The sequence below is a fragment of the Equus asinus genome, chromosome 15 (genome assembly GCF_041296235.1).
Source record: "Equus asinus isolate D_3611 breed Donkey chromosome 15, EquAss-T2T_v2, whole genome shotgun sequence".
In the NCBI taxonomy this organism is placed as follows: domain Eukaryota; kingdom Metazoa; phylum Chordata; class Mammalia; order Perissodactyla; family Equidae; genus Equus; species Equus asinus.
Genome location: NC_091804.1, coordinates 42,837,870 through 43,126,227, shown reverse-complemented (window position 1 = coordinate 43,126,227; position 288,358 = coordinate 42,837,870). Strand labels below are relative to the sequence as shown.

General features: G+C 40.6%; 1 protein-coding gene across 3 annotated transcripts; it reads right to left on the bottom strand.

The window, feature by feature from the left end:
- Positions 1-110,755: 110,755 nt before the first annotated feature.
- Positions 110,756-263,437, bottom strand: DOK5 (docking protein 5). 3 transcript variants are annotated; one of them, XM_014832169.3, is made up of 8 exons: positions 262,666-263,437; positions 196,256-196,363; positions 165,971-166,085; positions 165,766-165,885; positions 162,797-162,986; positions 147,017-147,152; positions 119,624-119,744; positions 110,756-111,508 (listed from the first exon to the last, which is right to left on the bottom strand). In XM_014832169.3, the coding sequence occupies exons 1-8, from the start codon at positions 262,729-262,731 to the stop codon at positions 111,444-111,446; spliced, it is 921 nt and encodes a 306-aa protein (XP_014687655.1). In that variant the 5' UTR covers positions 262,732-263,437; the 3' UTR covers positions 110,756-111,443. The 3 variants fall into 3 exon arrangements, with proteins under 3 accessions (XP_014687655.1, XP_070342259.1, XP_070342258.1); XM_070486158.1 differs by lacking the exon at positions 262,666-263,437 and adding an exon at positions 261,803-261,964; XM_070486157.1 differs by lacking the exon at positions 262,666-263,437 and adding an exon at positions 228,501-228,569.
- Positions 263,438-288,358: the final 24,921 nt, after the last annotated feature.

Here is a 288,358-nt window from a genome sequence, read left to right as displayed (position 1 = left end):
AAGAAAAAACACACACATGCATCACAATTAAATCCTAAAGGCAGAAATTTCCTGACCATAATGTAAGAAACAATTTTAACTGGAAACAAATAACGAAATAAACCACTTGGTTTAAGCATGTAAAAGATGATATCACATGAGGCAGGTAAAAAAAAAGATGTATATATCTGTATATAAATCTGTATATGAATGCAAAGAGAGGAAGGTATGGGAATGGATGGGTATTAAGAACATATGGCTGAGTTTTTATTTTCATCAATGCTTTTATGTGCATGTATTTTTATGTATATGTTACATCATTGGAAAAAAAGTGTTAAATATACCAAATTTTTGTAATCCTTTGAGTGTATAACGTGTCTTTCTCAGATTCTGCACACTGTTTCTCTGTAAAGGCTTCAAATTATTCTTATAAGAAAAATACAACCATGTCATATGATTAAAGATCTCTTCCCCTCTTCAAAAAAAACTCTCATTGTTAATTTTTTCAGGAATGTAAAAATCGTGTGGGAGCCGGCCCCATGGCGCAGTGGTTAAGTTCTCATGCTCCGCTTCGGCAGCCCAGGGTTTCGCCGGTTCGGATCCTGGGTGCGGACATGGCACTGCTCATCAGGCCAAGTTGAGGTGGTGCCCCACGTGACACAACTAGAACGACCTGCAACTAAGACATAGAATTATGTATGGGGGGGGGGCGGATTTGGGGAAATAAAGCAGAAAAAAAAAAGAGGATTGGCAACAGTTGTTAGCTCAGGTACCAAGCTTTAAAAAAAAAATTGTGAAATTCATTTTATAAGTAAAGGGTGCTTCCTGTAACCAGGACTCATTGAAATAAAATGGATAGCCCTATGATTGCCTTTAAAGAACAAAGGAGGACAGACAGATCCATTTTTATGCCCTAACACTTTCCTTTAAGGAAAAAACATACAATGTCTTTTCTGCTTCATTTAAAAGTTAATTACTGTGCTGCAATTGTAAAGTTTGCTTTTTTTTTTAAAAGGAAACTATCTCTTCACCCTTAAATTTAAAATAACTTGATGACAGTAGAAGTAATCATTACATTCTTCCAGTGTCAGAGTCCCAGCTGGCATGATAAAAAAAATGAACAATCAATAACAATTTAGAACTCATTATGTTTATAAAAAATTATAATGATTAGATTCAACTTTTGCACATATTTGCCAAAAATGCATTTATGCATAAAATTATATTTTGTTTAATTTTAATTACATGTTACATTCTTTTTAAACATAATTATCAAGGTATATCAGTCAGTTCCACAAATTACCACATGAACAAAACAACATCAATTCCAAGTACCACTAAAAAGGTATCATTGAGGATATACATGATCCAAAGAAAGAAAGCCTCTTAAAACCTTCGTGAAGATGGTCAATGCTATTATGTGTGATGAATGACCTCCAGGGTTTCCAAGAATAAAGATAGGGATGAGGACAAAGATGTGACATATAGATCCCTGGGGAGAAAAATGTATTCTGTCCACACTAAGTTAGCACTTCTACTGAAATCACGTGATTTGAAAAAAAGAGAGAATTTTAAATGCAGAATATGGCAAAGACAACTTTATTTTGTTAATTAAGTTGTTTATTCAACAACTTTAAATAATGGACTCAGGTGCTCTCATTCAGTTCAATAGGTGGTGGGGAGTCATGACGACTGCTTTAACAGAAAAGGAACAATATCCACGACTTCACTCGAGGGGTGCTTATTTGAGGATGTACCATTAAAACATCGGGAAAGGAAGCCCCAGTGCAAGGCTGCCGAGTGAATCATTGCTAGATTCCAGCGCTTCTCGAACTTCAGAGCGTGCAGCAAAACCACCTGGGAAGCTTGTCAAAATACAGATTGCTGGGGCCCATCCCCAGAGTGTCAGATTCAGCAGGTCTTGCATTCTATAACTTCCCATGTGGTCCTGATGCTGCCAGTCCGGGACCACACCCAGGGAACCACTGGCCTAGGAGTTTAGAGCTCCTGAACTAGTGTGGTTCATCGGGATCATATTGAACTTGAAATGACAGAAAATTGAACAGTGACTAGATTAAAGGAAGTGTATTTTTCTCCCTTACAAATTCTGGAGGGACGTCGCCACGGCTCATGCAGTTGCTCAAGAATGTCCCTAAAAATCCAGGCTCCTTCTACATTTCAGATCTGTAAGGTATGTGGTTTTTATCTTCATGGTTTGGGGATGGCTGCTGTACCTCCAGGCATTGTATCTCTGTTCCAGGCATTAATAAGACAAGGAATCAACTACAGTCTCCTAGAGAGGCTTATTTTTGTTTGGAAGGACTGTCTTTCCCAGGGATTTATATAGACATCTCGATAACCAAGCATGTCACAGGACTTTCTCTCTCCAACTCCAAAGATGGTTGACGAGGCACCCAAGCAAATTACTGGCTGGCACATTTGTTCCTCTGAACAAAATCAGGATTCTACTAATAAAGAAATGGTCACGGGCATTAGAAAGGTGATTAGCAGTGTCTGGCACACAAAGGAGTGGAATGAGATTGTAGGCATGAAAGGCTAGAGCGAGAATATGTAGATCTTGAAAACTAATTTCTAAATCTCTCAGATCCTTCCAAACTCAGTCTAAATATCATTCCTCCAGGAAGCCTTACTTGACCTACAACCCTCAGATTAAATTAAAGCACGGTATTATTTAGCCCTATGGCAACAGGAATAAGTGATCAACAGGTAGTTCACTGAACAGCATCCAGAGCATCTAGAGCTGATAGGGCTCCCACCCACAGACAGAAGGTTTATAGCAGAAGCTTTTGGTCTTAGTAGAACTCCTTTCCAAGAAAAGTGGCGATCTTCCCAGGGAAGGCTCCTCATGAGTGTGTTGGAGCCTGAGAGAGAGGTGGTATCTAGGCTCTGGGGCCAGGTGTGGAGGAAAACAACCTAAGAAGCAAGCTCTGCCCTTAGTGAAATTCATTCGTTTATCTCAGGAGAAATATTGCATCCATAAAAAAAGAATAGGCTATTATCAGAACATTTTTTAAAAGAGAGTTTGGAAATTGAAAATATGATGCAGAAATAAACAATTCAATGGAGAGACTAAGAAATAAAAAAGGCAGAGCTCAGAGTCACATTAATGTGCTTGAAAAAGCTAGATAGAGTTGATCACGTTTTCTACATGAGCTAACTAAGGGGGAAAAAAGATTGAAATTAAAGAGGAAAATTTAAGACATGAATTAATAGATCCAAGAGGCCCAGAATTCAACTAATAGGAGTTAGGAAAAGTAGAGAACAGAAATAATACAGGAGAGAAAATAATCAAAGAATGACAGAATAAAATGTCCCTAGCTGAAGAAAAACATAAGTCATCAGACAAAAAGGACATTTTAAAGTACAAAGTAGAAGGAAATATAATGCATTCAGAGTGCTAATGATGAGGAAGATTCGAAAGTATTTATGGGAAAGGGAAAAGAAAACACAAAAAAGACATTCTGCTTATTGAGGAACCAAAACAAAATTTTGGTACCTGACAAAGTATCAAAATTCACTCAGGAACTTAGATGCTGGAAGACAATAGAGTTCAATATCTCAGAGTTCTGAGGGGAAAGATGCTGAACTCAGAATTCTAAAATCACGCAAATTGATAATGAAATTTTATAACCAATTAAATCACCAATCAGGAGTGACGGCAAAGGAAAGAAGATATTAGATATGTAAGAATTCAAAAAGTTTGCTAGCAATGCACCCTATATGTTTTTTCCAGTTTTATTGAGATATGATTGACATGTGACATTGTATTAGTGCAAGGTGGTCACACAATGATTTGATATACATATACAGTTGGCCCATCTGTTTCCGTGGGTTCTGCATCCCCAGATTCAACGAACCGTGGATCATAAACTTAGGACATAACTATGTACTAAAATAGGGCCAACTAAGGGACTTGAGCATCCTCGGATTTTGGTATTCGTGAGGGTCCTGGAACCAATCTCCTATGGACACGAAGAGATGACTCTATATTGCAAAATAATTACTACAATAAGCCTAGTTAGCACCCATCACCACTCACAGTTACAATTTTTTTCGTGTGATAAGAACTTTTAAGATCTTCTCTTTTAGCAGCTTTCAAATATACAATACAGTATTGTTAACTATAGTCACCATGCTGTACACTGCATCCCCAGAGTGAAGAGAATTTAACACTTTCCATGTTGTACCATGGGTAGATTTGCAGATATCTCTTCCCTGACCGCCTCTCCATAAAATATTTCCAGCTCCTTGAGACAAGAGCAATATTTAATTCATTTTTGCATACGTGCATCTTGCAGAACCTGATAAACAACTGTTTAGTAATGTTTGGTAAAGAAAAAAAGGAAAAAGGAAAGAAAAGGAGAGTAAGATAGTTCTATTTCAGGGGATCAATTCCATCCCAGGCACCTTGGACTAGCATAATTGAAACCGGCAATACACTTCTACAAGTTGGATCGATTCCACCACCTCCAGACTTTTCTGTTCCAGGCCACGCTCCATTGGGAGCAAACACAATGCTCTCATGCTTCACTATACAACAGTGAAGCCAGCACGCAGAAAGGGCTAGAAGGAGAGTAGAACTCACGGATATGGCACACAAGAATGGGTAGCCAGCTCAGAAGTGGGGGAGGGAGCCTGAGAATGATGACTATCATCAGAGGAGCACTCTTAGTTTAGGAATTCCAAAGTGGGGCAGTTTCCATTCGATTCTGTAATGGAATGAGTGGTCATTCCAATGAGTGGCTTGGAATGACATGGAGCCCGCTGCAGAGGAGGATGTTGAGGAACACTGTGGCCAGTATAAGGGAACAGTCATCAGCATGGGTGCTGAAGCTATAGAGTTGAAATCCATCTGAATCATCCATGTCAAGAGGACCAGCATACCTGATCTTAGCATTCCCTTATTTCAAACCCCTCAGTGACTTCCCATGGGTCTTAAAAAATCCGAAACTGTTAATGTGGCTACGTGGGTCCGCAGGGTCTCTTGCAATCCCCATGCCCACTTCCTTGCAGCAATTCAGTTATAAAACTGATCTCTAAAAGCAGGTAGCTCCTCCCCAGTCCCCAGGGCCTGTGCACGTGATGTGTCTCTGCTTACAACACGCACCACCCCCCCCCCGCCCCATGCTTACAAACTCCACTTATTCTTCTAGCTCAGCTTAAATGCTCCTTTCTCCAAGAGGTCTTCCGGGTCCCACTGGTAGAGCAGGTCTCCCCGGTGTACCCTCTCCGGCATCCACTTCCCTTCACCGTGACTTTTGCAATCATATCAGAGTTATTTGCTCACATGTTCCGTCCTTCGAGGGTAGAGATGGGTCTGTGCACTGGGCAGCACAGTGTCCAGCACGTGCATTCTCAGTGGAAGCCCTTCACCCCCAGGCGGCAAAGTTGGTCCTCTGGGGAGATGAAAGCGATCTATTCCTTTTGTGCATAAAGCACAGATCTCCATATAGTACAAAGACAGATATACCGTATATTTTGTGGCATTAAGATTTCGTGGGGGGCAAGAAGACAATTAGGGAAAAACTACGAAAAATGTTCCTTGGGAGAACAAAACAAAACAAAAGCCAGAGAAATTCAGCTCTAGCACAATGTTTGGACAGAGCTGACCCTTAACTTTATAAATATTGTGTGAAAACAAGACAAGACAGAAAGAAATCATCAATTTGGATGTGGGCCAGAAGGCAGACTAACATTGCGCAGTCCCTTCCGAACCCTGAGGAAGCTTCTTCCTTCACATCCTCCCCTGGATCTGAGGGCAGGAGATCGCGTGGCAAGACAGGATCTTTTGGGGAGCTTGGTGTTGCCTTTCTTGTCTTAAATTCACGTAATTTCAGACCTCACTTGACAAAAACCAGACACTACAAACAGAGCGAAGAGGACCTGAATTCTCAAAATGTATGTAGATCGCTGCATAGCTCAGGCTTGCAAATTCAGCCAATGTACACGGTTATATTTGAGGTAACTTTTTGGTTTGGATGTTGACCTTGCTGGATACCCACAGGGCTGTATTTTTCCTTGCACAAAATTTCCATACTTAATATTATTCCTTATGTAATTGTCTCACTAGATGGAAGTCTTCACGGGAGCAGGGGCCCTTGCTAATTATACAAGATAAAGCATATTTAGACAGAGTCTAGCACATATTAAACACTCAATAATTATTAGCCATTATTGTTTTTCTAGTAGTACTGGTAGGAAAGTTGTTAATGTTATCATTATTCATTTCCTCACCATTGTATTGGCACACCAAGTCCAGCATTAAAGTAAGCACTTCATTAATATCTGACAAGTGAAATAAAATTCTAGCCGGAGATCCCTTTCATTTCTATTTTGACTCTCGCTTTTTTGAAACTGATAGCAGATAAAAACGACACATCTGGGCACTTTGATTTAATATTTTTAAAACCATGTGACACACCTGGGATAGAGATTCAGCTTGATCTCAGATTATACTGGATATGTTTATGATTCTTGAAATTAATGCAGCATTTATTACCGTATGATCTCATTTTTACCCAATGAGTATATTTCATCCCCAATCACAGCCCTTCCCATTTAGATGCCACAACTGATAAAGCCCACACATGACCCAGAATAATCATTGCCACTTATTCATTAGGAGGCTGTCACCATACATGCCACCAAATATTAATGAGAAGGGACTCAGGCTTGTGGCTGCCTCAGAGAGCACTCGGGTTGGAAAATCAATCTTGGAGCGAGCGTCAGAGTGAGGGGATCTTGCACGGCAGCAGCGGTGCTGACTGCGCCGTGGAAACTCAGTACCTTTACTTATCAGAGGTGACAAATGAGCCTAGGATGAAATATGCCTGTCAGATTTTAGCAGCTCGACACCCAACTCTGAAATGTGATAATTATCGATCAATGTTGGACACAATCTGGAGTCCCAGAAACAGATTGTTATTTGCAGATTATAGTCCAGATAAGAAATTCATGGGTGTCAGTTCTTTGTACACATACATGACATACATATGTTCTTTTCTTAAAAGATGCATGCTAGTGTTTCCAATTGAAAGATCAGACATTCACACAGAAGAATTCAGTCCCCCTTGCCCTGCTTCCTCATAAAAAGCACTTCTCCGTTAAATGATGTCTATGTGTATTACAGTGGGAAAATTGAATACAAATAACAGCTATTTATTGACCATTCACTGTGTGCCAAATGCTCCGTCAACTTATTTGATCACAATTATTCCTTTCAACAAACCTGTGAGGTAGGAATTTCTATCTCTATTTGGTAGATGGGCAAACAACCAAGGCATGGAAAGATTTAAGACTCTGGCCACAGATGGCAGATTTGAGCCTGGATTTGTCAGTCTCAAAGCTTATGGCTTTAATCACTGCATTATATATAATCATTAGGGTATCCTTTAAAACAAAAAACCATTCCATGGTAAGAATCAAATGCAAAGTAAAGAACATGGTAAATTACCTGGCCTAGAAACACCTTATGTTTAGTAATATAATCTAAAACAATTTAAATTTGTTTCCTCTTTAAAACATCTTTTATCTTTAATATACTATCACACCATTAAATGGTTGCAAAGCTGGTAAATAACATATTCAGGTCAAGGAATATAGCTTGAAATGAAATTGCTCCTTGGAAACACTCGAGCTCAGATGCGACTTCATTCGGAAGCATTCTGGGAGTTGACGTGAAAGATGCTGAAATTCTGCACGGGGTATAATCATTCTTGGAGTTGACCAGGTGAGGAGGGAGTCTCTTCTGGCTAGCTGCTGTATCTAGCACTGGCATCACAGCGTTTATAACCAATAAAAATCCACAGCACCACTGTTCCCACTCCGTTTAGCCCACCTGGGATAATCGAGGAGGCTTAAAATGCTAACATCTGGACCCCACTCCCAAATATTCTGATTTGATTGGTCTGAGGTGGGATCCAAGCATTGGTATATCTTTAAAGCTCTTGCAAGTGATTCTAATGTGCATCCTAGGTTGACACCTACAGAAATTAGATGAAATAAAAGGAAGGAGGGTAAAATTTAGATAGTACATAAAATAGGATAAAATATTCTTGCTGCTATCTCTCTGGGTGTTTAAGATAACATTTTTAAAATATAACCATTTACTTTTCCCTACTAGTTCTCTTTTCGCCTTTATCCTTAATCTCTGTGCACTGCTATACCTCTGTCTGCTAACTGCCTCTGAGAAGGGTTGTAATGGCAGACAGCAAGAATGAAAGGAACATCCACTGGCTTTTCCTTTTTCAAAAAAATTGGGAGCATAAGTTGTCCACCTCTCACTAGTAAAAAAATTTCCCAGTACAGACGGATGGGTGACAATTGGAGATTAAATCATTTGAGTACAGATATCTATAGTATAGACATTTGTGTACAGATATCAAATGTGCAGATATTTGAGTACAGACGTAGCTCAGAACAAAAGAGCTTTGGACTGTATTCGTGAAGGCTGAAGACTAGCCAACAGAGTTGAAGGATCCAAGAGCAAAGGTGTCCCTGGGCCTTATTTCTTAGGTGAGATCCCAGGGAGATGGGATGACTTCAGAGGAAAATAACAATAAAAGCAGCAGAACAGCAGCATACATCTCTAGACAGGAGATTTAAACAACTTCGTCGAAGTATTCCACACAAACAGCATGGAGTAGAAATAATGGAGAGATTCCATCAGCTCAAGAGGTACTGAGATAGCAGAGGATCCCCAGCTTTGGAAGGAACTAGGGCATCTCCATGGTTACCTGTGTAGACAGGTGATTGAAAACTAGATAACCCAGGCAGGGAATGTCTCAGGAGACACTAAGAACAACATGTCCTGGGGCCAGCCTTGTGGCAGAGTGGTTAAGTTCATGTGCTCCGCTTTGGCGGCCCAGGGTTTCGCTGGTGCGGATCCTGGACACAGACCTAGCATCGCTCATCAAGCCATGCTGAGGCAGCGTCCCGCATGGCTCAACCAGAAAGACCTACAACTATGTACTGGGGGCTTTCGGGAGAAGAAGAAAACAATAAAATAAAATAAAAATAAGATTGACAACAGATGTTGGCTCAGGTGCCAATCTTTAAGAAAAAAGAAGTTTTAAAAAAAAGAACAAGATGTCCATCCCTCCCGCCAAGGCCTTGGCATTTTATAATCCAAGTTTTAGACACAATCCCAGAAAGAAGGTTAGGAGTCTTCAAATTGCCTACCCAGGCAATTTCTGTTACTTATTTTGCCATTTCCCCTATGCATTTCCATTTCACCCCATAACAGTTTTGTGTAATTTGCATCGACATTTATCCCTTCCTCGAGGAGGTGAAGGATTATATCATATTCATCTTCTTTGTTCTCTCTAAAATGCACCTGACAAGTATGTGTCAAGTGAATGAGTGAATGAATGAATGCAACAAGTGAACAGAATGTAACTCTTGCTTTCCGCATATTTCAAATTTCTTTGAATAGAGACTTATGACTTATGTCCCCAAAAGGGAATAGTGCCTTGTAGATGCTCAATAAATATTTGTTGAATTGAATTATTAAGTGATTTAACAGTCAATTCCCACATGAATTAATTCTACACTACCTTATTTTACAGGAAGTGAAATGTAAGTTATGGGGATCTGTCTAGAATTTCAAAAAGCTTCAGTGCAAAACCGAAGATTAGAGATCACGACTTTTGATTCATGATCAAGAATTTACTCCAAAAAGTCACTCAATCTCTTTAAATTACATATAGTCAGCTCCCCATTATACCTCACAATATTAACCTAATGAATGATTCATGAGAGCCTTGATTTACTCTCCATCATTGATTCCAATTTCCATCTGGTTATCATATTGCCAACATCAAGACTACCATAAAGAGCCTGCCTACAGAAAGAGTATGAGGGTGTCTGAGCTCATGTCCTCAAAAAGAACAATATGTTTAACACCTACCATATGCCAGGCTTTGTGCTGGCTGGTTTATTTCCATAAGCTTGTTTCATCCTCAAAAAGCCTTTGGGAAAAGATTCTAGTATTATAATTAAGATGTAGGTTATTAGATAACTAGATTTAACAGGAATAGAACAGTGTCGATCTTGTCCAGTACTCTGCCCCCAGTGTCTAGAAAACTGCATCGTAAATAGCAAGTGCTCAATAAATATGCATTGAAGGAATGAACTTGCCAGAGGTTATAAAGTTAGCAATGTCGGGGCTGAGATGTAAACCCACGTCCCTCTCCTCTTTCCATCATGCCATGCCGTGTCTTCTGTAGTGGTGCATCTCAAGGTGTAGTGGTTCTTGGACCAGCATCTTCAGCATTCCCTAGGAGCTTATTAGAAATACAGACTCTCAGAACCACCCCTCTCCAGAACTACAGAATCAGAATCCGCATTTTACAAGAAGTCCAGGTGATCCTTGTGCACATTAAAGTTTGTCAAGCACAGCTCCAGGACATGTTTTACAGTATATATCCAAGTCCTGCAGTAATTCTTGTGATTTATTGACATTTTCTTTCTTCCAACAGAAGTGGAAATCAAGGATTTATTGCTGATTATCAAAAAGTTATATGACCGAAATTGCCAGTTATGGGGCACCTCCACTGTGCTAGATACTGTCTCGGGGACCAGAGGTACAAATGTCGATAAGGACAGTTCCTGCCTTTAAGGAGCCCAGAGATCAGTGCAAGGGTTCTTAACCTGGGACCGAGGGACTGGCTCCCTCCGTCACTGGCGACTTGTCCTGTCATCACATACATTGTATTTTGCATTATATGTGTGTGTATGAACAGATGCATATTTTTCATGTGTAAAGGTCCATGACATTCATCAGATTTACAGAGATAACTAAAATTCACTTCTTTAGGGTCAGAAATAAAAATTAGAAATGGACTGCTAATGCTAGCATAGAGGAAAATCACTTTAAAAATTTCACTTGAGTCTAATGTAAGTATATCTGGATATAATATATATCTACACATACATACATATATACGCATATCATATACACCTATATATTATACACATATATATGAACATTTAACTACGTCTTATATTTCTATTTAGTCATTAGTTCTTACGAATGACAACACAATAGCAGTAATAGCTAAACTTATTGGGACTCTACTGTGGGCCAAGAACAATTTTAATCTTTTTACTAACTTAGTTGAGTTAATGACAATTAGGAATGACATGACAATTAGGAATGACATGACGGTTCTCATTTTACAAATTAGTCAGCTGAGGCTGCGGAGGTAAGCAAATTGCCCAAGGCCACACAGCTGGAAAGTGAAAGTGCCAGGACTCAGCCATGAACAGTCTGGCTACAGAGTCTAGGCCCTTAGCCAATACTCAGCCTATGAATCAATGGAAGCAGGCTGAATATCCTCAGTGGGGTTAAAAGTGATGCTGATGATCAAATTAAGGAAGGAAGAAGAGGAACAATTTAGAAGTGGTACCCATTCAGTCCCCATGGGGTTGTTATAAGCCTAACTTAGGTTCTTTACATTTGTCACTTCAATGTGCTAGATACATGTGCATGAATCAAAACAGACTATGCATTTGTGTGTGCATAGGACACAATTCTAAGCATACGTACATGTATAAGTTCACACATGCAGATATGCAGACACACACACACAAACACACATACATTAGTGGTCTTAACCCAGGAATAGAAATCATTTCAATTTCCATTTCTGTTTCTTTTGCTAAACTTTTCTGCATATTCCATGGCAAGCAGATCCCTTGTTCTGCAGTGGTTCTCAACCACATGCATCTAAATTACTGGAGGGGCTTGTTAATAATTCGAATACCTGAAACTCTCCCTAATGCACTTAAAAACTACCATCAGGGTTAGGGCCCACGTAGCTGTAATTTTTAGCAAGCTTTGGGAATATGTGTTTTTTAAATGAGCTCCTTAGGTAATTGTAACACTCAGCTCAGTTTAGGAACAAATGCTCCTTGTTGACCCTTAAAATGCCTACAAGGGACCTGTCCATCTTATGAAAATGCAGCTTCTAGTTCAGGAAACCTGGGCTCAGGCCTGAGATTCCACAATTCTAACCAGCTGGTGCTGATGCTGCCGGTCTGGGCAACACTCTTTGAGTAGCGAGGTTATGTACCACTTGTTTTAATATTTATTTTCAGTATACATGTTGGCCCCAGTTTGAGTGCTCTGTAAACCTAGAAACAACACACTCCACGAGTTTGGGGACCAAACCCACTTTGTACAACAGGGGCATCCTGGACTTCTGAGATGCAGGTGGAGATTTTTTGCTTGGGTAGGTGTTTTATATAAACCAAACGAAAACAGGTTACTCATTCCAGGCAGGAGGACTGCTCCATATCTTTAATATCAATGTTCCCTTTGTAGCTTGCCAGCATGGTTACTTGCTAGAACACAAAATGATAATCTAAATGTTAGCAAGTTGTCATTAAAGAATGATGACCACTTTCAAAGTACAAGTAATCCCCGACATCCTATAAAGAGGTGATGGAAGACATGATATTTTATTCATCTCAAGCCTTCATTAACAATTCTTCTTTAAGGCAGCTGGGACTCTAGCACCTTCTCCAAAGAGCTCTGCCACTGACTGCTGTAGTAATTAGTTAAACCTAAAATTGTGGGATTGTATTGGCAAGAGATGGATTTAGCGTAAAGTAAAGAGGCACTTTTTCAATGGAAGCGTGCAAAATTTCTTTTGCCAACTGTACACGCAGAGGTCTGAAATCACATTGCTGGAGGCATGCTGATATAAGAAACTGCCTGCCCATTGTGCAGGGCTGAGAGAAGCGGGGTGCAGGAAAGAAATCTAGTTTCCAAAATGTGGTGCCAGCATGTCCAGTAATTACATAATAACAATTACTATAATAACAGAAATAACATCAATCATCATATCATCACCACCACCAGCCATAGAAGTTACGTGATAAAAGCCAACTCAAATTGGCTTAAGGAAAGAAAAGGAATAATTTATTGGCTTACACTATTTAAAATGCATAAGTGGATTGAGGAGCTTTGATGAGTAAGGTGCTGTTTTGATTTCTCTCCTCCTACTGTTCTTACTCTGTTTCTTTGTCTTACTTCCTGGTGTTGGTGTCTCTCCTAGGCAGACTCTCTCCACATGGAGTCTTGTAGGCGCTCCATATGTTTACAATCAGCACTCCCAGAGGAATTCCCAATACTTACAGCAAAATTCCTGGGCATTGGTTCTCATTGGACTAGAATGGATCATATGTTCATCCTTGAACCAATCAATTTGTCTGGAGGATAGAATGTGCTAATGGACCTGCGTCACGTGATCAACTTGTGACTATTAGCAGATGGGAGTGAGGGTAGCCATTCTAAATCAACTGAGTGACGGAAAGTAAAAGAAGGAACTGTTATCCGCAGAGGAAATAATTTCTAGAGCAGACTGCAATTCCAATTGATCATCACAACACCAGGAGATACAGATGTAGGTACATTATAGATATGTTATATATGCAAAGAGAGATTTATCCTGTTTTTAAAATGTGAAAAATGAAGCTTAGAGAGAATGTGTTAGCATTCCTTTGGTTTCAAGGGCTGGAATCTTCATTCAAAAAAAGAGGAGAAAAAAACCAAAAAGTAAAAGGAGAGAAGTAGGTATTGGTTTACACAATTGAAAAATTGAAAGTTCGTTCTGTCTCCTACCACAGCTGAGTCCAGAAGGGCTGTGTCTTTTTTGCTTTTCATCTCTGTACTTGCATGGTGCTTAGGCACCCTTTTCCCTTATGGTAGCAAAGTTAATCCCAGTAACTCCATGACAATTTGTCCTTGTGGTTATACCAGAGATAAGACTAGTGGTTTTCTTAACAAAGTTTTAGCAAGATTTTTTTTGGAATGACCAGGATTTGTGTAGTTTGTAATCTATAACCGTATTTATACCACCGCTGTAGACGTGAGATATACTGACCAGCCAGCTTGAGTCACATGATCACTTTTGTCATGAGAAACACAGGGATGTGATTGTCAATTCCATCGGGTGAGCAAGGGGCAGGGATGCAAAGGAAAAAGAAAATGTGTAGCCAGAAAAAAAACCTGACGTCTACTCCAACTCCAAGAGGTCAAGGAACTTATCTAAAGTCAAACTGCAAGGAAGGTCTTCCTCTTCTAGCTAAGATGGGGTAACAGGGACCAGAGCGACTATCCCACCTAGACTCACTACCACAACGACAAAAATAAAACAGATAAAATGTATGAAACAACAGTTTCCAAGGCACTGGACTTAGGCCACAAAGGACAGTGATTCCCTGAAATATGGGGAACAAATGAGGTAAGCCTCATGATTTCCCGTGTCTACTAAATTGAGAGTTTTCCAGCCTTGGAAAAGGGTGTGGTGACTTGGCAGAGCCCAGTGGACTCCTTGAGGTGAGGAAACAGAGCTGAGAGTCAAGGAGATGAAGGAGGCCAGAGTTCACAAGACAGAATACCCAGAGAGGAGAGAAGAACATCGAGAGAATTCCAGAGACCTGCAGACGGTCTCGCCGGGGGTGTTCCTCAGAGTACTGATGCATGCAAGGTCGTGAGGAAACTACTGAAGGCAATGGGAAGAATCCTCTGAAAGAAGCAGAGGGAACAGTAAACAGTGCTCACACAGGGACAGAAAGCGCGCCCATTCTCATGAACCAGATTGAAAAACCTCCTTATTCATGGGACCCCTGCTAGAGTACTCAGAAGGCTCTTGATTCAGGAGTCGTGAATTGTTAGCCCGAGGCAAAAAGCTACTCTGCTCCAACCTTACAAATCTTAGAAACAAGACTTGAAAGGATCAAACTATTTCCAAGTAATTTAACTTAATCCCAGAACAGAGCTCAAGAATATATACAGAAATGAAAAAATATGCAGCACCCAACAAGATAAAATTCATTTGACGTCATTTTTTTCTCTCTTAGTGGCATATAAAATAAGGCTGTGTACTTTAATAAGTGGCATCTTAGAGTTGATGAAATGCGGTTTTATCATAAGCTAGTCTTCCTCTGCTTTTCCTGTTTTCCAAATCACGCTGTCCAATTGAATCTCTCACAACATCCAAAAAAACCCCAAATGTGGTGTTTCCATCCACTTCTCCCTTCTTGTCGTATTAGCTCTGTATCTGACACCCAGCTGGTGCATCTTGACATGACAGAATGTTCCAATTCATTCTTTTAGTAACCATTTGATCACCCCAGCTCAGAGGCCAGGATACAGCGTGCCTTAAAAGCAAAAGGAAAAATTTATTGAGAGAAAAAAATTAATAAGAAAAATTGATATAGAAAAATTAATTTAAAGGAAGAATGAGTGACAGAGATACCATTTATATTACCATATAGCCTTAATTCTGCTGATTCAATGCATGGTCCAGATCTCCTTTATTGAGAAATGGTAAATCCCTGAGTACATTCTACAGACAGCTTCTCAAGAGGCCTTTTAAAAAGACCAGCGATAATTAATGTCTTCTTTCCACCACATTCTACATAAAAGAGTGTGTGGGAACTCGTCCAATTTGTACGTTTCTAACGTGTGTGTGTCAAAAGCACTTCACACCTTGAGAATGCTGACACTCATCTCTGTTTCTTTACTTTTTGCATAGACTCTTCTCTCCACCCTTTCCCTTCTACACTTCTTTAATTGATCCATCATTTCAGCACCTGGCTGAAGGCCCATAAACTGATGAAAGCTAAGTTTAAAACAACTAGTTAAACCCAAACATTTTCTCGGTGACAGTGTGACTAAGTTTGAAGTACTCTCTTTTATATAAGTGTTAGCAAACTATTCCACCCAGAATTAGATTTATGAACATTGCAGGATGAAGTGACTCATTAACAAAACAAGTTGGGGAGGAAATGGGGGCAGCTGGTGGTTAAGGTTCTGGAAATAACTGAGGACAGAATATGTTCCTCAGACCTAAATACCTATAATGGGTTTGATAACGTATAAAGAACAAACCTACTTGAAAACATGCCACCTGTCAAAGAAAATCAACAAATAGGACTCGGGATGAAATTATTGCTTTTGACTCAGCAAATTTTGTGCTTCCTAGAAACCCTTTATACTAGATGTCACTTAACTGGTGTTCCACTAAGTCTGCTCCATCACGGGTGAACTTGACCCCTTTCTCCACCAAATTATGGAGTAGACCAACAGGAATATAAGTTTTTTGCTCCAAGAAAATGGCTTGCAAGAGAAGAATCTGGTTGTCTATATAACATGAATCTTTCCAGGCTTCACTGGCATTTAGAAATAAATAAGATCCCAAGTATATTATTAAAAAACAAATTTATGGCACTTTCTATGGGGTAACAATCATGTAGGTACTTTACAAATGTTTAATCTATGAGATGGATGCTGTTATTATTCTCATATTACTGACGAGGAAACTGAGCTGTGAAAGATAGAATTGATTTACAGCTAGCCTGGGAAAGTTCTGTCCCTTTTCTCTAGGCACCTGGATGTCTGGATGTGACTTTTGGCAAAACAAGGCCAGCGGGCTTTGTGACCTGCTATTTAAAGCCATACCTGGGACCAATTTCTTCCCTGATGCTATGCGACTGGCCTAACCAGTTAAATCAGCTTGATTTAAAACTGGGAACTTCTGCCTTGAGCTTTCCCAAGCGCTACTGTCTATGTCAACAAGCAGCCAGACTCCTGGGGAAAACATCCCTGGCCACTTTAACTTTCACCTCTTTCTTCCACAGGGCCCAGACCTCAGTCCTGAACCCACCAAGGACCTGAGACTATATCATCTTCTACTTCTTCTCTCCTTATGCTCACTGTGGCCACAGCATCAGAGCCAGAAACCCAGTCCTCAGATTTTTGCGGAACTATCTGAGTGAGAGAATGTTACTGACAGCATGTTTGTGTCCCTTCCAAATTCATATGTTGAAGTCTCAACGCCTAATGTGCTAGTACTTGGAGATGGGGTCTTTGGGAGATAATTATGTTTAGATGAAGTCATGAGGGTGAGGCTGCAGGACAGGATTAGTGCCTTTATAAGAGGAAGAGATTAGAGTTGTCTTTCTCTCCTCCTCGTGAGCACAGAGCCAGAAGGTGGCTATCCGCAAATCGGGAAACAGGTTCTCACCAAACGTGGAATGTGCTTCTCAGCCTTCAGGACTGTGAGAAATAAATGTTTAAGCTCCCCCCTCTGTGGTATTCTGTTGAAGCAGCTCAAACTGAATAAGAGAAAGGACCCCCCCACCCTGGCCCCAACCCCACCCCCACCAGGGCCACTGAGAAGACCCGATGAAGGCCTGGAATCTGATTGTCACCACCTCCAGGAAAGCCTGCCTGGGACTGAAACCAGCATGAGAAAAGAAGAGCCAAGAAAGAGACAGAGAGGGAAGGGACCCTTGCTCCAACCATCTAGACACAGCCACGGCATTTTCTTTGTTTAATCCTCTTTGAGATGGGTTTTTGTCCCTTTCACTGAAAAAGTTCTGACTAAACAGCAGGGTGCATTCCCGTAGAGCTCCTGCTGGCCTTCTCACCCAACCTCACCATCCACCCTTCCTTAACCACCCTTACCCCATTTTCACTTGCTGAAACGGTTCGTTCACTAAAAGGACGCTATTTTCAGCCTCTGCTGAATGCTTGCTTTCTGGCTGATGAAAGTATTTGGCTTTCTCTTATTCATTTTTTTTTAATGCTCAGTTGTCATTCATATGTAATCTCTTCATTATCCTGGATAAATATCAACCAGATAAAAGTTTCCCAATACCTTTAATTAAACCTCATGAACTACTTCTTAGAGAACTTTAACCAGCCACAACTGTCAAATATTTTATGATCTTTCCCGGGAAAGCAGAGTGAGAGAGAGGGAGATGTGAGGTGCTGTAAACACACAATCGCCCATGGCACTCGATTTGGGAGATGAGACTGTCAGGGGAGAAATAGTACACATAAAAGTAAAAAACGACCTTGATGTGGTGCAAGGGTGGCGGCGTTGAACTTATATTTGAGATCTGGAAAAGCTCTACGAAAGCTTTAAATGGAGAAGAAATGCCACGGTGTCCAAGAAGTTATTTCTGCAGATGTGCTTTTTGCATTAAAGGAGGTTCTTGTACACTGGGGGACCCTGAGAAAGCTGCTAAGAATCTCAACTCATTCTTGTACTCACTCCGTTGGGGCAAAGTCAAAACGACCCCACAGGTGTGTAGTGCTGTTGAAAAACTGAACATGGAGGATAATAATGACAATACTCATTGCCCCATCTTCATATAACATCACTTACTGGGTGCTTAATATGTGGCAGACACGGGGCTAAATACCTTATATTTAACTCTCACAAAAATCTGCAAGGGTGGGTCTATTAGTATCTCTATGTTACAGGTTTCAGGCGGGTTAAAGTACTTGTCAGTTTGCTAGTGTATGCTTGAGTCATGATTTAACCTAAGGCTCTGATTCCAAGATCCTTTCTGGAGGAGGAGAACGATTCCCACATTAAATGTATAGTGCAAGACCATTGTCTGCTAATTCTAACCATCACCTTCCACACACACCCACATACACACGCCCACATATCACACGCACATGCACACACACACGCTTCCCTGCTGCAAGAACTCTGACTTGGGTCTTGTGAGACTTGCAAGCAGATACTTTTAAAGGTACCCCAGTATTTCACTGCACATTTGTGAGGATTCCAGTAAACCAAATACCCATTGATTTACGTTCTCTGCCATCTTCTCCTCACTTTTGACTTTTCCTGTCCTCGAGGCCACAATGGCTTGTTGGTCACTAAAATCAGCTTTTTCCTATGAAAATAAAAGAACACAACAACTCAAGCTAACACATGATTATGTGATTGTATTACATAAGATTGCAGCACCCATCTTACTGGGTTCTTTTATTCCCACAACGGCTTTGAGGAAACAAGCAACCATATTGTGGAACCTCCAAGGGCGAGGAATTTTGAGAGGTCTCTGGAAGCTCAGGGTGACCTCCAGCAGATAGCCAATAAGAAGCCCTCAGTACTACAGCTGCAAGAAAATGAATTCTGCCAACAGCGTAAGTTTGCAAGTACGTTCTTCCACAGTTGGGCTTCCAGATGAGTCCTCAGCCCTGGCTGGCACCTTAAATGCAGCCCAACAGAGGACCCAGCTAAGTTGTGCTGGGACTCCTGACACACAAAAACTGTGGGAAAATTAATATGTGTTATTTTAAACCACTACTCTTGCCATTTTTTGTGCAGCAATAGAAAACCAACACAAATTTTGGTACTTGCATAACTTTAAGAGTAAGCTCCTCCTTAAGTTTTTTGCACTCTAGGCACCTTGCTTGCCCCATCCTAGTTCTGGCCTTGAGATAACATATTTTTTTCAGCTGTAGAGTTTAGGAGGAGGATTTGACAGAACTGAGTCATATCTTTGCTTGCCTTATTCCATTCAATTAAGCTGTTTTTTTCCCTCTATAAAGTGTTAAACATAAAATTAAGAACATTTAGTGCTTTGTAGAGTTGAACTAATTACATTTTATAAAAAGCACAATTTTCTTTAAAATACCAGTAATTCCTGGGTTTCGTCTATATCCATTTTCACAACCCACTCATATAGACAGCCTAAGAAGGTACCTAACTTTATTTCTTGCTCATGATAAAAACCAGTGTTCAAGGAAAGAATTCAACAGCGATCAGGATGCAAGCCCCAGCAATCAGGACTTCCAAGGTTTTCCTTTTTTTTAACATAAAAATTTCAGAAGATCTGCAGTCAGAGAAACTTGGTTTTAATTCTGGCTGCTCTGTAACTCACAAGGTGCATAACTTAGGAAAGTGATTTTCTCCTCGGCTCACGTCCCTTATCTGAAAAATGGAGAGAGTCATAATACCTACCACACAGGGGTGCTTTAATGAAACAATGCCAGTAAAGTTCTTAGCACAGTACTAGGCACAGAATATACAGTCAATAAATAAACGAGTGATAGAAAACATTTAATAAACATTAATTATTTAGTTAGACACTGAACCAAAATCTTACTTACGTTAGTCCATTGAACTTTTACTACCAACGTGTAGTTCTCTTATACCCTTTTTACAGATGGAAACACTAATCCCCAGAGAGAGCAAGTAACTTGCCCAACATTCCAAAGATCACAAGTGATTCAAAAGGAAGCAGTGCGGGCTGGCCCGGTGGCGCAGCGGTTAGTGCGCACGTTCCACTTTGGCGGCCCGGGCTCTGCCGGTTGGGATCCCGGGTGAGGACATGGCACCGCTCATCAAGTCAAGCTGTGGCAGGGGTTCCACATATAAAGTAGAGGAAGATGGGCATGGATGTTAGCTCAGGGCCAGTCTTCTTCAGCAAAAAGAGAAGGATTGGCAGCAGTTAGCTCAGGGCTGAGCTTCCTCAAAAAAAAAGAAAAAGGAAGCTGTGCAATACCAGAGCTGACTTCACCATGCTCCCCTCTCATCTCCACCGCCCACTGTTGACGACTGCTCTTCAGCAAAAATTTGATTTCTCTGCACGTTTTCTTTTTTTTTTTGGAAGGACGGACCTATCTGCTAACATTAAGTGCCGTGTGTTATCAGGTTATGTCAAGTAAGACACGTCTTAGATTGTCTTTTGAGATTATGCTTTGCTGTGAGCAACACTTCAGTCCCCTTGGCTTTTTCTTTCTAATTCCTTTTCTTTTTAAAGGGAGACAGTTTGGGCTTATTCTCAATTCTAGTCACTAATCATCTCATCTGAGAATCAATTCAAATCAGAAGTTAAAAAATATCAGAATATAAGTTACCAGTCATTGGGCACTCCAGTGGAGAGGCTGTCACCTTTCCTCACGACAAGTAACTTCCTTAAGCAGACTCCCCTCCTCTTTCTCCGCTCACTACCATCACTCTAATTCACCACTGCAGAGTACAAGGAGGAATGCTGTGAATTTTACCCATCCAAATTCACATTTGAACAAACAGATTACCCCTAAGTGAACTTTGAGGAACAAAAAATGCAAACCACTGAAGTCAGAAAGACTAAAATACAATGATTATGAATGGGAGTAGAAAGGGACTCTGGTCCAGATAAATATATATTAGTCATGAGTTTCATACATATCAGAAATAATTCCTTCTCCTGCTCTGGCCCACCGAAGTGGAAAATTGATTCACCTGCTCCGCCAAGGCACATTACGTCTGCCCTCCATAATCCGCTGGCGATCTTAATTGACGCAGCACTGCCTGTCTCTGGTTGGACACGTAATCACAGTCTCAGTTCTGTGAAGTATTTTCTGCTGTAGGAGGATGAGAAAAACAATCTACAGGTGTTACATTGAAGAAATTCATTAAATTATCTATCCAACCTGCCCTCAAACCAAGCCAGTGGTTTATTAATTTTGTAAACCTAGATGTTTCTCATTAAAGGGAGTACATTCAGGTATTAAATTCCACTGATCATACAGGATGGAATAGTTTAAAAGGGAGCTGGATTATTTTCTCATAGAAATTAAATTTAGTATTTGCAATGAATATTTGCAGCTGCCTCTTCAGCATCCGTTTCCCGTTTTTCCAGCCATCCACGATTTTTTTTTTTAAGATTTTAGTTTTTTCCTTTTTCTCCCCAAAGCCCCCAGGTACATAGCTGTATATTCTTCGTTGTGGGTCCTTCTAGTTGTGGCATGGGGGACGCTGCCTCAGCGTGGTTTGATGAGCAGTGCCATGTCCGCGCCCAGGATTCGAACCAACGAAACAGTGGGCTGCCTGCAGCGGAGCGCGTGAACTTAACCACTCAGCCACGGGGCCTGCCCCTGCCATCCACGATTTTTTAAGGGCATCTTCCCATTTTCCATTCTCAGCATACGTTATCAGAGAAGAGCTCCATTCTCAATCCTAGAACAGAATCAATTAGCCACACAACTTGCCCTGAGCACGTTCAGGGATGGGCATAATATCTAAGCTGGACTGATTAAAGTGAACAGTGAGGCTTTTGTTAGAAATATTGGGAAAAAGAGCCTCACTCTTCACTCGATTTGACCTTGGAAGGATTTAGCTTCAGATTGTCCTGGCAGCCGTGGTGCAGATCCAAAAGGAAAGGTGGTCTGCGAATGGAATCAACAGAGAAGATACAGAGTTGAGTGACGGAGAAACAGAAGCAAATAACTTTTGACAGTTCAGTCTTCGCTTCCAGCCTGATCTGCCCTGTTCTGTTCAATTGTGTGAGCAAGTAAATTTATTTTTTTCTGTTTAGGACAAATTGGAATAGATGTTTTGACACCTGCCACCAAAGAAGAACTAAAAGATATAGTCCCTGACAGTCCTTAAATGAATCTGAATAATTACCTTGTTCATTTTGATTAAGACAAAGAGAGGCCCCACCACACATCTGATAGGCATGACTGGAAGCACTTCCTTTGAGCATCTCCCTCTCCTAAGTTCTGATGGTGTCATCCATCTGATACATATGACTACCCACATAGAGCATGAACTAAGAGCTCAGCCTATGCCGCCAGACTGGCTGGATTCAAATCCTGCTTCACTACCCACCAGCTGCATGAAACTGGCAAGCTCTCTCACCTCCCTGTGCTCCAGTCTCTCCATCCATAATACTAGCACATTCCTCCTAGGGGTATTAAAAGGCTATAATGGGATAATTTATGAGAAGTCATAGAATAGTGTCTGGGATGCTCTTAATGTAAATGAATAAAATGTCAGTCCTAAAATCTCATTCACCTGAGAGTTGTCTTATTGATAATAAATGTTCTATATAAATTGACATGAATATATATATCAACCACAGATATCAACTTTTAAATTTTTAAAAATTTATCTCCCTCTCTAATATCGCCTCTTCCTTGCCAGGCACCCACTGCCACTTAGCTTCCCATGGTGGCCTATCCTAAATTTACAGCCAAAAGAAGCAAACTGGAATTGCTTCCTTGCTTCTCCCCATCCTGTCCCAAACAAGCTAAACTTAGAAAGACACTTAGGAACTGACTCACAGGCACGTGAAAATACTTGGTTATAATCAATGCATTGACCCTACTTGCATTTTATGTATAGATATAGATGGATAGATATAGTACGGATATATTATAGATAGATAGGTAGATAGATAGATAGATAGATAGATAGATAGATAGATAGATAGAAAAAAAGAATATGGATATATATATATATATATGTTTCCATTTGTCTAAAAATAAAGAACATGCCCTAACACAGATTAACATGTCAACAATACGGGAGTCTGAGAGACCTGAAATAGGTTCACAGAACAGCTGTGACAGAGGAAAACTACCAGAATACAAGAAATAATTCTGCTTAAATGGTTACCCTTTAAAGGGCCTACTTAGATATATGATCCAAAAAGAGACGTTTCCAGTTAAGGAGCTTAGTCGGCATAGCCCTTCATTGATCATTCTCTATTATAAACATCTATTAGCAGCTATTTGTGTGATGGACACTCTGATAGAGGGTGGAGATAAAAATTGATACTATATAATCCTTATCATGAAGTTGTTCCCACTCTAGTGGGAGATGCAAAACCAAATTAACGTAAAAGCAACACGGTGATATATTTCGATAAATATATTGTGATTCTCACCTAAGAGCTATGTTAAATGCTGGTGATACAAAGATGAATTTTCACATAAATCCTATCCTGGAGGAACTCACAGCTATACACTTGTGACAGATGCAATAGGGGAAAGCCAAATGCAGTGTACTGTTGCAGCACACAGGAGAATGAAGCAATTAATGATGTCTCTGAAGAGGAGGTTGGTTAGGAGAATGACCAAATTCGGTGATAGATTTTGATACAATGATCTGCGGGGACAGGTGGTTTAAGAAATTTGGGGGTTTTATGGACTAATAGAAAATATAATCATGATTGGATCCCCAGTGTTCAGCATGACACTTAACAAATAAATCTGAGCCTAACGTGAAGAGCACAAAGGTATTGCTTCCCACCCCTGTGTGTGTACTTTTTATGGACTGAGAAGCTATTTTTAAACAACTTGGTGACGAGAAACACTCATGTGGTAGATGCCAGTTTTCCTCCAGTGAAGGCAGCCTCAGTGAGTGGAAAGGCAAGACTGCAAGACTTCTGTTAGGGACTAATTATTGCAACAGGCAAAAAACGATATGAACTCTAAGAATTCTGTACAGTATAAATTCTATAAGCACAGATAACGGTTTCTCACAAGATATAGTTATGTGTTTGCAGAAAAGGGCTTGGCATTCTTATGAATCAGTGAGCAAAAAGAATGTTCCCAGAATATAAGGTCCGTGAGAATAGAGCCTGAGTCTGTCTAGTTCACTGTATATCCTTGGTGCTGAACCAAATGACAAGCACAGAGTAGGTATTCAACAAATAGTCACTGAATAGACCCCTTGATTTTAAATTATTGATGATTTACAAACTATAATTTCCAGAATGAATGGGGGAAAATGACCTCTCATGTGCCATGGTGGAAATATAATTTGATACAAGCCTTGCAGAGGGTAATTAGGCAATATGCATCAAAAGCTTTGAGCATGTACTTTATCATCATCTCCATCATCATCATCATCATCATCATCATATAAACTCAATACCTTTTAACTCAATACGCCTGGCACTGTGCCAAATACTTAATATGCACGGTTTCATTTAATTTTCATCACAGCCTAATGTGCTAGATATTCACATTAACTCCAGGCTTATGTGTAAGGAAGCATTCTTAGAAAGAGGCATATGCCGAATTACCCAGCAAGCGAGTAGCGGAATCAAAATTCTAACACAACCATTTCTGATTCCAGACTCATGCTCCTGACTGCTATGGTATATTGTCTCTAAACAGACAATGCAATGCATTTTTTTTTTATTGTGCAGTGCCTTTTCTAATTTTCCTGGAAGAAATAACTGTGTGCTCCAAAATTTAGTCAAAGTGTATGTTTTATTTGCTTAACATTCTTGCCTTGTCTTTACTTTTTTGCTAAAATTATATAACTTGAGTCTTTGGTCAACAATCCTTTGCAAAATTGTCATTTTCCGCTCAATAGTTTGGAGAATTTTTGAGGCAACAGCTTCAAATTAGACGTCAGTTACCATATCTGTTAAAATCTATTGCTGTTCCCCACTGCAGACCCCTACTAGCCATCTCTCTTCTTGGACACCATGCTACCATATTTCTAGAATGAGCTTCTTCCACATCAAGTCACGCCTCTCTTTTCTTCTTATAGTCACATCTATAGAGCCCCCCCACCTGTGGTGAGTAGACCATTCAGTGACTTGGCTTTCAGTGAACTAGCCCGTACTTCGTACTCTAGGGCCACCAGCAGAGAACATATTCAGTTCCTTCATGATGCGGAACAACTGACCTCCTTCACTCAATCGCTCTATTTTAGATTAGACTCTGGGATTGGTTAAATAATTTGTGGTATAGTAATACAATAGAATACTATAGAGCAAATCAAAACTATATTGTTCAAGAACAGTTAAGAATCTGGTAAAATATTTAAAATATATTGAGTGAATAAATATATGGAGGTTATAAAAGGATAAAATATATTACACTACTTAAAGGAAAACTTTAAGTTGCATTTATGTTTATGATAATATAATCACAGATTTTTTTTTTTGAGGAAGATTAGCCCTGAGCTAACTACTGCCAGTCTTCCTCTTTTTTGCTGAGGAAGCCTGGCCCTGAGCTAACATCTGTGCCCATCTTCCTCTGCTTTATATGTGGGATGCCTACCACAGTATGGTATGCCAAGTGGTGCCATGTCCGCACCCGGGATCTGAACCAGCAAACCTCAGGCTGCCGAGAAGCGGAGCATGTGCACTTAACCACTGCACCACCAGGCTGGCCCCATATCACAGATTTTTTAAACCTATGTAAATATATACATAAATATCTGCAATTGCATACATAGATTAAACCCTGGAAGAAAATTCAAAATACTTATCTGTATTGTCTAATTATTCTTAAGTAAGTATTACAGGATGTAACTCCACAAGGTCATGGATTTTTGCCTGTTTTATTCACTGCTGTGTCACAGTCTCTAGAGTGGTGTTTGAGATGTTAGCCACTTAATATGTATTTTTGAGGGAATAAATGTTTATTCTTTTATTATATGATATAATTCAAAACAAAAGAGGCTAATTTTGAAAATTAAATGATGCGGAGAAAATTAGTCATCTGTAAAGTAAATGAATTGGATACCTACATCACACCACGTACCAAAATCAAATTGCAGATAGATACAAGGGTTGGGTATAAAATATAAGTCTCTTGTCCTCCTTCCAATCTATTCCTGATACAGCCAGAGTGATCTTTCTACAGCACACTTTTGATCATATTGCTCCTCTATTTAAAAACTTTTAAGGCTTTCCCGCTGCATTGGTATTAAAGTTTTAAATGTTAAGAATGCTCAGCACAGCCTGGAGGTCCCGCCTGGTACGATACCCGCCCGCCACTCCAGTTCATCTTGTCCTCTATCTCTCTTTCCCATTTGCATATTAGATTGGGACTTTCTCTCCTTCTCAAAGAACTCAAGATTCCCAGCCTCAGGGACTTCCCGCAGGCTGTTTCCCTCCTTCTGAAACACCTCTCAACAGAATTCTCATAACGAACTAATCACTGCCCATCTTTCAAATGGGACTTCCTGGATATTGACATGGTCTCAAAGTATCTCCCCACAAAATACATACTTATCAAAAAGGGAAATATAGTAACTCTATAGTACAGGAACTGGCAGACACATCCTTAATCAACAGGCCAAATCCTCCTGAGAGGATGCACTGAAGAGGTCACAACATTGTTTCTGTGGTGTTTCTGCCTAACCTGAAGCTAATGATGAGGAAACACCATCAAACCCACGTGGGGAGACATTCTGCATACAGTCAGTGCGCTTCAAGATAGCAAGGTCACGAAAGACAAAGACTGGAGACATCTTCCCGATTAAATGAGATTAAATAGACATGACAAACAAATGCAATAAGAATTCCAGATTGAATCCCAGACTAAGAAAGGACATTAGTGGGACAACTGGAAGAATCTGAAAGGTATGCTGATTAGGTAATGGTATTGCTATTGTTAATTTCTTGGTTTTGTAATTTGTACTCTGATTGTGTAAGAGAATATCCTTGTTTTTTTTTTAGAAAATACACACTGAAATATTTATAAGTGAAGTGGCGTCATCTCTGCACTTACTCTTCAAGCTCATGAGAAAATAAAAAATATAAATACAAATAAATATATGTATATTTACATACACACATATTAGTGCAAAATCATAGCACAACCGTACAAAGTCATCACAACTGGATATTGGCATTGATGCATTCAAGATGCAGAACTTCTCCATCACCACAAGGATTCTTCGCTGACCTTTTATGGCCACACCCACTTCCCACTCACAGTGCCTTTCTAATCCCCATAGATTGCTAATCTGTTCTCCACAGCTATAATGTGCTCATTTCAAGAATCATATATAAATGGGATAACACAGTTTGTAAGCTCCTAGGATGGGCTTTTTCCACGTAGCATAATCCTTTGAAGATTAATCTGGGTTGTAGTAGTTATCAACAGTTTGTTCCTTTCTACTGCTGAGTAATATTCCATGGCATGGATGTACCAGTTTGTTTAACCATTAGAAAACATTTGGTTGTTTCCAGTTTGAGACTGTCATAAATAAAGCTGCTATAAACATAAATGTACAGATGTTTTATTTTACGTAGGTCTTCATGACCCTGAGCTAAATGCTCAGGCGTGTAATTGCTGTGACATATGGTAGCTACATGTTTAGTTTTATAAGAAACTGTCAAACTGTTTCCCAGAGTGGCTGTGCCATTTGACATTCCCCTCAGCAATGTATGAGTGATCTATACCTACAGAATCTCCCCAATCCTAGCTAGCATTTGGTATTGCCACTGCTCTGTTATTTCAGCCATTCAAATAGGTGTTTAGTAGAATCTCATTGTGGTTTTAATTTGCATTTGCCTAAGGGCTAATGCTGAACATCTTTTCATACGCTTATTTGCCATCTATATATTCTATATATCTTCTTCACTGAAATGTCTCTTCAAGTCTTTTCCCTATGTTCTAATTGATAGTTTCCTTTTTTACTGTTGAGTTTTGAGTGCTTTTTATATATTTTTAATACTATTCCTTTCATGAATATGTGGTTTGCAAATATTTTCTCCCACTTATCTTTCCATATTCTTAACTGCTACAGGAAACATTAAATACAGCCCAACTTATGGAAAGGATAACATATAATCTCACATTAACAGCCTATTTACAGCAGTTCCTATTACCAAATACAACATATTTGGCTTTTTACAAATATTAGAAGACATGCTAAAAGGCAAGAAAAAATACTGTCTTAAGAGATAAAACAAGCACTTGAACCAGACTCAAATATGGCACACTTGCTGAAATTATCAGACAAAGAATTTAAAATAACTATGATTAAAAGGTTAAGAGCTCTAACGGAAAAAAGTATTCAACATGCAAGAACAGACGGGTGATGTAAATAGAGAGATGTGATACCTAAGAAAGGTTTTTAATAATGCTAGAAATAAAAAACACTGTCACAGAAATGAAGAATGCCTTTGATGGAATCATAAGTAAACTGGATAAGGACGAGGAAAGAATCAGTGAACTGAAAAATAGGTAAATAAAAACTTCCCAGACTAGAGTGTAAATAGAAAAGCAAAGAAAGAACAGAATGTTTAAGAACTCTGGGACAATTTCACAGTGAGTGTCATATGCATAATTGGAATATCACAAGAAAAAGAAAGCAAGAATGGAAAAGAAATACTTAAGATAATAATGGCTGAGAACCTTCCAAAACTAATGATAGGCACCAAACCACAGATCAAAGAAGTTCAGAGAACACCAACAGGAAAAATACCAAAAAAAAATGCATCTAATCATATCACATTCAAATTGCAGAAAATCAAAGACAAAGAGAAAATCTTGAAAGAAGTCAAAGAAAAAATAAACACCTACATTATAGAAGAATAAAAAATATGAATTACGTGGGCCAGCCTCAGTGGCCTAGTGGTTAAGTTCAGCACACTCCACTTCAGGCCTAGATTTGGTTCCCAGACGTGGATCTACACTGCCCTCTTAGCAGTCATGCTGTGCTGGCAGCCCACATACTAAAAAGTAGAAGAAGGTTGGCATGGATGTTAGCTCGGGACGAGTGTTCCTCACCAAAAAAAAAAGAAGAAAAATGGTCAGCCTTAAATTGCCCATAAGAAGTGGCAGTAATGATGGCTACTTGGGATATTACTATACTGGCACAGAGAAGACAGATGAAGTCCACCGAGGCTTTCTTACTAAAACCTGAACTTTATAACACCAGGGATCCTTTTAGTATTCGTTAGGACATCTTTTGAAAAAGCTTTGTATGAAGTGAAAAAAAACATATTTCTCCTATCAAGATATTTAAATTAATTCATCCAAGGTTTTTAGCTATTGCTGCTCTAGGTTACTTGAAAATTTATCGTAACATGGAAAAACACCTATCACAAATGAATACTTAGCTAATAAAAAAAATATTTCGAGTCCAATTTATGAAAGTCTCTAGAGAGACAGTGTTATTTAGTTTTTAAATGAGTAACAAACTGATGTTTCAAATACTTTATTTATTTCCAGGAAAGAATACATTTAGAAATTTGAACATTGAAAATAATGGAAAGTGGGTGTTAAAAAACACATTTAGAAAATTAGCCTTTAAAATTGTTTTTCCTCTGAAGAATCATCTTGAATCATCAATAAAGAAATATTTCTGCCATTCTTTTTTTGGTAGTTAGGAAATACAGAAGTAAGCCAATGTTAGTTCTATGTAAGAGAGAGAAAAAGCCAACAGAGGAGAAATTGACTACCTGGAGACGGTTTCATCTGGAAGAAGGATACTCTGCTTAAAAATAAAAATCAGACTAGAATTCCACTAGGAAACCGTTAAAATTATTCCATCAATAATTTATACACTAAGATGTTGAATGAAATATTTTAGCAAAGAACATTTGGTGTTGCATGTTTAATAAGGAACGAGCATATTTGGATATGGTATAAAATGTTATTCTACATTGCCTTGCTTTGTCCTCTTCAAATAGTTATTAATAAATTATTATACTCGGTTAAACTGAACATTAGTTTATAAAGTCCCAATTACCAGAGTAATTATTCTGGGATAATCCTCGGATATTTGCTGACCTGGAGATTCAATATTTGTTCAGAAAAGCAAAGTGTTATTGTCCTAGGGTATGCCTTTTAAACATCTATATTTTGAGATGAAGCCTATCCCCATCAAACATTATTGACTATTTGATGAACAAATTCCATGTTAAACATTAGTCTGGATTGCCCCCTTTTCAGTCACGTATTCAACAAATTTGTAAAACACTACATGCCTGCAAGTGTGCATGTTGCTGGTATCGTGGAAAACTTACTAATGTATCATGCTAAGCACTGGGTATATTTTTACACAATAGCCCTGCGTGAATCAAAATTAGGTACTGTTATTAATTTCATTTTACAGAGGAGGAATTTGCAGCATAAAGAGAATTAGTAGCTTTCTCGAGGAGTCATACCTAGGCAAATGGAAAAGTAAGCTTTTTATCTTTAGAGCCCAATTCTTAACAACCATGCCATACTGTCTCCTTATTAAAAATTTAAGTGTTTTCCAAGCAAATACAAGTCTTCAATTCTTTATCTGAAACCCAAGGGGTAGAATTTGATTCTGCATTGAGAACTTTTCAATTCTAGAAAGGTAGTACAGTTGCCCCGGTAATCAATCATCTTACTGTTTCCGCAGTGAAATGCATGGGTGAGGGCTACTGCCCGCCTCAGCTTAGTTTCGGTTATGTTTTACCACCGCACTAATTTGGGCTATAATTTTACCAAAAACAAAAAAGTTTGATGTTCAGAACTTTCTGTACGTGAGAATTGCAAATAAAGGATTTGTGGATCTGTTTTTCAAGTCAGAGCTAGTGCCAACTCAGTGCTGCATAGAGTTCATAGAAGCAGAGACACGTTGTCTGATCCCTTCTGACCGTCCCAGTTGACTCTCCTGCAAAGCACAGCCCTCTCCAGAGAGGTTGCTGCAGATTCTGAGTTTCCACAGCCCCTTGAGATAGCCCTCGTCTAATACCCTTGGATTCGAAGCACCTGCAGTAACATGAATGCAGTGAAAAAAAGTCTCATTATCACATAATTTTTTTTTTAAGGAAAGGCTTCAAAACTTATTTATTTACTTATTTTGCTGAGAGAGATTCACCCTGAGCCAAAACATGTGCCAATCTTCCTCTTTTTGCTTGAGGAAGATTCCCCCTGAGCTAACATCCGTGCCAGTCTGCCTCCACTCTGTATGTGGGTTGCCGCCACAGCATGGCCACCGATGAGTCGTGCAGGTGGGCCCCCAGGAACCAAACCCAGGCTGCCGAAGCAGAGTACACTGAACTTAACTACTAGGCCATGGGGCCAGGCCCCAAAAATTATTTTTAAGAAAAGTTGCCTAGAAGTAAAGAAAGCCACTTATGCTTTTATATAGAAATTGATCTCATCTAAGGCTAAAAGTATACTAAGCAAAAAAAAAAAGAGGCAGGAAAGTATACTAAAATGTTTGCTGGGCGTTAATGATGATTTCTTGTTTTACCTTCTTATGTAAACTTTCTTTTTCAGTTGTCTGTACACATTTTCACTCATTTACTCAATAAACATTTTATGAGCACTGATTCTGTGTTACTTTGTTGCTCACTGAATGAATGGATGAATGAATACTTGATGCTTGGGATACAATAAGAAGTTTCTGATCTCCTAGTGTCCAGAGCCTAGTGTCCATGCCTAGTCTCCTCTGATGTGCACAGCCTAGCAGAAAACCAGAAGTAAATTTTATTAAGAAAATATATAGTAAAAAATGAAAATAGCATTTTAAAATGGATATACTAAAATTTCACCAAATTACTTAAACTGGGAGGGAAGTAAAGACAAATATGAATTACTTTAAATTTATATGTTTCTTACAACTTAGAAAGATTTTTACAATTGTATAACTTTCAACTGTTTCTACTAATACTAATAAGGAAATGAGGTAAAAAAAAAAAAAAAAGCTAAACATGTTAAGTGAGCCTTGTAAAAGTTTTAGTACATTCCAGGCATATGAAAGCTATTGCATTGGAAAATTGATTAAAATTTACTTTTAAGTTATTTATTTACCTCATTTCATTACTAATTTCATTTACAAACCCCTTTTTAAAAATTGTGCCAAGATGTATTTTACCACGGAAAGCCTGAAACATGGCAATTTTCAAAAGAATGAATTCCAAATTAATGTGGAGCTCAGTATCTATGATCTGCCTCACACCTAGTAAGTGATAGCCACGCGCTGAATAAACCAGAGTGCAGCTAGAGGATACCACCGATAGTGTATAGAGTAGATGGTGTAGCTATGGCACATGCAATACAGCGTACAGTAGAGTACAGTAGCTGTAGACTACTATAGTGCAGCTAAACTGACATCTTGAACAAAATAAATCTCCTCAGTGACAGTCCCTTTGCCCTAACCTAAAATGCAGTCTCTCTGTTTATAGTTTCATGACACCCGATGGAAAAATTCAGTCAAAGCTCCATCTTTGACCTCAAACAACAAAAAACTTAGAGTGATTGGTCATTTCTCTCACTGAACTGACCATTTGTTCATCTCTGTGGAAGTTGCACAATAGAAACAATTGTCACAAATGATGAATTACCTGGAAAATGTGGATACTATTTCTTTTTTTCCTGACCAATTATTATATGCCAGGAACTATTCTAATGTTACAGAGGATTATTTCATTTAACCTACTGTGTAACTCAGTTACAGACACAGAGAGCTTAAATAACTTGTTCAAATTACATAGATAATAAATTGTGGAGCTTGCATTAGATTCCAAACAGAATGATTCCAAGTAAATTATTTATTTAATTTGTAAATCAGCTGCGAAGAGTTGAAAACAGAATATTAAAATGAGTTTAGTATAATTTAAGAGGACTGTCCAGACATTCCCACTGCAGTTCCCCAGAGGTCTGCTTCAGGCCGTGAGACAGACTGAACACTGTTAAAATTCCCACCAAAAACAAGGTAGAGAGCAGAATGCCAATTTATTAATTTCAGAGAAAAATCTAATTGTTGAATGACGAATACTTGGGTTGGCAAGACAAGAGTATGTTTCCTTTGTTGTCATGCAAAATCAAGCTTCTTGCAAAATCAAGTCATAACCAGAAAACATCTGATGAATGCGTCATGAAAAACTGCTCTCGTGTAGATTAGAATTACTCAAAATCCATTTCTTGAGCCCTTCAACAGATTGCATCGAAATCATAATATTGGTGATAAATATGCAGCAAACAAGTAGAGCTAGCTGAATCAAAAAGGCCTTAGCATCAGCTAATAGTCATTGATTAATTCAATAAGCATGGATTGAACTCCAACAATATGCCAGAGACCAGGGCTAGAATAGTGAATAGGACGTACCAAATTTGATAAAGATTTAACCTGGCATCTGACAAAGACATAACTTGATGAATTCCTTCCACAATATGGATTGTACTACTTATTTCATAAGCATGTATGTAAAAGACACTGTACTAAATGCTTATCAAATATTAACTTGTTTATCACAACCATCCTATGAGGTATGTTAAAGAAAAATTATTCATGATACTTGTTAAAACAGTAAGGCAAACTTTATTCAGGAGGTGGCTACAATGGGTCTTTGCAGTGGGGAGAGAGATTGGGTTCAATTTGAAGACAACAAGGAAAATAGGGATTTATAGCCAAGTACCAGAGGAGGGGGAGTGGTTCGTGGATGGAAAATTACTAAGTGGTTAGGGTAATTCTAGCCAAGTAACCTAAGAAGGCAAGGCAGGCCAGAGTGATAAGATGTTAAGATACGACCTGGGGGATGAGGAATTTGGTCAGATATTGAGGGAGATCATATATCGAGGGGGAGACATTCTGGCAAAACGGACTTAGCAGGATTCTTGCCAAAACTGGACTCTACAAGGATGGGGACTGAAGCTCAAGGTTGGATCAAGTTGGGCAGAGGGCTCAGAGAAGCCTGACTACTGTTTGGTCCAGGAGATAATCTCCGTCAGAGGTATTACTAGAATCTCCTCTTTACAGACGGAGAAACCAAGGCAAAACGCGGTTAAGGAACTAACTTAACATCATACAGCCAGTAGATAGTGGAGCCTCCTATCTACGTCTGTGCTGCTTTAAGAATAGAGCTGTATGTTCTCTTTGCCCCTTCCCCCAACACGCACACACACATTGCATCATCTTCATATAAACACACAAAGCTCTTTAACTCAGATTTTCTCTCCTGGGCAGTACTTGGGATGGGAACTGCCAACATTTCTCATGATCATGCTTTTACTATGCTTCCTCTGCTTGTTGACATTTTCTTTATTAAATAATATAAATCAGGGACCTATTCTGCAATGAGCTGGCATTTTTCTGCCCCGACCAACAGCATATTGATTTTATATGTTAAGCAGGCATTATGAGTTGCATACAAGTATCTTTTCACTGAATTTGTTCTAAGTAGCAATATACTCAGATAAAAGGTTTGCCTTGCCAAACTTCCTTGCAGCAGAGGTGGACCTGTGACTGAGTTCTCATCTATAAAAGGTAGGTGGGAATCTACCACATGGAATGCTATTATTTTCCTGAAAAAGGTGATAGACCTGGCTTCACTTTCCTTGTGGCCTTTGCCCTTATGCCATTCTCTGCCTGGAATGCACATATGATGGCAATAGCTCCTGCAGCCATGCTGAGACCATGGGTGGATGTTTCACGGCTGGGGAAAGCAAAGCAGAACTATAGATGCCACCTGGATCTATGCCAGCTTCATGGAGCTACCATGTTACGCTTAGATTTCTTCTTCAGCCCACTCACTATGTGAGATAAATAAATGCTCATTAGGTTAATCCACTATAGTAGAGTTTATGTCTCATGTACCTGAAGACAATCATAAGTAGTAGACTAATTTTAAAAGGGAAATATTGACATTATTTCCTCATTCTTGGTGAGCATCTCACTATAACTGTTAAGTATTTATAGTAAATATTATCACTCACAAAATTTTATTGAATAATGCACAAGGTTTATATTTTAGGTAATATCATGCAAAAGAAATTACTCAGAAATTGCTTTCGCTGTTGTTTCTAGAACTCTTCCTTCGTCTGGTTATTTTCCCACCCATTACATTTCATCAAATGACCACTACAGAAGTAACAGCTGCATTTTGAACTTTGCTATTGCTCAGTTATTTGGAACAATGGTGACCCTAGAAACAAAAATGGAGATGGTAGAAATTAGTATTCTGAAATATCCATGGAATAGAATGCAGATTGTACAGCCTAAATATCAGATATAATCTGATCTGAAACCAAAGAACTTACCTAGTACTTAAATTCATTCTTCATGAAAAGGAGTGTGAAGTTTTCAAAAAATAACAGATTCAGGTATATTCTCAGTTTTCTGAAAACCCACTCATTACTTTTCAAGCATCTTTGGCTCAAAACCAGCCATTTCCAGAAATGCAATCATCATTTATAAGTGCTTTTGCAGCATAATCAAGGAAGGAAGATCAGAAAATCCAAAGATCCAGATTATTTGGGGGGAGAGGTGGCATGAAAAATGGTCACTGGTGTATAATTTCACTTTTGAGAAACAGAAAGCCTAGAGGGAAAAAATACAGACGCGAAGGTCTCTGAACTGCCTTAGAAAGAGAAAAACAGTTTAGATTGCTCTGCTGCCATAACAAGCAGCAGAGTTTATTGTTTTGTTTGCAGACTGAGGTCTGCAGAAAATAAATATCTGCAGCTGAGGGCATCTGGAGATAATGAACATCCAGAAGTGCAACTACACCCCAAGGTATTTTGGGAATCATCTTACTGACGGGGAAGAAAGGAGATAAAGTAGCAGAGAAATGTTAGCAGTGATGAAACAAAGGAAAGGCTACAAGAGAGAGCAGTCGACTGGTAAGGAATAGACTTTCATCCCCAGTCAGCAGCCACATCCACTCAGGGCTTATTAAACAGGACTCACTTAGATTCTGCTGTATGGCCTTTAGCATCCGGAATGCTAATCAACCAGAGAAACAGTTACAATTCCAAAAAGTTGAACTGCATCTCCTTTCATTCTCTTCCATCAGCTCCATCTCCTTGCAGAGAGCAGTAAACCATCACACTCAAGATGGCTTGATTCATATTCATTTTAAGAAAATGCTTTTAGGGGGCCGGCCCTGTGGCCAAATGGTTAAGTTTGCGTGCTCCTCTGCGGCAGCCCAGGGTTTCGCTGGTTTGGATCCTGGGCGCGGACATGGCACCCCTCGTCAGGCCATATTGAGGTGGCGTCCCACATGCTACAACTAGAAGGACCTGCAACTAAGATATACAACTATGTACCGGGGGGATTTGGGGAGATAAAGCAGAAAAAAAAAAGAAAAGAAAGTGCTTCTAGTTAATGGTAGAGAAAAATTAGTACCAGAAAACTCAAGTGAATTGAGTTAGTTTCTCTTCTTTTTATAAATTATGTATCACTCTACCAAATGATAACCAAAAAATGATATGTTTGCTTTTTGTTTGTTTTTAATTCATGTCTCAGGTCCCATATTATTTCTAATACCTTGGGGATTACATGGAACATCTGGCTTATTTGTTGTTCTAGAAACGAAACTTTGAATGTTCCTAAGGTGAGACTGAGTCATTGCAAAATGATAAAGTGGTCTGATGAATCCAGTAGCTATTCAACCGACTTTATTCATTCATATAGGAATTTACTGATTCCACCAATGTCTATCTCATACCTCCTACGCCCAAAGCACTATGCCAGGTGCTGATCTATACAGATAAGTGTGCTACACAGATTCTGCCCTCAGGAAGTAAAATGGAATAGAAGGAAAAAATAAACACATATTTACAAGGAAATGTAAAAAGTAGATGATGACTTCAATGATAGAAAATTATCTAGGAAAACAGCATGGAATAGTTTTAGCTATGAGATAAAGGAAAACATTATGAACACAGTGTGTGAAGCTGATGGTTTTGACTGTTTAGAATTAGTTAAGATGACATTGGGGCAAGAGAGAGGAAACAGGAAGCTGACGCATCTAATAGGGAAGCGTGCTGTTCCTCTGGAGAAGGGTAAGCATTTGTCCGGACAGCAGCACTCGAGGAAAGCCAGAAAGTGAAGGCACGTCCTACGGTTGTCTCTCTCATTATCCAGTCACCCCCCTACCACTGTATGAAGTTTGCAAATCAACTCACTTTCATTAACTTATTTTTTGTTAAGTTGATTCATTTTTTCTTAATCACTCTTTACATTTTACTTAAAAAATATTGCAAACAAGTAAAAAACTCAGTATCATTTGACATGAATAGAAAGTAGCCATAAAATTTAACTGAAAATAAAGCAATGTGGTTAAATTCTCCCAAGGCCTTCTCGGTTGCTTGAGTTCGCCTATTGATGTTAAAAATGGAGATTAATAAGAGTTAGGGAGGGTTTAATACCACTGGAAACAAACTAGGTGTTTCTTCTTGACACACCGTCAGAGAAGGAACCAGAAGAAAAGAAAACCAGTGTCTCATCATTGAATGCTGTTTAATGTTATGTCTGAGTTCCACAAAAATGCAGCTCATATTTACCAAAGATATAAGTGGCACACTTTGGGAAAATCAAACTACAGACATAGGAAAGCTTGGATTCAAATTACAGCTCTACAATAAACTGACTAACAATTCTGTGTGTTAAACTTTCCTGAAAAAGCTCTCTCTCTTTCTGTCTTATATATATAACATTTTATCATACGTATGAACATATAAATATTTGTGTCTATAGAGACACACATATACAGAGAGAGAGGAACAGGGAGGGGCATCTAAATGTACATTTATATCTATATCTATCATTCTATTTATGTCAATATATACATATATACAGATTATATGTATAGATATAGACAGACAGATTGATAAAAATATATAGAAAGACAGACATATTTAAAAAGAGACAGGGGCTGGCCCTGTGGCCGAGTGCTTAAGATCGCATGCTCTGCTGCAGCGGCCTGGGGTTTTGCTGGTTCAGATCCTGAGCGCAGACATGGCACTGCTTGTCAGACCACGTTGAGGCAGTGTCCCACATAGCACAACTAGAAGGACCTACAACTAGAATATACAACTATGTACTGGGAGGTGTGGGGGAAAAAAAAGAGGAAGATTAGCAACAATCTTAGCTCAGGTGCCGATCTTTAGGGGGAAGAAAAAAAGAGAGGCTGATACATACCAGACATGCAATTTAGTATTGAAATAACAAAAATGAAGTTAAGTAAAAGTTTGGGACCAAACCATGGAACTTCAGACCAGATATCACTAAAAGTACATATTTCTGAGAAAAAAGGCACATCGGAACACTAATCTAGTTCCAGAATCATAAGAAAAACAATTAAAAGGGTCTTGGTTAGTGCTAAAAGGCAGACAAAATATCAACTGAATTCCGAACTTATAAAGATGCAAATTTAAGTGCTAATCAACATGCATACCTATATATGAAAACGTATAAATTTATTTTGATTTCAGAAGACTTTAAAATAAGTCACATAGTTGTCTTATCAAAAATTTCAAGTAATGCCCTAAGATTTTCTGGGTGAAAAGAGAACAATCCAAAAACCAGCTGCCATCTATATACCTCATCGAGCAGTAATTTTGTTCTTTTTGAGGGGTGGGTTGTTGCCCCAGAGGTTTTACTGATCTCTTTTTTTGTTTGGTAAAATGACTAACTATTTGAGTATTCCAGCAAAAGAACATAAATGACTCTTGCTTACAGTCAAGACTCCGTTATCCATATGCAAATAATTTTTGATGTGTTCGTTATCCCAATGTGCCATTAGCCTTCTGCCAAGCAGAGTTTTCTAGGCCAATTTTCCCCACTGCTGGTTGGGATATACTTAGGAAATCCACAGTTGTTTCAGCCTGCGCCTCAGCAAGCCACAATTAGGTGAGTCTGCTGAAACAGTCAAACTAAATAGTGCATTCCGAGACCAAGATCAATTATAGTAGATGGCGTAAGCTTCTGGGCTGCCATCCATTGGCACAGAGAAATGAAAACTACATTTTATCTTCATTCTATATTTGAGTCTATATGAAAATGGATGAATAAATCACTCGACTCTCACATCTGCCCTTCCCACACTACTATTCATGTAAAAAAAAGATACTTTAAAAAGTAACCGTATATCCAGAGGACTGTCTCTGTCCGTGATGTTGGTAAACTTGATTTGCCATTCTTGTCTTTCTTTATCATCTAATTAGGAAAATCATACCATTCCTGACTTCCATTCTCCATCACCTCTTTCCCAGGGGAAATAAAAGCAAAAGAGGACACATCCCACTGTGATGATGGGAGTTTATGGCTCATAGCTTAATCAGTAGCTGGCTTGTCCATCTAGTGATTCTAATTGAGGACAAGTTGATGATGCCCTTAATTGGAAGAGCGCATAGTACTCTAATTATAGCAACTTTCATTTTCTGAGTACTGTCTGAGTATTTACTATGTGCCAGACACTTTGCTAAGCATTGGTAAAATGAAGAGTGTTACATAACACTTACAACAACTCTATAAGATAGGAACTGAATATACCCTCATTTTAGTTATGAAAAAACAGATTCAAAAATGTTAAGGGCCTGTCCAAAGACATAGTGAGAAAGTGGCAGAGGCATGACTTGAACTCTTGTATGCCTGACTCCAAGACCTAGGTTCTTAGTGACTTGACTTTCCTTTCTCCTTCCCTGTGTCCAGATCCATGGACACAATAACACTAAGTCATCGCAAGCCAGAAACATTCACTAAGATCAGCAACAGTTAAACTCTAGTTCACGTCCTCAAATGTGATTTAAGCTTGGAGTCCTCACAAAGCAGAGAAACAGAAGCTGGAAATTATCTGGTGGCTGGAGGACAAAGAAATAAAGGCCAGAATCCTGAAGGTCATATAACCCTCCTTGCAGATTTCCGTGTTAGCTGTTTCAAGGTTGATGCTTAATTTTGGTGTCTTTTCTAATTTATTTAATCAAAAAAGGTCATTTCAAACTCAATGTCTTCTTGGTGGTGACATACTGATTTTTATCAGAATTTCCAACTGAATTGACTAAAGCCTGAGAAGGTCAAGGGCAATGAGTCAAAGCTCTGACCACACTGGAGCTGGGACTGTATTTGGCTCACTGCTTTTTGCTCTTTCACTAATTACTCCAGTATTTGTTTAATATTGTGATTCATCAGACAAATTACTTGTGTTAGGCTCAAGGACTCAAAGACTCAACACCACTTCCCATCCAATGTCTGCTTTAATCAGGTTTCAATGAAATAAAATGCATTGGGAAAGCAGGAAATTGTATTTCATGTAAGAGGAATGCAGTGTATTAAATTCATTTTAAAAGGGTGCCAAAGTATTCCCAGGTGCTATATAACAATAACCAGAGAGAGAAGGTTTCTGCTCACATGGTGATTGCATTCTAGAGGGCATCTCTTTTTGTGTATATTCAATCCCCTTTGCTCGTTCTTCTGGTTACTGAAAACTGCTTCTCCTTTGAGGAATCGCTGCTCTGCTCCTCTCAGACCATGTGTAAATCTGACCCAACTCTAGCTGCCCAGTGGCTGAAGAAGGATGAAGCACATGACCCAGGTCTGGCCAATCAGCATTGTCCCTTCCATTAGACATACTAATGGGTTCCAAGATGGGCATATGACCCAGGTGAAGCAAATGAGACTCAATTTTATGACTTTTTCTGGAATTTTGGAAAAGTGACTGCTTGATAGGATGGTAGAATGTAATCCTGGAGCAGCTGGTAGCCATCTTGCCACCACACGGAAAGAGAATGCCTGAGAAAGAAAAGTCCAACATACACACACAAACACACACAGACACACACACACAGCAGAGTAAAGAGAAGTAGAAAAATTTCTACGGCGTTACTTGAGCCCATAGATTCAGCTGAAGTTGTGTCTACCCCGGGCATCTTAAGTTATAAGAGATAATGAATTTTCCTTTTGTTTTTCTTTTTTTCTTCTTGGGCTAAGTTAAGGAGAGATTCTGTTCACTCGTAAGCAGAAGAATTCTGATTAATAACTCCAAGAATAATTTTATCTTTTATCCTTTTCAAAAACATTTCTCAAATGAAGAGTTCTTTCCTTCCGTAATAAGTACAGGTATCATACGCTTTCCTTGCCAAGTCAGGGTCTCATACAGGATTTCAGTTCTCAGTCTCACAGCTGGAGGAGAAGGAGGAGATTTGCTTTAATATTTTTGGCTCTGAAGCCACCCTGGAAGTAAGGGATTTTGAAATAAACAGCTGACATCCATTTATTTCTAGTCATTTTCCAATTTCTGTAAAAATTAGAGTATAAAATGTTCATAACACACATATGTAATCGATAAATGACTCTCCTGATTGGTAGGGACAGAGGCAATTTTGTTAATAGGTCTTGAAAGTCTATCTTCTAGTCTGGCAAAGCTAGCTTACATCTAACTTGATTTGTCCTCTAAGCAATGTGCTTCCTTCCATGACTCAATTTCCTTAAAGCTAGAGTGGCTAGTGTCGTTATCTAGCTTGGGCAAAAGAAATTGGAAGAAGACACTACACCAGCTAATCACCTGAGGTCCTAGAGAATGATGTGTGATTGGTTTCCTTCTAGTCAGTCAAGCCAACGATTGAAAGCCAGTGATTAGCCAGACAAAAAGAAGAAACCAGCCGTCTGAAGTGATCATACAGATGTTAGGTCATATAAAGGTTACAGAGTCATAGACTGTCCAAGCCTCAACGGCCTTAGGGACCATCTAGCTCAATGTCTTCATTCTAATTTTGCCCCCTGCACTCCATTTTTCATTCATCAGCAGAGATGTCTTTAAATAATTCAACATAACATACCATAAAATAAAGTCATGAGACACTCTTATTGAAAAATGTCCAACACTTTCTCACCATACTTAGGATAGAATAAAAAATCTTTAACCTGGTCTATTAGATCATACATGTTCTGATTCATGCCAACCTGTTATCTTTATCTGTCTAGACAGCCCCTACTGCCTTACTCTTTGGTTTTTCTCATTTTCTGCCATGCCAAGTTTCTTCCAGACTCAGGCCTGTTTACGTTGCTGTGTCTGTCTTGAATTCTCTTTAGTCACTTCTCACTTGGGTAATTCTAACTTCTCCCTCGATCTCCAATTACATTAAATTTACTTAGAAATTTTCTTTGGCATTACTAAAACAATTAAGATCTCTCATTTAAATGTTAATTTAACACTCTATATAGTCATTACAACATTTCCCATAATCTTTAATTATATAGTTAAAGTATACTTTTTCTTTAAATGTTTGTTTTCCCACTAGTCTTTAAGCTATGAGGTCAAAGGATGTGTTTATTTTGTAACAAGCTAATGGTACCAACATATAGTAAGTATTCAACAAATTTCTTCAAAGTGAAATAAATGGGAATGTCTACGGAAGTGAAATAACTTGCCCTCAGAACGAAAAACCATTTTAGATGTTTTCATATTTTTGACCCAGAGATTCCAATAACTCTTTAGCATTTGATTTTAATGGTAATGAGATATTGGTATATATGTGTAAATTTTGTATTTATACATACTGTAATTTCTTTTCAATTGTCTTCTAATATCAATGTTCAACTATAAGTTATAACAATGTCATATGAAATAAAATATAAATAAAATGTAGCAAAGTATCAGAATGTATAGTAAGCTGGATGTTATTTCATATACTAGGGGTTTATATAGAATATATATCTCTGCGTATGTTTATACACACATCATCTATACACACATGTGTGGGCACAATAAGCTGCAATGCAAAATGTATTTCTCCTTGTGAATTACAATCAAAGTGCCTGAAAACCACCATATTCGTCGTTCAATGATAAGCCTTTATTAGCTTCTAATTCTTCCTTAGCATTTTTTTCTCTATCTCACCATCACATTTTAAAAAGTCATCTATTTGTATACTATCTTGTATTTCGTGTCATTTGTTACCCAAAATGGTAGCATAAACTTGGGATTCACAGCTAACTAATTTTCCTGGAGGAAAAGCATGTATCCTAATTGTCTGAAAGAACCTTTCAATATCAGGAAACCACAGCAAGATCAGTAATTCAAAGCCCACATTCCCAAATCCATTCAAAGCCTTCGAAGCTCTAAGTTTTCTAAAAGAAATTATATACATATATATATATATATATATACACACACACATATGTATTCTATAGATGCCCCTTTCTCTCACAGGCACACACACCACTAATATTTATTTTCCCTCAGGCCGTCAGGGAGAGGCTGCCCGTAGAGAAATTATGTCACGCCTTAGCCAAGAAAAAGATGGACATGTCAGTCCAAGAACAAGTGCTACTTAAGTGAGGTTTAGGGGGACTAAAGAAGGAATTATAAATCAAAGAAGAACTAAACCTTGTGCTTGAAAATCTGTTAGGAATCTGGCTCCTAGTTCCAATCAGCCTTATGTTTTTACAGTCTTCAAAGGCCACTACTCCAGAGTACGTCAGATCTTAGTTAATAAATTTTAAAGGGACCCTTAGCAGAGACCCACATATGACAGAAATGATAGAAAATTAGTCGGTGAAGAAGGCAAAGGAGGAGGTGAAGGCGGAGGTGAATTCCGAGACCAAACTGTGGATTCAAGTTCCAGAGCGGACGCTCAGCAAAGCGAGGTCTCAGGCCAAGGACTTAGGCTCACCTGGCCTAAGAGCTCTCTTCTGTAAAGGGGACACTACCAGTGCCTTGTAATAAGGACGAAAAGAGAACTCAGGTAAAGGTATAAGCTTAGCAACTGGCAAGTAGAAAGAGCCAGTGTGTGTTTGCTTCTGTTGTTTCTGTTGCTGTTAGGTTTATGATTATCATTGTTAACCTTTTCCCCCAATTCTGAGTAATCTGAAGTATTACAATATTAATTGAGTGTTTTCTAAGGAGTAATAGCATCAGAGATTAAACCTTTTGTATTTTAGGCTGTGTCAGCTCAAGTATTCAGAAGACAAAAAAAGTGATTAGTGAATAAGTTCATGTAGCAAACTAATAACACTCATCAAGGGATCCGCTATCTTTCTCCACATACAATGTATCTGATTTATATGGACATTGTAGAATTCCCGTTAATTCTTAATTTCGCCTTTGGGGTCAGACAAACCTGGATTTGGTTCCTGGTTCCACCACTCTCTCACTATTTGACCATGCCCAACTTCATGAACTTCTTGGAGCTTCAAGGTCCTCAACAGCAAAGTTGCGATAATAATAATATCTTCCTTTATGTTCCCCCAGAAGCAAACCTTAAGACACATCTTTGAGGGTATTTTACAGGGAAAGAGTCAGGAGCTCCAACGGAGACGTGGAAATGTGGTGCAGGGAAGGGCAGGGGGCCAGCAGAGGGTGTACTGTTAAACCTGTCACCACAGTGGAAAACAGGAGTTTCTTCTCCCAGAGAAGAAGCGGGCCCCGTGCAAAACACAGGCATGAGAATCACCCCCTAATGGGGCAAGGGAGCTGGGATACTGCATACCAACTCTTGAGAGGCAATAGGTGAGAGCAGCTGTTCAGGGCTGTCAAATCGCAGCCACATCTGGGCTGTTGTTTGCTCATGGGGGCAGCAAGAGTTTCTGCAGTTGGATGTGGGGTTTGAAGAAGGCTGAAGAATCCTCAGGCACAGAGACTGGTAGAACACACCAAAAGGGCCAAGACGTGTGGGCGTGGATCTGAGAGCACCTGCCTCAGAGGAACAACTTACTGAGGCCTTAGGGATGAATAAACGAGATGATGCATGAAAAGTATTTGGCGTCATAAGTAAGTAAAGTGCTGAGCACATAGTAAGCCCTCAAGAAAAGTTTTCTTCATCTGGTAGCAAAAGGAGGAAATGTTTGGTCTCGTTTTTGGACTCGTTCTAACAGGAGCCATAATCATTTCTCTTCCACATGCCCAGTGTGAGATGATTCTCTCTCGCAAATATTGCCCAGTAAAAAAAAAATGAGAAAGCTTAAAGAATGTTCTAAACTTTTTGTCAATAACCCAACAGAATAAATCTCCAAATCCATAAAAACAAAATTTCAAACAGTACAATCTTTCCTGACTAAAATATAACTCATCTAATTTGTCATTCTATCTGTGTCTAAATTTAATGTTCAATGTTTAGAAGATCTAAGTTCCAATTCCATTCAATTCAACACCGTACATATTTGTTTAGGACCTATCGTGTGCAAGGCAATATGCTAGGTATTTGGGATACAATCATGAAGAAGGCACAATGCCTGTTTTCTTAAAGATTATCTTTAACACTGTGTTCTTTAAAAACTTCTGGTATAATGGGTGATGGTATAAGCTGTGTCCTCAGTTTCTTCTCTTTCATAAAGACTGACTTTTAGTAAATGCCACTACAATATTTTAGCCATATAACAACAGTATAATAATACTGATTAATTGAAAAAAGTAAGCAATTGCTTAGCTGTATTTTAAGCAAAGATTTACCCAGCACAAAATTAAATATATTCTGTTATCAAAGCTTATCTTCTCAACATCGTTGAAGCCAAATGTGCAAAAACATATTTTAGGTGTTCACATGCTTGTTTTTATCAGATTTTAAAAAAACAAAACTTGATACTTGAATTGAATTCTACCAAGAAAGAGGACATCTGGAGGGGCTTTTGCCTATTATTTGATTTCACAGAAATAATTCAAAGTTTATTTCTGTCAGTGGTCAAAAAGAATTTTAAGTACTTATTTAAAAACAAAACATACACAAAGTTGTTTTTCAGTGAATGATTTGAACTGACTGAGGACTTCAATATCATGGGGCCAAGCCACGATGTTAAAAGAATAAAAATAAATGAAGATGATAAAAAGCATAAGACTTGATACCTCACTTGCTTCTAGCTTCTAGGAAGGTGAGCCCTGGTAGACATTAGATGACCTAAAAACCAAATTCACACAAGGTCACGTCTAGACAGGTGGACTCGAGGCTGCCATAACCTCCCGCACTAATCACTGTCCCCCTTCCTCGCTCCCGCCGTGTGGAGAACCCTCCCTATCCTCTTAGGTTTATTTCCCACGGGCCCGATGAGTAGGCAGAAGCCCGCCTGACCTCATTGGCCCAGGATCACCAAGGATCCGAGTTAAGCCCCTCAGATTCTCTACCCCAGAGATTATGGAGTTGGGTTTAAGAGACTCACTTGGGCTCTGAACTTGAAAAGGAATTTACTGGTAGGTTGGGGTGGCCTAGCTACAGCGACAGAGAAGAACAAACAAGAAGAAACATGCAGAAATGAGATCTCATTCAACCCTTGAGAGACAAAGAGAATAACTTTAGTTTTTAAGTTTATGGTTTCCACTTCCAGTCCCTCAAACCCGTGTGTATTTCCTCTCCCTGAGTTCTTAAGACATCTTGATCCTCCTAACGTGGCTATGGACACACACATGTGTACATACATATTTCACTAGAACTTAATCAAGTTGCACAACATTTCTGTTACTGGAATCAAAAATTACTGAAAACAAGGATCAAAACTATTATAACAAAAATGACAACAAAGCTAATTACTCAATTGAGTCTACTCATCACGGATAAAACGGTAACCTTCCTGTACTGTCAATTCAGTCAACAAAGATAACACATAAAAAGTCAGATACCCTGTAGTTTACTTTGGTGCCTAGATTGACCACACATCCTACTGACACTTATTCCATAAAATAGACAAATTCTTATGCTTTGCGTGCACCAAGGCAGAGGCCTTGGGGTGGCTTCACAGTCACAGATTAGGACTAGGAGATGACACCTGGTCTTGCAGACCATGTGAGAGCTGTAAAATTCATAGGGCCAAGATCTAATAAAAGTCAGAAGTCTGAAATCGGGGATGCAAGTCAGCCATAAGAGTCCTATGGCCCAATGCCCCAGGTGACCCTGTACGTGTCTCGTTCCTAGGGTGTTACTCACAGGTCACCAAGGGGCATCTCAGAAGAGACAGATGGTTTCCCTAGCTAAAAAGGTAAACTTCTCTTAGGAGCCTTCTGTTGCTCTTTCTGCTGTTAAATGGTTCAGACCTTGACCATTTACTTCCATATCAGACAATGTGTTAATAAAAGGCAAGGTAAAGCCCATGATTGTTTAGTGGGTAAGAGTGTAGTTCTCTGGAGCCAGATGGATGGGATACTGATAATCCTGCCGCTTAGTAGCTGCGTGAACCTCAGCACATTGCTTAACTACTCTGAGCCTCAGTCTCAGGGCTATAGCATATGCTTAAAGACAGTGCCTCTTCATAAGGTAGTTGTGAGGATGAAAGGAGATGATGCTTTGAAAGTTCCTAGAGAAGCCCCGAGCCCAGAGTAAGCACTCGATAAACGTGCGTCATCATCACCATCTGCCCTGTTAGGAAGTCCCACCACTTGTCATTGTAACTTGTCAGATCCAGGTAATAAAAGCTACTCCCCTCCTGCTGTTACTCCCTTTGTATCCACTCATTTGCATTGTTTATAATTTATTTAATAGTTATAACCATGTCTTTTCTCAATCCAAACATTTAAAACCAGTCTCTCTTTTTTTAGTTCCCTTTTCATAGAGATCCTATCTTCTACCCCCTCAAATCCTAGATTCCTAGCAATTTGAGCCTCACAAGATCAAGAAATCTTAGAGGATTGATGTGGAAGTAACCAGGCTTTCTTGTTGCGTCTCCTTCTGAGACCGTCTCTTGCCATTAAATGAGCTGATGGGCCACAGTTGATCTCTTCAGCAAATGACGTCTGATCAGGTAAACACACCGACTTTATAAGCTGTAAGGGTCAAGACATGACAGCAGTGTATGAAAGACCAATATGAAGACTGGTGCAGGCTTCCCTGGGGACCTACACAGCTGACCTTAGGGCAGGAACTCCCAAAGCAGAGAAAACACACAATTTTAAAGACTGTGACCCATAGATGTTGTTGACCATGTTCACACTTTCTGTTACAAAATAGCTCTCCAGCATTTCCCTGTGAGATTCATTCATGTCCTGTGGTTAATGCTTGCGTAGTTTCAGTTGTTATTCTGAAAACCAGGTGTGAGTTTGTGTGGCAGTTACACAGTGACATTCTGCTGCTTTACTCTCCAGCATGTTCCCTAATTAATATGAAATGTCTGGGTACGTGAGAGGCTATTTTCTGAACCTAACCACGGATAATCCTTTCAGAGGTCTATTCTGAAGCGCATTGATTTATCTCTTTCAAATAAACTATTTGCTTTTTCTCCCCAGATTGTTTCAAAACAGAGCTCATCTCTCGGGTTGGCACAGTTGAATACGTATCCTCAACGCGAAAGCGCCACTGCTCAGAAGCTACATGGATATTAATACCGTTTCCCTGTATTTCCCACCATTCAGCATTCAGCTGCCTGCAATTGTTTAAGCACAGGTGCCTTCTGAAAGGTGGAAATTATACAGGGGAGCAAATGGACCAAATCAAGAATAGGGTAGAGCGCCAGTGGAATAATTCCACTTCCGAAAAACAAATGACCGAACGTCTTAACTTACCACATCCCTCTCTCCCACTTCCATTAGGATATAAGTAACTAAGTTCTACTTCCATTCAGAAGCAGTTTGTGCTTATGCAGAAAAAGAAACAACCAGCAGAGTTACATCCAGTAACTAGAACAGACCATGCTGTAACCCTTGCTAAAGCACATTTTTGATAAATAAGAGTAGGTTTGGTGTCCCATCTGATTAAACAGAATGAGTCCAAGGTGCTACTTAGAGACAGGATTCCCCGAAGGTCATAATTTAGGGTTGATGACAGGCTCAAAGAAGAATGGGAGCTGGAAGTTAGGACTAAATCTTGCCTGGAAAATGTTAAAGAGGAATAGAAATGTATCTCAGACATGAAGCATATGAACGTATGTACCAAAGACATCACCCCTAGTTTTATAGTTGCTGCTATTGAACATCTAGGCTAAGATTTTTCAAGTGGCTTTAGCCATGGATCCCTGATTATTTCCTGGTTATTTTTAATCACAATGAATCCTTTCATAGTGTATGGAAAGGAAAGTATTTGGAGCATATCATGCTTGCAATCTTTTCTCCCCTTTATTGTGGATGTCTCAGAAAAGAAAGTAAAGCAGTCCAGCCAAATCTCATTGAAAATATGCTAATGACAGACCAACTGGAAAACTCACAAAATGCATTCATTAGCAGCAGAATCCTTGTCTATGAAATGCTTTCAGTAGGATGTACCTGGTCTGTCTGGGATTGCAGGGGTAAACTAATCTGGACTCTAGGGATCTATGAGACACAGCTCCCTGGAAGATGCTACGTAAGTTATGTAAACATCAGAGCATAAAATGAAGACGTTTGAATAAGTTATGCAGCTGCATACATTTCTTAGACACCCTGCATGTTAGATTTGGCTGGAGCCTGACCAAGGACACCAAGGAAGAACCAGAGGAGCTGTATTGGCAGTCTCTGGCTGCACCCTGCTTTGCCTACACTTGGTGATCATCTGTATCCTGGAATTAATTAGGCAAGCTCAATACTGAGTAAAAGCTTAGTTTTTATGCTCACTTAATTTAATTAATGCCTCAATATGCAAAACAATGGCGCAGTGTTTAGTAGTGTAAATATAATTACTATACTTTAATTAGCTGTATTATTTCACATATAAACTCAAAGTGAAACGAAGATTCAAATGATTAAATTACAGAATTGAATATATACTAAAATGCTATTTGTTAGGAAGTACACACGCACACCACACACACACACACACACATTGGTAAATACTTTGGAAATAATCTGGAAGATTACGTATACCAAACCATTAGAAGTGGTTGTCGTAAATTAAAATTGAGTGGAGGAGATTCAAGAGTCTTTTAATTCTTCCTTTACATACTTTCCAAATATAATGTGTTATCAAAATAATAGTCTGATTTGGACACATTTAAAATAAAGGGTTAAGTATTTTATATGCAATGCAATAGTTTAGAAGAGCACATCATATTCACGTTGGTGGTTAGAAATGGTAGCTCCAGTCTCCTATGATCCTCATCATCCAATTTATTTCTGTTTTTCGCATTGCATGCCCTAAAGTATCAAGTAAATCCTGGGTCATACAGATAAGCAGATCCAAATGCTAACCAATTTTCAGTCTTTGTTGCAAACTTTAGTATTCAATTAACTCATTCAAAATCATGAGAGTGAGGTAGCAATTATATTTTTCATTTTTTTCATTTTTAGTTTATTTTAATTTATTTTTATTGAAGTCATAATGATTTATAACATTGTGTAATTTCAAGGGTACATTATTGTTTATCAGTTTCTGTATAAACTGCATCGTGCTTACTTCCAATAATCTAATTTTTATCCATCACCATACATATGTGCCCCTTTACGCCTTTTGCGCATTCCTCAATACCCTTCCCCTCTGGTAATCACTAATCTGTTCTCCTTATCCATGCATTTGTTTATCTTCCACATATGAGTGAAATCATACAGTGTTTGTCTTTCTCTGTCTTGTTTATTTCGCTTAACATCATACCCTTGAGGTCCATCCATGTTGTTGCAAATTAGACGATTTTGTCTCTTTTTATGGCTGAGTAGTATTCCATTGTATATATACCACATCTTCTTTTTCTTTTTTTTTTATTTTTTTCCTTTTTGTCCCCAAGGCCCCCCAGTACATAGTTGTATATTCTTCGTTGTGGGTCCTTCTAGTTGTGGCACGTGGGATGCCGCCCCAGCATGGTTTGGGAAGGAGTGCCATGTCCATGCTCAGGATTCGACAACCAACGAAACACTGAGCCACCTGCAGTGGAGCGTGCAAACTTAACCACTCGGCCATGGGGCCAGCCCCATACCACATCTTTATCCATTCATCAGTTGAAGGACACTTGAGTTGCTTCCACATCTTGGCTATTGTGAATAATGCTGCAGTGAACATAGGGGTGCATAAGTCTCTTTGAATTGTTGATTTCAACTTCTTTGGATAAATATCCAGTAGTGGGATAGCTGGGTTGTAAGGTATTTTGATTTTTAATTTTTTGAGAAATCTCCATACAGTTTTCCATAGTGGCTGCACCAGTTTGCATTCCCACCAGCAGTGTATGAGGGTTCCCTTTTCTCCACATCCTGTCCAACATTTGTTACTTTTTGTCTTGGTAATTATAGCCATTCTGACAGGTGTAAGGTGATATCTCATTGTAGTTTTGATCTGCATTTCCCTAATAATTAGTAATGTTGAACATTTTTTGATGTGCCTATTGGCCATCTGTATATCTTTTTGGAAAAATGTTTGTTCATATCCTCTGCTCATTTTTTGATTGGGCTGTTTGTTTTTGTTGTTGAGTTGTATGAGTTCTTTACATATTTTGGAAATTAACCCCTTGTCAGATTACAAATATTTTCTCCCAGTTGGTGGGTTGTCTTTTCATTTTGTTCATGGTTTCCCTTGCCTTGCAGAAGGTTTTTAATCTAATGTAGTCCCATTTGTTTAATTTTTCTTTTGTTTCTCTTGCCTGAGTAGACATGATATTCCAGAGGATGCTGTTAAGACTCACGTCAAAGAGTCTACTGGGTATATTTTCCTCTACGAGTTTTATGGTTTCAGGTCTTATATTCAAATCTTTAACCCATTTTGAGTTAATTTTTGTGTATGGTGTAAGAGAATGGTCTACTTTCATTCTTTTCCATGTGGCTGTCCAGTTTTCCCAACACCATTTATTGAAGAGACTTTCCTTTCTCCTTTGTATGTTCTTGGCTCCTTTGTGGAAGATTAGCTGTCCATAGATGTGGGGTCTTATTTCCAGGCTCTCAATTTTTGTCCATTGATCTGTATGTCTATTTTCGTGCCAATCCTCATGCTGTTTTGATTACTATAGCTTTGTAGTGTATTTTGAAGTCAGGGATTGTGATGCCTCCAGCTTTGGCAAACATCGTACTTAACAGTGAAAAACTGAAAGCCATCCCTCTGAGAACAGGAACAAGACAAGGGTGTCCACTCTCGCCGCTCTTATTCAACATAGTTCTGGAGGTTTTAGCCAGAGCGATTCGGCAAGAAAGAGAAATAAAAGGGATCCAAATTGGAAAAGAAAAAGTTAAACTCTTGCTGTTTGCAGATGACATGATTCTATACATAGAAAACCCTAAAGAATCCATCAGAAAACTATTAGAAATAATCAACAACTACAGTAAGGTTGCAGGGTACAAAATCAACTTACAAAACTCAGTTTCATTTCTATACACTAATAATGAACTAGCAGAAAGAGAACTCAAGAATACAATCCCGTTTACAACAAAACGCAACAAAAAGAATAAAATATCTAAGAATAAATTTAACCAAAGAGGTGAAAGACTTATACACAGGAAACCATAGGACACTATTGAAAGTAATTGAAGAAGACATAAAGAAATGGAAAGATATTTCACGCTCACGGATTGGAAGAATAAACATAGGCAAAATGTCAATATTACCTAAAGCAATCTACAGATTCAATGCAATCCCAATCAGAATCTCGATGACGTTCTTCACAGAAAAAAAGCAAAGAACCCTAAAATTTATATGGAACAACAAAAGACTCCAAATAACCAAAGCAATCCTGAGAAAAAAAACAACTACATTGTTTCAAAGTTGAAAATTAAGAACATCTAATGAATGCCCGATGTTTTAAAATAAATAAAAAAGTGAGACAAGGAATTATAGCCCTTCCATTCTTACATGTTTGCCCTTGAGAAGCTCTCACACATTTGCATACGGATGTGGTTTGCACAACCATGTACACTGCACCATTCTTTGTAAGAATGAAAGATTGCAAACAACTTTTATATACAGTAATTGAGAGATGAATAAATCCATCATGATATATTCTTACAATAGTATTACTGCACAGCAATCAAATAAATGAAATAGGGATGACCTGTCAGCATGAATAAATCTCCAAAAAGAGCTTGAATGAATAGAGGAAGTTGCAGACAGATATGCTTAGTAAAGTATTATTTACATTGATGTTTAACAACAAAAATGCTATATTGTATTTTAAGTATTGGCCTTTGGAACATCCATTTGTGTTAAAATATTAAAATCATGGCTGTGTAAGATACACAGCAGCTTCAGAATAGCATTAACTGGAGGTGCAAAGAGGAGGCAGATAGAAAGGAAAAGGAACAGAGTAGGGGGAAATTGTATCTGTAGTGTTTTATTTCTTTTTTTTGTTTGTTTTTTTGTTTTTGTGGTTTTTTTTTTTTTTTGGAGGAAGATTAGCCCTCAGCTAACTACTGCCAGTCCTCCTCTTTTTGCTGAGGAAGCCTGGCTCTGAGCTAACATCCGTGCCCATCTTCCTCTAGTTTATACGTGGGACGCCTACCACAGCATGGCTGCCAAGCAGTGCCATGTCCGCACCCGGGATCCGAACCAGCGAACCACGGGCCGCCGAGAAGCGGAACGTGCGAACTTAACCGCTGCGCCACCGGGCCGGCCCCTGTAGTGTTTTATTTCTTTAAAAAATTAATTAACATTTTAAAAGTTGATACCTATTATATCTGAGTAATAGATACATAGGTGCTAATCATGCTATTATCTGTACTTTTATCTATTTTTGAGATATTTTATATCTCAAGTGATACAAAAATGATATTTTATATAATATAGACACATAAAATACATGTATCTCTAAATATACTTATAAATGCATGCATTATAAAACCAATATATTATAGATGTTCACCTATGGAGAAGATATATGTATATATAAAGTATAGATATTTATGAAAGATATTTGGCATATAAAAGATATATAAAATATATAATATGTATTCTATAAATTTATATATACTTCAAAAATAAAATTACAGAATATAGTACAACTATATGTTATAAGCAAATGAGAAACAATTGGAAATACCCCCGAAATGGTATGCTAGCATCCCGATATTATGTTACACATTTCCTCATTATTGCTTGTCCTTGCATAGTAACTAATAATATATATATGATCATATATGTGCTGCTAGGGCAGAGCTTCAAACTTTCCAAATTAATGATGCATTCACAGAAAGTTTGTATAGATGGATGACATGACAAGAAAAAGTTAATGCTGAGGTCTGCACAGCACCAGCAACATTAATAAATTAGGACTGCCATTTGTTTTGTGCTTTCTGTGCAGCAGACTGTTCCAAGTGCTTTACCCATTAAAGTTCATTCACTTCCTACACCGCTACAGGAGGTAGGCATTATAATTGTACCCGTTTCACAGATGAGGAAGTATATCACAAAGAATGCAGGCAACTTGCCAAGTCACGCAGCTAGGAAGTGCTGAAGGCAGCATTGGAACCAGGCCCTCTGGCTCCAAAGGCTGTGTTCTGAACTACAGAGTTAATCTGGCAGCAAAAGATGATATCCTAGTATTCTCCAGTGAGGAAGATTTATCTAAAACACACTTGAGTGTACTTGCTTTCGTCAGTGTTCTCAAACTATCTTACATAAGTTTTAAAAATGAAATATAGCAAGTTTTCGCAGCACCCCGTAAGCAACTCTGAAGAACTCTAGGGGTCCACAGAAAACATTACAACTCATCACAGGAATCTTTGCTATCTGGGAAGTATAAATCCCGAGACGTTTGTAAATTCCGTTTTCAAGAACACCAGTTAGCATAAAATACTCCCCCATAAGGCAAAAACAATTGGTGCATAGGAGTGAACCCTCAGTTTGAACAGAGTTTGGCCATTTTCCAGAAAGAAAAATCTGCGGAGTACTCGGGCTGCTTTATGAAGGGTGAGAAACAGAGACCAGCAAAGCCCCGCTAACACGCACATGCTCAGCAGGCAGCTGGGCTCGCTCACTTGCGTCTGCACCCCAGGCTCCCAGTCCTCAATCATCTTCAAATTCCGGCTTCAGCAAGCAGACCATGGTGCTCATCAAGCCCACTGCTGCACCCATTAGACTCTTTCAAGTCTCAAAGGAAAGTGGTGTGCTCGAGAGGACGTGACCCCTGGTTGACCTGCAACCTGTTCCCAGGCACTCAGAGGTCCCTCCCCCATCCTCTGTCATTGGACTATACCTTCCACCCCCCATTCCCACAACTGCAACCATTTCCAAGGATACAGCCCTGAAAGAGCAAGGCATTGCTGAGACCATCTGGCCTGTACACGTGACTAAGGCCTCTCCATAAACGTTGAAGATTCTGGTGGGTGGACGAGAGATCTACTCATCTTGTAGTACTCAAGACAAGCGTGGTATGTAAGATCTCTTGCTGGTTAAAACCGCACCCTACCAACCTGAAGCCATCTTTTTTGGTCTCTCCTTAACCTCCAGCGAGGGGGCCCATGTCAGATTTCACTCTTGGAGCTCCCACCATTGGCAACTAACATCGGGTTGCCTCAGATAGGGCAGATGTTCTGAGGGAGAGAAGGAAGGCAGCCACTCTCTTAGCAGATAAGCAGAGTTCATGACACCATGACCATTGCCACTCAGAATCCCTAAGATGCTCTGGCGGCCAGAGAGCACTCTCCCATCTTAGTTATTCAGTCTTGGGTAATGGGGTCATCTTCTAACGCCTATCAGTTACCGATACTCTCTACTCTTCTCCCAATCTAGTTTCTCACACCTTCTTGCTGGGTGCCTCAATTTTTATACTGCTCTGCTTTTATTCTGTGTCCCTCTCTGTCATGCCAACCTTCTGAGAGAAAGAATCTGATGGACCCATCACTACCTCCCCAACACTCAACAGCCTTCTCAGCCGGAGCTCTCTAGCCAGGCCCTCCCTAAGGCTACTGGCCTCTCTCCCGACTTGGCCACTTCCGGGTTTATGTGAATTTAGGAACTTAAGCTCTATGTGCCTCAGTTTCCTGTGTGGAAAAGAGGAGGTTATCAGAGCATATTTCACTGAATGAGATGACATACGGGTGGTATTTAGAAGAGTGTCCAGGTGGTATAGAACACTGTTGTTTTATATCTGGGCCCAGATTGCCCAGGTTTGTCCCAGGTCATACTGTTTGACCCAGCAGAGTATTACTAGAGCCCCGTTCCCTCTCAATACTGTCCTGGTTTTGAACATAAGTTATTTGGGTATCCTACATATGCCTGTTTTATAGATCTTTTCTTTTGGATCAGACAACAGCCTCCACTCCAAATTGAGGGGGCTGGGTGTCGTGATCCAACGGCTCAAAGTCTGGCTGGCTATGACCCAGGAAGCCCGCTGGCTGTTCTGTGGATGAGGACCAGGTGAGCACAACAAGACTCTCCCCACATCACAGACTCCTCTCTGTGAGTAGTACAAATCACTAGCACTAATCCTCAAAGAACAAGTGTTTTCCATAGAGAAGAAACAAAACTGCATTTATCCCATAGGACCCGTACTTGTAAATTTTTTATTTTTTTTAATCCCTTAAACTTTTTTTGTTAACACCAAAAACAGGTTGCCTCAGTTTCTCTTGGTTAAGCTGGAAAATTATAAACCATGCCTGGATTCTCCTGCCTTTCTGATAGATTAGCTCTGGCTCCTCCTAAGGCAGAGCTGAGATCCTGCTGACCTTTCTCCTAGCCCTGGGCTTCTACAGGCTGAGCATGTAAGAAATCAAAAGCAGAGCAGAAGATGTAACTCGACATTCTCTCCATGCAGAATGCTGAAAGGTACTCTGACTTGCTTTTCAACTGTTAAGGGCTCCAGGATTCCAAATGGGCCAGATCTGTGCAAAGCAGTTTCATTCAACACTTAGCTTGCCATAGTCCTATGAGTCAAAGGAAGTTCCCAGAGGAAGAGCAGCAAAGTCAGCACCTTCATGCCAAAATTCAAGATACCAGAGTGAATGGAACCATCTGTACCTTTTTATTGAACTGGAAAAAGTGGCAGAAGGAGGAACTGTCAGCTACATCTGTTGTCAAGAATTTATTAAGCTGGCGTACACATATATAGAGGCTTGGAGTTTATTTTTTTCTTATGACTGACACATGCTATAATGATATCCTACATTTAATAGAACACAATAGCAGTGTTCATGTACACCAGGAATGAGTTTCACAACCAGACAAATTTCTGAGAGTGGAGAGAATAGACAAGTCTTGGAAGCAAGTATTCAGCAGCTAAAAGAGCTGCTAAAATAATTGAAACAGGGTATTTTTATGTTTCTTGAAAGAAGTATTGCAAACACTATGCATTATTTATTTTTTAAATGGTGTATTTTTTATTGTGTCAGCTAAAAACATTTTCTCCCTACTGCTGATAAAACGACAAGTCCCACAACAGAAACAGTCTGTCACAGAATCAAAGATGTGAGGAACAGAGAAGTCTGATTATGGTGTCTAGATTTCAGATTCTCACCTAAAGATTGCACTCTGTGGTACATTTGCATGATCTAAGTTCAAATGAACAGAAACCAAATACAAAGAGTTGGAAAAACTGACTTTCAACCATTTTTTTTTTCGACTTTGACATTCAACCCTTTTCTCTGTTAATTGCATAGCCTTTGAAGAACTCAAGCTAATAATATCTTTGAGGGGGAAATTAAAGAAGATGACAAAATCTTAATATGAAAGGCAGGATGCTTAAGGAGCAGATAATTGTTGCGCTGTTTGGGATATTATTCAAGTTCTTGGGGAAAAAACACCCAAAATAGCAATGACTTAAAGACTTGCGTATTTATATTTCTCTTTGTGCATCCAAAGTTTCTCTTCTTATAAGGACACCAGTCAGACTGGATTAGGGCCCACCCTAATGATCTCATTTTAACTTAATCCCTACGTCATATAGGGTCACAATCTGAGATACTGGGGTTTAGGGCTTCAATTTACAAACTTTTGGAGAGACACAATTCAGCCCATAATAGACAGGTATGATATAAGCACTAAACATATATTATTGGCCCCCCATTCTTCAGCAAAAGAATGGTTCTTGTTCTGAGTCTACTTTCTCCCACTCTGGGTCTACTGAATTGAGGAGAGGTCCACTGCTGGCTTCAGCACATTGCATTCTGCAGGCTACAATAGTAGGTTCAGGAGCTACTCCAATCAGAGTGGATCTCAGGAATTCTGTAGGAATGAGTGGAATGGGGGCTCTGTTTCTGGCTAGACTTTAATCCATGAGGTTTTACTTCAGCAAACTTGCCATCACTGGGGGAGAGCTTGGAATGGGGTGGTGGAAGGCCTGGTACACCACATGGACCCTAGCCATTGCATCAATCCCACTGGAGGAAGCCACAAGAGTTGGAGAGAAAGAAAGTTCTATTGACATCATGTGAATCCCGAATCCAGCCCCATGTCTGAAACGAGCATAACTCTCAGATTTTTCAGCTGTGTTTTCTAAAGTGAATTTGGGTTGGTTTCTTTCTCTTGGAGCTGAAAAAAGTCGCAACCAATCTAATAGATACCCTACATTTTGGACATGTAGGAAGATGTGAACTTCCTCAACTGTTGCACTGACATTTCCTTTCCTAGAAACAAGAGAAAAAAAGAGTGGATGACATGTCCACGTTATAGCACAAGTTTAGGCGTTAGAAGCACTGCTCAAATTTCACTGTAAAAGTCACCTTGACATTTTTGAACATGTAAGATCAAGATCCCCCATCTTTCTAGTAAGTAGCAAGCATCCCACTCTCCAAACATTAAGACATCTATGCCTCATGATATTAAGAAAATCTGAGGACCATTTTTGCCCCCTAAAATGGTCAGTGTTACTATAATTCTCCCTAGAGTGTTCACAATAAGCTACAAGTCTCTACAGAGCACAGCATCATGTTATTCTCTCATCCAAAGTCAACGTTTTGATCAAGGGACTTTAGACACACTGGAACCACCTTTCCAGAAACCTCAGAATCAACGGTACTTCCCTGAAAAATGAATATGCAATATTGTGCACACATCTCTAGCCCGTTGCTTTGGAAACTTAATGAAGATAAATGTCATTGGCATCTCAGTTTGCACTCAACTGGCAAGACAAGTCATTCTTGTACAAGCCAAGCCCTGAGTGTACGTTATGGGAGGATGTTTATTTACGATGTACTTCACCGCAGTCAGAACGCTGTCTTGGCGTTGTCAGAGTCTCTAGGAGAAGGAGACTCCAAGGCAGTTGGCTTCCACAGACTTAACAAAAATAAAATAAAACAAAAGTGAAGTCCTAGAGTCCCTTCATAGTATATATGTGTTAGAGAGAAAATGCACCCATTAAACTGCAGCCTTTCAGAGCATGATGTCACAAGTCAGATCCTATTAAAGGAAGCAGAAGATGAATGTTTGCTCCAGGCAGCTGGAAGGAGTCACAAAGAAAATACATTGTAAATCTTTCCACTGCGTGCCTGAATTGTAAAAGATGAGTTTCAGCCTCACGCAGACTTCTTCCAATGAATAACTTCTTCCCAAGGAAGAAATTCCAAGCAGTCAGTAAATATAATATATAGATAATCTGATTAGCAGAGGAGGACGTGTATAATACAGTTTGTTCCCCACAATTGAAACCTGACTGAATTTTGAGGAATTTTTATATCTGAAGAGGGACCAGGGAGGTTGTGGAATTTGTACTAGGCAAAACAGAAGGGTAGAGAATTCAGAAGAATAACTTGATCCACATAAGCATCACAACTGAATACGTCATTTTTTTGTGATCTTTCCCCCTGACTGGACTGTGTGTATGATTACCCCATCTTTCCACTTCATTTAGGCACCTCCTTGGGCCTAGAGCATTGGTTTCATTATCACTGGTTAGTGGCATTTTATTTGGGAAAGGCTTAAACAGATAAAAATGAAGAATGACATCGGACCTGCTCCCCAGCACAATTTCATGGGCACACGCGGAGACAAGGCATGCACCCCATATCACTAGTATGTTGCAAGAGAAAGAGGCCTGCTGGGGAGGAAAGAAGGGTTTTCAGTAGCCAGATATATAGCAGAGGGAAACCCTTTGGAATAAGACCAAGAACCAAAAATCAAAGCTACTATATAATTTCGAAATATTGCTAAATGTCTCTCATATATTATACACATAGACATCTGCATACATCTGGGCAGACAGCCACAGCATATGTCTTTACTTCCACGAGTGCACCACAATGATATATGCTACAAAGTAGCTTAGGTGAATGCGAAACAAAAGGAACCCAAAGAGTGTGGGCAGGAAGAAGAGGAACACAAAGGAACAAGGTGAAAAGGAAATACAGGGAGAATGGAAGTGCTGAGAAAAAGATATGGGTGGAAAATGGCAAGGTTGTCAGTAGGCTTTTTAAGTGCTGTTTGGCATGTCTCCAAATTAGAAACCCACACTCTATTGAGTTGAAATTAATGAACGAGTGCCATATTGAATTGCAGAGATATTGAATATTGGACAGAAGGTTAGTTTGAATTTAGAGTGGGTAATTAATGTTCCAATTTATCATTCTAAGATAACAGAACTACCCTCATCCCCTCGATATATTGATCGACCTTAACATCTTTTGGGAGGAGGAATTCTGCATTATAGATTTTCATATAACGTTGATTACAACAACTTTCTAGATATCAGCCTTCAGATTTTTAGAGTGACCATTACAAGAGGAGATTTGGAGGGTCTAATTTTTTCAAAACTCCCAAAGTCTATCCTAGCAAGTCCAGAAGTATTTTTTTAAGTAATAATAACATTAAAACATTGATAAACTAAAGATTTACTATATAATATTTGGTAAAAGAGTGACACATAGGAAGGTGTCAAAAAACAAAATAGCAATAATAAACTATTCAAACCTTTAAATTTGGAAATCATCTACGGACTCAGGTGGGAAGGAACTCTACAAACCACCTCACCAAGGCATGACAAATATTCCTCAAATTCCTCGTCAAATCTATCTGATTCAGAGTCATTATCTGTGTTGAGAAGGATTCTGAAGCTAAAGAAAAATGTTTTTTCTTTACTCACACCACTTGATGCCAAATGTGTGGATTTTTTCTCTACACTGACCAATTCTCCAGCACCAGCTGGATATCCTACAATTCGATTCAATTCTGACATCTCTACCTGGAGTTAACATCAGATCCCACAACTTAAGGGCTCAATCCCAAAAGACTGGCCCCACTTCAGATGTTAAATGCATCTGACAGACCAGCTATAAATCAACAGTTCCCATGACCCCCTCCTCAGGTTCAACAATTTGCTATAACAGCTCACAAAACTTAGGGAAACCCTTAGTAACATTTACCAGTTTATCACATAAGAAGGGATATTATAAAGGATAGAGGGGAGCAGCCAGATAAAGAGGTACGTAGGGCAAAGTCAAGAAGGGTCCCAAGCACAGAAGCTTCTGTCCCTGTGGAGCTGGGGGGCATCATCCTCCTGGCACATGGATGTGTTCACCAACCTGGAAGCTCTCTGAACCCTGCACGTTAGGGATTTTTACGGAGGTTTCATCATGTAGGCATAATTGATTATTAGCTCAATCTCCAGGCCTGTTCCTCTCCCCAAAGGATGGGGAGTGGGGCTGAGAATTCCAAGCTTCTAATCACGATTGGTCTTTCTGGTGAATAATCCCATCCTGAAGCTATCCAGGAGTCACCTCAGTAAAACAAAAGACACTCCTATCACCCAGAAAATTCCAAGAGACTTAGGAGCTCTGTGTAAGACGCTCCTATCATCCCCAACACTCAGGAAATTACAAGGGTTTGAGGAGCTCTGCATCAGGAACCATGGTCAAAGACCAAATTTAGAACAAAAGATGCTACTAGCACCTCTATTCCTCAGGAGATTACAAAAGCTTTAGGAGCCCTACGTCAGGAAACCGGGACAGAGATCAATATGTGTATTCCTTATAATTTCACAGAGGCTCAGGAGGAAAGAATACAGTCATGAATACAGGGAAGGTGACACCTCTACCTCGGTCCCCAATTATTCACATATTTCTGTTAAAGATAAAGAAACTGAAGCGCTTATCTTCAGAGAGTTTAAACAATTTGCACAATGCTACAAAGAGAATTACTAGAAACTCCATTACAAGATCCTAAATCTCTTGATATTCTTACCATCATCTGTATAGCACATTTTGCCAAGTCATGCTGCCTCCCGCACTGAAGGGCCAATACATTTAATATACGGTTGGATCAAAAATGAAATCAACTGAACGCTTAAGACTGCAGATGGCCCATTAGGAGCAACCTAGTAAGTTATGAAAATTTGACCCAACCAAACTGTTCAAATATGATCTCCCTAGACAAAATGCTTTCCAAGAATGTTTTCAAGTTATCTTCTTAATGAGGAAAATTCCCAAACCACAAATGAATCCAATTCTGCCTTTACTTTACAGCTTCCTAAATTACAGGTGTTGAAAAAAGAAAAGGAGACACACGACTCATCTTTATGCAGAAATGTCAAACTCTTGGCTGATTGTGTTTGTGATTAACCAAAACCTCCTCATCTTATTTTTTTCCTAAAGATTTTATTTTTTTTCCTTTTTCTCCCCAAAGCCCCCCAGAACATAGTTGTATATTCTTCGTTGTGGGTCCTTCTAGTTGTGGCATGTGGGATGTTCCCTCAGCGTGGTTTGATGAGTAGTGCCATGTCCGCGCCCAGAATTTGAACCAATGAAACACTGGGCCGTCTGCAGCTCAGCGAGCGAACATAACCACTCGGCCACAGGGCCAGCCCTTCTCATCTTTTTTTTTAAAAATAAAACACACACGTGCACACACCCAAAGGGCAAACACACACAGTTATGCTCAGCACTTTGCTATCTAGACTTGTTAATAAAGGGGTTTGTTTTAACATAATTAAACTTTGCTTTTACGCCTGTCCCATATTGTCTTTTGGGTTTGGGTCTATCATTTCATAATCTTAGGTATTTTTCTTTCTTTTTTTTTTTTCTTGAGGAGGATTAGCCCTGAGCTAACTACTGCCAACCCTCCTCTTTTTGCTGAGGAAGACTGGCCCTGAGCTAACATCCGTGCTCATCTTCCTCTACTTTATATGTGGGATGCCTACCACAGCATGGCTTGCCAAGCGGTGCCACGTCCCCACTCCGGATCCAAACAGGCAAACCCCGGGCCGCTAAAGCAGAATGTGCACACCTAACCGCTGTGCCACCAGGCTGGCCCCTCAGGTATTTTTCAATGTGATTCCATTGGAAGCCCTTGCTAAACTTGGGTCATTTGAAAGTTTGAGGAGCGTGGTTTTTGTATTCAAGTTGACATTCAGGCAAAAGGCAATTTGGAATGCTGCGCTGTCATTTAGGTATCCAATTTAGCATTTAGCAACATAAGATAACAGGATTTATCATATACAGTCAAACTAATATGGACTAATCAATTAATACATATTGGCCATTGTGAAAATAATCACAATCCTATATAATTGTGCTATTATATATCCTATTTCTTCCTTCTGCCCGGTAGTATATGTTGAAAGATTTTTGCCAAATATTTTTATGCACTCTCACTATATCTTTTATCTATCCCATTCATCTGTTTTAATAATTTGATGTACCATTTTTTTAAAGTTTGATATTTATTTTTGTTAACTCACACCAGGGAGTAATCAATTGTTGGTGCGCCTGCTTGTTTAATAATGTATGCCAATATAGTCCAGTAATTGAGCTCAAATATTCTGGTCTATGGTTCCCAGAAGTAACAATTCACCACCTTTTAGAATATTAGTACACGTCTGTCTCCAAATTTGATACTTTACTCAGCCAATACCATCTGTTATGGATTGATGGCAGCGGTTCCTTAGTCATATCTCCAGGTTTTTTGGTATGTTCGTATACTTCATTTAACAATAGAGAACGTCATCTCCCATTGAAAGTGACTAAGGGATCTCTTATTTCACGACCAGCATCTATGGCCCACAAGCCAACTCTGGCCCAACGCATATTTTTATAGGGCTCAAAAATTAAACATGGGTTTTTAAAAAAATACTTTTAAATGATTAAAAAAATTAAAAGTAGAATAACATCACATGGTGTGAAAATTACAGGAAATTCAAATTTCAGTGTCCATGAATTCAGTTCTATTAGAACACAGCCCCACTCCTTCATTTCTGCATATGTGGCTGCCTTTGTGGAACAACAGCAGAGCTGAGTAGTTGCCCCAGAGACCAGAAGGCTCCCGAAGCCAAGTATTTATGCTCTAGGCCTGTACAGAAAATCTCTGCCAATACCTGACTTATTTTACTGTTGTAATATGTCTTTAATTCTCCCCTTAACGATGCTCGCTTGACACTTTCAGATTGAAGATCAGATTTCTTGGTAAAGAAGATTGAGACAAAATGAGGATTGAATGGCTGTGCCATCATTTAACTTCTTACTACGCCCCAAGCAGACGTGCCGTTTCCTTCCAGTTTATCTTGTCTGACATATCACTATAAAGCATTTTTCCCTTGAGATAATATTTCCACAAGTTTTAATGCATCGTGACCTTTAGCCTTCCTGAAAATCTTCCTACAGGTCTGCGACATTTTTTCTTTAGTATTTGGTCTTGGTTATGTTCTTTTAACTCCATCCTCTGCTCATGTTCATGAACACATCAGAAATCTACCTCCCAGAACCCAGATAATCACATATTAAGCTTAAATAATTAATCACCTTATTTTAGTGCCCGTATGTTTTTAGAATCTCTTTTCAAGTCATTTTACTATTTCTAGTCTTTTTAAATCTGTTTTTGTAAAGGCAAGTGTGGGGATAGAACTTATGTGACACCAGGTGTCCACTCTGTAATGCTTCATCCGTTGCAGACATTGCTAAAAGACGAATGTGCCGTTCACCCAGCCCCGGCCCCCATGGGACCCAGACCTCTGTTCGAGTCGGAGATTAAAAGGCCAATCAGAGTCGGGAACCACGCCTGCGTTAGCTTTAGAGTCTGAGAAGCAGAAATCCCTCATTCAAAGCTGAAATCCAGCCGTTTCCTTCTGTGAAGGGACTGATAGTATTTATTGAAAGTTGCAAAGTTTCTAAATTACACATCTGGTTCACTAAAGTTCCATATCCTCAAGAGAGAAAAAATATAGGAAAAATGCCTGCTCAGGATTTCCTACATAGCGGAAATTTTGAAAGTCAAACTGTAATTTGTTAGAAATATTAACTGTATCTCTCAGTGTGAGAACATGAGAAAATGCGTTCTGAAAAGAGACTTCTTCCAGATTGCAAACCTATTTTCTGGTGAAGAAGAAAGAAGACATTTGAGGAGGAATTGATCCCGATTCTCAAATCATTCCTGAGAAAAGGAGTCACCTAGCTGCCCATCTGAGATGTGTATTATCTGTCTAGTACAACATTCTAGAAAGAATTAATCAGAAAGTGTCCTTTTTCCTTTTTTTAAATGTCTACTGTAAGTAGATGCATAACACAGTCATTAAAAGGTACATGACAGCAATACTGAAATTTTGTTTGTTTGTTTGTTTGTTTTTGCTGGGGAAGATTTACCCTGAGCTAACATCTGTTGACAGTCTTCCTCTTTTCGTAGGTGAGCCACTGCTGCTACAGGGCTACTAACAAATGAGTGGTGTGGTTCCGAGACTGGGAACTGAACTCAGGCCGCTGACGTGGAGCGCACCGAACTTTAACCACTAGGCTATCAGAGCTGGCCCTGAAATAGATTTTTTTAACCAAAGAATAACTTTAGAAGCCCTGCTTGCTACCAAGGTTTTTTTGAAATCCCATCTTCACTCATTAGTGTTAAACAGACCCCTTGACTCTGTCAGTTTAATTATTCCATACAACAATTTTTAAAAATTACAAAGATTTAGTATTATTTGGGGGCCCTGTTTAAGTTCTTTAAAATATGCCCCAAAAGAGTGATAACAAGCATTCAGGTAAGGCTGTGTCCTAATGACAAGCACCAAGCATTCTCCCAGTTCTCCAAAGAAATAGCCAAAGAACCCAAAGGCAGCTTCAGAGTTGGAAATGAAGGAGGTTGTCATCCAAACACCCAGAGAGTACACGGAGTGGACGACAGGAGCCTTAGAAAACCTTTCCCCTTCTGTGAAAGAGGCTATTGCTTGGGATATAGTAGGAGGAGATCCTGGAAAAACCCCACTAACATAAAGCCACGTCATGTGCATGCTGAGCTACACAACTTCAACATATTTGCTAGATGGAAGATGGATAGAGAGAGAGAGAGAGAGAGAGCACTAGAGGGAGAAAGAAAGAAAGGTACGAAGAGAGGAGGAAAAGAAAGAAAGGGCTAGATGAATCATAACATCAAAGGAGCTGAAGTAAAGGAGGTTACTATAATGTAAGGCCTTTACGTTAAAAACTACAAAAGATTACTGGAAGAAATCAAAGATCTAGACAAATGTGTAGATATATCACTATTATGGGTTGAAAGACTCTATGGTATTACAACTACCCCAATCATAATCCTATTAAGTTTTGTGTGTGTGTGTGTGCGGAAATTGAGAAGCTGATTCTAAAATTTATATGGAAAGACAAAAGACTTAGAATAGCTAGAGAAATCTTGAAAAATAACAAAGAGAACTTATATTACCTGACTTCAGGGCTTACTATAAAGCTAGAGTACTCAAGACAGTGCTGTATTGGCAAAAGGATAGACAAACAGACCTCTACTTGATTCTGATTTACTTGGTCAATGAGTCTTCTATCTGTCCATCCATTCATCATTTATTATAATTCATGAACTGATACACAAAGAGGAATTAGGATCTAATTGTCAAAGAGTTCTCAGTTTAACTGGTGCTTTAAACATGGACAAAATAATTAAAATACAAATATATATATACAGATAAATTTATACATATTGTGTTTTTGGAATATAGAGGAAGTAAGAGAAATGTCAAAGTGTGTCTAGGAGACTGAGTGGCATATAGGATGGGGATAATGGACAGAAGGTAATTCTGAAAGAGGAATTAGCAGGGACAATACTTGACAGATACTTGAGACAGTCTGTGTTCATGGAGCAAGGAGTTTGAAAAGCCATAAAGAAGTCAGAAAGGAGACAAGGTCGTAGGTAGGATGGGACAAAGACACAAAAGGCTGTATAGGTCCTCAAAGAAGCTTATGCAACAGAGAAGCAATGTTTTGTTTACTTTTGTTGTTTGTTTGGTGTTATAAGCAGGTGACACAGTACAGTTTGTTTTGTACAAAGATAATTGGAAATGGGGAAGATGAATCAGCAAATTTGCATGGAATGGTTAGAATAGGAAACCAACAATTCCATTTAGTATGTAAAAATATTCCCCAGAGGGGCTGGCCCCGTGGCCGAGTGGTTAAGTTCGCGCGCTCCGCTGCAGGCGGCCCAGTGTTTCGTTGGTTCGAATCCTGGGCGCGGACATGGCACTGCTCATCAAACCACGCTGAGGCAGCGTCCCACATACCACAACTAGAAGAACCCACAATGAAGAATATACAACTATGTACCGGGGGCTTTGGGGAGAAAAAGGAAAAAATAAAATCTTTAAAAAAAAAAAAATTATTCCCCAGATATATTTTCTCACTTGAACACTGGCAAGACAACTGATGACCACTTAGAACTTGGTAAGAATTTTAATTTCCCTTAAATGTGTTGATGTGCCTCGCCATCAGGAAATGGAATATTGAATGATTGATTATATTTATAAATTATTCTGCCATTGTGCAGCCATCAGAAGGCATTTCTGAAGCATAGTCCCATTTGGAGGCTCACAGTAAATTTTTAATGTGTCAGCATGCTATGGTAGCCACTTCTTCCCCAAGCTCCAGCAAAATTTCTAGAGCAACATGTGTTTACTCTACCACTGATGCTTAGAGACCAACACCAGGGAAGAAACACAACATGAAAATGTAAAACAATTCAGAAAATAAGTTCAAAATAACTCAATTAATATTTTCCATTTGTCTCTGAACCAAGATTGCTTTTTTTGATATGAAAACCTACATAAGTAAGCAAAGAAAACATAAAATATGACTTGGAGCTATCAGTCCCCATGTAGACTAGGGCAAGGAACTGCACCTCAAGGGCCACCCCAGCCCTGCTGGACTGTACCATCGCAGGCTGTGATGTGGAAACAGAATGCATGCTGTCTAACACAGTCAATCTTCCATTATCTGCTCTAGTGGAAAGAATAATCACCTTTCGTGTTATATTGTAATTTATATTTTTACATTCTGTCCCAAACTAGACTATGGGAAGACCAGGGTAAGGGAATAAAATCCTCATGAAGTAAAAAGAACATGAGTTTTGAATACAATATTTAAAGACCTCCTTTACCACTGTAAAGGGCATCTGTTTTTCTATCAGCTAACCCTCCTCATCCTTCTTCCAGCTACATCACCCCAGTTTTTATGTTATTAACAACCTCTCCTTTACTCTCTGCCCCTGCAGATGGTCCAGTTCCATTCACCCCTTACACTTTCCCAATTCCAGTTCCATGGATGGTCACACAACTCAGATATGATCATGCTCCTGTTACCATGGTGCATAACAAATCTCCCCCAAATTTAGTGGTTTATGACAATAACAATATCCCTTTTGCCCACAAATACGCAACGTGGGCAGAGTGCAGCAAGCATAGTTCATCTCTGCTCCGCTCAATGTCAGCTGGAGAGGCTGGAAGGCAGAGGCTGGAATCATCTGAAGTCTTACTCATGTGTCTAATAGTTGATGCCTGCTGTTGGCTGACACCTTAACTTTGTTGCCCAGAATACCTACATGGAGCCCCTCCATGTGGCCTGGGCTTCCTCACAGCATGGTGGGGGTCACAAAGATGAGCATCTTAAGAGACAGGGACCCAGGTGAAAGCACTCACTTTTTATGACCTAGCCTTGGATGTCTTGCAGCATCACTTCAACCACATTTTCTTCACTAAGGTGATCACAAAACCCCACCTCATTTCTAGAAGAGGAATAGACTACCTTTCAATGAGGAGTTGCAAGGTTCTGGAAGAACGTATCAGACCCAATTATTGTTGCAGCCATTTTTGGAAAATGCCATCTGCCACATCAGCATATTGCATCTCTCTGACCTTGGTTTAGGAATTGGAATTCCACTCCCACAAGACTGGATCCTAAGACTTTTCACGGGACTATTGTAAAATGCATAGTCTGTCTCTTTTCTAGATATGCAGAGAGGCCAGGAGGGATACTGGAGCTTCTGATGAAATGTGCATGCTGAACCAAGCTAATCAGAAAAACCCAGAAATATAGATATTAACACATATATACTAACTTGAGTTTTCATTACTTTCCTGCAAATGGAGGGTACAAATCTCTACCACACAGAGTTCTTTTGAGGATATGATGGGAAAGAAAACACAGTCTATGTGAATAGTCACAGAAAATGGCCCTCTCCTGCAAGTGCATCCACAAGAACAACTTCACCTCTGTCGATTCAGGGAACCTAGTCTAAAATTTCCAGAAATCCTAAAGACATCATGATTAAGATGAGAACTTTTCCACACATGACCACAAAACCTCAATTTATCCAGATACTACAAATGGAACCTGGGTGTAAGATGCCTTGGGCTTGGGGAACCAGGCATGTTTCTTTCATGTGCTGGACCATCAGCTCAACACGCAGCAGTAAGCACATGACTGCTGATTTCGTAGGGACCCATGTGTGCTTCTCAACTCCTCACTGCACTAATTATGTGTTATCTCTTTAAGCCTCAGCTAACCTGTCTCTAAAGTGGCAGTAATAATAGAACCCTCTTCAAGGATACTGAGAAGATCAAATGAGTTAAAACATACAAATGAACTCATTCGGGCCTGGTATTAGTCAGCGAGGGCTGCAATAACAAAATATCACGCACTGGGCGGGTAAACAGCAGAAGTGGCCTTTCTCACAGTTGAGGAAGCTGGAAGTCCAGGATCAAGGTGCCAGAAGGCTTGGTTTCCGATGAGGCCCCTTTCCTTGGCTTGCAGATGCCCCGGCCTCACATGGTCTTTCCTCTGTGTGCACGCACTCCTGGTGTCTATTCCCTCTCTCATGAGGACACCAGTCCTATTGGACTCAAGGTTCACCATATGATCTCATTTAGCTCTAATCACTTCTTTCAAGGCCCTGTCTCCAAATACAGTCCCACTGAGGGGCAGAGTTTCAACCTATGAGTTTTGGGGGGATGCAATTCAGTTCATAAAAGGAACTTACACAAATCAGCTTAAAGAAATATGGAAAACATTTAACTACACATTTTACAGAAGAAGAAACAGGCAGAGGAACAAGATTGTTTGCCTAACATCCTACAGACAGCCAGTGGAGGAAATGGGCTTAAACCAGGTCAGTCGGGCTCAAACTCTGCTGTCCTTCCTTTCCACGGGGCTGTAGAACCAGCTCTCCTCTCTGTATTTTCCATTCCTGTCATCTCCATATTCTCTTTCCTCATTTACAGGAATTTGCATAAATTTGACTATGGCTTTTACTTGGAAAATAGTAAAAAAAAAAAAGTTCCCTTTAAGAGTCAAAAAAGGACCAGAAAGAAGCAGCAGCTTGGGCCAATCAAGATAGATACTGGTGCTGTCACTTTTACGCCATGCCTTTTAGGCACCGCTGGCTTAATTAAAGATGTAAGCAACCAGTAAATTGTGGGAATGCGATCTTCAATTGGAAAGACATGAGGAAAACGTACGAATATTAGGCTTACTCAAGAGCCATAAGTGAAAGCAGGGGCATCACTAATGGCATGTTCGGGATCACTTTATATATCCACCCTCACGAATCCCCTGGACGAGTTTTGCATCGCTGCTGTAACAAATGACACAAACGTAATGGCTTAGAGCAGCACACATTTATCATCCCACAGTTTCGTAGGTCAGAAGTTGGGCAACCTCAACTGGGGTCACTGCTCGGGGTCTGCGCAGGCTAGAGGCAAGTTCCCACCAGTCTGGGATTTCATCTGGAAACTCTGGGGACAACCCACCTCCAGAGTCATTCAGAGCCAGCAGACCTCAGTTCCATGTGGTTGTATGACTGAGGCCCCTGTTTCCTTGCTGGCTGTTGGCCAGAAATAAGTCTCAGCTTCTAGAGTCTTTCCACATTCCTTGACTCGTAGCCTCCTCCATCATCATATCTTCCAAATCAGCAAGAGTGCGTCCAGTCTTTCTCTTGCTTCCAATAGCTCTGAATTCTTCTTCTGCCCTCAGGCAGGGGAAAGCTCTGCTTTAAAGACTAATATGATTACATTGGGCACACTCTGATAATCCAAGAAAATCTCCCTCTGTTAAAGTCAACTTAATTAATCTGCAAAGTCCCCTTAACCATGTAACATAACATATTCACAGACATGAAACTAGGGTATGCAGAGCACAGGGGCCAAAATTCTGCCAACTTCAAAATGCATATAAAACTAGAGGGAAATGCATCACTTCTACTTTTCTTCTAGAATTATCTTCCTTAAAAAAATGCGTAAGGGATCTGATCCCTGGTATGAAAGGAAATGCAGGGGGATTGTGATCAGGTGGGAAAGGCTTAAGGGACAGGCATGTGGTAATCACTCACTCCAAGAGGGAGGGAGATGGGCCTCATGGAGACTGAAGTCACCCATCTGAATCAAGGAGAGGAGGCTGCTAGGAGAGAAATAATGAGGTAAAAAGGATTATCTAAAACCGAATGACCATAAAAGGTAGCCTAACAGAAACAAGAAGAATTTTTTCTTTTTTTTTTTTACTTTTTAGGCTGGGTTAAAAAAGAAAAAAAAAAAAAGACATGAAGTGTGCCTTGATAAAGATTTCTCTGCTATGTGGAGCCTCTGCTAAATATGGCCAGGGCATGTCAGTGACACCAGTAAGAGTCAACATTCACTGAGCATCCTGTGGGTGGTGGAACCATCTCATTCAATTCGTAAACCTTACTTGGCAAGAACACTGTGGGGTCATCATTATCATCATTACTTAAAGGTGAGAAAATTAAGTATGGGTACAGTTTAGACACTTGCCAGAAGTCACACCACTGCTAGAGCTTGAAGCCCGGACTAAACCCCAGCAGTCTAACTCCGGAATTCATGGTCTTAAGCATCTCTGTTCTTTTCAGGAACACATTCTCCAGCTTCAGCACGGGGCCTCCTGGAGATGTAAACACTGGAGTAACAAGAGGCTGCAGAAAGAATGAGGCCATTCATGGCCTCTCAAGCCAGATATAGCCAGGAAATAGAATAAAAGAACTCAAAAAAGGCAGTGGTGTTATCTCTGCATTTTAAGACATAAAAGAAAAAGTGGACCAGAGATAGTGCTTATAAGCAAAGGCTGCATCTACACAAACTGGAGGTTCCGATGATCCAGGCTTTTGTATTTAATGTCTTTAGATACTTGTTTCTAATTTAGTCAACTTTCTAAAAGTTGATTTAGTTGAAAGGCTTGAAAACTGGAAACTGAAATCTATAGATTATGCAATAGAGAAAAAGCAATCTTATGACTGAGACTTGTTCTTAGTTTCAGAAGCATCCTGCACAGTTCTAGAAAGTTCCACAAAGTTTGTGGCCCATGTACTGTTCCGTCCAGAGATAACCACAGGAATAGGGTTGGTCCTCTTCTTAGAACACTAATTGCTGTAGCCCTGGTATGGTCAGCTGAATTACGGCCCCCCTCAAAGAAGTAACATTCCAATCGCCAGAACCTGGAAATTTGTTTCTCTCTCTTTGTTTTCTTCCCCAAAGCCCCAGTACGCATTTATATATTCTAGTTCTTCTGTGTGAGCTGCCACCACAGCATGACCACTGACAGACGAGTGGTGTAGGTCTGCGCCCAGGAATTGAACCCAGGCCACAGAAGTGGAGTGTGCCCAACTTTAACCACTAGGCCATCAGGGCTGGCTCTGAATTTGTTTCTTTATGTGGCAAAAGGGACTCTGCAGATGTGATTAAGTTAATGAGCTTGAGACGGGAAGATAATCTTGGATTGTCTAGGTGGGTCCAGTGGAGGGTCAGGGATAGAGATGTGCGACAGAAGCAGAAGGCAGAGATAGAGATTGGAAGATTCTAGGCTGTTGGCTTTGAAGATGGAGGAAGTGGCTATAAGCCTAGGAATGCAGGTGGCCTCTAGAAACTGGAAAAGGCAAGGAAATAGATTCTCTCTGAGAGACTCCAGAAGGAGCACAGTCCTGCTGACACGCTGACTTTAGGACTTCTGGCTTCCAGAGCTTAAGACAACAAATCTGTTAAGTCACTAAGTGTGTGGTGACCTGTTAGAGCAACAATGGGAAACTAATACATCTGCTTGTGTGTTTTAGCTATACAAGCTCCGTAGTTTCTCTCATCTCCATTTTTCCCTCTGTTAAACGGGGGAGATCTTCTCCCTTCACAGGATAGTGGTGAAGAGGAAATATTACAAGGTAGGCGTGAGACAGAAGTTCATTCCCCTACCTTACTGTCATAGTCGGTGCTCGGTTAAAAAGAGCTGTCCTGCCCCTCCAAGCTCCATTTCTTTTTTCTCTTCAACTGGGTTTCTGGTAAAAGTGCGAGGAATGCGAGGGGAGACGACAGACGTTCCTGAATTTGTCTCGTTTATTAGAACTGCTTCGATGGACTCTACCTTTTTATCTTTTATTTGAGCAGCCCTAAATCAGGTATCAATACAGATAAGTTGGAGATAGATTTGTGCAAATGAAATCATGGGAAATTAACATTTTATTAGACACAAGAGCACACTAACGCCACATAAAAACTGCCAGCTGAGCATTAAAATATGTGCAGAGACTCACACATAACTCGGCAGGCGGACCCCAGGCAGCTTACTTGGGAACACAATAGCTGAGGCTGGAAGCTGAAGCTAGAAAAAGAAACCATTTTGCCAGCAGTTATCCTATTGTAGCATGCTGCAACATCTTCCTGGACCCTCTGGTCCTAAAAAGTCTTTCCTGAATCTTGAGGATTCATTTAGATTTCATTGCTTTCTGTCCCTGCCTCCAATTTATGGCACCCTAGTAGCAGAAGTTTAAGTGACAAGCTCAGCTCCAGCTACCGCACCGTCACATCCCGTGACAGCTGACAAATAGCAACGGAAACTTTCTTACCACGAAGTTTATTCTCTCCTGATGGCTCCATTGTGTTTAAATGCATACCAAGCTAAAACTACAAACAGAAATGCAGCCCAGGTTCTGCAAAATGACATTTTATTCTTTGGCTCTTCTCTCTGATAACTGTTTTTGTTATCCTATTAGCCAGATGCAGACAGACTCCGAAGTCATCTACACAATGCTTATATTCTTGTATCTTCTTTTTATGAAAACAGTGTTTACTCCTTTTCTTTGAGTGAGGGTAAAAAATATATAATAACAATTTCAGACACCTCTGCAGCAAAAATGCAAAGAGGCCACAATTAAACCTCCATCAAGGATAATAATCTGAAAGTTGCAAACAAAAAGTAACACGACATCATGGATAAGGAACTGAGGTTGCAAATAAGCTTCTGGAACTTGCATTCTCTCTAACTCAGGCTAGACCAAAGCTATGACTCAATCCTCCTCATCTGGTGGCATTTCTTTTTGCTTTGATTCCGGCTGTCTGGTTCACAGTTGTAGTGATAACAAAAGCCTTGCAATTTAAAAGCAATGAAATTCTCAGTTGATAGGGCCCGGGAAGCTATAACCGGCAAATCTGATTGTGTTACAAACAAGTTCGCTCTCAAAGAAGGCAGCAGGAAATTCAGATGCTGCAGCTGCCCACCGACAAACCAAACCACCGCTGAACGCCACATCTGCAAAGATAATTAAACTGTAATTAAATGCTCTGCCCCCCTTTAAGCAGTGGATCTGCAATTGAAGTGCTCTTCTGCTGGGATTGGACAGTCACGTGTCCTGGGGAAAAAACAACTTTGGATTGATTTTGCTTCGCTGTGTAAACAAGTAAATGAAATAATCCATTTGAGAGGCAAATGGCAGAAGTAACTGGCCTGCCCCGCCCCAAACCCAGTGTAAATGAAATTTGCATTGCCTGTGGCTGCTTAAGATCACTTCCAAAACTAAAGGACAGAGTATAGCAGAGGAAAACAGTCTCAGTCGAGGAAGGGTTGAGGTGGTTGGCCCTGAGGACAGGATCTCAGTTTCTCAAGAAATTAATGGTAAAGGAAAGAGTATTTCAAAGTAGATACTTAGGGCTATGGCAAATTTTCCCTCTGCCAATGCATGAACACACGTGCACACGCATACACACATGGACACACACATCCTTTCCCTTTGGTCTCAGAGAGGATGGGAAGATGCTGTGATTTGCTTGGAATCATGCTGCTCACTTAGGGAAATCTAGTTTCCCATCCCTGACCTCTACATTTTGGTTCATACGTTCACATCTCCCTGTCCCTAAGTGGGCTTCTCCTCGCTCTAAAATTGAAAAACTAGGGCCGGCCCCGGGGTGCAGTGGTTAAGTGCACACATTCTGCTTCGGTGGCCGGGGTTCACCCGTTCAGATCCCGGGTGCGGACATGGCACTGCTTGGCAAGCCATGCTGTGGTAGGCGTCCCACAAATAAAGTAGAGGAAGATGGGCACGGATGTTAGCTCAGGGCCAGTCTTCCTCAGCAAGAAGAGGAGGATTGGCAGCGGATGTTAGCTCAGGGCTAATCTTCCTCAAATAAATAAATAAATAACATTGAAAGCCTATGTGAACAGATTTGTATCATTAATTATGAAAGGACACGAAAAAAGAGGAGAAATCATTCTAAGCATGTATGTCAAGCTCTATACTAAGAGCTTTGTATGGTAAATTAATCCTCATAACAACCTTACAAAGCAGGTTCTGCCTGTGACGTTTACCTCCTCAAAGAGGCCTCCTCTAACTCTCCTCTCTAAAATACTCTACTCCCATCACACTGTCCTTCCACACTTATCACTAACGGGCACCATGGTACATGAGTTCTTGTTATTTCTTTATTGTCTCTTTCTGCCAGTGACATCTAAAGTCGTTAAAGTCATGGACCTATTTGATTCATTGAGTATTTGTCAACTCTTCTGATGAATTATGATCTGTGGTTCAAAGATATATCGCAACTTATCAAAGGTAGTAGGGCTTATGACAGACCTAGGATCCAAATTTGAGTCCATCTGAATCAGGGCCTCGGTCTCCAGCCGATGTTCTAAACTACGAGCTAGACAAAGGCCTTCTCCCCTTAAACAAGGCCTGCCACTGCTCTGCATATTATGCTTTTAATAAATACAGTTGTAAAACAATCAAGAAGCAAGATTTCAAAAGGCTAGAGATCCAAATTCTATGTTCAACTTGCGGTCTTCTCAATCTCTCTCTCTGATTGACTGATAGACAAATAGACAGATATAGAGAGGAAGAAATATAGATTTCTTATTTTGCCATCTTTACCACCTGCCCTTATAAAACCCAGATCAGTGAATCATAAATTGTCAGAAGACTAAAAGGGGCCACCTCAACTACGTTAGCCCTGTTTCTCCTCAGATTCAGTCCAGAGCACTGGTTTCAGATGATTAACAAGCAAGATGGTTCCGTATACTCACTGACTGATCCCTTTTGGGACTCTGAGGGATTATTCTGATAGAGAGGGGAAATTGACTTTAAAAAAATAGAAATAGAGAAATAATGCTCAACGTGTCTTGAGAAATTCAAGAGCTTTTGATGGAAAAAAGGACTTCTCAGTATCACTGAATACAAAAGTATTTCAAAACCAGTCTTAAAAATACCACGGAAGCCTTCCTCAACACAGTCTGCATTTAAGAGAGATGTAATCACCTGAACGGTGGTACCTCTCAGTTCACAGAACCCATCATTAGATATTTGAGGCCTGAGAGAATCAGAACTATGACACGTAATGTTGGTCAAGGTGTTACTTACAGGTTTGTAATGATGCAGAAGATGCTGCTGCTGCTGCTGCTAATGATGGGCCAACAATCACAGTAACCGGTCAGTAAATTTACAGCTATTTGCCAGCACTAGGTTAAGTAATTTACAGGCATTGTTTCATTAAATAGTCACAAGTACTAAATAAGATGGGTATTACATTTATCCCCTTTACAGAGAAGAAAACTGAGATTTAGAGAGGTTGAGAATTCCCCCACAGTCACATAGCCTATCAGCTGTAGAGCTCGGATCAAAACAGGTCTGACTCTTGACCTCTCAAGCACTAGCCTATGCTGTAATCCATTCACTTGTGGATTTTAAGCAAACACACAATTCTGTATAAAACAAGTAAAACCCAACAATCGAAACTTAAATCTCTCTAAACTAGTGAGATGGATGAATCAGAAAAATAGTAACAAGGAAGTCGGGAGCAGGTAGTCTCACACACTGCTGGTAGGAAGAGGAAATCTATAGCCTTTGTGCTATGTAATTTGGTGACATCTAGTAACATTTAATTATACCTATCATTTAATCTAGAAACCCTGTGGTGGACGTATCATAAGGCGACCCCCAGTGAGTCATGCTCTTACATAATTTTCTCCTCTTTTGTGTAGGCAGATCACATGACTTGTTTCTAATCAATAGAATATGGAAATAGTGATGGGATATCAAACCCATGATTAGATTACGTTATACAAGACTCTCCCTTAATAGCCTGGAGGGAGAGAGATTCTCCTGCTCACCTCGAAGAAGCAGGCAGCCTAGTTGTGAACTCTCTGTGAAGAGGACCACATGGCAGGGAACTGTGAGGACCTCTATGAGCTGAGAGAGGGCTGGGACGAATAGCCAACAAGAACATGGGGACCTCAGTTCTACAGCTGCAAGGAAATAGATTCTGCCAACAACCTGAGTGAGCTCAGAGATGGATCTTGCCCTAGTCAAGTCTGCAGATGAGAACACAGCCCAGCAGATACCTTAACTGCAGCCTTATGAGACCCCGAGCAGAAGACCCAGCTAAGCCATGCCTGCCCCACAGAAACTGTAAGATGATAAATGTATGTTGTTTTAAGCTTCTACATCTGTGGTCATTTGTTAGGCAGTGACAGAAAACTAATACAAATTCTCTTTGGGGCCTCTAGTCTAGAGAAATGAAGTGGAAGCACATGATATTTGTTCAAAGATGTTTGTGGCAGCATTATTTATAATGGAAAAAATGGCAATAATATGAATGAATACACATTGATATTATAATGGTTGATTAACTTGTGGTTTACTCACATGGTGGATTATCATATAGAATAAAAATCAACAAGTTATAATTAGCTATTGACCTGGAGAAATGTTCACGATGAATTAGTTTTAAACAGGGATTTAAATTTGTATTGTTATTACTAAGAGAAAGTTAATATATTTGTTTGTTTATATTGAACATAGAGAAATATTTGAAAGGATACACTGTGCTGTTAATATTGGTTATCTGTCGGGGTAGAGGGAGGCAGCAGATGGCGGGAGGAGGCAGAATATGGAAATGGATTTCTCGTGTGTCACTCATTCATTATAACTGAAACTTACTGAGCATCCATGACGGGTATTGTTCTGTGCATTGGAGGTAACTTTAGTTAATGTTGCTGTAGGAGGAGCCAGACCATTGAATAAACAAATGAATACATGAGATCATATCAGGCAAGAATAGTTGCTATAGAGGAAAAAGAATCAGGGTAATAAAGAAGATGCGCTCTAGACTGAGAGGTCTCACCCATCTCACTGAATTCCTATTATTCTCTATCAGGACCCTTTCAAGGCATTTTCTGATGCTAAACAGAGAGTTACTCTGCTTCATGTTTTTGAGTTTATTTGTTGTCAACCCTTAGAACACAATTTAGGGCTGCCAAAGTTATAAACACACACCCCAGAATTAAAGGCAAAATTTCGTTCTGGTCAAACGTTGCCTGTGCATTTATTGGCAGAGACACATATTTCTTTGATTCTGGTGACACTTATCTGAAGGAGTTCTTTGTATTATGTCACTATTTGTGCTAAATGTGTTTATTTGTATAATTTTGGAGTAGTATTTTTGAATTAAAAAAACATACAGGAATGGGAAGAAATGCCAACGCTGGGAATTTTTAACTAGATCATTTCCTTGTCCACAGAGCTTGCCAGGACCACCACACACCTCTCATCCTTGCTCTCATTTGGGTTTTCGTGTATAAGAGGTTGGATGACTGACTCACAGCCAGTTTGTTGGCTGCATGGATGGTACAGCTGTTTGTCTTTTATTTACCACCTCTTTTTATGTGCTGGGAAGGACTCAGACTGCTGGGGATGTTTCCTCACAAACACCTTTCCTGAACCTACATTCGTGAGCCCTTCATCCCTATATTTGTCTTTTCCTGATTCACCTCGAAAATGTAGGCATATGATTCAGGTACACAGACCTGTGGCATAGTTTTGATATAGAGATCTAGAGTAAGAAAGGACCTCAGAGACCACCACAGGCAAAAGTCGCATTCTACAAAAGAGGAAAACAAAAACACAGAAAGCGAACCAATATAAAGGTTAAGTGCATGCCCACTGGGTGTGGAATTCCAGGGTTCACATCCGAGGTCTCCTTCTGCCTGCATGACTTTGGGCGAATTAGTAGGTACTGCTCCGTGGCTTAACCGCCTCATATATAAAAAGGGGGGAGGGTCATCAATTTAATTCAAATCAACAAATATTCATTAAACACTGTGCTGGTGTAGGAGGTTCACTGAAGAATAAGCAAATGAGCTCCTGTGTGTGGGGCTTCACAGAGCTTACAATCTAATGGATATAGTAGTACTTACTTGCCAGGGCTGCTGGGAAAATTAACTGAGGAATATTATTAATAGAGCGCATTGAGCACTGTGTACCATGTAACAATAATGATAATATAATGATTATAATCATACAGTTGTTATAATAATAACAATAAAATGTTACAACAATAATCGTTGTTGTTATGGTTATTATTTAGTAACAATAATATACATAACCATCACATCGGGGGGTTAATCTGAAGACCAAATGACTAATTTATGTAAAATACTTAGTAAAATCATCTAGAAACCTTCAATACATTTTATCTATTGTAATTATTGCTAGGTTAAGTGGTTTTGCCCAAGGCACAGCATGAGTTACCAGGAGAGCTGAATTGAGGATTTCCACCACATGCCTATGCCATTTTGCATTCCTTCCAGGCTGTACTCTGATTATTCGATTGCTTGCCTATCTCCCCTCTTCAGCCTTGAACCATACATTCTCTCTGGCTCAGACTCATCGTGCCAGGCCCCTTGAGGGACCTCCACTCACCAGGCCTCAGCACCAAGAGCAACTAAGGACAGTAATACCATCAGTGAAAATAAACATGGTAACTTTAGATTCCTTCTGGTACCTTCTGTGACCTTCCATCATCATTCGTTTATTCAACATTCATTTAAATAAACATTTGTTGAGACCCTAATAGACACAGTCCCCTCCCAGCTCAGGTGAACCCACAACTGCCAGTCTACACTCCTCCCCTTGTTTTTATTATAACACTGACCACAACTTGCAATTATTGTAAAGTTTGTCTGTCTCCCCAACAGGAATATATAACTCACAGAGGATGGGTATTGCTTATTCATAGACATACCCTCACATGGGGCACATTGTGCCTGTGCTACAGCATAAGATCTGTGAATCGGATGAATATGCCAGCTCCCTGGCCTCAATGAGGTGGTGGACAAAACACTGATACACGCCACAGCGTGGAAGCGCCTCGAAAGCAGGATGCCGCATGAAGGGAGCCAGGCACAGATCACCACCTACTGTCTGATTCCCTCTGTGCCAAATGCCCAGAATAGGCAATCCAGAGACACAGAAGGTACACTAGTGGCTCCCTGGGGTTGGGGGTGGCAATGGGGTTGGACTGCAAATGGCACAAGGGATCTTTTATGGGAAAACGAAATGTTCTAAAAATGGATTATGGTGATGTTTGCACAACTCTACAAATTTACTAAAATGAGTGAATTTATAATATATAAATTATTATCTCCACAGAGCTGTTTTAAATCAAAATATCCTGCAGAGGAACAGACCTTAAACAACTCATTACTCAATTACTTATTTGATTCCAGCGTGTTGAGTTCTATGCAGGGAAAGTCCAAGGTCCTGATTACCTCCCGCATCCTGCAGTCTGGGGAGAGGTGCGCAGAAAGAACATCTCTGAGAAAGGGCTGTTTAAACTGAGTTCAGATGGGGCGGGGGAGGGGGTAATCAAGGGCAGAAGACACAGCATGTGAGGGACTCAGGGATGAGAATGATCCCAGCAGCGACGGCTGTGGGAGGAAATGAGAGAGGAAGAGGGGCATCCATGCAGCTGGAACATAGACTTTGCGGAGGAGAGATGCTCAAGGTGAGGCTGAAGGAGGGCATGGGTCACAAACTCAAAGGGCCTTCTAAGAACTTCGTCATTTAAGCCCGTCAGGACCGCCACCAGTGGCCGCGGAGCGCAGGACGGGATTGGAGCCCCAGCTGGGCAAGAGTCACTGTGAGGCTTTTGAGGAAGGTGTCCTCAAAGCCAGCTTTTGGACTGCCTGGCTTTCTCCCCTAGTTAGCCAAAGGGATGGGTTTTTGCACAGTATCCCCACAGAGACTTCGTTTGACCAATGTCCTGTACATTGCTGATTCAAATCACAGGGGGAAGAAATCAGCAAAGCGTCCTCCTATGCAAATCTGATGTCGAACGCATTTGAATCCAGGTGAATCTGATGGAGAACCCTCGGTTCATCCGCTAATTGAAAGATTTCAAAGAAAGGCTCCTAAAATTTCCCCACGCCTATAAAAATACTTTCAGATGAATCCAGTATGACCAGTAAGTTACTGTCAAGTTTCAGTGGGTGGTCCACTAAGAGGATAATGATGGCGGAGCAGCTAGGTTTGCAGCCAAGGCTCAGAACTTTTGGCCAAAGACACTTGGGCAGATCCAGGATTTAGACAAATATGCTCCACAGATTCTGACTCAGAGACAAAACCAGATTACTTTAGTTGTAGGAGAATCTGAAAATCTGTTTTCAATGAGAGCTATTTTTGAAGAAATCTCCGTTTTAAAAACATCACACACGTGCTCACGTGCAGACACACACACATTCTATCTGAAACATCCTGCGGTCTCGTTGTGAATCACGTCTTTTATTCTCCTACATTCTTCTAAAAATACACACAGTCCTTCATTAACACCAGAAGGCTCTCTCTAAGCTATCCTACATTTGCGAAGGAGCAAGCACTCCGCGCCTGACAAAACAGCAGCTTTTCCCAGCGCATTCTTAGGGAGCCAGACGACCAGAGGGGACGTCTTAGAACTCCTTTTCTCTGCTCGCATTTCGTGTTCCTTCTCCCACCTTCCCCACCATCTCAAACATCGCCACTTCTAGCTGCCTCTGAGGAAAGGGAGGGTGTGGGTCACCACTCTGCTAAGATGCCCCCAAGGAGCATATGGACTGTGTCAGAACCCCAAAGGGGCTGCTGGGCTCCCGTTTTCTCCTCCACAATGAGTTTCCTACTTTCAGAGATAAATGAATTGAGGAACAGGGACCTGTATGCTCCGGAGATTTAGTGGAAAAAGGGTTTATAAATATAGACTCCAATTATTTTCAAATTATATGCATAATGTACACACATAACTCTATGTATATATGTGTATATAGACACATATATATTACATGTAACTTTGTACACACAAATACACAAACCATATTCCCCTTTAGAAAAGTGAGCCTTTTAATGTGTTGAAGTCATATCAAATAACACCTCTGCTCAAAACCCTCCAGAAACCTCACATTTCACTCAGAATGAAACTCAAAAGCCAAGGTCTATGAAGGCCTCTATAATCTTCATGACCCCACCCTTACCTCCCCACCCTCCTTTTCTACCACTTTCTCCTTGCTCACTTCATTAGAACCACACTGGATTCCTTGCTGTTTCTCCAACACATTCCGACTACTCCTACCTCAGGGCCTTGGCATGTGCTGTTCCCTCTGCCTGGAATGTTCTTTCCCCAGAGAATGGCTTGGCTCATTCCCTCAGCTCCCTGACAAATATCATTTCTATCACACAGGTTTCCCCAACCATCCCTTCTCTCTCCCTTAATTTTCCCTCCTCGCCTTATTGCCACCTGGCACATTATTTATGTATCATTTACTGCCTGTATCTACCCCATTCTAATGAATTCTCCCCGACAGCAGGAACTTTGTCTTATTCCTCTTACAGCTCCCGTGCCCAGAATAATGTGGGGAGGCTCTGGAACATTTGTTGAATGAATGCAGCTGGTCTGATCCCATTGGACTAGACTGCTGCCAATCACAAAACTTAAGAGCTGGGAGGGATTCGAAAATGGCAACTCATCCATCCTCCCTGCAAAGAAGTCAAGACCATGCAGGTGAACCGGTGCCCTGAAGTCAAAGTCATGAGAAACATCGCAGTCCAGGACGGGCAGCTCAGAGAGCCAGCCACTGGCAAAGGGCCCGCTCAGCACATCCTGTGGGGGAGGGTTCAGATGCCAGACCCTTACCAAGCAGGTTAGTGAGGTTCCCAGAGCTGTGGGCTGAGGGTGCAGCACCCAGCAAGGAGAAGCAAGCAGGCCTAGGTGGCTGCATGCTCCTTTGTAATGGGCAACTCATCCCCGAACTTATTTCAGGCTTGGCATCTCTGGGCATGTGGGCTGAATCCTCCAGAAGCTAGACCCACTAATAAAAAGCCCAGGGCCTAGAAATCAGCTTCAGCCAGCTCCCTGCAGACCAGATAGAGTCTTGCAGACCAAGCCTGTGGCAAAGCGAAACAGTCCAGCAGCCACAGCTGAAGCTCGCAGGGCAGCTGTAAGTATGACTGCCCCGCAGGACCTCTTGGGAAGAGGAAGAGCAGGCAGGCCACGCGTGCTGCTTCTGTTGGGCCCGGTGCTAAAAGCAGGCCTCCCAGTCTCTAAATCTGCTCTCTCCCCCATTTTTCTACCCCACCCCCGCCCAGCCAGGGGCCAGGCCACCTCGGAGAGACATTCTTTAGTGAGAAAAGGAAGAGGCTTTACCCCATTTTTCATAGCGGCAGATGCAGCAGGTTCACAGGAAACAAATGCACAGCAGCCCCTTTCCATGAATTGGAGGAGGAGGAGAGATGGAGAGATGGCGAGATGGCGGCCAGTGAGGAAGGGGCCAATGGGCAAGGAAGGAAATGCACCAAGAAAAAAGAGGAAGGAAGTGTTTGTTTCTATTAGAGGAAGAGACGCCGATTCTGGATGTACAAGTATGAGAAACAGAGTTGGACGAAGGGAGGGAAGAAAGAACCGGCACTGAGATCTCAGTAACCCCAGCACTTAGAGCAGAAGAGGAGCGAGGCGAGTCTGAAGGGAATAAAGACTAAAAGGAATGAAGACTAAATCGTGTTAACTTGCCTTCTTGAGCTCAAAGGAGAAATTGCTAACACTCGTGTGCGCTGGCCTCAGACAGGCACTTCCCGTATCTCCGCCCCCACCGGCTCCTGAACCGGCTCCCATCGTCCTCCTCACCACAGGGACCACTGTCACTGTTTCTTGCAGCGAGAGCTGACAATGAACTCCTCCCAATGAACTGTCCTGTGTGATTCAACACTGTCATTTGGAGGTTGAGGAAATCTACAAGGGGGCACCATCTATGCAGTCAGAGAAATAAATGGAAATTTTAAACCCAGCCTGTTGGTTGCCCCCTGCCTCACCTCCCACCTTCCCCAATCCTCCAGGCTCTGGAATTTGTCCCTTGCTGACTGTCATTCAGAAGCGGCCATTCGCCTCTGGTTGGGTGCTGCCCCTCCAGATAGACAAGCTGAAGAAAGATCTTTTAAAAACAGTTTCATATGCTATTTCTTAAAACAGGTCTTCGGGCAGCAGATCTTCTGTCTAAATTCAATTGTCTTGGAAAGCTGGAATAGAAGGCACAGCTGGTTTTTTTCTCCCCTCACCCTCGAGACAGTTCTCCAACTCCTCGTTCATACGTGCTTCTGCCCTGCTCTTTGTCTTCTGCAGCTCTGTTTCTGAGATGATGCCTAGAATAATACGGATGTGCCTCTTGGACACAGTTTGCATAGCAGTTGCCGCGGAAATAAATATTATGGGCTTGGCGTGGCAGGATCTATGGAAAGTGACATAAGATAAATAAAAAAGGAAAAGTGTGTAAGCTATTTTTTCTTTATTAGCTGTAAACCCAGGCTTAAGCAGGGATCAGAGAACCCAGCAGACATCATTCAACAAAAACGTTGCTCCCTCTTTCACTCGCTTTTCCATTTTTCCCAAATGAGAATATCGCCACCTGGTGGTAAATTTCTGAATCGCCATCAACAATTTAGGAAACAACTCGGAGACAGAATTTAAACCCAAACCCGATCGTGGAGGTCAGCGGTTGGCAGAAAGAAGGAACTGTAGACAACAGAAGGAGCACAGATTTCAAATTACTTGCTGACCTTTTAGAGTCCCTTATATATGACTTGTTCCCAGGGGACCAGATCTCCCCCGAATGCTTCTTTGTTCTTCTAAACGTTTGTCTTCCCTGATTATGGGTTTCCAGGTCTTGCAATTCCCTTTGCTGCTACTTGCTCAGATTCTATCCATCATTTAATGCCTAGCACACTAGCCACATTCTTGGAGAATGCATAGAAACCATTCTATCCACTTTGGATTGCTCCCTCCTCTGGCCTCGCAATGCAGCTCATGTGCTGCAAGATACACGACTTGATAAAATAACCTGCTCATTGCTCCTGAGCTGTTGGAACTTTCTTCTCAACTAAGGTCTGAGCCCCTGGATCTCTTAAACATCTGTGCCAAGGTCTCCAGCTGGAAGCCACAGAGGCAATCCAGCCAGGAGATAGGTTGGGTTTTGGGACACACATTGTGAAAACAAAACAAAAGCCATTGTTTGAACACTGGGAGATTTCACATTAAAATTTGGATGTATAGAATTTCTAAAATAATATTACTACCTTCCAGAGCTGGGTCCACATGGAACAGGCATGTTCCTATTTTTCCACTGTGCCCCCCCCCCACACACACCCTATTGTACCATTAGTGCCAGGTCTGAATTTCAGTTGCCGTTTATCATTATGCTTCCTCTGAGTTTTTCTTACATTTGAGAAATATATTTTCTATCTATGTCTCTGTTAAAAGTGAGGAAATAAGTAATAGCCCAAGCAGAGCATATATTCAAAAAACAAATGGCAGAAAGCAAATTTTGGAGGATCTTAACCATGTAATAACCATACAATCCACTTCATTTACTTCTGTTACTTGTCTGGCCTTTATGAGACTTGAGACTGCAAGCTCTGGTTTGCTGTCAGAAGCTCTAGACGTTCCTCCAGGTTTTTGTTCAATTTAAAGTGCTCTCCCCACCCAGTCCTGCCTATGCCCATCTCTCCCTTTGCCTCTAGAATAGAGGCTGGGAAATCTTTTTCTTTGAAAGGATAGCTATGAAACATTTTTGGTCTTGTGGACCATACGGTCTCTGTCATGACCACTCAACTCTGCTGCTATAGCACAAAAGCAGCCATAGACAATATGGAAACAAATGGGCATGGTCGTGTACCAATAAAACTTTATTTACACAAACAGACAACGGGCTGCTAATCCCTGCGGTAGGATATCTATCCATCATTCGATCCTCCTTTTGACATCACTTCCTCCAGCCTCTGCTAGCCTTCCCTGTGGTACATTCTCAATTAAATAACTCTTCACTTCAAATCTTGTCTTCCTTGCTAGGCTGAAAGTGCCAGATTCCGAGGGCAGGGACTCCTGTATCTCCAGCGTCATCAGCAGAGTTCCATGATTCAGGTAGTGGAGCTAAAGAAGGACCATGAAGACCAGCAGGTGAGGGCGCTGGCTGCAATGAGATGGAAATCGGCTGCTTCTGGCTCCTGTACAGATCCCAGCAGAAGCCCGTCCCAGCCGATAAGGGCCTCCCACTGCATCAGGGACCCCGGCGCCTTCTAACTTGTTCTGTCATCCTAAAAGGCAACTCCCAGCCCAGGCTCCAGGTGGCAGTGCCAGCTCCCGCCACAGTGTTTGCATGACAGAGCCCAAATTCCAGAGCATGTTTCTCAAATGCGGGTGTCAGTGGAAGTACCTGGAAGCGACCATATCATGAGACTCTGCTGCAACCATTTTCATTTTATTTACTTATCTGTGTATTCAATAAATTAACTCTCAAGGAGGACTAGTTACTGTTAAAATTCTGAGCATGCCACTACTTCAGACGTCTGCGTTGTTGCTTCCTGGAACGTTCTTCAAGATTTCATAGGATTTTCCTCCTCCCAACACACAGGGAAAACCCTCTTCTCCGTTCTCCACCAATTTACCGTGACTTTTTCATAGAACCTGTTTCTATCTGATGTTTCTATTTGTTTGTTTATCAGCCATCTCACTTCCGAGAGTGTGACTCCGCGAGGACAGGACGGGCCTTTAACAAAGGTCAGTCAGCGCCTCCATCACTTTTGTTATTACTTCACACTGAGGAAGACATTCCGGTGAGAGGAGGGGCAGATTCTAAATGTACAAGTAGGAGAAACAGAACCGGATGAAGGGGAGGAAGAAAGGACCAGCCCTGAGGGAGGGGACAATCTCAGCAACCCCAGCGCTAGGCTCGTTTCCGTGTAATTCACACAGAGCACTTAACAACCCGAGCCCCGTGTGACCCTGACAGTCCTGGTTTGCTATGCTTCCATCAATAAAAGAAATCTCCTTGTTCAAAGTACAGTCGCTGCCCACATGGTGTTGCCCATTGATCCTGCATTAGAGTTCTGCTTCTTACGACCGCCTTCTTTCCCAAAGCGTGTGCGGCTGGAGTAGAGATCAATGTCTTCATCATCACACTGGGCTCTAGAGAACTATGAGCTCAGTGTTTAAGGAAGACAAATGTATGTACTTATTTATATGTTGTCTTTTTGAAAAGGAATAGTAGAATGCTGGTTGAATAAAAGTGAACAAAATTCCACAGTTAGAGATTAATTCATTTGACTTAAACTACATCCCCTTTTTAATGAGTGCCACCTCCACATCATCTGTCTCAAACAAGGACTTCCAGCCCTGCCAAATTTTTCTATTCCCCAAATGTAGCACAGAATCAGTAGAACTGCTGGACCTCAGATGACAATGAGGTGAAGCAGAGTGTAGTTCAGAGATCACCAGCAGGCTCTTTTGAGTGCATCAGCAAAAGACCCCAGGACCTTTGTACAACCCAGGTGAGGCACTCCTCGGGCAGGTCAGCAGAAAGCAGAGTCCCGGGCCCAGGGGCTTCCTGTCCGAGAGGGCAGAGCTGTGATGCTGGGTTGACTGGAAGACAAATGTGCCCAAGCACCTGCCACCTCTCAGCCGGAAGACCGGAGTCACCTCCTGGCTGATCTCCACACCGCCACCCTTGTTTCTTATGGTTTCCTCTCCTCAAAACAGGGATCCTTCTAAAATGGGACCACTTTGCTCCCCGTAAGCCCTCCAGGGAGTTCGCATCAAACCTGGAGAAAAATTATATCCTTATGGTGACCTTCAAGGCCTAAGGCCGCTAAGCCCTGGCATGATCTCCTCTGCAGCTGCCCCGGCCTTCCTGCCCCAGGGCCTTTGCTCTTGCTGTTCCTTCTGCCTGAAAAGCCTCTCCCCTCAAACCTTCCCATGGCTCTCTTCCTCACCTTATTCAGATCTCAGGAAGGTCTTTCTTGCCTAGTCTACTTAAAACAGCCTTTCCTTCCCATCCCTGCCACACTCTCTGTCGTCCCTGCTTTACGGCTTTCATAGCGAGAAGCACACCTGTTAACTGTTTGTTTATTGGAATGCTGTCTGCCCTCTCCCTTAGAATACAGCTCTGGGAGAGCAGGGGCTTGATTTCATCTACTGTTGTTTCCCTGGAAAATGGTCTGACACAGAGATGGCCCCAACAGATGCTATTCCCTGAGTGAAGCCACCCAGCCATCCAGTCACCCGCCCATCCACCTTCCAATACTTTGTTTCTTCAATGGAATATTCAGTGAGGTAGTGAGCTCACCATCACTGGAGACATCCAAATGAAGCCTGAACTACTGTTGGCAGAGATTTGCAGTGGACATTAAGCTATCTGATATACTAGAGCCCTGAGAGGAGGTTTTACATCCTGGGATCCACAGACATCTGTATGAATAACCTCAGGGAGTCTGAGACCTTGTAGATTATCTCAAAGTTTCACGCGCATGGCTAGATGTTTACAAAAACAGAATCCTAGAAATGTTTGCTAACTGTTCCTCAGATATTATTGGAAGTGCAGGGGATTCAGGGATGAACAAGGCAGACCCAGGCCCTGCCCTTATGAAGGTTCAAGTCTAATGGAGACAACAGACGGGTCACTGAATGAGACGTACAGGGGGCCATGGCAAGGACCCTAAACCCAGTCTTAGGTGCCAAGGAAGTGACTCTTGAGGGAAAACACGAAGAATGATTTGGATTAGGTCAGGTGAAGTTGGAGACCAAAAAGGTTAAGAAACAAAGACCTAGCAGATTCCTTCCAAGAACAGTGGAAGAGCATGCAAGGCGTCGGGCATGCCCAGAACCACCCAACTGGGCAGACGATCCCCACACTCTCAAGAGCAAACCCTCCTTGCTCTGAGAGACGGCAACAACCAGTTTCCCAGATGCCGAAGTTTGACAAAAGTCAAGACACCAAATAGGGCTACAAGAGCCGCGCCCGTGGAAATGCATCATTAGGGCTCGGCGCCACAAAAGATCAATGTGTCTTTGTGAAACTTAATGAGGACATGAAACTATCACGGGGAGCCCGAGCTCTGAGAGCCTGGAGCAGTCACATTGTTATATGCTGTCTAGAGCTCGGCAGAAGCGGAGGCCACTGCCATTCCATAGGAGCACAGGGCTTTTATCTATATGAAGTCTCCAGAGCCCAGACGTGGAGGGCTTACCACCTGCCTGATGGACTCTCCGGCCCGTAAAAGGCTCTGCCCCAAGGACTCTCTTCCTCGGGGCACAAGCAGAGAGGTCCCACTGAGAAGCCTGGTTAGGTGTAAACCTGCAACAGCCCCAGGGCACTGGGCTCCCCTGAACGACCCACTGGGAGAGCCGTCTACAGCAGTCTTACCAGCCCAGCGATGGGGGAACATGTCAATTCTGTGTCCCTCAAGTTTCTAATCAATAAGCTGGATAGAAGAGCGTTACCTCCACCAGTGGGCTGCAGTGAGGAACAAATCAGGCGCTTTGTGCACATGTGAACGACTGCCAATTCTTCCTCCTCCTCCTTTTCCTCCTCCTCCTCACCTTCTGAGCTTCTAAAGCACCGAGCATCTGGGCTGTCTGTAAAATATGCTTAATATATGGAGTACATCTTATATCAGAATCAGAACCAGCTGCCTAACTGGTGGTGCCCAGAGCAAAATCAAAACACAGACCCCTAGTTCAAGAATTATGAAGAATTTTGGAATGGCAACAGCAGAGCATTAAACCAAGCCTGGGGTCCTTCTAAGCATGGGGCCCTGGGCAACTGCCCCGGTCAGACATCCATGGAGCCATCCCTGACTGGGATAGCAGGTGAATAACACTAACGGTAATTTTTATAAAATGATTACAACACCTACTACTACTATTTACTGACCTCCTAATTTGGGGCCAGATGCTGCTTTGTGTCTGTTATTTCAATGTAGCCTTATAACACCTAGCGGACGTGCGCTATTACCGTCTCTGTTTTACAAACAAGGAAACCAGGTCTCAAGGGGTTGAATTCAGTTAAGTGAATTGATGGAGGTAACACAGGTTTGGGATCCAGGTCTGCATGACTCTAAGGCTGTGACCTAAGGCTCTAAGGAGTCATCAGTTTAGGCTAAACTGAGTATTCAGATGCCTAGGATTATCGTCAATCACACCTAGCCCTCAGCAGGAGGTGGGCCAGGAAAGAGAACAAGCCAGGAGGGCAGCAGAAGGCATCTCTCTTCAGTGGGAGAAGAGGTTCCATGCAAGGGACATGCCTGGTGACAAGAGTCGTCACCCCCAGGAGAACTCAAAGCTGTGGCTTCCCATGGCCGACTTGTGGTCACTCCCAGGCCCAGGCAGTATTCTACTCGGTGGTCATTTTTAACCTGGTAACACAGCTGGCATGTCATCTTTATCAGGTTTCCAGAGCAACAGAGGTAGCAAGTTAGCCCAAGGCCAAATACGTCCCTTGCAGAAGAAGAAAGCACTTGGCTCTCCATTGCCCACAAATGCTCTTTACCACCGCAAAGCAATTCCTTAATAGGCTAAGAATTCTTCCTATCCGAGGGCAGCGTTAGAGGAGATTCCATGGGGGACACTGCGTGGTGTCTTCTGCTCTGTTCCACCACCTCCAAGTGGGTGTGCCATGATTAACCTCTTTAGCCAAAAAGTTTTCTTTTACTTAATGATAATATTTACTCAGAGCAAGGAGACAGTCAAATAGGCATAGCCAAAAACAATTGAAAGACTGTAAATTTGTTCAACTATCTTTTGAAAATGACCAGGGTAATTTGGGCTCTTGACTCAGTGTTTCCCCTTCTAGGACTCACAGCTGAAGGTGACTAGTCATGGACGCTCATTGCAACGTCACTGAGAACAGGAAACTTTTTGAAAACAACTTAAATGTTCAAGCGTAGGGCAATAATCAATTTATGAAAAATTCTCATCTCAGAATATAATGAAACCAACAAAAAAGCATGTGTTTTAAGTTTCTTTTATAATCTAAAAAATCTTATAATATCATTTTGAGTGAAAAAAGCAATTCTTTACAAGGTACAATTTTTAAAATAAAAATGAACTGTATGTATATGCACAGAAATGACAAAGGAAACACCAAAATGTTAAAAGTGGTCCTAGGCAGTAGGTGAGACGATAGTTTATTTTATTTTCTTCTTTACTCATTTCTGTATTTTCAATGATGCACTTGCTTGAATTTTTAAATCAATAAACATAAAAGAAGTTTATATAAACAACAACACAAAAATAGAACTTAATAATTCCAGGGAAGTTGAATTGTGGGGTTTTCAGCTGGAATGGAGTCAGGAACAAACTAACAATGATCTAGCCTGGCATTCACAGGGGTTTCCTGGGAGCTGCCAAATTCTGTAACGTCGCTGCTTGAAAGAACAGCTGTGTCCTCATTGTCTGAAGGTGCCCTGGACCAGGGGCTCTGCTTAGCCCTGCAGACCTGACCTACACGACTCCATCACGGAGACACGCAACGTGACGCGTGCAGCTAACTGTCTCAAGAAAGCCAATGACACTTTCAGTTTCAACCATCCTGTTTGATAAAATCAAGGTCACAGTAAACACCTCAGAAAAAAACAAGAACCTAGGTTTTATAGATTCTACAGGTTTTTGCCAGACTATAAAAGTGTTATTTACTCCCTACATAAATCAGACAACATATTGTCATTCACAAGAAATACATTTAAATTTACCCCAAATCCTGCAACCCAAATATTAGCACTTAATATTTAGGCTGTCTGGGATGCTTATACCCTCTTTGAGTTGTGTGCCTGTGTACACATAGACTCATTACACACACATGCATGCATAACCTTCACCATTCACACACATACACACATACCCCTGTAAATATATGCACGTATGTAAATCCACAACTTATCACAGAGATGGTGATATTGATGTGCACTGTCCTCTACCTTTCTCACTTAGGAACATGTCATTCATTCAGCAAATATGTACCGGGCACCTACCATGGGCCAGAATCTCTCCCAGGTGCTGAGGCGAGATCAGCGGACAAAACAAAGATCTTTACCCTCATGGAACGTATGTTCTAGGGAGGGAAAACATCATAAACAAAAACTATAAACAAGGAATTAAGTTTTATCATGTTAGACAGGAATAAGTGCCCTAGGAGAAAAGAGGCACAGAGTAGAGAGTCAAGGATCAGAGGTGTGGGCAGGGGGCAGGGGGCAGTCATTTTTAAGGAGAGCATTTTAATGAGATGTTGCGAAGGATTTGTTTGAGCAAAGATCTTGACAAAAGTAAGCCAATCGGGGATGGGAATTGCTGGTGGAAGAGCAGTTAAGCAGAGGGACAGACAGTGCAAAGGCCCTGGGTACAAGCATAGCTGGAGGGTTCAGGAAGAGCAGGGGGCCAAGGTGGAGGGAGCTGAGCCACCAAGGGGGAGAGGAGGAGGCAAGGAAGTAAGAAAACTGGCAGGAGTGGGGGACATTGAGGTGGGCAGACCGTGTAGGCCTTTTTTAAGGCCATTGTAAGGACTCTGGCCTTTCTCTAAGCTTGGCAGGAAGGGATATTGTGACTGATGGGTAATAGCTGCCGTGGATACAGAAGTAAAGGCAATTGTGTGTATTTGTCATTGCCAACATGAAGGTGGCATCCTTGGGTACATCGTCAGACAATCCTTGTCAGCCGACTAATTTATGGAAAGGAAAAGATGGTGGATGAGTTACGCAATAGGCCCTCGATATTTCACATCTGTGATGGGAACAGTGGTTATTCCATCACTTGTTTCAAACACACCAGTAACAGAAACTAGGCTTTTGGTGGTGAACATGATGGAGTCCATACAGAAGCTGAAATACAATGATGTACTCATGAAATTTACACAGTGTTATAAATCAATGTGACCTCAATAAAATAAAATTTTAACATACCCGTAAAAAAGTAGATTCAGCCATTTTCAGGCAGTGATGGAAGAGGTGCACTCATGCATGCCTGAACACACACAAGGACAAGGGCGGGAAGGTTCCTCCGGATACAAGACAAGCGTTGGAGACGAGCTGAGTGGCACAAAGACTTTACTAGTGAGTAGAAATCCTTCAGCAGTTAGGGGCTGGAAATCGACATCTTCCACTGCTGACAGCTGCACAGTTTTGGACCCGGTCAAGGACAAACAAGATGCCATCTATACTTTCCTCCCTAAGTCTTCGCCTGTGCCGTTCCCCAAACCTCGATGGTCCTTTGTGCCCGACCTGCCCTCTCGCTCTTCCCCCAACAAACTCACTCTTCTCCAGGGACCCTGACCCCACTTGTTGTTTCTCGGCATCCCTGTTCCAGGGCTTTCACCCTCACTGCTCCCCTTCTTGGAATGCTCTTCCCCAGACTCTACAAGGATGACTTGCTTTAAGTCTTGGCTCAAAATCACCTTCTCATTGATCACTCTACTTAAAATGACAACACCCCACCCAGAACGTCCCACACTCATCCCTGCTTGGTTTTCTCAACAGCATCTATCAACAGCTGGCATAACGCAAATATTGCCTATTCTTTACTTCCCTCCACAGAATATAAGAACTGTGAGGGCAGAGAATTTTGTCTGTTTTATTCACCACTGTATCTCCAATGTCCAAAGTACATCATAGGCGCTCAGTAAGCGTTTGTTGAATGGCCGAATGAGTGAATGAATAAATGGCTGTAAGGAGCCACACTTTGCACAACGTTGCCTCTTTCATGCCCCATCACAGCATCTGCTCTCTAGCAGGAAATTATAGAGGCCTGTTGAATAGTTCCTTGAAATGGGGGCAAAGGGGACTTCTGTGCAAGGAGATGAGATGAGCGAGCTTCTAGCATGCCACTCTGGAGAGGAGGCAATCAGGAACAAGACACCAATCTTCTCTACCACACTGGGCTCTCCTACCCTAAGGCAAAACAGCTAAATCTACCAAATTGTCTTTATTACCTCCTTTTCTTTTCCATCATTTTCATGACATCTTCCTTCTCTTCCATGGCCTTGCCCTCCTCCGAGGCTTCAAAATGCTCTAGGGTAACCCCTGTCTTCCAATAGATTGTTCCTTCTCTCTCCACTAAGACTATCCGCTCAGTGGGTAACGCCTGTTTAGGTTTCAACACTCTTCTTCAGGCATCACCTCCACCAGGAAGCCCTCCATGGCTATTTCAGTTAGGATTAGGTTCCTCTCCTCTGGGCTTCCAAACACCCGGGACTCACCTGTCATCACAGCCCTATCACACGCTGAACTTGCATCTCTGTCCCGTGAAGCTCTCCCACATGGTATTAACCGGCTTGAGAAAAATCACTTCGAGAAATAGTTCTTCATGCACCCTGGAATCTAACGTGCTGCTTGGCCCATGTCAACGTTGTTAGTCATATTTGAGGAATGAATAAATAAATGAATGAATGAACATACATATATGTGTTAATATAGTTTTTTTCTGACTGAGAGAATATAATATAATCACCCAATAAACTATTATTCCCTGCTCCCCTAGGAAAGTTTGGTTTTAAACAAAAGACCATGTTGAAAAGATGAAATGGAAGACACGACAGGGAGCATGTCTGGGGGATGGGGGCATCTTAGCTTCCCCAAGTTATTTGCGAACATAGTTAAATAATGTGTTGAATATGTTTGGAACTTCAAACTATCAGATTTCTTAAAGCAAGTGCCCTGTGCACTGCTGGGCACATCATAGGCATCATCCAGTCATGGGCCAAATAAAGAAAGGGACACCCAGTCACCAGGATGGTCCTTTGAGGACATATCCCAGACCACTGCCACTGCCTCTCCAGGAGAGTGGAGAAGATTCAGCAATCGTCTGGTTCTTTGCTCCATGTCAACAAGGCTTCAGTGCGATTGCTCCTGCCCCAGGGTGTGGTACATCGGCACACGGTTCTCCAGTGCCTATTTGGAACTCCTGAACCAGGCAGAGAGAAGAAGGGTTGAAAACGGGCACATTTGATCGCAGAGAATGAAACTTTGAGTCTCTGTCTTCAGAAGAAAGAAAGTGCTGCTGTTTCTTATATGGAATCTAAATGAGTTGATACAAGGGAAATGTCCTCTTCTTCTCTACAGGCAACTTTGCATTAAGATGTTTTCTTATCACAGCGGGATCTATTATGTGTTTGTCTCAAATTCACTTGGTGTGTTTTTCTGCATGCAATCAGAAAAAAATAAATAAAAGTAATCCTTTGCATAAGATATTTGCATACAAATTGTATTTGGCACTTTCATATCATACTATAGAGTCTTCAATGCACTCTGATGTGGCACAGAATATTATAATGGGGAAATACACATTTTTCTAATAACCAATTGCTTTTTTCACAGATGGATCTGTAAGGGAGTTATAAGGCAAAACGAAAAAAAATCCCCACAACAAAAAAAATAAGCCACATCTAAAGTTCTGACAGCTTCTTCCAATGAAAGCTGGTTAAATGGGTCTTTGAATTACCTGATCCTACACTGATGTCTGATTGTTGTGCTTAGAGAATGGGTTTTACAAACAGTTATACAGAACAAAATCATTACAGAAGAGATGCTGGGACATCACAGTAATGATTGCGGGAAGGGGCACCGGGCTTAATTAAATTCAAGTGCAAAGCATTGCTCTTTTGCAAAAGGTAGAAGGATCTCATCTTGAGAAGAAGCCACTTTCATAATCCCAATGTTCCACCCAGTTCCTCTCTTCCGAGAAGAGATAACAGTGGACTTTGCAATAGGCTCAGTGCTCATGGCCAAGTGGAAGGGAATTAAAAACAGAACTGAGTGCCAGATATTGGGTTTCATGTGTGTGGACTCCTCTAGTCCTCAAAAGACCGCTACCCTACAGACAGTGTCTGCTATATCATGGTATTCCAATCATTGTTGAATACATGTATGAATTCATCAATCAATTTTATAAAACTGACGCCAAGATAAATTGAGAAGCTTGCCTCAAGTCACACTGGGGTTCACACCCAGTTCCACTGGGCACGGAAGCCTTTCCAGTGCCCCTTGCTTCCTCTGTTGAAGGAGGTGTGTGCTCTTCTATCCATACAAGAAGATTTTGGAATAGAAAATAAGCAAGAAGAAATGAGAGCAATTCGTTTTTGAGATGAGGAGGGGTCCCGGGCTGCATAGTGACTTTCATGGGCCATCAGTATTTTTGCCTTCATGGGCCTCTTCCTCCATAAAACGGTGTTAAAAATTATATGACTGAGTTTGTACAAACACCAATATGATCCAAGTTGTATTTTTCTTCTTATTTTAAAAGAAAGTAAAAGCTTTTCATGGGTCTCGAAAAGTACCACGAGTCCCAGGTACCACGCCTACTGCTTAATGGAGAATGAGGTCCTGACGGTACCATGTAAAACCTCCATCAACTATAAGCATTGCACACACATACAAAATACAGTCAGTCCACGTGTCTGCAAGGTTTGGATGCTCACAACATTTGCCAAACACCATTGAAATAAATACCTAACAGCTTAATTAAGATTTTGTTTGTCTGCACATACTAGAGACCCATCAATAGTCACTTACCCAAAAAGGAATTTTTCATGTGAAATAAGTCCACACATGGGCAGTCCTGGGTTGGTACAGATATTCACGGGGAGTCATAAAGGACCCATACTCCTTCTAGCTTCCTCTCTGACATCCTTCCAAGTGTCTTTGCTCCTCATGGAAGCAAGATGACTGCTTCATCTCCAGGCATCCCATCTGCATTCCAGGAAGTACCATGGATGAAGAATGAAAGCCTTTACCTCTAGAGGCTCTGTTTCATTGGGGAAAGGAAGCCTTCTGCAGGGCACCTGCTGGCATCTCACTGGCCAGATGTGGGTTCCATGACATTCCAGAGAATCTGGAAATGCAAATATTTTTAAGTAGAATCATTGCTTCCCCCAACCAAAATCAGGGTTAGTAAGGAAGTAAATGGAAATTGAGCAGGCAGTCAGCAGTGTCTGCTTCAACAGCCGTAATTCCTATAAAACAAAATGACTGCCTAGTCTCAATGCATGACCAAATCTTTGAAAATATGACTCAGTTCAAGAAAGTTTCAGCCTAACAGAAAACTGGGAGAGCTCTTAGGTTTTCCCCAGAATAAGGTATTCCAGGCCATTCTGCCCTCTGTTAGCACCTGGGCCCACTGAGAAGAAGACGGGCAGTCACGCTGTCTATTTGCTAACATATATTTGCCCAGTCTGTACTTATTTTTGTAAATCGCTTATTTCCTAGTACAAGACACTGGAGTTATCTTTCTAGGCCAATAAAAATAGGCATGTCATTCACATCTACTTCTGCCTGAATAGATCTTATCTGTTGGCTAACGTTTTACCTCAAATGCTATTCTCTCAATAAAACCACTGCTGTAGGCACCAGAACAGGCTAAAAATGCTTCTCATGCTCTCCTAGCCTAGAGATCCAACCTCAGCTTATTGGGGCCTCTCTTCCTGGATGGTGGGCTGCACTGGACGCCTGAGACTAAGCAAGGTTCTTGGTAATTGAAGCCAATTATCAGTGTTCATGGACCAAACTATGAACATGACTCAACAAAATCTTCAGCTGTTCAGCTGAAGTATGACTAGGGTGACCAACTGCCCGTGTATGCCCGGGACTCGGTCTTCCCAGGATGTGAGACTTCCTGTGCTAACCCAGGGCAGGCCAGGATGAGCTCATCATGTGGGCACAATGCCCATGCAGCATTGGCTTAGAATCAATTTGAAATAATATCATTATTAACAAAACCTAACATTTATTGAGTGACAACTCTGTACCAGGCCCTCCCATAAGCACTCTATATAATATGTAATATGCAACTAGTATTCTGTTTTCACAAGAAATCTAAGAGGACGGGACTATTGTTATTCTCATTTTACAAATGAGAAAATGGAGGTGGAAACAACTTAAATAACTGACCCAAGGACATACAGTCAGAAGAAGCAGAGTCTAGACTGAAGTCCAGGCAGTGTGGTTCAAAATCCCAAGGACTCTCCACTGCCCAGGATGCGCTAGCGCCTCCCTGGGATCCCCCTGAAGACGTGGGGCCGTGAGAGCTGAGGCCCCTTCAGCTCAGGCAGGCGATCCACCACACGTTCAATCTGTGGCCTCACTGATTCGCATGAGAACCCTCATTTCATAACTGGGGGAGGAGGGAGGAATTTGTGAGCAGGAACATTCTATCCATGATTTTAGTGGTTCTGAACTGCCCCAGGGGACATTTGGCAATGACTGGAGACATTTGTGGTGGCGGGGAGGTGCTACCGGCATCCAGTGGGGAGAGGTCAGGGATGATGCTCAACATCCTACAGCGCACAGAAGAGCCCCCACAACAAAGAATGGTCCAGCCCAAAAGAGCCAGAGTGCTGAAGCTGAGAAACTCTGTTTTATCCTGTGAAGTAAAGTCTGGTCCAGGAGGAATCATGACCATCATTCTACAAAGTAGGAACCTGAACCACAGAGAGGCTCGGGGTCTTGGTAAGGGTCAAGAAACCCTGTAAACAGCAGAGCAGGACTAGACTCTGGGTGTGACACCAAAGCCCATGCTCTTAGCCACCCAGTTCTGGAGGCCTTCACGTCCCGCCTGTGAGCAGAAGACATCTGTTTCTGCTTGTTCTGACTTACAGCATCCTGCCTAGGGCTGGACATTTAGCATCTAGTATTTGTCCATTAGTAGTTTGATAATCTAGTAAAAGCCAGAAACGGACTTTATTAAATTATATTTTTATTCCTATTCTTTTCCTTCTCCACTCCTATTAGCTGTCTAGCCACATGTCCTGTCCAGTTCATCTCGCATGGTTTGAATCTTAGCTTCTCCTCCTGCGAGTTGTGAGAACTTGAACTTAGCTTCTCTAAGCCTCCCTGTCCTCATCTGTAAAAGGCAGCTATGCCCCCGTACAGGCTCGTGGTGAAGATTAAATGAGATAATGCACGAGGTCTGTGCCTGGCACAACGGTGAACACACAATCACATATCAGCTCTCACTATTCCAATCTCTAGTCCTCCGGCTGAAAAACTGGCCCAGATAATACATGAAATTGAAATTATTTCCATTTATCAGTGACATTTTTAAGACTACTAGAGTACTTTTTTCCATCTTTTTTGTTTTGTTTTTTTAGCTATGTTGATTCTGGCACATAGTAAGAAATGTATATTATATGATGATCCAGGACACATACAAACACACACACACGTAGACACACAACCCTAGAACAAAAATTTTATATAACATACTCACCATTACTAATGTAATTCATTCTATTTTCTATTTCATTTTTTAAAAATACTGGTTGCAACACATTAAATTTACCCACAGTTTAAAAAACACTACATATCATATGATTCTATTTATATGAAATTCTAGCAAAGACAAAACTATAGGGTGAGAAAACAGATAAGTGGTTTCCCAGGGCCCAAGGGGGGGGGAAAGGTTGATTGCAAAGGGAAAGGAGGGAATTCAGGAGTGATGGAAGGTTCTAAATCTTGATTGTGGTGGTGCTTATATGACAGTGTACCTTTGTTGAAATTCACCAAACTGTACAAATAAAAATGGGTGAATATTATGTTTGTAGAACTCCATGAAGCTGATTGTTTAACAGAAGAGTATTATGTGGTTAGTAAAATGCCAATGTTTTATTCCATCTGATTTGGAATTTCCTAGCATTCAAATTACATATTTTAGGAATACCCATATTAACCATCTAGGAAGCTAAGAACTATGCACCCTTATTGGCTGGCCATCAAAACTGATAACCATTGCCATCAAAACTGGTACCAGGGCTTTGTCATTTCACTTAGTGATGGAACCACAGTCTGAGGGGTCAACAATTTCAGAGATGAGGAAACTGAACTGGTTGTTGGTGTAGAAAAAACCCACACATTTGGTGTCAGAAGTGTGGTGAGTGAAAATCGCGCTGACTGTCTGATTCTATCACCCATAGTTTTAACCCTGGGGGCATGACCTCCCACACGGAGGAAAGTCTGTATTTTCTATTTCCTTCTCTAACTCATTTGGCTTCAAGGACTATTTGTCATTGCTTACGTGTTGGATCCAATCTGCTGCTGCCACTTGAAGAAATATATTTCCCATGTTTCGACAGACGTTAGACGTTACATACCAAATACTACAGCTCGAAAGCAATATCGCATCAGTTTGCTTTTCTATAAGAAAGCTGGTGAATAACAACAACAACAAAATTTTAACTAATTTAAAGGACCTTCATGCAAAGACCAAGGTCACAGCATTTTCAGGCTTTCCAGATAACTGTGGCCAAGTTTCATCACGTCTGGTCAGTCCATTAATAATGTCTGGACAAAGGTATTTACTGAACTGTCAGGTCTATGATAAAATTTCCCACGCTGTCACTGCTAACGAAGATGAATTAAGGGATCAGAGCTTTAAAGTCTCAGAGTGGCTCAGGGGAAAAAAACGGAGCAAAAATATTAAATGATTAAAGAGCAAAATTAATGGAAGAAAGGGCCCTTCGTCCTACCCTGAGAATCACGCAGCAGAAGGTGCTACCTCCTTACACATTTCACCACCTTGTCTCTTTCCCCAGTTGTAGAATGATATTAGTAATAGCTAACAACAGCAGCTAACGATAGCAATGGCAATCCAACTTGGGGGCTTAAATGGAAGGCCTGTTACTGATGTTAGCCCACAGATCTTTTTTCTATCCTTTGGCCCAAGGCATTAACCAGCACAGATTCTTTTTACATTAGTTTAAATTAGTTTCCAATATTTAAAAACTGAGAAATTTCACTAATCCAGAGTTTCCGCTTTTAATTAACCAAACACACAAAAACAAAAACCCTGAAGATTTAGCAACTCTTGGGCCCACATTTCTATGCAGCAACAATTGGCTGGAATTCAGTCTAGTTGCCCCATTGGATAGGTGTTCCCAGTCTCCATGATCTCCCCCACGCCCCAAACTTGGCCCAACCTCACTCATTGACGTTACCTGCCCAGCCTCCATAGGCATTTGAATTTGATACCCAACTTAAATATGAGCATGATTCATTTTCTGAGAAAAAAACTAATGCTTCCTCTTATTGCTGACAGACTGTTCGATTCTTAGATGTTTTGCCTTAGCAATAGATGGGCCAGAGGTGACATAAGGAAAAGCCCACTCGTTATTCTCACTGGGCACCCTGGGAAAGCAGCCAACACTGTCCCATTGTACATCAAGGCACACCAAGGCCAGGCAGGCAATGTGATCCCTCAGTGCAGGGGGAACAGTGCCTGTTTTGGAATTCTGACTGGCTCAGTTCAAGGCCATTCCTACTTACTAGCTGTGAGAATTTGAGTCATTATTTCCCCCTCTGCATGTCAGTTTCCTCTTCCTAAAATAAAGGTAATACTCACTCAAGTGCAGCTGAGGTTCAAAAAACATAATTCATTAAAAATCTCTGGAACCCAGTAATTTCTCAGTAAGTATTAATTGCCTTTGTCTCTCTTCTACAAGGTGGAAGCTGTGGGTGTCTTTATTTGTAAGGCCAGTAGTAGCTTTCATTTCATACATACTCATTTTAGTCTTCATGCCATCTTGAGGGAGAGGCCCTTGACTTGGGAATAACTCTAAAAGCACCTCATTTTTTAATCATTTTTACAATTTACAAAGAATTTTCATACCTATTACTTCATTTGGTCTTAATCAAAAGGATAGAAGAATTGTTGCTGTTAGTTTGTAGATGAGGATATTGAATCAGCTGTGTATTCTAGCTATCTCTGGAACTTTTCCAGTTCTTACTCTCTTTTATAGTAGCCTATAAGGCATTTTTATAAATTATTTTTATTATCATCCCTTCTGTAAGAATCAGAGCATAGAGACCTTATATGACTAGCGCAGAGTAACACAACCACACAATAAGCAAGATAAGACTCCTAGGTCAAAATTCTTTCCTCCCACCCATCAGTTCCTAAAGTGGAGTCCTAGGAACCCCAGTCCTGAGAGATGTTCCAGGGAAAAGAGTTCTCCTAAATTTCAGAAACTACTGTAATAGCTATAACTTACCTTCAAATAGCAACAACAGCAAAAGTATGATATATAAGTATGTTCGTTTTAATCTACACATTTAATACTTGCAATATCCCAACTGGAAATTTACATTCCAGGAGTCATGAGTTAACATCTAAAAAAAAGAAAACCCATTCACCAAACTCCCTCCCTCCAGAAGCGGCTTCTGCTGTCTTTCCATGCAAAACACCAGAAGCTTTGCTAACTGGCGTGCTGAATATCAGAAGTGGTTTTTCTTGGTGACTAAGGGGGTGTCCAAGAATATATGGACCAGCTAGAAACTCTGTAGGCATTCCCGTCCCTTTCAGGATTAGGGAGTGAGACTCCTGCGGGCCCAAGAACCTTCACCTGGCAAAATGACGCCCTCATAGGCTTGGGATTCCCAACTGGTCCTCTTTTCAGTTGACAGCTGTGAGATGCCCCCACCTCCCCGTAGAACCCTAGCTCAATCTTGCTGCTAGAATATTGTCCCATCTACCTCAAGGAAATCTTTCCCACACAACACAGTCAGAACACCTGAAAGGAGAAGGAGCTTACCCCTTGGGCCACATCTCTGTTTTTGTACCTGCTGCCTAATGTTGTCAGCAAGTATCTGGAAGTTTGGTGCCACCGCGTTGTAAACAACCATCCGACGGCAATGATTGAGGGTGAGGAGACCTGCCTCCATGTACCGTTAATCACTGGAAGCTACTGATTCAATAACAGCCACCACCAGCCAAATTGGCTTAAGTCAGATGGCAATAAAAGCTTGGCATCGTATAGACCGCTCTCGGCCATTGCGCTTACTAAACGTAAGGCTCCGAGAAGTCCTCAAAGTGAAGAAACTGGTTTGACTCAACATTTACCAAAAAACGCACTTGAGGACAAAACTTTGTGCTTTTGTTTTTCAGGAACCTGAATTGGCATCTCATGGAATGAGCTTGGGAAAATCCTGGTCTAGCCGTGTCTGACCCCTTCGCTATTAACTGACATTTCCTCCAGGCAACGAGAGGACCAGACTTAGACACTGGGCTTTCACACCTTCGGAGCTGAGTTCTTCCTATTGTTCTCTGATCTTTTCTTCCTTCTCTAAGTAAATCACAGGATCGTCAGAAACCCTATTGAAGCCTCTCTAGGATGTCACTGTGATCTTTATCTTCAAAGCCATCCTGCTAGGCCCTCTGGCTTGAAATTTGCATGACAGCTAAAGGAAAGTAAATTTGGGAGCTGGCTTCCCTTGATAACCAAACACTTCTCTTTCTTTCTTTGTTCTGAAAGGTACGACTTTAAAGGAATTCAGTGATAAGGAAAATAATTCTACAGTATTTAGCTCTGTGCAGCCACTGTGACTGGCTTGGGGCATTTGCTTAAAATGGGAACTGTGGGGCTCATCTTCAATAGAGGTCAATTATTAAATGACTGGACTGGAAGGTTTAAAAGGCAAGCAACCGTCCTGGGTGGGAGCCACATGTGGACGCAGGAAAGAGGCAGAAAAAGTCAACTAAAACATCATCCTCAGTCCCACTCAGTTTGCCTTCTCTTTAAGGAGCTCTTCTGCACAGGTGCAGCCACTGAATTGTGAGCTCCAGTGTAAAATGAAAATTTGGGGCTCTGGGGCTGGCCCAGTAGCCGAGTGGTTAAGTTCGCGCACTCTGCTTGGGGGGCCCAGGGTTTCACCGGTTCGGATCCTGGGCACGGACATAGCACTGCTCATCGGGCCATGCTGAGGGGGCATCCCACATGTCACAACTAGAAGGACCCACAACTAAAAGTACGAAACTATATACCTGGGGGGCTTTGGGAGAAAAAGGAAAATAAAATCTTTAAAATGCAGGGCTCCGTGTTCAAAAAGCAGGAAAGAAGTGCCGTTAAGGAACTAAAACATATAGTACTTTCCTTTCTTCCTTAGTCTCTCTCTCTCGTCATTGCATTTCTCATTTGCAATTAATGTCATTGCAAGTAAGGAAAAATTAAAATTTTTAATTATTAGCATGAAGTTTACTTGTTGTCTTTATATGGTGCAATGTCCACTTTAAATGTTAATATAAGAACATTAATTCACATGCTGAATCACCAAAATCACACAACTTGTAATGCATAGCTTGTACATGCATATATATTTTGTCCTTGCCAGAACAGGAGAAATGCTGCACAAAACTAACACAGCTGTTTTTATTTCGCTTCTTGATACACACACATTCTAACACTCTCTAGGCCCTACTGATGAGTAAGGAAGGGCTGAAAGGATAAAGGAACTATGGGTTGTCCTGTCTTTCCTTTTCCTTCTGAGTCATACAGGGAAGTCACGTGAGTAAGGAAGGACACGATGGGCTTCCTTGGTTTTTCGTGTTTCGTAGAACGTTACTGCCTTCTTTCTGCATTTGAAGCAAGTTCTGGTTCAGAGAGAAAAGCTCTTGGGGCTGGAAAGGCCCTGTTTACTCAGTGGTGGATGTGACACACTCTCTTGAGCGCTTTGGGTCTCACTCATCTCGCACGCATCTTGCCTCCTCTGGACTTCTGTGTTCATGGGGCATCATGAACGCTACATGCAAAGAACAGCAAGTAGACACTCTCCCTATAGGTATCTCTTCTGCTCACACGCGTGCTCCATTGTCCCATCAGACTATACTTACAAACACAAGTTCAAAGATAGAAGTAGTCAAACTTTCAAGATGGCGACAGCAGAGCATTAAACCGAGTGTGGGGCCTGGTGAGCCTGGAGCCCTGTGTGACTGCACAGGTTGCACCCAGGAAACCAGCCCTGCTGCACGTACTAGATACAGGGCTAAGGGCTTACACCCTAGAGCCGACATCTGAGGGCTGTTGCAAGACAGGAGAACATAACGTGAGCAGAGGTTCTCACATTTTCTCTGTTCACAGTGCTCTCAGCATCTCAGTAATTTTTCATAGCACCCTCAGGCCAAAAGAGATGCTTAGCAGTTCCACTTATTAAGTTGTTAGGTCCAAACAATTTAATTAGTATTATCTCCTAATGAATTAGGAGCCATTAAAAAATACACCTAAATCAAAAAAAAATTGTATTTTATCCTCAAGTAACCACAACTACTTGCTAAAAGGATGTATATGCTAGGGGATGTCTGTTGGACTCTGAAGCTCCTCACACCTGGCAATCAGACTGGATACCCACCACGGTCCTCATTTCCTGGTCCACGTTGATTTTCACATAGCACTTTTGCTTTTTATCAGAGCAACTGTCAAAAACCCAGCTTCACAAAAATGACATCGTAGAAATGAATTTCATGCGATCTTTGTTGAAATTGAACAGCCTCTAGCCGGTAGTTCTCAAGGGTCCAATAGATGTCGAGTATCCCTGTTTCCTACAAAAATTTCATATATCCCACAGCACCTCTGTGAGTTCACTATGGCACCCTGGGGTACCTTGGTATACAGTTTGGGAACCACAAGTGTAGAAGTTAAGAATGTGGGTTCTGGAGTCATCATCCTCACACGGATGATGTAAGGATTATGCCCAGTACACACAGGAGTTCCAGAAAAGTTAGGGCTCCCTGGCACTTACCTCTCTACAGGACTCATCTGAGATAGAACCTATATTGCCTAAAACCATGACCTAATGATGCATCTGTTGCTGTCTCTCTTTCCATTTCTTTATTTATGAAGTGAATGTTTATTGAGCACCCACTAAACTAACCAGCATTTTGTCTGGTGCTGGGGGTGCAAAGCTTAGCATAATGGATATAGTACCCGCCCTCAGGAGCTTGAGAAGCACAGAGAAGACAGACAATCCAGTAACCACGTGAAAATGTCATTATAAACAGTACATAGTGCTATGCACGAGCCACTCGGAGTACTTGAGAAGCTGATGACTGGTAGCTTCGTCTGGTCTTGTGGGGGGCAGTCTCAGGAAGGAACTCTGGGAGCCTGGTTTGAGTGAAGTCTGAAGGAAGTGTCAGTTGTGCAAGAGTGGAGGAAGATGAGATTTTTCTAGGAAAAAGGAATAGCAGAAAAAATGACCCCTGCAGCGAGAGGGAGCAGGCCCTGCTCGGGGGAGTGTGGAGCCTTCCCTGTCACGGAGAACACTAATTTCACAGGTAACGCTGCTGATGGCAGATGCCTGCACTAGCAGGGAGCCGAGATGATCAGCTGGTTCTTGAGGGCGGGGATCACAGAGAGCAGGACTTAGCTGACTTTCCTGTAGAGGGCATGTGAGCATGTGGCCCCCATCACCGCCACTCAACTCTGCAGCTGTCACACAAAAGCAGCCATGGATAAGACATCAACAAATGGGCATGGCTGTGTTCCAATAAAACTTTATTTACAAAAGCAGGGAGAGGCCGGCTTTGGTCAGCTTGCAGACCCTCGCTATAGAGGACTTCCACGTGTGCCTCATCGGTTGGGCCTGGAGACGGTAACTACCTCCTGAAAAAAACAAACAATTAAAGCTGGTCCTTGGCCTCTTGGGGTTTCCAATGTAAACAAGAAAATAAACACAACACGTAAACACAACATACAGACACCAGGAGTGGAGTCATGGTCTGTCAAAACTCTGAGCAAAAACACTAATTCTTACCCATCTCCAACATCTTTAAATCTACCCAAGCAACCTCTGCTTTTTGGTAGAGAGGGGAATGTATTATTACCAAAAACTAAAGATAATAAAGTTGCTATTATAACAAAGATTGGAGAACTCGGGCAAGGAGGGAGGGCTGGAGACCCATTGGCTGGTGGCTCTGCGCTGATTCATTAACACCCTGCATCTTTCCTCACCCTGCATCTTTCGCACCCTGCATCTTTCGCAGTCTGTGCTTTGCCTTCACAAGCAGCTCCTGGCTGGCTTTCTCCCACTAAAAAGAGCAGTGAAGGAAGCCTTTGCACTTCAGGCATCTCAGAGAAACAAAGAAGGTCAAACTGAGTCTCCTTATTAGTTGTTATAGTAACAAAGAGAACATTGCAGAGGCACTGAAAACGCCACTCTGGAGCCCACTTTCGGAGCTGCCATCACAACACATCTCTGCTTCCCGTATGTAATCCACTTGCTGAAGGGCATCTGCACCTGTGTGCTGGAATTCCCACATCTCCTGGCATCCCAGCTCTTCCTGTTGACTTCCCAAAGGTGTCTTAGTTAAGAACACCCTGATGACTGCCTCCAGGTGCCAAATCTCACCTGATGGGAACTCTCTCCATTTCTATCCCCTCAATGTTTCTTAAAACAGGATTTTATACCACCTGCATTGGTATTACCTAGAGATGCTGATTGAAAATGTAGATTTATGGGCTCCACCCGAGATCTACTGAATGAGCATCTTTTGCCAACATCTGATAACTGCAGGCTCAGAGAATAGAATGTGGGCGGCGGTATCTCACTCAGCACAGATATAGGCAAATAATTATCACCTGGCCCTGCCTTGGCTGAATCAAATCACCACAAATTGAGCCAATAAGCTTGCTTTGGAATCAAGCTACTGTTGTCCTTCATTAGAAGATGGGCGGCCTTACCTCCAATATTTAACCCAAAGAACTTAAAACCTCAATATGAATGGAAAATATTGATTTTGCTGCCTTAAAAGAAATCTGAAAATGGATGTATTTTTTCTGAGACTAAAGAGAAGAAGATTTTGTTTATAGTTGATACAGTATTCCTCCTCTCAAAGTCAAGACGGTCTCAAAAAGAAATCATAAAATGTCTCTTTATACAAATGTATGTTCTCTTTAGCTTTTTGTTTCCTGAGAAACCTGCTTAAGTACTGTGAGCCCACGGATCAGGCAGTGTGAAGGCAGGTTTTTTCCTTGCTTTATTCACACTGTATTTCCAGCAACTACCGCACAGCCTGGCATAGCCAGAGATGATACTGAATCAACACTTGGTAAATGAATGAATGAATTTCCCAAGCAGTCCCGCTCTAGAAGTCATTTTAGTAACTACTGCATTATTCCACCTTAAACTAGGTAAAAGTTCTCTTTAGCACTGGTTGAGCACGCACAGGGGGATATGCAATTTACTCTCCTATCCCCTACCCCACCTCCTGCCCCTAAAATGTCACTTTTCTCAGTATATAATTAAAACAGAAACAGCAACTGGCTAAGAAAAATTCTGTGGTTTAATCTCCAGATTTCAGTTTATTTGCAATGTTGGCACAAGTGCTTTAGAATTTAGCTTGAATTATGGACAAATCCACCATAGCTTTGAAAATTCCCCTTTCCCACACTTGTATGTTTACCACTTGGGTTAGGGAGTAGAAAAAGAAAAATGAAAATCATTTCAAATCACTATTCTCCTTATCTAAGGCCAGAGGTTGAAGTGTTTTAAATTTCTTGTGGTTTCCACCAAAACTCTGAAACTAATAAAAGATAGTGTTGGAGGTTCCTATGATCTAGAGCAGGGGTTGGTAACTACAGTGTGTGCAAATCCAGCCTGCCACTTGTTTTTATAAATAAAGTTTTATTGGCACACAGCCACGCCTATCTGTTTACGTGCCGTCTAAGGGACCCTGTGACTGCTTTGTCTCTGCATCTTCCCTATGAAAACCTTTCCCCTAATTCCTGTTGGTGGAGGGCTCCTAACCACCTTTGGTTTGTGTGGCCTGATTTGAATTGATGCATGCTCAAATAAAATCTTGAAAATTTTGCATCTCAGTTTACCTTTTAACAGGGCTAAGAGATCTTGGGCATATTATTTAGACTATTTAGACTCCTTAAGGCTCAGTTTGCCATCTATAAAATGGGAACAATGATACTTACCTCACGAAGCTGTTGTGGGGATTAAATAAGATGGTACAAGTAAAGCACTTAGAATATGCTCAACAGTAAATAAAAGCTGCTAGGGTAACCTAATAGAACGCCAACTCTTTTTTGTCAATATGTTTCTTTTTTTAAAGGCCCTGAGAGGTTCCGACTTGTAGTTAACTCCATTCAGCAATATTTCTTTCCACCCTCATTAGCTTTAGACTTGCTTCAGCAATTTCGACTTCATTAAAATTATAATTATTTCTTTAATTCCGTTTCCTTTATCTACTTCTTCAATTTAATCCCCCACGTTGGCTGCCAAGGCCCTGGGAATCAGGGAGAACCCCTTAGGAGACAATTTTAGAAGAGAAAGAAAATAAAATAGGAGCCAGACAGAGTCAGGAAAATGAACAGGGAGAGAATTATCAAAAATGTGTGTGGCAAACCAAATTTTTAAGACAAATATTAAAAAACACAACAGAAAAAACACCTAGGAGAAGTAGGATGTCCTAAAATGATGTTCAAAGAGCTACAGAGAACACAGAACACAAATGCACGCCAGCGAAGCCATTAGCACTCAGTCATTTCTAGATCCCTAATCCGCTAATTAATTCTTAGCTGAATTTAACCCTCCTTCCCCCAATATCTCCTCACCCCTGAGAAAAACACATCCTAGCCAGGGTCCTTGGAAATCCAACTCACTTAGATCCCAGAGGGAGTTTAGGCGGGGAACTCAGACTTCAGCAGGGCCTTTGGGTCTAATTGGTCCATCTCCATTTGGGGAAATTATCCAGTTTTTGAAAGGAGCACAAATGAAAATGAACCTTTTTATGGACCTTTCTTGGGGCTTAGCATAATTTATTTTCTTCCTAGAAAATACAGGATAGTATTTTCTAGGGTGAAAATAATCATTTTGGAAGGGCCTAGCCCAATGCAAGGCACTGAGGAAGCACACCATCGATGTGAATTTGCCTCTGCTTGTGGAAAGAATTCTATCCAAGGATAGATAGGAGTTTCTTCTTCTATCCATTCATTCAACACATATGTTTCAAGCATGAGCTATGTGTCAGGCACAGTTCTAGGGCCTGGGAAATAGCGTTGCCAGATTTGGGGCACAAAAGTACAGACCATCCAGTTGAACTTGAGTCTAAGATATACAATGAACATTTTTAAGTATAACTATGTGCCATGCAATACACTTATACTAAAAAATAATTCATGTGTATCTGAAGTTCAAATTTAATCGGATGTCCTATATTTTATCTGGCAACACTACTGGAAATAGAGTCGTGACCAAGACAAACACCATCCCTGCCCTCTCACACAGCTTTACAGCAACTTCAGCCTCAGAAGCCCACAGGATTCAATTCCCCTCTCGCAGTTCCCAGTGGGAAAGCCTGCGGAACAGAGTGACTATCTCTTTAGAGGCACGTCGCCACTGGGCACCCATTTAACAGATGTCACTCTGTATTGTAATTGCAACTTTATTTCCTTGTTGTACTCTCTGAACTTAAGGTCCTTTGTGACAGGGTCTGTGTCTTTTTACTTCGATAACCCCAGACTCTATCTAGCACAACACCTGGAACCAGGAGATGCTTGGTACAGACCAGCTTACTGAACGAGCAAGCAAATGCATAAACGGTTAGATTGGCATTGGATGCAATGGTAAACCATGCTCATGGCTCGTAAGGAAAATATTCACACACCTTCAGAAATACTGAAGACACACAGAAAACCACATTGCCAGAATCCAAAGACCATGTGGGTGAAGAATGACCTTTTATTTTAAAATGTTTTATGAAGGTACTCCAGACAAAATAAAGGCTTTAAGAAAAGGAAGTGGGGGGATCCTGTGAGGGAGAAATGGTAACCCTGGAAAGAATACTAAAGGGGCTTTTAAAAAGTTATTTCTTAACATAATAGGTAAGAATGCATCAAAGCACTGATTTAACTAACTGGTAATATAATAAAATATGATTTCCAATAGTTAACTAGAACCAATAACTGAGGAATATGGTATAAACAAATAACAAATAATTAAGAGCCATTTTACTGTCAGTACTGACTGTCATACAATTGAAACACTCAGAAGGAAAATCACAAGAATCCACAAAAGGATAGATCCAGAGAGGTGCAAGGACATGATATCTACAATAGAAAATCATTTTGTGGCATTGACTCCTTTCTGTCCAGCTGTAAAAGAGGGAACAAAAGTTGATATCTATACAGTATGCTTCAATCACGCTAAGATTTTTTAAAAAGAAAGAAAAGAAAGGAAAAAAAGAAAAAGACAAATTTTGTATTGCAGCGTTTCCCAATGATGAGACAATTAGCCAGGACTTGAAGCTTCTTTTCTTCATGGCTTCTCTCGCTGCCATCCTGTGACCTCCGGGGTGGATCTGTGGCTAACCCATCGCAAGCGCGTCACACACAATTCTTGGCAGTTACTGTCAGTGCTCAGATCGGTAGGCGGGAAAAGTCTCTGTTCGATGAAGCTTCAGAGGGCTGGTGACATCTTTTCCAAAAAAAAGTTTTAAAATGGCAGTTATATTTCAAGAAAGCCCACAATCAAATTAGCTAGGAACAAGTTTCTATATAACAGAAATAAGTAACATACGACACAGGACTTTTTCCAGAGGCCGCTCACAGGGATATGCAAAGAAGAGTCACGAGAGATTGCGTGATTAACATATCATTTGCATGTGGCCTTTGCACTGAGCTGTGATGGAAGCACTAGTAGATATGTTCCTCCTTAATTCTTAATTGTTCATCTTGATCAACTCCTATACCCAAGGTATTTAAGGGAAATGAGATGGAATCATAGGACTGTGGAAACTTCTTTCTAGGACAGTCTTTGGAAACCTGACCGGAAATAAAACAATACTCTACTTACAACTAGGAAGTCTTGCTATAAGGGAGGCCTTCTTAAACTCCAACTAGTCTTTATTATTTCAGGTTTAGGTTCCAAACCAAGAAAAGTGAAGAAGTCAGGAAGGAACACACAGGCCGCCGTTAGCCCCCTTTGTGATATAAGACAGGCGTTGTCAAACCCTCTCCATAAAGGGCAGATACTCAATACTTTAGGTTTCGCAGACCATATGGTCTCTTCGCAACTACTCGATGCTGCCACCTGTAGCGCAAAGGCAACTATCATCCATACGTAACGAACAGGCATGGATTTCCAATAAAACTTCCTTAACAAAAACAGACAGCAGGCTGGACACGGCCAGCGGGCCATAGCTTGCCAATCTCTGCAGACAGATCCCTTGATTTTATAAAAGCAAGAGGCTTTACTGCCATCTGCTGGCTGAGGATTCCCACAGGCAAAGCAGTTCACACTGCAGACTGTGCGAGCAGCTCTCAGAAGCGACAGAGCGAAAGCCGCACGCCTGAGCACAGACAGCACTCCTGTAACCACGTGCGGATCAAGCCAGCATCATACACAGGGAGACAGAACTGCAGCTCAGGGGCGCACGCATGCCCCGCCGGAACTCACTCAAAATGACGCTGTCCTTAAACACTGAACCAAGCCCAAAGGTTTATGGTGGCACGTGGCCCGGAAGCCTTAAGTTTATGCTCTGTCACATTATCACAAACTGCTCTGAGCTCCATCAGACCTCAGTGGAGTCCCTGGGTGACACCAGAAATCACAGATTCTGAAATTTGCAAGCCTCCAATCCGAACCATAAGAAAATTATATATCTAGTCATACAATCCCTGGCACACAAGAGCAGTGATTATTATCAGAGAAGTTTGAATATTAAAATATCCCAAATCACAGGAAATAATTTCCTCCAGCCTCCTAGCCACTTTGAACACGAATTCTATTCTCTTGCCAACACACATATACACACACACGTGCTATAACATAGAGAAATTCTATTAATGGGTTTGAGTGAACGTCTGGGTATATTTTGTTATAGTGTGATAAAAGTCGCCACAGGCAGCAGACAGTGCACAAACACTATTGTGCGAAATCCAAACCTTTGGCCAAGTTAAAGCCCTTCCTGAGCCTTCGACCATAGCTCCTCAGACTCTGAGTTTTTGAGAAAATGACTGACAGTATTCACTTGCGGTCAAGTCGAAACGAAGACACCAACAGCTTCTATCATTATGGCTAACTGGCTTTCTGGCTTGGTTTGAACGCCATTTTAGCTTAAAGCCAGGAAATGCATTGAAAGATTTTCTTACACTTTTTCAATTCACACAAACGTTACCAGCTGGTACTGGCCAGTAGACCTCATCTGGGCCCAGGCCTGTTCTCTGGCCTGCACAGGTCCTGAAACATTGGGAATTGCTTGTCCATATTTAAGTAACTGCAGACTTCCCATAAAGGGGTCGATTTCCCTGTCCTATTGTACAACTGGAAGGTGACACTGGCCCCGTATTCTGCCACAGCGTGACGGCTAGAGGTGGCTGCAGACCGTCCTCTTCCACTGAGGCCTGCACTCTCCCTGGGCTTCACCTGGGGCCTCACCACACCCATCTACCCCATTTCACTCTGGCCCCTATAGACACAAGCTTGAAACCTTGGTCTTTTGTCATTTTTTCACATTTTCTCAGATCCTAGTCTATTACTTCTCTCTTAACTTCTGCATGTACAACGTATGTGACTGTGCTAGAATTCATATTGAAAAACCAATGCTAACTTTTCCGAAGTAGCCACTTGCTCCAAGAAACTCTCATCCTTACAATAAGTATGTAAATTGCATGGGCTGGAACCGTCCTCTCGAGGAGCCATTTCCATCGCGCGGTGCCCGCCTTTGAAACACCCACGGTGGCAGGATTTCCTCCCACGGGGAAGAACATCTCAGATAAGAAAGAAACAGCCCTGCACTGGGAGTCAGAACCCTGGAGGTCTAATGCCAGTCCCTCTACCCACTAGCCATGTGATCTCGAGCAAGTCCTTGACCTCGGGGGGGGTCTTCGTTTCTGCCCTTATTGAAAGGGAGAAGACAGTCCTGCTCTTGCCAGCTCAAACTGTTGCCAGGAGTGCCCAACAAAGCAACATGGAAGATGCCTGGTAGAGTGTGACACAAAGATTTGGTGTGACTCTTTGATTTCCTAAAATTTTCTAAAGTCAAGTCTGACCAATGACATGTGCCTATTTTTCCTTGTTTTCGTTTTGAAACAGGGATGCTATCTTCCAAGGCAATTCAAGTAGAAGGGTTCTAAAGATATTGAGCAATGGATCACCTATGGAGGAAGGGCAAAGACACCTAGAAGTTAACTTTAAGAAGGAGGTGAGGGAGTTTGAGAAGAACACCACACCCGGCTATCTCCTAATGCCCCTTATGCACGAGCCGCACTGCCTCCTTCCTGCCCTCTCAATGCCCCAATTCATTTCTGTCTCAGGGCCTTTGCACATGCTGAATTCTCTGTGGAGAGTGCTTTCCCTGGCTCTCTCTATGGCTGCCTCTTCTCTGACTTCAGATCTTGGGGTAAATGCTGCACCTTTCTGTGACCACCGCCTCCAAAGAAGTCCCTTTGTCATCATCTTCCCCAAACCAACAACTCTGCTTCACTGTTCTCTATTACAAACACTTTCTTTTCCATGTGACATGGACCAAATTTGAAATATATTTATATTTGTTTAATTATTGACTGTGGCTCTTCTTTAGACTATAAGCTCTAGGGGCACAGATACATGCCCGTCCAGTAGCCCCAGAATATCTCCATCACCTAGCACAGTGCTCAGCATAAAGTAGATGCTCAATAATCATTTACTAAATAAATGAATGAGTGAGTTAATGAATGAATGGAGAGGTGAAAACCTCAGCTCCTTACTAGATAGGTGATCTTTGACACACTAATACCCCTTCAAATTCTGTCTCTTAGTTGCAGATGGGAATAAAATACCCCCAGTGGCTGTTTGAGCACTAAATGAGATCACGTATGCTAAGAACCTAGTGCAAAGCCTGGTACACAGTAGGTCTACAAGAAACAGTAGCTTCTTTTTTTTTTTTTTTTTTTACTGAGAAAGATTGGCCCTGAGCTAACATCTGTGCCAATCTTCCTCTATATTGTATGTGAGCTGCCGCCATAGCATGGCTGCCAACAAGTGGTGTAGGTCCGTATCCAGAAACCAAACCTGTGCTGCCAAAGCAGAGCGCAGCAAACTTAACCACTAGGCCATGAGGCAGGCCCAGAATGGTAGCTTTTATAAAGATACTCATCGAGTATGTCTTGTCTCCCTCATAAGGAACAAATCTGGCACTTCATAGTGGTATGTTAATGTTTGTTTATATAAAAAAGGAGAAAAAAGTTCTCATGTTCAAATAAATTTACAAAGCTCTGGTTTAAACAAGATTAAACAGATTCTTTACTGCAGGACATCTCAGAGCCTTGAAAATATTGGTTTACACTCTGAATCTCTAAAAGGAGAATTGAACATGCAGCATTTCTCCCAAACTTATTGGACCCTAGTACTTTTGCCGGGGAGGGCAATAATTCCCAGGGTTAGCAGTCCACAGAACACAATTTGAAAAACGTGACTCTGTGTTTATTTTCTGCAATGCCTTCCTAAAAGAATCCTGTGGCTACAGTGTTCGACATACACTTGTTGAATGGTTTTCTTTCATAAATTTCTTCCACTGTCTTCATGATAAACCTCCTTCACGTGTTGATTCTGTATATGCCTAACCGTAGAAGAGAATTTCTATATAAAAGCTGGAAAATAGGCTGGCAGAAGTAGTGAAGGTAGACTAAATGTGTCTTAGTTTATGTGGCAAGTGTCAGAATCAGCACCTCCCCCTCCTCACCAGAAGCAGTGGTAATAAAATGATAATTCCAAAACAGACCAGCAGGTGGCGCTCTAGGACTAATTTTGAGGAGGAAATGAGAATTTTTCTCAAACCAGTTGGCTAAATTCCTTCATAAAGGTCTATATAATTTCCAAGATTAACCTCCAGATCTGTCAGGAAAAGTCAGCCTGAAAGAGATCAAAGTAGAGAAACTGGCTAGTGGAATTACAACTCATAGATACCAGGAAACCAAGAAGAAATTATGAGCTGTGTAACCTTACTATGTAGCACACGGAGGGCCATGATCTTAAGGTTTCCCAATTTTGTTTTTTTTGTGGGGGTGAGCGGGAGGGAAGAGATAGGTAGGTGGTATAGGTGGAACAACCGATGAACTTATTCTATTTATCTGTCATGTAAACGACCATTCCTGATAAGTAAGATGATGTTAGGTGAGCCGTAAACAATTTTTTTTAAAACCTATCAAATTTACTGGTAAATTGGGTCCTGTACTACACACAGAGCACACACTGGTACTGAACCTCAGTGAACATTGGTGACTAAAAAGCAATCCACATGATAAGATAAATGTGGACAAATCTACACAGGACACCCTGGTGAGGAACATTACAGTAAATATTGGTACAAATTAAGTATCAAGATAAAACACATTTACATGAATTTCTACACAGGTAACAAAAGTAAGTGAAAACAAATAAAATAACTGGTACAGAACATAAAGCAAAAAAATAATTTTGAAGCAATTACAATGCCATTCTCATTCACACAAACATTCTAAGACACTAGGACACTTCATTGAGTATTAATATGCAGCCAAAACAGGACAAACATAAGAATTGTAATGGAAATTTTTGTTCAATGAAGATCATACTATATAACAAAGAGCAAACAATAAGTTTTAATTATATTCAAAACCTAGAACACAATCACGTTCAAAACCCTCTAAATTCTCAATCACAAAGCTTGAGAATCCATCATTTATGCAGAAGCTCTGTGGCCTTTGTTCTTGTTATCACTGGCATTTATTTCATTAGAAACTTAGTCATCACTATCTTCAAATTGCTGTTTTGTAAGTAGTATTACTGTGTTCATTTGAAAAATCTATACCAATAAACTTGAACCTCATTTTACAGTAATGCCTCATTACTTTTGAGTATTGGATTACAAGAATAGTAAATAATAAACCTGAATATAAAGGGGATAAACCCCAGTCTAATTCGGATGAGCTGTTTGGTTTATGGCTTCCTATTCTTGATAGAAACAACAGCCATAAAAACTTCTCCAAGAACGGGAATTTCTTTCTTTGCTGTGATGTTTGTATCGCTCTGCTCCACTTCTAGAGGTAACATTATCTCTACTGTTGTTGCAGAATTAGTGGATTAGCCTTTGATAATCATCCCAGACCTGTCGGCTCTGTGTGGCCTTCCAACCATAATATGGGCCTTTTGCATGCAGCTATAGTTGGAATTTTTGTTGCTGTTGACAAAACTGTCCGTATGCTGGAAAATAGAGTTGTTTTCTTCATAGAAACCTGATGTGGATATTGTCAGGGGCAGCCATATACACTCTAGGAGCATACAAACAGTATGCTAACAATACCTAAAACATCCTCTTTAATCTTAAGAAGAAGATTTTTAAAAATATTATTATTATATTATCAGGGCCCTGATAAGACTGTTAGCCCAAAATCATTTCTGATGAAATCCTACTCATTTTGGTTAAGGATAGTTCGATTATTAAGTTAAGGATGGTAAGATGATTATGTTCTTCATAGGGTATTTTGTATGTATAAACTATGCTGAGATTTTTAAGCTCCAAGATATTTGCTAATGAATCTGAAACAGCAGCACGTCTTACGTCTTCCATGTTCCTCACTCTCAGTGCATCTTTGCAAACATGGTATTCTAGAGAAATCCAGTGATTCATCAGCTTTGATGCAAGCTGACTATTCTCAAATTACCACACTGCATCTCAGGAAGGAAGGCAATTTCTCAATTTCCTCTCTGTGAAGTCTAGCTCACTTTGGTTCTCGACTTTCTTTTGAATTCCAGACACATGGAATCTAAAAAGACATACCTTCTGTGTAAAGATTATCTTGGTGTGTATAGAAAGTCAAATTACAAAGCAATTCAGTCACTTTGTGTGACTGTATGTTCACACGCATCCTTCTTTTAACCCTACAATACTTATTCATCTTATCGTATATTAGAAAAATATGGCCAGTTGTTATAAGAGTATAAAGGTTGTTTAAAAAACTAAATTTATTTAAGTAGAAGAGACTGAACAAAACTGACAATAGTACACACCAAAAACTGCGATGATATTCAAAAATTGCAAAAATTTTTGAAGATGATATGGAACAAATGGCATTTGTGACAACCTGATCTAACCCAGCTCTCTCTGTAGGTATGTCTTGGAAAGTAAGCTTATGTATCAATTATTTATCAATACTGTCACTCACTCAAAGACACTGAGGATACGTCTTTTGAGCATCTACAATGTGCCATGCTCTCTGCTAGTGAACACAGCCTGCAGTCACAAAGACTAGAATGTAAGCACCCTTCATGCCCTCTGAACGTGATACATTCATTCAACAAACGTTCATGGAATGGCTACTCCATGCAAGGCATGGGGGATACAATGATGGGGAGAAAAGAAGACACAGCACTCCTGCCTCCTTGGTATCATTGCTTCCTGGAAGAGCTAGTCATGGGTTAACTGACCACATAATTAAATATGAAATGAAAATTATGCTGAGGCTATAAAGGAGTGTCGTCATCCTCGTCTCATGAGTACACACAATCGGAGATTCCACACCAGTTAGAACAAAGTCTGGGAGCGCACTGGAGGTGAGACAGAATTACCCAGGATGGGGGAAAGGCACACCATTCCAGGGAGAAAGAAGGGGAAAAGCTCTCTCGGGGAGAAATGACCAGCAGGAAGGGCTGAAAGGAAGGCTGGGTGACCAGTGTACAGAGAACAAGCATTTAGGGCTGAGACCGTTGTTTCCTAGGGTCATTCACTTGTTCCCTCATTTATTTATTCAGCATATTTCTGCATACGAACTAGGTGCTGTGCAGTGCCTGCTCCTCCAAGTTCTGGGATCTTGCACCCTGTCTTCAGCAAAGATCCCCTACATAGGCCTATTGGTTTATTTATAAGTTATATATGAACAAGATATTCTTATACACTATAAAACATACAAAGGTGCATTTGAAAGGATAAGAAATGGTTAAATAGACTTTCTAGTTGTTCTGTTGTCACCCCGTGAGCCACTGTGTGCCCTGCTTCAGAGACCATTTTCTGGAAGAGGGGCATCTCAGGATCTGCTTAGTCGCAGCAGAACCAGAGCCAAGGACTGCCCGCCTCGGTGCGCTCCCCTTCCGCTTGAGCACGGTTCCTAAGCTTGAGCATTCATGACACTCACCTGCAGGGCTTGTTAACACACAGATGGCTGGGCCCCACCCTCAGAGGTCCTGATTTCGGAGGTCCGGAGGGGGGCCTGGAAAGCTGCATTTCTAGCAAGTTCCCAAGGAATGCTGGTGCTCTTCATCATCAGTGAATAGATTATTTCTTGAAGCGTGGACCCTAGACCTCCTGCCCAGACCCTGTTGTAGGTGTTTGTTAAAAGTGCAGATTGCTCAGTCACGTCCTACTGCTTAAGATCTAGAATCTCTGGGATGGAGGGCCCAAGAAGCTGCATTTTAAGCGCTTTCCCCCAGGACACTGTGATAGAGTTAAGTGCCTGGGAAGCTAGGCCTTGATGGGGGCCTTGACCCTGGGAGGAAGGGGACTAAGCAGTGCAGCACGCAACAGCAGTGGGTTGAGCTGAGCCCCCCCCCCCGGAGCCACCAGGCCCCCGCGCTTACCTTGCAGGTGGTAGAGCTGGCCTGTGCTGCGCTGCCGCGTGATGTGCTGCCAGTAGGCGCTGCGAGGCAGGGGCACCATGGTGCTCAGGGAGGCAGCCCGCTCGCTCATCTTCATTTGGAGCTGCATCAAAGGGAAGACAGTTTTGTGTCAGCAACCCTAGGACTGAAAGAGATCTGACCGAGGGAACCTGAGAGCCAAGAGTCTTAGAACCACGGAGCTAGGGGACAGCAACTCAGTAAGTATTTGCCCGTGATGGTGGACAGCTGTTATTCTGGCTTCTTCACAGCATCCATTCTTCGCCGGGCATTGATTTTTCTTTGGGGAACTTTCCTCCAACTCGGCACAAATCCACCTAGTCATGGGGGGGCTGACCTCATCACTGACTCTAGGGGTGGCCTGGTGACCCAAGCCAGGCCAATAAGACACAATCCCTGGGGATATTTATTAGAACTTTTGCAGAAGAGAGTCTCAGTAGAGGTAAGCCAAGGGTTTAGGCCTGTTTCGTGCATCACTTTCTCCCCACGGTGTAGAATATTTCCTGGCACAAGGTAGGTACGCTCTAAATACTTGTTGAATTGAATGAATGAGCTTTCTTGCGGGGTTGCTGTGAGGAAATAAGATGGGACTGGAGCATATCTTGGAACAAGGAAGGGAGAATGTGCCAACCAATGGACACAAGTGAGAGGAGAATGGTTACAAACTGGAGAGTGAGAGTCTTGACAAGCTCCGTTGAGACCCTGGATCCCACTTGAACCCAGAGACTAGCCCTGGACTCCTCAATTACATCAGTCAATCCCATCTTTCAGTTGAAGCTGATTTGAGTTGGGTGTTCTATCACTAGCATCAGAAGAAACCCCGGTCTGCTCTACAAGCGCCTGATTCTTGCTCCAGATCCTGAGGAAGGAAAGGAGAAGTCGTGGCTCTGGGCTGCAGGCAGCTAAGAATATCTCACCCAAAAGACACTGTAAAGCCCCAGATCCTTGGGGAGTAGTCAATGGCCTGTCCGACCACATCAGGGGAACCGACCTTACAAGGGCGGTTTCAGAGAGAAGACAGCCTAGTAGCCTGGGCAGAAGGTGGATAAAAAGAGAGGGAAAAGAAGACAACGCACACAAGATGAGTGGGTGTACCATCTGAGGCAGCTCTCCAGCCACCCTCTCATCTGAGCCCTGGGCTAGACACAATCACGATATAGCTTTATTATGTCATGACACAGGAAGGGACTATTAGCAATGTTTGATTTCCTGAATATCAAATAACTCACCCAGGCTTATAAAAATGAGCTGAGAAATAAGCAGATCTGTACAAGGATGTACGTTGGGACGTAGTTTGCAATCATGGAAAACTAGAGGCAACTTAAGGCTCCATCACTCAGGACCTGGTTAATTGCACTTAGAGCAATGGATACTTGGCAACTGCAAACCAGAGGAAGGGAGATTCCCATCAACTAAAAAGGAAACATTTACGTATTGTATCATTAAGGAAACAGTGAACTGCAGACCACTGTCTCCAGTGGAAATCCATTTTAACTGCTCATGTGAAAAATGGTGGCATTAAATGCCTGCCCATTTGGGTTGTATGAGAGTTCAGTGAGATGACACTACTTAGCACAAAACAGGTACAGGAAAAAGTGGATGATACCATTTATATTATTAGCATTGTTATTTTTAGTATAAATTGCAATGTCCATTTAAAGATTTTTTTTTTTTTTTAACAAAAACTTCCCCTCTCCACACCCCTTCAGCATGGTAGGTCTAGGCATGAATGTGTGTGCAGTCACTCAATAAAGCCAAAATAATATGAGGCTTTGTACCCTGGAGCCCGAAGCTTGTGGTAGTTGATGAGAATGAACTTTAAACAGAGATTATAACCATTTATTCCAAACACAATTTAATTTATATGTGTTGTATTTACATTTAACCGATTGAGTTCTCGGTCCCTATCACAATAGGACAATTACTGAAATGTGTCCCTGAGTAGAATGACACAGTATTAGGTTTCATGCAGACGTTTTTTCCTCAACATGTCCTGTTAGACAGAAAGAGCAAAAAGCTGAGAAGAGGGCTAGTAGAAAAGTTCTGTGGCTATTTCTCTATTTTTGTAGACATGAAAGTCTCAACATTTAAGAGCAAAAACCAAACCAAAACAAACAAAAACCTATTTACCGGTGACTTCTGGTGATATCTAGCCTCATTTACATGGAATGCAAGAAAATAAAGAGAGGAAAAGAAGTGAATTTTCAAGGTACTGATTATTTGATTTTCTTACTATAAAGAGGTCATATCTGAGATAAGAAAAAAGCTAATATAAAGAAAACATTTGGGAAATAGCCATCACTTCAATTATTCGCTACATTAATGTGAGTGTATTTCTGCAGCCCAGCATGATGTGACTGTATTTTTAGAAAGCTATTTAGGAACAAGAATGCAATGACACCAATGTCATGGTTCATGGAGAACATGATAAAGCTTGGCTCTCTATTTCTTCCTGAACACTTTTAAAGAATATCCAATTTTATGAAAGGAGCATTTTAATTGTCTTTAGAGAAAAATGATGAGAAAGTCTTCTTACTTAACAATGCAAAAATGTCTGAATTCTCTAAGGGTGAAAAGACAAGAAGCCATTTGGTGAAAAGTCCAGCAGGAAAGTTTCCATCCTCGTTCTTCTTTATTGACACAAGTAACTCGGATCCTTGATATTAACAACTATGGGTGCTCAGGCACACCACTGGTGGAAATATAAATTAACACTACATTTTTGGAGGAGTTAAAATTGGATAACCTGAAGTATCTGGAGAGAATTGTATGCTTCCTCCTTTTTCTTTTAACCTTATACACTTTCATATACAGTCATGTGCTATATAATGATGTTTCAGTCAAAGATGGACAGCATGTATGACAATGGTCCCATAAGATGAGTACCATACAGCCTAGGTGTGTAGTAGGCTATACTATCTAGGTTTGCGTGAGTACACTCTATGAAGTTTAAACAATGTCAAAACTGCCTAATGACCCATTTCTCAAACCGTAGCCCCATCACTGAGCGATGCATGACCACAGTTTGATTTTTCCTTTTACAAGAAACATAGTACTTTCATATTAAGAAGCAAAAATAGAAATTACCCCAAACTGTAAAATTTTAAAGTATAGGTATTTCTGCTGTAACGTGATAGAGACATTCCTGAAAAACCTCCCATTCTGCAAAATTTGGGGGAAAATTGGGTTATAGGAAGAGCACCCAAAATGCACGCCCATTTATAACCAGAGTCATGTTACTTTGGAAGGTAGCTTGGAGGCTGGAAGTTGCCTAGGGATTACAAAATATGCAGAGGAACATTTGGTTGGAAATGCTGGCTTCAGAAGTGCAGGCTATAGAGATGTAAGATGGACTCTTCCAAAAAGGTAGATGCTGGTAGATGTGCAGCCCGTGAACAAGAGCCAAGCAAGGGCTGTGCGGGCTGCGATGCACCTCTCTGGGGGAGCCCTCTGTGCCTCTGCCCATTCTTATCTTCTTAAACTGTAGCTGGAAGAGGCTCTGTCTGTGCAGTTGTTTACTGAGGGCATTTTCCTTTCCTGCTAAAGGTCACAACTCAACTCCTGCCATTCTGGCCTTCCCTTGCCTAAAAAGGGGTTTTACACCAACACACTTCAATATTTCAATGAACCATTCTCCAATTTATCATCTGAGCTCAATGTGAATATACAAATGGTGTTAAAGTAGAACTGGATACCATATCTGACCCATACTTGTCCCCATATTTCCATTAAATACATATCCTTGAGCTCTACAGAGAACAGAAATCATAGCCCAAATCATCCATTTTGTATCCTGCAAGTGTCCGGAAAACTTAATAGAATCAGGGAACATCAGGGTTGGAAGAACAATGGGAGCATCCAGCCCAGTCTCCCGAGTTAACAAGTCAAAAGTCTAAGATCCAAGTTCACGCAGCAAGGAGGTGACGAGCTGACACGTGCTTCCCAGAACCCAAATCTCCTGTATCTCAGCACCTACTGAGGGGCACCTATTTGGTTCTCCATGTTTACTTTAGTTTAGTTCAATTCAAACAGCATCTTAAAACCATGGCTGCCAAATGGGAGACAATCTTTACAGCTGCTGATATACATTTTAACGTCTGATTTTTCCAGAGTTGATGAACTTACAAGGGTTGACCACCTGATCAATAAATGGGAAGCACATTTATTCAGCTTGTCATCAAATACTTGTTGACTTTGTTGATTTTGAGGCAGTCTACAACCTCAAGGAGCTTCTGTCCTGAGGGAGACAGATAAGGAGAATCAATTGCGAGACAGTATCGGTAAGGGCTAAGACAGACGACGTCTAGGTGCCCTGGGACGGCAGGAAAGGGGCAACAGAATGGGAGCAGTGGGAGCGAGGAGGGGAGTCAGCGGTCAGAGAGGAATCCTCAGAGGAGCTGCCACTCACACAGTCTGATCCCAAATATTTTCTCCTCTGTTCACTGACCTTCCAGCGGTTCTGCACTCTTAGCGGGCCGCAGGTCAGACCTGATCTGAGGTCAGATCAGGTGTCCTTGGTTGCCACTGCTAAATGTTAGACTCTTTAGATGACTGGATGTCGTCTGGGCTAACAGATGTGGAGGTGATGTGACTTGCGTGCAGGGACCCGAGAATGTGGTCAGCAGTGGGGAGTCACGTGTACAAATTGGAGGAACCAAAGTAAATACGTAGGCACAAGACTGGTTAGAAGAGTAGTGGCTAAAAATCATAGAATTTTAGAACCAGAAGAGAATTTTGTTTGTTTTGTTCACTGATGTATTCTCAGCTCTCAGAACAGTGCCTGGTAAACAGTAGACACTCAGGAAATATTTGTGGAGTGGAAGAAGTAATCCAACCGATATTGGAGTGGAGCTGTCTCAAACCAGCCTGCAGAAGCTGAGTGTTACATTATCAGGAATTCTGCGAGCTGCTTTTTAAATACAGCCATCATTAAAAATTAAATTATATAAACTTACAGTTAAATAAATTGTGTATATATAATACAGCTAATTGCATAGATATTATTCAAATAATTACATGTATGGTGTGTGTGTGTGTATATATATATATATATATATATATATATATAGCTCAAAACTCATCACTTCCTGATTATTTTATTATAATCTATACTCCTGATGTTATTTATATCTATTGTATCTATGTGGTAGGAAAACTATATAATAGTATGCTTCTGTATATCTCTTTCCAACTCTGTGTACACATGAATACACTTTTCTTTTTTCTTGAGGAAGATTAGCCCTGAGCTAACATCAGCTGCCAATCCTCTTCTTTTTTGCTGAGGAAGTCTGGCCCTGGGCTAACATCCATGCCCATCTTTCTCTACTCTATATGTTGGACGCCTCCTACAGCATGGCTTGACAAGCAGTGCGTAGGTCTATACCCGGGATCCGAACCAGCGAATGCTGGGCCGCCAAAGTGGAACGTGTGAACTTAACCACTATGCCACTGGGACGGGCCCGTGAATACACTTTTTTCAGAGAGCCATTTACTAAATATTTGCCAGCACACGAGTGAATCCAACCCATTAATCTAAAAGAAGGGCTGCCAGCCAAATATGGCCTCTAAATAGGCTGTGTGCGGTCTGCGTGCCCTCTCCAATTTCCCCACTTCTCACCTGGTTATCCTACTTTTCCTTCAGGAGTCAGCTCAGGAATCACCTCCTCTCGACATTCTCCTGACATCTCTTCTCCCTCAGTGGCATCAGGACCTCCTCCCAGACATCTCCTCATTCTGTTCTTCCTCTGATCATTGTTTTGTGATAGCCGCTAAACCAGCCCACCTCCTACCTTAGGCCATGAACTCCTGGAAAACGGGGATTTTATCTTTTATTTCTGTATCCCTAGCACCTCGCTGGGGCCTCCAGGGGCTTAACAAATATAGGACGGACGGATGAACGAAAGAATAAACCCTGCTTTTGCCCAGGTCACAGGGAACAGTGTTCAGAAATAAATCCTAATCAACCCAGCAAATTAGAAGCACTGTTGCCCAAGGCTGAACTCCTGCTAAAGCTTTAGGTCCAGTTTAGATTAACGCGCAGTCACTGGCTGCAGGGGACAGGACAATAAAGCTCTGCTCCATTCAAGTGGTGAGCAGAAGCAGGGGCTGGAGGGGGTGGGGGACCTGCTAACACACATACGCACAGTGGGCTAGGACAGTCCAACAGCAGGGGCTCAGCTCTGCACATTTATTCCTTCTATAGGTAGCGTTAGCTCAAAATCCCACCAGGGAAGAAAGACCAGGCTTTGTGAAAATCAAACAAATGCCACCCTGTACTTCAATGCTCAAACTTTTCCCCAAACAGCAGGAATGCACACAGCTCCTTTCCTAACCCAGCCTGAGTTCTGATGCTGCCCAGAGGCCTGAAATACTCAATCAATGGATGTAACTGATCGGGTTTTGAAGGCACAAAGAGTATTGTGCTTTCAGGGAGATAAACTGACCGTGGAGTCACAGACCCAGGTTTCAGTTGTCCTCTTGAGCTGTGTGAAAAGAGACACATCCATCCTCTTGTTTAACCTCAAATTCTCCTTTCTCACGGAACTTTCCTTCTAAGGAGACCGACAATAAAATGAAACAAATAAAAAATAATTGGATCGGCATGAAAAGGAATGAGATCCTGACACATGTTACGACATTGATGAAGCTAAAAACATTACGCTAAGTGGACGAAGCCAGTCCCAAAAGACCACAAATTACATGATTCCATTTACATGAAATATCTGGAACAGGCAAATGCAGAAGAGAAAAAGCAGATCAGTGGCTGCCTAATGCTAGGCAGGTGGCGACTAAAGGAGACGAGTTTCTTTTTAGGGGGATGAAAATGTTCTGGAGTTGATTGTGGTGATAGTTTCACAATTCTGTGAATATACTAAAAACTGAATGATACAGTTTAAAAGGGGGCATTGTATGGTACGTAAATTATATCTCAATAAAGCTGTCACCAAAACAATAAAATCAGATAGTAGTATGTGCTGTGCAGACTATTAAAAAAAAGCATGATATAGCAAGTTACTGCGTGGCTACTTCGGTCAAGCAGTCGCAGAGGAAAGTAACATTTAAACTTGAGTGACAACTGGCCAAAGCAGGGTCCCTATCATTATCCTGGTCAACAACACAGATTCTTTTAAAAACCTCCCAATATTCACAATCATGGAAGTGCTGATTGCCAAGACCCTTCCCTCATAATGTTGGGCACGTCAGATCAATGCTCTTGGGAGAGAAAAAGTTCTAATGACCACTATGTATAACTTCTCAGCGAGAAAAGAAGAAGAAATGTCTTCCACGCCGCCAGCCATATTTGTGGTCTCCGTATTCTTCCCTTGGTTTGACTGACACTTACTCGCTGCCTGTGCACTTCTTATTTAAGTCTGAGACCAGGAGTGCAGGGCCCTCATGAGTCTTAGCCACTATACTGCAGCCTATTGCCCTTCTCTGGAATCCAGCTGTTTTTACAGTAGAGCATTGTGTTTTGCAAAACTGAACAGCACGACAGGATGTAATTGTTTGCTTCTACAGCCAATCATGAGTACCATATGCCATGTTTGTGGCATCGGTCTGGATCCATTCAGAAACAAGCACAAATCATCACAATGGCAAACGTTAGTACTTCAAGACCTAATTCCATCCTCATCAGACTCTTAAACTTCCACTAGCTTGCTCCTTAAAAGTAACTCAAGTGGGATCTCTGCCAATAGCAACTTTGCAAATGCAAATCATATTATAATTTCCCATTCCCTCAACCTGGGCCCCCGTGCAACTGTAGACTGACTGAGGACACAGTTTTGACAATAAGATTGAGCTGTGAGTCAGAGCTACGTCTATGCCTGAATGTCTGCTCAGCCTGACACACTTCCAAGGCTCATGCAATTCTGATAGTAGACTCAGTTTAAGAAAGTATATATAAACCAACTTATTTTCTGTGCATATTTTAAGCACAAAATGTGGGCAAAGTTGACTCAGAAGGGACAATTCAGTCCATGAGAGAAAAAGTAAAACTGGGTTCCAAAAGAAACAGCATCTCAGTGTGTCTTTCTCTCATTCCACTCAAAACTCAGCTGTCACGTTCACACTACCCTTCAAGTTACTGCCGTTCTCCATCTGGCTTCCTGAACTATGCTTGCGAACTCTCCTGTTAAAATAATATTTGAAAATCTAATCTACCTATGCTTTCTGGACCCTGTGTCGGAGGTTCTCCAACTTTTGCAAGCCTAAGAATTACCTGGAGGGTTCATTACAATGCAGATTCCCACAATGCGGGTGGGGCACAGGAGTTTGCATTTCTACCGAGTTTCCAGATGGTTCCAATCTTACTGGTCCATGGACTACACTTTGAGAACCACAAATGTTATTTATCACAATTGGATCAGCATTCTGGGAAAAAAGTTTCCCACTGTGGTAAGAGCTCAAACTTGGCCGAAAATCTGGGTTAAAGTCTAGAATCTACCACTAATAATTGCATGACGCTAGGTTAGTTATCTACCTTCTGTATCTTTAATATCTAGTCAGTAAAAAACGAGAGCAAAACCGTTTCCACTTTGCAGCTAATTCCAAGAACACACATGACTAGTGGGGTTCTATTAATGTTAGCAACATTTATAATTAGCCTTATATCAATCAAAATATTGTCTTTAGCAAGAGTTTCTGAATGAGGTCCTAGTAGGAACATTCACATTTTCTTTTTAAACCTAAACATTTGATATTGGAGTGTGTTTCTGGCTTGAGGGCAGAAGCTTAAAGAGTTTTCAGGCAACAACAACAAAGTCACATATCGAATTGAATAAATAAATATGCTTAGAGAATATATGTAATTGCCTGGTCCCAGTTGGTATATAATGAATTCAGTGAACAAGCGTGAATGGAGCTCTTCCTACAGGCATGAAACAATTGTAGGAACAGGAGAAAATCCAAGAAGCTCTAGGGTCCCCGAGGATCAAAATCCCCCCCTCCTCTCCCAAGGAGTTTGTCTACATTCTCCAAGGCAGCTCTATCTTTGGATCTGGTAGTATTTCGTTTACCTGGGTTCAGTCATCAATTTAAATGGAGACTGCAGCCAAGAAATCAAGAGAAGACTGAAACTTGGAAGGGCAACAATGAAAGAATTAGGAAAGATCATCAAGTGTAAGGAAGTGTCATTAGAGACTAAGGCCAAGATATCCACACCCTCATATTCCCAATTACTACGTACAAGTGCAAAAGCTGGACAGTGAAGAAGGCTGACAAGAAAAAAATGGATTCACGTGAAATATGGTGTTGGAAGAGAGCTATACGGACACCCTGGACCGCCAGAAAGATAAACAAGTGGGTCCTAGAGCAAATTAAGCCTGAACTATAACTAGGGGCAAAAATGATAAAACTGAGGCTATCCAACTTTGCACGTCATGAGAAGGCAGGATTCTTCGGAAAAGACAACGATGCTGGGCAAAGCAGAAGGCAGCAAGAAAAGAAGATCAAATGAGATGGACTGACTCCAGAAAGAAAGCCACAGGCCTGAGTCTATAGAAGCTGAGTAGGGCTGTTGAGGTCCGGACATTGCGGACGTCACTCATTCACAGAGGACAGGACATTGTAGATGTCACTCATTCACAGAGGGCAGGACATTGTGGACGTCACTCATTCACAGAGGGCAGGACATTGTGGATATCATTCATTCACGGGGTCGCCAGGAGTCGGAGCCGACTTGATAGCACGCAACAAGTATTTTGCCCGGTACCTAAAAGGGAGCAGGGGAGGTACACATTTATGTGATTTTTTTTAACTATTTTTTAAAACTTGTAACACATTGTATTCTTTCTTTCTTAGTATTGATATATTTTTATTGTGTTCAGGAAATACAGAAAAGAACATAAGGCAGACTTGAAATAAACCCCATACTCGTCATCTAGAAAAAAACGAAACCAAAGAAACAAAGAGAATTTTAACATGTTAATATATTTTCTTCCAGTCTTTTTAAAAATGTGCATACATAATAAATACAACACAAACTACTTGATAGTGTATACACTCTTATGCCAGCCTCTTTTTTCATTTAATATATTAAGAATATATCTTACATTCCTAAGTACTGCCATCTTCTACACTGTCATTTTAATGTCCGTGTCACAGCCCATCCTTTGGCTGTAGCAAACTTTGTTCATTTCCCTAACCATTTTTAATTTACTAGATGAGATAATGTAATTAAATTCTGACTCAATCTCCTTTATAACATTTTTTCCTGCTAACCACGATTTGCATTCTGGGACCCACTCTATCAACAACTATTTCAATAACCACTTTTTGAATAAATTTGAAAATTTAATTTTAATTTAGATGTCAAAGTTAGACCGACAAAAATTACTTTTAAATATTACTACATCAGAAAAGTGGACGAGTTGGTGATTTTGTTTTTATTCTTAAACAAAGCAGCCTTACCGTCACATTATCGCCCATCATCCAACAGACTAATCTGTAGCCATTAAAAAGAAAAAGGTAGATCTTTGTGAAGTGATATAAAATAATTCTAAAATCAAGAGGCTGCAATGACTTATCTATGCCTGCTCATGGAGACAGCTCATCACTGGGATGGGTTTAAATACCATCTATCCACACTCTGATGATTTTCAAATGCACATCTGTAACTCCAGTCTTTCCCCGAAACCTCAGACTTGTGTATTTAACAGTCTGCTCCCCACCTCCACCCGGATGCCTAGTAGGCATCTCTCATTCAACGTGTACAAACCCAAACTACAGTTTCTCACGCTCCTTCCCCCCTGACCACTTCGCCTTCTAGGTAGATGGTTCTTCCAGCCTACCTGATGCTTTGTTTAAAGAAGGAGAAGAAAAAAACCTTTGAGACTACCTTGTTCACTCTCTGTCCTACAAGAAGCTCATCCATTGGCAATTCCTGCTGTTCTAATCTTCACAATGTGTCGAGAATCCACCACTTTTCACCACCGCCTCCATCTCCGCCATCCTGGTCCACGTCACTAGCGCTCACCTAGATGCCTGGGTGACCGCAACAGCCCCCGATACACCTTCTGGCTTGCACTCTTGCCCCACCCACCCCTAGTCTTTTCCAAACAGCTGCCAGGGTGTCCCTTTCAAAAGCGAAGTCAGCATATCTCCCCTTTTCTCAAAACCTTCTAGTGACTTCCCAACTCACTCCAAGAAAAATGCAAAGTCTTTCCCACGGCTACAAGGTCATATAGGACCTGGCTCCTAGTTACTTGTAGACCTCACCTCCTACCTCTCTTCTCCTCCTTTCATCTGCTTCAAAATCACGGCCTCCTTGTACTTGAACATACAAAGCACAGAGCTGCCTCAGGGCCTTTGCACTTAAGGTCCTCTCTGCCTGGAACAATCAGCCCTTAAAAATTTTCAAGGCTCACTCCTCACTTCCCTCAGCTCTCTGCCAGAGTGTCACCTTATCAGAGCAACCAACCTCCATTACTCTTTCCTCTTACACTGCAGTCTTCACAGCATTCACCAACTCTGGATAGAGAGTTATACGTCTATTTTCTATTGTTGATTGTCTGCCTCACCCCCCATAACAATGCAGTAAGCTCCTTGAAGACAAGAACTATTTCTGGTTCTCTGATGTACTCATGGTTCCTAGAACAGGGCCTGCCACAAAGTAAATACTCATATTTGTGGAACGAATAAACTTATTAATAAATAGATAAGTTTTATATCTATTAAGTGATATATATTCTGGAAGGATACAAAAAATCTGGTGAAGTGTTTGCTTCTGAGAAAGTAAATTGATGGCCCAAGACGATAAAGCCTGGGAGAGACTTATTTCACATTGTACATCCTTATGCACAATTTGCATTTTATATCATGTGCAAATCAACTCTTTTAATCCAAAAGTCTTCTTTTGATATTAATGCATCTCAAAATGAATCACAGCCTCTTCCCTCAATTGCATACCATCCCATGCACTGGTTTCAGAACTCTGGAACTATGAAGAAGGTGCTGAGGAATACGTGTGAGTATGCCACTCCCCCAAGAACAGGCTCGCGGAGAAGAAACATCCTCCCACTTCAAACACAGTAGTTTCCTAGGTCCACCCCTCACCCCAGCCCTAACCCCTTCAGTCTTCTCCAAATGACACTTACAAGAAAATGAAAACCGAGGGAAGTTAAAAGGAGACTAGAAAAGCATTCTCAAAGAAGCTCAAACATAATTTCAAATCCCTAACCAGAGACAAGTACTCGAAATATCTCATGAATAGTAAACGTTTTGAACTGAATCTTAAAATGTTAGGTTTATTCCTACAAAATTCAGACCAAATGTCTCCCTTGAAAGAGAATAGTAGTCTTAGACAATACTTTAAAAAAAAAAAAGACATAAAAATCAAGTACGTGTTTGTGGAGCATGCAATCTATTCACCAAGTCTGGCAAATCTACATTTCTGAGGTTTCTCAAACACCCTGGTAAAGTTCTAGCAAATATATCTTATTTGGTTCGGTCCTGGGTGTAATTTACTGAGATAACTACATTTGCTGCATTCTTTGGGGTTCCTTCCTCTTGATGAAGCAGGCTCGCTTAATCAATACACGCTGCTTAAAATCCTAATTGCTCTGCTAAGTGGTAGAAACCAATTCCTCTGGAACAGAGGTGCACATGCTGTCGAACAACTTTTGTAATCGCTGTGGGGCAACCACGCTGTTGACAAAAAGAGGTAAGTCATTCTCAAGGTGTCCAGAGGTCTGCACAGCGGCTCTTGCGCCCGCTCTTCCTCCACCTGCTGGACAGGTGCGATCTCCTTTGTGTTAAGAGCAGGAATGACCTCTTAAAGGATCTGGCTTTCTGCAATGAGAGAGCTTAACAACTTGTTCTTGCTTTCCTAAACACACAAAACCTGGTGAACATGTACTGCGGATACACATGGAAAGACCGGTTGATGTCCAGTATAATTAGACAATTAGGGAATGACGCCTGAATGGACACTTCTGTTCTCAGTACAATGGTATAATCTCTGAACGATTGCTTCAAGTTTTACTGTGAATTTTTGTATGTATAAACAGCATCAAAGCATGTGTCCCATGCTGTGCTCTCTCTAGCTCCCATTCCATTTCTTCTAAGGACCAAGGAGCCAGACTCTCAGAGTCACTTTAGAGCAGTGGTTCTCAAAGTGTGCTGCCTGGACCAGCCACATCAGCATCACCTGAGAACTTATCAGAAATACGAATTCCAGTGCCTCACCCAGACCAGCTGAAACACTGGAGGCGGGGCCAGCAACCTGTGGCTTAGTATGCCTTTTAGGGGACTCTGATGCTCCTGAAGGCAGAGAACCACTGTCTCCCCCTTCCGCCTCCTCACCCTATCAGCCCCGCCCAGACCACAAACACACACACAGTCAGGCCCCAGATGCCTCGGTTCCACCTCCCCCGAGTCTCCCAAATGAGCACAAGTCCGGGCTTTGTGCTTCTGTCCCGATTCTTCACTTAGTAGTTGTGAACCACTCAGCCTTAGTTTCCCCATCTATGAAATGGACCTAATGAAACTGTCACTGAAAGGCACAGGACTCCAGGATGTTGGAAGGCAATACAACACTACCTATTTAAATTTAAAAATACTTACAAACTTTAATTCAGAATCCTACTCATGAGTTTGGAAAATTCAGTTAAATAAAGTTAAGTTCAGAAACTCAGTAAAATAAAGTTAAGAGTATAGAAGAGCATGTGGACAAGGATGTTTAGTGTAGTATTTTTTATTAATGGCCAAAAAACATCTGATATTTCCATAGATGGCTTAATACATTAATGTTACTTCAAAACCCTGAAATATTATGCAGCCATTAAAAAGCATGAATAAGACCAAGGTCAGCTAACTTTTCTGTCGAAGGCCAGACGGCAAATGGCTTTGCAGACCATACAGTCTCTAGCACCAACTAATTAACTCTTTTTTTTTCAATGCAGGCGACGCCGTGTTCCAATAAAAGCTTACTTACAAAAACAGGTGCAGGCTGGGTTTTGCTTGTGGGGTGTTGTTTGCCAACCCCTGATTCAGACCTATCCCATGTAACTTTTAACTATGTCCATTAGGCATTTATATTTACTGTTGAATGAGAAAACCGGGGGGTAGTTTTTAAAATGTGCAATGTGATTACAATTTTGTAAAACCAACGATGACCCCCAAATACTGATCATGTGTATACACCTATGTGCGTGTGTCTATCTATGTGCATATGTATACATAGACTTCTGTATAGGATTCAAAGGGTAAAGAGGAAAACAGGGAAAGATAAGTGCGAACTTCTTAACAAGATTTAGGAGTCGCTAATGAAGGGAAAGGAGGGAAGGAGATGCATACAAATAGCGAAGAGAAAAAAAATACATACCAATAACCATCTATATGATCATATTTTTGTGGTTAGTTAAATGTTACATACATGGGTCTATGTAAAAATAAATTAAATAGGATTCAAAAACCAATCCTTATCTCCAAGGATAGTTGTGAAAATTAAACGAAATAAAGCACAAAGACGCTCAGCACAGAGCCAGCTGGAGCCGCTCGTTCCAACTCTAATTATCCCTCACTTTCACCGCGCCTCCTAACTTGGTTTTCTGCTTACACGTTCCCTGCCTGATGGCCCTGCCTTTTCCCTTCCCCCTTCCAATGAATTCTGCCCTCTGCATTCTTTGGTTCATTCACTCATTCACTGCATCCATTTATATACTCTGGGCGTCATCTATAAGTCATGCACTATGCCAGGGGCTGGAAACTTAAAAATGAATAAAACACAGTTCCTCGGCTCCCCAGGACTTTATAAAGAATGGCTTTAAATCTCAGCTCGGCTCGCGTCACCATCTGCCTCCACAATGGCGCTCCTTCCTCTACAAAAGACAGCAGATCCTCTTCTAAGCAGAGCTTTCCTTCCTGCAGGCGGAGGAGATTCCTTGTATGTGCTCATAGACCTAGTGCCTGGCAGGATTCCTGGCACAAGGTAGGCACTTAAGAAAAAGTGGGTGAATGACACTGAAACACTGATGGACAAATTGATTGACTTGACTGAACGAATGAATCATTAAGTGAATGAGAAACCCCCATAATCTTCCATCCTCTTGTCATTTCATCCTCTTCTACTATAAGTCAATAATAATAATGGCTCAGATTGATTTGTATTGAGTAGGTGACAGGCACTATGTCAAGAAATCACTTGCCTTACCCCACCCAGCAAGGTGTGTAGTAATATAATCCTCCCTTTAGAGAGGGGGAAACAAATGCTCAGAGTGGCGAAGTGACTTACCCAAGGACACTGAGCTGGTAAGGATGCCCAGCCAGGATTTAAGACCCGGCCTCCTACTCCAGAGCTAAAGTTCACATCAAAATTCTGTGTATTTTTCACAGGAAGTGTTGAGGATGTTATGAAGACCTTTAAGAATAGGTTCATATCCTGTTCATAGTGATAAAATGAAGCTGAATTTTATTTCCAAAGCTTAGAGAAACGGCAACCGGTCGAAAATCTAGGCTGCAAGGATATGGGAATGCCACCCCCGCCATCTTGAGGAACAGAATCTACCAGTGATTCCACCAGACCCTTGGAACCCCACTGTCCCAGGGGCCTTCTCTCAAGTGGAAATTAACTATCTGCCAAACGTGGTCTCCCCTGGCGGCCTAATGAAACCTGCTCTCACGGGCTGCCTGGCCCTGATTCCAGCTCTGACAGATGTTTGGCATGAAACACCCAACGAGCTATCTTTCCTTTCTCCAATTCCTCTCCCTTATTCTGACACATGGAGAAAAAAATGATGGGTACTCCTATCATCAAAATGTTACAAGAGATCACAGAATATTATTGAACTGTCAAGGAAATAGAGCAGGGGCTTACTTCTTGAACGTTACGAGAAAAAAAAAGGAGAGAGAAGTAAAGAAAAAGCGAGTAGGAGAGAAAGATTGCTTTCCTATTAAGGAAAAAATGCAGTGGAGACACGACTTGGTGAGCAGAACTCTGGCTAAAACAATGCCTCCTTTGTCACTTGCGGCTTTGATAGAGCAGACTGTTAGTGAAATCAACCATTTGGGGCCAAATTTCCAAGTGCAGCATTATGCTGAGCACCAGATGCACTCAAACGGTTATTTTCACGGGGAATGAAAGTGATTTGCATCAATTTATTCAGAGCCATCTGAATTCTCAGCCACATGCATAAAACAAAATCACTGCTCCCTTTGCTTCTGATAACTTTTTATGCCTCCTTGCTAAGGAAATCCTCTCCCCGCCTGTACATGGAAATGGATATCCTCAAAGACTGTTTGCCAAGGCCTCTTAAAGCGGACTCGATTGGAACCTGCACCTTGTTTTGGCCTTGGGAGGGAATGGATTGGGTATTCTGGCTTCATTTTTCTTTTTCTCTGCACTCATAAAACTATCTATTCAATCCTTATTTTGTTCATTTGACAAACCTTTATTAAGCCCTGTGCCAGGCCATGAGCTTATTATAGACACATGGGGCCTAGTCCCTGCCCTCTGGTGGCTTAGAGCCTCCAGTGGAATGGCCACTTACTCAGAGGTCAGCTTTTGAAGCTAATGCATAAGGCAAAAATCCCATAAGGTCACGTTGAACCTTTAAACTCAATGGCTCAAACTCAATAGAAACAGGTGCTTTAGTGACAAGATGGCACACGTATGCTGGAACGGAGTCCAGTGAGCGAAGGCACGATTTGTGTCTCCTGTCTTAGGTTCACTCTGGAGTGGCGGGTTGGTGGGCAGATCGTCTAGGCCACGCAGATACGCCGTACTTCGTTTTCCTGTGCTTCGCTTTGCAGAGCGGGTATAACTGTGCATATTTATGGAGTCCTGCTGAGTGCTAGGCCCTGCCAGAGCCCACAGAGAAGACAGGGGCCTTACCTCATAATCTGACACTGTCATGCTCACATGAACACCATCAGTGTCTTAAAAAACACCAAACAACAGTGCTCAGCCCCATCCCCCAGAGGCCTGGTGCGCCCATTTATATCCCTCATATCCCCATTGCTTCAAGGTGAGTATCTTTCTCCCAGCCCAGCTCACACCAGTTTGTGCGAGTAAAAAGGATTCACTACAAGAGCCCACATTTGTTGAATCTTACTATGTCCCTCCTCAGTGCCTAACGTGTCCTTGCTCATGTGGACCACACAACATCGTGAGTCATACACCCTATTATCACCCACGCATGACATATGAAATAAACAAGGGAAAAGGAGGCTGGGCCGTGTAGCTCAGAAGCGACATGCAACCCCAGACAGCCTAGCCCATCACATTCTGGCCCAGCCTTCCAGCAGGGCCTGCCCTACCTTCATGCCAGGAGTTCTCCACCTCCTGCTATTGACCTTCTGGGCCAGTTCACTCTTTCTGTCCCGTGCATTGTAGGAGGCTTTGCAGCACCCGTCTACCCACCAGATGCCAGTAGCACATTCACCCCCTTCCCCCAAACCCAGTGTTGACAACCAAAAATCACTCCAGATACTGTCAAATGTCTCCCAGTAGGAAAACCACTACCCATTGAGAACCACTGGTTTAGGGTGACTCTACAATCCAGCATGCCTGGTTTACATCTGTTATCTACACATAACTCTTAATCAGGGCCAGTCACACAGGGCCCCATGCTCAGAGGGACCTCACACTTGGTCTGATGCTGTGCTATCACCGTCTTGAAAATCTTAATTTTTGAACAGGAGACCCTGCATTTTCATTTTGAACCGGGCCTGCAAATGACATAGCCAGTCTTGCTCTAAACAGGGTTAAACTTTCACTCTCAAAAACGTCCCAGCTGGGAAAAAAGTTCCTACGGTCACCCTTCTGATGATACATAACAGAGCCTTTAAAAGCTCACCATGCAATTTTTGCCTTATTGAATGAAAACTACGAAAGCCTGGTTTACTTGTCTGTAACATGTTGACTGTACAGCCGGCCGTGGCCCCATGTATACTCATGGTTACACACGTTTTGCATTTTCTATCATAAACTCCCAGATGGACATCTACCCCGACATTTTCCCCAGTAACTGCCACCTTTTGCTACCAGGGAAATGGCCATAATCTTCAATGGAAAGCCATGTCAGGGAAATAAATATCTTGGCAAAAATATAAAGCACAAGAGGTATGCGTTGTTCCCCTAAACTAGGGATTGCAAACCGAATGCCAACACGGGTTGTGCAGGTAGCATAAATGAGTAAAACCTCCTGGTTGTCAATACAACAAGAAATGACAAGAATTATGAAAAACTGAAGACCATTCGCCATATCAAAATGGTAGTCGCTATTCCATTATAACCCAGGTAGGCACGGTGTTACCAGATATTCTCATTTTGTCAAAAGATAGAACTACATATTTTGTGTGAAACCTCCCATTTTAAACATGGGGAACTAATTTAATTTTTTAAAAATATCATCTGTGCCAATACCTCGTAGACCAAACAAAAAGTGGAGTGCATGTGCGAGCCCACAACACCTGCCCTCTAAATCTTTGGTGATCTTAACTCCCTCTCCCTGGTCTGGCCACTTGACACATCGGCCTAAGATTTCTTACTGCCTGAAGCTGAACCAATGGATAACTTTACCCCTCCCCCTTGCTAGTTGCATAATGGAGGAGGATTTGCATTTTTCATACTGGGACAGGTCAATGAGTATTTGGGTGGGAACCTACTAAGTGGTTAATTTCCAGTTCTGCAGAAACAACTCACTGTATCTCCCCAAATGCTAAAAGCTTCATAGTTGGTGACAACCATCCATCCTGGCGCCACCTCTGAATGCCCTCTCCATGCTGCATTCGGGTTATCAGATTCTGGTCACGTCCAACACTTTAATATTATGGGGAAAAAAAAGCCACAAAAGGCAGAGCATGTGTCTGCTGGGGTAGCCAAAAGCTGGAACCCCTACTGAATGATGCCTATGGTCTCTCTTAAAATGAGTGATTCTGGTTAAGATCATAAGTGGCCTCTGATTTTACTGAAAGGTATTTGAGATTATTGCTTTGCCTTCAGCAAACTCCTAGGAGAAAAAGTGAATCCACGTGGCTTGGCGGGCAGGGACGGGTAAAATAATTGCATTTGTATCTAATGCCTACAAACCAGGGTGTGGAGCGGGGACAGTGAACCACAACCTGCAGGCCAAATCCTGCTGGCCTGTGTTTGTACGGTCCAGAGCTAAGAATGGTTTTTACATTTTTAAAGTAAAAAAGAAGAGGAGGGGAAAGAGGAGGAGGTTGTGGAGGAGGAGGAGGAAGAGAAACAGCAGCAGGAACCAAAACCTAAAGTATTTACCATCTGGCCCTTGCAGAAAATGTATGTCAACCTTTGGTGGAGATGGATAAAGCACTTATTTCCTAACTTCTCAAAATAGATTAGAAATTGTATTGAACTGACTCCATTCATCTCCCACTCCTCATCACCATTCCTATCTTTATCCTCTCTGCCATGATTGACACTGGGAAAACTACATTACTCCCCATGGCCCATATGGTCAACCAGATGCACCCTCTGCCCTCATGGGAACATCTTCAGTTTATGTCACGACCTGCTGTCTTGCCACCATCAGGCTTTCAACTTACAGCCTACTTACGGAGCCACCATCTCAAGTATTAATACCAGTTTTATAGCTTATAAACAAAGCTACAACCTGTTAGCAACATTCAGTTTGTCTCCTTTTCCGGTAGAGGCACAGCCACCAGCTAAACGATGACCATGGCAAGGCTACAGGAGCTTACAGCAGCATTTATGAATCAGCTGAAAGAACTATGAAAACACACCATTGCACGGTGCAAGTTATGATGTTGTTATAAGCGACTGAAAAGAACATGCTCAGAAAATGACTTTTCCCCCCTAATATACAGAAACAAAAGTCACAGCAAATTTATGGGAGAAGGCTAAGTTGCAGAAGTATCTATCGTGTCTGAACAAACAGTTTAGTCTGTCTTAAAATGTCTATTCCTAGATGTAGGTTAATCCCACTCAGCCTCTTTTAGTTTCTAATGAATTCATGAGAAGTGCTTTGTGGCTTAACTCAGTTAATTTAATTTTAGCTGAGTAAGGATAGCACGGTTTCTAAAGTGTGGACCAAGGAGCCAGCAACACCTGGATTTAAATCTTGGCTCCATCATTTCTAGCTGTGTGTCCACACTTTGAACTCCCTAGCCATAAAAATGGATATTAGTTCCCAAGTCAATAGAGTCATGTTGAAGATTAAATGTTAATACATGTCTGGTGCCTGGAGGAGTGCCTGGCACATAGCAAGTTCTTAATAAATGTCAGATACATTATCATCACCATCAGTAACACGTAGCAACTGTTGATCATCCTAAAACTCAGCTCAGGCATAACCTTCTCCAGAAAGATGCCCTTGCCACTTACTGGAAACCCCATTTCTAGCGCCTGGAAATTTCCCTATCAAGCTTTTAAGCTCCACAACACATATTTTTTTAAATCAGTATCTCTTATCACACATTTTTATGCATTCATAGTGAGGGAATCCTCTGTCTCCCCCACCAGTGGCAACAGTTGTTTGCCATATGCCAGAAGTTCAACTATTGTTTCTGTTCCTACAAATATAATTATGTAGCCATGGTTAAAAGAAATTAAATGGAAGAGAAAGACATACAGTCCCTTCCAGACCCTCAAACCACAGTCCTGCTCCCCAAGGGTAATCAACATTCCCAGGTAGGTGTGTATCCCACCGGAAGTTCACTTTCTGTGCTTACAAAGTGCGTGTGGGCCTGTCGTGCTGCCTCTTCCTCATTTACTCCACACACCTTTGATATTACTGAGGGTGACTCTCTTCATGCTCTTGAGCTGCCTTGTATACTTCCTGTGACATCACTTGCCATCATTCATCTAATTATCCCCTTTGGGTGGACACTGAAGCCGTCTCCAGTTATTTCTGTTATTACAAATAAGCTCCCCAAGAATGGGAACCTCTTCTCCGGAGTCATTTCCCCAGCACCTCGTGGAGAGGAGGGCTCAGCAAATGTTGGTTAGACATCTAGTGTAAGAATAAAGAACCACTCCCCCCAGGGACACTTGTGTCCTCACCATCTTTGCTTCTGCTAGTCTATCTTCGGGGTAAATTCCTAGAAAGACTATTGCTCAGAAAAGAGATGCGTGAATTTAATTTTGATAAATACGGACAAATTGCCCTCTAATGAGACCACAATCAATTGGACTCACAGAACTATATTGCTGCGTATGTGAAGGGTATAAATCATAACTCCATATCTAAATTTGAAGCTCCTTTAAAAATGCAAAGGATTTTTTTTATGTTTTATTTTATGTTCTCCATAAGACCTGCCATATTGCTTTGCAAGCAATAGATAGGTGTTTGATAAAAGAAGTTTGAATGATAATTAATAGACCAGGATATAAAAAGGGTTTAATTCAGAAGGGGACAAAGCCAATAATTGCTTTATCAGTACACCAATTAAAAAAAAAAATCTATAGGTTAACCCAATCAACCCATAAGCAGAAGAGGTAAAAACATGTTTTGGTGTGAGACAGTGGAGGATGTTGAGTTGTGAAAAGAGTATTTATACATAGAAAACGCCAGCAGGCAACGGTCTCTTTCAGCATCTGAATAGTAATGAAATCGATTCTATGATTTCTTTGATTTTTCTCTATATTTAAAAAAAAAATTGCGTAGCATATTGCTTTCTAAATTAGGTTGAAGATAAATGATTTTGGCTTCCAGAATGGTGGACGAATTGCACTTGAATTCTACAAATTCACTAGCAAATTTTATTTGCAAAACTAAGTTCGAAAGTAAGTCTATCAATTAAACGAACAAAAAAAAAGAGGAGATGAAGTGGAAAGAGTGAAAAAGTGTCGTTCAGATTTCACTCTCAAACCTGTGTGCAGTCAGAGCTCCAGGGTATGAGGGAGAAGTCACCCAGGAGCCTAAATGTCACCCTGCGGCCCCCGAGAGAGCCTTCTTCATTGCAGTCATTCTCCACCTCATCGCGCTTGCCTTGAAGGAAATTCTAAAAGTGACAGGCCCGGACGTGGAATGAGGAACATCCCACACACCGCCACTCCTTGCTCCAAAATTAGACTTTGTCATAGACACTGATCTCCAAGGTGGCAAAAATAGCTAGCTGCTCAAGGGAGCCCCGAGCTGTCCCCACAGTCTCCCTGCAGCTTCTCCGGCTGCAGCTGGCAGCTGATGGCAAACAAGCTTGCCGCCCCATCTCGTTCAACAGTGAGTCCCTCCCCGGGACTCCAGGCCCAACCCCACTCCCTGTTCTAGCATCCTTTAGAGTGAAGATGAATAACACACTGAATGTAAAAAGCAAGGAGGTGAGAGAGGAATTATGAAATACGAGATTGCGACCAGGTGCCCAAACTACCCAAAAAGGCGGGATTTCTTTAACAGTGATTTTTTTAGATATACTCTAAGTTGATAGATATTTCTGAAAAGTACTCTGATATTCAAGGTAATCTGAAAACACTATGACTATTCTTAGTAGAGACATAGGAGGGACACAAAAAGCCTTAAAACTCTTCAAGGGAGAAAGGTATTGTAGCCAGATGCAGAGATTTAGGAACCAGATAGAACAATCCTACATTCTTGGCTCCAGTGGCAATGAGCTCTATGGCTGCAGGCAAGTGACTTGACCACTCTGAGCGTCAGTTTTCTCATCTATATGAAAGAGAGAGTGATTCCTTCCAGGCCAAGGGTCATCAGTAATACTGTCTTGAATTGTAAGCCCCATGGGAGCATGGGCCTCACCTGTCTGATCACCACTATATCCTAGAGCACATTATCAGAGCATATTCGGTCCTCAATAAACATTTTCGAACGAACAAAGTAATGAGAATGAATGAATGAATGAATTTACCTCACAGAGTTACTGTGGTGATTAGAGAAAAAGCAAGTAAAATGTCAGGTATATTGTAGAAGTTTTCATAAATGGTAGTGGCTGCTATTACTAAAGAGCCTGGCATATAGCAGATGTTCAATAACCAAATGGTATCATTAGCAAAACACCACAAAGTAGGAAAAATATTTAAAAGTCAAAATCAAAGCACCAAATAAATATTATTCCAGAAGTTTGCACAGTGTGGGGACAGACCCTAAGGTGGCTCCCAGGATTCCTCCTCCAGCGTTCATGCCCTGTGTGTCTGTCCCCTTCCCCGACTGTGGGAAGCATTTGTGACTTGCTTTGAATCAACAGAGTATGACAGGGAGATGGGATGTCACTTGCATGACTATGATACGTGGGACTGTGGCTTCCACCCTGCAAGGAGACTCTCTTGCTGGATTCTATGAAGTAAGCGGCTTTGTTGGGAAGGCCCATGCAGCGAGGGACTGAAGGTGGCCTCTGGGAGCTAAGGATGGCCTCCATCCAACAGTCAACAAAAACTGAGGCCCTCAATCCTACAGCCACAAGGAACTAAATTCCATCAATAACCACGTGAGTTTGTGAGTGGATCCTTCCCCTGTCTAACCTTGGGATGAGACTGGAGCATCTTAACCTCTTGAGAAACTGAAGCTGGAGGCCCAGGTAAGCCATGTCAAAACTCTTGACCCGCAGTAACTTTGAGATAATCAGTGTACTGTTTTATAGTGTACAGTTTGTGTACTTTGCTATACAGCAACAAAAAGTTAAAACATGTAGTAATGTAGGCAACACATGAATTGGCCACAGCATGGGTAGCCACTGCCCAGAGAAGGACCACTGGCTGAGAGTAACAACAGAGAGAGGCAGAGACTGTGGAGATGTGAGGATCCCCATTCTATCTAAAGAGGGCAGACACTACTGGACACATCTGACTGTTGCCATGTGGGGATGCGAGAAGAGTGTTGCCAGATCTTTTCACTTTTCAAGATAATACAGAAGTCTGAGTTTTATGTGAAACCTCTTAATTTTTAAATGTTGGCCACTAATTTGGAGTTTTTAGAATGGCAGTGAGCTAATCTCATGCATGGCAAAGAAAACATGTTTAGGGGTTGATTCAGAGATAAGGCATAAAGTGGGGTTATCTCAGCACGCCTCCTCCAAATTTGAGCCCCACTACTGCCAAGCTGGTGGCCTTGGGCCTTCAATCCAAGGGTCATTGTGAGGATTAGAAAGTATAAAGAAATTCTTTAAAATGTTGCCTGTTACAGAGTAGAGATATGATACATTTTTATTATTATTGTATAGTTTCCTACAGCTCTTGTAATAAATTACCACAATTTAGTGGCTAAAAATAACACAAATTTATTCTCTTAAAACTCTGGAGGCCAGAAGTCCAAAATCAGTTCCAGTGGGCTAAAGTCAAGTTGTCAGCAGGGCTGGTTCCTTTTGGAGGTTCCAAGGGAAAAGGCGTTTACTTGTATTTTCCAACTTCTAGAGGCCACCTACATTCTATGGTCACGTCGCCTTCTTCCACCTTCAAAGGCATCAGCCTAGAATCTTCAAATCTCTCTCTCTCTCTCTCTGCTCTTTCCTTCCATCATACATCACCTTCTGTCTGAGGACGCCTCCTGTTTGCTTCTTATGAGGACCCCGGTGATTACAGTGGGCCCACCTGGATCATCCAGGATGCTCTCCCACCTCAAGAGCCTTCACTTGATCACCTCTTGCAGAAACCTTTCTGCCATGTAAGGTAACATTCACAGACTCCAGAGACTAGGATGTGGACATCTTTGGGAAGCCATTATTCAGCCTACCACAATTATTATTATTATTATTATCATTTTATTCCCTGATCAACAAATCTCCTCTTTTTGACCTCTGGGACTCAGGGTCACAAGTCTGATCCAAACAAATTCACTCAAGATTACAACTTCACAGTGGCGTGGGTCCCACAGTGAGGCATTCTGTCTGTATTTGTGGTCTTGGAAGTTTCACAACAGCGGCAGCTTACAGTGGGTTAGGGCCTCCTAATAATGAGGCTAACCCAGAGGTTATTTTCGCCATCTTTCTCCATTTGTGACGCTGGCTCCCTCAAGAGAACCAAGCCAGCAGTGACATAAAGGCAATGCCTAGATGAGAATATAGCCAGATCTGTGTGGATCCAATCACCAGAAAACTCAAAACTGTAAGCCAGGGAGGGTAGGCCAGTTTCATTTGTTTCATTTTAACCTGGTATCTCTTTCCTCCCCTAATCAGGGATTGATCCAAGTGCACTGAGTTTCAGCATTTCACCATCCCCAGTTTAACCTCTTTGAAAGCCAGATCCCATTTTGAAGCTTACTCATTTCCACCTAAAACAGGATGTTGTGGCTTTAAAATCACATTCATTTTGTAGAACTCATTAAGCATACAGCAAATTAAGAGCAAAAATTATTTTCCAGTTAAATTTGCAAAGGGATGATCTCAACGAATTAATCATATTCCTGATTAATTTTAGCGAAAGTAATGAGAGGGTTGTAAATGGAAAAACGTGTGTGTGCAGAACCCGCCTTTCAAGTGCAAAACAACTTATGCTAATTGATGGTTTTACCAATAAGGTAATCTTGGAAGAACTTCTTCAGATGTTTAAAGGCATCTAATGGGATAGCTACACAACTTTAATGCAACGACATGTTGCCTTGTAGGATTGAAGTGACTTGAATTCTACTTTACAGCTATCTATCTATCTATCTATCTATCTATCTTTCACCCATCCTCTCGTCTATCCATTCACCCATTTATCTATCTCTATTGCAATATCCAGAATTGGTAAGCATATGGAGTTACGGAAACCATGCTGCATTAGTTCAAAAAGAACATTTTTAAATAGTTGGGGGAAAAAGCAAAGAAGACTATTTCATGATATGTGAAAATTACATGAAATCTGAATTTCAGTGTCCATTAATACGGGTCTTTTTTGGACCACAGCCGTACCCATTTGATTACGTTTTACCTGTGGCTGCTTTTGCATCACAACAGCAGAGCTAAGTTGTTGCAACAGAGACCATCGCAGGCTACAAAGCCTAAAGTATTTACTACCTGGCCCTTTACAGAAAGTTTTGCTGATCCCTGCTCTAAAATTCCAGGGCACTGCATGCATAAGTCATTTGGGAATAATCTGGGCTGCTTTGGTATAGATCATACTACTGGCATGCTTTTCCCCCTCTTTAAATCCAACCATCCTACGTGTTTAAATCAGGCAGTTTCAAACTACCCTACTCTTCTCATGCTAACCCAGCTCCTCTTGGTTTTACAGATTTCATTCCAGATGTGAAGCTCTTTGCATGTTGTTTGCAGCCACAATGCATGACTTGCATTATTTAACTGTTGTCCATTCAAGAGTTCATGAATGTATTCTTCTTAAAGGAGAAACACATGAATCCTAGTTCTCTGTACAGGTCACAGTCCCTAGCACAATGCAGTGAACAGAGTAGGTGGTCAGAGAGAGTGTTTACATATGCTCATGTGTATTTGTTTGTGGTGTCTTTATACATTGATGACTATGAAGGTTTATCAACCAGAGATGGCAAATGTGTGGCTGCGGGCAGGATGGGGTCTATAGACAGATCTTATCTGGCCCACAGCATTACTGTTTTGTTGTTGGTTTTAAATGAAATTAACTTCCAATAGTTATAAACTAGAAGATATTATATACGGACTCAAATCCTTTGCTTCTCTGGAAAAAAATCAAGAAATCTCCTACATGGAGCCCATAATCTCATGTCAAGAGCTGTCAAGTCTTGGGCTTCTCACACTTCACTCCAGTTTCCCTTCAGCCCTCTCTCTCACATTTTCTTTCTGGTCGCTGTTGACATTTGAAATGATAACTTCTGATACAGCTATAAACATACTTCTACAGGTAAATAATCCACATAGCTGTGTCTACAGATGTCCATACACATCCAAATTGATTTTAATGTACATACTCACTATAATGGACTGAATGATTACGCTCCCCCCCTAAATTCCTATGTTGACATCTTAACCCCCAGGGTGACAGTATAGGAGGTGGGGCCTTTGGGAGGCGATTAGGTCATGAGGACAGAGCCCTCATGAATGGGATTAGCACCCTTATAAAAGAGACCCCAGAGAGCCCTCTCGCCCCTTCCGTCTTGTGAGACACAGAGAAAAGACAGCCATCTACGAATCCAGAAGTGGGTCCCACCAGACAATGAATCTGCTGGCACCTTGATCTTGGACTTTCCAGCTTCCTAGTGAGAAGTAAATAAATTTCTGTTGTTTATAAACCATCCAGTCTATATTTGTTGCAGGAGCCCAAACTGATTAAGACAAACACACATTTATAATGATTGAGGCACAAAGGAGATAAACAGGAAAGTATGGTTACTGTGTTACTAACTGGCTGCTTTGGGCTTTCCGAGGATGGCGTTTAATCCAAGGAAACCATCGCTGACTACAGGAGTAAACCAACTGCTCAAATAATGCTCGCCATGTTTTTCAGCAGAAAGATTCCAAGGTTGCATTCTATAGTTGTATACACTGGGTCATAGGAAGAAATGCCACACGTACCATTGAATTTTTCACGCTCTGTAGCAAGCGCTCATGCTGCTCAGCTATGGCCAAGGCAGCAGAGTGCACTTTCCGGTAGATGGCCTCCCCATCTCGAGTTTGAAAAATAAACAGCCCTTCACCAGTCTCACACATCCTGTGAAAACAAAAACAAAAGGCTGCTGAAAACCCAGCTCCTAGACACTCAAGGCACCGAGAGCCTACAATAGTCCATGAGACTAGGCCCGTTTATTTTGTATGAGGTTAGGATTCTTGTTCACATGTAGTAAACAAACTTAACTGGAATCAAAACTTCCAATTAACTGTTATTAATATGGGCAGGGAACCAATCAGTTTAGGATAACACAGTGTTGAATGTTTTTGTCAAGAAACGAAGTGGAAGATTAATAAAAAAGCTATTTCTCGATTTTTAGTATAATCCCTGTACTTGGCCTTACCACTCTCAAAGAGGTTACCTGTGCAACTGCGTTCTCATTATAGTCTGTGAATCAGAAGCGACGCCATTCAGCTCAGAGGTGAAAGGAGGATTCTGTGACTCTCACATTCTGCTCTAATTTTCCTTACAGATAATGGCTTTAAGGATTCTTTCATTTCCAAAATCACAGATCAAATTTTACTCCAGGTTGTGATGGATCAAACTCAGCTAAGAATTTTTTTTTAAATGAGTATGACTGCTGAATTAATGTGTGGAACATAACAGAAGTTCCTCAAGGAACGCTATACAGGTTTCACAATTAATGTTAAGGATTAAAGAGAAGATCATCTCTACCGTAGACTGTTAAAAAACGGAAATGGGGGCTGGCTCTGTGTCCTAGTGGTTAAGTTTGGCACGTTCAGCTCCCTTGGCCTGGGTTTGGTTCCCAGGTGTGGACCAATATGACTCGTCAGTGGCCATGATGTGGTGGTGACTCATATACAAAATAGAGGGAGATGGACACAGACGTTAGCTCAGGGCAAATCTTCCTCAGCAGAAAGAAAAAAAAAAAAACCAGAACAGAATTCCATTAATAAGGGGGGATTAGTACACACAATTAGGCAAGAACCAAATAAAAGTGTTCTAATTACTAAGTATATTTTATTATATATATAGTTTATATATAATTATATATAGTTACCAAATATATTTAATGACAATATTTTTAAAGAACTTGGACAAAATTATGTGCAAGTATATTTTTTAAAGTTCTGATTTTGATACATACATATATCAACAGTAAACTAAGAGGTTGTTTTTGTTTCTTTGTTTTAAAGAACCTAATGATTCTGACACAATTCCACTCCTTCCATCTTAGAACCTCTCGCTGAAAAATTGAATACTGGCTTTAGTGCCTGAGTTTTGCTCAAATCTACAGAAATGTTTAACACAACATGGAAACCAAGCAAATTTCCAACCCCAAACCCTGTTAATTATTTCATGTACCCCAGTCTATGCAATTAAAGCAGTAAAAATAGGAGGATTTATCCATATCTAATTTTCCACACTTGGCCCAATACCAAGGCCATATGACAGTTTTCCGCATATGTGGCCTGGCGAATGTCATCAGTCAAAACCTGCCTTGATAAATTTCACTAATATGGGCTATGTGAAAAGAAGAAAGAAAAAAACGAATGGCTCTTTCAATAAGCTAATATAAAGAACTAGCTCATGAGGTTGATCACGTGATTTTAATTATTAAGTCATGCTAATCCAATGAAGGACTAAAAACTAAAATTCAAAGCATTTTCACTCAAGTCCCATTTCCTTCCTGAAGATTTCCTAAAATACTTCAACCCTCGCTGCTATCCCCCTTTTTATTTAGGCCACCACTAAATTTTTGACTCTACCACTTGTCACCTAATTCTGCAAGGTCTTATGTTTTTCACACACCTTTTTTCCATCAAATATGGGAATATAATTCATTAAGAGGAGGAAGTAACCTCAATTAATTCTTTAAGAGGAAGAAGAGGCCTGTTTCCCTGAGGGTGGAGATCATTGTTGATTTACTTACTTATGCGTCAACCTTGGTTCCAGAAAGGATGAAGGTACCTGTACTCAGAAACACTTGTAGGAGGATTGATTAATATCACACGCTGCAAGTGCATTTCTCAAACTTGACAATCTAGTAGCTTTTACAGTTTTTGTAACTGCAATCTCCAGTAATAAATTTGGTTTCGATTGTGACCCAGTATATGTCTATCTAGCCTTTTTATCTATCATCAATTTATAACATGTTGATATTTTCTATTCTATTTGATTTTTAATACTGATGGTGAAATGCTTAAGCTATATTCTGACCCACTAATTGGCAACATCTACTCTTTGAAAATCACTCTTTTATCCAATGTCTGCATTTGATTAACATAATGAATCCGCAACCTTCTTTTAATGACATTTGAATCTCTAAATAATTATTGTAATGAAAAACAAATGAATTCAAAACAATTATAGTATTAAGTATTCTTTTTCAAAGTACACAGACTCCCCTAGCCTCCATGTGAGGATCTGAAAGCACGTGTACTCACACATACTCAAACATACTCTCACACACATTCACAATCACACCACTTACCACTTACAGAAAGGACCAGGAGTCACAACCTTCAATCCCACCAAGGTTTCACAAAGAAGGTGAATGGACAAAGTGGCTCAGACACACCACAACAAAGAGCAGAGGAAGTGTGGCTAATGAACAGCGGCCACCAGGCAGCCCTAGTCAGGATCCATATGGAGGATGGGAGCCCAACATGGCCATAGCTTCTGATCGTTTAAGAGAAGCCAGAAATCTTCATTTTTATGTGAAAGAAACTGAACTTTTAATGCTGGCAACTTACTCCATTTTATTTCTTTAATTTGAGGGGGCTAAAATATCTCTATGGACCAGATTTGGCCAGGAGGCCACCAGTTTGCACTAGAGACTAAATGCACTCTTTAGAGCTCTAAATAGAACAGAAATTAGGCCTTCAGGTTGAATTGTTGGGACTTTTGTCCATGCTGTTCAAAAGCACACATCCTTCAGTAGGATGGCATGACCGAGGAAGTTGATAATAAACAAAAATTGGCCTTCAGATGCTCCTCCATAAGGTCTCTTCTGACCTCTGCCCACAAGTTCTTTTATTTCATTCACCTCTCCCAATGGCTTTGTTTGGTACTGTTTCATAAGCAGCTTTATAACCCATTAAAAATGTTACTACAGGCCTTCGTCAAAATAATATAATGGGCAAACTTCCCAAGGCAAGTAAGGAGAAAATAGGAGAAAAGAAAAAAGGAAAGAAGAAGCACAAAGAAAAGCACATTAAATAGCCTAATGGTCTTACATAACCTAATACAGCCACATCTGCTTCTCATCTCCGGAGAAAACACAACGCAGAACAAAGACGTTCTAATGGGGTCACCCACAGCATAAGTGCACATACACATTTTGACTTTGATGGTTCCGATTCCTTTCTTTCTCCTTACGCATTGACTTTTGCCTTGGACACTTTTCCAGCGTCCGAAGTGGTCCCAAATGCCCCAGCACTCTTTCCTTATGGACTTACACTAACAGAAACCAGTGGCTAGAAACCCAGAGAAGGTAAACTAATGAGTTTAAGTTAGACCTTTCCTACATCCTTTGTAAACATAAGGATTCAGATACAACAACATTGTGGCCATAGAGATACACTTAGTTTTGAATCTCCCAATAATTATTTTGCCGAAATGATATGCCTGTCACTCCAAACCATGGATTATGCAACTGGTCAAGAATCCAGAAGAAAATCAAGAGCTCAGAAAGTATTGGGAAATTCACTCATTCACGCACACAACAAATACATATGAAGGCAGAGTGAAACAAGAGGCAAGACTTGGGCTCCACATTGCCTGACTGGGAGCGCCCCTTACCAGCTGTGTGACCTGATACACATTATTCAACCTCCTAAGGCTGCATTTCCATTTGTAAAATGAATAGAATGATAGTAACTATCACCCAGATATATTGAAAGTATTACATATGATATGTAGATGCACAAAGTAAATCTTTACTTAATGTGCACTTCCATTATTCCACTGGAAGGTAAGCTCCATGTAGACAGAGATTTTTTTCTGAGTTATTCCTAGCTTTTCCACCAGTGGCCTATATTGGGTGCTTCATGAATAACTGCAGAATGGCTTGCGAAAGAGCAGGAAGTGCTAGGAAAAGGTGTAAGTGCGTACCTGACTCAGGTTTCCCTGAGCAAGTTTTATTCAAATTGGGGATTGATTGAGCCACCCTGGGGAGAAGAGAAAGCCGGAAGAACAGTCTAACAGAAGTAACTGCACATAGGATGCCTTGAGGTGGGACAAAATCAAGTGACTCCAACACATTGGGAATAGGGCGGGAAGAGGGAAGTCTAGGTGCCAGGAGTGCGTGAACCGAGCATGCGTGTCCTGTGACGATGCTTCTCCCTATTGGTTAGTCACCACCTGATGCAACAGTTTGCACAGGCACCGAGTGCCCAACTTCAGAAACTCTGTTCCCTCTCTTTGCCAACGACACTTCACACCGATGTATACTAATAGAATTGAATTTTGGATGAAAATAAATTATCTCAAGATGGACAGTATTAATAAGTACACTTATGAGATGAGAAAGCCAGTCAGTTCCATATTTCCTCACTTGCAAGACATATTTTGTGCATGTTCATGTGTGTGTACATGTGTGTTTAGAATATTTGGACATTGCCAAAAGCAGGATGTATCTTATCCTCAACATGTCTATTTAAGGTACTCTCCTCTTCTCTCTAGCCCTGCAGAAGTGGTTGTTAAATCAATGTTGAATTTTACATTTACGATTACATATTATAATTGAAAGACCACGGTACTTAGACTAACAAATCATAATAGCTGCTGTGACGGGTATAAACAAAGGTAAAAACATGGGCTTTTTTTGAGGAGTTTATCATTTATTTGGTTAGACAAGACCTTCCTATGTGAACGGGTCCAGGAATAATCTATTGGTGGAATGAGCCACATTGGTCAGAGGAGCAATTAAGAAAGGAAAGGAAGAGCTGGGAAGAGGGGTGGGGTCAGCATTAGATAGTAAAAAAGAAAATTAGGACGCCAACAACCTGAAAGAAACAGATCAGAAGCACCTTGCAGAGAGGGACACAAAACTGAGAGCAAAAAAACCACAGAATGTTGACATTCTTTTGTCTATAAGAGCGAGGCGAGCTACAAATCCAGTCGGAATAAATGGAGCATGACCCCTCCCCCAGCTGTGGCTATGGCGATGCCAAAGGCACTATGACAATAAAACACACACAGAAACACAAAAGGAAGCAATCAAGAGGCTTAAGCACAGGGGATCAAGTAGCTTCATTTTGAAGAAAAATCTGAGAAGGGGTCCGTAAGGAGCTTATAATATAGGACAAGTGTTCTCTACATCGACACAATTGACATCAGGAGTATTGACACGGCCAGATCATTCTTTGTTGGGGGGCCTGAAACAAGAGGATGAGGGAGAATCTGACTCACACTTAAATGGGAAAGAGGCTTATCATATACAAGGCAGCTTCTGGGTTCGGGGCGCTGTTGCTTCACTCCAGACTGTGTCCAGGTCGGGTAAAGACCGCATCCTGTACTTGTCTTCCCTGTCCCAAGCTTTGGCATCACTGTCTGGTTGTGATCTCAGCTTCAGAGAAGGTGGCAATTAACTCTCCTAGTGCCGTGTGTGTGTGCTGGGAGTGGGGCATGCTGAAGGTCAGCGCAATCTAGGCCAGCTACTACCGTGATGGTTTCCCCGTCCTTTATGCGACCAGTAGGGTGAGATGCTGGAATCAACATAAGGCACTATGTGATGTACCACTGTGCCACTCAGGCCTCTGAGCACAGGACAGCTCTTGGGAACATCAGTCACTCACATACAACTTTCCTTTGTTTGTTAAACCTTTGTGCTGCCTATTTAATATTTTTTAATCAACTCCTTTTTCCCCCTTAAACAAATGTATTGTAAATGGCATCATCAAATCAATATCAAAAGCCAGTATGCTCAGCCATAAATTGAAAGCAGTCATGAAAATAAACACAGTCAAACCAAAATAATGTTATTAAACTCTGTCTAGGTCCTCTTGTCAAAGATCTGAGCTGGAAGTTTGCTCACTTGCTGGTAAATTAGAAAGGGTTAGAAGATGTCTTTCAAAACATGCCAATGCCCAAGTGAAATGTTTCTCTATAATTTAATCAGAAGGATCAAAAAGGCAATTGAGAAGAAAATGACTTTCTCATGGTAAGAGTCACATTTATTTAACGTTATGCCTCAAATGGCCCAAGATCATCCCACATTTTGGGACACCCGGTGCAGCTCCTGGAGCCCTGCTCTGGGGGATGTGGTGGATGGGAAGTCTCAATCCCACTCACTCCTATACTGGAATCATGACCTTGGGCAAGTTCCTTGACCTCTCCAAGTTTCAGTGAACTCATATTTCAAATGTGAGTAATAGCATCAACCAAACCTCACAGGGTGGTGGGAAATGGCGTTTTGTATTTAGCAAAGGATCTGACCTCAAGTCAGCATTTACTTAGGATTTTTTGTTTTGTTGTTTTAACTCTGTAAGTGTCAAGGCCAATGAGGACAGGGGTTCTCGGGGAAAACTTTGTGAGGGAGGCATAACCACATCTTTGCCTTGAAGGGAGTGTGGGCAGCTGCCTCCCAGAGCAATGGGGAGGTAAGACTAGGATGCAGGAGAATGGAATGTGTGTAGTTGGGGCAGAGCTTATGTTTGAGGCTAATGACTGTGTGAAACAGAATAACATAAACCTCTTCCTTGAGAATGAAAACGCGAACTCAGAAATAGGAGTCTCCCTTTAAGAAAAGAATCAGCTTTCATTAAATAAACACTATGATGCAAAAAAATTGAATGTTCTGTTTCTCTAGCTCCAGTGAAGTACACTGTGTCTGTTCTCGAGTGTTAGCCACACTTTATAGGATATAAAGCTTATTAGACGAGTGAGCAGCATGAAGACAAAGGTGCCAGTTCAGACCGTGCATTGCCACACGCTGTCCTTTCTCCGAAGCTTTCACCAGCGATGTCATCAGGTTTCCTAAGAGAGTTCTCCTAAATGTGTACTGAGGCCATTGTTATCACATTTTTGATACAAAAGCTAATCGTTATATATGTGGACTTCAAGGTTTGTGAAAACAAAAATTATCCGAAGTCATAGAACATGGCTCGTATAAGAAACAGTGCTAGTTTATTAATCGTATCTGTTCCTAATCACTTAACATGGAAATAAAGTCAAATAAAGATTGCTTGTTTCTTTCTTTTTCCTTTCTCATCTTATGCCATGACCTGGATCTAGCTCCTTCTGTAAAAGAAGTGTCTTCACTTAGACTCCCTGTTATAGGACTTCATACGCAGTGGACGGAAATTGAAGTGTTTTTCACAGTTTCTAAACCCAAACACGAGGTCTTGCTTTACTAACCCCGGACAGGATGAAAAGCCAGTTTAGCAGAGAGGGAAATTGCTGGCCGAGCCTTCGAGTTAACATACTCAAAACTGAAGCCGGATCACCTTCGGCCCAGCCCTCTGCCCCTTTCTCTACAGTTTTAGCTGCTGACGGCGTGCCGTGAACGCCTCTCTTTCTCTCCTAACCCGCGTCCAATCAGTCAGTAAATCTTTTTGGCTTTAGCTTTAAAACATGTCAATGTCTAAACACTTAAGCCCGTGTTCACTGTTCCCAACATGCTTGCAGCCAATCTTGTCCTCACCGTGAGAACTACAATACCCAGCTAACTGGTGTTAGCCAGAGGGAGTCTGGTAAAAAAAAACTCAGACCATGTCACTTCTTTGCTTAACACTCCCTGTGTAGTAAAGAATTTAATCCTGGCCAAAAAGAGGTCTGGCCTTTGCCATGGCAATTACCTGGGAGGTAATTTTTGTTTGCATAGGGTTCTTGGGCTAGCCACATAGTAACAGCATGATTTAGGGGGGCTTTGGGGCACATGGTATCAGTCAACCTAGAGACTGAGGTCAACCACGTGGGCAGTCAATGAATCCATCAATCATGCACGTAATGGAGCTCCAATAAAAACTCTGAATGCTGTGTCTCAGGACAGCTTCCCCAGTGGGCAAGCCTCTGTGTATTGTCACACATTGTCATGAGGAAATTAACACTGTCCTGACCCCATGGGGAGAGGAGAACAGAATCTCCACATCTTCTACTTTTCTGGACCCCATCCCATGCACTTCTTCCCGTGGCCGATTTTAATCTGTACCTTTTGCTGTAACAACTTATAACCATGAGTTTAACAGCTTTCAGGGAGCTCCATAAGTCATTTTAGCAAATTATTAAACTCAGGTGGTTATGGGAACCTTTGAACTTGCAACTGGTATTAGAAATGAGGAAAGTTTTGGGAACTGTTCCTTCAAACTTTGTAGTTGTCCAACTCTATGCAGACCCCAGTGGCTTCCCATCTGACTAAGACTAAAAGCCAAATTCTTTACAACGGCCTTCAAGTCCCACATGGCCTGATGCTATTGTATCTCCACCATTATCATACATTGCTTCTCCTTCATTTATTCTGCTCCAGTCACGTCAGCCTCCTGGCTTTTTGGCACACTCCAGGTACATTTCCCTCTCAGCATCTTTTCCTAGGCTCCTTCTTCTTGCCAGAATGCTCTTCCCCCCAATTCCTACATGGCTCACTTTCTCACCTCTTGTAGGATCGTACATCACTGACTCAGCAAAGCCAGTCCCGCTCACCCTATTTAAAACTGCAGGCTTCCTTTGGCACTTTATATTAAACAACTTGATTTTTGTTGTGGGCCTTACACAATCTAACATCTACTTTACTTTTTTTAATGTTTGTTATTGTGTGAATCCTTTCTCATCTATAGAGTAAGTTTCATAATGACAGACCTCTTGTACATTTTCTACACTGCCATATCCACAGTGCTTGGAACCACACCAAGCTCTTAGGGTACAGTCAGTGAATATTTGATGGAAGAAGAAATGATGAATTTTTACCAGTCCTTTCTAGAATTCTGAGGTACCATCACGCATAAAATGGTCACACCCACTAGTGGTCCATCACCTACATTAAGATGGCCACACCATACAAACGGCCAGCAGGTACATGAAAAGAAGCCCAACATCACTAATCATCAGGGAAATCAAAACCACAATGAGATATCACTTCACACCTGTTAGAATGGCTGCTATGAAAAAAGATGAGCGATAACAAGCGTTGGCAAGGATGGGGACAAGAGGGAACGCTTGTGTACTATTGGTGAGATTGTAAATTGGTGCAGCCACAATGGAAAAGGGTATGGAGGTTTCTCAAAAAATTAAAAATGGAACTACTATGTGATCAAGCAGTTCCACTTCTGGGTATATATCCAAAGGAAACGAAATCACTGTCTCAAAGGGATATCTGCACCCCTATGTTCACTGCAGCATTATTTAGGTAGCCAAGACATGGAAACAACCAAAGCGTCCATCAATGGATGAATGCATAAAGAAAATGTGGCATATACATATGATGGAATATTATTCAGCCATAAAAAGAAAGAAATTTTGCCATTTGTGACAACATAGATGGAACCTAAGGGCATTACGGTAAGTGAAAGAAATCAGACAGAGGAAGACAAATACTGTATGATCTCACTGACATGTGGAATCTCAAGAATCAAACTTATAGAACCAGAGAGTAGAAAGGTGGTTATCAGAGGCTGGGAGGCAGGGAAAATGTAGAGATATCGGTCAGAGGGCACAAACTTCCAGTTAGAAGATAACTAAGTCCTAGGGATCTGATATAAAGTATGGTGACTATGCTTAAAAATACTGTATTGTAGGGGTCAGCCCAGTGGCACAGCCGTTAAGTTCGCAGGTTCCACTTTGGTGGCCTGGAGTTAGCTGGTTCAGATCCTGGGTGCGGACATGGCACTGCTCAGCAAGCCATGCTGTGGCAGGCGTCCTACATATAAAGTAGAGGTAGATGGGCATGGATGTTAACTCAGGGCCAGTCTTCTTCAGCAAACAAAAACAAAAAAACCCTGTATTGTATACTTGAAACTTGCTAAGAGAGTAGATCTTACATGTTCTCACAAGACACATAAAAAAGAAATTATGTGAGATGACGAAGGTGTTAACAGACCTTATTGTGGTCATCATTTTGCAATATATGCACGTATCAAATCATGATGTTGTACACCTTAAACTTATACAATGTTATATGCCAATTACATCTCAATAAAGCTGAAAAAATAAATAAATAAGATAAAAAATATACCAAAAAAAAGAAGGCCACAAGAAAGGATGCATTGATGAACGTCTAATTTTTTTCCAAAGGTCATGAGAAAATCAACCTTTTCCTCAGGGACTTCACGTGCTAAACTGACAGAAGCTCAGAGGTAGAGGGGATCCAGCTAAGCCTCTTATCATGGTGGCCTTGCTTGTCTGTCTTTACACCCACACGCCCAACACCGTGTCTGGCGGAGCCCAGGCATGCAATAATGCAGGATCCATCAAAGATGATTCTTAAAGAGGTTATTCTGCCGAGCAGAAAGGGGACTCTCCCTTCTGATTTCACACATGCCTCCACTAATGGAATATTTATAAGATCTATGTGTTACTTTTATAATTAAAATTATTTTTTAGATAAATGCTAATGAAGAATGAGGGGCTATATACATGGCACAATTGTAGTTTCTGTTTTCTTGCAAAAGAAAAGAATTTCACTTCTCCTGAGCAAGCCTGTATGTGAGACCCAGTGCATTTGTATTCAAATTTCTCCACTCAACATGGTAGGGAGAACAGAGTACGTCTTCTTTGTTAATTTGCTTTCAATTCTTTAATAAGAATGAGTATATGCCCCATAAAATATTCAGAAATGAGAGATTACTAAGGAGCTTAGAATCAAGAAGACAAATAGAGAATATTCAAAGTTTTACATCAGAAAAATGGTCCTTTTACCTGTCAATCCACCAATTAGTGGTGGAAACAATTTTCCTCTCCAATGAAAAGTTATTTCACCAATTAGACTTATTTTTAGAGTGATAAACACAAGAAAGAAATGATTTCTTTTCCGAGGCGTTCAGAAACCTTTACATCCAAAAAAAAAGATTTTTCCACAAATTTATACACCCCATTTAAGGGAAAGAATTTGTATATGCAGCGTTGATTTTCACATATTCTTGGCATAGCTAGAAGTTTCTCTTAAAATGATGTCAAAAGCACACAAGAGACTCTCTCCGCTGGTAAAGAGAAGCATTCATGTGTGGTAATTATTCAGAAGGTTCTGCCAAATGTCACCTGAGCTGTTCTCGCTCCTCCAGGTGCTAAACTCAGGATATTAATTTAAATCAGTCAGGGGGTGAGGCGGAGCCTGCCACTGAAGCATGCTAACTTAGCAGCCAGCTGCAGAATTAGCGGGGAAATGTACTGGACACCTGCCACCTTTCTTTAAACAACAACATTTCAAGAATGGTCCGTGGGAGATGTTGCCACAGTTAGAGCTTCATGTCAGTTGGATCGTTCCATAAAAAATCAGAGCCCTTGCCAGTCTGACGTGTTTCACTCAGGCTTTGGGGCTTCAAAGTGGAAAGAAACAAAGAAAAGACTGGAAAAACCTCAAAAAAAAAAATAAGTGATATATCTCTCAGTTCCTCAGATAAACTAATTGTTCTTTATCTCCAGGGGCAATCAGTGGCAGTTAACTGTGTCTTTGCACCTTATTAAAAAGTTTATGTTTCGACTGAATTTTTTCAAGGAAAAAGTAGAATTGTGGTCAGATTTGCTTATATTGAGGAAGAGAGGAAGAAATGGCATCCAGAAGACACTGCTAACCTACAATCATGAGACTGCTGCCCAGGAAGACGGACAGCCCTGGCTGTATGTGCCTGCACTCAAACTGCAAGAGCAAACAGGAGGTTTGCTGTACACATTGTATTGGACACATTTTGCTATTTTTTTGAAAAACCTCACATCCATTCCCCTTATGAAGGCATCAATACCCCTTCCTGCTTTGGGAGAACCATCTTCATTCTATTTGTGCCCTGTGCTTTGCATAAAGTGCCTGACACATAGTGACGGTGAATGTAATGGGCAACATATGGTAGGAATTTCTCTCTTTTATGTTGTCTGATAGTATGAGAAGATCCCAAAGCTCCTGGAAGCAACCATGTGGAGCCAGAGTAAAGCCATCCTTGAAGAAACAGGACCCAGAGATGAAACCTAGGGTCATCATTTGCACTCCAAATCAAACCACACCTGAAGCCGTCCCTACTTCCTGGATTCTGAGTTATTAAGCCAATCAATTTCTTTTCCGTTTATGTCAGGTTGAGTTGATCTAACGTGCCAGGTGTTATGCCAGGAGTTTTTATGATTTATAGCTAATCTTCATGGCAATCTTGTGAGATATGTAATACATTAAACCCATTTTACAGGCGGCCAATGGAAGCTCAGGGAGTCAGGTCACTCACTCAAAATCCCACGGCCAATATGCAGAAGAACTGTAATTTAACTTTACTTCCTCAATTCCAAGCCCACTTGATTACACATGCCCACGGTCAGTCTTGGTGGGGTCAAATGGGGCCAGTGGGCAGGACTAACACTCAGTTCCAACTCTAACAGAGGCTAAGGTGAGCAGAACTTTGCCCAAGATCTTCGGGATGACTACCTGTGTTCTAGAGGGAATGCTGTGAAATCTTTGCAGATGCATGTTGGATATGTGAAAACTATTTACCAAGATAGACTTAACTCCTGTTCATTTATTGACGTGAGACAGGGAGAAAATTCTATTAGTTAATATGAAACTGCCTTGTTTTGAACACATCCAAAAATAGCCAGGGAAAAAATTGTCTTTGCTAATAAAGCAAGGCAGATATGAAACCTTCACGCTTGGGGGAACACAAACGATCTTATTATCCTGAGCATCTTGATGGTAACTGTAAAAATCCATCTTTATTTCAGTTTCAGGCAAAATATAAAATAGCAATATTAACTTTCGTTTAACACTGTCTGTATCCTGCAAACTCAAGTCCTACTTCAAAAGTAATCATAATAAAATATCAAAAGTCTCATTGATGAGGAGCCCAGGACCCTTCTGGATTATCCACTTGCATTGCCCCTTTGACCTACAACCACACTGCAAGAAAGTTCTTACTTGGATAAATTGACAAGGGAAATTAAACACTTTGTCCAAGGGCAACAGCTAATAAAGAATAAAGAATAGAGATTAGAAACTAGGGTCTCTCTGACTCCTGAATCAGCGCTCCTTACGCTACACAACGCTGTCTGAGAAATGAGTGAGATCCTAAGTACACATTCTCAATACGTCCCCTTTGATCATTCGATCTCAAGTTTGCGCCAGCCCCACAAAGTATGACCACTGAAATAAGAATGCTATTCAAAACCAAGGAATAGGGGCTGGCTCCATGGCCGAGTGGTTAAGTTCGCGCACTCTGCTCTGGAGGCCCACGGTTCGGATCCTGGGCGCGGACATGGCACCGCTCGTCAGGCCACGTTGAGGTGGCACCCCACATCCCACAACTAGAAGGACCTGCAACTAAGATATACAACTATGTACGACGATGGCAGCGGCGGGGGGGGGGGGGGGGGTGGTAGGGTTTGGGGGGGTGGTGGGGTTTGGGGGGATAAAGAAGAAAAAAAATAGAAGATTGGCCACGGCTGTTAGCTCAGGTGCCCATCTTTAAAAAAAAAAAAAAACAAGGAATAATACAAACCCCTACAATATTTGAGGCACAACACTGTGTGGTATGGGTTGCAGGTATTAAAATCACCTAAGTACTGGAGTTCTTGGACAAAATATCCAAAAGGTCAGACCATAAAGAGACCAAAGTCGTAGACTAAAACTCTTTCATTTTCCAACTCAGCTCTTTATGGCATTATGAATTATTGGAATAATTCCGAAATTTAGACTTCCAATATACCCACGCTTTTCTTCCAGCATTTCTCTCACAGGAGCTACTTCAGCATCTCTTCACAGCCACATCTGCCCCCTCTATCTTACTGCTTACAAAATATGAGCGTGATTGCATAAAACACACACAAAGACCAAAATACACCTGCTTAAAAATCTCCATGGTTTCCTATATCACCTAACAGAAATATCAAAGTCTTTAAAATAATCTCCTAGATTTGGAGCAGTTCTACTAGATTTCAATATGAATAAATCAAACTTTTGAAAGGCATCAGTAGGATTAAAACTTGGAAGACTGAGATAATTTCTAAAGAACTTTCAACTAGTCATGATAATACTAGTTTTAGCCTTCAGAAATTACCATAAAAAGCCATACTCTTTTCCTATTACTACTTACTCTAAATAGTAAATCAAAGAACAATTAAAAAATATTAATGTTGAATGAGCATTGCGCAAAATAGGCCCAAAACGTTGTGATCAATGCAGAATGCTACCAAGGGTCAACATGAAATTCGAGTGGGGAATAACGCAAGGTGTATAGTCAATAGAGAAGTCTATTTCTATTATGAAACATTTTTTATATCTAGATCTCAATGGCAACAATTAATACATAAATAATTTCTGAGACATAAACAGGGAAATATACCCACCTTCCCAAACGAAGACAATTTTCTATAGAGATTTTCCCATAAGGATAAAAATAAGTAATTCTGACAAAAGAGGAACATTGCTTTGAAGATTAAAGTTTTATTTTCTAATATGAGGGCCTTTGCAGGTTCTGGGGGATTTACTGACTCATTTATAGCATTTTCATTTCCAGGTATTTAAACATAAAATAGACCAGAAAAGAGCTGTATGGGAAAGAAGAATTTTTAAACTTTCCAGGATCATTGTAAGAGCATCGAATTAATCATATTTCTGAAAAGCAAAATTTAAATTTCTGAGCTTTGTTTAAAATAGAATGAACAGATTAATTTGAGTGGAGTATTACTATCACATAATCAGGTGAATTAGGGTCTTAGGTGTTCATACCTTCTGTTTTTACTCTCCTTATATCAAGGATCATATTCCTGTCCACTTTTACAAACAAAATAGTTTTTTTTTAAGTTACAAGTTGATCATTTTCAACTTTAATTTAATGTCTGGCCATATACAGAAGGGCTTGTATTTCTTAAAATTTAGTCCTTTAAAATTCTAAAATATAACATTTATCTGCAACGTTTTTAAAAAAGAGCCTAAATTCTGAGGAAGGAAAGCTGAGGGAGAAGGAAAATGAGATACCAACTAGACTAATCTCTTTGTAGCTAATGATCTACTCAAATATTATTGGCTCCATCTTCTCTCTCCAAAATTGACCTCTAACCGGAAAAAGGGCAAGCCCTAAAAGTGCTTATTGGGTATTACGATGAGCAAGTTGTAGAATTAATCTCTTCCAGTATTAGCGTCATTCTTCACACTGTGAACAAAATAGATGGAACCCAATAAACCACAACTTCAGAAATGTGGAATGGCCCCTCATTTTGATAATCTACCATAGTTAGCTCAGCGGGGAAACATACATAGAATAACACTATGGAAGTTTTCCAAAAACCAAAAAGTTGGTCTCTGTTCAGCTTGACCAAGGAAATGGTATATTTTCAGTATTCCTAGTTCAACTTCAGTTTGTGGTATGGAATCAAACTGTGTAATCAAAATTCATAGCACATTCATGAAACATTAGAATCGTCCATGGAAAAGAAAGCCATATTGACTGTATGACTATTTTACAATATGCCGAGCGCTGTCCAGTCGTAGCTAGGCATTTCCCGAAGCGTGCTTCAGGTTGGATCTCACGTGTAAACTCAGGCCTCAAATGATATGAATAGGGGCTGGGCGAACATGGAAAAACAGTCACACAACTCACCTCCCTGCCTCAAAAGTGAACCAAGCAGCATCTCGTCCATACCGCCGCAGGGCGCTTAGCGGCCAAGAGATGAGTTTGACTCTGGGATTCTGGACGTCCCAAAGACAGATGTGCTCATATGTAATCTGCAAGGCACATTCGCCATGTACATCTAAGTTAGGAGATGGCATCAAATACACATTGAATCTCTCTGGGAGAAAAACAAAAGGTTAGTCTAAAATCTCCAGGAATAAAACATCAAAGACATTGTAGGAACAAAGAGGCATTTCAAAATAATTCAAGCTCATATTCTAGGTTTTGGTTGAATATTCAGGAACATAAACCTTTCTCATAAATTAGCAGTCCCAGAAAATGATTTTTTAAATGAAGACCATATTCAATCACAATAATGATACAGTCTGGCTGTCAACATACACTAAACGCTGTTTACATGAGCAAAGACCATTTTTAGAACTTTTAAATTTGCATAATAAAAAATTGTATGCCAATAAAAGACTAAAGCAATGAAACCATTAAAAGCAATTTTTTCTTGCCAAATACATATTAATTACACCCACACTGTTGTGTTCACAAAAGAAGCAGGTGCAAAATAATTATTGCATGGTTTAATGACATTAAAGTTATATTGATCAACTTATAATTTTCATAACTAAACGAATAAAACTGTATCCCAAATTATTTAACTAAAACTGCACACTAATACTCTGCATTTAACTGACCAACAGTTTGGGGAAATTCCTCTGGATATATTTGAAGTGGTTTTAACAAGGAGTTCTCTTTAGCCAAATACTGGAAAGAAACATTCATTTGCTTATTTGGATGATTGTTAAAGTTTTACTCAAGATTACTCTAAATAAACTACTTGATTTATTTCTACAACCAAATTTTCATCCCCACAGATACAGCCATGATATTTCTGTTACATTTCTAGAAAATTCATTAATTTAGAAAGAGTCAAAATCTTTAAGTGAAATATGAATAAAAATGTTATTGCTATAGCAAACACAATTTCACCTATCCATCATTGTGATAAATTTCCTAGATCTGACAAAATAGTGTGGCACTATTAATATTAGTGGTATTCTAAATTAATTGTTTTATAATAAGAAAGTCATGAGAATTTTCATAGATTTTAGTTGAATTTAGTAAACGAGTGTTCAGATTATGTTCATGAAATGTATTCATGCATCTGTTATTCAAATTTTCTAAGTTATTTCAAACTCCCAATAACGAAATATTTATGGCTTTCTAATAATTATTTTAAAAGCATATTCCAATGGAGCAAATTTTCCCCTGGAGAGTTGCGGAGCAAGTAAGAAGGACTGTCATCCTTAAGTAAAAAGTAAGAGAGACGATTACCAATTTATTTGCTTACAAGTTCTTCTATAACTACTTTGGTCCAGAATGACATCAACAGTGGTGAGAAGGACCACTTTGATTACAATTACTTGGAGGCATGCAAATTAATACTGTAAAGTCCCTTCAAAGGCATAGTTGAGTTTCATAATAATCCTTAGTAGCTATAGACCAGGGGTATTTTTATTCCTACTTGACAGAAGAGGAAACCGAGGCACAGAAAATTGGTGTGGGAAGGTAACTCCCAGGCACCGCCAATTTTCAATTCAGTTTGCGGCACTATCGTGACACAGCTTCACAAACACAAGTTTGTGGAAATAAGTGCTGCTCTGAGCACCCTAGGCTAAAAAGAAATCAAAACCTGTCATGTTTTCCTCTTTATGTTTAACTTCATATGCACCTGTCCGTGAGGCAGCATGGGTGCATGCCCTCAGCCCGGAGCATCTTGATTTAGCGAACCATAGAGGAAGCAGCTTGGTGCTTGGTTGAACGGCCCTCGTAAGTGACTCAACCTCTCCCTGGAGCTCCATTCCCCAGTCTACAAAGAGGCTCTGCTGAATTCGCCAGCACTCCAAGGTCCCCATCAATGACGCTTGTGCGGAAGTGGATTATGGCAGATACGGTGCATCCAAAATAGTCCCAGACTGTAAACGTGTCATGAAGACATAGTCCCAATTGGGAGGGAGGGTATTTTTTACTAACAGTTGGTGTGTGCACTCCAATGGAAACGGTCAGTACGATTCCACCTCTGCCATGTTTGTAATCAAGCCAGGTGACCCACAGCCTCTTCGCTGTGATATATCCTCATAGATCAAGTCAATAAGCTAAAGGAGAACTCTGGGATCCAATCCACCCTGTCATAGGCTCAGTAATTTGGAGACAAAGAGACGATTCCTCACCTCCAGGCTCATACTGTAAACTAACATTGATTTTTGCTGGAGTTCATGAATATTTTGATCATTATTACTTAAAATGACTTATTCCCAGTTTGAGCGTTGAGCTCAAAGAATTGGCTCAAGTGTTTCAGTAAAAAAAAAATCGCAAATTTAGGTGGGTTTAAATTTGACGAAATATTCATGAAGTTCAGATTCTATTAAAAACATCGAAAGGCTTTCAATAAAATTTTTAAGTGAAAAGGCAAGACAAAACCCATTACACTGTAAAATCTGTATATTACAAATATAGGCCCAAGAGTACAGACTGGAATCAAACCTAGGTATTGGAATTGGAGCAAGATCTTTAATTCTTCCAACCTTCAGTTTCCTCATCTGTAAAATGGGGAAGTAATTGTACCTATGTCATAGGGCTGCTGGGAAAACTAAATGATGTAATGCCTCTTCCACAGAAACTGGCACAAAGCAGGTTCCCCCAAATTTCTAGCTGATGTTATTAATGTAGATATATTCATATTAAGCATCAAAAATATATTAAGAAAAGAAATACACTGAAATATTAACACAGGTTTTAGGTGAAATAAAAGGCTATTTTTACTTCTTTCTTTATGCATTTTTATAACTTCAAAATTTTTACATAATGAAAAAGCTTTATGCTTTATCATATGGGGACAAAAACAGTTTTAACAGAGACCAAAGGAGAGAATTTTCTTTACATACCACTCTGTTCTCTCTCAACTCCAGTAGCCAGTAAGTCAGGCTCTCCAAGGCTGATGTCATTGACCCGCGTCCCTACACACTCCATCTGGAGTACTTTGCACCATTCATCAGCCTCAAGATCTGTGGAAACGTCCAAAAGATTAACCTGGACACCTAGTGCCCGCTTAAAAGCTAAAAGCAAAAGCCCTTCATGCCTCAGACAAACCTGATTCACAAGCAAAGGTCTTGGAGGTATCATCATTGAAATAAATCCCTACGGCGTGTTTCTTGGTGCTCTTTGGCAATCGAGCTACGTTCTTCACATTGTTGAGTTCTGTAACCTGAAAAATGAATAATGGCAAGTTTGATCACACTCCCTGAATGAATGCTTCCGACCAACAACACCAAGCCAAGTGGAGGCACAGAAAGTAGAAGGCACAGCACAGATGAACATGGCTTGACAGAAAGTGTGTATTCAAAAGCTATGAATACTATTTCAGTGTCATCCTTGATATGTAGCAAGGAAAGTTAACAAATTACCTTTCCTTTTTAAATTTTCTGAAGCATGTTAAGTGGCAGAGGCTCAAAACTCCAAAGAGGTACAAAGCTTGTTTGAGTTTTTTTACCCCCCAATGACTCGACCTTCTCAACAGTTCTCATGTCTATCTCCATCACCGTGGACAGCCTTTCAAATACTCCATCCATTCCGAGTACTTCCCATGTAAGCATCTTACACGTATTGACCCAAGGAAGGGGAGAAAATGGTGGTCCAATTCATAACTAAATTACCTCACTCTTTGCCAGTTAGAAACCGAGTGTCAGGAGTCTCAAAAATGGTCTCGGGGTTCAAGTCACATATTCCAACACAGAGAGTCAATATGAATTTGGTTTGTGAAATATTTCCCCACTCTCTCGGACTTACTCCTAGCTTCTCAGTGGTTATGGGGCCTCTTGTTGCAAAGGCTCAGGACACTGCTTGGTATCACCTTCATCCTATCAGTAGCTAAAGCTTTCCCCTAGTCATTCTCTCTCTCCTTCTCTCTCCCACAACCTCTTGGTCCCTTTAACACTTTTGTAAACTGCTCCCCTCCCAGAAAAAGTGTTGGCTTATTGTGTTCCCCAAATGGCTGTCCCACATCCAGTTATATCCAGATCCCCTGATGCATTTGAGGGGTGTAATAATTGGGTCCTGAATGAGAGAAGGCCTAGGTGGCTTCAGGGTAGAGTATTAACAAGATAAATAACTGTTTCATGTTGACAAGTTTAACCTCTCCTTAGAATATATCTTTTGTGTTGTTATACAAAAGAATATGGCTCCCATCAATCTTTACCTCCAGTAATGTCATACCATTTCCCCCATTTTTACTCTAAATTCAATAAATGCATGGCTCAAAAAGTAGGTGGGGAAAGAAATTAATATCCTCCACACACACACACGAATCTGATCATTTCATTTCCCTGCTTCTTAACCTCCGTTGGCTCTTTTTATAGTATAAATGCAAGTTTCTTAGCATGCGATATCATAATGGTAGCTATAGACCAAATGTTTGTGGCCCCTTAAAACTCATCCATTGAAATCCTAAAGCCCCAGGTGATGGCATTTGGAGGTGGGGCCTTTGGGAGGTGATTAGGTCCTACAGGCAGAGCCCTCGTGAATGGGATTAGTGTCCTTATCAAAGAGCTCCCTCATCCCTTCTGCTATGTGAGTACACAGCAAGAAGACGCCTTCTATGAATCCGAAAGCAAGTTCTCACCAGACACCAGATCTGTTGGCAACCTGATCTTGGACTTCCCAGCCTCCAGAATTGTGAGAAATAAATTTCTGTTGTTTATAAGCCACCCAGGTTAGGGTATTTTGGTTATAGCAGGCAAATGGACTAAGACACCAGCATTCCCCCAAAGCTGGTCCAGCTAATCTCTTCAGTGGCTTGACACTACCTATCTTGTTCTGCAACTACAGCAAGTCCCTGAGAATTTACCAGATGCAATTTATCTTTTGTTTATTTTTTTTTTTTTGGTGCCTCTGCCCCCATACAAGCCACTAGCATCCTGCCACAACTACTTATTGGTCTCTCCACTTCCATCTTAACCCCATTGATTCACTATGAACACAGCATCTTGATGCTCTCTTCAAAACACAGGTCTGATTCCAGCATTTCTGTGCATAAAACAGAACACTTCAGTGACTTCCCATGGCACTTGGGACAAAAGTCCAAATCCTCACCAAGGCCTCTGTGGTCTTCCCCACAGCCACCTCACCAACCTCCTCTCTGATGTCTTCCCCATGCTTCCCATGGGGAAGTCCCAGCCCCACTGGCATTTATGCAGTTCCCAGAGGCACCATGACTCTCCGGGCACACAGCCTTCCCCACTCTCCCTCTACTTCACTCCCACTCACCCTACAGGTCTTAGTTTAAATCTCAGATACTAGGCCAGCCCCATAGCCTAGTGGTTAAAGTTCGCACACTCTGCTTCAGCAGCATGGGCTCAGTTCCTGGGTGCAGGCATATATATTTGTCAGTGGCCATGCTATGGTGGCGGCCCACATACAAAAGAGAGGAAGATTGGCACAGATGTTTGCTCAGGGCGAATCTTTCTCAAGCAAAAAAATAAATAAATAAATAAAATAAATAAATCTCAGATACCTGCAGAGGCCCTACTGCTCAACCTCCCTTAATCTAATCAGAGTCTCAAGGCTCTACCATCCGATGATATCTGTGCCCTACGGCCCTGTGATGTCTCTGTGGGTTACAGCTCAGTATCTGTCTTGTCTCTAGAATGAGAAGTCCCACAGGGCAGGGCTAGTATATTTTTTGCTCACCACTGTGTCCCCTGAATCCAGCATACAGCCTGTCACACAGTGGGAACTCCATGAATACACATAGACTTAATGAACAAGACTAAACTCACTCGCAAATTTCCTTGCATGGTACTTCTCCAAGGGGAACGCCTCTCTCTCCTGCCCCTTTCTCCAGGGAAATTTCACTTTTCCTTCAAGGCCCACTTCCTCTGGGAAACCTGCCCTCACCCCAGTGTGAATTAATTGTTCCCTTCTCTCTGCTCCCATTTTGCTGCATGAAACTGTATTCTATTATCGGTTGTTATAATTAATCCATTTATCTCTCCAGCTCCCAGCTGAACATGAGTCACCTGTCAATGACTTACTGATGGACTGAATCAATGAAAAACAATTTGAGAGTCAACATTTATTGAGCCCGCACCATCCACCACACACTCTGCTCAGTATTTTTATATAGAGTGTCTCATTTGATCTTCATAAAAATCCTATGAGGGGCTGGCCTGGTGGCACACTGGTTAAGTTCATGCACTCCACTTCAGCAGCCGGGGGTTGCCAGTGCAGATCCTGGGTGCAAACCTACGCACCACTTATCAAGCCATGCTGTGGCAGGCATCCCACATATAAAGTAGAGGAGGATGAGCATGGAAATCAGCTCAGGGCCAATCTTCCTCAGCAACAAAAAAGAGTAGGATTGCCAGTGGATGTTAGCTCAAGGCTAATCTCCCTCAAAAAAGAATTCCTATGAAATAGATATTATTATTATCAGTATTTTCCAGATGAATAAACTGGATGAGAAAGGTTTAAGTCATGTGTGTGCCCAAGTTCACAGCTAAAAAATGACAGAACTGAGTTTTGAATGAAGCGAACTGACCCCAAAGCTTGTGCTTTTCACTCATCCAAAACGCCAATGCCTAACTCTAAAAACCTTCAGCACAGACAATCTTTAGCCTCAAAAGTCATCTCTGATTTGAGAACCTCTTGCTTCTCATGGGGGGTTGAAGTAGGGCATCAGTGCTCCAGGCTTTATTCTGACCCTCTATTGAGACATCATATAAGAGTAGTCCACTCCAGCCTGAAACACAGCAATGACTTTGAAATATGTCATTTCATTACACATCCATTAAGGGCAAAGAGGAAGGAATAAGTCACCTGAAACAGTCAGGAAATGTAGGGAGAATTGCATGAGTCAGAACACAATTACCCATTTTGGAAACTGGTCTAGATAGTAAGGAACCCAACACCCCCACTCAGGGGAGGTGAGTGAGCGTTCACAGAGCAGGTGCATTCTGTTTAATGTGTCAAAGGACTATCAGATTCTAAAGCAATAGTACCTGTCCCCTTCTCAGAACTACATCCCAAAGAGCAAGTGCATACACACACACACACAGACACACACAGACACAGACACACAGACACACACACAGACACACATACACACACAGACACACACACACACACATGCCTTACCTTCAAAAGGACCGCAATCTATACTAATTCATAATAGAGCCTTCCTTAAAATGCAGGCTAACGTGATAATTATGATAACCAACAGTGGATATCTTTATAAGTCACATAAAAACTTTTATAAGACATTTATTTCCACCATCACTCCATTTTGTAAATAAGAAAACTGAGGAAGGACATATTTTTTTAATATTTCTTTTACAAAGAAATCATTCTCCCCCAAAGAATCACTTCTGAAACAAACAGATTTTGATAAGGTCTCAGGTTCTCATTTAATATGAATATTATTTTTTATTATTTTTTTAAAAGTTTACCTTTTAAAGTTATTTATTTTTTTAAATTATTTTTTTAACTGCAGAAACATTGGTTTATAACATTATATAAATTCCAGGTGTACGTCATTATATTTCAAGTCCAGTGCAGATTACATCATGCTCACCACCCAAAGACTAATCCATCACCACAGACACGTGCCTATCTCTCCTTTTGCCCTCCTCCCTCCTCGTTTGCCCTCTGTTAACCGCCAATCCCATCTCTGTCTCTGTGTTTGTTGTTGTTGTTGTTATCTTCTATTTATGTGAGATCATACAGTATTTGACTTTCTCCCTCTAACTTATTTCGCTTAGCATAACACCTTCAAGGTCCATCCAGGTTGTCACAAATGGCCAGATTTCATCATTTCTTACGGCTGAGTAGTATTCCATTGTGTATATATACCATATTTTCTTTATCCATTCGTCCCCTGATGGGCACCTAGCTTGCTTCCAATTCCTGGTTATTGTGAATAATGCTGCAATGAACATAGAGCTGCATGTATCTTTACACATTTGTGTTTTCATGTTCTTTGGATAAACGCCCAGCAGTGGAACAGCTGGATCATTTGGTAGTTCTATTCTTAATTTTTTGAGGAATCTCCATCCTGTTTTCCACAGTGGCTTCACCAGTTTACACTCCCACCAGCAGTGGATGAGGCTTCCCTCTTCTCCACATCCTCTCCAGCATTTGTTATTTCCTGTCTTGTTAATTACAGCCTGAATATTATTGTAAATGGGAGCTGTATAAGTGCATCTGACCATCCAAATGGACTGCATTGGATCGTCAAGATTGCCTCAGAGAGAGGGAGCACTCAGGGCCTTGTGCATGCAATAACTCATTGAGTTCATCTTCAATTTGAATGTCCTGTCTTTTCTTTATATCTCAGGTCAACCAGAAGTTATTTCCTGCCAAGCTCAAATTCTTTTAGGAAAACTCCCTCCTGAGTCTCTGTAGTTATAAATTTTATTTTTCTTTCACAGTGCAAGAGAATAGACACACCTTAAACTCTACATGAAGTATGCCGTCTTTGTATATAGATTCACAGATAAAATGAAAATATTTCTTCAAGGTGTTTAACAACATTCAAGGAGGGAACCACTTACAAGTGTAGTAGAACCACATTCCCTTTTCAAGAATCTTCCTTATAGCCATAAAAACTTTTAATTGATTGTCTATTTGTTATTTATCATTCATTTTTAGCATTTACTCTGTGTCAGGTAAAAACTGTTCTATTCACTGGGGATAAGATTGTCCAACGACAGACAAAGACCCTGCCCCTCTGGAGCTTATGTTCCAGTAAAGGGAGAAAATAAGTAAACAAACACTTCACCAGGAGGGATAAGGAACTGCTATGAGGACAAATAAAGCTATGAAAAAGGATTTAGTGTAGTGTGGGCTCAGGGGAATTTTGCTATTTTTACATAAGGGGGCAAGGAAGCCCTTTCTGAGAAGGGAGCATTTGAGCAGAGGCTCATAAGATCTGAAAGAGTGAATCAAGTGGATAATTAGGTCCAGTGTTTCCAGACGCAAGTAATGGTAACTGCAAAGGCCCTGAGGTAATAACTTATTTGTTTGGCAAGGACTAAGTTTGCTTATAAGTTTTCACATTTGACTCCCTTCCCTTGACATCTGTACTCAAGGCTAAGCCATCTCTGCAGCCTCTCTGCATCTCTCCACCCACCTTCCCCACAAGGCTGTACAGCTCATGCAAAGCTGGTGGACTTAAGATCAATACCTCTAAGGCTTTTCATTTCTTTTCTTCGATCAGCCCAAAATTTATTTCCCTAAGCTCACTGAGCATCTTTATGATGGCTATTTTGAATTCTTTGTCAGATAATTCATATACTTCCATTTCTTCAGGGTCACTTTCTGGAGATTTATTCTGTTACTTTAATTGGGCCAGGTTTTCTGTCTCTCCACGCCCCTCGTAACTTTGTGTTGGGATCCACACACTTGAAAAAGCAGCCACCTCTCTCAGGCCTTACAGACTGGCTTTGTACAGGGAAAGAGTCACACAGAAAATTTGGAGCTAAAGAATATAATACTGAATTGAAAAATTCACTAGAGGGGTACAAGAGCAGACTTGCTGAAGTGGAAGAAAGACTCGGCAAACTTGAAGACAGTCACTCGAAATTATCCAGTCAGAGGAAAACAATGCATGAACAAGGAAATTGAGCTCTTGGTATCAGAACGTTACCTCCACACTCAGTTACCTGTAATCACTCCTTGCATATTTTACAGAGCGAGGGCTTCATTCATACATAGGGATTTCTGTGTTAATCGAAGAGAGCCACACTCACTGTTCAGAGCATCACAAGCTAACTCCATATAGCACACTTTATTTCAACTGAAGGTCAATTAAAATTTGAAATAGAAAATGATAAAATTCCATATACTAAACAAAAAGAGTTTTGCTGAATCACCTTGGTATGCATAGTTTTCCCATTTCTATAAAAAAATAATGTTTACATATGCATACGTGCACACACACATGTTCTTGTATGTATATGTGGCGAGGGGCACTAGGGGTCTGGGCAAACTTACACTGTGTGTCTCTTTGTATTATTGCATTCTTTCCTACTATGTGCTTCCACATTGTAAAGGAAGAAGTCATACCTCCGTTTGCAGATAACATAATCTTATACGCAGAAAACCCTAAAGATGCCACAAAAAAACTGCCAGAACTAGTAAATAAATTCAATAAAGTCGCAGGATACAAAATCAACACACAAAAATCAGTTGTGTTTCTATACACTAATAGCGAACAATCCAAAAAGGAAAATAAGAAAATAATCCCATTTACAACAACACTAAAAAAATAAAATATTTAGGAATAAATTTAACCAAGGAGGGAACAGATTTGTACGTGGAAAACTATAACACACTATTGAAAGAAGTTAAAGAAGGCACCAGTAAATGGAAAGACATCCCGGGTTGATGGATTGGAAGACTCAATGCTGTTAAAATGTCCATACTACTCAAAGTGACCTACAGATTCAATGCAATCTCTATCACAATCCCAATGGCATTTTTTGCAGAAATAGAAAAAAGCAACCCTAAAATTCATATGGCCCCACAAAGGACCCTGAATAGTCAAAATAATCTTGAGGAAGAACAAAGCTGGAGGCCTCACACTTCCTGACTTCAAAATGCATAACAAAGCTACAGTAACCAAGACAGGATGGTACTGGCATAGACAGACATAGAGACCAACAGAATAAAATAGAGAGCTCAGAAATAAACCCTCGCATACACGAACAAATTATCTCTTCCAGATCATTTGCCAAGAAGACACAATGGGGAAAGGAGAGTTTCTTCAATAAATGGAGTTGCAAAAGAATGCACTTGGACTCATCTTATACCATACATGAAAATCAACTCAAAAGTGATCAAAGACTTAAACGTAAGACCTGAAAATATAAACTCCTAGAGGAAAACATAACAGGAAAAAAAGCTTTGTAACATTGGCCTTGGCGATGATTTATTGGATATGGTACCAAAAGCACAAGCAACAAAACCGAAAATAGACAACTGGGACTACAGCATAAAGCTTCCGAACAGCAAAGGAAATAATCATCAGAGTGACAAGGCAACGTACAGAATGGGAGAAAATATTTTCCAACCTTATATCTGATAAAGGGCTAATATTCAAAATACATAAGGGACTCCTACAACTCAATAGCAAAAAAGCAGCCCAGTTAAAGGATTGAACAGATATTTCTCCAAAGAAGATATAAAAATAGCCAAGTATGTGAAACGTTACTCCACAGCATAATCATCAGGGAAATGCAAATCAAAACCACGGTGAGACATCACCTCTCACCTGTTAGAACGGCCTTTATTTTTTTAAAAAAGAAGAAAAATCAAAAGCTTTGTGCTTTGTTGGTGGGAATGTAAAATGGTGCAGCCACTGTGGAAAACAGTATGGAGGTTCCTCAGAAAATTAAAAATAGAACTACCATATGATCCAGCAATCCCACTTCTGAGAACACAGCCAGAGCAAACGAAAATAGGATCACCAGGAGATATTTACACTCCCGTGTTCATTGCAGTATTATTTACAATAACCAAGATATGTTAACAACCTAAATGTCCACTGATGGAAGTATAGATTTAAAAATGTGGTATATACATACGATGGATTATTATTCAGCCTTAAAAAAGAAAAACATCCTACCATTTGTGACAACATGGGTGAACCTGGAGACATTATGCTAAGTGAAATGAGCCAGTCAGAGGGGCAAAGACTGCATGATTCCACTTACATGAGGTATCTAAAGTAGTCAAACTCAGAAGCAAAAACTAGAATGGTAGCTGCAAGGGGTTGGAGAAAGGGAGAAACGGAGTTGCTATTCAATGGATATAGAGTCTCAGATGAAAAACTTTTATAGATCTGCTGCACAACAATGTACATTTAGTTAATAATGCTGTTCTATACATTCAAAAATTTGTTAAGAGGGTAGTTTCACATTATGTGTTTTTTCACCACATAAAAAATATATATATATATTGCTGGCAGGCAGCAAAAAGTAGCCAGCACCTAAAAACATTATTTTCTTTCCATTGGACTTACTTTTAAATGTTAATTCCTGTTCCTGGCAAGTGATACTGGTTTTCTATTGATGGTAATAAGAAAGTTTTCTCCTATAGCGAATTTATTTAAACAAAGGAGTGAGCTGATTTAAAGCAAAATGATAAGTAAATAAGAGTAGAGGTGACAGTGTGACAACAAACAACAAACATTAATGAATAAATGACAAATGACTAAAAATTAGGAAAATATCATAAATCTACTACAACCAATCTAATACTATTATGAAATGCAACTGACTTTAGTTTTCTACTGAGTCAACAGTCCAGGTGATAACCAATTAACCTAAAGGTCACAGAGTCCCCCAGAACAACCCTCATTTGCTTGGCAGAGGCACAGAGATAGATTTCAGTAGAAGCTTGGTAAAGATTTGGTTCCCACCTGATATCCCAAAGGTCATTCATCTGAATAGAACCATTTGTTTCCCTTTCGCTTTTTTTGCATATTTCACAATTGTATTTCCTAAGTGAGAAAGACAATAAAGCTTTTCGAGCATCAAAATCTGAAAAATGTCTGAGAATCATGATTGTAAAGGACAAAAGACAAGTTCCAAAGAGAGATCTATAGTGAGATCTAGTTACAAATATTCATCACTAACAGAAGGGTTTTGATAGTTAGCAGAAACAAAAAGAAGTCAAATTTTGTGATTAAAAATGGTATATAAACAGAGTTTAAGTACTCTTACCTACCCTTTTATATGATCTCCATGCTAAGACAATGACAGACCCGAATAGACAATCAAAATAGCTTCTGTTTATTTTCTGGGCTGCTATCTGTCTGGTTACCCTTCCAGATTTATCTGTGACCCCTAGATCTTTTTCCTCTTCCAGGATATATTTAAGCTTAGAGACTCCAGAGATTTCTCCTCTTGAAATGGAACTAAAACCTGTACCTATCAAAGACCAGAAACATTTGTATGGCTTACTGAAAATGTCAATATTAGGACCTTTGAAATGCTTGATTTTCTCTAGAAATTGGGTGTTTACTTTCAAAAGCCCAGGGTAGCTTCAGGCTTAATCTGATTTTGTACATTCTGGGGCCAATTCAATCCTTGGACTAACTCAAAATTCACAGAAGAGAGTGGCTCCTTGAAAATTCCACTGGTAAAAGATAATGAACACAAAATACGAAGTTCTTTGATGCATAAAGTATGCTTCTGAGGGTGGAGGCTGGAAAAGATTAGGTAAAAGACAAGACTTGGCAAAAATGATTCTCTCTCTAGGATTGGGAGGTAATTATAATCAGACCAAAGGCAAACTCTGCACCTCACAGCGATCTTCATTTTCTAGATTGAATTATTTTTACATACAATTATTTTAATAAATGGATGCTGTTGACAATTATCCATTTCCTCCTAGGCCTTGTGACTCTTTCCTGATGAGTTTGGACTTGGCCGTGCAACTTGGTTTGGCAAACAGAATGTGAACTAATATGTCACGTCCAAGAGGATGCTTGAAATGCGTGTGTAATTAGATCAGTTCCTACCTCCTTGAGCTTCAACCTTTCACCATGAGAACAGCATTCCCCTCCTTCTTGCTGGATCTCTGAATGTGCAAACAGATGGATCTCAGCTGAGTCACACTAATCCAGCTGTGCTCAGTGCACCCAGAGCCAACCCAGACCCCTCATGTAACCAAGGCAGGAGATAAGAGTGTGTTGCAGCAAGCTACTAAGATTCTGGAATTACTGCCACAGCAGAAGTTGGTTGATACACTCTCTGTTTGATTTCCTTTTGGCCAAGAATGTTGAGTTTTTCCTTCAAATCCCACTGTATAACAATATTACTTCCTGTACAAAGGAAACCACATGTCCTGGCCAATCATGTAATAATCCACTGTAACGTTGCTTACCAGTTTTATTTTAGTAGTTGAATCATTTGGGTTTAAAAAAATTTTTTTCAAAGGAAATCTTACACAGTGTCCCATTATATAAAAATAGAGCTAGTCTAATTAAACGAGGGAATAAATCCTACCCTATTTTTCTTGTCAATAGTAAGCTGTAAATCCTCTTTTCAAGAAGGAAGCCCACTTACTTCAATCAACCACAGAATGTTGAATGGTTATAATGTGACCCTAAATTCTCCAGATGACATAACATCCTTGGAACTATTATTAAACCCATTATAAGGATGAATATTGAGAGTTAGAGAAGTAGCTTAATTGCAATTTCGCAGACAGAATGGAAGGGTGGAGCCACACTCAAAACTAGAACTTCTGGCTTGTATATATGTATGTTTTTCCTAATACTACACTCCACAGCATGTGCTCCTTAAAAAATAATAAAAATAAGTGATTGGCTGAATAAATGAACAAACAAATAAAACTAAAGAGGCAAATTGTTTTGACAACAAATATATCAAAAGATATTTCTGCAAGTTGTCAACCATATCTTTAAAAGTACATCACTTGGACACAGAAGCAACCTGAGTGCCCATTGGCTGATGGCTGGATAAAAATATATACATATATATACACACACACACACACACACGCACACAATGGGATATTACTCAGCCACAAAAAATGATAAAATCATCCTATTCACAACAACATGGATGGACCTTGAGGGTATTATGTTAAGTGAAATAAGCCAGATAGAGAAAGACAAACTCTGTATGATTCCACCCATATGTGGAAGGTAAACAAACACATGGACAAAGAGAACAGATTAGTAGTTACCAGGGGGGAGGGGTGCATCTATAAGATGACTGACAAATAACGTACAACTGAAATTTCACAATGTTGTAAACTATCACAACCTCAATAATAATAATAATAATAATAAAAGTACATCACTTGGGAGAAGGGGAAAAAAGGAATGCAAATCTTAATTCCTAAATGAAAAGAAGATATTTGTCAATTCAAAAGAAGGTGGTCTGAAATAAACTCATCTTTCCTACTGGGATCTTAAAATCTTAGAGAAAACTTATCTTTTCCAAAACCACTTGCTTTTATGTGGGTACACACGGCATCCTGGTTTCTGTCCCACGCTACTGCTCTAGTGAAATTCTGCTTGGGACACCCAGCACAGGAATCTAAATATCAGGGCAGAAATGTCAAGGCTACAGTCCAGTGAATCTTTACGTGTGTACACAACTGTGTAGTCACCACCCAGATTGACATATAAAAACTTTCAGTCAATACCACCACCTCCTGGGTCAGTACTGCCCACAAATAAAACCACTACTCTGACTTCCATCACCATTGGTTAGTTCTGTCTTATAAAAAACTTTATATAGGGGCCAGCCCAGTGGTGTAGTGGTTAAGTTTATGTGCTCCACTTCAACAGCTGGGGATTTGCAGGTTTGGACCCCAGGCGTGGACCTACACATCGCTCATCAAGCCACGCTGTGGTGATGCCCCACATACAAAATAGAGGAAGATCGGCATGGATGTTAGCTCAGGGCCAATCTTCCTCAGCAACAAGAACTTCGTGTAAATGGAATAATAGCATACGCATTTTTTCCGTGTCAGAATTCTTTCACCCAACATCATGTCTGTGAGATTCATCCATATTGTCACAGGATATAAGAAGGTTTGGGTTCTATGTAGTATTCTAGCGGGTGGATGACCGATCTTTGTTTTTAAATTTCTTGTTCACTTTCATTTTAGATATATCTCTTGTAGAAACATATTATCTGACTTTAAGAAATAAAGAGTTGCATTACTACATTTTTATTCAATCTAAGCCATTGTCTTTTGCTACAGGCGTTCAGTTAATTTAAATTAATTCTTATGATTGACATTTTTGGAATTATTTCAGTACTCTTTTATTCTTTCTAATTCCTTTATGCTTCATTTCTTTAATCAAAAATTTTGTTTCTTGCCTTCTGCTTTTTGCTCCAGAAATTCTATGTTCATAATTTTCATTTCCAAAATATTATTTTGAAGATTTCCAATCACAGAAAAGCTGAAATAATACAATGTATACCAAGCACCTAGAATCAACAATTATTAATATTTTGTCACCTTTATTTTACTTGCTTTATCTCTCTTTGCATACAAATATATGAGTGTGTGTGTGCACATGCTTGCACATTTGCGTACACACATGGTTTTTGTTGCACTATTTGAAAGTAAACTGCAGGCACAAACACAGCATCCCTAGAACTTTAGCAAATGTTTCTCTAAATAAAGCAGTTCTCCCCATTGCTGCAATGCCATTTTCATGACGAAGAAAATAGCCACGCATTCCTTGTATCATCTAATTTCCATTCCATACTCAAAGTTCCCTAAAAGCCCCCCAAATGTCTATTAGAGCTGTGCCCATAACCCTCAGCCATCACTCAATCCAGGATCCAAAGAAGAGGCACGCATTACATTTCTTCTTATATTTGAGTTTCTTTTAATTTAGAAGAGTCCTCCATTTTGGAAATGATTCCGCCATTTTGAAAACATCACGTCAGTTTTCTTGTAGCATGTTTCATATTCTAGAGATGTTGTTTTTCTATGGTGCCCTTAATTTTTCTATTCCCCATACTTCTGAAATGGAAGTTACAGCTAAAGGCTTGCTAAGATTCAGATAACATTTTTGTTAAGAATACTTTGTAAGTGACATTGTGGGCTTCACAGTGTATCAGATCAGAAGGCACAGAGTGTCAGAACACCCCTCCATAAATGAGGGCCAGTTTGACCATTTGGAGGTATCTAGAACTTACTCTGTATATTTAGCTGATAGAAGTGCACACCATACACTCTTTATGCCTTTGGGCATCCTCATCCTCAGTTTTTAACTTAGATATGTCAATAAGTGAGCTGTCGTACACAACTGGATAGCTTACTCGAGAAGGGAACCATGCCATCAGTGATTTGACACCATCATCAGCATCTTCACAGGCATTTCAGCAGGGACAGCCAGCTAGCTCTTATCACAACTGTAAGTTCTAGCTTTAGTTATTTAGGGTCTGAAGAAAACCATGCACAGGTGAATATAGGGGTCCATTTAGGTTACACAAATAGAGCACATTCAGAGGGGATATTGGCGAGTCTTTGCTTCTCGAACGTTTTGGTAGCACTTGCATACCATCTTAGTGGGGCCTTCAAATATCCCCCCGCACAGAGGCATCCTTCCTTCATCAAGGCAGATGGGGAAGGCAGCCCAACTTGCCTTTCCTGGACCAACGCAGGAAATGACAGAAGGCTACCTTGTTGGTGGTGTTCTTTTTGGCTCCAGCGTGTGATTATGTTGGATGGCGCTGCCTGAAAATCAGTCTGAACAAACTTTGATTCACTTTTCTCAAGATATATTCCAACCGATGTTTTCCTCCCACACACTGAGTTCCTCTAAGAGAAATCCATTTCTTTCCAGAGCTGGAAGAAATACAGCTGCATGTTGAAGTCGCCACACAAGGCCTGTTTGTCTAGCAGACAGTTCTCTGAAACTTTCAGAGTGTTCCTATAAGCTCTCTGCAAACAGAGCCTATTGTGATGCTGGAGGTCATGATATTGAAGAGGTGCAACTTTCCTGAAATAAAGGTAGCGCGCAGCTTATTGGTTTCCTTATCTTAAAAGCCCAACTGAAGTTGGTTTCATTTATGTGGTCTTTTCAATCCCCTCAAGCAAGAAAACCTTGCATTTGCTTTGATTGCCCCAAAACTCTCTTCTAGTCATCCCCATGCTTCACTCCCACCCCATCTTCAGCTACTCACATCTTCTCAATGACACCATTCCTGATTACCCTATTTACAACTGCAACACTCTCATTCCATACTTCCCATCCCTCTTCCCTGCTTTAATTCCGCCTTAGCATTTACCAGTCACACCCACACACCATATATTTTACTTACATATTTCCTTTATGTCCACCTCTTCCCCACCAGAGAGGGGGCAGGGATCTCCAGTGCCAAGAACTGTGCCTCACACAGCCCAGACCCTCAATAAGCACAGGTTAAGCGAAAGCTCTACTGCAAGGTGGACGTTATCATCATCTCCATTGTAATGACAAGGAGACTGAGGAGCGGTGATGTCATTAACACGCCCAGGGTTGGACAATTCCAGAGCAGTGGCAGAGGCAGGATTTGACTCCAGGCACACAGACTCTTAATTATGGGTTCTAAGCACTTCATATTGATTATGTTACTTAATTTTTTCACAACCTTTGTAGCTAGCTGGCACTATTATATTACCATTGTACATATAAGAGTGCTGAGGTCTACAGAGGTTAATTTGTTCACACGGCTGGCAAATAGCAGAGCTGGAATTTAAACACAGAAAATCTAACTAACCTTTACTAAACCACCAAATGAACATACAGAAAAAGATCAGAGCGACGTTATATTCCTGAGTTAGGGCTTGTTATTCCTAACGTGGGTCATGAAGGATGAGCAAGGGTTGATGAGGCAAAGAAAGGAAAGATGAATTTCCAGGCTACATATGCACATCATCATACGCACCATCATGGAACCACATATGCACCACCACGAAACTGCAGTTTGGTATGATAAAAATATGAAGAAGAGTGACAGTTGAGGCAGGGAACAATGGGAAATAGACAAGCACGAAGCTGGAGCAGTTGAACCCGGGCTAGATCCTAAAGGCCTGGTGTGCTGCCATCAGGAGTTTAGTGAGAATCATGAAGTCTGAAGAGCATATATTAAAAGGTTTAACCAGATAAATGGAATGGTCATATCTATGTATTAGAAAGATTATTTTGTAAGCCAGTAGTTCTCAATCTGCGGGAGATTTTCTACCTCTCTCCTCCCTGTGGGGAAACGTTTAGCAACGTCTGGGGACATTTTTGGTGGTCAAAAAAAAGTAGCACACTTCCTACTGGTATCTAGTGAGTGGAGGCCAGAGATGCTGCTAAACACCCTGCAACGCACAGGACAGCCCCCACAACCAAATTGTTAATAATGCTGAGGTTGAGAAACCCTATTATAGTAAAAGTAGACAATGAACAAGGCTGATGCACCACACAACTACAGAGTGCCGTCCACATGAAATCAACGAGAACGGCACCCCCTGGAGTTGAGCAGTGTGCAACTGGCTCGGTCATACATGATGCCCTTAACCAGGGGAAGGATGGGAGCATGACGTGAGGGCAGAGATGAGGTCTGGAGAGGCCAGCAGGCAATCAGGCAATAAGTAATTATGACTTTAGCTTGGGTTAGAACAGGAGGAATGAAAGGACAGGGAAAGACTTAAGAGCTACTTACTTACTATACAGTTCTTGGTTGCTAGTTGTCTGAGTATCAAAAACACAAAGTACTATGACTCCATCAAAGGAAAGAAACATTCAACACTCTCCTAAATTTCTGATAAATCTTAAAGTATGCCATCCAATTAGGAATTCCAAAAAAAGGCCTACCAAATTAGTTTGGCTGTTTAAAGCCATACTCCAGATGTCTTATTCATCACAAATGATAGTATTCATCGAAATAAATGTTTAATAGCCAGCGATTAACAAAGTGGCCATACTTTAAAAGTTTAATTTGCTACTGATATAGTTTCGCATTAACAACTGGGAAAACAATTATGAATTGCACAATTCCATTTTCTAAGTGGATTATTTTGTAACTAGGCAGAGAAACTGTTGAAATGTCTTCTGGTGTTTCAAGGGAAGATTAATACAACTGGATTTTTTAAAGTCCATTCTCTTGAGGAATTGGTATACTCTTATCACAAGTACGCAATTACCAGCATCGTTTGGGAATACAAAGTATGTTCCTGGCATGCTGCAAAGTCAAACGCCATTTAAGAAAACAAGAATTTGGTTTCCAATTTTTCCCCCTCTTTTGCTGATGGTAATTTACAGATGATTATTTATTTATGTTTCCAGAGTGAAAACAAGACCGTTACCTAAAAGGCAATTTTCCATCTTGCTTTTGTAGGCTGTATCTTAATTATTTTTCCCCTTGTGGGACTGAATGAATTAAGTGAGCAATTCACTTTGTATATGCAAATTGCAAAGCTCTGCAGAAGCTTCAAATTACTTCATTCTCAAAAAAAAAAAAACAAAATTAATGCCATTATTTAGTATTATTTCCTACTGGAAATTATTTAGTAGCATTTCCTACTGGAAATGAAGAGGCATAAGCCCCCTTAACTTTTGTAGGCTGTCTGTGAATATAAAAGTAATATGAAAGCAATCTGTTTCTGGGTCCATAATGTTTTCTCAAGTATTAATAAAACAATCAATTACATTATTATTGTTATTATCTGTTGAAATTTTCAGAGTACTCTAAAACACTCTAATAAACATTTCTATTAAAATTTTCAAAAAGCCCTCTTATAAAACGCTTCAAACCTTTTAACTTTTTCATATTGTCTTTCCTAAAAAGCAGAAAAGCATCACTGGTTTTAGGATACACTGTGCGCAAGGACAGGCAAGTAAGGAGAGATGTGCTCAGTTCTAAGCAAAAGTTGTCAGCACAAAACATTTCTGTCCACAAGGCTGCCCTCAGGACCTTGAACACAGCAGTTTAAGCAAAGATTTTATAAAAGATTTCTTAAGAAAGAACCAGTCTAGGGGCCGGTCCCGTGGCGCAGTGGGTAAGTTCACATGTTCCACTTCAGCAGCCCCGGGTTCGCCGGTTCGGATCCCTGGCGCGGACATGGCACTGCGTGGCAAGCCATGCTGCGGTAGGCATCCCACATATAAAGTAGAGGAAGATGGGCACGGATGTTAGCTCAGGGCCAGTCTTCCTCAGCAAAAAGAGGAGGATTGGCAGCAGTTAGCTCAGGGCTATTCTTCCTCGAAAAAAAAAAAGGAAAAGAAAAGAAAATAACCTTTAAAAAAAAAAAAGAAAGAAGCAGTCTAGACAGTTATATCCCAGCCCCCATACAGATGGTTTCATTCCTTCCAAAAATATCTACATGCCCTCGGTCACTTAAAATAAACTGGACTTGTGCCTGTCTGAGTTATAAATTTGGCCTGTCTCCCTGAAGAGTGGATCTTTATTTGTTCATGTGAAATGACTCAAATAATCTGTTCATTGTCTCTTCTTTAAAAATAAAAAAGCCACACACACAAAAATGGCACCCAAACTGAAAAGTTTGCATCTGAATTTTACAGAGAAGGTGAGGTGTGGGGGGCAGGATGCTGCTGAGCTGTCAGTGGGGGTGTGGTTTTGTATAACCCATCTGGAGACAATTTGGCAATAGTAACAAAAACATTAAAGGTGTAGGATATTATCTGACAGTTCCACTTCTAAGACTTTTTCTTCCAAAAAGATTAGCATGAGAACATAAAGATAGATGCACAAGTTTTTCACCATAATAGAATTTGCATTAGTAAAAAAATTGGAATGTTTCTGTCCATCAATTTGGGTCTCTTTAAACAGACTACGGTGTGTCAATATTAAAGAATACACTAGAGCTGTTAAATTAATGAAGTACAGCCACTAATATTGACTTAGAATTATAGTCAAAAAGTGAGGGGAAGGTATAAGTAATGTGACCATTTATTTTATTTCATAAACTACAATATTTCGAATGTGAAAGGAATTGCTACTGAAAGTTATGCAAGGACTATTTGCTCATCAAAGTGTCTTGGGGAAATCTATATTTATGGTCTCCTTAAACAGAGTGTGTACAGTATGTAATGGATTATTCCATTTGCTTTAAAAATACGGTCTATATATGTGTGGCAATATGTTTATATTCGCGTATATGTAGAGAAAAGAGCCTGAAAAGTACACACCAATCTATCAGTACTTTTTTCTGAGAACAGAGACTAGGGTCCAAGATAGGATTATTTTCTTTCATTTTACTCCGCACACTTCAGAATTGTTTAAATTTGTTACAAGAAACATGTATGACATTTATAAATGATGTAAGAACAAATAAGAAGAGTGAAAAGAAAAAAGAGGAAGAAATTTGCAAAAAATTGTCAAATGAGGTAAGTGGATCTCCACCCTTCGTCAGCACAGCTCCTTGAGCAACAACGCATGTGGCCAACAATATCCTGTGGCTTCTCCCACACCCAAAAACCTCTTGGTTCACCGCCATGAGAAAATCTACCCTTTTTCTTCTGACATCATTTACAGAGAGCTTCTGAGGGTACCTGGACTATAGCCAAGTGTTTGCACATATACACAAATGTGAAATCACAAAAACCAAGCCCTAGCAATATATGCTTTTAAGAAATTCATGTAAGAAATACATATGAATGGGGGAAGAAAGCATTTACAATCAATGAACTTTGTAGCTAAGTTTGTTTGTGTCTTGTTCTTATTTTTCTATGAGTATGTGCGTTTCCTAAGAATATAACTAAGTCACACAAACTAATAGACCAGCAACAGCCTAAACAGATTAAATTCTCATAAACCTTCCAAAACCTGAGGTTCTCTCCAAAATGAAAAGACAACTAATCATTTCAAATGATTAGTCAAATAAGTGTGGGATGGGAAAAAAAATCATTTAAACTGGATTATTGCTTTATCAGATTATAAGCCAAAAAACAACTGTTTTACGGAAGTTAAATACTTAATTCAAAAAGGCTTTAAATTTAATCCAAATTAAATGAAATAATCAGGTAAACTTAACAAAACATGTACTGGATGTGGAGACTGAATATTATAAATGCTGAAGAAAGAAATTAAAGACGATTCACATAAATGGAGCGATATACCATGTTCATGAATTGAAAGACTCAACATAGAAAAGACGTCAGTTCTCCCACAGTTTGATCAATATATTTATTATAATTCTTTTTAAAAGCCTAACATGGATTTTCAATATGCAGGGACAAATTTCATTTAAAATGTTACGGAAGGGCACAGGTACTAGAATAGCTAAAATACCTTTAAAAAGAAAATACAGTGGAAGGAACCATTCTACCCAATATTAAGGATTATTATATATCTACAGTAATCAAGAGAGTACATCAACAGAGAGAGAGATACATAGTTCAATGGAAAAGAACAGAGAACCCAGGAATAGACCCAGGCTGATATGCCCAAATGATTTTTGACAAAGGTGCAAAAGCAATTCAGCGGGAAAATAACTTTTTTTCAACAAATGGTACTGGAATAAGTGGATATCCACAGGTAAAAAGAAGGAAACTCAATCTACATCTCACACCCTATACAAAAAGTAAACTCAGGGGCTGGCCCCGTGGCCGAGTGGTTAAGTTCGCACGCTCCGCTGCAGGCGGCCCAGTGTTTCGTTGGTTCGAATCCTGGGCGCGGACATGGCACTGCTCATCAGACCACGCTGAGGCAGCGTCCCACATGCCACAACTAGAAGGACCCACAACGAAGAATATACTACTATGCACTGGGGGGCTTTGGGGAGAAAAAGGAAAAAAAAATAAAATCTTTAAAAAAATTAAACTCAAAATGAATCATGGACTTAAATGTATCACTTAAAACTAGAAAACTTTTAGAATAAAAAAAAATAGAGCGAAAATGTTCAAGATCTAAGGCTAGGTAAAGAATTCTTAGACTTGACACCAAAAGCATGATCCATAAAAGTAAAAATTCAAACACTGGACCTCATCCAAATTAAAACTATTTTGTTCTGCAAAAGACACTGTTCAAAGATGAAAAGATAAGCTATGGAATGAAAGAAAATATTTGCAACCACATATCTGACAAAGGACTAGTATCTAGAATATGTAAAAATCTCCGAAAACTCAACAGTGAAAAAAAAATCCAGTTAAAAAAATGGGCATATGTCATAAAGAGATATTGCATAGAAAAAGATTTACAGATGGCAAATAAGTGTGGGAAAATATGTTTAACATCATTAGCCATTAGGGAATGAAAATTAAAACCACAACATGATATCAATATCAAAATGACAAAAATAAAAATAGTGCCAACACAAATGCTGGTAAAGATGCAGAGAAACTGGATTACTCATTATTGTTGGTGGGAATGTAAAATGGCACAGCCACTCTGCAACACAGATTGGCAGTTTCTTATAAAACTAAAAATGCAACTACCATACGACCCAACAATTTCTCTCTTAGGAATTCACTCCAGGATAATAAAACTTTATATTCATACAAGAACACGTACATGAATGTTCATAGCAGCTTTATTTGTCATAACCAAAAACTAAAAGCAACCCAGACATTCTTCAATGGGTATACGTAAACAAACTGTGGTAATCCATACTATGGAAAATGCTTAGCAATAAAAAAGAATGGACTATTGATACACACAACAACTTGGATGAATCTCAAGGAGTTATGTTGAATGAAGAAAGCCAATCTGAAAAGGTTACATACTGCTTGATTCTTGAAAATAAAAAATTATGGAAAACATATTAATGCTAGTGTCTGCTGGGGTAGAGGATTGGGGATGTGGTTATCAAAGGGTAACACAAGAGATCTTTTTGCAGATGGAATTGTTCTGTATCTTGACTATTGTGGTAGGTACAAAAACCTACAGGTGACGAAACTGCATAGAACTACACACACACACACACACACACACACACAAGTACAAGTAAAAGTGAGGATATCTGAATAAATTCAGTGGATTGTACCAATGTCAATTTCCTGGTTGTGATATTGTGTGCACTTTAGATTTGCAAGACGTTAGCACTGAGGGAAACTGGATAAAGGATACACATTCTCTCTCTGTTATTTCTTACAACTACATGTGAATCTACCATTATCTCAAAAGAAAGCGTAATTTAAAAAAATTTAAATGAATGGTTTTCCAATGTGCTCCCTGGTATATTTCTATGAGCTTCTGGGAATGTGGGAAAGACTGGGGTAAGAATGAAAGTCTAGATCTCTCTTCCCCTTCTCCATCCTCCATCCCTGTTTCAATGAGAACAGCTCTGCCTTTTATCTATTTAAATATAGGGCCATCTGTTTAAAGTATCATATGAAGTAAAGACTCAGTGCCAGGGAGGCAGGGTTCCACGGTTATCAAGAATGTGGGCTATGGAGCCAGAATGCTGGGCTCAACTCTGTCACTTCCCAACTGTGTCATCTTGGGCATGTTCCTCAGCTTCACTCATCCTGGTTTTCCTCATCTGTGAAAGGGTGATAATAAGAGTCCCCATCTCATAGAACTTTTATGGAGTTTAATTGTTAGTATATCGGAAGTACTTTGCTCAGTGCCTATTGGGACAAAGTGATCCCTCAATAAATATCAACTTTTATGATGACCAAAGGAAAATCTCTAGCTTAAATGGTATTTTCCAAAAGCAGAGTGTATTTTAAAGAAATTCCATTAATAATTTATTACTAAAGACTTAGAATGGGTCCAGCAAAGTGTAAAGTGCTTGCCTTACATTATTTTTTTTAATTTTCACATCAAGCTTATGAGGCCAGTCCTATCAGCACTATTCTCACTTTCTAAATTAGGAATTTAAGACACAGAGAATTTAAATGTCGTGAATGGCTTTTCTCTCCATAAACCAGTGGTATACTATTCTCCTTCCATCACAAATTCAACCAACATTTAATGAATTCTTATTATATTCCCTATAAGGATAAAGATGCTGAGAGCACAGAGCTGAACACACTATACGGGATCCCTGTTTTCCTAGAGCTTACCGTCAACTAGCCGTAATCAAGTGTACAAATAAATGAGTGACGTAATTTCAATAGTGATAAATGCAATGAATATACTAAAGAAATGTGATTCAGAGTTACATGAAGTGTTCAAATAAACCCTTTTAGAGGCAATGACCTTTGAGTTAATATCTAAAGGAAGAGAAGAAACCATGCAGAAAAGCTTTGCAGACCAAAGGAACAGCAAGTGCAAAGGTCCTGAAGTGGATCAAGAGTGAAAGGAGGCCAATGTAGCAAGGTGGTAAGTGGCACAGGGTGGTCTGAGGGATGTGCTGGAGTAGAATCACACATGGCTTTCTAGTCTGTGGTAATGGCAACGAGTCTTGAGATAATTCTAAGGTGATAGGAAGCCTCAAAAAAAAATTATTTTGAAGGCACACGTTTGAAACCATCTGGTACTTGCAAATCACAGGTGACACATGATCCAAAGTCCGTGACTTATGCTGTGGTAGATGTTACAACAGGGACTGATTCCATCCTGAATCATGGCCATACTGCATGAGACACTTATTCTTTCCCTCTGGTTTGGTTCTTTGCGTCTTCCTTGAAACCTGTCATTCTGGTATATAAAAACACTCAGCTTTCCAATCACAGAGTGCTTTTGCAGGGGTGGCAGAGAGACCAAATTTATCTTTGACAGTTTTAATGATATTTTTGACTAAAATAATATTTCATGAAGAATATGTGCGGCTCTGATGAAAATCTTCTCATAGCTGAAGTGTTTGATGTTTTTCCATCACAGTGCATGTATATTCATGCACTAATACAACTAATACAAATAACTGAAAGAAAATAGGAGGCTAGCTTCATCACAAAGTATTATGGCAGTTTCATTTGTAATTTATACATATGAAAACAGTTGGCCTACTGAATACAGTGTGACATGTGGACTCCTGGAAGATTATCACTTTCTCTTTCTACTATTTGCTCAAGAGGTAACTCAGAGATTTAAAAAAATGGGGGAGGGAGTTTGCAGGTCAATTCAACCCGGAAAAACATTTGACTTGGCCTATGTTGTATTAAAAAATACACTTAAATATTCGTTTTCACTAAAAAAATTTATATTCCCAGTTTCTGTTGAAACAGTGGAATGTGTGACAACAGCAGGCTCACATTTCTCTAAGACAACAGTAACCTGGAGCTGGACAACGTAAAAGAGAGCAGAGCCGACAAAGTGCAGAAGAGAGAAGTATGGCGCGGAGGCAACAATACCTTCCTCTTAGGAGGTTATGTGTCAAGAAATACTTTGTAACATTACCAGGGAAAGCACAGGGGTTTAAGGACAGTATTGACTGTTACACATATAATCAGTAGAATAGTTCTTTAAAATAATGTAATCATCAAAATTCGCAAGGAAAAGGAAAGAAGAGTTAGTTGAGGAATTGTATAAATGAGCCAAAACATCAATGTCCTAAAGTGGGGGAATCTGTTAATAAGGTTAAAAGTTGATAAAATAAGAAAGAGCAGTATAAACATAGTTTAGTTACAGAAACAGCCACCAGGAAAATGAAACCAAGGAATGAAGGTGCTGATAAGGCCTGGGGAGGTGTGTGAGTTTCCGAGGCCTAGGGCTGCCGTAACAAGGGACCACAAACCTTGCTCAAGACACAACAGAAATTTCTTCTCTCTGGAGGCTGGAAATCCAAAATCAAGGCATCAGCAGGGGTGGTTCCTACTGAAGGTTCTGAGAGAGAATCTGTCCCAGGCTTCTCTCCTAACTTCTGGTGGTTGCCTACCATCTTCGGTGTCCCTTGGCTTGTAGATGCATCGCTCCCATCTCTGCCTCCGTCGTCACATGTGCTTCTCCATGTATGGCTGTGTCTCTTCTCATCAGGACACCAGCCATTGAATCGGGCCCACCCAAATCCAGTAACTTCATCTTACCTTGATTACATCTGCAAAGACCCTATTTCCAAATAAGGCCACCTTCAGAGGTCCCAAGGGTTAGGACTTGAACATTTCTTTTTGGGAGACACAATTCAGCCCACAACAGGAGGAGAGAGGTGAAGTAAGCAAAAGTGAAGTTTCACTATAAGCTCGTCAATATCATTTGATTTTTTTTGTGTGTATAAGTTTTATATAGATTTTTTAAAATTTAAATATCTGTACAACTATCTTCCTCATTAGTCAGTGTTCTCCATAAGACAAAACCATGTAGTAAGTCGAGATGACAAAGAATTTGGCATATGATTCACACAGCTCTTTTTATTCTCAATATACCAAAGGGCGTCCTAACATTTCCACTGTGCAGTCCTAGTATGACTAGGCCACAAATCATTTCCTGGGCACCCTAAGTGTCCTTGGGATCCAAGCAGCTACTTTGTGCCAGGCACTACACTGGGGCCCCCGGATTCAAAGCTGAGTAAAGCACAGTTTCTATCTTCAAGGAACTCATAGTCCAACAATGAGTGGTCATATCATATCAGGATACTCCTGATTGCAAGTCATAGAAAGCCCTACCCAGAGTGCTTTGGATGATGAGCAAAATTTATTATGTCTCTGTTAGGATTAAGCTCTGCTGTACACAATAGAAAATCCAGAATTATAAAGGCTTAAACAAGACAGGAGATTATTCCTCTCACATAAAAGAAATACAGAGATAGACAGTCTAGGGCTGACCTGGTGCTCTATGGCGTTATAGACTGAATTTGTGGCCCCCAAAATTCATATATTGAAACCTAATGCCCAATGCGATGGTAGTAGGAGGTAGGGCCTTTCGGAGGTGATTATGTCATGAGGATGGAGCCCTCATGAATGGGATTAGTGCTCTTATAAAAGAGACCCCGGAGAGCTCCATAGCCTTTTCCACCAAAAGAGGACACGGCAACAAGTTGGCAGTTGGCAATCCCAAAGAGGGCCTTCACCAGAACCTGACCATGCTGGCACCCGGATCTTGGCCTTATAACCTCCAGAACTGTGAGAAATAAATTTCTGTTGTTTATGAGCCTCCTCATCTGTGGTATTCTGTTACAGCAGCCTAAATGGACTAAGACATGTGGTGTCAGGAAGCATAGACCAGCTTTGGACACTTCCTCCAGACTTCCCTCATGGGACATGTCCAGTTGCTGGGCCATCCTCAACTTTTCTGTTGTGGGCCAGGATGGCTGATGTCCATCTTCTAATCAGCAGGAAAGAGAAAGAGATAAAGGACGTGGCACCTTCTCTGCTTACACTTCCTTAGGCCAGGCTTTAGTCACATGGCCTCACCTCACAGCACAGAGGTCTTTACTTTGTGTAGCCTTGTGCTAAAAATCAGCCATCCATCACCAAAGAAGAAAGCGTACAATTAAGGGGTCAGCACCAACCAGGGAGAGACTGCCACCAACATGAAAACAAACCACTGCTTTCAGGGTGAGCAGAGCACCCATGAAGATAGGGCCCAGCAGATGGACTAACTCCAGTGAGTCAAGAAGAGTCACAGGGAGGTAAGACAAAGCAGAGATTTTGAGGGATGGATAACATCTGCCACATGGACCAGGAAAGGAAGGGTATCCATCCAGGGGGAAGAGCATGTGCAAACCTAGTGATGGACTGGATAAGGGAGGGGACAAGGAAGAGGGCGAATCAAGTGTGACTCCTTGGCCTCTGACGTGAATAACAAAATGGCTACTGATGCCATATACTGAGATAGGGAACCTCCAAAAGGAACCAAGCTTGGGTAGGAAAGACAGTTAATTCAATTTGGAACATGTTCCAGGGGTCTTTGGCACACTGGTGCATACTTGTACCTGCTCGATTAGTACAAGTACTTAAATCCGAAACGTGGTTCTGGTACCACGGTTAACCCTCTCTATCCACTCTACCCATGCCTTAGAAATGTGGGCATGGGAGCATTTACCATTTGGGAGAAGCATCAGAGCAATAAGCTATAATTTAATTTATGGAGATGTGAAGAGTCCTGTCCTCATTGGCATAAGTGAAGGCAACTTCCAGAACAGGGACCAGTGGGTAGTTGCTGGCACAATGAGGGGATGACTCCAAAGTAGTAAAAGTATTGAGAAAAGAGGCTATGACATATTTTCAGATTTTGAAATGATGTATTGTAGACAGCCACATCAGAAGAGGAAATGTTTTAAAGGAAGGAGAAGCCACGTAAAAAAGAATGAGTCATTGGAAAAAGTTGTGATACCTACACACACACAGAGATAAGTTGGCAGAAATTTCAGAGAAATAATTTTTAGGACATTAGCTCACTGTGAGGAACCTGGAATTCTATTTTTGCAGAAACCAAGAACAAGGTCTGACATTGGGTTTGGGAGATGTGAGAGTGATGCAGTCTCTAAGGAAGGATGGAATGACAGAACAAATAAGCCTGGAGGGGTTTGGAAGAACGACAAAAATAATAATGAGTATTACTCCTCGCAGTTGGAGCGGCTTCTGTTTTTCAAATACATTCACAAACATGTGTTCATTTGACACACAAGTTACCCCTACGTTTTCAGTGAAACAGGAACAATCACCCCTAGTCGTTCCTTGTTGAAATAACGACGGGTCAAGAGGACATTTAATATAAAGGTAGCACACAAAAGCAGCAAATCAAAATTGTGTTCCTTAGAACGAAATTACCTTGTTTCACAGGATGTGTAATTTTTTTAAAAAAAAGGTAACTCCGTGGCCCCATCAGTTTTGGAAACGCTGACTCAGTTACTCAGGTTTCCCGATGGCAGGACTTCTCAGAACCTGTGACAGGCTACAGGAAATTAGGAATCTCATGAGTGGGGATGGAAATGTTGCACGTCCCAAGCTTCTTTGACCACAGAACCCTGGTCGTCCCAGAAGTCTCGCTGGCCACACTCTAGCACACATTTTGGGAAATGCTGTAGTATTAGAGAATTGGTTGGAGTCATCCTTCTGGCCCAAGGTGAACTGAATCCTGCAGGCTCAGCAATGCACGATGATGGGGAAGGTAAGACTGACTTCCCTTTGAGGTGTTAAATTAATTAAACAAGGAGGCCAGTAGACTGAGGCAGCTGTAAAGGCATGGCGGTCTATGGAAGCAAACCAAACTCTCTGAGGCCTGTAAACGCCTCCAATTTTCAAAATCAAAACACTAAGGACAGCCAATCACAAACAGCCAACTAGGGCTTTAAGCTGTAGCCAATCAATGATTTCCTTACTTTGCTCCCACCTTTTCTCTATAAAAGTCTCTCCCAGCTCCTGCCCATGGAGCCTTCCTAATCACTTTCGTTTTGGTACCACCCAATTCAAATCAATTTTCGCTCAAATAGACTCAAAGTTTTTAATATGCCTCAGTTTATCTTTTAACAGAGGTCACCTTTACACAGAGGTTAAGCAACTTACCAGACACAGACAGTGGCCAAGCCGGGGTTAGAAAGCCAGTTTCCCAAATCAAGTCCAACATACTTCCCGCCACACGATTTGCCCTGGTCTCAAAAGCAATAGATTGTCTTTCTCTACTTAGATTTCCTCCCAGTCGTGATCCATCTCAAAAAAGTAAAACTATGCGTTGAAACTTTTAACCCCTCCTAGTGAGTGGGAGCAACTTTGATTTCCTGAATGAAAACAGTGAAATTGCCTTTAACAAGAAGGTCAGGAACTATATTTAAAGTCCCTGGAGTCTTAATATTGTTGCAATTATAGTTAATCAAATTCACAGCTATCTCTGACAGCTGTGGATGCTTGAGGGGCGCTTCACGGAAGAGGTGAAGAAATGAAAAATGAATTGTTCTGTATGTGCATTATTCATATATTTATTTTCCAATGTCTGTATGAGAGCACCTTAGCTACATTTTCAGCGAGGAAGGCACCAAGTTTTAAAATTCTACAGTCAATTTCGTGTGTTAAAATTTCTAATAAGAATCAAATACATAAAACCAGGCATTTTTTTCTTGATAATATCTTTAAAATATCTTTAAAAATGTAATGAAAGAAGCACTGTGCTCTCAAGTAAGTGCTACGGATTTCCTACATGAAGGATGTGTCTATATATGCCACACCATCTCTGTATTGATCAAATAACATACTGCACAGTTCTTCATTTCTTTTGGAAATTGCTTTATTTATATTCAAATAAACTCTGAAATCTGGTCACGGTGTGCTACTCATAACCCCAGTATTTTATTATCAAGATTCATAAATTACACAGCATTTAGATAAAAAATGCATATCTCAGAGTTAGTCTGGCTTTTTATATGCCCCCAAGAGATTAATACTAAATGTATCAGATCTGAAAGAGTAAGGAGGATGATTCGGCTACGGGAACTCATCAAGGGCTTGGAGGCTCAATGTAGATAATTCTTCCGTTCTAATGCTTTGAACCTTGGTTAATGATTATTACAGATGAAAGAGAATGTGGTTTACCATGTTCCCCAAAAATTTACATATTAAATTCCAAAGCCAGCAGGTAGAAGTCTGAATAGGGCGAGTTTGTCCTCAACCCCCCCTTACTTGTATCACATTCAAGGGGAGGACTTTGCAGTCCACCTTGGTTTTACATTTGAGCCTGCCCCCCAAAACTTTCCAATGCTGGTTTTCTCTGCTCCCATCACCACCTACCCCACATCATCCAAATCAAAATTCCTGGTTTCAGAGGTCTTAAGTACAGATTTCTTGCGGTAAGCTAAATAAAAGTACGACACAAAGACATAAGCATTCCATTTCCTCTATCGATAACATCCATTACTTCTCAATCAATACTTTAAAAAGTGTCCACTACATGTTAGACACTGATAACTAACAGTGAACCATGCCCTCCCCCCACAAAATTCTCTGCCCTTGTGGACTATTTTGTGGTGGCGGTGTGAGGAAGATAAGAAGAAACAATGAAGTAAATATTTATGAAGTAATAGGTGCTAAAGAGGAAAACAAAAGGAGGTGTGGGAGGGGGCATGCCAAAGGATTCCATTTTAAATAATGGGGTCAAGGAAGGGCTTCACTTAGAGGAGAAATTTGAGCAATGACCTGAACAAAGTAAGGAAATGAGCTATGTGGATGCCCAGGGGAACAACATTACAAGAAAAGGGAAAAACAAGCTTGAAGGTAAGAATGTGTTTGGCGTGTTCTAGGGGAAAGCCCAGGGGGCTACAGCAGAGAAAACTGGGATCTGGTGAGAGATGAAGTTAAACAGGTGAGAGGGAGTCAAACCACGTGATCATGCAGGCCAGCAGAAGGCCTTGGCTGAGGGCTTAGAGCTGAAGATACCACTCTCAATATGGGATAACCAGAGCCTTGGGGAAAAAGAAGTGTTAAGCACATGCTTTTACATGCTTGCATGCAAAGAGAAAATACATAGGCTGCCAGTAACAAGGACCATGAAACACTTACTGCCACGTAGAGGAAAACATGGGCCTAATTTGTGAATCCTAATGGTAAGTATACCTTATATTTACTTTAATATTCTACTCCTGAATGAATAACACACAATTGCTTAAGTGAAGCAATCCACTACCACTAAGAAAACTGCAAGTCTGAATTAAATTTAATCACCAAACTCAAAGATATAAACTAATGGGTGGAGCTTCCTCTCTCTCGACCAGTCATCCGTTTTCCAGCTTCTTCCTCTCCCTACTCACCCCATACTCCAAGCACCTCTGCCTCAGGCTCTGTGCTAGACACAGCGAGAGCCAATCCTTACCCTCCGGGGCTTCAGCGTTGGGAGGAAAGTCTACCATGCAAACTAAAAATTGACAAAACAACAACAATAACAAATAGTAGGAAACCAGAAGAGTGACTTTAAGTTAGGCAATAATTTTAAACAACAAGCAAGTACATATTATTTTAGAGATGTTTTGTCCTTGGAAAAAGTATTATTTGTACCTTTGTTAAATAATCTAAACAAGTTTTCATGAACTCAAGTTACCTACTTGTGAAGAGATTTCTGGAAACCTACAACAATTGAGTCTTACCTTATGATAACACCTAAAATATGCAGCACGCTCATCAGAAAATTTCTCCAGTCTTTTTGGACCTTTGCTTGAAGCCTTCTTGAATACTAACCAGCATCGTTGATAAATCTGGAAGGAAACACAAACGCAGAGCTGAGCATCACTACCGACTCAGATTATTACTGACATTTGCATTTAAATGTTTTCTTTTTGATGTTTTCACCTGTAAAATATTCATAAGCCATAAATGTGATGTTGCTTTGAGAAAATAAAATTTTAAAACCCAAAATTGTTTCCACAATGGGTGTATTATGTCGTTCGGACAATTACTGGAATCAAAAGAAAATAAGGATTTGAAGGCAAATTTCTTCATGTTTTGATAACAATGTCAGTAGGAATATTTCAGAAAAAGTCCAAGATATCAGAAAAAATCCCAAATAAACACAAATAATACTGGCATTCATGGCACATGTTCTAATTTCAAATGCAATTAAATATGGAAATCACGGGCCGATATGTGTGAAAGACTTCATTGGCAGTCTTGGAAAGACATACCCCATGTGTCCTGTGACATTTCTCATAAGTAACGGTCAAGAGCTTGGACGGACACCAGACTAGCTAATAAACAGCTGATCAATACCAGCCAGATTCTCCCTCAGAAAATTCAACCCAGAGACTCAAAGAATATCGCCAGACTGAGGTGCAAAGCTGGTAGGTTATAAACTGAGGTTGGTGACCATGTTGAGATAGGGTGCAGAATTGCTAAGCAGTGGAAACTAGTATGGAGAACTAGATAATTTCTGCTCTAAGCAGAAGAGACATCTTAGTCCTTTGTCATCTTTCAGTTGCTGACTTTATGATCCAGTCCTCCCTCTGTTTTCTGGGAAATCATCTCTGCCCCTGGGAACCCACCACCATCAAGATCACTACAACTCTTAACTGAGCTAGCCTGAATAGGGTTTTGATCCTAGCAAGCAAAGCTATCCTAATTGGAATAATCAATAAAAACTAAATTAGACACTAATTATACTAATAATGCCAAAGAGAGAAAATGCCAAGAGCTAATGAAGGTATGAAAAACCATGTTGTCCAAAAGCAAAATCAAATGAGATTTTTTAACCTAAAAATTATTAAGGGATTAAATTAATAATATTCACTAATGGCAAAGATCTGAGTGGCACTCTCTTACTCTGCTGGTGACCTCTAAGGGCCATTTGACAACAAATATGAAAAATCTTAAATGAATAGGAATCTGTCCTAAGAAAAAGGCCCAAAAATGTAGCCAACAATGAAAGAGGAATTCCATAGTCAAATGCACACAGGTGGGTACTATTCACTCGTAATTATCTCCTCCATCCCAAAATCATCCTCGAAGCACCATATACATGGGTTGTATATTCAACCCACAAATAAATTTTACGCACTATAAAGTTTAAGAACCCCTGAGCTAGTAGGAAGAAACAAAACAAGTCCACATAAAACATGTGGTCATTCAAACCACACGCAATTTAAAATGCCTCCGACAACCTTATTGGTAACTGGCAGACGGATGAGGAATCCAGGTTTGCTACCACTTGTCTGCAGTGCTGAATAGAATCATTTTTTCTCTTCAAACTCGGTAAATTGAACATTCCTCGACTGTTTTGTTTGGGTGGTAAAAAGAAAATGAAATCCACTCAACTCTGAAGTTTAGCTCTGAACATAGACGGTAAGATATGTGCCCGATCCCACTGAATGTACGATATAATTTTAGCAGTATTATTTATAATAATGAAAACTGGAAACTACTAAATCTTCAACAATAAGAATGACAAAGTAATTTAGTGATATATAGTAAATAGGTACACATAAATATAATATATAATATGATATATATAGTGCACACCTATAATATGGATGCTATACAACTATACAATAATCTAAGTAGTCATTTTATTAAAAATATAGTAATACAAATAGTATTCATAATATATATTAAATTATATTACAGGATAACACAGGTAGTTCATTTGAAACAAGTTTCAAAAGGAATTTGTAATAATATGGGAAAGTGTTCATAAAATGTTATGTGAGGGGAAAAAGCAGAATATAAACTTTATATCATGATCCCTATTATATTAAAAATGCATGGAAGAAGACAAAAAAAAATACCAAAATGTTACCAGTGTTTTTTCTCAGTTGTGAGGATGGGTTTTTGCTTGTTAGTTTTTATTTTGTTTACTAAAAATTAATACTGTAATTAAATGAAAGAGAATTCTGTTACTTCTTAAATGTCCAGAGGTGTCACTAAAGTAGCATAATTAAAATCAATTCTATTGGTTTTCACCTTGCAGTCATTGGACTTATCAAAGGATATAAAAACACAGAGACAAAAGTGGAAAAGTAATTCAGTGGAGGAAGGGTAGCCTCTCAAACAAATGACATTGGAATAATTGAATATCCATAGGGAAAAAACAAATAAACATCTTAACCTAAAATATTCACTTTTTACAAAAATTAACTCAAAATGGACTTAACTATAAAAGCTTGGCAAAAAAAAAAAGGAGAAAATGTTTGGGATCATGGTCTGCACTAAGAGTTTTTAGACATCATACCAAAAGCACAATCCATAAAAGAAAAACTCGCTAAATTGTACCTCATCAAAACTTAAAATGCGTGCTATGTGAAAAACTCTAAGAGGATGAAAAGACAAGCTACAGGCTGGGAGAAAATATTGGCAAACCACGCATCGGACAAAGGATTAGTATCCACCATATATAAAAAATTCAAATCTCAACAGTAAAGAACCGAACCATCCAATTACAAAATGGACAAAAGACACGAACAGATATTTCACCAAAGAAGGTGCACAGATGATGGAGAACCATGTGAAAAAATATTCAACATCATTAGCCGTCAGGGAAAACTAAATTAAAACCACCATGAAATCTCATTACACATCTATCAGATTAGCTGAAATAAAAAAATAATAACACTACCAAATGCTGGCAAGGATGCAGAAAAATTGGATCACTTATATATTGCTGGTGGGAATGCAAAATGGTACAGCCACTCTGAAACGCAGCTTGGCAGTTTCTTGAAAAACTAAGCAAGCAACATATGACCAGCAGTTGCACCCTTAAAAATCTATCCCAGAGAAATGCAAACTTCCCACACACACACACAAATCTGAACATGAATGCTCATAGCAGCTTGATTTGTATCAGTGCAAAAATGGAAACAACCCGTATATTCCTCAACGGGTGAATGGTTAAACAAACTTGGTACATCCATGCCATGGAATACTACTTAGCTATAAAAACAAATGAACTGTTAATGCTGCAACAATTTGAAGGAATCCTCAGAGGATTATGCTGAGTGGGAAAAAAAGCCAAACCCAAAAGGTTATACACTGTTTGACTGCATTTATCTCATTCTTGAAATGACAAAATTATAGAAACGGAAATCAGATTAGCAGTTGTCAGGGGTTGAGGATGTGTGAGTGGGGAGCAGAAGAGAAGCAGGTGTGCCTATAAAAAGGTAACATAAGGGGTCCTTGCAGTGATGGGATTGCTCTGTGTCTTGACTGTATTAATGTCAATATCTTGGTTATGACATTCCACTGTAGTTTCAAAGACGTTATGACCAGCAAAACTGGATAAAGGGTACAGGATCTCTGTGCAATATTTCTCACAACTGAATGTGAATCTACAATTATCTCAAAACGCTTAAAATTTTTTAAATGGAAAAATGTAGAGATATTTAACCAAGATCTTAAAATTACAACCTAATCTGTCATCTACATTTTTCTCCAGTCTTACTGTTTTTGCTTTCAATCCATTGTCTAATGCACCACTAGACTAAATTACTTTAAGAAGCAGGTTACAAGAGCCATTGGTAAGAATTCAAACACAAAATCCTTTTCAGGATGAAGATTCAGGCATGAAAACTAACATTTTCAGTACTAAGATTGGCAAATAGAAGTTCTATCAACTTCTCACTTATGTCTGAATAACAGATGACAACCGGCTTGCTTAACATCTGACCACCACTAGAGGATTATATTTATAGTAGGAGTGACTGTCACTCTGATTGTTCAGACAAAGGGGGTGGGAAATGGGTTTCTCACTGCCATTCTATTACTGGCAACCCTTTGCTTCTGTACATGCCCCCCAAATTGTGTTAGAAATTGAGAACGCTAAAGGTATACAAGAAAAATGCCCACCGTGGGGAAAAATTATTTTCACCGAGGCAGTATTTTACATTTCCTAATTATGCCTCGACTTTCACACCCAATCTTGAATGAATGCATCTCTAACTTCTTTTTTTAACTTGTTTATTTTTTTCTTCACAATCGAACCAGTATTGTCTGGCTTATGTCCAAAGGCTGTTGAACACAAGCTAAAGATTCCTCAATTTCAGCACGCCTATTGATTTCCGTGTTTGATCCATCTGTATAAAGTTTAAAGAAGTTTTTGTCTTTATTTATTTGTTGTTTTTCTTTTGTTTTATGAAGTAGTAAGGGCCAAAGTGCAATATTATAATCACAAAAACTGCAAAAGATGTTATCACAAAAATTCACATGCAACGTTGCTTATGACTATTGGCTGGGAAGTCTCCACGGAATAGATTAAAACATGTTGGTTCATCAAGAGATAAGAAAAACAAAATTTTTTTTCCTCCCCAAAAGCCCCCCAGTACATAGTTGTATATCCTAGTTGTAGGCTCTTTTAGCTCCTCTGTGTGGGATGCTGCCTCAGCATTGTTTGATGAGCAGTGCTAGGTCCGCACCCAGGATCCCAGCCAGCGAACCCCGGGCTGCCAAAGCGGAGCGAGCAAACTTAACCACTCGGCCATGGGGCTGGCCCAGAAAAACCAAAATTTGGTTTATGAAAAGGCAGTTCAGGATGTTTGTAACATACAAACACGTGGTACAAAAACAGACAGTGCAAACGTTGAGTGTCAACTGTGCGATCGAGGCCGTTCCTTTGTTGTCATATATCATACATCAGTGATTCTCAGAGCTGGTCCAGCATCACTCAAGATAATTGTTAATTATGCAGATTCCTAGAGATTAGTCAAGGTCTGTTGAACCAGAACCTCTTGGGGTGGGGCCAGACAAATTTGCTCTTTGACGCACTCCCCAGGTATTTTGTTTGTAATTTGCAAACCAATGCCGTAAATATTCATAAAGACTTTCAGACAGCACAGTGCTTCCCGCTTGGGACTTGCCAACAAAGAGCCCTCCAACACGCCCCAGGAGGAGGGCCTCTGAGAGGCGTGGTTTCCAACAAGTGGCCAACAGTGGCCCTCGCAGGAGAGCAGTGTGAGATGCCACAGAGTTTGAGAGACAAACTGAAGGTGAAAACTAAAGCTGCTGAGCTCCAGTAAACTCCCAATTTCAACTGCCGTACCCCCTCAGTCTTAAGAACACCAGGAGAGCCACCTCGTACTAAAAGATCAACAACTTATCCTAAATATCTCAGTATTGTCTAGAGGAAACAGGACGATTCACTGAACAATGGGAACAGGTGGAGACCAGGTGGGTAACACGGACACTGCTAACAGGACGACAATTTGAGAATAATCCCATTCGCTTAATACTTTACGGCAGTTATTTTTTCTTAAAATTAACTCATTCGACCATCTTATTCATATTTTTTTTTATATATAACACATCTACTTACCATCTATAGTATTTTTTTGCTGATATTTTTCTTTTTTTTTTTTTTGAGGTATGCTTTTTCGGTGAGGAAGACTGGCCCTGAGCTGACACCTGTTGCCAATCTCCCTCTTTTTTTTTTTCCTCCCCAAAGCCCCAGTCCATAGTTGTACATCCTAGTTGTAGGTCATTCTAGTCCCTCTATCTGGGACGCTGCCTCAGCATGGCTTGATGAGCGGCGTGTAGGTCGCATCCAAGATCTGAAACAGCAAACCCTGAGCCGCCAAGACAGAGTGCGCAAACTTAACCACTCGGCCGCTGGCCTGCCCCACATTTTTCTTTCAATTGACTTTTTTTAACTAAAATTTTTGTTTTATTTAAGAGGAAACTTTTTTTTTTTTTTTTAAAGATTTTATTTTTTCCTTTTTCTCCCCAAAGCCCCCCGGTACATAGTTGTGTATTCTTCGTTGTGGGTTCTTCTAGTTGTGGCATGTGGGACGCTGCCTCAGCATGGTCTGACGAGCAGTGCCATGTCCGTGCCCAGGATTCGAACCAACGAAACACTGGGCCGCCTGCAGCGGAGCACACGAACTTAACCACTCGGCCACAGGGCCAGCCCCATAAGAGGAAACTTTTATCTCAACCATAAGAGCAAAATGTAGTTTCACTGGACGTGAAGAGTAGGGAATCCTAATGATAAATATACTCTTAGAGAATTTGATGACAGAATAATTTTCATGTTGCAATAGCTCACCTCCTACACATCAGGGTTTTGCAATATCAGAACTATTGACACGTTAGGAAGGTCATTTTTTGTAGTAGGGGGGCAGGATGGGGCTGTCCTGTGCATTGTAGGATGTTTAGTAGCATCTCTGGTCTCCACCAACTGAATGCCAGTAGCATAGCCCCTCACACAGCTGACAACCAAAACTCTCTCCAGACATTAGACAAAGACATAGACAAACTATCTCCAAATGGCCCCTGGAGGGCAAAGTCAGAACCACAGCTATAGATAAACGCATGCTGATCTGAGATTGCACATTTGAAGAATATGAGGTTTGGTGAATATCTTCAAAATCCTGGATTTGGACTTTGCCATACAAGCCACTCGAAGCTAAAACAGATAAGCACATCACACAGTTCTGACAAGCTGGGTGGATCTACACCAGAGTTAGCAGTTACAGGAAAATCTCTTTCAGAGTGTATTTTGTTATTGGTGGTGGTTTTATTACACCTAATTTTCACCCTTATATGTCACCAACCCACCTAAGATTTCTCCTATTTTTTGCATTGTCTTTCCTTTCTTTAAAACCTAATACCCTTAATAATTGCTTAGCTCTGCTTTCAAATCCCTGACACTTTTACTACCTTCTTTTCCTAACAAAGAATAGTCTGGTAAATTCCCCAAGATTTCCAGAGTCAAGAAGCAGCTGAAATAATTAAGAATTTGCTTAGAGTTCCGAATTTTATTAGTAGCCCATCACAGTGTCTTGAACAACAGAGCCACAAATTAAACTTCTGAGGGATGCATGGAGACGTCATGAAGATAACAGAATGCAAATTTTGGTCATAAAATTCCTGTTAAAAGGAAATTGTAAACTGCCTCCATGTGAGCTCAAGAAAAGCAGAAAGCCTTAGATGTGACCATGTAGGTCTTTATGGTCTACTCCCAGAGTCGGCAAACTTTTTCTGTAAAAGGCCAGATACTAAATATTTTAGTCTTTGAGGGTCTTAGATCTTTGTTGCAACTACTGAACCTCTGCATTGCAGCATGAAAGTAGCCACAGAAAATATGTAAAAGAACGGCGTGGTTACCTTCTAATAACACCATATTTAAAAAATCAGGCAGTGGGCCACATGCAGCCCACAGGCTGTAGTTTGCCAACCTCTGGTCTGTCATAGTATTTCTCAACTGTTTAAGCTCAAGTCACTTTTTGATGAACATAAAAATCTGTTTGACCTGTCCCTCCCAGGGGAAGACGGAAGGGAATATACCCCGGGTGAGAATCCCTAGATATTCCACATCTTCCCACAAGCCAACATTTTACTTCAATAAAGTGATATGAAAACATTGACCTGATGCTTTTTCAATGCCCTGCAACACATTCCTGGGCTCCCTGTCCACTGTCAGGGAGTCACTGCTCTACAGGGAACGCAGATGCTGTCCTGAAAAGCACCTCCACATGCAGAGATATTAGCATCCCATCTCTAGCTTCGGGATGTAGTTAGCTCCTTAGAGTTATCCTATCCTATGAAGTCAAGGGGCGCTTTCAGAAAAAAAGGTAGGTTAGGACTGTTTTCCCTTTTGCCAGCATCCCCTTTCTGTAATCACATCGACTTCCTCTTCTCAGAGCATTCTCCCCAACTCTAAAGATAGATCCTCAGCCATATAATGCTAAATTAGCCTCATTTCTCCCAGCCTAACCCAATTTCTACTGCTCTCCAAAACAAATGAAATATCCTTCTCATCCAGGATGTTAATATCAACACCAAGCAGTGGCCGAACCCTTTCTCTGTGCACAGCAGAATGCTCAGCCCTTTGTGTGCATCATCTCAGTTAACCCTCCCAACATCCTATGAAGCAGGTGCTATTATCATCCCCATTTTGCGAGGAAATACAGGCTTAGTGAGGTTACTCACTAAGTGTTACTCAAGGGCCTGAAGCTTGCAGAAACAAGCCAGAAGAAGTCCACCCTCAGTTTGCCGGAGTCTGGAGAACAAGCTTTTAACCATTATCCCAGGACTTTCCCAGAAAAACTGGACTCGTAGAGATGCACAAACTTATGCTGAGGGTCGAGCCATCTGTAAGAAATTTATTTTCATGCTTATCATAATGTAAAAAGAGACATTTAGTTGTAACCATATGCTCTTTCATCTGGACGACGACTTTATCGCCCAGCTATTTCAGGGTGACATTTGCATCGATGATATGAAGCTTCCTGGCACCAAGTGTTCACCTACCTACAGTCATCATTTTTAATGGAGTATTTCTGCAAAAGGAGTCTTAAGACCCTATCCAGGACTCCAAGGAATCCTAGCAGTTTGCAAGAAGTGTCTGCTTTTAAAAGAATTCCACACTCTTTCTCAAGTGACAAAGTATTCAGTATCCTTGACTGAAGTCCAGAAACCCAAAGGTGCTAAGTATTTCTAACTACAATCATGGACCACATGACCATGTTTCCGTCAACGACACACTGTCTATACAACAGTGGCCCCATAAGATCAGTAACATATAGCCTAGGTGTGTAGCAGATTAGACTATTTAGGTTTGTATAAGTACACTTGATGATATTCACACAGTGACAAAATCACCTAACGATGCATTTCTCAGAATGTGCCCCCACTAAGCGACGCATGACAGTACCCCGGAAGTATCTCATGCAACTTCTCAGTCTTTCTTGCCTTTCTTGCCTCGCTAATCTTCAGCCTCTTATTCTTAATTAGTTATGGGTACAGTACACGAATGTCCTGGCTAATTGGCTGTCTGCTGGCATGTGCAGTCGGCTACGTGAGGCTGACTAGTCACTTCTCTAGAAGCACCCAGCCATCCACTTAGGCCAATGATGCATAGCCAGAGTACCCAGATGCCCTCCCAGAGTCCCGGGCTCCCGTGTAATTTTGGGGCTGATGAAACACCACAATCCAACGACAGCACAACAGCCACAGAAAACAGCGCTGGATGATGCAATCTGGAAGTGGAGGGGAAGGGACTTTAACCAAGGAGAAACAGGGGAAGGGAATAAGCGGCTAATTCCCCCTCCATCCTGTCTGCCATTGTCTACAGATGTCTCCTTCCACAACATAAGAATTTTGACCTGGATGATCTCTGTGACCAAGATGGTTAAAACTTTCTAGTCCTACGAATGACTCTGTCATTATGGGACTCAGAAGGTGACAGAGGAAGAGTATAAAACAAGGAGTTCTGTGGCAGCTCTGAATCGTGACTTGTAGGCTGCTACCAACTCCATTTACCAAAATAACGAGCTGGTTCAAAACCATGTATTTTATGAAGGAAAAAGTATTTTTAATGAGTAAACAACATGATTCCATGCCTCTCATTTATATACACACCTTTCATTTGTAAGGAAAGAAATGCTAATTTGGAGAAGGTTGCACAGTGGGGAGCAAGGTGCATTTTAAATTCACTGCAAAGAAAAATACCAGCAGAAGCGGGATAATTAATCACAAAATAAAGTTTGTATAAAGAGGATTAAAAATACTTAAAAAGCATCCACAGGCAATAAAGTAGCTATGTCAATCCTTTGCTGGTAGTGAAGTAAATTAGCACAACCTTTCCAGAGGCAGAACTATGCCTACACTTTGACCTGGAAATTTCACTTCCAGGAATTATCCCCTGAGGAAATAATTAAGAAAATATGCAAACATATGGGAATATGGTTCTTCCACATAAAAACTGGAACACTCTAAATGTTCCAGGGGACTGGTTTCATTAATTATGGCATATCTGTAAACTGGAAACTGCTATCATTAAAAATGATGCTGTAAAAGAACATACCATAGAAAATGCTATTAGTCAATTACTAAGTATAAAAAGTAGGTTATCCTTGGCTCTTTCTAATCTGTTTCTACTCCAGGTTCTATACTCATTCAGTAGACAGGGCTCAGTTGTTCATATAAGAAAATTGCGAGCTCTATTCGATCCTTCCCCACTGGCCCTCATTCACACACACACATACACACAATTATAGGGGAAAATCTGTGCTTTAATGGAAAACTATGCTTTCTCTAGCACACACACTTCCAGGGTTAGCAGCTTCTGATTCTGTGGGAGATATTACACAACTCTGAATTGTAGCTAAATCATAGACATGCAAAATAATTCGAGTCCATAAAGATGCAGATTCTGCCCCCAGGCAGTAGAGGTTTAACTGACTTCCCTCCCCCGCTGTCGATGAAGCTAGCTGTGCCTCCTTTCAAGCATCCATTTCATGATGCCACATATATAAACGTGTGGGTTTTTCGGATCACCCTTTAAACTAATTACAACGTTCTGCTTTTTTCTCTCACTTAATGAGTTAAATAGAATCTTTAACATCTGTATGAGAGTCATGATTTTACCTGTTTTTGAAAATTATCTTTGAACATAATCCAGCAATCACTGAGCTCTCTGTATTTTACCTTCTGGCTGAACCTGGAACATCTTTATGTCTTTACTGAGGACCACCACCCTAATCTAAGCTACCATCCCCTGAGCTTTGGCGAGTTGCCTGCTTTCATTCTTGCCACATTTCAGCCCATTTCTACAGCACATCTGGGGCAATCTGTAAAACACTAATCCAACCACATCAATCCAAGGCTTAAAGCCTTGTTGCGGCTGCCTGTTGCCTTTAGGGTAAAATCCAGTCTTAACGAGACATTCCAGAAACTGAAAGAGCTGGCCTCTCCCTACTGTTTTAGCCTTATTTTGCTGCTTTCTTCCTTTATAAGTTCTTTGCTTATAAATATACAAATAGGCATATTTTAGTAATGATCGAACGAGTAATATGTTATTTTGAAAAATTATCATGGAATCAGTATCTGCCACGAACTGTTCTGGCCACACAGAACAGCTCTGGTCCCTTGTCAGGACCCGGTTGACTGGTGTCGAGAGCCAATACTAAAAGAGGTTCTGTATCCTTTTCCTTCTTGCTCCAGTTCCTTTCTGTTCTCCAGATCTACAAAGTAGGAGGAAGAGGAGGAATGAGGAACAGAACTGCCTAAAGAAACCATGAGCAGTTTATTTATTTAGCCTCTATTTGTGACTAGCCCTACAGAAAAAACAAACTAAAGAAACGCTAGAGAATCTTAACTACTGGATGAGTATTCTACTCAAACAAAAATTTGGGAGCTGATATTGATCGTTAATTCATTCAACAAACATTTACTGGGTGCCTACCATGTGCTAGGCACCGTTTACTTACTAGGGCTACAGCTGTAAACAAAATGGAGAAAGCCTACTGCCTTCATTGGACTTACAATCAATAAGATAAGATATATTTGCGTACATACATACGTATGTGTGTGTCTTACAGCACATAGATAATATGTCATATGGTGTAAAGTACTAGGAAGGAATATAAACTGAGGAAAGTGGATAGGAACTGCTGGCGGTGGTTATCTTGATTTTAAATAGGGTCATCAGGGAAATTCTCACAGAGAAGGTGATAGCTGAGCAAATGCCTGAAAGAGACAAGGGAGTAAACAGTGGATATACCAGGGAAGAGGCTCTAGCCAGTCACAAGAAACCACAAATGGGTCTTGAGACAGAAACACGCCTGACATGCAGAAGGAAGAACAGGGAGGCCAGCAGAAGTCCGGAGTCACGGACAGTAGTGGTGGTAAGTGTGGGTCTGACTGGGTAGGTCTGACTGTAAAGGCTTTGGCTTTTTCTCTGAATGAGATGGGAAGCGAGATGAAGCGTTCTGAATGGGACTAACAGCAGCCAGTTTACGTTAAGGAGGCTGCAGGAGTCTAAAGGCAGAAGCAGGGAAACCAGCCAGGAGGCTGCTGCAATAAACCATGTCTGGGGTGCTGGTGACTTGGACCAGGATGGAAGGGGGAGGTGATGAGAAGTAATCAGAATCTGGAAATATGCTGAAAGCAGAAGCAACAAGATTCACCAATGGGGTTGGATGTAAGGATGAGAGTAAGGAAAGAGCCGAGGATGATTCCAAGATTTTTAGCTCAAGCAAGTGGAAGGATGGAGTGTCCATTAACTGAGTAAGCAAGCCTGGAAGAGAAGCAGGATTTGTATGGAAGCTGTGGAATTTGATGATGGATATAATGGGTTTGTCATGCCTGTTAAACATCTAAGCTTATATGAACATATTATTAAACATAATGAATAGGCAGCTATGTATATGTCATATATATAAGCCTGTATATACAAGATTTTATTGTGCTTTTAAAATGAGTTTATAACACTGTCTCCCCTATAGGGCTGTTGTGAGAACTGAATGAATTAGTGTATTTAAAGTGCTCATATGGCTCCGGAAGCACTCCATGGAGGTTAGCGGCTCGCCCCACCTAACGAGGCGTTGATGTGCACGCAAACAGGGACAACACATATTTTGGTCCCTTCATTTACTCATTAATTTTGCAAATATTTACTGAGCATCTACTACATGCTGGGCCCTGTTCCAAGCCCTGAAGACATGGCAGCGTATAAAGCAAAGTCCACAAAGTTCACTTTCTAGCGGGCAGGGATGGGTAGTTGGGGCTGCCAGCCCCTAGCACAATGCCTAGCATGTGGTGGTAATGATTGCAAACCACCTTTGGGGAATGCTGTCATGTGGTAGTATAGACCCAGTGAGTATTTGGTGAAATTAAAAAAGAAATGATCTCATTGTGGCTTCCAAAAGGACTTCGCAAGCAGTCTTGGAGTGATCACCAAACCAAAATCACCACGACTCAGCTCCCATTTCACAAATGGCCCTGTATAGTCTGACCCCTGCTTACTTGTCAGACCTCGTCTCCCACCACTTCCCGCTTCACTCATGACACACCAGCCTCCGAAATGTTATCTTCTTCTTTGACAAGGGATGGGAGAACTTGCTGGAACTCTCCTCCTCTTGCTGTTCACATGGTTAAAATTTCTCTATCAGCTGGCTACTGCTGCATCACAAATCACCCCAAAGCTTAGCAGCTTAAAACAATAGCCATTTGTCACTTCTCTTGAATATGAGGGCGGATGAGGCAGTCCTGCTGACCCCATCTGGCTTTGTTCTTCACGGCTGGGCACATTCACATGTGAGCAGTCAAGTCACGGAGGTCTTGAGTCTGCCTGTCTGGAGCTCTGCACTACATGATCCCAGATCCTCCAGCAGGTTAGCTGAGGCTTGTTCTCACGGAGCAAGCAGGAGTCGGAGACAGCAAGCAGAAAATCACTGATACCCGAGAGGGCCCTTCATTGCTGCTGGGTGAGGGTGGGAGTCCAGGTTCCCCTGTGGTCTCCCCAACACCATGGTGGGGAGGGCTAATTACTGACTAGTCTTGGCCTCCATAGACACCACCTTGTGGGGTAGAGCACCTTGTTCCAGAGAAAGGGGATCAGAATACACCAGCGCAAAATGTACTACTTTAGCATAAGGATTATTTTGAGCTGAAGGCAACTGAGAAACAATACACACAGGAAGAGCTCTCTGCCTTCTCCCTGTCTGCCTAAAAGTGAGGCATAAATTTCCCTTTAGAGGTGACATAAACTTGTATTTGTAAAGGTGTTTCCCTATTTCATACCAGGAAGACTGGAGACGGCACCAAGTTAAGTCTGTGGAACAAACCATATTAAACAACCATTAACTGCTATACACTTCCTAGTCACCTTCCCAGAATTTGCCCCCTCTAGGAGCTCAGATCCCGTTTTCCCTGTCTAGTTACTTCTCCACACTTATCAACCTTTGTTAAAATGATATGTAAGACCAGAGCCTAACCACTTCTTTGGATTTTCACTTCTTTTCTTTGAAGTCCCCATGCACATAAAAATAGTGAAATTTGCATGACTTTTCTCCTGTTAATGTCTTTTGTCAGTTTAATTCACAATGTCAAGGCGCATCACCTAAGAAGGTAAAGGATGATATTTTACTCCCCTACAGAGTTTCACAAGGGCGGAAGTCTAGGTTCCTTACTCAGCTTTTGCTGGCATGGGTGGGAGCGGGTCCGCAGTCTATTCTGAGGTGTTTGGCTGACGTAGAGTAGTTATTCTCTAAAAGTTTTCTGCATTGCTCAGCTGCCTCATCTCCTGGTCCTTTGGCCTGAAAACCAGTTTTTGTTGGGGTTCTTGTAGCAGGTTTTTTTTGTCTGTACCCATTGGCATTTCCGGGTTGCTGGCTTCTTTAGCTCCAAGTCTGGGATATACGAGGCAAAAAGAAAACCCAGGGAAATCACCCCTGTGTGCTGTTCCTCAGGACCGAAGACCCCTAGCCAGTCTGACATCTCTCCACCACCTTTCAGAGCCTTCTGAGGTCGATTTACATATAACGTCCAGGGTTTTTAGTTGTACTTAGAGGAGGAATAGGGAAAGGTATGTCTACACACTCGTCCCTGAAGCAGAAGGCAAATATGTTTCATAACCTCTGTATAAAATGCTTTTAAAAGCCTCTGCTTGTGTCAAGTTTGCTGATATTTCCTCTCACAGGTCTTTCATCTCACAAGCCCAGAGTCAGGGCAGATGGGGACAAGAAAGGTTCAGAGTAAAGATCACGGAAGTGAGGCCATGAAAGGACTCATAATCAACCATGATGTCACCTCCTCAGAGATACCTTCCCACTCACCAAATCTAACATACTCTCTAACACCCCCCGAAATTAATCAATGTCTGAAAATTATCTTGCTCATTGATGTGTCTGCATATTTATGTTTTACCTTCCTCCCTACATTGTAAAAAAAAAAATCATATTTTATCTTAATCACCTTGAATCCTCAGGACCTAGGAGAGCATCAGGTTCTCATTTTTTTATTTATGAATGACTGGCTGAAGGAATAAATGAATGAGCAAATAAATGAATGGGAAAAAGCCATACTCAGAACTCATGAGATTTTCAGAATTTCATAAATGATGCCCTTGGATATCAAAGTGCCTCAGGATGGACCTGACCTTTCCAAACAAGCCTTGATATCTTTATATAAGAGCATATTAAAAAAAAAAAAAGCCCAAGATATATAGAGCACATATATTCAAATTATATTGAGAGACATTCTTTTAAAAGAAAAGATTATATAAGCACATTTTTCCTTAAAATGTGCATTCCACAAAATGCTATGTTCTATATCATGGAGAAAGGCTCCGGTGGCCATTTGTCACATGTTTTTAAACATCAATGGGCTTTGTTCTAAAACCACGGAACCTCAAGATGATTATATTTCCCTACAGACTAAAACAAGTATAATCCTATAATTAGAAACAGGCTCTAACCAAATTGGACAGACATCTATCTGCTGTGGCAAAAAAAAGATCACAAATTAGGGAGTTTTCATTAAAAATATCTATTCTGAAGTTGTCACTGTAATGATTTCAGAAAGAAACATTTCAGCGAGGCTCAGTCCTCCACACCTCCCCATCACTGGGGCAACACTGAGCAAAAGTCATTCCGTGAGAGGGCTCAGTACAGAAATTAGAATGTCACTCTCAAAGAAAAAAAGAGAAATGAATTCCATGGTTGAGAAAGCACTCTTTAAAAAAGCCACAAGGAACAGATGTTGCCAGAAAAGGGCAGAAGGGTAAAGAATAACAGTCACGCTGTAGAAAATTCTAAGCCAAGAATTCAAGAGATGGAAACCTGGGTGGCCACAGAGGAAACAGTTGCAGATTTTCAAGGGGGAATTTACAACAAAGAAACATATTTTCAAAAAGCATTCTTGTGAAGAGATGCAAAATTGACAGCACCTGCAAGGTTGGTTGGTTGGACATCTTTGTTTTGGGCTGTTTCTTTTTTGGTTTTGTTTAAGGATGAGTGGTATTAAACACCATGAACACATCATCATCATAGTCCTCATCAACCTTCGCAGAGTGCTGACGACACAACAGGCACGTGCCTAAGTATTTGACAAGCATTTTCTCATATAAGTGTCACCCGAGCTGTGTGAGCTAGGACTTGTCAATGTCCCCGTAACGCAGACGAAAAAACTAAGGCTCAGAGACTTCAGCAATGCCACCAAGGTCACGCTAATATATTATGTGTCACACTAATGTATTACCTAATAAATTATGGAGTCAACACTTGAAATCAAGTCTGTCTAGCTCCCAGAGCACAATCTACACTCTGAGCTTAAATCCCCAATGTTTGAACAAAAGCAAATCTTCAGGACCATTCATTTTTCATAATTGGTGGGCCAGCCATACTGGTCAGGTTTGTTAAAATTCATTCTTCAGAGATTCAATTTACTCCTGACTATCTAGTGACACTTTACTAAGCCATTAGCAGAACAGTCAAAAATGAGATGATTATCAAAGAAGAGGTTATAATACGGTGGCTATCCATAGACAATGCTCCTTGTAAACAATGTTTGGGGCACATATTTTCTCGAAAATTACAAAATCAATCAAAAAATATAATTTTCATCTTTTGTGACATTTCTTCAGAAAAAAGTAATAATTTACCTCTTGTGGAATAAATCAAATAATAAACAGTGATGAAAAAATAAAAGTATTGTTTGTTACATCACAAATTTAATATTGAGAGGTACACCACAAGCTCTAAAAATGAGAAGCCTAGAATAAAATCAAGGTTAATAAAAATATGATCAGCGTAACTTTGAGCCAATAACTTAGACTTCTGAGCTTCGGTGTTTTCATCTTTTAAATGGTGAAAATAGTACATACCACCCAGGTTGGTGTGTAAGCTGTCCAAAACTTAGTAAGTGCTCAACAAATGTTAGTTAGTATTTTATTCTTGACAAATAAATGGGAAGCAATAGGATATACTGTAGTATATGAGGAAGCCATCTGGTGTAGACCTCATTTGGCCTGACCTTGTTTTTCCAAAAGGGACTGATGGGGCCATTGAGCATGCATTGCTTTAAGCATTTGCTGTGTCCCACAGACAAGAACAAATGGCCTTAAGATAAAGGTGCAACTTCCCCTGCATTGGCATTTCCTTAAGGATGAGCATCTCTCCCTAGGCCAAGAACTGATTGCTGTGCTCACCTGTGACCACCCAGCTCCAGGCAGCAGACTTGCCACCCTGCTGTGTCCACCGAGACAGCGGACCCGCTACCTGCTGTGTCCACTAACTGTTGTGCTGGCAGAGTAGTCTCATGACTATTGTGAAAAGGACATTTCAATCATAAGTGAAACATGCTCTTTGAGGGTATACAACCACTCTGTATACCCCACTTCTTTGGTGCCCTTCCTTCTCGGGGAAGGAAGGCCCCAGGCTATATGGTCCTCATATTTGGCTCAGAATAAACTCAACCCAATTTTCATTTACAGATTGGTTATAGATTATTTGCATCAACATTCTTTATATATTCTTTTTCTAATTGCATGTTTCATTATCTTACTACTATTCATATTAATTATAATAGGTTAGAAAAAATGTCTAAATCTCAAATTATTACAATGCCGTTAAATGGCCTTTTACTATATATCATCCAGATTACAAAACCAGTGTACATCTGCATGCCAGAGGACGGCAGATGATGAGCAATACTCCTGTATGGTTAGATCAGTACTTCTCAACCTGGGGCGAGTTTGCCTCCCAGGGGACATTGGACAACATCTGAAGACATATCATCTTGAGGAGATGCTACCAGTATCTAATGGGCAGAGGCCAGGGATGCTGCCAAACACTCTAAAAAACACAGTAGAAGCCCCAACTGCAAAGAATTATCTGGCACAAAATGTCAGTAGTGTCAAGGTTGAGAAAAAAAAAAGACATTAGATAAAGAAGGGTCTTCTTAAATTTGAAGACTTTATCCAAGATTTAAAAGGACTAATTGATCAAAGTTAAGTCTATCTGAGTAAGCAACGTACACCGAAGGCGTTTTAAAATGCAGTGAAACCAAGCATTTGTCTCGTCGGAAAGCAAACATCAAGATGACTGAACATTTCTGTTAACTGATAGAAGACCTTAGGGTCAGGAAGACAAAGACCCCAACAAGGCGAGACAAGCCCGTAGTCCCAGGACGAGATATTCAAAACTTCAAAGAATTTTTGATGTCCGGTGGCAGCAATTAGGTTTAGGCCAGGAGGACTGGACAAGGCCCCAGGAAATGCCACTCAGATCACAGGTCCCTGAGCCTCTTGGCAACAGGTCCAAATTTGACCCTGGCTAGAAAGGTCATTGCCAACTAAGATATGGAAAACAAGAGAAAAAGTGGCATCGTGAGGATTCATCGCAGGAAAAGAAACACAACAGAGGCTGTGAAGAACAGCGGCTCCTGCACATGAAGCCTCAAGTCTGCATGTGACTCAGAAGTTCTGCCACGCCAGGCTCACACCCACCTGCAGCCTTCCACACCACCAGGCTCCTTTCTTTGCAGAAACCATCTCCACCTTCTCTCTTGCACCTGGGCGTCATGCCTCTGCGTGGAACAATCTTCCCATTTCACACCCTTCAACCTGGCTCCTTATCTTCTATGTGTCATGTTACTTCCTCTAGGAAACCTTCTTAATGCCTTTCTCCTGTCACCCCCAAGTCAATACACACACAGACAATACAAAGAAGCATATACAACAGAAGTCAAGAGCCCAGCCTCAAAAGCCAACCTGCCAAAGTTCAAATGTTCATTTCAAAGTGTACACACTGTGTGGCCTTGGGCAAGTTATGAACCTCTCCATATTTCGAGGGATAATTGTAATAACACCTACCTCACTGGACTTTCAAGAGGAACCAATGAGTTACTACATTTCAAGCACCTTGGAACAATGCCTGGCACATGATAAACCTTTAATAAATGATAGACTCTTACTGGAATGCAACCTCCATGAGTGGAGGATATTTGTCTACATTCTTCATTGCTTTATCCTCAGCTCTAGCACAATGCTTGCTATATTGCCGAGATTCAATAAATAATTACTAAATAAATGAATTGCCAGAGGTCCTTCTTATGTACACTCAGAGCACCTGATACCTAAACCAGACTTTGTGACGATTCTTCAATTCTCTCTCTCTAGACTATAAGTTCTGTGGGGGGCAGTGCCTGCTTTATGCACCACTCTAATGTAGTAATTGGCTCATGGCGAGCACCCAACAAAATATTTCCCAAATGCGATGGAGAAATGAATGAATGAATGCCTAACTTAAAGAATAAATAAAATTGTCAGTAAGGCCCGTAGCACATTCATATAAATTCCTTCTTCTTGCTTTCTTGGAAACTTGTCTCTATAAAAGTTTTACTAGAAATGCCTTTGGTTTTACAAACAGTATGAAGAAAATGGGAGCTTTTCCACTAGAAACTAATTGGAACCCAGCTCCCCCAAGACTTTGTCTCTGGTAATCATATGTGGAGGTAAGAAGCTCAGCTTTCGTGTTCCTTGTATTCAGGCCAGAAAGAAGGTGTGTAGGAAGCTGTTGAAGTTTAAGACCCTGGAATGGCCTTCTCACTCTGGTTCATTAGGAAGTGCAGCAAAGCTGGTGATTTCTTTCACTTACATTATCAATTTATCCTTAAGTGTCCTATCTATAGTAGATTTTATTCAAACTCATCCAAAATTTAAAAGCTTCCCTGGTTTATAAGCCACGTTCTATTGCAATTCCAGTCTTTGGAGCTCTGAGGTCCTACAGCTACAACTGAAGCTGACTCAAAACTCATTCAAATGGGAATTTTAAGACTCAACGCAATGCTTTTCCAATACCATGAGATGGGCAATGGAGACGCTGACGTAAAAATCCATAATACAGTTTCATATACTTACTAACGGTGGACCATAAATTTGGCTCTAAGCAAGTAACACAATAAAAACTTGACGAATTATGAGTCACACTCTCCATAAGATAAAAACAAACCAATTACTGAGGAGAGTCACAATCACCCTTTATACTAGATCCAGACCGAAATGTCTCCTCAGAGTCTTCGTAACTGAGGGGACTGCAGTTTGGACAACTTCTGTGGAGGGCAATTTGGCAAGATCTTTCCCAAAAAGAGACACATCCTTTGACCCAACAATTCTACTTGTAGGAACTTAGCTTAAGCTTATACCCGTATATGTGCGAAATAATGGGTGTGCAAGACTATTCATGTAGCATTATTTGCAATAGCAAAAGATTGGAAACAACTAGAATATCCATCATGAGGGGACTGGTGAAATAAAACGAGAATGTCACGGAAGGCTATGGAGTTGTTAAGAAGACTGAGGCCACTCTGCGTCTACCAAAATGAACTGGTGTCCTCCAAGAAAGACAGCAAAGTGAATACCCAGGAGAAATGAAAACAGACATCCACACAAAAACTTGTGCACTAATGTTCATAGCAACATTATTCAAGATAGTGAAAAGGTAGAAACAATCCAAATGTCCATCAACTGATGAATAATGGACAACCAAATGTGGTATTTTTGTACAATGGAATATTATTTGGCCATAAAAAGGAATGAAGTTCTGATACATGTTACAGCGTGGATGAACCTTGAAAACATTATACTAAGTGGAAGAAGCCAGACACAAAAGATCACATATTGTATGATTCTACTTAAATGAAAAGAGACAAATCCATAGAAACAGAAAATAGATTCGTGGTTGCCAGGGTTTGAAGGGAGGGGAAAATTGGGAGTGACTGCTAATGGGTAGGGGATTTTTTTATGGAGTGACAAAAATATTCTAAACATGGATTGTGGTGATGGTTATAAAATCCTGTCAATATGCCAAAAACCACCGAATTGTACATTTTTAAAAGACTGAATTTTATGGTATGTGAATTATATTTCAATAGAGCTGTTATAAAAAAATAAGTATCACCCTTATAGATTTGTGAAGGAGGGGTCATAAAATTCAAAATAATTATAGAATGCCTTACAGTGTGCCAGCAACAAAAACATCATCGTCTTGAGCATTTACTGATGGCCAGTCACCTGAGCGGCATTATCTTCTTAAATTCTTATGACAGTTCCATGATCTAGAAAGGAACTATTGCTGTTACCATTTTACAAGTGAGAAATTGGGGTTTAGAATATTCAAAGTAGAAGTAAAGAGCCATTCTGATTCAAGAACCCACATTCCTGTCCACTAGACTAAACTACCTCACACTAAAGCATTGTTTCTTTTATTCTTCTTCTTATAATTATGTCTCCAGCCTTGAACACCCCAAGGCCTTCAGCAGGTAGCTATTAGGAGGCTAAATGGCAGCTAAGAATTAGCACTTGTGATTAGAATCCTATCTCTGCGAACAGTTTTAATACACATAAGAAAACCATGAAATCCAAACTGGGTAAACACTCTGCCGTCTGACCCTGTTCGGGGCCCTGCTGTGGGTCATGAGAGAGGATCCGTTCAAAGATGCAAAGATGCTTTAACATCAAAGGATGGGTCCAACAAGACAGGGAACTGTCACTTCTGTTATGCCACTAACCTTGGACTGATGGGTTACCATGTCTCCCCTTTTATTTTTATTTCTTCTTTGAAATACCCATTTCTTAAAATGTATTTTTTTCACTGTTTAAGTAAAAAAACTGATCATTTAAAACAATCAATAATACGGAGTGTATAAAGAAGAAAATGGAAGCCTCCTCTTCTCCATCCCTAGTGCTGGAGGTTACCACTTGCAGCTTTCTTGCAAGTTGCCTCTCATTACCACTCTCTTCTTATCGGACAGTAACAAAATCCTGGGCATTGTGCCACCTGAGAGATTGTATTTTTAGGCTTCTAGGTGAAGCTAGGAAAATACTGGGCAAGGAGATAGAAGAAGTTTTGTGTGGGCCTTCCAGGAAGGCTTCTTAAAATGGGAGGTGACAAAATTATTTTGCCTTTTTGCCTTTCCTCCTTTTTCTGGGCTGTAAGAGACATGATGCATGGAGCTCTGGCAGCCATCTTGAACCATGAGGTAATCTTTAGGTGGGAAGCCACATACTAGAATGGTGGAGCAGACGCATAGAAGAAACCTGGTTTCCTGATGACCATGGAACTACCATACTAACTTCTTTTCCATGAAAGAAAACTAAGTTCTACCTCCGTAAGCCACTATTAGTCTGAGTTTTCGGGTATATGCAGCCAAACCTAAATCAAATAGTAGTATTACTTGACCTTTCTATTTATATATAAACCTGTATGTATTGTGTTTTAATAAAGAAGATCACACCAAGTATAATTTTTCACAACTTTCTCCTCTATTCTTCCACTTGAAAACAAATCAAAGGCACCTTTCCACTTCAATATGCATAGCCTAACTCTTTCTGTTTAATGGATGCTTAGCTTTCTATTGGAGAGAGGTATCATTGTCATGTATCTGAAAGCCTCAAATTGTTCCCCTGTAATCCTTTGTTACTTTGTTCAATTCTTTTTTTAAATGCTCTCTCTTTCTGAAAAACTAAAACCTATTTCTACTCAATTTCGCCTTCCCATGGCATTGAGTTTTATATTGTTCTTAGGAAAGCAACTTGGTTTTCCAGCTTCCATTTTGGGAAATAATAAAAAGCCCTTTTGGGGTTGGCATCCCTTATAGCAAATATTAGAGCATAAACCATCTAATAACACCAACATGGGAGGTCTGCTCTTGGATTCGAATTTAGCTGTGGACACCATGACAACATGTGGTTCTGTGAAAGGAAGAGAGGGAAGGGATGTTTCTGGGGAACAACCAGGGAATTGCAAGTAAAGAAGCTTCGTGAAATTCTAAGCACATGAATATACACTTTAAATGGATCTTTATTCGTCAAGCCAAAATAGCTGTTAATTGTCAGGCAACAAATAAAATTTAAAAACTTTTAAAGCTCCCAATCCCAGAGAGAAGGGAAATTCTGAACCACAGGTCCTGAATTTTCCTATTGAAACCAGAATTGAACTGTACAGGTAAAATATACCTCATGTATCATTCAAAGACCAAATCCATGTTTTCAGGCACGTTGCTCAAGCTTTCAATTTTAGAGAGAAATATTAATGAAAGAAATTCTCTGGATTGCCCTGTCTGCTGAAAGTACAATTATTTCAGCATCCTTATCAGGCCAACACAGAAACCGTGACTATTTTGAACCAGTTCTCATTAAATAAGAGACCAGGCAAATTGTACCTTAACAAACATTTTCTATGATACATAAAAATCTCATTATTTCATAGACATTGCCTGTTTGTGGTAAGCAGTTGATTTTAAAACATCTCTACCTCTGAATAAGAAATTGCACTTGCCTTTCACACTGGTGCTCAGAAAGAAAATAAAAAAGGCTGCTTTCTGATAAGAGACAGCCCTACTGTTTTCTCTGGGAGTTCAGACATAGCCATGTGGACGAAGAGATATCCATTACTGGAAGATAGAGTTGCTCTAGGTATTTCTGAAAAAAAAACGGTTTAATTTAATTACATGGCTCTAGGAGGCATCCAGTAATTGGACATCTTTTTTTGTGTTTTGAAAAATTTTTTTTTAACCAAACATATTTAGTTTCTGCCAAATACTCACTGGGTTTATAATCCAACCACAAGTCTGAAGCAAGAAAGTTCAAATCCTAAGGAGACAATCATTATTTCTAACATTCTTAATACCCGAGTTGTCAGCCAACACACTTTCTTTCACTTTCCAGCCAGCACCCCTGGCAGCCGCCTCTGAATCAAAGGGAACAAATACATTTCTTTCCTGAATATTCACCATTTAGAACTTCATGAATCCTGGCGCCAGACTGTCGGTGCCCCAGCTTTGGGGCCTCGCCCTTCACAATGCAGAGAAAGGACACCCCTCAGACCCAAAGTGTTCTTTAAACAGTCTGTCTTTAACCAACATGTTCAACCGAAGAAGGAGAAAACTGTCAGGTGGCAATTCTGAAATGTGACCTCAGCCAACCCAAAGGAGAGGAATGCAGAAAATGGCTAAAATATTCTCCGTTGGCTTTTACGCAGGCTCCTCGGGCAGAGATCAGAGAAGAGCGACATTGAACGGGGAAAAGCAGCCAAATCTAAAAAGTAAAACTTAGTGAGGGAAGGTGGTTCGAGCAGAAAGGAAACCAGCAGCCTGTGGCTGGGAATTGGCATGGAAAAGATTGCACACTCAAGCGCACACATTTAAAACAAAAAAGTGATTTGTTTTTAGGGTTTGGCCCCAAATCTGCGGGTGAATCTTCAAAACAAATTGAATCACCAACTGGGAAGCGTTAGAAGACCTGAATACAACTTCTTATGGACCTCTGTACAATATCAGTAAAGATTCAAAGGATTTCCCAAATTACTAGGTTTTTATTATTGCGTAAATTATTATAATAATAATTACTAAGTTGCAAAAATAGGCAGCACAATTTTAAAGTGGTTTACTCCCAAATGAATAATCGTGGTCAATATTTAATGACAGCCTCAGCTTGGGGCTTCTACATAAAGCAGCCTGTTTACCTCAGTCAACATGGGCATCACGGTCATCGTTTCCATTTTCTAAATGAAGAAACTCCCACAGGGGTAAATAACAGGCTCTGACATCTTGAAATCAGCTCTACATCTAGACTTTTCTACATTCCCTCTCACCTCTCACAAAGGTGTCACAATCATTATCAGCCCTGAGGAAATAAAATAATAAAAACAAACAAAAATATAACATGTTCCCCACTTTGAGGCATTTCAATGAATATTTTTCTCTGAGAGCACTTATTCCCTGCGTAAATACATTCAAAGGACACACACTTGAGAATGAAACAAGAATTTTAATGCTCAAGTCCCAAAGATAATTCATTGTGGCCCATTTGGTGAAATTCCGCTTGCCCCTGTAATCTTCTTGGTATCCCAGAGTCAATGGGGGAAGTAATATAAAAGCTTCCAACCAGCTGGGAGAGCAGGATGCCACCTCCTTCTGCCTGAGCTCAGGAGGTTGTTAGCCAGGCTCCCACCCTGGGGAAAGCACTTCCTTCCAGGGCAAGGACAGTCATAATTAGACCCACTATAAATAACCCGGGCGCTCAGAGCAGTGCTGCCCAGAATTTAACAGACAAGCAGAGCAAGGGCTTTGCCTGTGCTCCCACCAGACAGTGACCATTACCCACTTAGGAGCATCCTCGAATAACGTTCTTCTCCAAAGGGCTATCCTCTGGCTGAAAACACATCGCAGCCAAGTACCACAAATTGAAAACTATAGAATGACGAACATCCAGCCTTTCCATTCTCTTTTTTTTTTTTTTTTAAAGATTGGCAGCTGAGCTAACGTCTGTTGCCAATCTTCTTTTTTTTTCCTTCTTCTTCTCCCCAAAGTCCCCCAGTACAAAGTTGTATCTTCTAGTTGTGAGTGCCTTTGGTTGTGGCATGTGGGACGCTGCCTCAGCATGGCCTGACAAGCGGTGCCGTGTCCGCGCCCAGGATCCGAACCAGCAAACCCTGGGCCGCCAAAGTGGAGTGCACAAACTTAACCACGGGGCCAGCCCCTCCATTCTCTTTCTAAAGTCTGATTTTTAACCTGATATAGACAAATTTCAGCTACAAGCTCAAGAGCATGCTAATTATCTTAATGAAAATTAGTTAAGAAAGATAAGATAGCGGAGGGGAAATATCAAAACTGCAAGAAATGATGTGTGGTGTAAATTCGCTTTAAGAGTCACAGAGCGGAGTCCGAAACCCCGCCCTCCTTCTACTGTGGGGTCTTGGGCAGGTAAATTCCCAACTCCTCTGAATCTCAGTTCCCCCCACTGAATAAAGAAGAAAATACAACCAGCACCTTCCTGCTTACTCCCCAGCCCCGTTACAGGAGAGAGGGCAGGTCCCGACAGCCTACAACAGGCTGTTTCACTGTTAGTCACGTAATGGATTAGTCCTAGTATCAGACCACTCAAGGAGACTGTGTGGTCAGAAAAGCAGACTGGGGTTTCTGAAAGTTGTAGGGGTTTCAAACGGCAAGTCCTGGTAGTTTTCACTGCATCCTCATGAGGACACTTACCAGCAAATAGCTGCTTACGTTAGCCAGCAGACCAGACTGACGTATGAAGACAAAAGGACAAAAACCCCAAGTTGCATCGTTTCCTGTAGCAAAGCTGCCCTTCACTTCTTCCTGCTCCACGATTAATGCCACTGCCTGTCTCTCGTCCTAGACTTCCGTTTCCCAATCTTTTCTCCCCTCTCCCACCACCCGACTTTCTCCCCTCAGCCTCTGCCACTTCCAAATGGGAGGACACTGACATGGGGTTAGGCCTGGGGGGTGCAGGAGCAAGGCTGAGAGGTGAGTGGGGTGAGCCATTGCGATCTGCAGTCCAGCACCATTTTTCAAGGCTGGTGTGCAGAGCCTAACAGGACTGCGTCTACATGTTTCAGTTCTGCGACCAGAACAAATTCAGTCCCTGATGCTGACCTTAAATACAGTGCTTGAATTAACAGTTGTAACAATTTGTATTAGAGTTTTGAAGTTAAGTGCCCTCAAGGAGGCGAGGATGGTGGTTCCTTTTAGAGTGCTCACTAGTTTCTGATTTTAGGACCTCGACAGCTAGCAAACGAATGTGTGGGAGCTTTCTCCCTCTAGTCAAGAGGAAATATCAGCCTTTCTCCTTTTAGCAATCATTTATTAGAAAATATTTTTGAGCATCCATTATGTCCTAGTCACATTTCTTTTACTCTTCTAGGCGTATAAGGGCTGCATTAGCCAAGGTACTTTGGCTTGCAAGAAATGGAAAACCCATTCACCCTTGCTTATGAAAGGGGGGATTGATTTTTCAGGAGACAAGCAAAACTCAGGGAACTCTCCAAGGGAAAGAAAGAAAATAGAGTGGCGCAAAGGACTAAAACTCAAACTAGAAAGCTCTTCAGAAAACAACTTTGTTCTCTCTCTCCCTCTCTTTCTTAGGTTTGGACTTTCCTGGAGCACGTGTTCACTCCTCTCTGCGTCTATCTGTGGTCCTCCTCCATTAATCTTGAATTAATTAATGTTCAATTTAATTCAATTAAGTAACTCATTCAATAAATTTTGGTTGAGTGTTTACGGTGCCTCAGGCACTGTTCTGGGTGCTGAATAAGACCAACAAAAAAACTATTAAAAGCAACCTGTGGCTGTGGAGCTGAATTCTGGCAGGTACAGACAGACGACCAACCTCTAAGTACAACATGAAGTAGGCTGGTGGGTGTGGGATAGCAAGAAATACATATTTCATTTTTGTCCCCGGTTCCTGGCACAGAGCTCCTAAAACCCTTGGAATTTCCTGAGTGACAGAAAGGATGGAGTTCTAGGAGCATCTTCTATTATTCATAACTAGCTCCTTTCAACCATACCTAAATTTACGCTAATGAGGTGACTCGTTGGGCCAGAGGAACCAGCCATGTGATTGGAGGGTTGGGCTCTCATTTCTACCCCAGCCCCACCCCCCACTTCGAGGAGGGGAGAGAGGCTGGAGATTGAGTTGGATCAGCAACGGTCAATGATTTCATCAACCATGCTTACGGAACAAATCCTCCACAGAAACCCCGAAATGACAGGGTTTGGGGAGCTTTGGGATTGGTAAACACGTCAAAGTGCTGGGAGGGGGGCAGACACAAAAGGGCAGGGAAGTGCCACACAGCCCTACTCCCCATAGCTTGTCTTATGCATCTCTTCCACTGGGCTGTTCCTGAGTTATATCTTTTATAATAATCTGGTAAGTGCAAGTAAAAAGTGTTTCCCTGAGTTCTGTGAGCTGTTCCAACAAACTGTTGAACCTGAAGAGGGAGTCATGGAAACCCCAAATGTGTAGTCAGCCAGGCAGAAGTGTGGGTAGCCTGGGTACCCTATTGGTAGTTCGAATCTGAAGCAGGGGAACTGTTGTGGAACTGAGCCCTTCACCTGTGGGACGTGTGCTAACTCCAGGAGTCAGGATCAGAATGAACTGAATTGTGGGACACCCAGTGGTGCTGGAGAATGGATATGGGAAAAGACACTACACATTTGCTATCAGAAGCTGTGTCCTAAAAAAGACACCACAGCTGGTGATAAGGGACATGAAGCCAGAAAATGAAGGCCAATGAGAAAAGACACACGCACTTCAGCAGTTGCTCACAAAAAGTCTCTCTGAAAGGTGTCATTCGACCAGAGAGCCAGACAATGTAAGGGAGCAAGCTGAGCCATATACAGGGAAAGAGCAATCCAAGCAAAGGGTACATGCAAAGGCCCGGAGGCAGTGTGGCTGCCATAATTAAGAAAAAGTCAAGCAGCCCACAGAGTGAACGAACAAGTGGTTGGAGGGAAAACCAGAGAAGGAGCCAGAGGCATGATCATGTGAAACTTCAGAGGCCATGGACGAACTCTGGATTTTATTCTGGGTAAGATTTGAGACTTGTAGAATTTTGAGCAGAGGAGTGGCATGATCTAACTTACAGTCTCAAAAGTCATCTCAAGCAAAGATGGGCAAGGTTGGAAGCAAGGGAGCAAGTTAGGAAGCTGCTGTGATAGTCCAGGTGACAATATATGCAGTTTTGACTTAGAGCGATAAGACAAGGGCCACTAGGAACTATATCCTAGATGTATTTTGAACATAGAGCTAACAGAATTCGCTAAGGGACTACTAATGAAATGTGAGAGGAAGAGAAGAATCAAGGATGACTGAGGGTTGATAGCCCAAGCAGCTCGAAGGCTGGAGTTGCCATTTACTGAGATCGGAAGGACTTATGAGGGGCATATTTGCAGAGCTAGATTAGGAGTTCTACTGAGATGCCTTTGGTCCAATCAACTGGAAGAGAAGGGACCCCAGGACATGAGCCTTTAACCAGAGTCCAGATGTTCAGCAGAAGCTGTAAGTCAAAGCACATCAGCGGGGAGGGACGTGCACTGCAGAAGTCAGAACACACTTGATTTTCAAAGACCGAAATGCAAAGATAACAGAATTCTTTCTCTCCGCAATCTGAAATAGGGTGTTACTAAAAGCCTACAAGTCGGATTTGCCACAGATAATCTGCAATTTCTAATATATCACATCTCCTTGAAGCCAAAACAAGTATTAATTCAAAGATAAAATCAGACAACTTGGTTATTTCATAGCACAGAGCCAAAATCACAAATACAGTTATTGAATGCATCATTCACTTTCAAATGAACTGGTATAGCATCATGTTTAAACAACTCATTTCTCTTTCTTAACTGAATCACAAAAGGATGATTTTATACACTTAATGATATTTGTTTAAAATGCAAGCTAGTTATCTGAAAAAAATGAGTGCAAGTCATATTTAAACTTGAAACTTTGAGCTAAATGAAGAATTTGTTTCTGCCTTCCAGGGGATATTACAGAAATCTTGCTATCCCTTCCTCTTCAATGTATGGGCACTGAAAACATTTGTGTCTCTATGCAGGAGAAGAAATAATTTAAGCCTTTCTGGATTTTAAATGTTAAGGGCAACAATAGAAATGGAATAAATAAAGATTATAATTTATAAGCAGAAAAGAAATATATCTAATATTAATTAAATATCTAGTATTTATGTAGGATTTACTATGGGATGAATGCTAAACATTGAACATTTATTCTATCTCTCAATCTTCATACCTCTGAGCTCTTGATGGAAGAGAATGTAGCTCAAATCACTAGACTACAAGAAAACCATTAAATGAGACATGGTACATAGTGAAGTCAGTTGAGCCTCCACTGCAGTCCTAGATGTGCTAATTCCTACCTAAGTGAACCTGGGCATGTTAATTAACTCCACTAAACCTCGACCTTCCCAGTTAAAAAAATGGAACTATAATAGCACCAACCACAGAGGGTCACTGAGTACTAGGAGGTGATGCATGCAGAGTATTCAGCGTGGGACCTGGCAAAAAGTAAGGGCTTACTAACTGTGAGGCGTTCTCATCAACATCACCACCATCATCGCTCTATCATCCCCACCAGCACCTTCGGCATCACTGATCCTAGAAGGGAACACCTATTATTATTCCTATTTTCCTAATAAGGAAACTAAAGCTCAGAGACGTTAAATAAATTACCCAAAGCCACACAGCTTGTAAATGTGAAAGCCAGCATCTATAGTAGGCATATGGACTTCAAAGACTATATAATTCAAATGCAAGTTGTGTGACACCAGCATACATAGAAGTTAGGCTATTTTGGTATCCTATGTTGCCCAAATCATGATGCTTCATTTTATTTCAGACCTTAAACCTGTTATGGCATTATTTTATTTCAGAGAATTCCTACACAATAACATTCGATCCTTGTAAGAATCTAGACCTATGCCCATTACTCCAGGTGAAGAAACTGAGGCCAGATTAGTCCAAGCGAGTTAACCAAATGCTAATAAAACCTTGACAAGAGACACAGAAGGTGTCAGAAGTCAAATCTCTTAAACTCAGTGGTTTAGCCTTGCGCAGAGGGTAGGAAGTCATATTTGAATCAAATAAGCCCTGCTAATTCTTTAGAGATTTTGTACACGGCAACATATATTTTCAAATTCTCAAGTAAATAAAAGAAATTGAAGGATTATTATAGAACAAAAGACATGAATCCTGGTATATGTTGTATCTAAAAGTGAATGCAAGGCTTTCAAGAAACTTGATAATATGAGGCATTTTGAGCCCAGGAGACAGTTTGTAAAGACAGAATTGCTTCTGAGAAAAACCTGTTTTAAATTCAGTGTTACAGGATAAAAGCAAAGAAGTTAGAAACTTAATTACTGGCTTAGAAGTGCATTCCCCCCCAGCCTGAGAATGCTTTGAGGGCAGGAACTAAATCTAACTTCCCTATTTCCCAGTCTAGCAAAAATCGTGATCTTTAGTACTGTGATATTGTCATATAAGAAGAAATATACATTTGGGCTTCATCCCTGCTTCCTAGAACAGTGCTCCTAAAACCCCGGTCATTTCCTGAGTGACAGAGGTGAGAGGAGCATGTTTTATTACCCATTATAAGCCCCTTTCAACAATACCTGAGTTTCTGCTCCTGAGGTGACTCCAGGTGGGCCCCAAGAGAGCTTCAGGATGAGGGCTGGTTGCCAGAGGAACCAACCCCATGATTAGCAGGTTGAGGGAGGTCAAGCACTGGAGACGGAGTTCATCACCAACGACCAATGATTTAATCAATCATGCCTCCACAGAACCACTAAACAATGGGGTTCAGAGAGCTTCCAGGCTTGTGAACACATCCACATGCTTGGAGGGTGGCACACCCCAGCTCCCCAGGGACAAAAGCTCCTGAACCCAGAACCCTTCCAGACCTCACCCTGTGTACCGCTTCATCTGGCTGTTCAATTGTCTCCTTTACAATATCCTTTATAATAAACCAGTAGCAGAAGTAAAGTATCTCCCTGAGTTCTGTGAGCTGTTTTAACATATTATCAAACCTGAGGGAGGGTCATGGGAACCCCCAATTTGTAGCCCAGTCCAACAGAAATGTAGGTAACCTTGGAGACCTACTACTTGCAGATAGCATCTGAAGTAGGGGCCAGTCTTGTGGGGGAGCCTTTAATCTGCGGGGTCTGCACTAAATCCAGGCAGCGTCAGAACTGAATTGGATTGTAGGACACCAGTTGGTGTTGAAAGAGTTGGAGAATTGATTGATGTGAGAAAATCCCACACACATTTGGTGTCAGGAGTGTTCTGTGAGCAGAGACTGATCATAGTTAGTAGTAAGTGCCTATTAAATAATTGAATGAATGAAGGAGTGAAAACCTATGTTAATTTAGTCATCACTTATGGCTAGGCTAGATTTGGGGTCAGTGTAGAGCACACATCTGGGGTCAAACCATCTGAGTTGGAGTCCCATCTCTATCACCTGGAGGGACATGAGATTTTGTGAGGATAAAGCTCTTCGCACAGGATGTTAGAAGAGGAAGATACAAGTCAGATGTGACAGCATAGTCTACCAGACCCAAGGAAGACAATAAAATATCCCTGAAGCTAGAGTATTTCCAAAGTTAAATTTAAATTATTTTCTTCTCTCACTTATGTCTTTCCAAGTGCCGTACAAGCGTCTCTAAATAAAGCCGGGGTACAGACACATATACACATACTGTCTCCTAAGGGGCAATCATTTAAACAACACTGCTCAGTTCTTTTTAGACTGAATTAGAACCCTCATTTGAATAAAATCAACCCCCACATCATATTCAAATTCAGGGATTTTTTTCTTACCGTAATTAAATATGTATCTGTAGCTGACAATGGGTTCTCCACATGCATATTTAAATATAGCTCCTCTTCTCTCTATAGCAGGGTTATATAATCAGGCCCATTTCTGCCCACTTAAGGAATTACATACAAGGAAATGAGAATATGAGAGCTGGATTCTGAGACGCTGTCTATCTTTAGCCTAAGGGTGCATGACACACTGCAAGTGAACACTTTACTATTATACACACCTTTCCTTTTGCTTCCCCTGTCCACTTTAAGAGTCAGAAGTAACTAGAGCTAGAAAGAGATGGATTGTGTCAGGGACTACTGTCAGCTAATGCATTACCCAATTACCGCAGCATCATGGAATTGCATAAAAGCATACTCTAGACACTTATGCCATCATCTGACAAAACTGGATGATTGCCAGCAATCTGACTTCTCTGTATTACTAGCACACATTTCTGGGTCGCTAGCAGCTCCACAGGAGGTACAAAACCCATCATGGTATGCTCTCTTTGGTTAAACCATGCCTCGTTTCATTGGCAACCACTATAAGAAAGGATTTGTCTACCTGGTAAATTAACTTTCTGAAATGGGATAAGTAAGAGAGAACATAAGCTCAAAACTCTACAAATATGCACCTGAAGTGACATTAGTAGATGTGTCTCATTATAAGATCTCAAAGAAAAATTTAGTAATCAATAGCAACAAGATATATTATGGTAGACAAAAAAATGTCTCCCCAAAGATGTTCACATCTGAATGCCCAGAACCTGTGAAGATGTTGCCTTAACATGGCAAAAGGCACTTTGCAGCTGTGATTAAGCTAAAGATTTTGGTATGGAGACAACGCCCTGGATTATCTAGGTAGACACAATGTAACCATGTAACCACATGTGTCCTTGTAAGAGTCAGGCAAGAGGGCAAAGTGAGAAAAAAAGATGTGACAATGGAAACAGAGGTTGGAGCAACGCACTTGGAAGATGAAGGAAGGGGCCAAGAACCAAGGAATGAGGGCAGCCTCTAGAATCTGGAAAATGCAAGGAAGCAATTTTTCCTGAAGCTTCCAGAAGAAACGCAGCCCTGCTGGCACCTTGATTTTAGCCCAATGAGGCTCCATGCAGACTTCTGGCCTCCGGAATTGTAAGATAACAAATGTGTGTTCTTTTAAACCACCAAGTTTGTGATAATTTGTTATACCAGCAACAGGAAAACAACATATGTATCATTAATTTTTTTTAAAAGGCACACTTTCAGACAAATATTTTTGGAATGATTTTCTGTTTTTGAAAACTGAATCCATAATTTTGAAGACTGATCCAGAACTATTGTAACTTAACAAAATTCTTTCCAATTCTTAAAAATGTATTTATGTACTTATTCTTCATTTATTTGTTCAAGTATAACACATTTATTTATTCATTCATTTAATATTTTTTTTACTTGTGCAGCAGTCCTTATTAAAAGCCCATTCTGAGCAAAGGTAGGTTAGAAATACAGAAATAAAAATTTCAACTCTTACCCTCCACATGCTCCCACTCTAATCTAGGAGGAACACGTATCAACAATTTCAGTATTGGGCCATAAATAATTTGATGGAAACACGGATATGATGTGAAGAGTATAGCAGGGATCTCTCCATGTCAGTATATATACATTTATTCTCTATCTCCTTCCTTCTATATCTTCATTCTATTTAAAACTGTATAGAATTCCAGTGTGCATAATGAATAGTTATTTGGCCACTCCTCTCTTAATGGAAATATATGTTGTTTTTAACTTTTCACCACTACAAACTATGATGCAACAGTCATCCTATTATATCTCTGTTTATACACATGTGTTTCTCTCTAGGTAAGCAAATAAAACATCTTGCAGAACACTCCATAAAGGATACCATTCATGTAAAAGAACACACATACCCAATAACTGTATTTCCAGGGATACATATATTTATGCAAATGCCTAGAAGTCATCTGAAACTATAGTAGGCAAATTGATAAGAATGGTTACCCCTGGTAAGGAATCAAAGGCAAGAGGATATTGCCAAGGGACACTGGCCTTGGCATTTATTTGTAATGTTTTAACTTCCTAGAATGAGAATGTGCTATGCATTACTCACATAATTAAAATTAATAATAAAATATGGCAGAGGTATATGTTCCCAAATCAGAACGAGGAGGCATCAATAGGGTAGAAATTGAGGAAGAGTCAGCTAGACACAGAAAGGAGAAGGATGGATGATCATGGCATGGGACTTCAAGGTAACACAAGAAAAATATGGAAGAAAAGATGGAAAAGGCTGGACCAATGATTCAACCAATGCAGGGCTTTGTTCCCAACAGAGATGCCAAAGAACATTCAGTAGAAAGAACAAAGTCATCGTCTCTCCGAAAGGTTACATGGTAACTGCTGTTCCTGAAAAGACATGTGCCCACAGCCTACCTAAGACCACTGTGAACCAAACCAGCCTGCTGGGTACACCGTTAATCCATTTTCCCTTCCCTAAAAAACACTTCTTTCAAGGTACAGTGCCCTTCTACTTCTAGAAGATGGAGATTTAATAAAGTGGGAAAGAACGTTCTAGGGGCATGGTCCTTGCTTGTCTTGTTCATCATATTACCCTAGGACATGTTCCTGGCTGGGAGATGACAATAAATGCTTTTTAAATGAATCAAGTGTAGGTGTCCTGTATCACATGGTACTAATGGTTCCATGAACTTAAATTGCATTTTCCCTAAGTTTTCTTCTTTACAGGTCAAAGAGTGTTAAAAAAGAGTGAGAGAGAAGAAACATGATGTGTCCTTGACTACAGAAAGGTGCACTGAGTATTACCATAAGTTCAGAAAACTCCCAGGATCCCCACATAACTCGGCGAAGTTCAATATTCAGCCCTTCGACAAGTTAGTTACAAACCTCGACTGACTCAGTAAAAACAGGTGATGGCACCAACTAGACTTTCATCTTGATCACTGGTTAATCATTTCCCATTAGGTTAAAAGAAGCAGAATTAAGAAAAAGAGGAAAGCTAGTTCTGAAATCAGTTATAATCAATCCATATCTTACAGCCTGAAGTCAGGGATATGGAACACTGAGACTATCTATGCTTTTGTTACAGACTGAATTGTGCCCCCCCCAAAATTCACGTGCTGAAGGCCTATCCCCAATGTGACTGTATTTGGAGGAATTGACTAAGGTTAAATGAGGTTATAAGGGTGGATCCCTAATCTGATAGGACTGGTGTCCCTATAAGAGGAGAAGAGACACCAGAGATCTCTCTCCCCACGAGCACAGAGGAGAAGCCATGTGAGGACACAGCGAGAAAGCAGTGCCCTGGTGAGGAAGGGAAGCCTCGCCAGATAGCAGCCCTTCTGGCACCCAGAGCTCAGACTTCCAGCCTCGAGAACGGTGAGAATATAAATTTCTGTTGTTTAAGACACCCAGTCTGTAGTATTCTCCTATGGCAGCCCGAGCAGACTAATACACTTAAAAAGGAAGGATGGAAGAAAGGAAGAGAGGGAAGAAGGGCGAGAGAGAACATTTTCACAATTCAACTCCCTACGATACGATACACTTCACTCAAACTATTCATCATACTCAAAGGTCAAGTGGAAGATGATTTCCTTGAACTTGCTCCTCCCTGCCTCAGACCAGAACCTAGTGTTACATGTTCCCTCTAACATCAGTGTCATGGGCTCTCAAGCCCCCAAAATACACCTTGTTTGTCATTTATGTGATGAACCCTCTCTCCCATTACTCTTCCCTGACTGCCTTTCTGCAGCAAAAAAAAAAAAAAAGCAAACTACTCTTACACTGCTGGTGAAGCTGCAGTTACTAGGCAACCCTCCATATATTTTAAAATAACTTGAAGTTCTTAAGCAAAAGAAAAAAGAATATTTAAGACCCTGTTACACTTCGTATTTTTAAAACACACCTGAACCAATGTTAGTACCGAAAGAGATCTACTGCCATTGCTGGAATCCTTGGAATTCCTCTTCATCTGAAAACTGAAGTACGTATGACCCTGGACTCCTAGAAACTCTTGACATCTTTTGACAAGTGGAAAAGGCAAATTCTCATGCTCAGTACAGGACTGGAATGAGGAGGGTTTTGCAGAATTATTCAGAATAATGAAAGAGCAGGAAAATGTCAAGTTGGCATCTGTCAAGCTGGAAGGTGTGACTTCCCCAGGGGAAATTTTTTTTCTACATCTCCAAAAGGAGCCGTGTATTCAAAGTGGGTGTTCATTAACTGGAGCAGTCACGGCATACGAGGGCCAAAAGACTCTCTCAAGAAATCAGAACCCAAGATCACTAAGGACTTCTCGGTTCTTCCCTTCAATTGCACCCTGCAGTGAACAGCAAGCACGAAAAGTTAGGTGCAGCTACTGAATGCCTTCAGAATAAGTAATCACAGCCTCATAATTCCAGATAGAGGGTCATTACAAGGTCATACAAACCACACAAACAAATCCCTCTGATAACCTGTCTTGTTTTTTAAAAGTCTTTACCAAATGAGTCCATAGCCTTTTCTCCTGTTCAATCTAAAACTTAATAACTTCCAGTATCCAGAACATGTTCCTCATGTTTATTCATCATTATTCCCCTTAAGAATGAATCCACTTTCTTTTCGTACTGTTCTCTAGGAGATAAAAGATAACTAGTCAACATCAACTGTTTAAAATCCTTTCAGCTATTTGAAAACTATTAATAAGCCAACACACAGCTCACTCGTCTCCAATTTTAATAATCTCAGTGTCTTTTATCTTCCTTTGAACATCTTATTCTCCAGCCCTTCTGTGACTCACTTTTGAATTACCTTCAACCTCTCCAGTTTGTTGACTGAACAAACGAAATGAATGAATGATTAGTGGTGGCAAAATGGTGGCCTGTAAATGGATATGGAGATTCTCTTGCTCACAGAGCATTTTAAAAAAATAAATGAACCAATATTTTCTAATCCAGTTTCACATAAAATTGGATATCCAATTTTTCTTTAAAAATTGGAAGAACTGAGAAAGCTGGATCCCCAAGCAGGGTATGCAAAGTAACTGCTTAGTGAGACATGGCAGGTGCTATTTTACACAATCCCTCCCAGGCCTTCCTCACTCACTGATGTTGGCAACTTGCCCCAAGGGCATTTAAGTTTTTGACTCTTTGGAATAACGTCTTAAGCAATCATAGCTCATTTTTGAGGACCTACTATGTGTCGGTCATCTAGAATTACTATTTACTGATCATCTACTATCTGTCAATTACCCGTTAATTCCCATAATTCCTACAACAGCCCTATTGGCTAGGTATCATGGTTATTCCCACTTTATAGAACTGAAGTTCTGAGGTTAGATACGTCAATTAGAAAGTAAAGTGGCAGAGATGAGACTTGAACATATGTTTCTCAAACCAAAGTTGTCAATGATATGGAGGTGAAAGAGACAGATTCATAAGGTCTGTCAGTGATAGAGAAATCATGGTGAACAATGAAAAGGAGCAAGTGAGTTAATTCCCACTGCTAGTTTATTAGTCCACAGCTAATTAAGCAGTCCATGGGATTAGTTTTCCCAAACCCTGGAGGCCATTCTTGGCCACAGATGCTGACTAGTTTTAAGATTTGGGACAAAGGAATGGAACTAACTTCTCTGCTCTGCTCTGTGAAATAAACTATGTAATTTCCATATTTCTTCTGAAATTGAGTATAGTCCTGAACACATCCTAGGAGGCAGAGTTTTTGCTTATTTCTTTAACTTATTATTTCATCCAATTTTACCTACCAAGGTAACCCAAGTTCATTATAAAAAGTCAACTTACATCTTCTTAAGAGCAGAAGCTTTGCTATGGAACAGACCCACGTTCACACTTAACCACTCAAGGACAAGTTACTCATAATCTCTAAGCTTCAGTTTCCTAATTTGTAAAAGCAGGATATTGTTGTATCGTTAACAACATGCTTGTGGGAAGGATTGTAGAGTAAGGTAAATGAAATAATGAACATAGAGCATTCGACACAGTGCCTGGAAGATAGCACACACTCAGTTAAAGCTCAATAAACTACTATTACTATCATTTTACTCATTAGGAATTGTTTTCAGCTGAATGTAACAGAAAACCAATTACTGTGGCTTGTTAGCTTGTAGTCCCAAAATGGCTGCTCAACCTGGGTAACTTCTCCTTGCTACACTCTGAGAAAAGGGCAGGAGACAAGTTGCCACTAGACTCTGCCCCTTATTAAAGAGTTTCCCAGAAGCCCCATCGGGTGACTGAGCCCAAGCTGAGAAGCTGGGAAATGTAGTTGTTTTAGCTGGGTATACCAGACCCCAAACAACCTGGGATCTGTTGGTAAATAAGGAGAAATGAGTATCAGTTAGACGTCCAGCAGTGTCCACAAAACAAACCAACACCATGGGCTTGTTATGAGGAAGAAACAGTCAATGCACAACCTCTACACACCTCACGCTCCACAAATGCTCCCTTTTGCTCCTCTCTCCTTCCTTCATCCCTCTACATCCCTGTTCTTACTCTTCCAGCTGCCAGGTACTCTTGTGACCCCCTTCTCCAAGACCACGCAACGACTGAGGCCACAATCTAGCACGCATCACTGAAATGGAGTTTATCCTTCACAGCAAATTTCTTTAAAAAGGAAAAAAAGAGTGTGTATTTTTGAAATAGTAAAGCAAAGTTCAGGATTTCATTATGGCAGAATACTACTAAAAATGCCACACTCACCAAATCCACTTTTACACTCTCACTGTCCCAAAGGTGAAGACTTAGTGGGCCTATATTTAACGCATTGGCTGCTGTTACCATTGTTAAATAAACAGTGGATAAATGGCAGAATCAGCTTCTCAAATTGATTCTCAAAATGAGGAAATTCACAATTCATATTTTTAACAAACTATAATTGTCCAGGTCAGTTGGTTCCTTTTGAGTTTCTGCTAATCACCATTAAATGTGATGATGGTCTGAGTAGAACTGATGTATTACAATATTCAGAGGACCAGCAGAAAATAGAAAATGTTGCATTACAGTTGGCTGTTTCCCCTTGAGGGTGATAAATCTTTTTTTTCCTTGATTCTCTGAATAAGTATATTTTGCAGAAAGAAAAGTTAAACAGAGAAGAAAAGTAAGGAAGTAGATTTCTCTGAGGCTTCATAGGTGAGTCTCCTCATTACGTATTCAGTAGTCTAGTGGATTTCTACTTTTTGTGCCACTTGGCATCCGTTCACTTCCACTGCTAAACAGCATTCCAAATTCCCTCTGTGCAACTGTCTCTGCTCTGTTGGTACGTGTGAGGTAGACCCATCCTCAGCTTCAAGAAAGCAATCTGAATAGCCTAAGCCAACTAGCCTACCCCATCTCCTGAGCCACATGATTGGTTCAATGATGGACATATGACCTAATTCTGGCCAGTGAGAGCCAGACTCAGAGTGTTTCTCCAACTGTTAGGTAAGAGGAGGACACTGGCTTTCTCCCACCAGATAAGAATCTGAAAGGATATGAGTTTTGGAACAGCTGCAGTCATCTCGCAACCTCAAGAAGCAGGAGAGCCCGCCTGAGAAGAGAGAATCAGTTCCTGCCAATGTCATCTGGCCTCCTGCAACAAGCCATCCCTCCAGCCAGATGTGCTCCTCTGTCTTTGAATCTCATGAGCCGATACCTTCCTTTTAATTGGATTTTCTCCCATTTGTACCACAACTGATAAAAATTCCAGCTATGAACCTTTACCTAGTGTTGGACAATCACTGTTTAGTTCCCCATGGAACTCTGGATAACCCACTAGCATACCGGAAAACAGTTTGTTACGTTATCTGTTACCTGCCACCCTTTCCACTCTACTTTCTGTGGTTTCATCTTTTGGTAAGGCCAGAGGAAATATTGATTGTGTGAGCGTGAGCAAGTTAGGTTACTTCACCTCCTTGTCCCTATACATCCTCATTAGCAAAGCAAAGTCGACAACTAACTCTTACAGAGTACTATGAACCAGGCATTACAGTACCCTACTTAACACAGCAGTTCTAAATAGGCACTACTATTGTTACCCTCATTTTAAAGACAGGAAAACATGGGCCTCCAGGAGTCAGGCCATTCTCACGAGGTCACACAGCTAGGAAGTGGTCAACACAGCGTTCACACCCAGGAAATGTGCGACTTCAGGACAAGCACTCTCATTTTACGAAGTGATGCTACTTAGCTCACAAGGGCATGGGAAGGTTTCGTGAAAAAGTATTTGAAAATATTTAGCTTAGCGCTGAGCACATAGAAAATACCCAATAAATGGTAGCTATCACTGTTGTAGTTGCAGTTGTTGCTGGAGTCTGGTGGCTATGTCTGTCCTCAGACACAAACGCTATTCTATATTGTCATGTTGAGCACAATGGGCAGACAGTGTTGATCAAGCCAGCCTCGCTGAGCCCTCTGTCGCATTCCCATTCGAACAGGCTGCTCTTTCAACTCCAGAAGCCCAGACGAGAAACCGAGTGGATAAATCTGTAGACGGGGTGTGCTTCCAATGACTGAGCACGGACAGTAATTCTGACCTAGCAAGTGCACAAAGCCAGGCAGCCTTCCAATCCAGCACAGCCCTGGGCAACATAAGCGAGCTCGAGCAGAGCAGGCAGGGGATGGGCTAACTGGCTCTGGCAGACCAGGAAGAAGAAATGTTCCCTCTCAAACGAGGCCAGGACACGGGATTTTGCAAGCCCGCATAATATTTCTCTCAACGTTCCAACACTATTGTCCATTTTTCCAACTAGTCTTTATTAGAAAGTGACTTTCTGACCATACATCTCTGGCTGCGGTTTAAAGAGATGAGCAAAAAACACCTCTTTTAACCATGACCAGAAATTTAACATCAAAGAGCCTATTCTCCCTTTAATTCTAATATGAAGCTAAAAATTGTATAAGTACGAAGCTTAAAATTGGCTGTTTTAAAAATATTATTTCACATACACATATTTTCAAATTAAGCATAAAGTGTGACTGTTAATTACTGAGCATTTTTACCATAAATACCATAAATTACCATAAATACTGGGTAGAGAAACAGCCCCTCCATGGCCAGCCTGCCTAATGGAGGAGAACCTGGAGCAAAGAAAAATGAACAGCTTTGCTTCTTACATCATTTCCAGGAAATTTTATATAAATGAACAAAGAATGCGAATAAAAGGAAATATGAATCGGTATTTTTAAAAGTGTCCGTACTCCTGTCCGAAAGCTTCTGATGGACATTTCTACGTCTCAGTATAACTGGGCGCTTTTTATTGGATTAGCTCCCAGGCAGCATTTTTCTTCTGGAGCGGAGGAGGTAGGGGTCAGGGTGAGCTGGTGTGCAGTCTTTCCCGGAATGAAATTTCTCTCTGTGATCAAAGCTATGGCCTTTATCAGCAGGAGTTTTCAAGTCACAGAACTTAATTAGAGAAAGTAGAGAGGAAGGAAAGGAGAATACTCTAACCAATAATAAATGTTCTTACTTTAAACCCTTTCATTTGTTCTTGCTTTGCACGTGTTAAAGACAAGAAGAGAAAAATGAAAGTGCTCACCAAAATACTGGATACTTTCTCTAGCTTAAAACCCAGCAGTGGCCTCCCATCATATAGAGAAAGATATCAAAATCCTTCCCACGGCCTATAAGAGCCTCAGGATCTAGCCCTTGCGTAGATCTCCAGAAACAGCTCTGAACACGCTCACCTCCCGATTCACTCTCTGCCCTCCCAATGTTTTGCGCTACTGTTGTTCACATGGGTCATGCTTTGCTATATCCTCAGGCCTTAGCCTGTGCAATTACAGTCATTTCCAAAACAGGGTGAGGTGAAGTGAAGGCAAAAATATTAAAACATATTAACTTGGGTATGGATCTGGAGTAAATAAGAAAACAACTTCTACTAAAATATGATACTGTAATATATGCATTGATAGAAGAGCACATGTATAATGAATAATTAAATATAAAGATATTAGGAGTTGCTTTTGTTAATTGAATGAATTATGTAATCAACAAAGTTTGAAGAAGATGGGTCTAAAACACCTTCTGTGCCTTACAATCCCATCTCAGCTTTGCCTGGATAAGTCCTCTTTATAACACACTTCCTCCAAGCCATGCTTGACCTTCCAAATTTGGACCAGATGTATCTCCAATGGTTTTCTGCTTCCAGTCTTGCCTCTTCACATTTTGCACTGTGCGCAGCAGCCAGTGATAGCTTAATCTTATCACTTCCTACTTAAACCCTTCCATTGATTCTCAACACATAGTAAGGAATTCATCCACGCTCCTCACTATGAACTCTAAATTCCTACAAGATCTGGCTCCTTGTAGCTCTCCAACCTCATTTGACTGTCTGCTTTGTCCTCTCGGCTCTGGCCCAGACCTGTTCTCAATTAGCACAGGAAGCCCATTCTTGCCCTGAGCTCTTTCCTTGGTTCTATCCTCTACACAGAATGGCTTCCCCCAAATCTTTGTTGGGTCCTTCTTTGTCATTAAGTCTCAGCTTTCCCTGACACTCAACCTAAAGCAGACACCCAGTCACTCTAGACCTGCCCTGTCCAATACGGCAGCCAACAGCCACATGTAGCTTTCGAGCCTCTGAAATGTGGCTAGACCAAAATGAAATTTGCTGTAACAAATAAAATGCCAGATTTTGAAGACATAATAGAAAAAAGAATGTAAAATGTCTCATAAGTAATTTTTATATTTATTATATGTTAAAATGATCATCTTTTGGATATACTTTATGGGATTAAATAAAATATACTACTAAAGGTAATTTCACCTGTTCCATCTTACCTACGTAATGTGCCTTCTAGGAAATTTAAAATTGTATACATGGCTCATATGTGGAGCCACAAATTTCTATTGGACAGTGTAGCTCTGGAACATATTTATTTTGATTTTCCATCTAATTCTTAGCTCAACCTACCATTTTCATTTATTTGCCATCTGTTCCCCACCCCAGCCCCTCTAGGATCTCCTCGAAGGCGGGGTTTTCATCTGTCTTTTCCAGACTATACCATCAACGCTATGCAAGCTCCTGGCATATGGTAATTACTCAACAAATATTTGTGAAACAAATGAATGATTTTATAGCACCTTTTATACTAAGTTAATGTTTATTGAGCACTTAGATGCATTATAAAAATAAAGTTGATGTCTCTATCTTACAGATGAGGACAGGAATATACAGAGATCAAGGAAGCTGCAAACGACTAAATTCATAGAAATCACGATTTGGACCCATGCAGAGTCTGTGTGATTCCTGTAAAGCTGCACCACCCCAGGCCAGTGATCTCACACATAATCTCCGAGAATTTGACTCTCTCCCCACCAGGACCATGAAGGCAGGGATGGGAACACACTCATTGCTGTTTTTCTAGTGCTGACGTATAGTGGGTATTAAAATGTATATATAAAGAGAAAGAATGAGTCTTCAGTAATAATATCAATCATGTCAATAAAAGTTAACATTTATTGACTATTTACTATGTGGCAGGCATTGTTCTAAGCATTTACATTCCCACACGGATGTCTAATAGGCATCGCAAAATTAACATGTTCGATTCTGAATTCTTAATCTTTGCTCCAAAACCTGCCCTATCTCCTATTTTCCCCCATTTCAGTAAATGGTAATCTCATTCTTCCAGCTGACCGAGTCAGATCCTTCACTTAAGAAGTAGAAATGCAGAGAGGAGCATGCAGAGCATGACATCATCTCCATTCACCAGTACCTATTCCTTAAATTGTGGGAGGACCCGAAGAAATTGCATGGGAGAGGCACTAAATAACATGGAATCTCACAGAGAGAAAGATACTCATTTTGTCATTTCAATCCTTCTGAATGAGTCAAGGAGAATGTTCCGGTCAGTTGGTAGCAATGATTTTAAAATCTCTCTAATACTTGTTATTCTTCCTTTTCAACAGAGAAAGCCTCAGAGTCAGTGCCTTCACTGAGTAGTGTGTCTAGTTAGAATTCAATAATATTGTTTAGTTTTCATTGTATTTACTTTTAAGTCATCTTTTTTGGTGGATTTATATTGTCAGCTCAGTAAGCTGGAAATACTTTTGGAAGAATTGCCTTCCCCGCATAGGTCAGAGTTAGTGTGGAGCACGAGATCTGGAGGAGGAAGTGAAGCAGCGGCCATATTGTTTTCACATTGTGGAAGGTCAGTGCAGGATGCTCTACTGCCGCTCAAGCACTTTGTCCCAGATCTCCTGGTTCACCCAGTGTACATGGAGTAACATCTGAGCTGCAGCTTCTTAGCTCCTACTAGATCCCCTTTCAACTCCTCAGACACCTGGACCGAGTGTCTGTTCAGCTCCTTAATGATGGGCACCATCTTCCCATCTTCTCCTTGCAAGACGCCCCCATTGTTGACGTTGGTGAATTGGAGGCTTTGTGAGTAAGAGGCTTCCAGCCCATCCTCATAGGTTCCAGTCTGTCTTTGTTTCCTCCACTTCATTCTGATTCAGCCTCCAACATCAGGCACACCTAGGCTGGTAAACCAGCTCCCACAATTGTGAAAGAACTAATCCTGAAAACAAATCCCTTCTTAAATATCTCTTAGTGGTTCTGCTTCCCTGATGGCACCCCAACTAACACAGCTTCTGTTTAAGGAAAAGGACATTGGTTTTCCACCAATGGTTTCAACATAAAGAATAGTACACATTTTAAAGGAAGAATAGTAAGTGAATAACAGTAAAAGCTGTCCACAGCTATGACAGAGACTATGGCGGGGACATGTGAACGCCTGATATTTGGGAAATATTCCACTACTTTTTCATCCTTTTTAAGAGTCACGGATAAAAGCAGCAAAACTCTGAACTAGATCCCACCAACGAACCAGGACCATGCCCGGGTGTACTTCGTGACTTCCCACACGTCACTTGATACTACTTTCCTGATATCCCAGTCTTTAAAAAAAAAGCCATTTGCATCCATATGTTGAAAATGGCAGTATAATAGAAAATGACAGTTTAATTTTTAACTTCATATTTAAAATTGAATTTTTTTAAAGTAAAACGTTCACATGGCTCAAAATTCAAAATGATTTCAGAGGTATCTATTAATTAGCCTCATTCCTACCTCCCCGTTTTATATCCCCTGAACTTGTCCCTATCACCTATTTGCAACTACATTTATTAATTTCTTATGCAAACACCAGCACATACATACAAATATAAATATAAAGCTTCACCCCCCCACTTCATACACCAGATACATTACCCCATGCATGTTGCAGTTATAATTCTCCCCGGTTATAATCTGAAAGACAGATTTCAATAGCCATAAAAATGTGCTCCACTCTAAGTTCACATTTCCACTTACTAGGGAAAAAATCAAAAGGAATGAAACCTATGTGCAAAGATGTTCTTTGCGGTGCTATTTATAACTCCAAATAAAAATGACATAATACACTTAAGAATTCAAAATTAATAGAATATTCAATACAATGGAATACCATACAGCCAGAAAAAAAAGGAATGAGGCTGATCTTTATTTTATTTTATTTTTTTTTAAGATTTTATTTTTTCCTTTTTCTCCCCAAAGCCCCCGGTACATAGTTGTGTATTCTTCGTTGTGGGTTCTGCTAGTTGTGGCATGTGGGACGCTGCCTCAGCGTGGTCTGATGAGCAGTGCCATGTCCGCGCCCAGGATTCGAACTAACGAAACACTGGGCCGCCTGCAGCAGAGCGCGCGAACTTAACCACTCGGCCACGGGGCCAGCCCCATGAGGCTGATCTTTAAATAATGAAGAGGAGAGATTTTCAAAGTTTATGAAGTGACACAGAATATATGTAGGGAAAAATGGGGTGCACACACATAACATATATGTATATGTATATATGTATATGTTGATATATGCCTGAAATATAGCTGAAAAAAATACATAAGATAATTATATCATGGATTCCTGTTTGGATAGTATTGGGTAGCTATGGGAAGAGGGATGAGAGAATTTTTGCTATGTACCCCTTGTAACTTTTAATTCTTGAATTTTGAGCCATGTGAATACCCATAAAACTCTTAAATCAAATAGTATAAAACTGTTATAGTAATATTAAAATTACTGATCAAATGACTGCATTTATCCTTAATATATTTTCCTGTTTATTTTGATTCACGAGTTCTCTCTTAGTACCAAGAACTGAGCCTTGCATATAGTCAGTATTCAATAAAAAGGTGCTGAATAAGTGAATAAATGTGTGGAATGCATAGACACACAAACAAATCTAAGTGGATTAAATATTTTAAACTACAAGAATGACTAGGTCGCTAGTATAATGATTATTAAATAGGTCTCAGTTTCTCATGTGGTTTCTGACAGCACCATACATATACCACTAATAGCCAGAGGTGCACATTCACTCAGGACAGAACTTACTAAAAAGAGCACGTTCTCACTTTGTTAGCTTTCCCAGCTTCACAATAGATGTAGATAGCTTTATTGATGGAGTATAATTTATAAAGGGCATAAGCCACAAAACCAAATTCAACGCCCTCCACTGCTAGCAAGTGTAACAAGTAAATTGCATTCAGAGTATTAACTGAAGAGCTAAAATTTGCTCAAAATCCAGAAACAGATACCATGTGTCCTCTTTCCAGCTTTGGAACAAATGAAACCAAAGTGTTCACTGAAATCATTTGGCAGCAGTTATTAATGTGCTGAAGACGGCATGGCTCACCATTGCAAAGAGCATATTTAATTTTTCTCTGGTTAGAATGAAATTTCTAAATGAGTTAAAGAATTTACAGAAGGTCTAAATTATGGAAGTCACAAAACACTGTATAAATCTTCATGCTAAGGGCCAAAACATACACTGTAGGTATGACTTTGTTTTATTACCGAGTTTGAGATCCTGAGCCAAGCCCTGTAACCAGTGAATGGATGACTGCAAAACAAATAGAACGTCAGCTTCACCAGGGGCACACTGCCAGATTTCTCATTTTAAAAATTGGTCTTCGTCCCCTCAGACATTGCTGACAATGGTGTAAATTGTTCTGGCCCTTAGGGTAGTTAATTTTGCGATGTGTATCAAGGGTCATAAAATATTCAAACTCGCTAGCATCATAATCACATCCACTGTAAGGGAATAATTCAAAACATGGTCAAAGTTGTAAGCCTGAGTGTTATTTGCAATTAGGAACAATTTAACTGTTTTAACTATCAATGGGCCTACTCAATGGCATATCAGAGACTTCAAAATTATGGTTTTAGAGGCAGCCCTGATGGCCTAGCGGTTAAAGTTCAGCACATTCTGCTTAGGCAACCTGGGGTTCGGTTCCCAGGCACAGAACCACACCACTCATCTGTCAGTAGCCACACTGTGGCGGCAGCTCACATAGAAAAACTAGAAGAACTCACAATTAAAATATACAGCTATGTCCTGGAGCTTTGGGGAGGAAAAAAAGAGAGACAGAGAGAGAAAGATTAGCAACAGATGTTAGCTCAGAGCAAATCTTTCCCAGAAAAAAAAAAATTATGGTTTTAAAGATTATGTAACCATTTGGGGAAATATTTACAGTGCAATGCACCTTAAAACATACACAGGATATGACATTGTAAATACGTGAAACTTGCAAGTATGTGAAATTTTACATGTGTAGAGAAAGAAGTGTAAAGAGATAATATTAAAATGAAAATGTTTTATTGGGGCAAAAGGTTTGTTTATATAATTTTATTACAGGAAAATATTGGAAAACGCAGCAAAACAATAACAATAAAAAGAGGGAAAACATTTATTGACATTAATATGGTCTTTCCTATTTTCTTTGTGTCCAGTGTTCAAATTTAGTTTACTATATTGAATGAGATGACCTTGGTTATCAAAATTCTTCTGAAGATTCTATTTATGGAAGCTTGCTTTAGTCTATTGGTCTATTTTCTTACAAGAATAAATAAACTCACGAAGAATGCTCAGACACCCCGGCTGCACTCTGCTTCCATTGTTTTTCAAGTCAGATGTATGACATTCCCTTTGGTTTCCTTCAAATCCATTTTTCAGTTATTTTCCTCATTAGCAACTCTTTGAAGCTGCTTCTTCTTTTCAGAGAATCAAGTAAACAAAGTAGTTCAGGAAAATACGTAAAAGAGGCAATCTTACAGTAGGAATTCAAGGTATTCAGCTAGTCCTGTTACTAATATTAAAATTACAGGGATTGGATGTAGGGACCTGCATGAGTACATAGAGATTAAACAGAGAAAGGCAAGCATCTGAACCCCTAGCTCCCCCTGTTACTAGCTGGGCAATCTTGAGTAAATTATGCATCCCCTCTAAGCTCCAACTCCTTCATCTATAAAATAAGGACAATGACAGTACATGGTAAGAGATTGAGACTGAATTCAAAACCATATTTAACCATTCTACCATAGTGCCACTTAGTCAAGTAATGTGGTTAACTATAGACACAGATGTGAGTGTCTTGTTTGTGTGACCTTGGTAAATCTCTCTGTATCTTAATTTTACTAATGTACATAGAGGTCCTTTTAAACAGGCCCAAGAGATGATGTAAGTGGTTACCCCCCCCTCAGTAATCATCCCACTAATATTGGCTCCACAGTGGTACAGTAACTGCAGCAGTAGCAGAACATCCCTACGTGGTCTCTGTGGGTGATGCCTGGTCCAACACACTGTCTGGTCCAGACAACATCCTGATGAAACTTCTGGCTCTGTCTCATCAGTGTTGGTATAAGTAGCAGAACGAGCATGCTACATAAGAGCGAACGCCAACACTTGCAATGTGACAGAGAAAATTATAAGTGAACAAATTATCAAGGTAAACTGGAATCCAAATCAGCTTGATTTGTTCTAAAACTGTGACCCAACTTTCTTCTCCCCTGTGCTCAGTCTGACCACCGTCTCTCACTCCCGAGACTGCCGTATGTAAATATTTGAGCATGTGAATCTAAATCCCATCCTTCTCTCTTAACAAACTGGAGCTGCTCTTGGTCCCTTGATAAACTTAATATGATGTTTAAAAAGACCATTTAGTCTGGGGTTGGCCCCGTGGCCAAGTGGTTAAGTTCGCGCGCTCCGCTGCAGGCGGCCCAGTGTTTCGTTGGTTCGAATCCTGGGCGCGGACATGGCACTGCTCATCAAACCACGCTGAGGCAGCGTCCCACATACCACAACTAGAAGAACCCACAACGAAGAATATACAACTATGTCCCGGGGGCTTTGGGGAGAAAAAGGAAAAAATAAAATCTTTAAAAAAAAAAAAAGACCATTTAGTCCTCTGATTTATGACAGTGAGAGAGATGTTGCTGAAACCCTGAGCTATCAGTGTTCTCAATTTAAACAATATTAATAATGATCAGGAAAGGAAAATATATTTCATCCTAATTGTGAGGATATCTTATAATGTTTTTGACAAAGCCATAATAATTATGCCAAGGTGCAGAAAGTAACACTGCCTAGCTACCTCTCCTGCAAAGGAAAAGATACAGTGAAAGCAACAATGGAGGAATTTACACATAAATGAACGTGATCTGTTGTTCTCCAAAGTCCCAATAGGAACATAAGAGAAAGTGTTAGTGACCTTGTTGGATGATGTCTTTCAGGACAACACAATATATAAATATACACCCTTATACAGAGAATGGGTTTTCAATCTATATTAAATAAAAGGAGCTCACTAAAAAGTCTCATCTCCCAAGCACTGTTCTTTGTGTCTGGTCAATTAGGGTCATGATATTTGTTTTTATTGTACTGCAAAAGGTATGAATGTGCACTGTAAAAATAAATAAATAAATAGACAAATAGAAAAATGTGAAAGCATAAAAGTGAAAAAGCAAGTGACCACCCACCTCACCTTAGCTCCATCAGTCTCACTTCTTAGAGGAAAGCACAGTGACTTTCCAGTAGTTACTACCAGAAACCGTTCCCAGCTTCATTTTTCTATTCCCATGCAGAAATACACGCGCACACATTTGTGCCAAAATTCCTTTTTTCTGTCACTTGCTTTTTTTCACACTGCACAATATATCAAGATAATTTTCCAAAGCTATAGCAATGGAGTAAAGAGCAAAACTCAAAGGTTTCAAAGTTATTAATGGGCGATTTTTCACCTTACAACAGATTGCACACCAACGTTCAACCATCCTCTCCTCCCTTTAAAAGATGCCCTTTATCAACACCTTAATTACACAGTTTTACACCTTCAGTACAAGAGTTTGCAGATGGATATTCAAGAGTGAAAACCGATAAGTTCTTCAAATGCAAGACTTTTTAAATTGGCAACCATGTTAGCCTCAGCAGTACAGAGGCAATTTCTCCACATTCGGGGTTGTGGTGCCCATCCATCGATTCATTAAGGGCCCACTCTGTTCCTGCGGGTGTGCTTGGGTTAAGAATCCAAGGGAATCATCAGCCAGGGTCTCCAATTTCAGAATCTGCTTTTTAAAGTAACCACTAGGCTATGAAATGCACTACATAAATTGTTTTATTTAATTTTCACAATATCCTTATGAGACAGAAACTGTAATCATTGACACCATTTAACTGAGGAAACAAATGAAGAGAGGTTAAATAACCTGTCCAAAATCGCAGTGAGTCAGTGGCATAGAAAGATGTGTCTGATGCCTCTTATCAAGGTTTTTGTTCTTAGCCAAAAGGCTCTAGACTTCGCAGCTTAAAAATATGATTTCTGAGGGGCCTTGGAAAAGCCATGAAATCTCTCTTGGCCTCACTTTCGCCACCAGTAAAATACAAGGATCAGACGAGTTAATATCAGATCTCTTTGCACTCTGAATGTCTGTTTATTCTGGTCCTTTTCTCCTTTCTCTGGTTTCAAAACTTGAACCGATGTGGTTCTTTTTATGCGTTTTCCCTTAAATTTAATATGATTGTCACTTGCACACTCTCTTGGTCAGAGAATAGTCAGAAATACTTTTTAATAACCCTTGTATTCTCCTTGTTAGCTGCTAATTTCTAACTCCATATGCCTACTGTCCATCTGAAATCACGATTACAAATTCCCTGGAAAGTATGACCTTCACTTGCAGAAAGCTGACCCATTCTTTGGGTTAATATTAAGGCCATTAGCCTAACCAAAGGATTTTTTCATCTTCAAAATGTTCATCTATCTCTGAAAAATAAGCTTCAACGTTAAACACCAGTCAAATGTCCAATCTCCTTCATGCACACTTTACCCTATATCCATCTCTCTTAAATAGATTTAACTTTAGAAATATATTTCTGGATGATAAAGAACTTTTCCAGTCTCATGTGTAAAACTGTCAATCTCATTAAAAGGTAGACCAGCAGGCTGGGGAAATGTACTTCTTTCTAAATCTTTAATCAATCTCAAAACATCTGCCAGCCAGCATATCTTCTGTAATTCCATTTATTTTACAAATGTGGCCCAGAAATTCACAATCACCCAACGAAATTGACAGTTATGAAAAAGAATCAAATTGTCTCCTCTGAGTGAGTGGGCTACTTGGTGGCCAAATGCCCTGTTCAGGACTAAAGTGGAATCGAATCCATAGACAAAAGCATTTTCCTTCCCTCTGGCTACAACAAGCATATCCAGAATTCCCCCTGCATGATGGTGTAAACAGGGACTCAGGAAAAAGCACTGCAATTAGGCCTTTCAAGCAAGAAAAGATAAAGGAATATGGGTATAAATTTGGTTTATTTGGAGCCTCTTCCTCCCAGAGTGAAACATGGTTGATACTAATAATTTCCTGAGTCCGGGTTAGGACAGGCAGAAACAAATGCTCCCGAGCGGTCTCGGTGGCAGGACACCTGGTACGGCGTCTTTGAAGGAAAATTGGCTCTATTTATCAAAATTGTAAATGGACACAACTTTGCAAGAACAATTTCCTTTTTAGGATTTATCTTAGAAATATAATATCATGTGTGCGTGAAGGGTATGCACAAGGACGTTCACTGCTTCATTGTTTAAACAGCAAAAATTAGAAATTGCCTTCAAATGTCCATTTTTAACATGAACTCATTAAAGAAATTGTGGAACAACCAAATAAATGAACTCTGAGCATGCATAAAATTTTTTGAAAAGTATTCCAACATAAGTTAAAAAAATGGTACAGGGTATATAACAATATTAAATAATATGAACCCATGTGTGCAAAACAAATTATACATACACAGACAAACACATGCATTTTTCTGCAGGCCTATGCATAAACATCTCCACACAAATATACAAGAGTCTGCCTAGAATGGCTATGCCTGAGAAGTGAAAAAAGTTTGGGGTGGGACGGAAATTTCCTCTTCATTCTATCCTTTCTTGCATTGTTTTATTTCTTTACCGTGTAGTTAAATTTGGCGTGCTCTGCTTTGGCGGCCCACGTTCAGTGTCTAGGCATGGACCTACACCACTTTTCTGTCAGTGGCCATGCTGTGGTGGCAGCTCACATATAAAAAGAGGAAGATTAGCAACAGATGCTAGCTCAGGGCAAATCTTCCTAAGCAAAAAAAAAGATATATACAAAATCCATCTTTTGTTATAGGTAGAGTGGGTCTTTTTTTTTTTTTTTTTTTTTTTTTGCCAGAAATTCAACTCCAGCTTTTGAAACCCCAAGTAAATAATAACTTTTAAAAGTTATCTGTTCTTGTTTGTTGGTCTGACACAAGTCCTAGCAGCACAATGTGGAAGTTTTCTCTGCTATTTTCCACTCAGGAGGCCAATGGTGGGGCGCTGGGGAGACCAACTTGGGACTGAATAGACTGTTCTGTGTGCTTGGGCATGCTCTTCACACCCACAATGGCACCTCTGGCTCAGAGGTGGACACGTGGTGAGAGAGGGAGGTCAGACATTTCTGTCTCCATCTTGCTACAATGGAAGCTGAGGTGTGAGAAGCTCAGTGACAAGCTCTGGTCACAGCAGATGGCCAGCAGCAGGACGGGGCAAAAATCAGGCCCTTCTAATTCCACGCAGGTTTCTCTCCTCCACATGTTTGGCCAAAGTCTATAGTTGGGATATTGCAAAAGGACTATAAACAAAAATACACAGTAGAATTCCAGGTCTTGGGATTTATGAATATGTGTTCACATTATACGCTAGGGTTACTGTCTATTTCATAAGTTAATATGAAAAATGTTTTCTCAGGGTTTCATTCATTTACTTAAATGTTTTTTGAGTACCTACTATGTGCCAAGAAACTATTCTAGCTGCTGAGAATTCAGCCATTAACAAAACAGAAAAAGAGCTTACCCAAGTGACGCTCAGAGTCAAGTAGAAAAAATGAGCATTAAAGAAATGAATCATTTTAAAAATCACTACAGTTGTCAGGAATGATTCCGAATGAAACAAAAAGGGGATGAGATGGAGAATACTCAAGGGAGGCCACCTGCAAATGGATGGTCAACAGCTCTCTGGGGAGGTGACTTTTGAGCTGATAACTGAAAAGCCAGCCTTGGAAGAGCATTACAGATAAACGGAGGCATCGCGTGCAAAGGATGTGAATGAAAAAAGAGCTTGTGGTGTGAAGAAGGGAAAGGAGCTGGAGTGGCTGGAACTTAGACAAGAAAAGAGAGGCTCAAGACACTGAATTAAGCAAGGCCTTGTGGTTCTTAACATCTAGGAACAAATTCAGAAGTTGTATCTAGCTGTCAATAAGAAGATTCATATCACAGGGCCGGCCTGGTAGTGTAGTGGTTAAGTTCGTGTGCTCCGCTTTGGCGGACCGGGGTTCACAGGTTCAGATCCTGGGCACAGACCTACACATGGCTCACCAAGCCATGCTGTGGTGGTGTCTCACATACACAATAGAGGAAGATTGGCACAGACATTAGCTCCGTGACAATCTTCCTCAAGCAAAATAAGGGAGATTGGCAACAGATGTAAGCTCAGGGCCAATCTTCATCACCAAAAAGAAGATTTATATCATCCCTCTCTTCCCAGCTAGACCCACCTGAAGCATCTTACAAGACTGACCAATCTAATAAAAATATTGGTTGGGCTACATTAGTCCATATGTATTCATTGATTCAACAAACATACCTTTTTGCCTAAAATATGTTGATTAAATTTTCAATTTTATTTTTAGAATAAAAGTAACAAATGTAGTCACAGTTAACATATGATTTATCACATCTTCTAGGTCAAAGACTTCTAATGTAGCATTTCCCAGGAAGGTGCTTTTTTAAGAAAGCAAATAACCCTTTATGTGTTTCTAAGTCCTTACTTAGCAATTGCTTTTTAAGTTGATTAAATATCACGCAGAAGAAAAAAGACTACCAAACTGAAAAGATTCTAACCATAAAATTGCCAAGAATTCGGTCTCAGGCTTGAGAAAATCTATATACAAATGGGCCCATTTTTCACATTAGATTAGGAAAACCTTGAACAAGCTCTCAAAGCACACTACAATAAGATGAGAGGAAACGGGCGCTCTCAGAGTGCTAGGAACATCCTAGTAGGCACTGTTGACAAAATTTTCCACGTGAATACGCTTGGACAATGAGTCCCACTTCTGGGAATTCATTCACCAATGTGCTCACCGCTGGGTGGGATGAGGAGTGACCTGTGGCACTGTTTGCAACAGAAAAAAAAAAAGGAATTACTCAAACGGTCCACAAGAGAGATGCAGCTCGGATTCAGATTCAGGCTCTGCTATGCACCAGCTGTGTGACCTGAACAAAAACTTAACATCTCAGGAGCTCAGTCTTGTGATCTGTAAAATGGACATAAAAACACCTACTTTTGCCCATATTTAATGATAAATAAAAGAAAGGAAGGAAAGAAGGAAGAATGAAAAAATAAGCAAATAAATATATAAGATATATCCATATACTGAAATCCTATCCAATTATTGAAGAGCATGATATATTGCTAAATAAGAAACCATAGTGCAGAAGAGTGTGTTAATTATATATTACACACACGTGCACACAGAGACACAAAGCTATTTATACATAGACTATTCTAGAAGAAACTATTCACAGTGGTTGCTTCCGGGGAAGGGAATTAGATGATTCCTGGGGAACAAGTATGAAAGGAAATCTTACTGTTCAATGGATAAATTTTGTACGTTTACATCATATTACCTATTCCAAATAAAATAAAATAAAATTTAATTTTAAGGAGGTCAATTCAATCCTCCAGCATTAATTGCTGTGCTCTCTGATACTGAATTTGCAGATTACATCCAACAGTAATTATGAGAAATTCTACAATATTCTACCACTCAAGAATAGAATACACAACAAAATAAGGTGGGATAGATACACAATTTTCTATTTGTCTTCTTACATCTGAATATCTCATCCTATTATTCTGACCTGAAGTAAAATTCTTCATTCATTCAATCAGCAAATATTAAGCATTAACTATGGGCTAAGAGCTGAGGATACAGCAGTGAACAAGAGAGCCAAAGTCTTTGGTCTCATAGAATTTATATCCTAGTGGGAGAAAACATAACCTATAAAAAAAATTAAGAAGAAAATATCGGCACGAAAATAAAAAAATTAACCTTTAAAAAATCCTATGCATACTCTTAAATTAGGGCCATGTTCTAGAGGGATCCGAGGAGAAGACTTCAGATGCAGTGGTCAGCGCAGGTCGCTCTGAGGCGGAAATACAAAGCCAAAATCTAGATGCCAAGAGAGTCAGCCAGGAGAAAATCAGAGAGACGCCCAGCCATTAGTGGAGAAGACAGATTCATATAGACTAAGACCTCTCCAGGGAAACTGCCCCTGCCCCAGAAAGGTTCCTTTCAAATCTCACTTCACACCACATTTTATATCTGAATCAACGATGTTGAAAACTAGACGCCTTTCATAACATCTAGATTTTGGGCCACGATTGGTGGAATCCAACCCAGGCTCAAAAAATGGTTCTTTTGCAAATTAGCCAAACTATCTGCATATAGGTAGATGGAAATACGGAAACCTGAAGAAATTTTTCAAACGAAGAGTCAATTTTGTTAGAGTATTCAAAGAGGTATGATTTCTTAAAGATTTTTTAAATTTAAAAAAATGTGTAGTGTTAACATAATAAAACACATTTTAAGACTTTGATTGCTTTCCTAAACAGTGAAACTTGTATTAAGTAAAAGCTTTGAAACCAAACTAGTGTTTTAATTTCATTTGAGGTAGTCCATTCATAAAACAGGCTAATTTCTCTTTCCATTAACTACTGAAGTATTTATTGTATATACAAATGGAGGGAAGACAAGATAAAGGCTTGGGTAAATTCGAGTTAAGTTTGTGGGGTTTTTTGGTTAAGAAGTGAAATATATATTTACAGAGATATCAGATGCAAGTTTCTTAAGAGGATGGTATTGAGTAGATGGGATATTTTTTCTTAGGACCCAATTTTTAAGATATTTGTATAAAATTAAGCCATATGGCAGCTATAAGGAAAGAAATTTTTACAAAACCTACTTAAAAAGATAAGTACAATGGTCCTGAGTTCCCAAACTTCAGTCATGCATAGGCCGCCACATGGATGTGCGCTGTATCTGAGTTCCACCTCTTACCTCTATAGTTTTTGCCACTTGTCGGTAATACTTGCACTATCAGTTAATTATCTATTAAATCACTTCACTTTTTAAATTAAATAAACTTATTTAAAGAGAAAGCTACATTTCTTATCTTAAATGGAAAACCAGTATCACCTGAAGGTAACTGTAAAATTTAATACAACATGTAGTTAACAAACACAATAAAATACAATATCGTCACATGAAGACTGTACCACGTTCAGGTCTCTCTCTATTAAAAGGCCGACTTAGCCAACAGTTCTTGAGTTAAGTTGAACAAGAAGCAGCATTTTTTCTCAATTTATGATTCAACGTTGTTTACTGCCCTAAAATGGTCTCTTGAGATATACAACTCTCACATTTGGGCAACACTACTAGCGTTAATAGGCAAAAATATTATGGTCAGTCTTTTAACCAAAAGTCTGCCGTCATGGCTAATATAGCCAACTGTACATTTTCTAAGATAGTGTTTCATTAGTGGCCCCTAAATAAGCCCAATGTTATAAAACTTTATCGCTGAAGTTAACAGCTAGAGGAAAGTGAAACGCTCCCTGTTTTTCATTGCTAAGCCATGACACGTCTGCTGAGATAGGAGTGAATGCATCTCTATTAGTTTACGGTTCTTACAGACAACGAACAACAAATATTGTCTCAATCTCTTAACAATAAAAAATAAAAATCAACATCATAACCATTCATTAAGTTCCTACTATGAGTCAGGCAAAAGATTAAGGGTTTGACATACTTATCTTTTATGAGAAGTGCATTATCTTCGTTTTTTATATGAGGAAGCTACATGTCAGAAAGAGTAAGCAATTTTCCCAAGGCCATTGAGTCAATAAGCGGCCAAGTTGAGATATGAGTCTCAAATTTATGCTATTTCCACCATAGAAAAAATAATGCATCAATTCAATCATTAAAAAGAGAAAGAGGGGCAGGCCCAGTGGCATAGTGGCTAAGTTTGCATGCTCCACTTTCGCGGCCCCAGGCGCAGGTTTGAATCCTGGGCATGGACCTAAGCACAGCTTGTCAAGCCATGCTGTGGCGGGCATCCCACATAAAACATAGAAGAAGATGGGCACGGATATTAGCTCAGGGGAAGCAAGGAAAGAAGGAAAGAAAGCAAGAAAAAGTGTCCCAGCAAGATGTGCAGTAGTTATAGACAGGATTATTCTAAAATTCATATCGAAAAGCAAAGGAACTAGAATTGCTAAAACAATTTTGAAAAAGAAGAATAAAGTGGGAGGAATCAGTCTACCCTATTTCATGACGTACTGAACACCTACACCTAGAGACATATATAAACCCATGGCTGCACATATACAGGTATATAAACAATAGAACAGAATAGAGGACCCAGGAATAGATACACATAAATATGCTTAATGGAGAAAAGACAGTCTTTTCAACAAACGGTGCTGAAGCAATTAGATATCTATAGGCAAAAAATGAACCAAGCCCTAAAATGCACACCTTATACAAAAATTAACTCAAAATGGATCACGAACTTAAATGCAAAAGGTGAAACTATAAAACATTTAGAAAAAACAAAGGAAAAACTATTTGGGATCTTGGGCCAAGCAAAGCGTTAGTATCAAAACCATACAAAAAGGAAAAACTTGTTGAATTGGACTTCATCAAAATTAAAAACTTCTGCTCTGTGAAAGACCTTGTTAAGAGGATGAAAAAGATAAACTACATACTGAGAGAAAATATTTGCAAACCACGTCTGAAGAGGATTAATATCTAGAATACATAAAGAACTCTCAAAACTCAACAGTTAAAAAGCAAACAATCCATTTAGAAAATGGTCAAAAGACAGAAACAAGCATTTTACCCAAATGTACGTAAGGATGGCAAATAAGCACAAGAAAAGATGTTCAACATCTCTCCCTATTAGGGAAATGAAATTAAAACCACAGTGAGGGGCCAGCCCCATGGCCGAGTGGTTAAGTTCACGCTCTCCGCTTCCGTGGCCCAGGGTTTTGCCAGTTCAGATCCTGGGCACAGACCTAGCACTGCTCATCGGGCCATACTGAGGCGGTGTCCCACAGAGCAGAGCCAGAAGGACCTACAATTAGACTATACAACTATGTACTGGTGGGACTATGGGGTGACAAAGAAACAAAAAAAGAAAAACAAGCAAACAAAAAGATTGGCAACAGATGTTAGCTCAGGTGCCAACCTTAAAAAAAAACAACCAGAATGAGATGTCAATACACACACATCAGAATGACTAACATAAAAAATAGTGACAACACCAAAACTAGTGACGACATCGAAGGCCGGCAAGGATGCGGAGAAACTGGATCACTCATACATTGCTGATGTGAATGTAAAGTGGCACAACCACTGTGAAAAAGTTTGGCAGTTTCTTAAAACACTAAACACGCAACTAGCATACAACCCAGCAATTGCACTCCTGGGCATTCAGGTAGAGGTATGAACACTTACGTCCATGCAAAAACATGAACACAAACGTGTATATCAGCTTTATCACAACAGCCCCAAACTGGAAACAACTCAGATGCCCTTCGATAAGTGAATGGCTAAACAAACTACGGTACGTCCATACTATGGAATACTGCTCAGCAATAAAAAGGAATGAACCATTGAAATCTATGACAATCTGGATGAATTTCCAGAGAATTATGCTGAATCAAAAAAAACCAATCCCAAAAGGTTACATACTATATGGTTCCATTTATATAACATTCTTGAAATGATAAAATTATAGAAATGGAAAACAGATGAGTGGTTGTCAGGGCTTTAGCAGGAGGGGCAGCTATAAAAGGTCAACACAAAGGACCCTTGCGGTGAGGGAATGTTCTGTATCTCGACTGTACCGATGTCAATATCCTGGTTGTGATACTGGACGATAGATCTGAAAGATGCTACCATTGGAAGAAACTGGGTAAAGGCCACGGGATAGCTCTTGGCATTATTATTACAACTACATGCGCATCTACAATTACCAAAAAATAAAAAAAATTAATTTAAAAAATGAGACCACGGTTCTGAATCTTTTCGAAGTTGCAGAGGGTGAGGGTGAGAGAGCCTGGGGCAGGGAGGTCCAGATCTCTGCCAGAATCTGATGAAAGCTATGAAGCATCACCTGAGAAAAATCACCAGCATCCTATCCCTGGAGCCCAGTTAATGATTCCACTGGAGAACATAATCCACACGGCTAACACTGATGTTCTCTGGGATCTAGGGCACACACAGAGGCTTAGGACACTACAAAATAAAGACAACCCCGCAACTGTTCGGCAAAAATCAGCTTCCAAATACTTCCCCAAAATTTAGCCATCTGCATTCAAGAAAGAAGCTATTTTAATTTCAACATTCACATACATCTGTAGCATTTCTAAACTCACAATTTTATTTTGAATTTCACAGAAACAGAGAGTTGTAGGAGGGAAGCATATTAATCTCTTCCTGGTTTACAATCTCCAAAGGTTTTATTTCCACCGGACTGGAGTCAAATTCCTAGAGTAAGAAGAAAATCAAATTTGCCCTTCCTCGTTTCACAAAAACGGACCAGGGAGAGACCTGCAGATCCCTTTTCACTTCAATATTTGACCTGTTACTCAGACTAATTCACCCTCAACTATAGTAATACACAGAATGTTAAAAATACTATAAATAGAGTAACATATAGTGCTGTATAGTAATATGTACAATATATTAATCTGTATTAATCCTAATACAAGTCCAAAATAGACTGTCAATTTCTTGAGGATGCTGACTATACTTGTCTTATTTAAGGTGGCTTACCTGGAGCTTAACACTAGTAGGCTCTCATCTCAATAAATATTGGATGAGTAATAAATAAAAGCAAATAAATCCCAAACGAAAACTAAATTCTTAAAATACCAAAGAGAAGCATTCCCCACAAAATTGACAGGGCTGTTTGAAAAATAAGTATTTCTGGTCATCTAATGAATATGATAAAAAAAATACATTGGCAGATGTGGGAAAAATCATCACATCAGTAATTTGGTTTAATGTCTACACACAAAGCACTAAATAGGCCATTCTATGCTTAAATTAGTTTGGGGAACGATGATTAAAGGCTGACTTTACGCATTTATTAATCATATCCTTCGCACAGACCACCAGATGAAGACGATGAAAATACCAGCTAGAAAGCACTTCTGAGATGGAAACCGGTAAAGATAGTTCAGACGGGGCCAAAATACTCCGGAGTCTTGACTTCGGCATGCGCATTCAGTCTATCCGACAGTAAATTTCACCGCAGGCAAAGTTATCCCCAAAGCTTCTTTCTCTTGGAGAAGAAAAACGGCACTTCATTCAGGACTTCCTGAATGTCTGCGTGTGTGGGGTGCATGCATGTGTACATATACTTATGTTCTGATGGTTTATGACAAATTTATTCTATTTCTATGATTTTGACATTATGAACATAAATTTGTCATGGTACCATAAAAAATGCACAGATCTTGGTCATCTATAAATCCTAAACCCACAGATGAAACACAGAAGCCTCTTTGGTATACTGGGTCAGGTGAAACAGAGAAACAAAAAAGTGAGGAAAGGTTTCTGCCCAAAATCTGGCCAGGAACGAACCAATTTTTCAAATCCATTCTCTGTCACCAAAGAAAAAGACCCTCAAATTAACAGAAATACCTCCTTCTCTGATGAGCTCATTCAAACCAAAGTTACAAAGAGAGGATCTTTCTGTCCTTGATATCTTTGTCATTTGTCTAAGGATCATGAAAACTCTTAGAAAAGCAAATACCCCTAGATACCTAGCATCAGTGCTGAGCAACATCTGTGCCTGTACATTAATTATTTCGGTGATATTAAGTTCACTTTCCAGCTAAACAGCAGTTCTCTGAGGATGAGAGCTATTTCAGTAGAAACAGTAAGAATACTAACCATCTAGTCGCCATGGTCCTCTAACAGCACTAGTGCCAGAAGTGAGAACAGTAATAAACATTAATTGGGTTTCCACTGAGCCAAGCATTGTGTTCAACCCTTTACGAGGACCGTCTAGTAGGTAGGTATTGTGAGTCTCCCTGTTTTTACAGAAGAGTGAGGCTTATAAATGTTAAATAAATCACCGAAAGTCACATAACCGGTCGCTGAATTGGGATTTTCACACAGTCTCATCTCGGAGCCCATGCTCTTAAACCAGTATACAGTGATGGATTCATTCATTCATTCGTTCATTTAATAAATCTTCATCAAGTGCCTGCTTAGTGCTGAGTACTGTTCTGAGCACTGGGGTTCAACTATAATGAAAAGATAGAGAAGTCCCAGCCCTTGTGGGGATACGGGCAACAGACAAGTAAAAGATACAGATCAACTGTGAGGAGTGTTAAGTCTAGAGAGAAACAAGGGAAGGGATGGGGGGGGGGGGGGGCGGGAAGGAAGAAGTAAAATGGAGTATTGGAACACCTCAGTGAGAAGGTAGCATTTGAGGAAAGCCTGAAGGATATGAGAGAGCCAGCCAGGAACAGATACATGAGGGAACAGCATTCCAAGCAGACAGAACAGCGAGAGAAAAGGTTAGCCCAGTCAACTCATTGTAAGGCTTTTTACTCTGAATTGCATTGAAAGGCCTTGGTGGTTGAAGCAGCCAGGAAGACAAATTAGGAGCTTATTACAGCATTGCAGGGAGGAGATGATGGGGCTTGGACCAGGGTAGTGGTGGTGGAGAGTGTGAGAGAGAGTCATTTCCTAGATATATTTCAAAGATAGAGCCCACAAGATTTCCCAGTGGACTGGTGGTGGGAGTGAGAAAAAGACAAGGAGAGAGAAATGAGACTGAGGTTCCCTGGTGTGTTGCTTGTTTGATTGGTTTTTATCAGGGTAACTAAAATGCTGGGACCTCCAGCGGCTGAGATGCAGACTCCAGGAGCAGCAGGTTTGGATGAAACAACCAAGGGTTTGGATGCATTAAGTTTGAGACTGTTAGACATCCAGGTGGAGATGTGGGCTAGACTGAAGAGGCCCTCGGTAGACAAGAGCACAGAGACGTTACTCAAAGGCGAATAATCAAGGGATTTCGTGTAGATAAAGAGAAAAGGTCTGAGTTTAAACTCTGAGGCTTGCATCATGGCCAAGCCATAGCAATTATTGATTGGGACATTCTCACCATTGCAAAGGAAGAAACCAAGTGAGGATAGTTACATGATGCCATCTAAGCCACACAGTCAGGTTAACGATGTGCAAATCGCCCGATTCACCATTCATCTAAGAATAAGTTTGTAGAGCCTTTTGTGGATTAGCCAGTTAATTGTAGACAGCTGTTCCCCTTTCCACCCCCCCACCCTAGCCCCCGCACAGCGTCTCAAATGGTAACATCGACATTCCTGAACAAATATTGTACCCAGAGCACAGCTTGAGACCTCCATGTACCGATGGAGATTAAGCTGGAGAAGGAACATGTGAAGATACTGAGATTTTTGAGTTAAATGAGTTGAATTTCATGAAGCTTCTTGATGTTCAAAAAAAATAAGTCAATACCTATTTGATTGTTTAATGACTTAAACTGTTTAGGATCTCAACTAAATGTGACCACTTATCCACCACCCATTTGAACCAGGATGGTCTTAGAATGTTTCCTGCCCCATTGAAAAATCACTTAAATACTCGTAAAAGCTTCAACCAATGAAAACACCTACAGCTGCATAAACATTTCCGTCTTTGGACACTTCTAGATATAAAGATAAGGAAATCAATAATCCCTTTATCCTTCTACCAATCTTAATTCATTTGATCACACTAAAGAAATAATACAGTCAGAATCAATACTGTATGCGTTCATTGCATTTTCACAGGTGTTATCATATTTAATGCTCCCAACATCATTAAATAGTGTTCATTGTACAGATTAGAAAACTGAGTCCAAGAATGATCAAGGGTCATGGAGCTAATGAGTAACAGAAGTAGAATTTGTTTTCTTCTCTCTTTCCAAAACTCAGGGAGCGTTCCTAGGCACAACAGCTGCTTTCCATGAAATGCTGTTTTCTTGTTTAATTATAAACCCTCCCAAACATGGTTCTAATCCATAGACATTTGTCTGGATTCCATTAATAAAACTATTATGTCATATTCATTCCTAAAGAGGCTTACGAATTGCAAAGTCACACATTCACGCTGTAGTTCAATGCGTTTTGCAGTGGGCACTTACTAAGTGCCCACTCTGTAGCAGATGTAATGTCCTAGCACTCCTGGAGACTGACACACTTTGCATCCTGTTCCAGGCTACATGCAGCCTAGACTAATACCACTAACGCTTCTTACTTTGGACACAGGGTCCCTCTGTCGTTTCCTGGTAGCATCCTTCACCGTTACTTGCAGCCTCCATTAAAACTTTGGTTCACACTGTTTCTCACAACTATGTAATCAGCCTCCTCAGTTTATATAAATAAATTATATCATAATAACACTTTTTAAAAATTAACTGGTGATAAAACCAATGTTAACAAATAAGACCAGATTTCTTTGATTATATTTTTCTTTTTCTTTTTTTTTGTGAGGAAGATTCGTCCTGAGCTAACATTGGTGCCAGTCTTCCTCCACTTTGTATGTGGGATGCCTCCACAGCACGGCCAATGAGTGGAGTAGGTCCACACCCGGGATCCAAACCCACAAATCGGGACCACCAAAGCAGAGCATGGAGAACTTTAGCCACTCAGCAACAGGGCCAGACCCCTCTTTGATTATATTTTTGACCTTTTCTTTTCATGAGCAATAACCATCATTCAATATCCTAAAATCTATCTGAGTGCTAACACACACGAAATGAATAAGTCCTGAGAAAGTCTACTGCTCACCGGCCTTCAAAATACTGTAAAACATAAAATGAATGCAAACTAAACTATCTTTCTTTTCCTTCGGCTTCAAATATCTGTCCATAAACGTTGGCACACAGGACTATGTATCAGTGGTAATAATACAGAAAAATAATCTCAATTACCATAAACTAGAAAGTTACAGCAACTAGTCTTTCAAATAAATCACCATGTGTCACAATTCGGCATAAACTCCGATCCTTATGAATAATTCACATTTTGTGCATTAATAATACATGCCTTCTTCCTATTGGAATGTTCCCTAAAACAGAATGGATGTCTCCTATCAATTTCCTCAAATGACATGATGGAGTAAATCTAAAATTAGAATGGTGCTTTTAATGCTCCCTTTAAAATCGCCACACTTGGCTGGCTCTTGAGATTATCAAAATACAAAGTTCCTATTATTTCTGGTCCTTTGCATGAGAATCACTCAGTTAAGTACCCCAATAGTAACTGCTCCTGCTGGTGAGAATATTTACAAAGCAGAAGGGAAAAATCAAGAAAACTTAGGCAGGGCTGATAGAGATTGGTTAGTTCTGTTATATTTCTCCCCAATTATATATTTATAGATTCACAATAACATGGGACATAATTGCTAAAACATGGTAACCAGGAGGGAAAAAAAGAAAGAAAGCAAAAGACCAAAACAAATCAGGCAAGAGTTTTTAATAACTACAGATCTTTCTATCACCAGGTTTTCCTCCCTAGCTGTGAAATTTTCTTTCAATTTTCAGTAAAATTATCTGACACGTAAAAAAATCTAAAGACCAAATAAAAGAAAGGTGTCAATCACATATATTTGTAGAGAAAGACATTCAACTTATTACTGTAACACTACCCCCAGTGGGGCCATTCCACATCATTACTGTAATTATTATTGTTTCAGATATTACTAAAGTAAGCTTTCCTCCCCCAACACTCTTGCCGAAACACACACAATACACAAAAACAGCAACAACACTTGACACAAGGCAAAGAGAAATGAGATAGTTCGAAATTTAAAAAAAAAAAAAATCATTCCAGTATCTTCCTCCTCCCTCAAGAATTCCTTTACCATCACTCATGCCCAAGGAGAAGCAGAATGAGTTCTCCTGAGGTCCCATCAATGAAGAGCCAAGGGGAAAAGGGCAGAAGAGAGGGAGTTTTAAGAGAGGGGCGACGCCTGGGCGACCATCCGTCCCCTACAAGTACCCTCAGATTCATTCATTCTTTCAGTATATATTTAGGGAGCATTCGCTGTGTGCCAGGTATTATGTTCCACCCTAAATAATCTCCCAGCGGGTTTCCAGTGTGTATTCCAACAGAACTCCACCAGCCAGGCTAAGGACTCTGGTATCTACCCCAAGACGGCCTGGCCAGAGGCCAGCCCACGCGGCCTTCGCCAACACCTGGGACGAGGTGGGTCACTGTCCAGCATCCGGAGTGCGAAGAGACCTTTTGCTTGGCGAAACCTCTTCCTGGAGTCAGAGGGTCACTGACCTTGTTCACACCGAGGGCGTCTGCCCTCTTTCTCAGACAGCCGATCCATCCCCTAGAAAAGTTAAGTTGGCGGGGAGTGGGAAGAGGGGCACCGGGGCCATCCGGCAGGCTCAGCACCCCCGCCCGGGTTTCTCAGCTCTAACTCCCATGGCTACGGAGAAATATTTATTTCCAGTAGACGGGCTCCAGTGGCTACTGAAGCCGAACACGCGGCCACCATCAGAAAGCCAAGTCATCCGAGAGATAAAGATAGATCCATTACATACCTAGACCTGGCCTTCCAGGGGCAGCCCCAGCAGACGTGGATTTCGGCTGAGAAAGCCACAGCGCAATTCCCCAGCGCGCTGCCGGGGAATCTCCTTCCACCCTTCAGGGATGCTGGCTAAGGATAAAGACAATTGAACGGGCGAACAGGAAAAAAAAAGGATCGATACTTACCCCTAGGCGTCTGCTCCGGATCCTCACGTACCCTTGCTTCACTATGTCATTAAAATTGGAAGCCATCCCGGACAGCCGGTGACCCCCCTCACCCAAGCGCACGCACCCTAAGTGGCTTTGGGGAGGGTTGAGGGCAGGGTCAAGAGAAGACGTGAGGTCGGGAAGGGGGGAGAAAGTTGGAGCGATGAAGCTGCTTCGGCTGCGGCTCAGCGTGGCTTTAGAAGGCGCACATCACTTTCTCTGTCCCCCAAACCCTGAAAGTGGGCGGCCGGCTTGCAGCCACTTTGGGGGAGCGCAGAGAGCGCGGCGCGGCGAGGCGAGGCTGGAGCGCCGGCGTCAGCTGACTCATCAGCCAGCCTGCCAGGAGGAGGAGCGGCGGCTGCTCAGGGATCCAGCCCTGCCTCTTCCCGGGGCCCAAGAGCAGAGGAGGAGGAGGAGGAGGACGGGAGGGCGAGGAGGAGGAGCCGCGCGGGTCCCCGCGCCCGGCTGAGGCCACCCGCAGGCAGACACCCTTGAACGCGCACACACCCCTCCCCTCCCCTCTAGCCCACCTTGGCCGACCCGCATCCCATCCCCCCAGGACCACGCGCGAGCCTCAGCCCGCCCCCGCGCCTAGGCTACAGCCTGCCGTGATAACGCTCCCTCGCTTCTCGCTCCGGTGGCTTATTTTAGGAAGAGGGGAAATTTCACTTTTCCCGGCCGCCGCCTACCCCGCCTGTGCCTTCGGCCCCATCTCTTCCCTAAGAAGGGCTCGTTTTTACCTCTGCTGTGCGTGTCTGGGGAGGCGATGTTGCCATGGTTTGCCTTGACCTTGGCATATGAGGGGAGGGATATCGCCATGGCTTAAGCTACGTGCTTCTTCGGGTTTCCTTGGCATCCTGGACCCAGCCCTCGGTGATACCGTTTGGCACGTTTTCCTTGTTTTAGCCTGTCTTTCCCACCCGGTTGTAAGGTTCCCACGACTAACACTTGGCGTCGTTAATACGTGAACCCCCTAAGCCTGGCCCAGAGCAGGTGCTGGATAAATCCATAGTGCCAAGCACAGCTTTAAACCCTTTGCTGATTAATTCATTTAAACTCCCCTGTACCTATTGTAAATACCAGGCCCTTATTTACGCCTCCCTAGCCTGGCAATAGAGCTCACCGCCTGACCATTAGGGGATGCTGCCTATAGAATAAGATTCAAAGGCAACCAGATTTTACACTCGCCTGCCCCTGGCTGCACTACCTTCCCAAAGCGGCTTCAGTCCATAACCGCTAACACTTATTGGGCACCAGACTGCTAGGCACTGTGCTAATCCTGATAAGGGAATAATAACATAGATCCTAGCATCCACGTTTTATAGAAACTGAAGCTCAGACGAATTAAGAGACTTGCCCTGGATCCCACAGGGCTAGGATTGAAGGGAGGTGTGTGTGACATCAGCTCTGCTGGTAAGCACGGCCCTGCACCCTCTTCTGAAGAGCAGATGCCACGGAGGAGGGAGGTTAGCTGGTTTCCGGGGAAAATCTTTCTAGTCATTTGCACTAACCACAAAGGCAAAAACAGCATCAGAAATTTGACAATTCTTGTTCACTAGAGGTGACCAAACTAAGGCTGGGTGACCTCGGGCAGGAGCTATTGAGAAGAGGATTCGTTTGTTTAGTGCACTATCTGGCCTGATGACATTTGAAGGCCTTTCGACTCTAAGATTATATGAATCTTTCCTTTCTCAATGGGAGCACTAGCTTTCAGTCACCTTGATTTGATGGGTGTCGGTCAAAGAAGAGAATCACCCAAGAATGTGTCATGGGAGAACTGAGACTAAAGTGAGACAATCAAAAAGCAAAAATTCTGACAAGGAGAACTCTTTTGGCCGTATAATAAATCATTAGCTCTGTCATTTGATGTAAATGATGTTCTAAGTTTAAATCTCTGACCAAAAGAGGATGAGATGACAAAATCGTTTGGAGAGTTCTTTCTGAAGGCTTACAACTTAAAAAAACAAAAAAATACTGTCCGTGGTTGCCATGAAATGGGCGTGTTCATGGAAGGCATTTGTCTCACACATCATTTGTAGACCAAGCCCACAGTATCACAGAAACAAAGAATGCAGGAATTTAGGCATGAGGAGCTTGAAGTTAATGGCTTAAGATAACAGAAATAATCACTGACAAAAACTGAGAAATCCATCCCTTGTTAGTTAATGTTGAGTGCAATCAACATCCGTAAATAATCAAACTAGAAAATACCAAACTAGATGTGAAGAAACAAGTGATTTCTTTTTCATTGCAAGATTGAATCCAGTATATGGTGTTATTTGTTTGTTTTTGGTGAGGTCAAACTGACATACATGCAAAACACACAGACCGTATCATACTATTCACAGCATGGAAGCCAGTTAGACTTTGGGTGGGCAGTCCAAAATGTGCAGTACACAACCATGGCAGAAAGACAAAGAAATAATTTACAGAGATACACAATGTAAGCAGTACTTATAGAGTTGCACAGTGCACAACTTACACAATTATACACTGCCAACCATATAGTCAAACACAATTCAGTTTCACTGGAGAGGTGAGACACACAAAAAAATCCTATTTCAATCCCTGATTTTAAGGCAGTTTTCAAAACTTAAAACTTCTTGTTTGTTGTATCCATTTCTGTTTGCTTCCTCAGCATCCAAATTCCCTTCTTCCAATAGTGGGCATCATTGTCACTTTGAATATACTTTATCCCCTGCTCCCAGGGCAGGTGTGCAGGCTCATACATTGCCTTCCTTCAGACGCACTGATTGGTTCAGACGTGGGCACATGATCTAAGGTGGCAGATTAAGAGTTTATTGCATTAGAATGAAATGAGCGTGAGTTCGAAATGGAATACATATAGTAGTACCCTTCTATTCGGACATCTCATTGATAGGAAACAAAACTATGTCATGCATTGAAATAGAACTTTATAACCATAGCATTGCAAAGCAAGAAATTAATCCAAAGGTTGCCCAATCCAAGATATTCAAAGCAGAAATCCACTCTAGCTTGAAACATGAACGACTCATGCTGTTCCCTCTGCATTCCATTCAGCCAATTATTATTATTATTGTCATCATCATCATCATCATCATCATCATTATTATTTATCTCTTCAGGACAGGAAATTGTGTGCAGAAATCCAGAGGCTTCTGCACTTTTCCAGAGCAGGTGGTGGGCTCCCAAGCTTCGCCAAAGGAGGTTGTACTTTCACTAAGTACCACAAAGTACCAAGGCAGAGGCTGAAATGGCACTTGTCCAATATCTTTACCAAAAATAACTTGAGCTTTGGCCCCGTGGCCCGCAGCTCTCAGTGGGAGTGTCACAGATACATAAGCAGCCTTTCCTCCAAAGCGAGTCAGCGCTAAGGAAAATGCTTTGCCCGACACTAAGGAGAGAGGCTGTCTGCTCTGCGGCCAGGTCTCCCTTCCCCAGTCATTACCCACCCGAAGAAGGATGACTTGGAAGATGACATCGAAATCAGATGGGAGAAAATCTGGGCACAGGTCTGCTTCCGTTGTTCATGGCTTCCATGCTTCCCTCCTGCGTTTAATAAATATTGATGGAGCACCTGCTATGGGTAGAGACTGCCACAGTAACTTTCTCTCTCTCTTCCTCTCTCTCTCTCTCACACACACACACTCCAAACAGATAAACAAAGTCCCTGTCCCCATGGAGCTTACACCCTAGTAGGAGAAAGCCTTCTGAGTGATTCTCCTGCTATAAGGTAAGGAGTAAGCTCCCCCTTCCCTCTGCCCTGGGAGGAGAAGACCAACTCCCCGCTCCCTGCACGGGAACATTCCTTCTTTCATCTCTTTAACCACAATGTCTTATTTCGCTTGGAGGCACATGATCATCGACTAACGCAGACGGAATGGTTTGGAAATCCCGCTTCCCCAGTTTCTGCACAGAAGCCCCAGCACCCTGCATTCGAATGTTTTCTAAATGCTCCTCCCCCGGACTTTTGAGAGTTCTTCTGAAATCGAGTCAACAGGAAGAGTCACACTTACCATTCTGTTACAAAGCCATATCATAACCATTAAAACAGATGTAAAAGATGTCACTGTCACTTCTTCTTTGTTCATTCAACAAACATTATTTAAGCCAGGCTCACTAGGCACCGAGGAGTCAGCGAGCAGATAGAAAGAAACCAAACGCTGCCCTCCTGGAGTTAACTGTCCACTGGGAGTGCAAGACCCTAATAAAATACTCAAATAAGTATAAAATTATGAAGGAAGGAAAGTTACCTGATGTTGTGCGAGGAGGGGACATGGAGACAGGACCTGACTCCTTTGGAAGGGGGTCGGAGAAATTAGGGAGCTGAGATAGGAAGGGGAAGGTACTAATTCCTACGTGAGGACAGAGAGAGGCTGGTGGGAAGGAGGACAGGATCGGCAAATATCCCAGACAGGAGAGCACACGGTACATTTAGAACAGAGAGAAGGGGCTTGCCCAGCGGTGTAGTGGTTAAGTTCGCGCACTCCACCTCTGCGGCCCAGGGATCCAGGGTTCGGATCCTGAGCGTGGACTTACACACTGCCCGTCAAGCCATACTGTGGTGACATCCCACATACAAAATAGAGGAAGACTGGCACAGATGTTAGTTCAGGGACAATCTTCCTCACCAAAAAAAAAAAAAAAAGAAAGAACAGAGAGAAGGTCAAGGTGATTGGAATTTGGAGAATGAAAAGAGGGTGGTGGGTGATGAGGCCAGAAAGGATAAAAAGATTTCTTATACATTGATCAGTATGTTATAAATAATCTATGCAGTATGGTCTGGTTTTTAAAAATGAGTTTTATATCCATATATATATATAAACCCAGGCTGAATATATCTATGCTAAAATATTAGCAGTGGTTGCTATTTGTTGGTAAGGTTATTAGAAATGTTCATTTTGTCCTGTGGGCTTTTTTAAAAACTAAATTCCCAATGCAACCTTAAACATAGAATGACTATTTCTTTCAGCCCGAGTGGACCTCATGTCATAAGTTTCTAACCAAGGACACACAAGCAAACATACACCTCCAGTGAACCGGACTGGGATACAAAAAGAGTCCTCTGGTCAGCAGGCTCTTCCAGATACTGGAGCTTCTTTTCTTATGAGAAGAGTCCTCCTCTCTGTGGGTTGATGCAAAGCCACCCCAGGAAAATCTAGGCCAACACATGAGAAAAAGACCAGAGAGAAGTAATTAGGTGACAAAGGCATTTGGCATCTATAGAGCCCTTTTTCAAAATGACGCATGTATCCAGGGGTTGTTGCAAGAAGATTAGAAGTCAATATTCCAGAGGGCTCCTCAAGGTTCCCCCCCTAGTTTGCTGAGTGACTTTGGGAAAGCCATTAATTTCTCCTGCCTCATAACCTGATCTGGAAAACAGAGATAAATGGGGCCAGCCTTACTGGTTCAGTCTGTTGAAGTCCCTGGACAAAATGTGCGAAGAGGGCAAAGTCTTACGTTCAAAGTGCTCTGCCAATGTTAATTAATCCTCACAGCACCCCGAGCCCTGTAAAATTATCCGCATTTCACAGCTGAGGGACCTGAAGCAGAAAGACTAGATGACTTGTCCAAAGACGCAGAAGGAGCCTACTTCGGAATGGGGATTAGCAACCGCCCGCATTGGCATCCGAATAAGAAGTGTTTTAACTTCACTCATAAAACACAAATAAATTGGGTCTGGAAGCTTTTTATTCTGAAAACAGTTTTGGTGTCCATGAATTATAAGGCAGGGAAGAAAGCAGACACATTTTCGATATAATGTAACAGACAGACCCGTTTGCAATTTTAGGGTCTTCTGTCTTAGACTGATGACTATAATTAGCTGCACACATCAATTTCACTTTTATCTCATTGGCCAGAGTTTAGTCACATGACCTTGACGTCACAAAAAGATGGGAAAGTGGGAAAATGAAGGTTTTATTCAAGGCAGCCGTGAGCCTGGCTAAGTGGGAGTCCATGGAAAAGGCAGACGGATTGCCGTGTGGGGAATGGATCAGAGAGAACATTTGAGGATGTAGTGGCCAGTTTGGAATCTACTAGGCGACAAGGAGCAGTCTCTAACAAGACAGCCGAATCTTGACTTGGCTAACAGCAAATTCACAGTCTTCCCAACATCACCCCCTTCCAGTATTTCCTAGTATGTCAGTTAGTATGCTTTTAGCTAAAAACAGCATAAAGCTCAGCCACCAGAATCTCAGATCAAAGGCCTTTATTGCTGTCATTTATGAATCTAAGAGGCCATTAATTTTAAGATGCACTACCGCTTTATACACTAGTAAGGAAGAAAAGTTACTACCGACTTAACTTTCCATGTCAATGATAAACCTCAACAATTTTTAATAGCGTTGTTGAGGTATACATGACATACAGCAAACCACACATGTACCGAGTGTAAAATTTCAGAAGTTCTGACATACGTTTACCCCTGTGAAATCATCACATAATCAAGATAACGAACCTATCCATCAGCCCCAAAGTTCTCTTATGCCCCTCCTATCTCATGCTGCCGTGCTGTAGTGGGAATCATTTTGCGATATACAGATGTATCGAATCAACACTTGTCCACCTTAAACTTGCACAATGCCATGTGTCAATTTTATCTCGATACATCTTGGGAAAAAATTGTATTTTTCTCTGCCTATTTGACTACAACTTACCTTTCCCCCCTCCTCCTTTGTGGAGACTTGTACAACCTGTACATTTTCGTAGATCTCATTCATTAAACTGCTGAATCATATTCCATCATATGACAATAACACATTTTATTTCTCCTTTCTGTATTGATAGACATTTAAATTATTTCCATTTTATCCCATTACAAGCAACAGACACTAAATTGTTAGGCCTAAAATATGAAATAAGATCATCACTGTAACATCTTTCTAAAAAAACACCTAAAATCACTGACAGTCATTGCCACTTGATATCAGAATTCTTCAAGAATACAGCTGCTTGTGGGCTTTTTAAAATCAAATCAAATACTCAATAGACCTTCTAAGAAGCCAGTGCAATAAAAAAAAGTCGGTTTTGCAGAAACTCTGCAGGCAGAATAAAAACTAAACTAATATATTTTAAATATTTCTTTGATTTCCCTTGTAAGCTTCAACCTTTAACTCTCCCATCAGTCTATTTAAATAACCGCCAACATAGAACTATGACTGATAGAAGTAAGGACATGTAGGACGCTGCTTTAGTATTTTAGCTCAAAGAAAGATAACATTTGGTCTTCCTTCCGAAGTCACTTCAACAAGATCACGTTCTGTTTGCCTACAAAATATAAGCCATGTCCCTCCTTTGGCCTACAAAGTCAGACACGCCTGGAACCTCACCCACCTCCCTGTCACCATTTACCTCTTGCCCCTGCACACCCCCCACTGTCCACAAAGGCCTCCTTGCTGTTCATGAAATACACCAAACTCACCCCCACCTCGCATCTCAGCGTTTGGTCGTTCCTCTCTGTCACACACTCTTCCTTCAACTTTTCATCTGACTGACTCCTTCTTGTCGTTTAGGTCTCAACTTGTGTCACCTCCTCTGAGAAGCCCTCCTTGACCTCTAAATCCAAATTAGCACCCTCCTTCCAAACAAGTCACTTGCCCTCATACAATTCTGTTTTTTTTTTTAAAAAACTTATCACAAATTGAAATTATCCTGTTGAATGATATGTTAGCACGTCGCCTATCTGTTTCCCACACCCTTGTTAGACTGAGCCTGAATGGGAGCGCTTCTGACCCGTCCACTCCGAGCCCCCAGTGCCTAGGACAATGCCTGGCATTACTGAAGGAATGAATGGATGAAATGAAAGCAACTCAGTGCCTGCAAGCTATTATTTGATAATACATGCATCCTGTGATGCTGAACGAATAGTAGAAACCTAAAATAATGTCTGGGTCACCATCTCACATATACCTTCTTCCGGAGCGAGCTGCTTGTAGATTAACACATCTCCTCAGTGCATTTCTTTAAAGGAATGCAGTTAAACATCAGTGAATAGTGCTCAAGATAGACCTGTTCATAAGAGTATTGTACGCTAGGAAAAGTCCAAACACACAAGCAAAAACAACCAACAACTACGGCCTTTGGAGTCAAACAGATTTAGTTTGAATTCCCGCCCCACTGCTTATTCTGGTGCTCCGCCAGGGTGATCTTGTCATCCAGGAGATATTGGTCTGCAGACACTCTGGTTGTCATAGCTGTAGGGGGAAAGGAGCTACTTGCATCTGGTGGGTAGAGGCCAGGGACGCTACCAAACACCCCACAACGCCCAGGACAGCCCACAACAAAGAGTTATCCAGCTGCAAATGCCAGCAGTACCGAGGTTCGGAAACCCTGCTCCAAACAAAAGGTGTACTCTCTCCTGTACTCAGTTTTCTCATCTGTACATTGGGAACAAATAATATCAACCAGATTACTGTGGAGATTAGTAAAAACTATGTTTAAGGCACCAAGAACTGAGTCTTGAGCATGAGAACTCTACAAGGAAGCATTATGTTTCTTACGAGCATCACATATTTTATTGTTTATTACTTAGCTCTCTTTATTAGTTATTTATTAAGGCATGTGGCTCCTTCTATGGCACAGGTTTCTCCTTCATCTTTGAATCTTCAGTTCCTAGTAGAGGGCCTGGCACTTAACAAATGTGTCCTGAATTAATTAAATTAAATGTTAAATAGTCTAAAATATCTTATACTTTGCTCTCATTTTGTCCCTCTCTCTCGAAATTAATGTGACTGCTCATATCAGTTCTCTTCCCTATGTGGTCAAGTTTCTTATTATTTTCTTATTAATCATCTTGCTGGCCTCTTAATTCAAAGTTTGAATTACAGGACCTTTACTTGTCTTTGTTATCATCGTCTACTTCCCTTTCTCTGGCTTATTAAACACAGCACAGTGACCTTCTTGCTATTTCTTGACAAGCCAAGCAGGATCCTGCCTCAGGGAACTAGGACTTCCTCTGGCTAGAATGTTCTTCTCCCTGGATATCAACATGGGATCTTAATGTTCATTTCTCTGATTACGATGGGGTTGAGCATTGTCATGTTTACTTTCTATTCCTGTTTTATATCCTGGAGATGTTTGTTTATGTCTTTTGTCCATTTTTTAAATGTATTTTTCTTTTTTTTTGTTATTTATAGGAGTTTTTGTTAATGTATTCTAGATAATTTTTTGTCAGTTGTAAATGTTACAAAAATCTGGCCTAAATTGCCTTCTGTTTGTCTTTATGGTGTCTTTTAAGAAACAGAAGTTTTAATTTTTATTGGAGTCAAACTCATCAATCCTTTCTTTCACTGTTAGTAAGTTTTGTATCTTGTTAAAGAATTCCTTCAGTATCCTAAGGTCATAGAACATTCTGCTATTTTTTCCCACAAACTTGAAAATTTTGCTTTTCACATTTAAGTCTTTAATTCCTCGTGAATGACTGTCCCAGGAGGAGAGAGAGGTGTCACCGAAGATTGGGATCTAATTCTTCTGTTTCCATGTGGGACCGCCTGTGGAAGCCTTCTGTCGCCCTCGCTCCAGGATGCCTCATCTGTCGTAGATCCAGTTTCCCTCCGTGGGTCCGTTTCTGGATATCCAGCATGATTATGCCTTCCCAGTGCCCACTCCCTTAGTGAAATAGCTTTATATTAATATTCCTCTTTCATCTACGGCTGCTCCTTCTTGTGTATTTGTTTGTTTTCAGTCTGCTCTCCTTTTGCTATGCCTTAAATGCTGGTATTCTTTGGAGTTCAGTGGAGTCCTCTCCTATCTTCCCATTCTGCACACATTCTTTAGGATTCCACTGCCATCCATAAGAATGTGCTTCCCAAATATGTATCTGGACTGTGACCTCTCTGCCAAGTTCCACAACCATATGTACAATAACAGTAGCCTACACATGCTGTGGACATACTGTGTGCCAGATGCAATCCGGGAGCTCACGGTGCATTGGCTCGCCAAGGCCACTCAGCAACCAAGTGTGGCAGGTACTATTGTCATCATTCACAGTCACCAGTGAGAGAGCTGTGGCACAGAGGTTAAGAAACTTCTGCAGGTCTCAGAGCCAGTGAGCGGGGAAGGAAGGATGTGAACACCATCGACAGGGTGGCGCACGCAATCCACCACTAAGTCCACTGCTTACCGGACAACTTTGCCCAGATGTCCCCAGCATGTCTCCAACTCAGTGTGTCCCAGTCTGAACTACTGTTGACGAGAGCTTTTCAGTGTTCTAAGAGGGATCGTGTGTGTGTGTGTGTGTGTGCATGCACATACATGCTTATAGGAAAAAATTATTCACATGTTTGCTTTTTATTTATTGTGTTAATATTCGATTTATGAAATTTACAAATTTAAAAACTTAATTGCTAAAAAGAATGAGAGAAACTGGGCGAAGGGTACAAGAGACCTCTCTGTACTAGCTTTGAAACTTTCTGAAAATCTCTAAGTATTTCAAAATAAAAGTTTTAAAAATCTGGTTGTTCCTTTTAACTGTAAAGAAAAATTAGTATTGTATTTATTGGTTTTGCAAAGTTTGATTTTCACTTCTAAGGAGTTTATGAATGATGTTTGGCTCGTTTTCAAACTTAAATACCTTTAAATACTTTAAACTGTATTTATAAATTTAATATATTTGATTTCCTTCTTAAGCACTGCAACTGTCTACCTTGGCATATAGAATCTCCCCAATACAAATAATTTATATGAATTTTAAATGCGTAAATACTGTGAGCCTAAAATTTTCTCACTATCTCAATGCTTAGTAAAATTTCAATTTAGTCATAAGCCATAGCAATTTTTCATTTACTCTTTTATTTTTGATGGTGTTAGAAAACTTTCACTCGAATAAACCAAATTCTTTTCAAGTTTATAAGTAGATTTTCTAAAAAACTAAATATGTAACAAAATGTTAATACCACGTTTTTGCTCTTGTTCGACCTGTCTATACACAATTGTCAATCTTCCTGGCTTCCAAGAGGCACAGAATTTATGAAGCTGAGCTGAGTATCAGCTCAAACTACGGAGGTTCTGAGGCTCAGTGCCCTGAGAGTCCTGTCACCAGCAACTAAAACAGAAACAGAGCTCTCTTGCCATAAGGGGCCTCAACGGGTCTCTTAATTGTTTGTGCCATTTGATTATGGTGGTCTTTTTTTGGGGGGGGCGGTTACCTGCTTTCTCCAGAAGACCCATGTAGGACTCCTTCAAGGCTGGCCTCCCTCATAAGCCTGCCTACTGTGTTCTCGTAACTCATTCCACCAGGAACTCTCAGTGTTCACCTGCCATGCCCCTGGAGAGTTTCCTGCCCGGCATACGAGTTTGGCACGTGAGATTTAGTCGATAATCCAGTGCATGCTTGGGGGAAAAAAATTAAATTAAAATTAATTTGGGGCGGTTACCTGTTCTGCATGCTTAAAATTCCTAATGCCTGGGGTGCGGCCTGATTCTTCTCAGCAATACTCTTGGCCATCATGAGCCCCACTTTAGAGTTGCCATGTCATGGACCACAGAAAATAAGAAAAGGCAGTCTGCCAGGTCACATATGTCAAGTATGCCACAACTCTGTATTCAAATTACTTTCAAGATCCTAATTCCTCTGTCTACTCCCAGAAATTCGCACCCCCAGTCATCTTACACTCCTGATTGAAATTTGCATTTCTCTGCAAATTCCAATCTTGAGATCTGTAAATGTTTTTCATCTAGGTCTAAATAACAATGCTTTTGTCAGGAATCCTGAATTCTTCCATGTTCTTTTTCTCCTCGGACCGCACAACTCTTAGTGATCTTCAAAATGACATGCATTTGAACTTGGCTCGCTCACTTTTGACTTGGAGGCCACTCTCCTGACATTTTCACAGCCTCCTCCAAACACCTTTATTTTTCCCCTCCAAACCTCCCTGGTCCTTCTGCACGTCCCACCTTGCTGACTCTCTCAATAAGTAACATCTCTTAGTGCCACAACTCCAAACCACACATTCATCCTTAATTCCTCTTCCTCCTCTCCCCAACAGTTTTCGATTTACATATTTTGATGCTTTTTTATTTTGTGCATAAAGATATATGACTGTATTTTTTTCACTGAGTGTGTAACACCAAAATAAAATGAACTTCCTTTGCAATATGAATAATTTGTGCTTTGAATTCTAATGTCTTATAATACTCCCTCTTAATGTTTTTGTGATGGTCTTAGACATCACTGCCCATGTTTTATCTTTAATCTATAGGTCTCATTTTAAAGCATGTTCATCCTCAATTAGTATAAAATTGAATGCATCTTTTCACTGGATAGTTCAATCACTTTTCATTTTTAACATTTATTGATGTGTTTGGCCTTCCTCCTGCCCTCTTAAATTTTTTTTTCTGACTTCATGTTCTTTTTATGTTTCATCTTTCCCTTTTTTTCTACACAAGCTATGTTTTCTTTGTAATTTTTAATAATGTTGTTTAAAAAAATGTTGTTGTCACCTGATACCATCTACATCAACACAACTTACTGTCTACATTAGCATAATTTGATTATGCCAGGAACTTCCTGCCCAGAAAAATGAAGTTGCAAATAACCTTATTGTTTTTTTCAGGAATTTACTTAAAATTCATTTATCTGAACAATAGACTATTCACCTTGTTCTCTTCAGCACAAGGAACAATAGTCCCTTATTCCTATTAAAAGATTACGCAAGTGGAGTCATCAAATTATTGTTTATTTTTCAAAGGCTCACATCAAAATCTTCACCTCTCTATATCCATCAATCCTCAACTATTATATCACAAACTTTGCCAAATCTCAGCCAGCTCCCTGCATTGAAAGACCCACCTTGAACTAGACCACAAAACCCACATAGATTTCCCACTTGTGGCTCTTCCCTTCAAGATGCCCCCGGGACTCTGCCTTCCCCTAATGCAGTCAACAGTCAACTTGACTTTGCTTGATCTGCAGGTTAGTTTGATGGTCTCTGTGGGGAGTCAGGATTCAACACTATCCTATTTTTATTCCCCCGGCAGTTAATTTTATAATTTTATGAATATATTTAAATCTATTTTTCATGTTTATGTCAAAAATTTTAAAAGTCTAACGTTTTGTAGATGATAAAAAATTAAGCAATTTTTATTTCCCCTAGCCCCTTTCCTAACTTTTCTTGGTATGATATAGGATTATAATGTTAAAGATGATGATGACTTTACAACATATTTGCTCTTTCAATAATTAGTTTTGACATTTGTATTAGGTTTTATAAATATATAAATAACTACAATGGAAAATTTAGCACACTTTATTTTATACCAGTCCATCCTACCTCTTCTGGTATCTATTATATACTATCTATGCAATTTGAGATCTATTTTTCATTTTTTTCTGTTCCTTCTTATTCAAGAAGTATTTGTGGATTTGTGTCACTATTACTGTCACATTTAACGAAACCCTACTATTAAATAGCACCTCTCCTGATCACTGCCAGTTTTTTACACTGTCGTTGTCCTCCTCTGAAATTCTTTGATACATTTTAATGACTAGGAGGAGAGTGTCTCTGATTTTATTATTAGGAAAAGTACCTATATTTTCCTGCCAGTAGAATGACCTCAAGAGTTTAAATGCAAATCAGACAAAGGCCATGTGAGGTATACAAAATTCAACTGGATATCATTAGGAACATCTCCATCAGCTGTGTATGTATGTGTACAGGCTGCTTACATAGGCTCATCAAACTGACAAGTCTTTATCCTTGGGTAGAAAGTATATCTATATGTCTTTAAAATTCCATCAAATTTATAAGTCCAAGTTACCAAGGATTAATATAATGTGCTTAAGATGTGGGGGAAACAGCAAAAGCAAAATCAAATCAAGTGACCAACTTGGGTGAGAGTTACAGAATCTGTGAATAGACATATAAATTAGCAAATGTATAGAACTTGAATTTGGGGAAATAGGCTAATCGACCACATCCTGGATTTACGGAGATGTGATGAGGAAACTGTAAAATAGAGCTCAATGAGTCCCAGCAGGGTACGTGCCTAGAATACCTGCCTAAAAGTCCAGGCAGTTTCCTGGATAACACTTCTGGTCATGAATGAATCCAGTTAATTGGAATGATAACGATATTCCTTAACTGGGAACACATTCTTTAAACTTTAAAATTATGTACAAAAAATTTGAGAGTAATAAAACTGTGTTAACTTAAATGGAAACACATTCTTTAAACTTTACAATTATGTATAAAACATTTGAGAGTAATAAAGCTATCTTATTAATATTTTGCTATAAATAATGAATTTGTACACTCTTTCTATTTATGTATTTGAAATAATTCAAGAAAATAAAAACTTCAAATTTTATAAGTTTAGACATTAGTAAATGAAAAAGACTTCAGTATTCAGGGAGGCTGTTTTTATTAATTCAGTCTCTTGGAGTACTTAAAAAAAGCAAATGTATTAAATTTATAAAAGCTGTTTAAAATGTTTCAGGTGTTTATGCTTGTAAAAGGCACCAGATATTTGTCAAAGATCACTTAAAAGTGATTGCTAATATCTGTTCGATTTAAAAATAGGATAATATATTTATGAACTAAACTTAAAACCTAAGAAAGAGCTAGCTTTTCTTTTATAATTGTAACTTTAATAAATTGAATACTAATTTTTTAAAAAAGCCTTCTGAATAGTATTTTCTCTATGTACAAACCTCCCTCAAGGGCACCAAAAAAACCTCACATAAATATATTCTTCCTTTCGCATGGCTTCATCAAGCATTTATTTAATCATTAAACAGAGATTTATTTCATGCCTATTTTAATCATGTAATGGGCAAGACACTGGGGATACAGTGAGAAATGAGGGGGGATTACTAGCAATATGTTCATATGAACACATATTTTTGTATTTTTGTAAATTTTGTAAGAGTGAGACATTTAAGCACAATTAAGTTAGAATGCTGCTTTCTTCCCCACTAACTTTCTGCGTGTTATGCTTCCCTTTTATCAGTGGTATTAGAGTGATTGTGGACAGTTTTTTCGGATCTGGCTAAGAGAAAGACGAATTTAAGATATACTGATTGGGTTTAGTGGGATGTGTGTATGTGATTCCCAGTCACTGGTGTGTTCAGTGGCATTTTTGCTAACTGTTCTGGTATAGGAATTGCTTCCTGGGAGATTCTCAGTGTCTACTGGGTTGATTCTCCAGGCATAATGACGCAAGATGCAAGGACAGAAGTGGTATCAAAATCAAGACCTGCTCCTGACCTCACAAGTGTGTGAGCCATGGAGGAGAAACAAGGCTTGGGATGTTCAGAGGCGGGTGACAGTCTATGGAAAGTTCTGACACCAAACGTCTCTATCCTTGGGAATCTACTTGATAATATAGCATAAGTAACAATAAATGCACCATACATTTTCATTCCTCTTTTGATGGGAACTATGAGAAATAGAATTTCAGAATCCTTGCATTCATAATGTACAAGACATAAAAATTGAGTAGCAGCGTATTAAATCACGTCTCAGCTCCTCTGACACATCTTGTCAGATCCACATCTGGGTCTTGTGGATCCAGACAAAACAGCACACAAAACTGATCTCAAAATAAAAATAAGCAACCATAGTAGGAGAAAGACTGAATCATCTTCCAATTCTCCCTCTACAAAATAACATTACAAGATCGTTGTCACATGAAAGAATGATCAAAAAGTATGTCAACAAAAAACGTAGGGAAAAATGTAGCATCGAGGTGTGAATCAGTTAACAAAAAATACATAGTATGCTACTTTTCTGGACTTTGTGGCATATGTGGCTTTTTTCACCTTTAAAATAATTTGCAATTTATAACTTTAGTGGTTTATTATTTATTTCATGATTTATTTTCTCATTCTAAGTAAATACTTGTTCTGCACCTAATTCTGCATTCATAATTTGTATACATTTTCTTTTTAAAGAGGGCTCTAATAATTGTAAAAAGCCTCAGGCCTGAAAGACCCAGATCTATCAGTAGTTCTGGAACAAAGAGCTGAAGTTCCTGGTCTCATGGAACTCACACTGCAGAGAGAAAGTGTCTGTCCGTTGCCCGTGAACAGTAATAGTGATTGGACCTAGATTCTTGCTTTTTGAAATCTTTTTTTCTTTCTAAATCTGTACACCTCATTTCAGTTAATTCTGAGTTTTAGTATCACAGAAGACTGGCATAAGGGGAAACAGAAGACAACAGGGCAATGACGAGGTGAATTGCCATCACGGCGTGAAGAAACTGTGCTTCTGTGGAAGGCCGTACATGTCAACATTACACCCTCTGCGTTATCGGAAGCTAGCTCTGTTCCTTGACACTGAGCTGTGTTACAACTCTGTAAACTGTAGATAACCAACAGATATGCAAAGCATGTCTTATCTGGTAGAGATCGAAACTGTCTTCACTCCTACTCTGTGGAAAAAACAGTTTTTGTCTTTACTTGCAATTCATCTAAACATTCCTTTACTCCAGATAAATTTGTGCTGTTTCGACTTTCCCTTTGAACCAGTTATAACATCAGCTTGGACCCCACATATGAGTAAAATACAATCTTTAACACACGTTCATTTTAATATCTTTGTGGAAGTCAAGATTTTACCTCTTGCTGAAAATTATCTTTCAATAATGATCAGGTCTGTTTAATTCCCTCTCTCCCAGAAGAAAAGTTGGACCTAGACTGCCTTTAGTTTCCGTCTAGATCACTTGATTTTCCCTCTAGACACTTAGTATTTTTCTTTATCCTTAAGATACAATACGTCACCACAGATCAAGGTTATTAGTTTGTTGTGAGATGGTGAGTTACAAAATATAGTCAACAACCTCTAAGACAAAATAAAAAATCATTTCTGATTATCTTAACTATTTTTGAACTTTCTGGAATTTGTGGGTGTTATTAAGTATTGTTTAAACTGCAACAAACTACTGATTTTTCACATTACAAGCATTAAACCATCTTAGATTTAGACAAAGCCTGAGAGACATTGTACACGCCCAGCTTCCAGCACAGTTATTTTATTCCATGCCCATCAAGACTATTTTAATCCGTTCCAGTGGTATTATTATTATTATCTTACATTTCAAGGAAAATTTAAAAAATCTGATGTGTACTGTGATGTTATTTTGGTCTCAGATTTGTTCTCCAGACAGATAATTTGAGATTGTTGTAACATTGTCAACAAAGCTTATGTGTCTCGCAATGATGCAGTTTATGGAAGTCTTAGGCTTAAAGTATCACATATTTAGCATGCTCAGACTGTAAGTTTAGATAAAGAGGAATGCTTATTTTTAGAAAATGAATGCACTGCTTAAAACCTGCCGTTTTTCCTCATCTACGTTTTCTTTTTCAAGACATTTTCTGTTTCATTTATCACTTAAAATTCCCCTTCATAGAAAAGGAGCCATACATTTTATTTCCACAGATCACATGATAAGTTGAAATACGCCGACTGAATTAACTCTACACCTAGGAATGGGAGGAGTTCCAAGTCTTTGGCACAAGCTACTTTGATGTTATCCTAGACTGTAGAACCTCTCCTTGCTACTAGAATTAAACTTCTTTTTAAAATGTAGGTATATCACAACACTATCTAGAAAAAATTCTTTCAGGACAAAGTCCACAGTATAATGTTAAATGAAAAAAGAGAATGAGAGAGAGACAAAACTATCTGCATCTTAACATTATAATAAACTAAAATCATAATAAATACATTATATTGAATTTACTTAATTATAAAAAGACTGAAGGTTATACACAGAGCACTAAAAACTTTACCTTTGGGTGTTGAAATTAGGTGATTTTAATTTTCGTGTTTATACTTTTCTACTCTTTAAGCTTTATGTAACAAGCTGAGATTAACTTAAATTAAGAAAAAATAGTATCAAAGAAATGAAAAAAATATTATTACTCTACCATGACAGAGTTCGAATGCTTTGGCATGACCTATGCAAACGATATTTATGATCCAGCCCCGGACGACCTCTCAGCTCTCACCTCTCATTGTCCCACTTGCTGCTCACACACGTCACCCTCCACGCTCCAGCCACACAGAGAAAATAAGATGGAATCGATGCCCCTCGGCTTTTGCACAATCACATTTCCTGCTTTTGTTGTTTATGCCTCAAGAAAACCTTCCTTGATTTCTTTCAATGGCTTCAGTTGTATCCACAGCATTTTGGAAACATCTCTTCAATGGAAATGATCATATTATGGCTATTTCTTCACATATTTTCTCCACTCACCTATGGGTTCTCTGGGGGCAGGGACCACATCTGATACATCTTTGCACCTATAGTGTCTCTCATGACAAGTAGTGGGCTCTATATTTATTGAATAAATAAGTAAATGAGGAAAAAAAAAACCCAAAAATTTATGGGAGCTTTTTTCCATTTCATGCAAACTTCACTTCTTGAGAGGCCTGAGAGCACTTCCTGCATCCTCCATAAATTTACTGTCTGAATTGGCATTCTTTCTACAAGTTCAGTCAAAAAGCCAAATATGGATGGTGTGTGCTAATGAAAATCTCCTTTTCTTCTAGAACAAACAAGAAACGCTCCTTTGTATCTCTGAGGAAAAACCAGTTTTCTCTTAAGAAGCGTCCAGTCTATAAATAAAGGAAGCAATTTCTGAAACTTGCTGCAGAATGACATCTAGGTCAAAAATTATCATCCTTTTGTGTATATCTCACTTATTTTGAAGTTACTTATTATTCTGGCAAAAATACACCCTGGGAAGCTCAGCTCTTGTGAAAAGGAAGTTGGTTGAGTCTGTAATAAAAAAAATTCTAGATTTCATAAAGGCTGTCCCGTGAATATGTCCTCATCTTTCAGATTAATCTGGTAGTGACATGTTTAACAACTACAGAGTACTTTTTCCTCAAAGGACTTGAATCTCATTATCCTCCCTGTAGCACCCCTATGAAGAAGCAATCTTGTCATCATAAAACAAATGAGAACATAGAATCCTGGTGTTAGGGGTTGAATAGTGTTCTACAAAAAGATATGTCGAAGTCTTAACCCCCAGAAACCTCAGAATTTGACTTTATTTGGAAATAAGGTCATTGTAGTTAGAATTAGTTATGATAACGTCAAAGTAAAGTAGGGTGGATTCTAAATCAATATGACTGGTGGCTTTAAAGGATGAGGAGAAGAGACACAGAGACACATGGGGGATAAAGCTATGTGACTACAGAGGCAGAGACTGGAGTGATGTGTCTATAAGCCAAGGAATGCTAAAGATTGCCAGCAAACACCAGAAGCTAGGCAAGGCACGAAGGGAGTCTCCCCTAGAGTCTTCAGAGAGAGCACGGCCCTCCCGACACCTGGATTGCAGATTTCTGGCTTCCAGAACTATGAGACAATAAATTTCTATTGTTTTAAGCCACCCTGCTTATGGTACTTTGTTACAGCAGCCCTAGGAAACTAATCCACATGGATAGATTGAACCCATTTCCCAGGATTTTGCATCTGACTATTGGTGAAAATAGGACTAAGTCCCAGTCATCTGTCTTTTGAGTCAGTCTGTGGCCAAGTAGGAGACAATTACAACTCTGTAGTTATAATTCGCCTAGTTCTGCCATGAATGTTGGCCATGACTGTTGAGTTCTATAAGTGGTAAAAGGTGGAACATGAATTTGCAAAGAGGTAAACTTGTCTTTCTCTTAATTTTCCATTTAACCTTTCACAAGATTGGTCTAAGAGTCAAGAACAAACCCAATAGGGTTAAACTAGGCTATAATTTTGCATTATCTTTCATGTAGCCATTTATCTGTCCTGATGCACTGTGAAGTCAAGATTTCTGCTTATTAACCTTTCAGCAAAAGCAAGCCTGACTTTTTAGCTAGAAGCTAAAATATTAGGAACAATTACCTTAAATGGCATTGCGTTTCACATCAAGGAATTTGCCCTTGTGGACATTCTTTTTTAATTGGCCATTTGTTACCTAAAAGAGGGAATGGAGATGAGAACAAATGATGAGCTAAAATGAAAAAAATGTATAGATTCAAACTAGGAATTAATATAAGTGCCTGTAAGTGACCAACTTGCGATTCCCACGGAAAGCAAACACATGACTTTGGCGGCAGAAGAGGGTCATTGTGAGCAGCACTGAATATGGATTCGGACTTCCAGTTTTAAAACCTTGGCTCTACCTTTTACCAGTCTTAAGATCCCCGGCAAGTCACGCACCTCTATGCGCCTCTGTTTCCTCATACATCAAGGGGGGTCATAAGAGTATCTCCCTTACAGGATTGTTGTAAGCGTAAAAAGTTCTTAGGATTCACATTCAAGAGAGAAAAATGCTGATGGTACTTTGACCCTAATCCACGCCAGAAACGAGGAATCACCAGAAATGGCTTTAAATCCATCCCAAACTATCCATGACAACTCACCCAGCACTACCCTTCTGACAGGGTATCCCCAGCAGCTCAGGAAACTAACCAGACCTTGAGAATGAAAGGGAAGCCATCTCTGCTTCTGAAAGCCCCCAATCCTTGACTTCCACGCATCTCCGAACTGTAATATGATCAGCTCTCTCTGCTTGTTCAGGAGACTTTACCAGAACAGTTCTCCCTTCTTGGCAAGCAAGAAACTCAGCTTTTATTTGATGTTGAAAGGTGGCTTCTTCCTTCAACATCATAAGGATTAAATCATTGAATATATAATAGATCCCTTAGACAGTGCCTGGTGTGTGGTAAGCAGTCAGTAAGTGTTCATTATACTTATTAAAAACTTGACCTATTGGATGGACCACCAGGAAAGAGAGGCAGTACAGAAATGCCTCTCCTTCCTGCTTCAAAATCTGGCATCCAGGAATCAGGACAACCTGGGTTCAAACCCTAGCTGCCACTTAGCTATTTAAACGTAGGCAAATTGCCTACCCTCTATAAGAGAGGTCCACAACTATAGCCAGCTAAATCTAGCCTGCTGCCTGTTTTTGTAAACCAAGTTTTATTAGAACATAGCCCCACTCATTTATTTATGTAACGTTGGTGTCTGCTTTTGAGCTACGGTAACAGGGCTGAGTAGTTGCAACAGAGACCACATAGCCCACCAAGCCTATCTGGCCCCTTACAGGCAAAGTCTTCTGTAAATCTCAAGTACTGCATATATAAACGATGTCAGTAACAGTACCTCCTTCCCAGCGCGACTGTGAATGTTAAATGAAAGAACACACGTCCAGCACGTAGGGAAGCATTCAGCAGAGTAGGCATTGCATTGAGGATCAGGAACCAGCCCGCTGAATCAGTGGCAAAGGCTCCAGTTTTTCTTTCTCTTTTTAACTTGAATTTGATTTATTTTAGGTGGGGCATGACCGTGACTCTCCAGTCGCGCCACAGCTCTCACCCTTTCTCCTTTCTTTAAAATCAGTGTGACTTCAAACTGTTTACCTGCTCGGCACCTAAAGCCCTTTAAACTGGAGCTCACCATTCTAAATATTAGCCATTACTATTACTCTCCTTCCAAGAGATCACCTAAAATCTCATGAGTCCTCCTTGGGTTTAATTATAAACCTAAATGTTTTCTTTAAAAAGAACAAATTGGACATAGTAGAAGCATAATTCACATGATTTAAATTAATTAGCTCCTTTTGTGTGTTTGGCACTGTGCCACGCACTGGAGAAGGGAGAGTTACTTTAAGAAGGGTCATAAGAAAGGCATCTGTGGGGTGGAGGTATTTGAGCTGAGCCAGTCATAGTAAAGGTAGAGAGGAGCGTGCTGGGCAGGGTAAAGGCCGTGAAGCTGGGTGAGTTTGACTTGTTCAAAGAGAGCAGTAGGACAAGTGTGGCTGGAGGAGAGAGACAGGGAGAGTGATGCAAAATGAGAACAGAGCCAGGCGAGGTGGGAATGGTGCGGGGTCTCCTGGGCTAAGGTAAGAGGACAAGCTTTTCATCCAAATGCGTGAGAAACTGCTAAGCTTTTCAACAGTCAAGAATGTTTGTGATCTGATGCACTTTCTTCATAGATCTCCCTGGGTGCTCTTTGGAGAATGGATGAGTAAAGGAAGGAATGAATGAATGAGAGAGTGAATGGTGGCAGCCAGTTTTCTATGTTCATTATTAAAAAGTCAACGGGGAGGGCTTAAGAACTCTGCCGAAACCAGGAGGCACAGAAAGCCCATCGGAACCTTTCATGTGGCGAGTGCTGCGTGTCCTTGGACGGTGCTCAGTGGTGCTGTGTGCCAGACCCGGAAAAGGAAAACGCCAACTGGGTGATGAGCCAATCTGGAACGGCAGCAGGTGGTATAATTGTCCTCCCCAAATGTTCTGGAAAAAGTCTGTTGTGCAAATATTTAATTAAACTCTTGAGGTTCTAGCTAGAAATATCCAGATCCACATGCAAACATGTGAATATCTTTCAGGGCCTACTTTAAAAGAATCTAGACAGAGGATCTTTTGCTGCTAATGTTTTTTGTGAATTCTGGCAGGGTAGGATACACTTTGAAAATCCTTTGCCCAAAACACCTTGGCATTGCCTCGAAAATTAAATAACTAATATAGCCTGGAGCTCTTTGGCAGGGTCTAGATACATAATTGCTCTGTTCCATTTTGACTTACTTGCCCAATCCATTCATTCAATTAATGTTATTTTGGCTAATACCTGTTTTAAAATATTTACAATGTATAAAGTATGGTGTTAGGCACATAACATCTTATCCTCACAAACTCCTATAATTATTAATATTAATTATAAAACATATAGTCATATAATGTAAATATAACATTAATATGTGAATATTATTAATATTAATAATAAGTGAATACATGAGAAGTGCATAGGACAATGCCTCTCACTCAATGACTATTCGCTAGTATCATCATCATCATGATCATTATCATTATCATTATTGCTATTAATATTAGTCATATATTTGCTATTATTAACTCAATCAATAGATGAGGAAACTGAGGCTCGGAAAAATTACGTAATTTTCCTAAGGTCAAATGATGGTGAGAATCAGAACCCCAGAGTCTGACCTCAGAGCCATACTCTGAACCACAAGGTTCCACCAGATCTACAATGATAATTATCTGGTTGAAAATATGTTATTATTTGGGCCAATATTGGAATCACTTGCCTATAGGATCTATCCTTGATGTCCCTTTAAGATTTCCGATACACAAAAACTCTCATACACACATAGCTGCCCATATAAAAACACATTCATAGTTCCAGGTACATGTAGGACCTCTAATAAATTACAATAATAGACTCTGTGTGTGATAAATGTGCTGTGTTTGTCAAGTGAAAAAAAAACCAAGAAGTTATTTTTTTGAACCTTAAAAAAATATATTTCATATTTCAGACGTAATAGTGTAAAATAATTCTCAGGGAAAAATATTCCATGATTATGATTCCAGTTCATAACAATAACTCCCCTAATGTCGCTGCTGTCACGTCGATAGGTGCAGTACTTGATTGCAAAAGCCCGGAGAAACTTCCAAAGACGTTTCCTGATTAATGCACAATTTTTATTTATTTATTTATTTATTTTTTGCTTAGCTCAGGTGTTTCTTGAACAAGATCTCAGGGAAGCAAAAAAGAAGGATGATTTCAGTAGGAACATATGCAGAACTTAAAAACCTGCAAATTACTGTCAATATGGTGAATATTATTAAAAGAGGAAAATAACGCTAACTAAACCTGCCAGCAGACTGTGCTGAATCCCGGGCTGTGTCACCCGCTGAGACGGAGCCTTCATTTTGCTTGTTTGGGATTTTTGTGACAGGTTCCAGGCATACAAACAGCTTTCTCTCCACTCCCTTCTGCTTTCGGCCCGTTGACAGCATATGCCAAGAAGACCTTCTCCTCGCTCTATTCAGTGACTCAGGAACACGCAAGGCTTGAGTCAGATTACAAAATAATTCCCATTTGTCCTCTTTTGTGCTCTTTATTTAAAGTTCACTGAATTGGAGTTCTTTGCCAAATTAATTGGCAGGCTCTGTACCCAGCGCCAAACCAGGCTGGCGTGAACTACACAATCCCTCCTCATTGTTACCCCCGGGAAACCAACTATAAAGCCACGACTTGTTTTAGTGACTATGGAATTCCAATTCATCCCTCTTGCTTGGTGCCCATGTCTAAATGCCAGAAAGCGACTGGGAGAGAAGTGTGCCAACCCAAATGCCAACAACTCCTTTTCTCCTCAGTCACACAACTTCAATTTTATTCAAATGTCTGGGGAAGTCCCACAGGAAAGAGAGGGCACACCTCAATCTAGGTTGGTCATGTGACCCAGGTGGTCATATGACGCAGATGTGACAGATGAGATATAAATAGAAATCCCCTGTGGGCCCCTAGGAAAGTGAGTTTTCATCCCTGACAGGAGGATAGCATTGGAAAAGAAGTGCTATGCATCACTCCCCCTTGCTTTGGAAATTACGGTTAGGACACCATTCTTAGAAGAGTCCCATCCATCTTGTAACTGTAAGTGGAAGGTTTGCAGACTTGCAGGGATGTTGACGTGAACATGGAGTCTTGATATTGTTGAGTCACGGAACCATCACTAGAAAACACCTTTCGCCAGAACTTCATTTTATGTGAGAAAATGAAACACTCCTTTATGATCCTGAAGAGTGAATAGTCCCTTACTTGCAGCCAAAGGCATTCAAAATTCTTATGCCAGTACTCTGATTTCTTATGTATCTCCCTGTACCTTTCTAAAACAGTGTGAGAGTTAAGTTTGGGACAACTTTCTGGATCAGTCCTGAGGAACCGGCTCTTACAAAGATGGCTCTGTTCCCACTGGGGGAATGTGGGCCTGATGGAGGGAAAAAGCAGTTGCCGTGGGCCCTGACTGAGCATTTCTGCACATTCCTGCTGAGTGTGCCAGGAACGCAAGGCCTTGACTGCTCTTTACCCAGGTCGCTTTTCAGGGTTCTCGTTACAGCAGGGAACTTTGAGGGATGAGGTAACATCTCCCCCAGACAGCTCACTGCAACAGAGGTGGATTCCCCAAGCTCAATGTTCCTCACTTGTAATGCAAACCCATTTAGGCCCCTCTGTGCTGGCAACTCTCCCTTTCCCACCTCCCATGGAGGGCAATGGGAGTCAAGCCAAGCCTCCATGACTTGAAGGGCAATGGGAGCCGAGCCAAACATGAAGCTCATGTTACTTGCTGTGCATAATAAAGCCTTTTGTCTCTGACCTAAGAACCTTGCGTCTTCTGCCAGCATGGATGAAACTGTTCACTTGCAAATAAGACAAAATCTCAGACCTCTCACAGTTCTCAACAGGCCCATGGAGCAAAATGTCCCCATAGATGAGAGTCAGATACTCCCACATCCTGAGACTATGGCTGTCACTTCCATCATTCCTCCTATGAAAATCCACAGCAACTCTTTCCCTGAAGTCGTGATACTATAGCACTTAAGAGCATAGTCTTTGAAATCTGACCTATTCAGTGTTGTCTGCCATTTACTATGACTGTGTGCAACATTTTTAGCCTTCAGAGCTCCAACTTTCTCACCTTAAAAATAAGAATAATAGTGCCTTTCCAAAATGCTGTTGTTAGTTTTAACATTCTTGAAGCATAGATGCAACGCCTAATACATTGTAAGCAAACAATCTTAATAGCTTCCCCCCAATCCAAACCACAACAAGCTCTTTCCCAGATGATGAAAATGGTCCCTTAACCACTTTCCCTCCTTACACTCTTGGCCTGTTTTGATTCACTTTCCACATAGCAGCCAGAATATTTTAGAAATCACATCATGTCTTCTTGCCTCTAACCCTC

Bases quoted from the DNA above. Each gene is read 5' to 3' on its own strand.
- DOK5 (XM_014832169.3), bottom strand. From the start codon at position 262,731: ATGGCTTCCAATTTTAATGACATAGTGAAGCAAGGGTACGTGAGGATC. The intron at 147,153-162,796 runs GTGAGTTGTGTG...TTGTTTTCACAG, and splicing joins TTCACTTTTGAGGCAGGGAG to GATGTGTGAGACTGGTGAAG. The intron at 111,509-119,623 runs GTAAGCGCGGGG...TTTTTGGAAAAG, and splicing joins CCAGCTCTACCACCTGCAAG to ATGTCACCAGCCCTCTGAAG.